Source organism: Eschrichtius robustus, chromosome 4, assembly GCF_028021215.1.
Source record: "Eschrichtius robustus isolate mEscRob2 chromosome 4, mEscRob2.pri, whole genome shotgun sequence".
NCBI lineage: Eukaryota > Metazoa > Chordata > Mammalia > Artiodactyla > Eschrichtiidae > Eschrichtius > Eschrichtius robustus.
The window spans coordinates 42771681-43060038 of record NC_090827.1 but is presented as its reverse complement, the minus strand read 5'-3'; the positions used below and the strand labels follow the sequence as shown (position 1 = coordinate 43060038).

The 288358-nt window shown below is 36.6% G+C and overlaps 1 protein-coding gene, 1 long non-coding RNA gene and 1 pseudogene across 6 annotated transcripts; 1 reads left to right on the top strand and 2 right to left on the bottom strand.

The window, feature by feature from the left end:
• Nucleotides 1-61983: 61983 nt before the first annotated feature.
• LOC137763633 (uncharacterized) lies at nucleotides 61984-66250 on the bottom strand. Its single transcript, XR_011073827.1, has 3 exons — nucleotides 66171-66250; nucleotides 62546-62721; nucleotides 61984-62298 (listed from the first exon to the last, which is right to left on the bottom strand). It is a non-coding gene; the product is annotated as an uncharacterized lncRNA (long non-coding RNA).
• Nucleotides 66251-66616: 366 nt separating this feature from the next.
• FBXW7 (F-box and WD repeat domain containing 7) lies at nucleotides 66617-271391 on the top strand. Of its 5 annotated transcripts, XM_068542630.1 has the most exons (15): nucleotides 66617-67721; nucleotides 126424-126463; nucleotides 164851-165016; nucleotides 180233-180282; nucleotides 180931-181503; nucleotides 242252-242334; nucleotides 245323-245464; nucleotides 254278-254412; nucleotides 259593-259716; nucleotides 261480-261616; nucleotides 262568-262681; nucleotides 263933-264114; nucleotides 266135-266360; nucleotides 268539-268749; nucleotides 269518-271389. In XM_068542630.1, the coding sequence occupies exons 5-15, from the start codon at nucleotides 181000-181002 to the stop codon at nucleotides 269784-269786; spliced, it is 2127 nt and encodes a 708-aa protein (XP_068398731.1). In that variant the 5' UTR covers nucleotides 66617-67721; nucleotides 126424-126463; nucleotides 164851-165016; nucleotides 180233-180282; nucleotides 180931-180999; the 3' UTR covers nucleotides 269787-271389. The 5 variants fall into 5 exon arrangements, with proteins under 5 accessions (XP_068398731.1, XP_068398730.1, XP_068398732.1 ...); XM_068542629.1 differs by lacking the exon at nucleotides 164851-165016; XM_068542631.1 differs by lacking the exons at nucleotides 164851-165016; nucleotides 180233-180282.
• Nucleotides 175101-176557, bottom strand: LOC137763632 (oxysterol-binding protein-related protein 9 pseudogene; annotated as a pseudogene).
• Nucleotides 271392-288358: the final 16967 nt, after the last annotated feature.

Here is a 288358-nt window from a genome sequence, read left to right as displayed (position 1 = left end):
ATCTGAGCAGTTTCTTAAAAATTCGTAGTCCTGGGTCATCACCCCTGAGGAGGGTTGGCCTGGGAATCAGCAGCTTTAATGAGCACACCAGATCATTTTCCAGCAGGGAATCTGAGGACCACACTGTGAAATCCACTGTAAGATCATATTGGATACCACCTCAATATGCTGGGTCTTCCTCGGAAACATATTTCAAATAAATTCTCGAAGAATAAGGAGGAGGAGGAGGAGGAAGAAAAAGAAAAGGGAAGAGAAGAACCTGTTAGCACTGAGAAGAGACGTCTGTAGGGCAGGTGTTACGGTTCCAGGGCTGAGCTGTTTGCTCTGATCTTTTTCTGCCCAGAGCGCCCGAGTGCTGCCATCCCCACCACGCAATGGGGAGGCCTGATCAGAGGCTGCCTTTTACATTATCCAACTGTTCCCACACTGCTTCAAAGTGTGAGTGCTCCGGTTGCAGGTCTGCTTTGACAGCCCCCCACAGTGTCAAGTGAGCCCCCCGACTTGATGAGATACCAACACAAGTGAGGCATGACCAACTGTGAGTCCTGGGAGAGGAGGTCTTTTCAGTTTTCCACCCGGAGGAAAACGCAAGCACGACTCCATCAGCACACAGGAGCAATCACCTTCAGAGACCAGCTCCCTTCACTAAGGATCTGAGAGGCGGGGGGAGAGGCTTAATTTCCCCTGACGAGGTCTTCTTATTGCTGATCTAGGGTGATGGGCACCACTGGGCACTTTGGGGCATTTAAAGCGGGAACTGCTTAGTACAATAGTTGAAATAACAACCGTGGCTAGAACTCACTTTGTGCCAGGCGACAGTCTAAGTAATCTACCCGCACTAACTCATTTAAGCCTCTCAGCAGCCCCCTGCAAGAGGAGCTATGATTGTGTTCACCTTCTAGAGACTGAGGGTCACACAGCTACTAAGCAGAAGGCCCAGGATTCCAGGCAGGGCAGTCCGACTCTGCAGCCAAATTTCTACACTTGGCTCTACCACTTCTTGTATGTTTTGAGGAGTCTCAACTCTCCCTTGGCTGTAGCTCATGACCCCAAAGAGCTGCTTAGCCATCCCTTTCTCAATTTGCCCATCTGCATCTTTGTTCTGCAGGAGGGCTGTGCAGAGGGGGGGGACCAGTTAAAGAGGAATCCGTGCTCTGGAGAATAACAGAGGGTAGCCTCATGCCCTCCTTGGCGGTAAACATTCAGAAATCTGGGGAAAGCCTGGTGGGCAGAAAAAATACAGGACAGCTCAACAGCGATGATCAGACCCTTGGGGGCTCTGATATAAACACACAGGCAATTGCAAGAAAAGCTGGAGCCACTGCAAACCCCTCTACACCCGGCCCCAATCACCTCCAAGGCAAAGGTCTAATGCATTTTCCTTTGAGGGTTGTACTTTATTTTTTCTGACCAAGTAAGTATGCTCCTCTTAGTCTTCGGGTGATTAGAAGAAAAAGATAAAACGCCTTGTGCATAGAAAGTTTCCTCTGCAGGAGGTGAGCAGCTGGGAGAGACGCGCTGTAATGATGAGTCACCAACTGGATTTGAAACAAACACCTACAAAGATGCATAGGGTGTAGACTCAGGAAATAACCAGCTGACTGGCGCTTCTGAGACCAATTTCAGATTCGTTTTCCTGATGTTTTTTCTCATCGTCTTTCACTGCGGTGGAGCTGCAGTCAGCAGCAGCCTGCTCACTGTCTCCATTAAAATGCAGATAGATCTATGTCTCCTCTTCTACCTTTGAGTCCTGGGAGCTGGGCTTGGTACAGAGGGAAGAAATGAGGGCAGGGCTAAAGAGGAACATGTAAAAAATAAATGAGCCATTCATAAAAATGAAGATTATTACCAAAAGGAGCCGTCTGCCAACATCTCCGTGTGTATATTAACTCCGGATGCTGGGCTCTGTAACAACACGGAATGAAGCCAATGCATCGTCTTTTTAGCAGTTGCTCACTTGATCTATTATTGACTTTAAACAACCGATTGTGAAATGAACGCTTGGCTCTGCCGTAACGATGATGGGGCTTCGCCCAGGACTATGTTTTATAATGTAAGCTTGAAAATTGTTAAAGTGAATTTAGCTGTGCTTAGTACACACTCACAGCTCTCCAAAGAAACCAGATATTCGGGGTGGGGGCGGGGGGCGGGGAGGCGGGACCTGCTTCACTCAAACAGCTTCGTGAAGTCATTTGCACACATTCTAAAAACTGATTTTCTTTCTCTTTGACTCAGCATATCTTCCCCTGAAAAACTGATATGCCAGGATGCTGGGCTTTTTGCTGCCCCCGTGAGCAACTGCAGTGGGCCTTTTTTTCTTCACACCGAAAGACGTACATATTGGACGCCTGTGTTTTCCTCGAAGGTCTACAAGTCTATTGAGGTGACAGTAGGAAAGAATCCCACAAACAGCCTTCCTGTCACCAGCACGGTCCCCGAGACAGTCTGAGCACCTGTTTCTTACTTCTTACTTGGCATTTTGCTGGGTCGCACGAGTCTTTTTGTTCTCTGATTCTCACAGTTGGTGCTGTGTTCAGGCCCCTCTGGTGAGCTGTGACTCTGAAAAAACCCAAAAAACTACTGATTTCCACCTGTGGCTAGTGCAATCGGTGTTGTGACTTTGCAGCCACACCTTGTAAATCTCTGCAGGCTACAAGCTTGCATCTGTCTCCCGTGGTTCCGAGAATAATGTACCGCAGACACCGACAGGTAGGACCGTTATCGTCGCTGATGTTCTCACCATCTGGAATGGTTACAGTTGTCAGGATCTGAGCTGACTCATGGCACTGAGGAATCATTTCACTAATGGCAGCTCTAATCAGGAGGGAAGAAGCCGTTGCTAAGTGCTGCTGCATGAAGAAAATACCCTGCCAGATGAAAAGGAAAGGCTGTTGATTTGCTCTTGCCCATTTGAAAATAAAGTGGCTTGGAATGTCCTTCTCGGTTGCATCTAATAACGGGCCATCCTTCATGCCAGGATCCAGGCCAGACTTCAGGAGCTTGGGCTGGGGCTATGGGCAGAGGACATGTCCTTCTTCTCTGTGGCCACCTGTGCCCTGAGGAGACGGAGCAATCCCCTGATGGGGGCTTAGCATTTTGGTGTGGAGAGAGCTGCACAAACAGACGTGGATAAGGTTTTTCACCCAACACCCTCCCTCCAGCATTTGCCGTCGTGCTGTTCTGTGCAAACCCTGACCTCACCAGAGGCACCCTATTACTGTCACAGTCGGGCCCTGTGGAAAGTTCCATCGGCAGCTGGAGGCTCGGAGTGGGGGGTCACTGAGCTCATCCTGAACCTTAACTGTTGACTCCAGAAGGAATCAGCTCTGGCAACCCCTTGATCTGGGACTTCCAACCTCCGGAACTGTGAGAGAACACCCTCTGTTGTTCTATGCCACACTCAGTTTGTGATCGTTTGTTATGGCAGCCCTGGGAAACTCATCCAGCAGGGGATCAGCAGACCTTACGTGTCACGAGAAGCAGCCAGCAGACCAGAGCAAAAGAGACTCCCCTTGTGACTGAGGGTTTCCGTCAGCTCCTCTGTGAGCGGCCACACCAAATATGCTTGGAGTCTGGGCTTAAGACTGTGTCATAAAACATAGAGTTTTCATCTCATGGCAGGGACTGGCCGGGGGTTGATTTCCTTGGATCAACTCCTTTTGTTACCATCAAGGACCCTAAGTCTAGGCTGAAAGCTCACCCCTGTCCTTCTCCCCCCCACCCCCTGCACTGGGCGGAAACAGGGGTGCCATGACTACTTCTCCTGGAGGTGACAGTGCAGGGTGTCCTTTTAAACCATTTCCTGTTCATTGCCATGTGGCGGCCACATCGTCCTCCTCTTCGATCGTCTTCCCATACTCCTTTTCCCCCTGGCCTTGCCTTCTGTAGCTGCTCACGCATTTCACCAGTGATCCTGAGAAACCTTGTTATAAGGAAATCCATCAGCATCCTTAATCTTACAAGAAAAGCTAACACCTAAGTAGTATTTACATGTTACTCAATAAACTCATTTAATCCTTACAACCAACCTGTTGCATCCCCCTTTCACAGACAATGAAATTGAGGCCAAGAGAGGCTAACTTGCCCAAGGTCAACAAGCAGTAAGCGACAGACGGAGACATAAACCCACAAAGTCTTGCTCAAGAGTCCGATGGGTAACTACCATGTAAACTGCTTCCAAGGTGGCAGCAGAGGAAAAAGTGCCACCGGGGCTGGTGGCCAGATGCCATCTTCCGCTTCCCATGCTCACCATCCTTTTGGGACTGTCCCACTTGAGACTGGAGTACCCCCTTGTAACACAAGCTCCCCCTTGACCCAGGAGAAGGTGAACGACCCTACCTTTAACTCCTCACAGCCACAGCCGCGACTGAGCTAAAATCATTAAAGCAAAGCCTAAACGCGAGCCGCAGAGGGTAACAGTGTGCTCCAACATCCACGGGGCCCTGGACGAGCCTCGCCACCCTGCTCCCAGGAGGTCTCCACAGTGGAGGCCACCTCACTCTCTCCCCCAGAGGGACAGGCTGCAGAATTACGTCTAAATCCTGGCCCTAGGCCAGGGGGAGGCCATGAGAAGAAGGGGCTGCCCTTCCTGCCCACTTGCCCTGCCCTCCCACTTCTAGCTCCTTCCTGAGGACCAGCCTCCTTCCCTGGGAATGACCAATCCCCTCCCCCTCCCCACTCCATGCCAGGAAAATTCCTCTCTTCACCCACGGGGATCCGGTCTTACCCTGTGCTCTCAACAAGACCCCTGTCCTGACACAACACAGCAAACCTGGCATCACATCCTGAGACCTGCAGGTCCAGGGCCAAAAGGTGGGAGTGTCCCTTACATCCCCTGTTCAACGCAGGGGGCAGGTTCTGGCCATCGGAACTGTCACTTCCTCCCGCATAACCTGTCAATACAGACTCACTCTTACCTCTACTAGCCATTTATTTACTCCTTGCTATAATCGAAATGACATTCCTTTAAAGAATCTACTGAGGAGTATAAGGAACATTTGTTTCTTGTTTCAGGTATTCATGGCAACGTGAAGGTGTTGTGGCCGCAGTGGACTCACCGTGCTGTCCAATCAGCCCCAAACCCTTAGGAAATGAAACTGACAATGACACTGCACTGAAACAACACCTGGCTTCCAGCAAGCTGTCCTACGTGCTTCATTCCACCCATTCCTTACTGCCAAAAACTGGTGTCTGATTTCTGCCTGTGCCAATGACTCCAACTGTTAACTCGATGCCAGGGTGTGGCGTGTTTGAAAATTATTGCAAATTTAGTGACATCTCAGTGCTGGTCAAAGGCTGTGCTCACTGCAGAAGTGAAAGTATGGTTTTTGCTTTGGGAAAATCTGCAGAACACTTTCTTAAACCACTGCCTGATGAGAAAGAGAGGGGTTTTTTTTTCCCCCCAGTAGAAACCTATTTCTGATTTTGAAGTAAAGAGAAGTTGTATGTTATGTACTGAAAATAAAGATATCTATCTTTAACCACTTCTGGTTCAAAAAAGCAGCTTGCTATAAGAGATTATGATAGTGCTTTAGGATTAAGTTCTTCAAAAGACAAATAGGATATTCCTGAATGTTGTCACATTGAAATACTAAACATTAAAATCTCAATTTATCAACAGTTCATAGGATATTAAGAAAGCACTGAGTCAGTTATAGGGCAGCTTCCAGCAGAATCTAGAAAGATGCTTAGAAAATGAAGATTATTGGTTTTTTGAGTTAAAGAGCAGGAAGGAAACTTAGTGATTCAACTTCTTATCTCAAAGATGAAGGGGAGAAAAAGGTGTGCAGATAAGTTTGGAAGAAGTCACCCGCCCCCAGAAAGGACCGTTTTTCAGCCCTGCAGAGCATTCACATCTGGCCACCGGTGCTGTGCACGGAACTGCAGGCTATTTTGGTGTCTAACCTGAACCGAATGCCACAGTGAACCAGACGGGGGCCTCCTCGCCGTTCTTCACGCCTCCCTTGCACTTAGCTCCTGTCCAGCTCACTTAAGGTTGGAGGTATTTCATCTTTTAAAACCTCAGGGCTGACAGGCTGCACTAACCAAATCAACCACGTTCCCACTGTCTCACCAGCCAGAGCGGAAGGTTAGTACTCACAGCATCTGTTCTTGTTTGCTTGACTTCTCTCTCTTTTTTGTTTTTGTTCTGTTTTATAGCTAATGAAATTCCTCTGCACCTCTGACTGGCTTCATTTTGGCCCATCAACTAAGCAAGAACTGGGAGGGCTTACCATCAAGTTTGTGAATATAAAAAGGCTCTTAATTTTGCCAAAAGCTACCCAGAAGACAACCTTAACCAAATCATACTTAAACATTTCCTCTGTCCCTTCTCTGGATCATGCTTTAAAAGAGACTAATATGGGCAGAAAAAAGAATTGATCTTGTATTCACTTAGGCAAAAGAAAGTGGGGCAGTTATTTGAGACCAAATTAAAAAAAAGTAGAGCAGAAATCTACTTTCATACATTAGTAAGCAATACAAAACAAACAAAAAGTGGTTATACTGTTAGGACCCAGAAGAAGGCTAAGGCAGTGATCAAAATGGGAAGGCCCTTGTGTAAAGAGATCCTTGTACATTGTTTATATCAACATAAAATTCAAACTAGCACTGTATTTCTGAAGCTATTTTTCAAAATAGGAAATTTTTAATGTAAATGTAATACCTACTTATTATTAAAAATAAAATGAAATTTGGACATCAAAAACAAAACAAAACAAAGCAAAACACCAGAAGGTCTGGATTTGAAGCTTAACTCTGCTATTATAGAGCGGTTTGAATTTAGAGCTATCATTTAAACTCCTCTGCACCGCATTTCCTCCTGTGTAATATGGAACTGCAAACTGAATAATTTTTAATTTGCTGAGATCTTAGATGCTTTTTAGTAGAGCAAAATATTTTTTCTCTCTTTTTGGTAGATGAAGAAATTGAAAATGAGGGAAGTTAAATGAATTGCCTAAAACTACCACCTCAAAGGATTGAGAATGAAAATGAGGTAATAAGCAAAGAATATATAACTTATTTAATACTCTGAATTTGTAGTTGTCTTTGGCAAAATATTGAGGTAGATAAGGCTTGTTTTCTGAGCTGCCTTTCAGCCCCGACTTCTCTCTGAGCACCATTTAACTTTGCAGCCATCGTTTGCCAGGAGGGCCGGGGGAACTGGTAACGTAGTTGTAGCTGTCTGGTGTGGCTTTTAACCTTACGCTTCAGGACAGCTGGATTTGTATACCTCGGAAAATATACCACGAGGAATATTGAGAATGAAGCAGCTTTTGGAAGTGTGAAGGTTGGATGCTGGTAGTTTGTCAATCTTAGCCTTTTATGGCTGCTACAGAATCTTGAACGTAAAAAGATTAGGGCGCAAGGAGACAGCGCCTGGAGAAAAGTGGACAAGATGTTGGCAGCTTAAAAGAAAATTTCTGGGTATGAAAACCGTTCTGTTCTTCTTTCCTAAAAGCTGACCATTTGGAAGGCAACACAATATAAAACAAAGTTAATTTAGAAAGTGCACATGAATGAAATGTGATTAATTTTCAAATATCTTCACTTCCATATACTTTGGCTATTGTGGTTCAGAAATGTGGGCCTAAGTTCCTAAAGTGGACCTAGAACTGCATTGGTTCAGGGCTACAAACCATTGGTCCCAGTTGCTGGGGGTTCATGTTGGACTTTGGACCAATAGCATTAGAATCACTGGGATACTTCTTTAAAATGAAGATTTTCCAGGTCTTAGAACTAGATTTTTTGAATTGACTGAAATGGAAAGGAGCCTGGGCATCAGTGTTATTTTAAATGTCCAGGTGCTTGTCAGTATTGAGCAGTCATATGCCCAGGAATTCTTTGAGAGGTCTTCAGTTGTTTCAGGACTAAAGTGGGGAGAGTTTGTAGCAAAAGTTTAGTGAAAGTCAGACCTGGCCGGGAATAGATGTCACACTCAAACTGGGTAACTCGAACAAAGATTAATCAAGGGAAGAATTACCAAAGCATGGCTAGTGTATAGGGAAGCCCACAAGGCATGGTGCAGAGCCCCAAGACTAGCAAGAGTAGGGAGTCCTCACCACCCTAAGCCCAAAGGGCCAAGGGAAAGGGAGTGTTATTGGAACAAACAGAGGATAGCTATATGGACAGGACCACTGGACAGGATGTATAGCCCTGAAAAAAGATGCAGACATTATACAGCCATGTTCATAGAAGCATTATTCACTACAGCCGAAAGGTGGAAACAACTAAAATGTCCACCAACAGATGAGTGGATCAACAAAATGTGGTATATCCAGACAATGGAATATTATTCAGCCTTAAAAAGGAATGAAATTCTGATACATGCTATGGCATGCACGAACCTTGAGAACAATTTGCTGTGTGAAATAAGCCAGACACAAAAGGACAAATATTGAATGATTCTCCTTATAAGAGGTTCCTAGAAGAAGAAAATTCATACACACTAGAAGTAGAATAGAGATTACCAGAAGCTGGGGTGGGGGGGCGGGGAGGGTGAAGAGCTGTCATTTAATGGGTATGGAATTACTGTTTGGGGTGATGAAAAAGTTCTTGAAATGGATAGTAGTGATGATTGCACTATGAATGTACTTAATACCACTGAATTGTGCAACTAAAAATGGTTAAAACTAAGCACTGAAATTGAAACTGTGATTAAAAATCTTCCAACAAACATAAGCCCAGGACCAGATGGCTTCACAGGCGAATTCTATCAAACATTTAGAGAAGAGCTAACACCTGTCCTTCTCAAACGCTTCCAAAATATAGCAGAGGGAGGAACACTCCCAAACTCATTCTACAAGGTCACCATCACTCTCATACCAAAGCCAGACAAAGATGTCACAAAGAAAGAAAACTACAGGCCAATATCACTGATGAAAAATCCTCAACAAAATACTAGCAAACAGAATCCAACAGCACATTAAAAGGATCATACACTATGATCAAGTGGGGTTTATCCCAGGAATGCAAGGATTCTTCAATATATGCAAATCAATCAACGTGATACACCATATTAACAAATTGAAGGAGAAAAATCATATGATCATCTCAATAGATGCAGAGAAAGCTTTTGACAAAATTCAACACCCATTTATGATAAAAACCCTCCAGAAAGTAGGCATAGAGGGAACTTTCCTCAACATAATAAAGGCCATATATGACAAACCCACAGCCAACATCGTCCTCAATGGTGAAAAACTGAAACCATTTCCACTAAGATCAGGAACAAGACAAGGTTGCCCACTCTCACCACTATTATTCAACATAGTTTTGGAAGTTTTAGCCACAGCAATCCGAGAAGAAAAAGAAATAAAAGGAATCCAAATCAGAAAGGAAGAAGTAAAGCTGTGACTGTTTGCAGATGACATGATACTATACATAGAGAATCCTAAAGATACTACCAGAAAACTACTAGAGCTAATCAATGAATTTGGTAAAGTAGCAGGATACAAAATTAATGCACAGAAATCTCTTGCATTCTTATACACTAATGATGAAAAATCTGAAAGTGAAATTAAGAAAACACTCTCATTTACCATTGCAACAAAAAGAATAAAATATCTAGGAATAAACCTACCTAAGGAGACAAAAGACCTGTATGCAGAAAATTATAAGACACTGATGAAAGAAATTAAAGATGATACAAATAGATGGAGATATATACCATGTTCTTGGATTGGAAGAATCAACATTGTGAAAATGACTCTACTACCCAAAGCAATCTACAGATTCAGTGCGATCCCTATCAAACTACCAATGGTAGTTTTCACAGAACTAGAACAGAAAATTTCACGATTTGTATGGAAACACAAAAGACCCCGAATAGCCAAAGCAATCTTGAGAAAGAAAAACGGAGCTGGAGGAATCAGGCTCCCTGACTTCAGACTATCCTACAAAGCAACAGTAATCAAGACAGTATGGTACTGGCACAAAAACAGAAATATAGATCAATGGAACAGGATAGAAAGCCCAGAGATAAACCCATGCACATATGGTCATCTTATCTTTGATAAAGGAGGCAAAAATATACAGTGGAGAAAAGACAGCCTCTTCAATAAGTGGTGCTGGGAAAACTGGACAGCTACATGTAAAAGAATGAAATTAGAACACTCCCTAACACCATACACAAAAATAAACTCAAAATGGATTAAAGACCTAAATGTAAGGCCAGACACCATCAAGCTCTTAGAGGAAAACATAGGCAGAACACTCTATGACATAAATCACAGCAAGATCCTTTTTGACCTACCTCCTAGAGAAATGGACATAAAAACAAAAATAAACAAATGGGACCTAATGAAACTTAAAAGCTTTTGCACAGCAAAGGAAACCATAAACAAGACCAAAAGACAACCCTCAGAATGGGAGAAAATATTTGCAAATGAAGCAACTGACAAAGGATTAATCTCCAAAACATACAAACAACTCATGCAACTCAATATCAAAAAAGCAAACAACCCAATCCAACAATGGGCAGAAGACCTAAATAGACATTTCTCCAAAGAAGATATACAGATTGCCAACAAACACATGAAAGAATGATCAACATTATTAATCATTAGAGAAATGCAAATCAAAACTACAATGAGATAACATCTCACACCAGTCAGAATGGCCATCATCAAAAAATCTACAAACAATAAATGCTGGAGAGGGTGTGGAGAAAAGGGAACACTCTTGCACTGTTGGTGGGAATGTAAATTGATACAGCCACTATGGACAACAGTATGGAGGTTCCTTAAAAAACTAAAAATAGAACTACCATATGACCCAGCAATCCCACTACTAGGCATATACCCTGAGAAAACCATAATTCAAAAAGAGTCATGTACCGAAATGTTCATTGCAGCTCTATTTACAATAGCTAGGACATGGAAGCAACCTAAGTGCCCATAAACAGATGAATGGATAAAGAAGATGTGGCACATATGTACAGTGGAATATTACTCAGCCATATAAAGGAACAAAACTGAGTTATTTGTAGTGAGGTGGATGGACCTAGAGACTGTCATACAGAGTGAAGTAAGTCAGAAAGAGAAAAACAAATACCGTATGCTAACACATATATATGGAATCTAAAAAGACAAAAAGAAAAAAAATTGGTCAGAAGAACCTAGGGGTAAGATGGGAATAAAGATGCAGACCTACTAGTGAATGGACTTGAGGATACGGGGAGGGGGAAGGGTAAGCTGCGACAAAGTGAGAGGGTGGCATGGACATATATACACTACCAAACATAAAATAGATAACTAGTGGGAGGCAGCTGCATAGCACAGGGAGATCAGCTCGGTGCTTTGTGACCACCTAGAGGGGTGGGATAGGGAGGGTGGGAGGGAGGGAGATGCAAGAGGGAAGAGATATGGGGACATATGTATATGTATAACTGATTCACTTTGTTATAATGCAGAAACTAACACACCATTGTAAAGCAATTATACTCCAATAAAGATGTTAAAAAAAATGGTTAAAACTGTAAATGTTATGTGTTTTTTATTATCACAATTTTTAAAAATGCAGATAAGATAAAAAAAAGAGGATGCAGCCAACCTGCAGCAATTCTTCAGGGGGCAGTCTCGGGGATAAAGATGAAAATTGTTTGTCCTTTCACCCTCCAGTTGTGGCCAGTCTCTCATCTGTTGATCCTACTGGAATGCACAGAACAAGAGATCCCGTTTATATTGTTCATGAGAAGAAGTCTGAAGGGACTTACAGAAGCTAATTAGCTGGGTCCTGCCATTCAATCAACTGTTCTCTAGAGGAAGCAGCAAACCTCCTACCCTAACCTTAACCCTAACTCAGCATCAAAAAAGGGTTGGAATGAGAAAAGCTGGTGGCAGGTGTTTCTCCTGATCCAGAAACAGCCGCACACAACAAGTAAACACAGTGATGTGTTTTCCAGTTAACCTAGAAAATCTTTGTTTAAATGCCATGATGTTCATTTCTATCATTTGATCTAGAAATCCCACTTCTAGGAATCTACCTTAAGGAAATAATCAGAAACATAGACTGAAAATTACACACAAGGAGATTCATTGAAAATTTTTTCATAAAAAATTTCACAAAAAAAGGAGCAACTAAATGTCCAGCATGCACAATATAATATTAGATGAGAAAGCAGGCTACTAACTGAATATAGACTGTAATGCCGATTGTGTAAGAGGCTGCAGAGTACACTAAAATATTAGTATGGTTATCTTGGAATGATTGAGTTAAGAATGATTTTTTTTTCGTATTTTTCAACATTTCTGTATTGAAGGCGATTTACTTGGATAAACAAGAAAAAACAACACGTGTTATTTTTTTAAACCTCATGTCTGCCTCACATGATAAATATTCCCAATATAGGGACCTACAGAATCTCCTCTGCCATTCTGTATAGAAGGCATTGATTACCTGCTGGCTGCCTATTAACTTGAAGGGAAGCAGCCAGGGGGAGGGCAACCATGTCCTCTGAAATAGACAGCGTGCGTGGCTGAGGGTGCAGCTTCCTTTGATGGAATATTGCTAAACAATGAAATTCTATCTCCTGCAAGAAATTATTTCTGCTGGCTGTGCAAACATCAGGCTGGAGCCTGCCTTTGGAGAGGCGGCTGCATTACTATGTATTTGTAAAATCAGCAGAGCCTGGGCATGAACGGTCATAGTGGTTGATTTTACAAGCTGCTCACGACAGGCATCTGCACACAGAAAACCATAACTCAGAGTAGATTTAGTCTATTGTGATTCCTCCTTATTTTAGGTTTTGCCATTTTGAAAGGGTGTCATTTTACCCAGGAGAAAATGCGCTTTGTGTAAAGTGACTTCAGAGATATGAAATTACAATATATTAACCTAAACTTGGTACATTCTGGTCTACCTTTTATACTTTGTTTAAGCATTTCTTATCCTTGCACCTCTCATACTATGGGGATGGCAGGTTTGGAAGGTCCACTGCATGGATGGTCAGTGGACCCCAAGGCTTCAGGGATCCTCTCCAGGAAAGAGGACACCTACGCAGGTCAGAGGCCCTGCTGAGTCTGCTCAGTGCTCGACCTCTATACTTAAGACTTCCTGTTAGTGACAGTGGCCGTGCCAGTATTTGGTGGTGGAGAGGCACCGATCTGCTGCTGGCTTGGCATCAAGTCCTTGCACGGGGTCAGCAGCAGATGGCAAGAATTTTTAATCCCCACAAACGGTGCTACCTTCAAACTGAAACTTGGTGAAGTCCCCAAAATTGCCATCCCATCTGCCTAGTCCCAAGTATCATTTGCTGTCAACTTTACACTTCAAATCATCTTCTGGACTTGTGGTATTTTAACCAGCAAAATTAATTTTGCCATCAGTGAAATCAATAAAACATTGCAAAAAGTTCCAAGAGGGCTTTAAATGTTTTTTCCAGTTTTATTGAGAAATAATTGACATGCATCACTGTATAAGTTTAAGGTGTACAGCATGATGGTTTGATTTACATATATTGTGAAATGATTACCACCATAGGTTTGGCTAACATCCATCTTCTCATATAGATACACTAAAAAGAAAAGACAGAAGAAGGGAAAAAAAATTTCTCCTTGTGGTGAGAACTCATAGGATTTACTTGCTTAACAGCTTTCCTATATATCACACAGCAGTGTTATAGTCATCATGTTGTACATTACACATTTTTAAATTTTTCAATACAAAAATAAACCATTTGAGAGAAGTCGCTCTTAGCCAATTAGGGTAGGTACAGCAAAAAAAAAAAATTTTTTTTTGAAACTTTTTGTTTTTTTAAAGAAGTGTAGTTGATTTACAATTTTTTTTTGTTTTTTGGGGGGGTTCTTTTGGCCACGCTGCGAGGCATGTGGGATTTTAGTTCCCCAACCAGGGATGGAACCCGCACCCCCTGCAGTGGAAGCACGGAGTCTTAACCACTGGACCGCCAGGGAAGTTCTTGTGAAGCTTTTTTGACACACTGCTTGGGTCACATCCCAAAAGATTCCAACCTAGTAAGTCTTGGGTGGAAACTGCATGTCTGTATATTGAAAATGCTCCACTTAAGAGCAATTGCATTAAAAATGACTGGAAGCAATGAGGCAATTTTAATAGCATTTATTGTTAGTAGAATATCTTCTGAAAAATATGTTTTTTTTCTTTTACACTTGGTTGTATCCGGACAAAACAATGTTTACCCACTGCTTATTCTCGACCCCAGATTACTGACTTAAGGTTTGAGTGAGGGCCAAGGAGATAGCCACCTTGACATAAAGCAGAGGGATTATCCTCCGACATTAATAATGTCTTTCATAACTGAGCAGCTTACTTTCCCCACGATTTTCCAAGTTATGGCTGAAAGCTCCCTGATCTCAAGCCAGAATGAGAGGGAATTCATATTTCTTAATGATTAATATGGCATTCTTTCTAGAGAGAAATCAAGTGTGAGCATAAGTAACTTGGCTGAGCGTACGAAAGATGAAGACAGACATATCTGAAGAGGCCTCAAGATGCAGAATGTAATACTGTGGTTGCATTTGACTAAACATAATGTATCTATATTCAGAGAGGAAAATGGAATTTTTTAAATCTGTATTGAGCAAAAACTGAATTCCTTTTTTTTTTCTTCTGTCCTACGTAAATGTATCACACTGTTGAAGTTATCGAAACAGTATCAGAGAAGGCCAGAAAGGGATGCAGGGTTGCCAAGGTTTTTTATGCATGTGATTGAGTTCTGAAAAAGTTGTTATATGACCAGGTCAGGTGGCAAACGTTCAGTGAACACAAAGGAAAGTGTTGCAATCAAAGAATCATTCCTCTGTGAACTTAAAAATACAGAGTGGTAATTGTATGTTACTATTACTTCATAGCCAATGATTCCATCTGTCTGGGTTGAGCCCTCAGGAAAGGTCTTGATAGCGCCTGCTGCGAAGGAAAGACCCAGATTCATTTTCAAGGAAAGGACACAGATTCATTTTCAAGCGGCAACGCTTTCAAAAACAATGACGCTTTGTGGGTTCTCTGCAATTACCAAGGGATCCATACAGAAGAAGTTGGGGGTTTATAGTCCCAGAAAAAGAGATGTTACCAACAGGAACGAGCCCTTCACAATGTCTCCGGTGGTTTCGGATTTCTGTCCCCTATCTTAATTAGGGATAGGTTAGGAGGATAGACTTCCAAACAATATCTGGGAAGAAACAATAGTAATAGCCGGAGAAGAAATTCCCTTGAAGATGACACTAACTGAGATGAGGTCAAAAGAAGAACCACCCTGCTGCCCCGATTTGGGGGACTGCCCTGCAAACCTGCTGCTGTTGTCTGGGAGTTTATGTTTAAATCTCTGCAGCATCTCCCCTAGATCTTTCCAGAGAAAGGATTGCTAAGCAGGAGCAGGATGATCACATCGTTCCCACTTGAACTCGATGCGATGAGCACATTTGTTTGTCCTCATTAAGTGCAGCGTGGCCAGCTCTAACGGACATGCAGAGGCAGCGTGCTGGGGCCGGGCCAGCGAGCCAGGAGCTGGGCAGGAGAGGGGGGCCCGGCCCACGGTCTGCCCGAGACAAGCTTTGCCGCCTGGGGAAGTTAGCTGCTTCCCTGAGATCTTGGGTAACTTGTCAATAAGCAGAGGCCTTTAGGTAGAGGTTTTCCAGAAGCCCCTGGGGTCCCAGGAAATGCCCAAGGCTACCTCAGGGGTCGCAGGACGGCCAGACAGGGGCATTGCCTACAGACCCTTGCCCCCATTTCAAGCAGGGCATCTCTGATTGGATCCTTTATATGTATTGAGTTCTAAGTAAGACAGATTTTAAAGGTGTGAAACCACAGGACTAGCTAAGCTTCACATTCCTTACTTACAAAAAGGCAAAGTGAGGAATCTGATCATCTTTCTTCGTGGCCAAGCATAACGGTGGTTAGAAGCAGGGACTCTGGAGCCACTTGCCTGGGTTCAAACCCTCATGCCTTCTGTCTGGAGCTAGGTGACCCTGGAAAAGTTTCTTAACTTCCCCGTGCCTCAGTTTCCTCATCGGTGACATGTGTGTAATAACAGTACTTGCCTCACAGGATTCTCGTGAGAATTAGATGAGGTAATATGTACAAAGCCCTCAAAACAGTGCCCAGCACAGAAACAAATGTTTCTTATTATCCTTGGCCCCAGTTAGCAGCGAGCTTCTGGGCCAGCATCGTTAATAAAGCCACAGAAGGAAACGAAGAGGAGCTCACTCATTCCGTGTAAAGGTGCTTGGGAGCATAATTGGATTGGCTGAAAGTGCCTTTTAAAATGATACTGTTGGTTTCTGAATCACATTTAGGAAGAAAAGCAGAACAGAAGGTGGTAAATGCCTTTATGGGAGAGCTTGGCAGAAGAGGCAGGTGCGACAGTAAAGTTAATTGGTGACTGGGAGGTGGAACCTCTGGGCAGAGGCGGGGTGACAGCATGAGCTAGCTCCTCTCCTGCTCTGCTTTATGGTGATTAATTCATTAGGGATTCTGAAAGCCCGTTCTTGGGTGGCTGCTGGTCCTGTCTTTGCCCAGACAGGGATGATGTCAGCCTACAGTTCATGGAGTTCTGCAATCCTCTGGAGGATTCCGGGAGCTTACAGAGCATCTCCAGGCTGCCAGCCAGCACTCTGAAAACTAAATCCCATTTGGATCTTGTGCATCCTGGCTTGCTTGTGTCTAGCAGATCTTTGTGGTTGTTGCTCTCTGTACAAGCACGGGGGCATGAGAAGCAACCTCCGGGGTTCCTTATGAAAGACTCACTTTTCTAGCCCCCTGGCTCACTGAGAATTCGGCTCTGTTTCTCAGCCTCTTCTCTCGTTCACAAAGGGCAAGGAATGGGCTAACACAGCAGGGATAGATCGAATTTAAGATGCAGGATTTCAGATCATAAAATGTATCGTTATTTTATGTACCACTAAGCAAGAAACAAATACCTGCTAATTAAACTCGGACACAAGCTTTAAAAAATCAGTTTGAAAATGCTCTTTCAGACATACTCAGACTTTTCAAAAAGTCACATATCACTCTTGTGCACACATAAAAAGAAAAATAGCAGGTTGGGGTGTTCCTAAAACTTTTTGCATGCAGAGTCTGTCTTCTGAATCACTTTTTAATCCTCAATCAACAATATCTGTGTTTCTTCACGTAATGTCATCCTCTGTGTGGTCGGGAGCCCTGTTTATGTAGAACAACAGTCAAATCATAGAGTAAATTTCTGAAGACATTGTAAGTGGCCTGGGGACGCAGCACAGGTGGTGACAACCAGGCACGTATCACAATCGAAATGCCCCATGAACAGCTGTGACAGGTCTGTACTTGTGCCAGCAACGACAAGTACTCCTTCACGACTGCCACCAGGCCAGCAGCAACTGCAAGGTGCATCCCAACTGAAAGAACCTTGAAATGTGAAAAAATGTGCATCTTAGGATCCATGAAATTGGCAATAAAGGTTTACTCTTATTTCTCTAAGAGGATGGGTTACATTCCCAGGAAACTTTTCATGGATTATTGAAAAACTGTTCTTCATCCTATTAGTGAGAAGGTATATAGTGAATTTTTGGCCTTTCTCAAAAACTTGACACTTTCTCCAGTCAGGGTATGCTGGAGGATCAGAAGATTCCAGAGGTGAGAGTCAGCCTTGGGAGAGGACAACTGCTCTTGTGATGTGTTTTACATTTGCTGAAAGTGTTTTCCCCTTAAGTAAGAGTCATTTATTTGTGTGATGGCATTGCTATTTGCTGTGAAAATACAAATACCCTTAGAAAGGTCACTCAGTGTTCTTCCTGCCTGATTAATGATTTCTCCCTTCTAGGGTAGATTTTGCCAGAGGTTTATTTAAACGAGCCAAACTTTTAAAAAGAAAAATCTCTGAATGTTTCAACAGCATAAAGCTTAGATCACAAAACACCACATATTGTATGATTTCATTTATATAAAATGTCCAGAATAGGAAAATCTATAGAGACAGAAAGTCAATTAGTAGTTGCCAGGGGCTGAGGGGAGGGGGGAGCAGGAGTGATAGTTAATGGGTACAGGGTTACTTTTTGGAGAGACAAAAGTGTTCTAAAATTAGATTGTGGTGATGATTGCACAACGCTGTAAATATACTAAAAGCATTGAATTGTACACTTTAAATGAGTGAATTGTATAGTGTATGAATTATATCTCAACAAAGGAATTTTTATTGAAGTATAGTTGATTCATAATGTTGTATTAGTTTCAGGTGTACAGCAAAGTGATCCAGAATTTTCCAGATTTCCAAAGAATTTTCCAGATTCTTTTCACATATAGATTATTACAAAATATTGAGTATAGTTCCCTGTGCTATACAGTAGGTCCTTCAACAAAGAAAAATTTAAAAACACTTAAGAGAATGTGCTGTGTGTATATTAACCTAAACAGAAGTTCTTTTACATTTATCCCAGTGATATTTATTTAATAAAAGCTTAGAATTATTTTGTTCAAAGCAATTTGACAGACTCAACAAAGCAAACTGTTACGGGCTGTGGGAAAGAAGAGCTGATCTCCCCTTTGAAGAACCCACAATGAAGGAGGGGCAGGAGAGAGACACATAAATAACTCCGGAGGACAGAGGAAATATTCTGAAAGACTCTGAGGATCTTTGCGGGTGAGCTCCGGATTTGACTTTGATAGGTAGGTATGGGGGGAGGGGACGGGGAACATATGTGGAGCAGAAAAATGTCTCAGATCCTTTGCAGCTGAGAGAGACTTTCTTGGAAAGAGGACCCACTGAGAGCTTCTCTGGGTTGAGTTTAGGAATCGATGAGCCAAAGAGCATGAGGGCACGTAGAGTCAATCCAGAGAAGGTTCTCGGTCTGAGGGGGAGAATGTTGTCAGCAGGAATAGATCATGAAGCGATGTGAAAGGATCAGGAGAGTTGAGCAGGGTCACTCAGCTGGTTGCTGAGACAGATCATGAACTCAAATCCAGTTTCCTAACTCTCAGCTCAGTCATCACTCCTTGGAAATGAAGGGCATAATACCTTTGGTGCCGTCCCCAGCAATGGCCACCAGTGGTCTTGGGAGACTGCAGCCTAGTGGACAAACACAGTCTTTGGAAGGATGAAAGACAAAAGTCAAGGAGATGGCAAAGTAAGAACCTGCCATTGGTCCTTTTCCTTACTTCTTCAACCTCTCCCTTTAGGATCAGAAGCACTCATGTTCCATTAACATCCACTCCTGCAAGTGTGGAGTAAAACCCACCTTGGCAGGAAAAAGTCCCCTCCCACCCCTGTTCTCTAAGGGATGCTGCTGACCTGGTCTGCCCACTCTGGAACCTTGATTGCAATTAAAATTGGCTTCATGGAAGACAGCTTTCTTTCTTTAACAAAGCCTCAGATTTTTAAAAAATTTCAGGTCTTTATAAAGACCCTCAAATAAGTAGAGATTGATTGAATCCATACTCTGACAACTAACAATATAGAGGTAACCAGTTAACCCAATGGTTGACCCAAATAGTTGACCCAATCAAAATGTGTTTGTACTAAACCTATAAAAATATTCCGAACAGTTCGAGAGTTAACTTTCAATCCCTCCTCACGGGGGATTTCACTGAGGTCACTGTGTCTGTGTTGGCCTGTCAGCATCTTCTCCTTTTCTTGCCTGGATGTTTTCATTAAGTAATCCCCTACTAGATTGCATGCTGTTCTTTAGCCATGCTTGTCGTCGTCAGAATGGTTATTTCCGTGCACGAAGGCATTTCATTAATTTTCCGTCGCCATCTGCAGTTGCCCGAAGTGCTCCTTTTAAGAACAGAGCCTTTGTCAGCCGCGTTTCTGCCTTGGGCCAGTAAGTCTACGTGGGGAGCCGAAGGCAAGCGTTTCCTCCCGGGGCTCACTTACTGCAGCGGCCCCCTGTTATCCAGGAAATTCTCCCTCCGCCCTCTCTCTCAGCTGAGTCTTTGCTCTGTGCTGAGCTGTCCCCGTAAGCCCTCAGAGAAGTGGAGAGGATGTTTACAACTTCTAGTTTTAGTGCTACCTTAAAACAAATCTCCTATCCTGCTCAGAAATCCTTGGTGTTTGCTGTTGAACCTGCTCTGTGTAGGCTCTGCTCAGCTTCTGCTCTTGGTATGCGCATCTTTGCTCCCTGGGGTGGTAGACTTACATGCACCACAGACGCAGGCACATGTGCCACTTCTGCTGTGGGGATTATTCCATTTAAAGGAAAAGCTGAGAAAGACAAATATCATATGATATCACTTATATGTGGAATCTAAAAAAAAAATGGTACAAATGAACTTATTTACAAAACAGAAATAGAGTCACAGACGTAGAAAACAAACTTATGGTTACCAGGGGGGCGGGGGTGAGGTGGGGAAGGGATGAATTAGGAGATTGGGATTGACATATACACACTACTATATATAGTAGATAACTAATAAGGACTTACTGTATAGCACAGGGAACTCCACTCAATACTCTGTAATGACCCATGGGAAAAGAAACTAAAAAAAAAGTGGATATTTGTATATGTATAACTGATTCACTTGAACCTGAAACTAATGCAACATTGTAAATCAACTATACTCCAATAAATTAAAAAATAAATAAAGGAAAAGCTGAGAGTCTCTGGGAGGGCCCTCCTGACCTCTCAGCCCACCTCTCCCCAGCCTTGATTTTGTACCTGAACTATTTCGTTCCTTCATCAGTAGATACATGCTAATATACTGCTATTACTATAGACACCTAATTCATTCAAGCAGTGAATATTCCTGTCCATTTCTCCTCTCATGGTGGACAATCAAAAATTTGCACACTTATCTTTATTAAATAAAAGAACAGTATACAGGTAACTTGCTCTCTAGTTCCATAATGTCACTCACCAAAGACTCCTTTCCTACAGAGTATTTGAATAGACTGGTTAATTCATGCTATGTGATCTTTTAAACTGCTTACCAATTTATCAAAATGGAAGGAATTCAAAACAGATGTTTTTAGAACATGCATTCTTCACAAACCAGGAAAGGATCCCTAACTCTGAGAGAATCTCAGATGTTTGAATGTTTTATCTGAACCTGTGATGATAACCATGATTATAAAACCTTCTTGTCACTCATTTTGTCAGATCAAATGACTTCTTTATTGTGACTGATAATTGAACAAGAGCAGCCTTGGCTAACCCCTTTCTTGACATTATCTCTTCCCATAAACACCAGTAGAGGAAAGTTCTGAATCCTTAAGGATGGTCATGTTCTTTGACTGACTCTTCTGTGATTATTTCCACCAGCATTCTTGATCTTCAGTTAAACATTCCCAACAAATATACAAATCAATGCCTTTCTTGCCTTGTAGGTCAATTTATGGACAGCACTGTTACTTAAAATTTTAATGGCTTATAGTATCAAATGATTATAAACCTAAAGATTCCAAACAATGGAAATTTTCAAAAATTTTTTAAAGTTTAAATAGTCCTCCCCTCCTTTTTAAAGCCAATTATCTTGTGTTCACATTTTGTAAATTTTTCATTCAACAAATATTAATATTCGATCAACTAGTGAAAAGACAAGTGGCAGAAGCAGTTGATGGTCAATAAACAGATAAAGAGAAAATGCACAATTAAATATGGTATAAATGAAAAGATGCAATGGGATACTAATGGGGTGTGTGTGTATGTGTGTGTGTGTGTGTGTGTCTATTTAGGTAGAGGGAGGCCTCTCGGAGGAGGTCATACTGAAGCTGAGGCTTGAAGAATGAACAGAAGGTAGACAAGCAGAGTAGGGGAGCAGGGTCCCAAACAGAAGGAAGAGTAAGTACAAGGCCTTGAAGCAGAAAAGGGATTGGTATATTCAGTTAGAGAAAGGACTTCAGTGAGGCTGAGAGCAAGGAAACAGGTGGGACAAGATTGGAAAAGGGGAAGAGGCCAGATCACATAGGCCATGAAAGAAGTCAAGATTTTATTGGAAACGTAATTCATTTAAGGTTGTCAAACGGTAGTGTATCATGATTCAATTTGTGTTTTTAAGAAATTACTCTGGCTATCTTTTGGCAGGAAGCAAGGGTGGGAACATGGAAGTCAGTTAGTACACTACTGCAGTGATCCAGGAAAGAGTGGAGAATGGCTTATAGGTGGAGAGAAACTGCTGAAGATGAGAAATAATCAAGGAAGGAGAAATGGCAGGATTCGTTGAAAGTGAGAGAAAGAGGGAGGGAGGGATTGAATATGACAGGGCCTTTCCGATTTAGCAACTGGATGGAGGATGGTACAACTCAATGAGATGAAGGAAAACCAGGAGAGGGAACATTCTGAGGTGGGCATTGGGTTGAGTCAAGAGTTTTATTTGGGAGACACTGAGTCGGAGGTGCCTGTGAGGAGAGTTCTGAATTCTAAAGTACGGTCATGCTATAAGATTCTTCTGTGATTGTTTCCACCAGCATCTTCAATCTTCAGTTAAACAAGGGAAACGGCAAGGAGGCAGTTTGATAAGTCAGGTGAATGTATGGGATATATGAGCTTAAAGGAGAGGCTTGGAGAAGTATTTAAATCATGGAAATAGATGACCTGCCCTAGGGAGAGGATATTGATGAAATTAGGGCTCCAGACTGAACCCTGGAAAACTCTAGCATTTAAAGAGGAGGAGAGAGAGAGACAGATTGGGAGTTTGAGATTGACATGTACACACTGCTATATTTAAAATGGATAACCAACAAGGACCTACTGTATAGCACAGGGAACTCTGCTCAGTACTCTGTAATAACCTAAATGGGAAAAGCATTTGAAAAAGAATAGATACATGTATAAGTATAACTAAATCACTTTGCTGTACACCTGAAACTAACACAACATTGTCAATCAAGTAGGCTCCAATATAAAATAAAAATTAAAAATTAAATTAAATTAAATTAAAGAGGAGAAGTCATCAAAGAAACCTGAGAAAGGGTGGCTGGAGAAGTAGGAGGGGCACCAGGAGGATGTGAAGTCAGGAGAGTATTTTGAGAAGGTGGAGTTGATCATTCATTTCAAGAGGAGAAATTTTAATGAAGTGGTAGAAGCTGAAGCCACATGGAAAGTTGGGACAACCCAAAGATCACTGGTTTTAAATGCTCTGTTTAGTCCAGCTGTGTATAAAGTTTGGGTTACAGACTAAAATTCCACGGACAGCACAAGTCCAAAAGTCAAGCAAAATGTCTAAGGTCCCGCAGGATCCTTCATTCCTGGAAGGAAAGAGGAATAGAAGAACTTAGGCAGAACTTGCGACGTAAAAGATTTGGCAACGTCTATAGTAAATTTCAGTCAACAGATCAAAGAACAGGTTTTTGTTCAAGTGGGTGGATTTATTTGCTGTTAAATATGTCTGCATAATATTTCTGTATAAATACACTATGAGTGTAACTATATTTGAACTATTCATGTGGGACTTAACATGCAAAAATGAAGTTTTGTTCGAGTTGTGATATTTACATGGTTTTTTAAAAATTATAATGTTTATATTGCTATTTTATTATCATTTTCTAAAAGAATGAAAAAAATCTATTTCATGTGACATGGAAAGAAAGGAACTCAGGTTTCTGTAGTTTCTGCTCAACAGGTATATATTTTTTGGGCAGACGAGCACTCCCCAGGCCCCCAAGCCACACAGAGAGGCAGTGTGGGAGAGTCAGTAGCAGGTATTCGTCATTAGCGTGTGCAATTCTTTTTCCACTGTTCCTTCAATATTACCAGATAACCAACCCATCACTCTAAAATCCATTTCTCATTTTATTCCCTAACTTCTTCTTAGTGACAAGATCAGAACTGGCTATCAAGGCCGTGTTATTTATCTGCCTCATTTCCCACTGTGATTTTTGAACCTAAACATGATTCCGGGGGTTTGTTTCTCCGGGTGGCTGGACCACCATGGCTTCCCTGGCAGCTGTCCAAACCCCAGCTGTACTGGCTTTGGGCAGAAATCCAGGGAAGCAGTTGCCTTAATGTTATCAGCTAATACTTTGTTACTTCATTATTGGCACCTTCCTGGCATGAGCCAGCAGAAAAATCTCAATTTAGTTCCTGAGGTCGAAGGTGGGATGGAGCAAGGGAAGAGAAGGGGCAGAAGGAACATGGATCAGTCTTCGCCAGCCTCTCAGCCCAGGGCTCGCTGAGGTCAATCTCAACATCAGCTTTTGCTTACTAAGCATTTGTTGTGATCTTTGGGTGGTCACACTGTTTGTTGCTGGCCAAATTCTTAAAGCAAGCCACTATGATTATCAATTATGAGAGACAAAACAGTATCAGGATATGTGTCTTTTTGAAATACAAATAACCTGGAGAAAAGTAATAAGAATTGCCACTGCTTTTGTAAAATTCAGAAAACTTATACCCTGCTCCTCTGAGCCCCATTTAACACCTTTTACACATCTACCCACTCAATTAGAGGAAACTGACAAGGTGAGAGGCATAGAGCTTTCAGATTAAAATTTATCTCAAGAAGTTTTTCCATGCTCCAAGGTAGACTTCTAGATAAATAAAATCTCCCCCTTTTAACTTTACAAAACTGTTTAAAGCACCTTTATCCCCACTGTAGTCAAATTATTATTTCTTATTCCTTATTTTTAAATTTGTTTTATTTTAGAACCGGCTACTTCTCCTCTCAGTTACTGTGACATCCGTTTATATTTGAAAGAATATAACCTAAGATCAGGCAGTAATGATATTATTTGAAAAGTGGGTCATTTACTTGCATTGAGAAAAGACAAATTTTTTTCAAATGGCATCTTCAGAATGTATGTAAGCATCTTTAAGAAGCCACTCCATTATGACATTACAATTCTCTTTAATAACCTGATTTTAAAGCTCATTCCTTTTCCATGACATCTTTTAATGCTCCCTTTGCACAAAATGTTCTCAAAAGGATGGAGAGAAAAAACACTTTAAAAAAAAGATAAGATGTTACATAAAAGGGTGGTATAAAAGCAAAATGGCTTAGAATCTAGAGACCTAGATTAAGCCCTTCTGAGCCTCAGTTTCCTCTTCTGTATAATGGGGATAATAACAGTACCCACCTCCTAGAGTTATCATGAGGTGTGTGATAGATGCAGCTATCATTATCAGAAAGTTGTATTTGGCATTTGATCCTGATGAGTTTACTTTGGGAGGATGATACCCCAATTGGGAGTATAAGGATAACTCGAACCTGTAGGGCCGTACGTGTATTTTTTGATTCTGTGACAAATTCACATTAGATATCCCAGTTTATAAGACATGAGAGAAATTTCAAAGCCTTTGTAGAGAAAGAAATCTTATCGAAGTCTTCTTAAAAGAAACATTCATTTATTAATTCAGCAAATACTTATTGAAACCTGCTATAAAGCAAGCATTGGGCTAGGTACTGGGGAGTGAGTTAAATAGTTTCTAATTTCATTGAACTTGGACTCATGGAGGAGACTGTGATTAATCAAATAACTACCAATAAATAACACAGTCTATAATAAAAGCTATGAAGAAAAATTCTGATTTTTTAAATCTTGGAGAATAGATGTTGAAAAAGATACTTTGGAAGTGTAATTTTGCCATTTCTCAATTTCAATCTCTTTCAAAATTGACAATTATGATGTTAGTACTTGGGCTTCCTTGTTTGTGTGCGTGTTTGTTAAGAAAAACTGTACCAATTACAGCTTGAATTTTCAAAATTGGATTAAAACATGGAATCATTAAAATGACAAATGGATGACTCTCTGAAGCTTCAATTTCATGTCATGGCCATGCACACATTTTCAAGGGGCAAGAAACTCCAGACAGGAAGCCTGGCACAGAGCTGGGGAGTGGAGGCATGAGCAAGGAAGGTCAAGGTTCCCAAAGCAGCTATTGAGCCCCCTCGATCAGGAAACCCTGAGTCAGATCGACAAAAGGAGTGGGGCAAGACCAGAAGGACTAGGTCATGGTACTCAGGAAAGCAAGCCTCCAGTGGTGCCCCTTTTTATGAGTTTTCATTTGTATTCAAAGAATTTATCCAGAAGGCCTTCCTTCTCTGAGTATTTTTCTAAGAGTAGGTCATGACCCATTCGTGGGGCACAGAATAAACTTAGTGGGTACTTACCGGCATTTTAAAAAATGAAATAGAAAAAATTAAGGTAGAAAATGTCAGTGTGCTCTCTCTGTAGTAAGGGTGAGGGGTTCTGTGTTTTGGGGTGTATGTGTATACTAAATGGGCTCTGGAGCTCAGAGCCTATTCAGTAGTGGGAGTTCTCTGAGGAACATCCTGTCCCCTACTTTTCTCAGGATATGGTCCTTGTTAAGTTCAAACCCTCTCCCAAGCAAGCTGGGCAGAGACAGGGGCCGCAGTGCAGAGCTCCTGCCCAGGCCAAGTGCAGGGATCAGTTCGAGCTAAAGATGGTGTCTGGATGTGGGGCTGGCCTGCAAAGGAACAATCCAGGAGAGACATCCCTTGAAAGTGAATGAGGTAGAGACCAGGTACAAGGCAAAGCTGTCACCTCCCCAGATGGGAAGGAAAGGCATAGGTTGGAATTGCTGATATTTGGCCATTTTGACCTGCAAATCTGGCAGTCTCATAGACAAGACTAATAGGTGGGTTGGCCAGGCCTTAGAGAGGTCTCCTGAGGACACGGCCTCTTAGGATTTCACCTTGAGTGGGAAAGGTGCTGATAGCAGAGACAATTGGGAGTAGGATTAAACTGAGGGCTTACATCCATATTTTCTTTGCTGGGTTCTTTGCCCCTGAGCAACTGCTCTGGGCACGGCACCTGTCAGCTGCCTGTAACTGAAGCCTTTGTGTTTTAAACAAAGTAGGCTTAGAGGGAGCTTCCTTCTCTCCTTAGCACCTTTATGACTAAGACTGCTTTCCAAATACTGTAAGTGTTTTCAGTTTTATTTCCCCACTTGATAAGATACTTCTTTTACCGTAGTTAAAAAAATTAAGTTAACTTATGTAAGAACTTTTCCCAGAAGGATAAAGGGGACATAGTTTCTAACTTCAGATCTTCCCACATTGTTGTGTTTTTTTTTAAATAACAGCTTTATTGAGATATAATTCACATACCATAAAATTCCCCCATTTTAAAGTGTTCAATTCAGTGATTTTTTTCCCCCTAGGACTGTAAGACATTTTTTTCCAGTTATACATATACATGTGTCTATTCTTTTTCAAATTCTTTTCCCATTTAGGTTGTTACATAATATTGAGCAGAGTTCCCTGCGCTATACAGTAGGTCCTTGGTGGTTATCCATTTTAAATACAGCAGTGTGTACATGTCAATCCCAAACTCCCTAACTATCCATCCCTCCCACCCTTCTCCCCTGGTAACCATAAGTTCATTCTCTAAGTCTGTGAGACTGTTTCTGTTTTGTAGATAAGTTCATTTTTTTTTTAGATTCTGCATAAAAGCAATATTATACGATATTTCTCTTTCTCTGTCTGACTTACTTCACTCAGTATGACAATCCCTAGGTCCATCCATGTTGCTGCAAATGGCATTATTTCATTCTTTTTATGGCTGAGTAATATTCCATTGTATATATGTACCACATCTTCTTCATCCATTCCTCTGTGGATGGACATTTAGGTTGCTTCCATATCTTGGCTATTGTAAACAGTGCTGCGATGAGCACTGGGCTGCATGTATCCTTTTGGACCATGTTTCTCTCCAGATAGAAAACAAAAAGGCAACCCACAGAATGGGAGTAAATATTTGGAAACAATGTGACCGACAAGGGATTAGTCTCCAAAATTTACAAACAGCTCATGTGGCTTAATATCATCAAAACAAACAATCCAATTAAAAAATGGGCAGAAGACCTAAATAGACATTTCTCCAAAGAAGACATACAGATGGCCAAGAGGCACATGAAAAGATGTTCAACATTGCTAATTATTAGAGAAATGCAGATCAAAACTACAATGAGGTATCACTTCACACCAGTCAGAATGGCCATCATCAAAAAGTCTACAAACAATAAATGCTGGAGAGGGTGTGGAGAAAAGGGAACCCTCCTACACTGTTGGCGGGAATGTAAATTGGTGCAGCCACTGTGGAGAACAGTATGGAGGTTCCTTAAAAAACTAAAAATAGAGTTGCCATATGATCCCACATTGTTTTGGGGTGACAGAGAGAATTCTCGAAGAAAAAGGAACGGATAATTGGTCTTCCTTAGAGTTCTTAGAGCATTCCAAAGAGGACTCCTTGAGGACAAAAGGGGAGGAAAGTCAAGGCGTGACTTTGTATGACTGTGTGGTCACTTTCTGCTGAAAGTTATCAGCTGGTGGAGAGCAGGGGAGAGAATAGGCTTGTCCCTGGGATATGGACAGATAAGCCACGGGAGAAGAAAAACTACTGTAGCCATGAAAGATGCCAACTTTCACGACAGGTGTGAGTGCTGAGGGGCAGGGCTGGTTATCTACAGAGGCTCAGAGAGGAAGGAGAGTCTCCATCCAGGGACCCAGAATGTGGCGGAAACCGTCAAGACGGAGATGGCAGATCTCAAGGATCACCATCCTTTTCTTTTCTCTTTTTAAAAAATTTTATTGGTGTATAGTTGATTTACAATGTTATGTTAGTTTCTGCTGTACTGCAAAGTGAATCATTTGTACATATACATACATCCACTCTTTTTAAGATTCTTTTCCCATATAGTTCATTACAGACTATTGAGTAGAGTTCCCTGTGCTATACAGGAGGTCCTTATTAGTTATCTGTTTTATATATAGTAGTGTGTATATGTCAATCCCGATCTCCCAATCTATCCCATCCCCTCCCCTTTCCCCTCTCGTAACCATAAGTTTGTTTTCTACATCTGAAGATCACATTTCTTTGAAATGACCTACCCGATACTTGCTACTTCAGCCTAAGTCTCTGACCTACTCTTCAAGAATGTGTGTTCTTCCACAAGCTTTCCTTGGTCAAGTCTGAAGGTCTATTTACTTCACACGTGGAGAGAGAGAGAGGGAGAGAGACGTGTCTTTAAAACGCTAACATAAGCTTTTATGTTGTAGAAAATGTGTGTGCCTGGGAATGAGACAGACCTGGGTAGCACTGTTTAAAATTCTCACCTCAGACTAGCTCTGAGCCCTTGGGTAAGATAGTTAGCAAGTTAGTCAACTCAAAGAGCTGCAGTTTCTTAACCTGAAAATAAGGGAAATAATACCTCTTTTGTAGGATTGTTGTAAGGATTACATAAGATAAAGTGTATAAAGTGCAAGGCCGTTGCTGGGCATTCAGTAAATGAAATGGGTATGTATGTTATTATCTTTCCATTCCAGGAAGCAGTTAAAGGACAACCACAACAGAATCTGTGACTCTTTTAGAGCACCAGTGTTGATCATAATATAAACATTTGGGGCACATTTACAGAATTATAATTCAAGATGGGGTCTTTTTAAAGGCTTTCATGAGAGTGTTGCATGAAGTTGTTTAGACAGTTACGTTAAAATCCCATGTCAAAATAAAAGGAAACATATCCAGTTTTAATTCTTGAATGAGTCTCAAGTCTAAGAATTATCTAAGCACTTTGCTTTTCTTCCTTTCCACTTCTGCTGTGTAACCTCCGTCTGTTTTATTTAATTTTGGCTTCTCTAGTATGGTTAATGTGAGCAAGGTTTGGAACAAGGGTTTAACAATTATAGACATTTTAGACTCAGAGCTAAAACATACCTTGGGGATTATCCAGTGTAGTATTTTCCAGATGTTACTCATTCAAAAATAACATGTCACTATTTTATGGCATATCCTCATAGCATTTACTTAATATTTTTCTTTATGTTGACTGGTTTTTAATAAAACTTAATACCTACTTTACTTCTAAGCAGTAATATTCATAAACATCACAGGTTTTATAAGCTAGTAAATACATAACTTCAAGCAATTATCCACATACCACCTAAAATCATCTCCTCTACAACCAATGCCATGGGTAGCACACTTGGGTAAAGACTGATTCCATGCGCCCCTCACTTTATAGATGAGAACACTGAGACCCAAGGCAGGGGAGTGATTTGCCCTGTGTCTCTCTGTGATGGCAACTCCAATAAGAGTCTTGGTACAATGAAGAATTTGGTAATTAAAAACCATCTAGGTATTTCATTTGGACCAACTCTCCCTTTCCATATTTCCCATCTACTCTCCAAGATCCAAGAGAATAGGCAAAATAAGGATTAACCTTGTTGACAGAGAAAACACTACTTATTGTATGTAGCCCCTTCAAAAAAAGCATGGAGATGGGTCAAACGACAGAGAATTAGATCTGTAACTTGTTTCTCTTAAAACAACTTTAAAAACCATCTGAACACAGCAAAAGCTGAAACACGTTTCCCTCTTTGCTTATACCTGTTGATGGAGTTTATTCTTACTGATCAGATTCAGGTCAGCAATACTGGCCTCCTCCTGACCCTGAATGCCTTGTTCATTGAAACCCAAGTGTTAGTTCCTGTTTGCACCATTGAACCTTGTGAGGGAAGGTATTTCTATTCTCCAGAGAGTGAACAATAAGCCACTGTATGTTTGGTCTCTACAGTTCATTTCTTCATGTTTTCATTAGTTTTATTCATAAGATTCTATTAGAGTCAATTGTTAAATTGCTGGAAATGTCCCCAACGAAGGACAAAAAGGTTCTTCTATAAAACAAGAACAGCCCATCCCCTGCCCAGACTTGAAGGACCATAAATTAGTGTAATAAATTGTAGAATATAAGCAAGTAACTTTTCCTCCTACTCTCCTAGGGGCCTGGGATTTGCGAGTCCACGTCTGAAAGTAGGTCAGTAGCATAATAAAAAAAAAATCCTACTAAATACAAGTTGAAGTTCACTGCTTTGAAAGATTGTAGTCTCATCTAGTTAAATCAGAGTCCATTATGTTCATTTTGATGGATTCAGGTTATGATACATAACTGAAGTAATTGAAATGATTGTTATAAGGGTTAATAATATCTCCTTTGAGGTATTCCTCTTTTTAAAAAGTTCTCTTTCCACTTCCGGAGGTTATGGTCCGAAGAACATTCCTCAGTTTATTCTCAGGGTTTCATTTGACATAACTCCATTGTAGAGTCACATTTCTCTAGTGTTTTGAAGATCCTAGAATCCCTTCCTTTCTATTTTGAATTGAAGGAAGCATTTGAATATAAATCTATTTTAATTTGTTATCACCAAAAGCACATTATCCAAAAAGGTGCAAAGTTTGAGAGTATGCCTGATTATGTAATTTCTAGCCAAGAACATAAAGGGAAATACACCACTTAATATTTATTAAGAATTAAGTATTCAGGGTGTTAGTCACTAACAAAGACAGAAACACATGCAATTCTATGTCGAGTGAGAAATTTGAGCATATTCATTGGAGCGAGCCTTAATCTTTTATGAATAGTACAATTTAAAATAAAGCAACATGGGGGGAAATTACAATAGAATGAAGAAAAGAGGCAATTTTCGGGAATTATAATGTATTGAAAACACATGCCAAATACTTCCCTCAATACTGATGAATGGGATCAAGCCATATTCTATCTGATCTTCACATTGTTTTTCCATCCTACATTCTAACAAAGTCTGAAAAAAGCAGTGTAAGGAGGTAGGGATGGAAATGTTGCAAAAATATTTGTTTTATAGTACAATGGATGTTTATCTTATTTTAAATTAAATCTTCCCTAACAGACAGCTTCTTAATGGCCCTCATGCACTCCCCCTCCCCCTCCTCTCTTGTAATTTTTGCCCACAGCATTCTCCTAAAACTGCTAGAGTGGCTTTTGTTGTTCTTGGAATTTTAAAAAACAAATGGCCAACCATCTCTCTAACGTGCTGGTGGAGTGTTCCCGGAACAGTTATTAGGCCCTCTATTACACATCAATGCCTAGTTCATTCCACGAACTTCAAGACAATGTCCCAGCTGCTTATTTGGTTTTAGCACTTTTCCCTGTAAACTCAGAAACCAGCTGCCATTTCCTTTATACCCTTAAAATGAGGTGGGAGTGTGTAAAATGATGAAGGGCCCCATCCCTCCCCATTGCACCCGTGGAAGAACTTCTTTAGGAACTGAGGGAACTTCCAGGGGCACTGCCCCTGCCTGGGCTGCAGCCCCAGCCAATGGCACCTGCAGAGTCCCACCTTGCTGTGGAGGAGAACACACTTGCTAGGCTATGTCAGCCCTCTTCGTCACTTGCATTTAAAAACAAGACAGAGGAGACTCCTGATTTGGAATCAAGAATCATGCTCTGACAGTGCACTTGTGAACTGTGTAATTTTAAGTAAGCAACATGGGGACATTACAATAGAGTGAAGAAGAAAGGTAGTTTGGGGCATTATAATGTGTTGAAAACATATGGCAAAAACTTCCCTCAATGCCAATGTATGGAATCAAACCTCTCTGCTTATCCTTCTGGCCCCTTGAATTGGACATGCTTTCCATCCACTCTTTGGACCCTTATCTGGACACTTGGACTCCAAGCTCTGCCTTCTTGCCCACTCAAGACCTTTAGTTTCAGTAGCTATTTGCCTGCCCAGAGGCCCCATTTTGTCCTTCCCTCTAGGTCAGTCAGAGCCCTCACTCTGCTTCCTTCTGTGTGTGGCCCCTTCACGGTCTACTAAGCCAGATCAGCCAAGACAGCATCACCCTGGGACATCCTCGATCCTGGTTCTCTGTAGTCTATGCTTCCCCACGCCTCCTGCAATCTTGCACTGACTCCACTCCAGTTCCCAAATTCATGAATTAAGGAATCCAAAAGTAGATTAAAATTCTGGCCCCAACTAAAAAAAAAATGTAATTTTGTTAAAAATGTGAAAAATGTAAAGTACTTAGGTAATCAATATTCTCAAAATTTATCATTTACTCAGAGGAATTGATAGTTTAAGCCAATAAGTATTTCTTAGTACCGTGCTCTGGAGGGAAAGCGTTCAGATCTTCAGTTTGAGGGGAAAGTAGAGAGAGGGTAGCAAAGTGAAAAATGTGAAAAGGGTTGGAAAATGGGACCAATGGGAAAGATGAAAGGATGGATTTATTTCTGAGAAGAAATTATTTTGCAACTACTTGACTCCCTTTAAGAATGTGATGTTATTACATGAGCATTGGATTGTATTGTCCTATTGTCCTCTCATTTCTTCTGTTCAATGAATTCTACTGACCCACCCCCCAGTAAAGGAATGTGAAGAGAATGTATTCATTCTAGTGCTTACTGAGGGTGGGACAGGCAGTGGCTTAAAAGCCATATCACGAAGATAAGGAAGATCATCTTGAGAGTCGCCAGACCAGTATTTCCCAGCACCCTTATTTCCTCTCCTGTCATCAGCATGGCCCAGGTCACGTTGTCTAAGGATAAGTAATGGACTGTCCCCACTCTGAGGCCCAGTAAGTCCACTTTGAAGAACATACTCCAAGGACAAAGAAAAAAGTAACTTCCACAAACTCGTTCATAGCAGCATTATTCATATCCTTCAAAGGTTGTGATATCTTTTAGGGGTGAGTCCAATCCATAATCCCTCTTCTCTAGGAACTCCTCCCATTCCCCACCCTCAGGGGCCCTGGCATCCATGTCTGTAGTGGATAATCCCACCTCCTGATCTACAATTCAACCAGGAACAGATTTAATGCAAGCTAGGATATGGAACTGGAACGCAAAACTGCAGGTCAGTCTCTGTAGTGGATGGTCAGGGTGGTAAAGTGAACCAGGCCGGAGAGATAATCAGGGTAAGAGAAGAAGAATGAAGCAGATTCACCAAGAAATATGGAGATAAATAAAGGATGGACTGACAACTTTCTGGCTTCTTCCAGATGACCAAACTGCATTTTTTCCCTTTGACTCCAAGATACACCCCTCTATCTTTGTAATAACCCTTTCAACTTAAAGTAACTTCAATCACTTTTTTGTTGCTTATAACCAGAGTCTTAACTGAGACACAACAATAAAAAAATCAAAAGCAACTCAACCCCAAATAAGAAAATTATTAAATGAATTACTATCTGTTAACATAATTGAGTATAAAGTGATGAGGTTTGAAATTGTTTACATGAGAAAAATGCAGGCCATAAAGCAAAATGAACATATTGTTTGCAACTTTTAAATTGTAGATTTAGTCAACAAGGACTGGAAGAGTATAAAAAGAAATGTAAACACCTACTAAGTGTATGGGATTTTTTGAAACACTGTTTATACAATACCTTTAAAATAAAATTTAGACCACTGACATTTTTTTAAAAATTTATTTATTTATTTATGGCTGAGTTGGGTGTTTGTTGCTGGGCACGGGCTTTCTCTAGTTGCATCGAGTGGGGGCTACTCTTCGTTGCAGTGCGCAGGCTTCTCATTGCGGTGGCTTCTCTTGTTGCGCAGCATGGGCTCTAGGCATGCGGGCTCAGTAGTTGTGGCTCGTGGGTTCTAGAGCGCAGGTTCAGTAGTTGTGGCGCACAACTTAGTTGTGGCGCATGGCTTAGTTGCTCCGTGGCACATGGGATCTTCCCGGACCAGGGCTCACACCCATGTCCCCTGCATTGGCAGGCGGATTCTTAACCATTGCTCCACCAGGGAAGCCCTAGACCACCGACATTTTGAAATAGTGATTTAATAGTATCCTCAAATCTTTCCCAGCATATTCATTATTCTAATACCGATACTTCCCATCAGTCTTCGCCTAAAATACGGAAGTTGTTCTTCAGTCTTTCTTTTCTCCAAGGAACCTTTTATTGGGAAATGGTATTTCGAAGTCACAATTCTGGGTGTGATTTTAAAATTATCCTTGCTTTTATTTATTTATTTATTTCACATCCTTGCTTTTATATAGAGGATGGAATAAAAGCAAGTTGAGTGGAATTGGAGAAACTGGTTAGGAAGTGGTGTGGTAATCTACTTGAACTACCAATAAAAGGAATCAGGGTTCCTTGGAGAATAAGCTGCTTACAAGTCTGGGGCAAGAAATGTGAAAGACTAGCCTGGAACATCTTGCTGTAAGATAACAGTGAAGCCATCTAAGACTACTGAGAACATGTCAAAAGGATTCAAGAATCAATGGGAAAAGATGCCCACTGGCCCCACGTGGGATAATCATATACTGGTAAAAATAATAATTGCAAGAGATTGAAACAGATTAAGGTAAAACTCACAATGATATATTAAAAAAAAAAAACAACCTTTGAAGGATACTAAATGATAACTTATGTAGAAAATCCCAAAAATCATTTTTAAAACTCTTGAAACTAATTCGTGATTTTAGTGAAGTTGCAGTATACAAGGTTAATATACAAAAGTCAACTGCTTTCTTATATACCAGCAATGAGTTTGAAATTAAAAACACAATGCCATGTACATTAACACCAAAAGAAATACTTAGGTATAAATTTAACAAAATATGTTCAACATCTATATATAAGGAAAACTACAAAACTCTGATGAAAGAAATGAAAGATCTAAATAAATGGAAAGATAGTTCACATTCATGGACAGGAAGACCCAATATTGTCAAGAAGACTCAAGATGTCAGTTCTTCTCAGCTTAATCTATAGATTCAACACAATCCCAGTCAAAATCTCTGCCAGTTGTTTTGTGAATATCAACAAACTGATTATAAAGTTTATGTCTTTTTGATGCTAAGGAACCCACTCATTATTTTGAAAACTGGTAAATAAAGGCAAAGAGTAAAGCAAAAATAAAAGTAAATAAGATATGTCACTTTTCAGATTAAAACCTTTCAGCTGTTTCAAATTGCACTTACTTATTTATTTTTTAGAATTTTTATTTAATTTAACTTTTTTTTTTCTTGGCCACCATGTGGCTTGCAGGATCTTAGTTCCCCACCCAGGGATTGAACACACACCCTTGCAGTGAAAGTGCGGAGTCCTAACCACTGGACCACCAGGGAAGTCCCTCAAATTGCACTTTAAATAAAAAACAACCTGTAAATGTTGTGCTTGATCTGCCATCTTCTAACCACACTCATCTTATTTTGTGCTACTTAACTTCTTGATTATGAAGTTCCAGCCATAATAACCCTCAAATAAACTCTGTTTTTTCCTATCCTAGGCTAACTCCTCATGCTTCAGATCTCAACTTACCTATTCAGAAGGACCTTCCCTGACCATTTTAGCAAGAAATCCTATTTGTTTCCCCCCTAGAACTTACCAACTTTTAATTTATTTTGTTTGTTCACTTGTTTTTGCTTGTTCCTCCCAGTAAATTGTAAGTTTCAAGAGGGGAAGAATGCCTTGTTTCTGCCCAGGACCTACAACATACAGGCATGACATAACTATTTGTGGAAAAAGTGAATGAAGTTATCCATCAAGATGAGGCTAGGTGGCTGAAAAATAGGTGAAACTCTCAATTAAATCATGGAGGGTGATTGTGAGAGCTCTGAGAGGGCAGAAGTGCCAAGGTCCACACATATGAAAGAGCCAGGAGAGGACTGGGAATATACAGAAGTGTGATTTTTCTGTGTTTAAAAACCAGGTAGGATTACCTTAGGCTTTTGTGGTGTGCTTAATTTTTAAAAATTGTAAATACTACTTTAAAAATAAAAATTGTAGAATTCCTGGGCCTTAGACTTTTATTCTCAATTAACTTTTCCCATGTTACAGATAATAAATAATGGACCCTTTTCACTATGCACTTGGGTGTGGCATTGGGACTAATAATTCTAAGAACTTTTTAGACTGTATCTGATCATTGATATGTCTTAAAGTAAGCTTACGTGTATGTACGGAAAACCCATCATGGTTATGTTTTGTGATTTGGCAGCTTTAACAATGACCCGGTGCAAGTTTATCCTTTATGATTAGGAGTACTATCATACCAAGCACTCTTTTAAATGTTTTTTCTTTCTTTTTTCAACCAAGAGATTTTCTGAGGTTAGTTGTTGGTGAAACCTGTCATTAGAATTTCTGAAAATTAAGACTAGGGTAACTGAAATTCTTCATAAAAATGCCAGGAAACTAGTGGGTTCTGAAGAGCATATGACTTTTTTCTATCTGTGCCCTAATTAATCAAACAATATAAATACATTACAGAAAGTTTGGAAAATCAAAAAAAGGTGAAGGAAATCAGACATAATCAGGTCTCATCACCCCAGTGTTATAAATGTGATATATTTTCTCATATATTTATTGTTTCCTAGTTGTAATCAGTGCACGTACAAGTTTTTATTCTAAAATTTTCCTTCATTCTAAAACAGAAGGCAAATACAATAAATAAGATAATTTAAATCGGACATTGAAAATGTGAAATAAACAAAAGAGAGTAATGTAGAGTGAGTAGTTAGGAAAAGGATCACAAAAGTGTCATTTGAGGTGGGACCTGATTGACAAGAAGGAACCAGCCTTGTGCATGTCTGGGCCAGTGCAATCCTCACACATGGGACAGCAAGGGAAAGGACCCAGGACAGGAATGGACTTTGAGGAACAGAAAGGTGGCCAGCGTGGATAGAGTAGATGAGCCAGAGGAGCATAGAGGGAGATGAGTTGAGGGATCGGTCTCAGAGCAACGTGAAGCTATTGTAAGATTTTCAACAGGGAAGTGACATGTCTGATCTAGATTTTAAAGAGTACTCTGGTCACCAAAAATACTGTACAGAAATTATTTCTGCATGAATGAGGACACAAATGTTAAGGACTGAATCCCAACTCAAATCAGCGTAACCATTGTAAACCAAGTGTCAGGAATACTCATGTCAGTGAGAAGTATAGGGGGTTTAGGTAGGGCTATATCCAGCGGTCTGGAGGATGTCCTCACATCTTTCTTTTCTCTTTAATTAATTCTATTTCTCTTGGGACTTCCCTGGTGGCACAGTGGTTAAGAATCCGCCTGCCAGTGCAGGGGACACGGTTCGAGCCCTGGTCTGGGAAGATCCCACATGCTGCGGAGCAACTAAACCCGTGCGCCACAACTACTGAGACTGCGCTCTAGAGTCCATGAGCCACAACTACTGAGCCCACGTGCCACAGCTACTGAAGCCCGTGCACCTAGCGCCCGTGCTCTGCAACAAGAGAAGCCACCACAATGAGAAGCCCGCGTGCCACAACCAAGAGTAGCCCCCGCTCGCCACAACTAGAGGAAGCCCGCAGGCAGCAATGAAGACCCAACACAGCCAAAAATAAATAAATTAAATAAATAAATTTAAAAAAAATTCTGTTTCTCTTTGTATATTGCCTCCATCCTCTCCTCTGCCCTTCTAAATCCAGTCAGTGGAGGGTAGAGGTGCCAATAACCCAAGATCATCCAAAAGGAAGAGATCCTCTGTCTACCTTCACTTTGGAAAAACCTGGGAAAGGACTCAAATTGGTCAGACAAGAAGAATGTATCCTTCCTTTGACCAATTACCATGTCCAGGGTCATGTTACATTATCACTCATCCAACCTGGGTCCTATGCTCACCAGTTGGCAGAGATGAGGTTGGTCCATCATAAGGCACATTCCCACCAGGATCACACAAGGTTGAGAAAGATTCTCCAAAGAAAAGGGGTGCTGTTAGCAGAAGGAGATTGGTAAGCAGAGGAGGGGAAAAACCCAAAACAATAGCTGCATTGCATGGTCATTCAATTTACATAATGATCTCTTTTCTTGCTGAATAATATTCTACCATATGTATATTTCAGCCATTCAAATTTTTTTCTTTGAGCTATCATTTGCCAAGTTCTATGCTTAACTGAACTAATTCCTGGTTGTTATGTAATTTGGTTGCTTCCAATCTTTTATACTCATAAACAATATTTTATGATTGTCCTGGTGCATATGGCTTTTCCATACCTTTATCTTCTTCATCTCCAGAAAAGGGACCCTGGATAAAAGGGCATGAGATCTTTTTTTCTTCTTGATACATTTTGTCAAATTTATTACTGTCTAAAAGGTTGTATCCATGTGAAATGTCACTAGAAATGCGTAAGCATATCCATTTTTCTGTCCCTTCTACAGTAATGAGTATCATCACCTTTTGATTTTGCCAGTTTAATAAGTGAAAATGACATAAATTTGTTTTATTTTTTGCTTTTTAAAATCACAAATGTCAGTGAACATTTTTTGTTTAAAAGTAGTTGTAGTAGCTCTTCTGTAAATGTTCTGCCCATGCTCTTTGCTGGATTATCTATTAGAACCTTAGTAATTTTTATATCTATTTATCTGAATTATTTAAAGTTATTAGTCTCTTCCCATAAATGATTTCTAGTTAGCTGTTTGCCTTTTTAACTTTCAAAAGTATGTTTGTTTTCATGTTGTTAGGTTTTTATTTCTTCTATTTTTTTCAGGCTTAGAAATTCATCCTTTTCCAGAGGCTTGAAAAATATTTAATTCTATTTTCTTTTAGTGTATCTAAAGCTTAATTTTTCTTTTTCATCTCTTTACATATTCTGAAATTTATTTTTAATTTATTATGTGAGGTGAAGATATGAGTTGATTTTTCTCCCAATTGCTAGCTGTTCAGACCATTACAGCTTATGGAATGAGCTTTCCTTCCCAATTGATTTGTGATACAATATTTAATATGTACTTTATACATACTAGAATCTATTTACAGGCCATTGTGTTCCAGTGAGAGATTTGTCAAATCAATCTTCATACCAGCACCACAAAGTTTTAATTCTTATTGCTTATGTTTTAGTGATGGATAAAGCTAGTTCTCTACCTCATTTTTCTTTAGAATATCCATGTTGTTTTCATTTGTTCGTTCTTCCAGATGAAGGTTAGGATAACTTCCAAGTTAAAAAAAAAAATCCTATTGAGCCGTTGATTGGAACTGCATGACCCTTAAGGGAGAAAACTGGAACAGACCCAATTACTAGAATCAGAGTTCCCTGTCATCAAGTAGACCTTGTTCTCCTCTGTCCAGTTCGCTCCCTCTTTTTGAAAATAAAATTCATTTGCACAAAGAAGAAACTTCCTATTCTTGTGGAGTTTTTATTTAAACTTTGCTATTAAAAGACTTTGCTATTAATAAAGCAATAGCTTTAATTAATAAAGCTTTATTGCTTATTATTATTATTTAATAAGAATATTGCTTATCATTGCTTATTATTATTATTATTATTATTATTTTTTAATTAAAAAAAAATTTTAGTTGGGATCTTAAGAATTGCAATTCAGGAGACACATTATTCTGGTAGTCCCAAAAGGATGTTCCAAGGAAGAGAAAGAGTCAGGGGCTTTTAAAGACAAAAAGTCATGAGATTGTTAAAAGTTGCCTGGCGAGAATCGTGATTGGCTCTGATGCGAGTCAGAAAATCATTGTCCTTTAGGAATCATGAGTTGTTTTAGGCTGAGGGCCCCATAAGTATCTTGAGTTTCTAGCAGGTGTTTTGGATGACTTCATCGGGTCAAAAGGTCAAATTCCATCCAGGCGGAGATGTGCATAAGTCATACTTCCTTAATGACCTCCCAGTTCCATTTTAGAGAGCTCTCTTAGCAATAGCAACCCCGTTTTGATTTTCCTTTCACACAGCATTATATCCATCTGCAGCTTTAATTCCCCTTTGTCATACCATAACACAGTCATAGGCTTCATGGACGAGGACATCTTTTGGGGCCATTACCTGCTTATCATAGTTTATAAGCCGACAAGGGAGAAAACAGAGAATTTAGGAAAGTGATATATACATCTCTCTTCTTTATTTTTTGCTTCGACATCTCCCCAGTATCTATGTAGACTGATCACCAGAGATATTTCCCTTGTTAACAAAGGCAGGTGGGCCTTCCATTAAGGGTATTTACGATGGCAAATGCCAAACATCTTTGTTCAAATGTTTATGTGTGTGCCAAGCATTTTAAATAGATCTTTTGCACTATTCTATTTTTCACACTGAAAGACATGATATAGTTGAGCTTTGGAGTCAGACAGACCTGAATTTAAATTCTGACTCAATTACTTACAACTCCCATGAACTCTGAGCAAGTTACCTGATCTTCCTAGCTTTAAATTAAGGATAAACTGTAAATTAAGGATTAACAATAGCTACCAGAAAAGGTTATGGAGAGGGCAGGAGAAGTTCCATCTTGGGCCTAGAAACTTATTTCAAAAAATTTATTTAGTATAATTCTGATGTGACATGGGAGACTTCATAAAGAGATGAAGACTCAAAGAAACAGACGGGTATATTTTTAGGCCAGGTTTGATGAAGCGGCGACAGGCATGGAGGGATAACATAGGTTAAAGAGTACGAGGTAATTGCAGTGACGGCAAAGTTTAGCAAGGCCTGTTTGTTAGGATTCTTCTTTGTGTCCTTTTGTCTTCAGAGATAAGGATTCTCCTTCCCTCCCAGGGCACCTCTCACATGAGGGTTTTATTACCTCTGGCGCTCGCTCTGCGGTCCTTCACTCTGCCTGTCCAGCCTCTCGCTCTTGTGTTCATTTCTCTGTGCTCACTGCTGTCCGTCCGTCACCCGAGTTGCTTCTGACCGCTCATTCTCTCATTCATTTTCCCGTCTCTGACTTTGGCTTTCCCATCCAGGCATGCTGTCTAGTTATCTCCCTGCTTTTTCTGGTCCGCTGGGTTCCTCAGCCTCCAGTTCCTCGACTTCTGTCTGTCTCCCCGCTATCAGTAAGCACATTTCTCCGCTCACTTGGGTCGGTTCACTGCTGGCACCGCTCAGTCGACCCCCCTCCCGCGGTGTGCTATTATTATTATTTAAAGCTTTATTGCTTTATTGCTTTGCCAGGCAAAGGGGAACACACAGTTTTGAGGGTACCAGCCCGCTATTCTTTTCTACTTCACCCAAAACTCTGTCTCCAAGATTTGATTCGGCACTGTTACACAGAGGCCGAGTTTTCGGCATCAATCTCAGAATTCAAGGTAGGACTTAATCAGTGGGTTTTATTAACTAAAATCTCTACACTTTTTGTTGTCTTTTTTTTAGTTTTAGTATATATATATATATATATATATATATATATATATCTTTTGGCACTTAAAAAAAAAGACTTAGAGATTCAGGATGGAAATTTTACTCATTAAATTTATTGTACTTCTCAAATTTATTTGAAAATATGAGGGTCATGTACCACTTGTTTGGATAGCTAGCTATCTGGTTTGCTTAATCATTTGTGAGTTTATTATAGAAAGTAAGATCTGAAATTTTTACCAGTCACTAATCCTTAGTTTTCTGCTGCAGATCCCAAATTATATGAATGGTGCCCCCTAGAGTTGGGGTGTATAACCCACATGGCCATGCGCTATAGCCTTGGTGATAACCATATGCTGAACTTGAAAGCAAATCTATATATTTCCAGTCTTCCAAGGTCACATCAAGTGTTGCACTATACCCTAAAATTACTTAGGTTCTTTCCTGTGTACCTCTTGGACAACCTGCATTTTTCCAGGGAGGAAAGAAATGATGGTGATGGTGTACCAATAACTTTTGTTTTCATTATCTTATCTTCATTATAACTGCCTGTTGTGAAGGACAACTGTTATTAAACTCCTATATTAGAGATGTGGAAAATGAGGTTCAGGCAGACTATGTGACCTTTCAGGCTAGGAAGTAGTAGAACTGAGCCTTCTGACTGTAAAGCTCTACCTCCACACTATTTCCTCCTTTAGAGATAGTCAAGGACTGTCCCCCACCTGTAGTAGTCCAACCCTTTAAGACACTTTCCTAATGTTTGGAATCTCGGGGGATTGTGCGTGGGTTTCTTTCAAAATCTATCTTGAGTAGGTTATAGCTCTCAAACTCTATATTCAACTTTGGGCTCTCCGTGTGTGTAGTGGGATTTAGGGAAAATCGTACTGCTTTCCTTGCATCGTATTTCTTTATCACTTGATGCATTGCAGTTGGTGGACAGATAAAACCGGCTTAAAATATACACCCAGGCCAGATTTGAAGAATAAAGGAAGTAACAAAAGGTCAGCCAGAGGAGTGCGTGTGGAAGCAGGAAGGGGTAGCACTACCTCTCTGCCTTTTTGGTGATGAGAAAGATGTCCTAATTGTATAAGCCCTTGTTTTGCTTTGTTTTGTTTTAAGCATCAAATAAGACACCTCCTTCTCCTCTCCTTCCCGTGGCTGTGTTCAACCGGCTATAACTTGGAGATCCTTAGAAAGAATACAGCCTGTGCGTGTGTGTGTGTGCGTGTGTGTGTGTGTGTGTCTGGGTGACTATAACGTGTCTCCTCCAATGACTTACAAAATCATATACACAAGCTTTCTGACTGCTTCAGGAGATCGTAATTCTTCCATCCATTTATATGCAACATGGACTGTTTCACCTTCACTTTTATTGAGGTGCTTTCCCTGACTTTATATATTTACTTAGTCTTTGAACTTTTGTTTTTGTCCCAATCCATTTAATTTAAATCCCTACTTAATTGTCACACTCCCTAAAGTTTTTCTTCTTCCTCCTTTGGCAGGTAAACATATGCTCTCCTGAAGAACCTTGTGGTCAAGAGAATAAAAACCTCTTTGTAGTTCTCAGAATAAGGAGCAGTTTCTTTTCTTTCTTTACTGTGTACTGCCTAGCGGTGCTTTAGTTGGCACTCAATAGATATTTATTTACTCAAAATAAAATATATTCTAAAGAGTATTACCTCAAATGTCACATTCATTCATTCATCTAGTTCCTGTTAGCTCCTTTTATATTATGCTGGAGTGCAAGTCAGGAGCACAATAAAGCTTCATAGACTTTTTTTTTAATTAATAGATTTCATTATTTTAGAGCAGTTTTAGATTTACAGAAAAACGAGGGGAAAGTACAAAGTGTTCCCATATGCCACCTTCCCTCTCCCTGGTTTCCCCTATTATTAATATCTTTCATTAGTTTGATATATTTGTTATAATTGATAAGCCAATAGTAATACATTTTTATTAACTAAAGTCCATAGTTTACATTAGGCTTCAATCTTTGTATTGTAGGTTCTATGGGTTTTGGCAAATACATAATGACATATATCCACTATTAGAGTATCATACAGAATAGTTTCACTGCCCTAAAAATCCTGTGTTTCGCCTATTCATCCCTCTTTCCCTCCTTCCCCCAAACCCCAGGCAAACCACTGATCTTTTACTGTCTCTGTAGTTTTCCCTTTTTCAGAACATCGTATAGATGAACTCATACAGTATGTACCCTTTTCAAACTGGCTTCTTTCACTTAGCAACATGCTTTTAAGGTTCCTCCATGTATTTTCAAGGCTATAGACTTTTAAAAATTTATCAACAATATGTATTAAACAGCAGGCAGAGTGATAGGTGCTAAGTATACTGCAGTACACAAGACAAGCAAGATTGCTGTTCTTGACCTAAACTTCAAAACTGTCAGATATTCAGCACTCAGCAACAGTAGGTTTTCCAAGACCATGAGTACTGCACCTGTTACATTAAAGGTCTCTCTTTCTTCCCTAAGGAAATCATTTGCTTACATCATCAACATAAGGAGACCAGTGGTGCCCACAAATGATTTACCGTATTCCCGACTCACCAGTTCTCTCTCCATAGTGTAAAAGGCATGTGCCTTCTGGTTCACAATGTAGATCCTGTTCTAATTCTTGTCTAGGTAACTTGATGAAGCAAGAGATATGCAACTGCCCCAGAAGGTGGTCTCCACCTGTTTCCTTAGCCTGGAATACATCTGGATCTTTCTTCCTACATATGTAAATTTATTTCTGCCTACAGTCAGTGATAAAATCTACATTTGTAGTTAAACTTTCAAAGATAATTTATGAATCACCAATAATATTGATGTAAATGAAAATATAAGGCATCTTCCAAGTCATTAGCAGCTTCCTCCCCCTGAGATAGGCAAGATGCATCTTGTATGTACTAGATTTCATTGGGTTAACAAAATAAGGAATCTAGTCCCAGGCTCAAGTCAGTTCTATTTCATATTTTAAGGTTTTTGTTTGTTTATTATTGTTCACTCTTAAAAGATGGACCTAAAGAGATGGATGGATCTCCATTATAATTCATAGTAGTTTAAGTTTCCAGTGAATGTAGGGCATAATTTACCCTAATTTAAGATATTTATCTTCTGTTAAGACCAAAAAAAATGCTAAAAGTAAGAATATATTACCAAACAAAGCAGTATTACATATACAATTATAAACAATACTACTAAGAACCTGAAAATGTACAGCAAGCAGATCAGTGAGTTATGTTAGGTGCTTTTTTTTTTTCTCTTTAAACATTGAGGTTTTCTGTACTATAAGGTATATTTACAGAGTCATGAGAACCAAACCAGTTTTAACCAGATTAGAAAATAGACTGCATATGATGATATCATGATGTCTGAAGAAATAAATTGAATAATTAAATCTCTGATTAATACACGAACACAATGGTAATACTGAGGTACCCTACTTGTCACTCAATACTTTCATGGATTTTATTTTAAAGTCTTAGGCCCACAAAAGAGGACTGTCAAAATGGTTATTCAATCACAAAGAACATGAACGCCCACAAACAGACAATTCTTTTCATCCCTACTGCAAGAAAGAAATCTTTAACTGAAATATGAGAAACCCTGGAAAGGGGCTTTAAATAATACATTAGTTTTATATCAAGAATGTGTATCTGTTTATGACCAAAAAATTCTACACCAAGATAAGAAGGGGACATGATGATTTCAATTATTCAGGATGATTATTATTAGTATAAAAAAAGAGCATTTTAAAATGAGAAATATTTAAGATAATTGCTTGTTTTTTCCCTTGTGTTCTATTGTCACATGCAGGATGCAGCTGAAGTTCTTTGTCTTGGAGACAATCTGTATTCTTTTGCTTACAGACCTGTTATATTTTTTTCCTTCATTAGTTTTCTATCCTTAGATGTCTTAATCACAGCTGCTGTTTTCTTTCCTTCCTTTAATGAGGGAAGTAATACATGGAAGGAGAGAAAACTGTGGTCAGATGAACGGGTACCTGGGATCTGCCAGGCCCTAGCAGATGTGCTGAGGGGATCAGGGTTATGAGCCTTTCATTCATGCAGAGGTGGATGAGCCAGTGCTGCCTGGTGCCATGTTGGAGCCTGAGACTCAGGAAAAATCAGTCATACTGATCCTGTCTTTATTTAAAATTCTGATATCATCAAATATCATCATCCATGTTTTGCATTAATTTTGATTTTTAAAATGTTTACATAAAGTGTTATATAATATAAATAAATATTATAAAGTGGAGCTAGTTAATATGTACTAGATATGGTACATTCTGCAAGATACATGTTTTAAAGGTGATGGGAACGTTCTAGATTAAAAAAGACAAAAGAGATAACCGAACGCAAAGAGTGAAATTTGATTGGGTACTGATTTGAAAATACTTGATTACCGAGTTTTTTGCTGTCCTCTTAAAATTTGTATTTCAAGTGAGTGCCTCCCTTGCCTCACCCTCATGCCAGCCCTAGAGTGGACAACAAGGGCAGTGTAAACCACAGGCTAAACGATCTAAAGGGGAAGAAGACACATCTTTGCTGAGTGTCATCAGCAAAGTTTTCAGAAGAAGCCTTAAAGGGTGAATAGAATTTCTGCCTGCCAGACACAGGTAAAGGGAGAGGAGGGCACACGTGAGCAGAGGCATCTCATGCAGAAAGAACAATATGGACAAGGGTACCAGCAGTGCAGGCACGAGGGCTGCAAATAGCAGGCAGGCCAATCAACCTGGGAATGGGTCATGGATAAGGCAGTAACGAGAGAAAAAACTGAAAGCAGAAATTTAGATCCTTCAGTGAACTGCCTCTATGTTTAATTCAGGAGGCAAGGGGGAACAACTGACAATATTTTTCTTTTGGTTTTGAAATTAAAATGTATCTTAAATGTTTTCTTAAATTATTTTCAAGCACTTTCATAGAAGTAGCTTAAAACTTAAAATGTATTTTTGCTAATGTTCAAGATATAGACCTCTTCTAAATCTAGTGTAAAGTGATGTGAGTGAAAATAGGATATCAGAGAGAAATTTAGAAACAAGGAGGATAAAGCCTTGGTGATTGATTATAAGCATGATTTCTATGTATGCTGAATTTAAAAATTTCCCAATTTAAAATTTTTTGTCCTATTATTTTTACTAGTATATTCTACCCCCCAACTTTTTAACAGTTTTGTTACATTGTAATTTATGTACAATAAATGGCACATATTTAAAATGTACAGTATATCAGTTCTGATATGTGCATACAATTGTGAAACCATCACCACAAACAAATAATGCACATACCATCACATCAAAAGTTTCCTCAGAATCCTTTGCAATCCATCCCTCCTTCCTTTCACCCTCTGCCCCATTCGCAGGGCACCACTGGTCTGCTTTCTGTCACCATAGATTAGTTTGAACTTTTTTTGTTTTGGTTTTTTTTGTTTGGTTTTTTAAATTTATTTTTGGCTGCATTTTGGGTCTTCGTTGCTGCGAGAAGGATCTCTCTAGTTGCGGTGAGCAGGGGCTACTCTTCGTTGCGGTGTGTGGGCTTCTCATTCCGGTGGCCTCTCGTTGCGGAGCATGGGCTCTAGGCGAGCAGGCTTCAGTAGTTGTAGCACGTGGGCTCAGTAGTTGTGGCTCTCAGGCTCTAGAGCGCAGGCTCGGCAGTTGTGGCGCATGGGCTTAGTTGCTCCGCAGCATGTGGGATCTTCCCGGACCAGGGCTCAAACCCGTGTCCCCTGCATTGGCAGGTGGATTCTTAACCACTGCGCCATATGAAATTATGCAATATGTACTGAATATGATTTATTCTACAAGATGCATTTTTAAAAGGTGGAGGAATGTTCTAGATTAAAAGAGACTGAAGAGCCATATCAACCAAATGCAATGGGTGAAACCTGACTGGATGTTGATTTGAGAACACTAGTGACAACACTAGGGAAAATCTGAATAGGACTGGCTGCTACATGACAATAGGGAATAACTATTAATTCTCTTAGGCGTGAAAAGTCATATCTTTTTGTAGGGGAATATCCTAACATTGCATTTAAGTGTAAACTGTCATGGTTTCTGCAATTTACGTTCAAATGGTTCAGAAAGATAAATAAAGCTATATGGAAACACGTTAACAACAGTTGAATCTACACTGTGGTACAGGGGTGTTTATAAAGGTTCTTTTCAACTTCTCTGTATGTTTGAACTTTTTTAATAATAAAAACTGGGAAGGAGAGAAGGACATAAAATTAAAAATTGAGATTCTCCTGGAAAATCTAAGCTATAAAAAAATCACCAAGTCTTTTTCCTACTTCTAAATCTCTCACAGAGAGATATAGATATTTCTCTCTATATTCAATCTTATCACCCTACACCTGATTTGAAATAAGCATACATCTTAACCAAGAGCAACAGTGAATCTTAACCTTCACCTCACATCATATATAAAAATTAACTTAAATTTGATCATAGACCTAAATGTAAAGGCTAAAATTATAAAATTTCTGGAAGAAAACAGAGAAGTATATCATAGTGATCTTGAGTTTGGCAAAGATTTCTTAAATACAACATAAGAAGCATAAATTATAAAAGAAAAAGTCAATAAATTGGACTTTATAAAAATTAAAATGCAAATTAAAATCACAATGAGATACTACCACACACCTGATAGAATGGATGAGATTAAAAACACTGATGATACCAAGTGTTGGGAAGGATGTGGAGCAACAGGAACTGTCCTGTACTGCTGTGAGAATGCTAGATGAGAAAACCACTTTGGAAAACAGTTGAACCACTTCTTAAAAATTTAGATATGTACAAACCAAATAACTCAGCCATTCAATTCTTAGATATTGACCCAAGAGAAATGAAAGCATTTGTCCAAGCAAAAACTTGTTCATAAATGTTCATAGTAGCTTTATTTGTAATAGCCAAAACTGAAAACAACTCAAATATCCATCAACCAGTAAATAGATAAACAAATTGTGGTATACCCACAACAATGGAACTCAGAAAAGAAAAAGAAGGAAAAAAAATCCTCAAAATAATTATGCAGCAGAAAACCTACATAACCTTGGGCATGATCAATGAAAGAAATAATTAATAAACTATACTTCATCGAAATTAAAAACTTCTGTTTTATGAAAGACAAAGTCAAGAGAATGAAAAGACAAGCCACAGACTGTAAGAAAATATTTGCAAAAGACACACTGATAAAGGACTCTTATCCAAAATATAAAAGGACTCACAAATTTCAACAATAAGAAAACAAACAACCAGGTTAAAAAATGGTCCAAAGACCTAACAGACACCTCACCAAGAGAGATATACAAATAGCAAATAAGCATATGAAAAGATGCTCCACATCATATGTCATCAGGGAACTGCAAATTGAAACAACAATGAGATACCACTACACACCTATTAGAATGCCAAAATCTGGAACACTGACAACACCATATGCTGGCGAGGCTGTGGAGCAACAGGAACTCTCATTCATTGCTGGTAGGAAAACAAAATGGTACAGCTACTGTGGAAGACAGTTTGGTGGTTTTTTTACCATAAGATCCAGCGATTGTGTTCCTTGGTATTTACCCAAAGGAGTTGAAAATTTACGTTCACACAAAAACCTGCACACAAATATTTACAGCAGCTTTATTCATAATTGCCAAAATCTGAAATCAACCAAGATGTCCTTCAGTAGGTGAATGGATAAATATACTGCAGTAATCCAAACAATGGGATATAACTCAGTGCTAAAAAGAAATGATCTATCAAGCCATGAAAACACATGGAAGAACCTTAAATGCTTATTACAAAGTAAAAGAAGCCAGTCTGAAAAGGCTACCTACTGTATGATTCCAACTATTCCAGAAAAGGCAAAACTATGGCGACAGTAAAAAGATTGGTGGTTACTAGGATTTAGCAGGGAGAGAGGGATGAATAGGTGGAGCACAGAAGACTTTTAGGGCAGTGAAATGATTCTGTATATTATAATAGGGCATACATGTCATTATACATTTGTCCAAACCTATAGAATATATGACACCAAGAGTGAACCCTAATGTAATCTATGGACCCTAGGTGACTATGATGTGTCAATGTAGATCCATCAGTTGTAAAATGTGTACTACTCTGGTGGGAGATGTTGATTCTGGGGGAGGCTGTGCATGTGTGAGGGCAGGGGGGATATGGGAAATCTCTGTATCTTCCTTTGAATTGTGCTGTGAACCTAAAACTGCTCCAAAAAATAAAGCTGAATAAAGAAAATTATGGTAAGTGAAAGAAGCCAGACAAAAAAATTCTTTGATTATCTCCTTGCGGTGGTGTTTAATTTATACCTCAATGCTTTGGAAGTTAAGTCTAAAGGCTTGATTTATTTTGGGTAAGAATATTTCATAGGTCATGCTGTGTACTTCTTATTACATAACATGAGGAGGTAAATAGATTGTTCCACTGTGTGATACTCAGTTTGATCATTTGCTTAAGGTGGTGATTGCTAGATCTCTCCTCCATGAAGGTCTATTTTTTTGTTTGCAATTAGCAAGTGATCTATGGACCATGCATTAACAACAAGTGAATATCTCATCTGCGTTCATGGATAATCCTTGCATGGACTGATTATTTTATTAGGTTTTTTAAAGCATTAATTTAAAATTTTCCATTATTCTTCCTCAGTGAATTAGCTGGCTTTCTTCTTAATCAACTGAGACTGAAAAGTTTTTGAGCAGAACAAATTTCTCATGTTTGTTTCCCTTGACAAATCATGCTCATCCTTCAATGAGCCCCTCTTCTGAAACCCTAACCTCCTCCTTCCTAACTTCCTAACCACAGAAGCTAAGTGTTTTCAAGCCATGTTGCAAATAGTACCTTTTTTTTCATTCACTCACTCATTCAGAAATACTTATTGTGTCCATGCCATGTTTTAGGCACTGTTCTAGGCATGGGACACATAGTAGTGAATAAATCAGATGAAGTTTCTGGCTTATACTCTAGTGTGCGTGTGTGTGTGTGACTATGAGTAAATAAATATAAACATAACAGAATGCCATAATAGAAATACCACTGTAAAGAAAAAGAAAGCAATGGAGGAGGGAAGGGTAATGATGGGGTGTGTGTTATTTTAGATAGGAAGTCAAGGAAGGCATAGCTGACAGCCATCAGCGCCCAGCCCACATTCCCATTCCCTAGGCACTCTGGAATGATCCAGTTCAAGCCAATCTTACTGGCAGCGCTTGTGACTCTCTGTCCGTGGCCTGAGGGCTTCTCTCTATCTGTTTGTGTGACAGGTTCATGCTTGAGGAACAGCTCTCAGCCAATGGCCAACAGGAGTGGAAGGACAAACATCCTGTTTCCCTGCCCCCTTGAGTGGGACATCTTTGATGTGTGGTCCACGTTTCCCAGAGGATCCCTGTGGGCTGAGCCCCAGCTGTCATTGGTAGTACCCTGCTCATTAAAGTGCTCTGGATTGTTTCTTTCCCTTTGCGTCTCACGTCTCCACTCCTCTACCACTGCTTCCTGGTATCACATTGTACTCTTCAAACATACCACTTGCACTCAAATCCTTAAGTTTTGGAGGAACACAGCCTAAGTCAGTAGGTCCTAGAAGTGATGCAAGGAAGGAGACCCTCAGAATAGGATTCTAGAATTGGATCACTTGCTGGTCAGATGGCAACTAAGACCCTGCTACTGTTAGGAAGTGAGGCCACGATAATGTCTGGCTACTGTAGCATCACTATCACTAAGAGTCTTACCTGTGGTGAATGGGGCTGGTGTGCAGGGGTAAGACAATGTTCTGACCTATAGGGTAGCTCATGAACAGAATGGGGGGCAGCAGCAATTATTAGAATTTTGGAATTGGTTTGTTGTTGTCAACTGCTAGAGGAGCCAAGAAAGAAGAAAATAACAGGCTCAGGTCAGGTAAACATTAATTTAGAATTTGGGTTGAAAGAAAGCCAGAAGTCTTCCATGTCATCTTTTAAAGGGAGTCTCATTTCCTGTAGACAGAGGGTAGACTGAGCTGAAAAATAAGACCTCAAATTTGATCTTAAATACAGCAGAGCTAAAAAAGGAGGTTGAGTTCACAGCCCAGAAGTGTTCTTATGCTAAAGTCAGGAAACTGAAAGGGAAGGAGAAGAGCCCATTTGGGTAGATGGGATTGAGGATTTAACTCTCTAGATTCCTCTGAATAATCTGAGCCAGAAATCTCTGGAGCCATACCTCTTGCTAGAGGAAACTAGTCTCCAACTGCCTGGAGATTGTACAAAGGTCTTACCTAGGGCAGATGCCTTGCAAGATATGCTTGTCTGTAAGATCTTTCCTTCCCTCTCTTTATTGCTCCTAGACCAATAATTAGAAGTCTTACTATGAGCCCAGCAGAGAAATACTGCTATGTGAAGAAAGAGATTATTCACTAAAAGCACTGCAGAACCTGGCAGTGTTATGTACCACCAGGAACTGGGAGAATTTGCCTGGAAATGGATATAAAAGGTGGTGGAATCATGGGGGACAGGCTATGAGGCTGGATAAAAAAAGAGAGTTTATTAATACGGGTGCATTATTCAGTGACTCAAGACTTACTGTCTTGGTAGGATGCCTAGAACTGTCCCTAGTACATTGCAGGAATAGCTCTTCGAAACATGAAAACAATGATGAGATGGAGATGCTTGAATTTCTTAGAAGAAAGCTGAGGAAGGGGTAAAAATATTCCAACAGACTAGATTTATGAATGCATTTATTACATAATACCAGATAACCTACCTGCTAACAATGTTCCCTGGGTGGGGAGGGGGGTTCAGAGGGCACTCCCTTCACTAAAATATGGAATGTGCTAGTACATTCTGAGAAGCTCAGAATTGTTTGTCCTCTACATTAAGCTTGTTGCCCCAGAATCAATGGGAATAACAGGATTCTAGGGGTCAGGCTGGCAGCACTATACCATCAGAGGCAACAGGGATGTAATTATGACCACATATATCAACCTGAATAAATCTTAGGGGCCTAACGTTGATGGGGGGAAGTGAATCCCAGAAGAACATGTGAGTTATTTAGATTTTAAAAACACACAAAATGAAAATGTAAGTGTGTGTGTGTGTGTGTGTGTGTGATGAGAGGTCAGTAAACACAAAACTAGAAGAACGGTTCTGGGAGGAAGGGGAAAGAGAGAAGGGTTGGGGAGGTTATAACAAGACTTCTAAGGTCTTGGGAATATTCATTCTGTCAAGCCAGATGCCGAGCACACAGGCGATCGCTTTACTGTCACTCTCTATACACATAAGTTATACTTTTTGAATGTATTCAATATTTTAAAAAAGATTTATTTATTTATTTATTTATTTATTTATTTATTTATTTATTTATTTATTTTTGGCTGCGTCAGGTCTTAGTTGCGGCACGTGGGATCTTTTCATTGTGGCGCGCGGGCTCTTTGTTGCAGCGCATGGGCTCTTTGGTTGTGGTGCGTGGGCTTCTCTCTAGTTGTTGCATGTGGGTTTTTCTCTTTTCTAGTTGTGGTGTGCAGGCTCCAGGGCACGTGGGCTCTGTAGTTTGCGGCACGTGGGCTCTCTAGTTGAGGTGCAGGAGCTCAGTAGTTGTGGCGCATGGGCTTAGCTGCCCCGCGGCATGTAGGATGTTAGTTCCCTGACCAGGGATCAAACCCACGTCCCCTGCTTTGGAAGGCGGATTCTTTACCACTGGACCACCAGGGAAGTCTTGAATGTATTCAATATTTAACAAAAATAATTTAAAGAAATAAAGCCTAACCACAGTTTCTGGCTGGTTGTGACACAGTAGAGAGTAGTGAAAGGAATGCAGGTATTGGGCTTTGGCATCAGATAGAGCCAAATTCAAGCCACTTACTGGCTGCACAACTTTAGAGAAGTTACTGAGTCTCTGGGCGATAGGTTTCTCATCAGCAAAATGATTTTGATAATAACTATCCAGCAGAGTAGTGGTAAGGATTAAACGAGATAATTCACATAAATCTTATAGTCAGCACCTGGCACATATCAGGTGCTTAAGACATAGCAGTTGCTATTCAAAAAGTTTGTCCATGCTTCCCATTTTTTTCCCTTTTAGGAATTTTCCATGTTCCTCACTTGAATTTGACTGCATTCACCTTAATTATTTCCTGAAAGCACAGCTTTATGTTGGGTGGGCTATGTCTTATTTAAAAATTTTTTTTTAAGTTAGTTTCAAAATACCATTATCTCATTTGACCCTCTTTTTTAATCCTCAGTGCCTAGCACAGGTTGGAACACGAAAGGAGCCCCAATAAATCTTAGCAAATGAATGAATGTAGCAGGTAGGTATAACGGGCTGAATTGTGTTCCCCCGCCCAGATTCATATATTGAAATCCCAATCTCCAGTACTTTCAGAATGTAACTGTATTTGGAGATAAGGTCTTTAAAGAGGTGATTAAGTTCAAAAGAGGCCATTAGGGTATGGCCCTAATCCAATATGACTATTGTCCTTATAAGAAGAGTAAGAGGGGACTTTCCTGGTGGCACAATGGTTAAGAATCCGCTTGCCAATGCAGGGGACACGGGTTCAATCCCTGGTCCAGGAAGATCCCACATGTCGGAGAGCAACAAAGCCTGTGCGCCACAACTACTGAGCCTGCGTTCTAGAGCCCATGAGCCACAACTACTGAGCCTGCGTGATGCAACTACTGAAGCCCGTGCACCCAGAGCCTGTGTCTGCAACAAGAGAAGCCACTGCAATGAGAAGCAGGCGCACCACAACGAAGAGTAGCCCCCACTTGCCACAACTAGAGAAAGCCCGCGCACAGCAACGAAGACCTAATGCAGCCCAATAAATAAATAAATAAATACATAAATCTTAAAAAAAGAAGGGTAAGAGACCCTACAGATGCACTCCCACAGGGGAAGGCCATGTGAGGAAACAGGGAGAAGGCCAAAGAGAGAGAGGCCCGAAGAGAAACCAACCCTGCCGACACCTTGATCTCGGACTTCCAGCCTCCAAAACTGTGAGGAATACATTTCTGTTGTTTAAGCCACTTGCTCTGTGGTATTTTGTTATGGCAGCCCTAGCAAGTCAATAGAGTGGGGCAATATTACTATCCCCAAGTTATAAATGTATAAACTGAGTTTCAGGGGTTAAGACTTGTACAGACTTATGTAAGCAGTAAAAGGGTAGAATTGCTCATTGAATTGAATCTAGGTGTCAGATTCTGACATTAAAGATGCTTCAATCTATACAAACAATTTTTAAATCAAATTCTTATTTTTATCAAAGTTAATATATGGGTTTCTGAAAATAACAAGATTTACCTGCCTTTCCCTCATCTAACGTGGCTTCCTCAGAGGCAACCCCTTTGAGCACTTTAGGTGTTTGTACGTTTGGTATACGTGTCTAAATAACATGCTGATACAAAACATGTGATGATTTTTGAAACCAAGATATCAGCTATGAGTTCTGTTATTAAAGATGAGTCTTAATTATCTCCACACACACACAGAGACACACACATAATCACTATCCTTCGCCTTTCATCTCAAAGTTTTATCACGACCTTTGATAATTTTTCTTCTTCTGTATTGTCCTAGTTTTCTCCAGGTTAATTTTCTTTTTTGCTTTCGTATTAGACTTTCCTCAAATGTCTGGTGATCCTTGGCTATCCATTCACATTTAAGAAAAAGCTTTTTTCCACTTTACCCTGCTCCCATCCTTCAAAGGTGACTAGTGACTTCCATTTTTGACATTTTCTAGGGTTTCACATCAGAGATTGGCTGGTTATTGCTGGACACTCTGCAGGAACTTAGGTTTTAACTTCATTTTCTCTAAGTTAGTTGTTTATTGTCTATCTTTCTATCTTCTAGAACTTCCTGACATCTCCTCTCTGCTGTCATTTCATCTCCTGTGCTCTTTGTACTTTTTATGCCTTTTTATTCCTTAACTGTTATTTTAGGGGTTTTTGAGAGTAGAGACAAACACAGGCTTTTAAACAGAAGCCTACATTTCTAATTTTGACTTCTCTTGGGTTTTTACTATTAGTCAATAAGTAATGGTTAGTATCAGCTCAATGCAAATGAATAAAAATATCCCTATTTTTTCAGTTGCCTTTGTCAAAGCCTCTTTTACTCTGAAAACCTTGTGTTATGAGTTATGAGTGTCACGAATAAGAAGAATAATAAGAAATTTCTTACTTAAGTATCACTTATACCTGAAGACGTCTGTGCTCAGAGCAAGGTGAGGAGGGTGTACACACAGGACAAAGGGCTGGTGTGGAGTCCCACGGAGGCTGGCCCAGTGTGTGGTGACAAAGCCCGTGCAGGGAGAGAGGTGAGGATCCGTGCAGGGGCAGAGTCAGGGTGGGGCAGGTCCCGGCCAAAGAGGTCACCCACACTGTGGGGCGGCCTGTGGTGAGGTGGTGAGAGGGTGTCCACCTGCGGGGATGTCCCAGCATGGGATCTGAGCACATGCGGGGCATCCTCACAGGGGAGGGGGCAGGGACAGTGATGGGAGTTTGGTCATATATCAAGAGATTGATCAAATAAGTAAAAATACTAATGGTAATGAGAGCCAGGATTCTCGCCCTCAGAGAATGAAGTCATAAACACGGAAAGGGAGAAAACCAGAATACACCTTCAGAATTGGAATTAGAAGTTATCAGTGTGAAATCACGGACTGCAACGTATCTGTATCTTTATGGCATCCATGTTGATATATAAATATAGATGTAAATGTCTGCGTGTGTGTGTATACATGTTCCCTAGCTCTGACCATCAAGAGAGCCTAAAAGCTGCGAACTCAAATTGCAACAAGCAGCCCTATCCAGATTGTGGATTCTAAATACCATTTGCTACGTAAGGGAACCAGGGCTCCTTGGTAGGGTGCCAGATTTAGTATATAAAAATACAGCAAATATTTAGCAAACAAGAAATTATTGCATGGGACATACCTACACTAAATATTTATTCATTATTTATCTGACTTTCAAATTTAACTGATTAACCTCTATTTTATCTGGTAACCCTATTCCTTGGAGAAATGGCCACTTGCAATACTGGGGCAGGGAAAGGACAACATGAGCCAGGACCATTTTGTTGTGTCAGAAAAAAAAGAAAATACTCACAGAAGGATGGGGCAAAATGACAAAGAAGCCAATTTGAAGGGGTTCCCAAATATGGGACAATGTGAGCATCAAAATAAATAATAATAGTAACAAATTATAACCCAATGAACAAAATAGGAAACCAGGGGCTGATACTGATGTGAATAAAAGTAAAGGCGTGATAAGGAATAGGATATTTATTTAGATCTAAAGTATCTCTTTGCAAAATTAATACTTGATAATTCCAAATGGAAAAAATAGTAACTTCATTTTGGAGTTACCTCCTTGTGGAGAAGCCTGGTAGACACCATTTTAATCAAGCGATTAAAGTGAACATCACCAGTAATAGGACAAATCAAAACTGAATGTCACCTGAACACAGCATCACTTTGGTGATATTCCTGCCAAACACAAACACACCCAAATTGAGGGATATTCCAGAAAATAACTAACTGAGTCTTCAAAAGTATCAAGGTCATGAAAGTCAAACAAAGAGTGAGGAAACATTTTTAACTAAAGGACACTAAAGAGATGTGACAATTAAATGCAATACACATTCTGAAGTGTATCCTTTTTTTGCTATAAAAGATATTACTGGGATGATTGATGAAATTTAATGAAGGTCTTAGGATTGTTTAATATAAATGATCCGTGTTTATTTTGATGGTTATATTGTGATTATGTGGGAGAATAACTGATTGCACTCCCTTAAGTATTTGGGGATGCTGGGGCATCAGGTTGGCAACTTGCTCCCAAATGGGAGTTCAAGATAAAAAAGTTCTTCCTACTGTACTTGTAAGTTTCAGATTGTTTTAAACTAAATAAAAGTAATGCTTATGTTTGGTTTTAAAAGGGAAATGAATATTTAATCATTCTTACACATGGGTCTAAAACAAGAGCTTAAAATGCCACTAATAAGCAGTGTTTTGCCATGATGATGTAAGAGATTAAAAACGAACCATATGGAAGTCAGAAATTCATTTATTAAAAATGCTCCTGAAACTATATTGCTGGAATTTTTAAACTACAAGAAGCCAAAAAGAAAATTCTACATATTACTGATGTTTGTATGCCAAGCATTGGGGAAACTGCCATTTAAAACAAAAACCATGGTAGCTGTTTCTGGGGTTTAGACCTTGGCGTTTCATCTCTGGGGTAGATGGTCTTTTTACGAAAAACATCTTTAAGGGAGCTATGGACTGAATGTTCGTATGTTGAAATCCTATTCTGCCCTGCCACCCTCCTCTCCTTCCCCCCTTGTGATGGTACCAAGAGGTGAGGCCTTTGGGAGGTGATTGGGATTAGATGAGGTCATGAAGGGGGAGCCTCATGAATGGGATCAGTGCCCTTTTAAGACTTAGGAGAGAGGTTGCTGCCCGCTGCTCTCCATCATGTGAGGATGCAAGAAGTCAGCAGTCTGCAACCTGGAAGAAGGCCCTCTCCCCACCATGCTGGCAGCCTCATCTCAGACTTAGAGCCTCCAGAACTGCGGGGAATAAATTTCTGTTACTTATAAGCCACCTAGTCTATGGTAATTTTTTATAGCAGTCAGAACAGACTAAGACAAAGTGTGTCAGACACTGCTAATTTCCTACTCCTTGTCTATTCTTCCCGCTTTCCTTAGTTATAGAAATCCAACCTCTTGTTGGGCAACAATGCCCAGCTAAAATACTACTCAGCCTTCTTTAGATCTAGGTGTGCCCCAAGGCACCACTCTATCAATTAGACCTAAACAGAAGTGTGCTGGAAATGTTGGGAGAAGAATCGGCTTTCCCTCATACGGGCACCACCTGTTCTCCTTCCTTCCAGTCTGCAATTTGGATGTAGCTCCTGAGGAACAGCAGCCTAATTGTGACTCATTAAACAACAGGCTTGATGATAAAAGTCAACATGACATGGATGGCAATGAGGACGGCAAGGAAAGAAAAACAGCCTGGGTACTTGATGGCATTACTGAGCTGCTGTGCCAATCTTGAACTCCCTACCAGTGGATTTTTTATTAAGAGAAACAGCAAACTCTCTACGTGTTTATGCCAGTTGGGTTTTCTGTTATTTGCATCTGCATAAATTATTAACGAGTTTGATGGGCTTTTTAAATCAAAGGTGGAGACCCAAGATAGTTGAATTGCTTGTAATAAAGTAAAAGGAATCTTGTATTTAAAGAGACTGTTCTGGAGAGATGTGAAGGGGATGTGGGGTTAGAGTAGCAAATCCAGGGTGACTGGAAGAGACCTAAGGAAAGACATAATCAGTGAGAAATTCCCTAAGGTTGCAACTGACCAACAGTTTTAGGAAAAGTTATATCTGACATCAATTTTGAAATTGTTTCCTGTGTTGTAAGTTCTTATACTATAATAACCATTTGTTACCCCTCAACCTAAAAGTCTGCTACATAGAACAGTCTTATGCTGATGAAATGAAATACTCGTGTCCAGTGAGGGGCAAGGCACTGAAATAATTTGAGGACACCAGCCACAGTGGAGAGAGCTGGCTCTGAACTTTTCATAACATATAAGATGGTAGGTCATAACATTTTGTTTGGTTATTGAAAGAAATGTCAATCCTGCAACGACAGGCTGGAGAACCTAAGGATATCTTCTCATCCTCGAAGTGGAAGCCTATTGGTTGACAAGGAAGCCTTCAACAAATATCTGGAGAGTGCTGATGCTATACCATGTGATTCTTTCACAGAAGAGTCAGTCCCTAGGATTGTTGTTTTCTTTTCCATAAATGTCCTTTTATAGCTTGAATTGGAACTCAGAACTCATATTTCTATAAAAATATAACAAAAGGGGGTTGCATTTTCTCATCAGGTCACAAAAGCTTACTTATATCACTTAACCTCACTAGATTAGAATACTAACATTCTTTATGTTTTAAATGCAGACTTGTTATTAAACTCAGCAACTTAACATAACTTTATATGTTTTGCTCTGTTCACTGTTTGATTTAAGTCAGATAGCACTTCTCCAAGCAGCAACTAAGGAATCTGGACTCCTTCTAGCATGTGATCCAATATCTGCACATCCTTTGCTTCTAAGCCTGTAGACAGAGGAGCTGATTATCTCACGGGAAACTTTAGGGATCAAGCCTGGGCATGACACACATTACTCTTGCCCACATTCTGTTGGACAGACTAATCACTGGGCTCTAGCCTAACTGCAAGGGAGGCAGGGAAACACAGTCCTCCTTTGTGGCCAGGGAAGAGGAAAAAGGAACGTGGGCATCTTGCACCTACTTTGCAAGGTTTTGTGAAGATTAAATGAAATAACTGCACATTCTAGGTTCTTGTCAAGTATGTCTTTTCCTTCGTTTGGAATCAGCTAAGTACATACTGTGGTGGCAGGCTGCAGTGGTGGTGGGTTCTGGTGCAAAGGACTCCTAGTGAAAGGGTTTTGGTAACGAAAATCAGATGCAGATTCTGGTCGAGTTAGTTAAGCAGAGGTTGTGGTAGCCTGAAAGACAGGTAGAGAATGAGAACATAGGAACTGTGAGGTAGATGCCCTTGAAAGGGCTCCTAGAAATTTAGGACAAATTCAAGGAGAGGAGAAAGAGGGAATAAGGGTTTTGGCTGGAAGATGAGAGCCTTCCAGGGAAGACATGGTGGGGCAAAGGCAGAAGGAAGCAGCGTGTGAGAAATGGACAGGTTGCTTTCGGAAAACAGAGGACTGCTCAGCACCTCCCCCAACCACTGAAGCTGCACGGAGTCAAAGGTGAGTGAAAAAGCCACTGAAGGAAAGGAGATCACCCTTTACTAAAAATATATAATGTTCTTAGTAGACTTAAAAATATAACATTTAAAAAAGGAAATGATATAATGTAAAGCAATTACTTCCAAACAGTATTGGAGAGCCCAGTTTTTAGTTTCCCTAAAAATATTTACATTTAAATATGATTGAAGAATGCAATGTGTGAACCTTGATTGGATCAGGTTGGGGGGCAGGACACAAGCTATCAAAAATAATGTTGGTATTTTATGCTTGAAATTTGCTAAGAGAGTAGATCTTAAATGTCCTCCACCCCCCACCCCCTAACAAACACACAAAGGTAACTATGTGAGGTAATGGATTTGTTAACTAACCTTATTGTGGTAATCCATTTCACAATATGTGGGCATATCAAATCATCACGTTGTACACCTTAAACTTATACAATGTTATTGGTCAATTATATCCCATTAAAGCTGGAAAAAAATATTGTTGGGACAATCAGGAAAATTTAAATGTGAACTAAATTTAGATATAGATTTTTGTTCATTTTCTTAGATCTGACTAAAGGTTGGGGTTAGGTATATCCTTTTCCTTAAGTGATACCTGCTGAAGCATCACCTAAGAAAAAGGATGAAGCATCATGATGCCGGCAATTTAGTTTCAAGCGTTTCAGAAAACGTACATAAAGCAAATATAGCAAAATGTTAACAATGACTAAATCTAGGTGGAAGGTGTATGAACAGAATTTATACTGTTCTTTCAATGTTTCTGTATTTTTAAAAATTGTCATAATGAAAATCTGAAAAATGACAATACGACTGAAGGTTTCTAGCCTGTGATCATTTATTTGCTTATCAAGAGAACAAAGCAGTCACCCAATTATTCATAAAATATACCATCAGATGATAATATAGCTCAAATAGTTTTAGATGGAACTGGCTGGGGTCAAGTATCAAGCCTGGGACATATTGGCACCAGACCGTGAACTCCATGAAGCCAGGACACCATTGTTTTCACCATTATACGTCCAGCACTTAGTCAAGTGCTAGGAAATAGTAGGTGATAAGTAAATTTCTGTTCATTGAATGGTGAAGTAAATGTGAAAGTTCTATGCTTAGGATAGATATTCCAACCCTTTTGTGTTTTCTACGTACCACTGCTTTTTGGAAGACAAAAATATACAAATAATATTTATGCATCTGGTACCTTTGGCAACTCCCTACCGTTAATTCAATAACTCAGTTTTGAATTTCAAGCCAAAACATTTAGAAACCTGTGCTTTTCAGAGCTAAGTTATGTGTAAGCCTACCTTAATATTTTTATGAAGTTATTTTCTTTAAGGCTGTTTTCACTCGATATTTTATTTGAAAAATAACAGCTAGATTTTACTGGATAAAAATAGTGACTATTAATGACAAAATCAAATGAAGGATTCTTCTGAAACTTTAAAGGTAAATTATCAAACATAAAATTATTTCAAAATTATTTTATTAATTTATTTTCCATTAAAACTAGTAGTCATCTATCATTCATTTTTAGAATCAATCTTTATGCAAACCTAGATGATGATAAAGGCCACACAGGGACAATCTTATCAAACAGTTGATAAGTTTTCTAGATTGATTTGTTCTTGTATTTAAAAATGTCTTTAAGTTCTGATATCTTTCAACATTTTTAACAGCATTATGATATTATTAGGGAGCTGATCACCAAATCCGAGGGCGTTTGCTGCATCATTTTGACACTACCAACCACTGCTTTCTTTCAGTTCTTTTTTCAGATGTTGAGGAAGTATGGTTAATTCTCTGGAGAGGCGATGGGGCCTAGTGACAGACTGGCTATAAGGGATGAAGGCAAGAGTGGAGAAAACTTCTTTTTAAAAAGCAGGTTTCCATGTAACCCCTTTTTAGCACTATTATTTATATTAATCTCTAAAAATTTTATTCTTTTATTTTTATTTAGACCAATCTTAATCTGATCCTAAAGCTGTTAGGCTTAAAATAAAGTAACCTTATCCAACGGTAGAATAAGAGGTTTGCCATGTGGAAGTGAAAAATACTCTATAGACCAGGAGAATTAATTTACCTTACTGCTCCAGGAGCCTGAGGGCCAGTGTGATATAACAGCGAGCATACTCTATTTTGAAGACTTGGGGCCAAGTCCAGGCTTCCTTTTTACTTGCTCTTCTGACCCTGGGTAAGTCATTTAATTTCTCTGGGTCTTCTTCCAGTCTTATAATATCACTGACTCTAAACAAAGAACTGACAGAAAAGAAAATGATAAAACAGTCAAATAGAATATTCTGGGAAAATTTGCCAGGTAGTGACATGGATGGTATGTATTTGATATTAATGAGTAAAATGAAAAAACAAACAAAGTATGTATTTTAGCAGGAACTTTAGGAGGAAAGAAAAAGCCATTGTGACTTTTATAAAATGAATGAACATTGGAAACGAAAAAAAATTTGTGCTGGTGAAATGATTTGTTACACAGTTGCCTACAAAATACAAAGCAACAAAGAACAGAGTTTAGTTACATATATTCAAGAGAATAAACATCTGGCTTTACATACTTGAGGGAAACTAAGTCACAACAAAACCGGAAACCACCATGATGGATTCCAGCAACAATTTAGTAGCTGAAAGCATGGCATTATTTTGGAATGTAAAAAATACAGCCTTATAGTCCTACTTTTAAGAAGTTTATCATCAAATTCATAAGAGATAATTAGGCAAACTATAATTATCCTTATTTTGGAAAAAACTTGTCCCAAATGTAACTCATTTGGTAGTATTACCTTACCTGAACTATATTATTCAAGAGTGGACTATAAAAGGATATTGGAAAATCGGGTATCTCAGTGATTAGGCATGAAAACGATAACACATTTCACAAAAGAAGAAATACAAATGGCTAGTTGATATATGAAAAGGTCCTCAACAGCATCAGCAATCAGGGAAATGCACGTTAAAACCACAATGATAAGTATACACCCCCACCAAGCTGGCAAAGCTGAAAAGGACTGACTATACCAAATGTGGTTGAGGGTGTGGAGCCATGAGGCTCATACACAGTGGGCGTGAGTGTAACACTTTAGAAAACAGTGCGGCATGATTCGTTCAAATTTATAATACACATAACCCCTCCCAGGTATACACCATACAGAAACTCACATAGATGTGATGGAATACATACATGAGGAATATTTACAGCAGCATTTATAAGAGTTCCAAACTGGAAACAACCTAGATATCCATCAACAATAGAATGCCTAATAAATGACGGCATATTGCTACAATAGAACTCTGTAATATGCAACAATTAAAATGAACGAGTTACAGTTATAGAACAACATATGGATTAAAAACGATGTTGAGTGAAAAGCCGTAAGCACAACAGGTTACATATTATTTTGTTCCAAGAAAGGGCAAAACCAAACAATATATTGTTTAGGGATGCATGCATGCTTGTGATAAAACAATAGAGAAAAGCAAGGAAATGGTTATCACAAAAGTTAGAATAATGGTTACCTCTAAAAGGGAGGGAAAGAGTTGTGTTCAGGAAGGTCAGCGGGGGACTTCTGGGGTGCTGGCAGTGTTCCAGTTCTTGACCTGGTTGGTTACATGGAGGTTTCTTTTGCAATTACTCACTACACTGAATAACTGATGTAAGCATTTTAATGCATATGTCACAATAAAACCGCTAAAAGTAACTGAATATTGTAGATGGAATTTCTAGAAAGAAATTTTGCTAGAAAATTTAGCTTATGAAATCTTTGACAGCAAGAGCTACCGATGTGGGATAATAAAACTGATAAAATAGTTTCTCAGACGAGCTCACTTTCAAGTGTAGCAGAAAAGAACCTTATACAAATATCCCATTGTTATATTTTAACATAGTATGCAGATCTTTATCATACAAACTGATGTACCAGGCAAAGAACGCTGTTACCTAAAACTTCGGATTTTTTTTGGAATTGCGAATGAACCAGCTGTTTTCTCCTCTGGATTAATAAGAAGTAAAAGAACTAAAGAGATGCAGACCAAGTTGGAAATGTATGAACTTCCTTCTCTGCCGTCACCACTTCCAGCTGTTTCCTCCAGTTATCATACTGGGTGAAGTGGGTGGATCTTGCCTAGTAAGCTAGTGCAGCTGTAACTTCATCAGTAGGTGGCTGAGTGCCATTCTGCCTCTCAGCACCAAAGTTCTCTGGTGGAGCCACTGACAACGAAAACAGATCAGGCTGCTGAAAAGCTCCACGTGGTTACACACTTTTCTGGAGGCGTCCTCTGCTGGGTTGCAGAGCTCTGATGTTTGCATTCTTTTTATCCAAAGCTCTCAGAACCTAAAATCTGAGGTGCTTGGCTTTACAAAATCCCCTCAATCTGTGTATTTCACTCCTGCCATTTTCATCAAAAAATTAGGAAGAGGAGCAAACTCCAAAGAGATTTACTTTGTAGCCATGTGAGGCCATCACTTTCTGGTTTGATTTCCTGTGAGTCTTATTTGGAAGGACCTGTTAAGGACTGGTCATGAGAAGAGAGTCGAATCCAGGGTAGCTGAAAAGTAGGAGAGTTAACCTGGCTCTTAGAACTTTGGATGAAGGGCAGCTGGGCAGACGCTACTTTGTGAGTCTCTTCTTGCTTTGGCAATATCCATCTCCCTCCTCCCATCACTTTTACTGCAGCATTTTAATAAAAATGAGCCCTTGGATTTTACCCAGTTACAAGTTTCCTTGGCCTATTTGCATATGGTGGTGGCAGTAGCGGCAGGAACTCTGAGCTCCCCAGATCTGCCTATAAACACTTGCTCCTCACCCCCTGAGGTGGAAAGACCTGTAACAGCCACTACTGCTGCTTCCAGACGAGGTAAGGAACGCCAGAGTCCGGAGACCCAACTGTGGAATCTGCTTCCTTTCATCACTGCTGCTTTTATCTCGTTCTCACACTATTCACCAGGACAGGTTCAAGACAGATTTCTGAGGATTCTGAAATCCTTTTATCTTAAAACTTCTTGTCCTAGAGAACTACCCTTTCAACCTCATGAGTTTTTTACTTTGATTTACTTTCCAGGATAACACCCGTAGGAAGACCTGCCTAAATGGTAATGATATTTATTTTAGAAAGGAAATAGCCTTTGAGTCAGACCTGAAACACAGGCCAAAATTTCTTGATGACGGTAATGGACACTGATTAACAACCAATACCAGCTCTCCAAAGCTCCAAACCACAAGCAAGAATGATTCCTGAAAGGGAGGCACTGCTAAATTCTCCTCCTGAAAGAGTCAAAAATCCTTCCACAGTCTCCGGGAGGATGGCTCCCTTCCCTCGTCCCAGCAATTCGCCTCTTTTTTCACTAAATACTCAGGTTGTGACTCCTCACTCAAGCCGCACCCCTATTTCCTTGCGGGGAGGGGGACAGGGGGGAGAGGGATGTGTTACAACTCTCATCTTTACAATGCTACGCAGCTTACAAAGCGCTTGCACTTCCGTAAAACTCCTCTGAGCTCCGCGAGGGAGGGAGGCATTCATTCATTCATTCATCAAACATTCGCTCGGCCCGACCACGCGTTACCGGGCGCTGGGTCTCGCCCCACACGGCGGCAAGGGTGGGGCGCTCGCTCCCTCGAGCAGGTGCAGCGGATCAAGCTGTAAGATAACTTCTCGCTCAGCCGGGCTTTTCGAAGGCCCGTTGGGGCCAAATGCCTCACCTTCGGGTGATGCGCGCCCGACCATGGCCGCGCGGCCTGGGCCTCCTCCTTGCTCCCCAAGGAGCAGTCACCACCTGCTCTGAGGGAAACCGCTACGGAGCAGACTCTCTCCACTGCCCTCGGGTCAGGGGTAAGCTTAGGCGGCAGCTTAGGCTCCACGCGGCTCCTCCCCTTCCTCTCCTCAGTTCTGACGCGGCCGTAGAGGCGGCGGCAGCGGCGGCGAGTCCCGCGGCCCGAGGCGCACCCACCCGCTCGCCGAGCCCGACTTCCTCTTCCCTTGGAGCGTCATCGCGCGCGCCAGAGGAGCCCAGGGCGGGGTGGTTGGAAAGGGGAAAAAAGGCCTGCGGAGGAAGCCTCCGAGCGGAGAGAAAAGGGAGGGGGGAAGAGAGCGGTTGCTAGGTGACTTGCGTCATCGGTCCGCGCCGTTTTCCTCCCGCCCCTCTCTCTGGAGTGAGGCGAGAGCCCCGCACTGAGCGAGGGAGACAGCGAGCTGAGCTCGGGGCGCTACCGCCGCCGCCGCGGAGAGCGTGAGAGCGAGGGAGCATCCGAGAGACCCAGCGCCCGTGCACTGGCCGCCGCCGAGACCTCCGCCCTAACCTGGGCCAGCGGGAGCCGCGGCCACCCCTCTTCTCCCCCCCTCGCCTTCCCGGCCGGCAGCGGCGGCTGCACACGCCGGAGCCCGAGCCCGAGCCGGAGCCGGCGGCTGGGGGGCAGGGAGGCGGCTACCTCGGGTCGGGACCAGTCGGCTGCTCCGCGGTGAGAGGACGCTGAGGAGGGACCGGAGCTTCTGTCCGTTCCGGGGCGCGGGGCGAGGGACCCCCAAGGTGGAGGGAGGGGGTCCCAGCCGCAGCGACACATGCTGGAGCCGGGAGCGGGGGCGGCGCCGAGCGGAGCCGGCCGGGTCCCCCACCTCGCCGCCGCCTCGACCACCCGCCCGGGGCCGTAGCATCTTGCCCCGGAGTGTATGAGCCGGGACCCCAAGCCCGGCAACCACCCCCCGACCGGGGGGGCGGGGACCCCGATGTGAAGCGGAGGCCGGGGCGGCGGGGACAGCAGGACCGGCGCCGCCGTCCTTTCCTTCCCTGCCCCCTCCCCTCCGCCCCCTCGGGGGTCTTCTTTCTCGGCCAGTCGCCGGCCCCCCGGCTCCTCGGCAGGACTCCGGGAGGAGTTCTTAGAGCCCCCTCCCCCGCCCCAGCCCCGAGGGCGGCGGGGCCGGGGGGGACCCGGGGGGCCGGCCGCAGCCTCCGCCCAGAAGAAACTTTTCAAAAACAAAATCCGGAGCCTCCCAAACGTGACTGTCTGGGGAGAAGTGGCCCGGGACGGGCAGAAGACCCAGCCTGAAGAGACCCAGGAAGAGGAAAAGAGGAGGTAAGCGGGGCCGCCGCCTCGTCTGCTCCGGCGGCGCGGAAGAGACCCGGGTGGCCGCCGGCTTAGCGATCCCAGCCCCGCTTCTTCCTCAGTAACGCGCCGGAGCCTGCCGCAGCTGCCGCCTGAGTCCCGAGGAGGAAGGGAAGCACCCCACTTTCTCAGCGCCCGGCTCTTCTCTAAAGTGTGAGTGGCCCCGGGAAAGGGAATGGAGGGATAGAAAGGGGGAGGATGCTGGGGCGTCCTCCGGAGTTTTGCCGGTGTTTTCCAGGAGTGTTGGGACTGTATAGACGAGAGGGGTACCTTAGTCCTCACTGCGGGGAGAGGCATCCGGGCTGGTCCTGTGTTTTGTACCCTTTTAGCGCTCTGTACGTGTGATACGCAAGCCCACAGGTTTCTCTTCGAGGAGTTCTGTCTTTCTCCAGGGTGGATACTTGGTATCTTTCTGGCCAGTAATTGGCAAAAGGAAATTGAGGAAGCCAGAGCCTATGTGCGCACCAAGGGACATCTCTGTAATACACCTTTTCCTGGTACACCCGGTGGGAAACAGCGCAGTAGTTTTTGTCTCTGGGCAACTCTTATTTGGTTCCCAAGTGGGGACCCCTGACTCTTTGAACCACTGAAAGTAAAATTGCTTTCTTTTTTGCCAGTCTTCCTTGAGAGATTTCATTTCAGTACCTAGTGGTACAGGAATTTTTTTTACCTTCTCATTTCCTGGGTGCAGTTCCTGCGTATCAGGAAGACACTGCAACAGATTTCAGTTACTCAGGAAATTCTGAGTTCTTACGATCACAACTGATTTGGGGGAGAGCATTTAGTACTTTAACCAGTTTATAAAAGGTATTAAATTTTTTCCTTACCCAAATGCTTTTTTTTTTTTTGAGTAGCGAATGTCCTAATTGCTAGCAGTTTTTTATTTGTTGGAATGACTTGAAGCTTTGCTTATTTGAGTTATCTCATGCTTCTCTATCAAATGAGGAGAAACTTCTGATGTTTAATTCTTTGAAGAATGATGTTTTTCCTCTTCCTTTATTTTAAAGGTGAAGTCTATAAAATCTTTGATTTGTAATTTAGGTATCCCCTCAGAGTGCCAAATTAAGATGCAGGAAAGTAATTGACATTTCATATGTTTATACAGACCTTAGGGTTAAGCATAGGGTGGAATTTTATATAACAGAACATAGGCAGTACTAAGAATTATGGCCCCTCCAGACAACTGTGTGAGCTCACACTCTCTGAAGCCACTGCTGAGAGGAACTTTGTGGGAATGAATGTAAGCCTGGGATTATCCATGCTAACTTTTCCATTCAGGATCTTGATTAAACTTCTTTAAAACTTTCTCAAACTTTTCATCCTGTACTTTTTCTCTTTTGAAGAGATGAATTCTACAGGTTTATTAGCCCCTGAATTATGTAACAGTTCATTTATTTATCCCAAACCTGTCTCTTTATAAAGTTTCAAGACACATCCCAAGTTCGTGTTTTGAGAATTGCTAGAACAAGTTGGAGTTCATCTTTTCCTGGTTTGTAGATTTTGATTGCCCCTCTTTACTATCATCTTTCCTGACTTTTTGTCTGTCTTAGAATAATTTCTTCCATCCTTTTGATCACTTTGCCCTCCTCTGGAACTTCACCAGCTGTTTTGTTTTTCTTTATATGCCTTTTCCTTGTTATGCTTTTGTTAGGAACCTTAAATTCTACTTTAAGTAAGTACTGGCATCAAAATATTGAGTAGTGGATGTAATGTTAGACATGGAATCAAAAACAAATGTCTCTAAATCTGTTATTTTGTGACCTTGAGGAAGTCATGTATCCCATACTTCACAAAGATAGGAAGAAAAATCTAGTCTTGCATAGGCTGTTTTTTGGGGGAGCAGAGGACAGACCAACAAACTAGTTTGAGCGTAGATTATACTCCATCAAAGTTGCTTACAACTTTGACTTGTATTGTTTTGACTATAGATTGGTTAAAAATCATGGTAATGTTTTATCGTATATTTGGGTAGCAAAGAAACAACAGAGCGTTTGTGGGTCCCTGCCTTTGAGATGCTTTTGCTTATGGGTGGCAGAGGCAGTGAAACACAGATTGCACAAAATTATAGAAAAGGGGGAATGGACCAGTTTTTATCTGCGACCACTGTACGTCAGCTACTGTTTGGTACCTTATAGATGTAAATGTATTCGTACATTTTTCACTAGGGAAATGTTGATGTTGGACTATACAGAACTTATTGGAGTGTCTGAGCCAGGAGAAAGTTTTTTAGGAAGAAAAGAACAGGTGGAGATAAAGTGTTTAAGACTTTTGGAATTGGAGGGTGTGAGGGACAAATGTAATTAGGAAGTTAGCTTATGGGAATACAGAGGGAGATTGTTGAGTAGGCTTAGGGCCAATTTGTGTTTGTGTGGATACATGTTTGCAGCCCAAAGAATGAATTGAGAACAGTGTTTCTGAGAGGGTAGTTTTAGACCATTGAGAAGAAATCGTATTTTAAGCCAAGAAGCATTATACTTGGATTAGGATTTTGTTTTTCTAGAGAACTAACATTTTTACACCACAGTCATTGAAGAGCTGTACAGATGGAGGGGTGAAAAAGAAGGTGCTTCCAGTATGTTAGTATGGTGCTAGTGGTTTCTTATAAAAAGTAATTCGGAAATGAGGCAGTGGACTTTGGACATTAAATTTTAGGGTTAAAGTTGGATACCAATGCAATCTTAAGACAGTAAAATAATGAGTGATATGCTGAAAATGTAGAATTGGGAGTCATTATCAAAGTACTAAGGTTTCTCTATAGCGCTGATGGAGAGTAGAGAGCTAAAAAATGGGTATTTGGGGGGAGGGGAATGTATTAAAGTTAGCAAAGATACAGGAAGAGGAGAATGGATGAGACTCTCCTGTTTTAAAAGTGAATAAGGGTTGAAATTGAAAAAGGAGGAACAACCTTTAAACATGGCCACCAGTTCAGTCTTAGGGCAGATGATTATTTTTGAAACACTAACAAGCTTTTTGTAAGGTATATAGGTCCCTTGAGATTAAGTTCAGAAGAATATATAAGATTTCAGTGTTAAGGAACTTATACATAAAAGGACAGATCTATTTCATCAAATTCATGTTTTTAAAGTTTGCCTTTCATTATTATCCTAAGTTTGGTCTCTAACATGACGAAGTGGGGCTAAAAATAGCTGGCAAAGAACGCTGCTTCCCCTGCTCGCAGTTGGTGTGTGTCTTTGTGTCCCATACAATGGAGGGGATATCCCTGTGTTGGCACTGCAGTGCTGAAAATGCCTTAAAAAAAATCTTTTTATTAAAAAACAAACAAACAAAAACCAACTTGGCACTTAAAAAAATTCAGACATCTTCGAAGCATTTATGGACACTGGAAGACTGATTTTTTTAAAAATTAAAATTTAAAATTTTTGTGGTGAAACTTGCATTTAGTGTTGACACTAACAAGGATTAAGGATTGTGAGGTAGGGAATATGTATATCCACACTTTTTTGTGTTCCTTAGTTCGAATTCACCTTCTTAGTAGCCTCTTTGGCCTCTTCTTAAGAGTGATAATTCAAATGGCAGGACCTTCCGGGCCACAGCTATTTAGACAGGGAGCTAGATCTATGGTGGTTCTAGGATCTGGAATATATGCCATATGAGTGCCTTCTCTCCTCACCCTCTATTTTCCACAACAGTTTTTATGCAGGTGAAATCATGTTTTGATGAACTTTAAAGGGCAGCCTTTTTGGGTTAACTTGATTTACTAGTAAAGACAGTGGGGAAGGTGGGACCCTGGTGGTAGGGACTGATCACCTCGTGTGCTCTGCCTTGGCAACTTTGGGACTGATATGGGATGATTAAAGAGCCTTGAGGGTGTGTGTTTGTGTTTGTGTGTTTTATCACCGGATGATCCGAAAGCCCACACCTAGGCTAGCAGCAGCCCAATTCGTGTACTTGGAGATGGTTTTTGGAGAAGTCTTGTGTTGCCTCCGGCATCTCATTGTGTAGAGGAGGGGTTGGCAAACTTTTTTCTGGTGAAGGGCCAGTTATTGAATAGTAAATAGTTTAGATTTTGTGGACCATATGGTCTCTGTTGCAACAATGCAGTTCTGCTCCTGAAATGCTCTTGAATGCAGCCACAGACAATATGTAAGTGAATGAATGCGAATGTGTTCTAATAAAACCTTATACATAAAAAGAGGAGGTAGGTTGGGTTTGGCTCGTTGTTTATGGACCCCTGGTATAGAACACTGACTGCCAAGTCCACCAACATGCAGTAGGAGCTTCATTCCACTACAAAGCTGGGACTGGCTCTTTTAGCTGGTCTCTGTTTTCTAAATGAGATGTGTTCCTTGGAGGCAGTCTTAAAATAATTCTGCATAAAGCACAGAGTCTACTATTCAAGGTACTTTTGCCTCCACAGTGATGAAAACTATGGACTGAGGAGCAAGGGCAATGCCATCTATAAAGTGATGAAGCTAAAAAGTAGGACTACTTGTAGTTCTTATTCAAAGATACCATACCATATAAGATACCACATAGTGATACACTGGCTGTGTATCATGGCCAGTATCTTTGAAGAAACTTGTGAGTATAATTTTGAAAGGTTCTGAAAATAAGTTGTAAAGCATTTACTTCAGATGTAAAATTAGAAGTGTTGATGGTTTGTTTGAATCAGCTGAAAATATTAGTCAAACTATAAGAACATTAAGGTTTGATACTTCTGTTTCTTAAAGCTTTGATCTTTTGCAATGACCAATTCATTGTGTAGAATTATTGGCTCCACAATTTTTGTTTTGTTAATTTCAAGTATTATATCTTACCAGATCACTTAAATCATTTAACTGTGTACTTTAAAAAGTTTTGCTGTGTTCTTAAGGGTAAATGTAGCATGGATTAATAGATTCACCCAAAAAATAAATCTCAAATGTGTTGTTTAGAAAGGATAATTCACTTTGTGCAATTTTACGTCATAGCTAATATCAAAACATCTGTTTCATATGTCAACATTGGATGGTGGTATATTTTTACCCTGGTTTCATAAATCTTATTTATCTCAGGATTCCCCTGTTTATGGCAGGGGGAGGGGTTACTGTTGCAATAGTGACCACTTTTTAGTTTCAAACCTGCTTTTACTTTACATAATGTTGCTACATATATAATTGATACTTCAATTCCTCTTCCTTTAAAAAAGGGGTCTGACAATTTTACATAACCTGACAATTTTAGTATACCTTTTAGGAAGAAGGTCACTGTAAAGTTGCTTTTTTATTCATTAGGAGAGGATTCTTTCCTTGCTTTTTAAAAAAATCTTGCTTTTATTTCAAGCTTAAGGTTGAGTGGCAATTTAAAAGATACGAGGTGTCCATCTCCTATCTGCAAATATTCCGAATAGAAATATTCTATATTGGTAACACTTTCAGTGGACCAGGGAAAAGAGTGGTGTATTAGGTTTTATTTATTTATTTTTTTTAGTGTAGCTGAATTGTCATTACAGATGAGTAAAGTTGTTTTCAAGTAATGAACTCTTGCTGTTAAACATTTCTACTTTGAGACTTTTCCCCACTGAGTGTCAAACCAGTCTGTCTTATGCCTTAGTGTAGTTTAGATTTTTGCTACTTTTTAATGATACCTCATTGATAACTGTGTCATGATCCCTTTCACAATGTGTTTAGAGTGTGTTTCCTAAATCTACATGACATTTCCTGAACACTATGGGATATATATTTCCTAATAATTATACTTTTACACACATGTATATTTAAAATTTCCTCCTGTTCTACCTTCAGAATTGTGAAATATTTGAGGGAACATCTGTACTTGATCTGGATATTGAGTGACAAACCAATGTATAACAGTTTTTCTAAAATGTTCCCTTAAAAAGTTTTGAGTAACAATTGATTTCTCTAAAACTAAGAAAATATTATGTTTGTGTTGTATTATCCTGCAATACAGGTAGTTGAAAAATAATAAAAAATGGGCAAGAGACGTTATTGTTTGGTATCTTATTTTTTGCTCTTTCCCCTCGTCTAAGGGGTAGCTAGTAGATCAGTCAGGTATTGTGCAGTTTCTGTTGCTCTGCTGTTTCACCTCTGCCCTTTTTTTCCAGCTGAAGGTTAGCTACTGGAAATCTGGGTGGCTTTAGGCAGGAGGTAGCATGTGCTGTTTGTGTGTCTGTGTGTACATGTATCATGCTAGATGCTCCTTCATGACTGCTGTGGAATTTAGGAAATATTAAAAGACAGTGGTACAAAATATTTTTAATATCACTTAGCCTTTCCTCTGAGAGGATCACCATAGGAGAAGATACTGAACCCATCAATATATGTTAGGCCAAATGTGAAGTGTCAAGACAGATTGCTGGTTTGTTTTTGGAAGAATGTTTATATCTTAATGAGACTTTTAGGATGGCATGCTTTTCAGGGTAGTGTAAGGGGTAGTAATAGACCTTTGCATGACATCCTCTAGGTCTGAGAAGGACTTGTCCCACTAATAATGGTGGGTAATTTATAACTATCTAATGGTTGAAAATACGCATACATGGAGCCAGCAACAGTTGCTAATTAATTTCTCATTTCCCTCATAAAATACATTGATACTCTGGAGGCAGAAGACTCATTAGTTAGGCGGTACCTTTCTTGGCTTTGTGGCATGGGACAAGCTACTTATCCTTTTACTGTCGACTTCATCACCTGTTGATGGGGACATGTCTTACACAGGGTTGTTGTTAGGATTAAATGAGATAATGTAAAACATATGCAAAGCTCTTCCAGTGCCTGGCATATAGTAAGGTGACCCATCACTGTTAACTTATTAAGTTAAAGATCTTTTAAAGTGTGACATAGACAGAAGGCTAAAGTCAGGCTTTATATTGCCGAACACTTAAATTCAGCCATTGAGTTTGACAAATAATACTGAAGTAATTCTGCCATGTTTTCAAAAGCCTCTGAAACAGTGTATCATTCATTAACGTTTTTATTTTTAAAAAAATCTTAAAAAGTAAAGAAATGGCAGAACTGCTGTGCTTATTATTTATAGAAAAGAGACTGATTTGAACATAACTGGAATTTGGATTCATCCCTAAAGACTTCAATAGTGCTTAGATCAGAAAGGACTCTTTTTTGAATAATTTATTGATTATCTCTGAAAATGACTGTGGTTTAAATTGTCCATTTAGAAATATCAGGATGTAATTGGATTATCCAGTCTTTTAACTATCCATCTCTTTAACACTGGGAATAAGAAACTTAAAAAAAAAGTCATGAAGTTTAATAAGTTTTATTTGTATCATTACATCTCAAATTAAGATTGAAGGAATTTTATTTGAAGGATTTTATTGAAGGATTTTGTTTTAACTAAATTTTTAGTTTTCTCCTTTTCTTAAAATGATGAGAGTGAGGGAGGGAGGGTTGGATATTCCCTTTTCATGCTTAATATTTGTTAAATACAGGATCAGTTTTCAGAAATAACTTATCCTTCAAACTTGGCATAATCAATGTTCTATTGGCCAATTCAAGAAATAAATACTTCTTGATAGTTTTTTGTATTTGGAAAGTATTTCTACTTTGAGAACAATTTGTCTATGCCTTCATAGTTTGTTTATTTAATAGAACTGTATATTTAAGATAAGTGTATGAAAAAAATCCAAAGGCAGAAAGAAAAGATTGAGATATGTTCCTTAGCACTGTTTGTCTTGCCAACTCTTGTTCTCATTCTTTAACTTTTCTTTTAAGGCAGATTTGCTTTAGATTTTGGTGTAAATGCAGAAATCAGATTGACATATATTAGTGGATCTCTCGTTAAGTAGTTAATTTAATGGATATTCTAGTTTTTAAACAAAGTCAGTATTTTAAATATTTCTGTTGGTAGTGATTGGAGTTATAATTCTGGAGTTATGCTTCTTTCCATTTTAGAGATCTTCAGAAAGAATTATAATTATGAATAGGTTACTGGATAGATGGAAGAAGAGCATAATCTCTCTAGTGAGTTTAATTTCTTCCTGTTTATTTATTATGTCTGTAATACCAGGTTATATAAATAAATATGCTTTCTTTTACATGATTGGTGGTCTCTTCATTGACTAACATAACTTTTGGAATGCTGCTCTAACGAGTGGGGAACCTTTTTTCTGCCTGAGTATTACACTGGTAGACTTTTTTTCCTTAGAGAAATATAAACGGTTTAACTTACTAGATTAGAAATTGAGAGTAGGAAACACAAAATTTCTGAGTTTTTGTAAAGGCCTTTTAGTAGGAGAGGAGAGATGGGATGTACAGAGGAGGGGAGAGACGGAGAGAGAAGGAGGGAGGGAAGTGGCAGATTCGGGGAGAATGGGTCAGGAAGTTTTGAGGTCAGCCTTAGTCAGAGGTCACACCCTGTTATTTCTTTGGGTTGTGGACATGGGGTGTTACCACTCGTTATCTACCACCCTTTGAAATGTTGATTAGATGATTGACTCTAGTTCCTAGTTTTTCAACATCTGGATTCTTTAAACCATTGAAGTTTTAATCTGTATGGGATAATCAGTGTATTCTAGGGTGGGAAAATATCCACAGTACCTGCTAGGAGAGGGGGTGGACATATGGTTTTTGACGACATTGGAGTTTCTTTTTGGTTTTGGTTTGTTGTCTTTCCTCATTGGCCACATTTCCCTAGCTTTGCCTTAGAAGGATACTTGTAATTCTATATATGTGACATAGTAGTTGAGAGGCAAGCCTTGGAGTTGATAGACCCAGGTTCCAGCTCTGCTGCTTTGTGACCTTGGTCAAGTTGTTTATTCTGTGTGTGAACCTGTAAAACTGGGATGATAATAATAGTACCTACCTCTCTGAAAAGGTAGTTAAGGGGATTGAGATAATGGATCACAGTGTCTGGCTCAGAGTTAGTGCTCAATAAATGTTAGTTGTTGCAATAATAATAAATATTACGATATTATTGTTATTTTTTTGTGGTTGCTGAAGGCCTTTGTGACCTTTGTTTCTGAATATGTCACTATTTTGAATACTGCCTTTATTCAGCAGCAGATATTTACTGAACACTTACTGTGCCAGGCATTGATCTAAGTGAACATTATAATCCCTGCCCTCTTGAAACTTACATTTTGGCTGAAGGAGACAAAATACATAGAGCAAAGTAGATGACCCATCACTCTTCTTATGAAATTTGGTGTTTGACTCATATGTCTAAGCCTCCATTAACCAACCCTACCAGTATTCACCTTTAGGTCTTTTGCATTCGTTCCTGTTGCTGTGCTTGAGAGTGTTTGTGGCAGGAACACCCTAAAAGCACACAACTAGTGTCATTGTCTCCAGCTATTGGGCGATCTTAATTTTAAGGCAGACTTATTACTCCATCATTTCCTTGGCTTACTGTTTAAGTTGGCCATCACAAATCTTTCCTTTCAGTCCTCATACTTCTGTTTCACATTGTTTACAGAAGTGTTGCTCCTCCCCAGCTTATCATGGTTTACTCATCCATTTCATTTCCAAAAGGGGATAATAGAAACCTCTTTTGAGAAGTATTCCCTGACTAATCTAACTATATACTTTCCTTCTGCTCTTTTTTAATTTCTCACCTTCTATGTGTTGTTAATGGAGATATTTAACTTGCCTATTCTCTGTCTTTTTAAAAAAATACTTTTCTTTTATCTTCAATTAAATTGTAAGCCTTTTTAGGTCAGGGACCACTTTTCTATTCTGAACCTTAGCTTCCTCACGTGAAAAAAAGATAATACCTACCTCACAGGGATGTTGTGAGATTTCAGAGAGATAATGTATAGAAAAGATAATACCAAATCCTTAATAAATGTAGTTTTCTTTTCTTTGAACCACTCTAGTTCCCAAAGTTGGTACAGGGCATACATACAGTCAGTGCTTAAAAAAATACTTGTTAATTTATCCTGAATTGAGGTTGGGAGTCTTTTAATTTAACTTCCACTTGTGTGGATAATTTTAGTTTATACTTCCAGATAAGATTCAAAATATTAACTTTCCAAGTATCTGATGAAAAAAGCTGAGGCATGAATAAGAGACAACAGAACGGTGCTTAGAGTAGGGATTGAATCCCCGTTGTGTGGGTTCAGTTCGGGCTGGTTGTGTGACTTTTGGCAGGTTGTTTAACTCTTGGCCTCAGTTTCTTTATTTGTAAGATGGGGAAAATAATAACTACCTCATGGATACTATGTTGTTAGATTAAGTGAGAATAAATGAGAAGCACAGAACATTGCCTGGCATATAGCAGTAGCCTCTGGGAACATTTGGCAATATCCAGAGATGTTTTTGATGGTCACAGCTGGGGGAGAGGTATGTGTGAGGGTGCTACTAGTAGTTTGTGGGTAGAGGCCAGGTATAATCATTGTACACAGGACAGCACCCCGTGACGAGGGATTATCTGGTTCAAAAGGTCAGTGGTGCCAAGATTAGGAAACCTTGCTTTATCATTAAGCTGTTTCTCATTTGGTTATCTTTGTAGTATAAGGTACTTTGCCAGTCAGATTCTGTATAAATACTGACTTCCTTCACTTGTATCTAAAAACTGACTGTATATCCATTTGTATGCAGCATATCTATTTAATGCATATTTGTGTGTGTGTGTATGTATATGCTTTTATGTATGTCTCTGTACCTTGCTATTTTCTCTGCCTGGAGTATTATTTCCCTTTCATCTGTGAAACATTTATTTCTTAAAGACTGTACTTAAATATCATCTCCTCTAGGAAGCCTGTCCTGGTTAATGTGAGTAGAGTTAGTTGTTCTTTCTTCTGGTTACCCACAGTATCTATGTGACTTTTATAGCACTTAACATAGTTATTTGTATTTTTCTCTTTTACTGGTCTGTCAGTTTTTTGAGAACAAGAGTTCTATCTTATTCATCTTTTCAGTAAATATCTCCTTTTGCCAAATACCTAACATTTGCTGCCACATAGTAGGTATATATTAAGTTAACAAATGAATGGAAGAGAGAAAAACAAACTGGAAATATTTTTTAATAGGCTCTACAAGAAAAGGATATTATCTTGTCACCTTTGTTTCCAAGTGAGTGCTTAGTGTAGTACCATGTCCATAGGTGTTCAGTGAATATTTATTGAATGAATTAGAGGCCAGTTGCAAAAGTTGATAGATATTTCATGTGACCTTTTTTCTTCATTTCTAGAAAGTGTATCCTAGAAGTAAAACAGCCTAGATACTTGGTGCATGTGATGCATTAAGTCGACCTTTCTTTCCTTGACTCACTGAATGAGACTTGATCCAACAGGTGCTTCCTGAAAGATGTTTTTGGTTGATTTCTTTTTCACCTGTGTGTCCATTCTAGTGTTGAGCTTGTTGGAAAGATGAACGTGTGGTATCAGTCTTACATTATGGATGAGCTGTCATTAAGTACAAGTGTTAAATAAGGCTTTTGATCTCCTTTACATTTGGGCCCAAACTGAGTGAGTATGTATTTACTCTCAAGTATGGATAATGACTGAGGCTAGTGAAGCATGGGAGAAAAGGAGGGTGAGGAAGTTGCCTACTAGGTCTCTTTTTCTTGATGATGACTGCTTTTTACCTCAGAGCTGCCCCCAGCTATTTATAAAGAATTAGCTAGGAGAGGGTTGTGAATCTAGAGGATAAGAATATAGGTTTGATAATTTGATAAAATCAATTAATAATTTGACAGGTCATGGTTTTTTAAATTTATTTTGTTGAAGTATAGGCGTTTTACAATGTGTGTTAATTTCTACTGTATAGCAGAGTGATTCAGTTATACATATATACACATTCTTTTTCATATTCTTTTCCATTATGGTTTATCATAGGATATTGAATATAGTTCCCTGTGCTGTACAGTAGGGCCTTGTTGCTTATCCATTCTATATACAATAACTTACATCTGCTAATCCCAAACTCCCAATCTATCCCTCCTCCACCCCCTCCCACCCTGCCCCTTGGCAACCACAAGTCTGTTCTCTATGTCTGTGAGTCTGTTTCTCTTTTGTAGATAAGTTCATTTGTGTCCTGTTTTAGATTCCACATATAAGTGATATCATGTGGTATTTGTCTTTCTCTTTCTGTTGACAGTCACTGTTTTGATTATCATTGTTATCACTTATTGAATGTTTGATATATGTCAGGCACTGTGCTAAGGAATTTTACATGCTTTTTAAATTTATTCTTCACAGCAGTGCCTATGAAATACGTACTAATAAGCCTGTTTTATGGCAGAAGAAACAGATTCACAGAATTTTCTAAGAACATATAGCTAGGAATTTGAACTCGCAGACCTGAGATTCAAATCCAGATCCATTGACTCTGTGGTCTATGTTTTAATTACTGTGCTGCTGCCTCCTAAGTTTCAGTGGAGGAGTTTTGTATTGAAAGTGGTAGTACTGAGGTAGGAGGGGAAAATAATAGGATTTCATCCTGTACAGATGTTAGAAGGAAGAAGATGAACAGACTCATGGAGAAGCAATTCCCAAGTTTATGTCCTTATACAAAATAATTATGAAATTTAAACCTGTGATTTAACTAACTTACACTAACCTGCATTTTTTATTAAATTTAGTCTTGCTCTTGGTATCAACATCAGGACAGGTGTCCCAGATACATCTTTAGCAGTAGAAGAAATCTTTCTAGGTAAAATCTAAAAGATCATGAAGCAAAGTGATTTTTATAAATAACTTTTTTCTATATGTAAAATGTGTTTTGTAGTTAGAGTTAAATCTTTTGAAAGAGATTCTCGTTTAAGGGATGAGCCTCAGAATTATATTATTTAGGACTTAAAAACCTATGATTTGTTATGCTTGGAAGGTATAGCAGAAAATTTGATAATTGACACTTGTTAGTCTCTAAGATATAAATTATTTAAGTCAGTGGATATCTGTGGACTATGTTTGCTCAGACGGTGTTTGTCATTAAAAAAAATTACTTTTTCCTTCCTTCCCATACTTTGTACTGGACTATTTCTTACACAGCTAGTTTACTTATGGGTGCTGTACATTTAATAGATAAAATGAGAACGTAGTTTTGACATCTGTGCACTATTATTTTTATTCATTAGGAGATTTAAATAGTTTTAAATTTTATTTTGTTACCTTAAAAAGAGCTAAACCTGGATATTGGTCTTAAAAAAGTTTCCTGAAAGATTTTCTCTTCCCTCTTGGTTCTGTTTTAATATTGTATTTGTAGCCATAGTTATATGCATTTGAACTTTGCTCCTTTCAGAATTATAATTCAGTGCTTTTGTAAGATTTTATCAAAAGTTACATGCAAACACTAAGAGCAGTGTGCTGAATGATGTTCTGTTAAAGACTAAAGATGCCTGAATGAAATTGAGTTCTGGTAAATAAGAATTTAGGGTTGGGGTACAGGGAATCAGATAATCATGTCAAGATTTTCGGATTCTAAGTCTTAGGCTCGTTAGTGCTTTCACATTATCTACCACAGGTTGCCTTTCTTTTTTTTTTTTTTTTAATTAATTAATTAATTTATTTATTTTTGGCTGTGTTGGGTCTTCGTTTCTGTGCGAGGGCTTTCTCTAGTTGCGGCAAGCGGGGGCCACTGTTCATCACGGTGCGCGGGTCTTTCACTGTCGCGGCCTCTCTTGTTGCGGGGCACGGGCTCCAGACGCGCAGGCTCAGTAGTTGTGGCTCATGGGCTTAGTTGCTCCGCGGCATGTGGGATCTTCCCAGACCAGGGCTCGAACCCGTGTCCCCTGCATTAGCAGGCGGATTCTCAACCACTGCGCCACCAGGGAAGCCCTGCCTTTCTTTTTTTCTTCCAGGCAAACAAGTTTTATTTTCACCTTGCAAGCTTGCATACTTATAAAAAAATGTAGTTTTGTAAAAAGTTTAAGGTTATACAAAGTTGATAAATAATCCTGCAACCATACATAGTAGACAATCAAGTAAATGTGCAATAACTTTGAACTACATCAGCCGTAAATCACATAATTTCTTTGTAATTCACGGGCTTGGTCATAGGTGCACTTGTCTCCAGGCGTAAAGGTTGGGTTTCAGTATTTCAGTGTCCTGTTTCCAGCATTCATACATTTTCAAACTTGATCAGGTGGAATTGCATTCAATCTAGTGATGGAAAACTTAGTATAAACTTACTATATCAGAACCACTGTTCCAGTAGTTCCTGAACTTTAGCATGCATCAGGATCATCTGGAAACCTTGTTAAACCATAAATTGCTGGTCCACAAACCTAGTATTTGATTCAGTAGGTGTGGGGTGAGACCCAAAAATGTAATAATTCTTACAATTTCACAAGTGATACTGTTGATCGAGGGACCAAACTTTGAGAACCACTGTATTATGCTAATGAGGTGATATCAAATCACTTATTTCAAAAGTTCAAGTACTTGCATATAAAGATTAAGACCTTGAATTTGTAACCTTAATTAGCAGTACCCCGTTGTAGTCATCAGTTTTTCATGTTGCAGTTGTGACCTAATCCCACTTCTTGGTGGCTTGTGCCATTTTTGGTTATAAAGCAACAACATTAGCTGTAAACCAATATTTATTTGAATTTGAATATTGCATTTTAGTATTTGATTTGCATAAAATAATATTTTCGAAAGGCTTCTATGGCCTAAATAATGTTATTTTCTCCTTAAAATATCCTGAAAAATAGTGTTTCACCTGCTGTGAAAAGACTGAATAGCATCCAAGAGCCTTAAAGGCACAGAAAAGGAAGTAATGAGTATTAAGAGAAGAAGAAAAAAGCCTGAAATATTATCCCTCCATGGAAAAGAAACATAAACTATATTGGCCAAATGCACTGTGTCTTTCGGGATTGTGCATTTCTAACAGGCATCTAGGTGATGCTGATTTGGTGGCCCTCAAAACTATATTTTGCATAGCAAAGCCCTAGAATGTCAGTTTTTAATGTTTCCATATAAGTTTCAATTAGTATTTAACATAGGAACAGACATAATACTCAAACCCGTAAACATATCATTAAGGTTAAAAAGTACAGTAATAATTTTTAACTGTGCCCTGGCAGATTCATACAATTAAATAAAACTAAAAGCCACCCAGGGGGACAGTCCAGCAGGATCCTCAGCAAATACACAGTTTGCCTTTGTTAGAGGTAACTGTTAATATGGTATTATTATAAAAATAATACTGATGTCATCATGTGATTTAATATGTGCCAGGCACTCTTCTATGTCCTTTGTATATATTAACTCATTCAATCCTCACTGTAACCCTGTGAGGTAAGTATTGTTAATGTCCCTATTTTATAGTTGAATATTTGGCCCAGAGAAGTTAAACATGCTCAAGATCTCACCTTTAGTTAGTAGTGGACCTGGGATTGTATCCAGGCAGTCTGGTTCTACAGCCTGGGATCCTAATCACTATTCTGTACTATATTTATCATCTATACATTTATTTCTTATATATTATTTATAGGACAGTGCCTGGCACACAATAAGATCTATAGAAGTGCAGGCTGTTTTCAGTGGCATTTAACTGTATACTACATAAGGTTGGCAGAGCAAGTGTTATTATCCATTTATGTATGTATATTTTTCTTCTAGTAATTAGACTCCAGACTTTATTCAGTTTTCTATTAGTCTTTTTTTTTTTTTTTTAATAGCTGAGTTCCTTGAGGTCTTAGAAACTAGATGGTTGTCCCAAATTATATGGCCTTGCTAGATCTAAAAATTAGCTTTTTTTATCACACATTCACCTTTACTTTCATTCCTTTAGAAATGGATAAGGACTGAGATATTTACTTATTTATTTAGTTTTGGTATGTCACTGGTTTAGAAAGACAGAAGCAAATATACTAAATTTGTGTGCCCAGTTGATGGAGGAAATAAATTCTTAGATGTTATAAAGTGTTTTTGTTTGCCTATAAAGTTTTGAGGGTGGTATCACCTCATCCTACTGATTTGTGAAATTGAATAATAACACTCATAATAATGTGAAGTATAAGAAATTGTTCTGATGATAGAGCAGATTAGCAGCGTTTAAGAGAAATAATATAAACCATATTTCCTCAAATCTAAGAAGGCATCTGTGTTAGTTTTCCATTGCTGCATTGCAGATTACCACAACTTTAGCAGTTTATCTCGCACTTTCTGTTGGTCAGGAGTTGGGCCATGGTTTAGCTGGATCCTGTCCTCAGGGTCTTACCAGAGTGAAATCAAGGTGTCAGCCAGAGCTGTGATTTTATCTGAGGCTCATGGTTCTCTTCTAGGCTCACTGGTGGTTCGCAGAATTCAGTTCTTTGCGTTTGTAGGAATGGCATCCCTGTTTTCTTGCTGGCTCTCTGTCATGGACCACTCAGTCCCCTAGAGGCTTCTAGAGGCTACCTTTGGGTTCTTGCCATGTGGTCTTCCCTATGGGCAGTTCACAACATGGTGGTTTGCTACTTTAAGGACAATAGGAGACACTCTGCATTCTTTTAAGAACTGGTCTCTTTAGGTCAGGCCTACTACAATAATCTCAGTAATTTAAAGTCAACTGATTAGAGATTTTAATTACATCTGTAAAATCCCTTCACAACAGCATTTAGATTAATATTTGGTTGAATAACTTTGAGAAGATGTGTACACCAAGGTGTTAGAATCTTGGAGGCCATCTTAGAATGCTGTCTACCACATCATCAATTTTAAGACAAATTGTTATTTTATTTATCACTAAGGAAGAAAATGCTGGCTTAAAGTATGATACAATACATTATTAGTACTTGGATGTTGCCTTGTTTAAAAAAAAAAAAGCGGAATTGTGGTCATTCTTCTAAGCACAAATACTTGCTTCACGAATATCAAACTTATTCCCCATTGCTGCTTTTCTGTGCTTTTTTGCAAGCATAATTTTTTGTTTCAATGCTGAATCATAGTGTAGTCTTTTAGGGGACATTTAAAATTGGGAAGTAAACTCGACATGTGTGTACCAAAAGTACATGGAATTCAGTAAAAATTATGGTGATATAAACTGCCATGACCAAATTCCCACATGCACAGGGAATGGCAGCTACATTGTGACTGCCACAGGGCAAATGGTGATTGCTTTTTTTGTTTGTTTGTTTCCTATTTATTTTCATTCAGCTTTATTGAGGTATAATATGTACAGTAAACTGCATCCATTTAAAGAGTTTCATTTGATGAGTTTTGACAAGTGTATACATGAAACCATTACCACAATCAAGACGTTTCCATCAGTCTGAGAAGAGTCAGCCCCAGGCAGTCACTGATCTGTTTTTTTGTCAGTGTAGATTAGTTAGCATTTTCTGGTATTTTAAGCGGTGAGAAAAAAATTAAGACAGTGTTCTTAATTTTTGTGTTTTCTTCAGACGCCCCTCATTCTTAAAGAAATAGTTTCTTTATTAGGTCCTAGGTTTATTCCTTCATTGTGGGGGTAAAATGATTCTCTTCGAACCTTTCTGAACTCAATTCTGGGATGTTCTTGACTTCTTCTTTGCCTAGGTATTTTTTTCCAGCATAATCAGGGTTGGCTCTGCTAAACCATACTTGTGCTTGCATGGCTTCCTGGTCCACTTTTCTACTTACTTGTCTTTGTAAGGGCCATAAACAGAAGCAGTTTTCAGCTAGAAGGTCTAAGCTCCTAAAATATTTCACTTTGTTATTGTCTGAAGCTTTTCACTTGTTACTTAAGATAGTCCTAACCCTCAAGAGAATCTCAAAATGTACTCATCTCAGTTTTTCTTGTTAAGATTCGTAGTACAATTTGAATTTTAGGAAACGTAAGAGATTTCCCTCCTAGTCACTTCTTAGGATTATTGCTTGTTTCATGTTGCTTGGTGTGTGCAGTGTTTTCCAGTATAAGAAACACTCTGGGAAAAGTCTTACTTCCTGAGCATAAGACAAAGGGAATTGAAGGAGGACTCATGAAGCTCTGAAAAGCTCATTTAGCTGCCATTTAACACAACATTGTCCAATAGAAATATAATGTCAGTCAACCTCATTTGAATCAGCCTCTGATACATGAACTCAAAATCATTCATTTTCTAGTTAACACTATTAGCAGTTTGTTTTTTCTGGGGCCTCTTTTTTTTTTTTTTTTTTTTACTTATCTAGATAGAATCAGTCTTTTTCTGCTTTTGACATGTCTGAAATAGTAAAAATAAAATATTTTTACATCTATTTAAAAATTATAGAATGTATTTATGTGCATGTGTGCATACATACACACGCAGAGATACAAACACAGATGTATAGTGGTATTCTCTCCTAATTTACAGAAAAAAGAGCATAGTATACAGACTTTAAAAAAAATTTCACAGTGTATCCTATAAATCTTTTCATAATAGTACATTGAGAGCTTTCTCATTTTTTTTCCTGTAGAATAATTTCTTCAAATTACTGGCTTAAAAAGTGTATCCACTTGAATTTTGATTACCTATACTTAGAAAAAGAGATAAGGGAATATAAATGGGAAAAAGGACACTATGAATGGACTTTTGGGCTTTGTTTACAAATGAAAAAATGGAGGATCAGAAATTTTAAGTAATTGCCCATGGTCATGCAACCAGTGCAGGGTCAGGATGCTAATCTAGGTGTGCCTGATTTTAACTAAGCTCCTGGCCTTTCTGTTATATCCATATTGCATTTGATGAACAAAAGGGGAGATAAGTCATGCCAACTTCTTTTTGGAGAAAAATAATAGAATTCCAGACTTTATTTTTGGGATCAGTCCTTTAAGAAGCATTGTATTCTGAAGCCTATAGGTGTGCTTTTCAGTTTTCAGAAGAACTATTTCTGATATTAAGAAGTATCCTGAAATGATAGCAAATGAAACGCTCTAGGATGAATTTGAGGAAAGTACTTAAAAAAGAGATCCCAATATACATAGGTATTTATCACAGGCAGCGTTTCAAATTGATGAGGGAAAAGTTGGCTGATTTGGTAATTTAAGTTGCAACAACTTTCTAATCATTTGGCAACAACAACAAAAATCAACTGTTCATTGCTTTACTTTTTACATAAAAATAATTAAAAATTAAAACAAAAGATAATATAAAAAGACTTAGTGAGGTTAACCTTTTGACTAAAGGGACTGAACTCAGTCAGTGAGTATAGTCATGAAAGTTTCATTTTTTTTTTTTCCAGTCACTATCTTTTGAATTTTCTTCAATTGCCCCTTAACATCATCTTGGTTCAAGCTCATAGCTTTCCCAGTATTTTTTTTCAGTTACAAAAAGTCTAATTCTGCTCTTGTCCCTTATTAGGCTTGACCTGTGGCTGGAGGGATCTATAGTACTCTTTCAGGCTCCTTCCCCCGTTATTGGGAGTGTAAATTTATGCAGCCTTTTTGGAGAGCAGTTTGACAATATCTGTGGAAATAAAGTGCATATGCCCTTTGACTCAGGAGTTATACTTCCAGGAATTTAGTACTACAGATATACTCACACAACTTTATTTGAAAGGTGAGTCCATTAGAGATGAAAATTCTTTGTTAGTTCTGATAGAAATTCAGAAAAGCTATACTCTGTAACTTAATGTTTATTAACAAGAGAGCTGTTAAACTTATTCTAACTCTTCCAGCAAAATGGTGAGATATGTTATAATTTAACTACTGGACATTTAAGTTGTTCCCAGTTTTTTTAACAAGTATAAAAAAATGCTGCAGTGAACATCTTTGTGTATATGCTGCTCATTCACGAGTGTTGAGAATGTTTCTTAATGGCCGTATTTAGAAAAGTCTTCTGCTTTATATTTTGTCCCCCCTCTCATACTTCAAGGAGCACAGGAGACCTCAGTTTAAATCACAGCTAATTGTCTAAATGGGTGTGTGACTTTATGGCAGCACTTTAACCTTCCTGAGCAGGAGGTTCTGCAAATCTGGGCGTCTCAGGCTGACATTTAACAGCTGTAACAAATGCACTCTTCATTGTTGCCCACTATCACATTCTTCACCATCCTGTAGGGGGTATGTGTCAATAGGGGTGCTGTTAGTATTTTGGATAAGACAATCCATTGGTGAGATAGTCCCATGCTTTTCTGGTCTCCTCCTCCATTGTGATGTCATTGTGCTCCAATTGTGTATAATTACTGATTCAAAAAGCAACTTCAACAATTATTAAGGGGATAGTACTGCTCCCAGTTGAAAACTGCTATTGTAAAAACTTTTGGCAGGAATTTATATAAGATTATATCTGATTTTTATTGGCTTTTCTTTATCGCATTCTTTTAGCAAGAAGCAGTGGTAGTTTAAGTTATTTAATCTCAGTATCTACCCTAGAACATGTCATTTTGTTTATTATCCCCATGAAAGACTGGGTCAACAGTAATAGTTTCTTCACAGATACATTAATAATTTGGTATAATATAAAAACAAGACTGTATTCTGATTTATTAGCTTTGTTTTATAGGTGGTTTTACTTTTTTTTTTTTTTTCAAACTGAGGAAAAAAGTGGCAAAAATATTGCCACAAATTTTCATACAGCCTTCATCCAGGTTCCCCAAGTGTTAACATCTTACACAGTGACAGTGCAGTTATGAAAATCAGGGAACTAACGTTGATATAATACTGTTATCTAATCTCCAAGCTTTATTCAGATTTCACCAGTTGTCTCACTAATGTCCTTTCTCTGTCCAGGATCTAATGCAGTTGCATTTTAGTTATCATGTCTCCGCTTAGTTTTCTTTAATCTGAAACAATTCCAAAATCTTTGTCTTTCATAACTATTACACTGTGAAGAGTACTAGCCAGTAATTTTGTAGCGTGTCACACAATTTGGATTTATGTGGTTCCCTCCATGATTCAGTTAATGTTGAACATTTTGGTTGAGAATACTATAGAAGTGACATTATTAAGCTTAGTAGGAGGAACTTGATACTGATTTATACAATTACCAGTGATGTTAATTTTTTTTATTGGTTAAGGTGATACAGTTGTCCCCCATAGTTGTGTTTTTCCTTTGTAATTAATAAGTATTCTGTAAGAAGATACTCTGTGACCAGATAATTATCTTATTTTTCATCATACCTCTCTACTTTTTACTTTCATTGATGATTCATACCTGAAATTATTATTACTAAGGCGTTTGCCAAATGGTGATTTTCTATTTCCATCATTCCTTTTACATTTTGCACTAATTAGAACTGGAGGATTTCTTCATAAGTTACATTGTGCCAAATATGTTATTTCATGGAAATGTGGTTGAAAATTTTATTTGGTTTTATTGGGTATTTGATACTAACAGTTTTAAAAACTTATCCAACAGCTTCCTTCTAATGCTTATGGTATAGAAATGTTTCTATCCTTCACGTATTTATTTAGTATAGTGGTCTCAATTTTTTTTCCGAAGAAAAATCTTGACTTTGACTTAAGTACTGTCTTGGTTCGTTTAACAAAAGGTGGGTTGGCCATCTATCCAGAGTACATTTTTAATTAGGTTTTACAATATCTACAAAAGATTTCAGGCTTTTCTGCTCATTTAACTTCTAAAACACGTGTTTGCTCTTAATATACAATATACATTAGATCTCTGTCCCAGACTATAACTTTAAATTTGCAGTCTCTAGAAGGTCGGAAAAGAAAAATTGTAAAGCATTGTTTACAAGCCATCAGCTCCTAGATATCTGAGCTTTTAACTAAGGGAGGGATTAGAACCTCATGTTCTTAGACTGTGTTGTTTTGGCACCACAGAATTCATTCATACTGTCCATTAATTTATCTTGATTTTATCTTGAATTTATCTGTAAATTGTCCTTACCAGTGCTTCTCAAAGATGGTCCCCTACCATTAGTAGTGTCAACCTCATGTCAGAACTGGTTAGAAATGTAAACTTCTTAGGATCCACCCAGAGGAAGCAGTCTGTGTTAACAAGCCCTCCAGGTGATCCTGATGCGGGAGAAACATTGCAGTATACATTTCCTATAAATTGTTGTGGATTGTTGGTGGAGGTAGAGAATAGATTGCCAGTTTATCCATCTGCTGTGTTATATTATCTGTTTTACCTAGCTTGTAGTGGTAGTGAGATATTTTGAAGATTAACTCTCTATGCTCTACCCACCCCCGGCCCCCGAACCTGGTAACCTCAAATTTACTTCCTGTCTCTATGAATTTGTCCATTCTAGATATTTCGCATAAGTGAAGATTCATACAATATTTGTCCTTTGTGTCTGACTTATTTCACATAACATAATGTTTTCAGGGTCCATCCATGTTGTAGCATATATGTCATAACTTCATTTCTTTTTATAGTTGAATAGTAATCTATTGTATGTATATATCATATTTTGATTATCCATTTATTTGTTCATGTATACTTGGGTTATTTTCACCTTTTGGCTATTGTGAATAAGGCTGCAAAGAACCTTGGTGTTAGAGCCCCTTTTTTCAACTCTTGAGTATATACCTAGAAATGGAATTTTAGGTCATAACGGTAATTTTGTGTTTGTCTTTTTGAGAAACTGCCAAACTATTTCCCACAGTGGCTGCACTGTTATACATTCCCACCAACAATGTACAGTTTCTCCACATCCTTGCCAGTACTTATTATTTTTTTCTTTAAAAAATTTATTAAAAATTAAAAATAATTATAGCTATCCTAGTAGGTGTGAAGTGGTGTCTCATTGTGATTTTGATTTGCATTTCCTTAATGACTAATGATGGTAAACATTTTTTCATATGCTTATTTGCCATTTATATTTCTCCTTTGAAGAAATGTCTGTTCAAGTCTTTTGCCCATTTAAAAATTTTTTTTTTTGCCTTTCTGTTGTGTTATAGGAGTTCTTTATATATTCTGGGCATTAAACTCTTATCAGATATATGGCTTACAAATATTTTCACCCATTTGGTAGGTTATCTTTTAATTTTCTTGATATCTTGATGTATGAAAGTTTTAAATTTGATGAAGTCCAATATATCTATTTTTTTCTTTTGTTGCATATACTGGTGTCATATCTAAGAATGCATTGCCATGATCGCGGCAATCCAAGATCATGTAGGTTTACCCTGTGTTTTTGTGTGACAATTTTTTGGTTTTAGCTTTTACATTTAGATTTTTGATCCATTTGAGTTAATTTTTGCGTATAATGTGAGGCAGGGATCAACTTCATTCTTTTACATGTGGAAGAATTCGTTGAAGAGACCATTCTTTCTCCGTTGAATGGACTTGGCACCCTTATTGAAAATCACTTGGCCATAGATACATGGTTTAATGTCTGGATTCTCAATTCTGTTCCATTTGTGTATAGTGTCTGTCCTTATGTATTATGGTATTTTGAATATAAATTTCTCATGCTGTTTTATTTACTTAAAAAAACTCTTTTGGCACTTTGCTGTTTTAACTTTTTGTTCTCAATAAAACTAAAATTATGAGTAACTTTAAACATTAAAAATACTACACTTAGTAAATTCTAAAGAAATAAATTTAGTATTATGTGATAGATACTCTCCTGAGCTTCTGTGGGAAGCATGAGAATGGACAAGACTTGTTTCTGTTCTCTAACAATTTGCAATTCAGTTCACTAACTTAAAAAGTACTATGCTTTTTGCTTTGTCATTCTGTTTTTTGTGTGAGTCCAACCTCGTGATGTCTTTAGGATATGAGATGCTTATTCCTGTTGCAGCAAAATTGGAATGTTTAGCTGTTATAGTATTACTTTTTTTTTTTTCTTTTTTGCTGTTGTATAGTTTGTGTCTTTACCTTAATAAGCACCTAATTTTATTACTCTCCTTATCTTTTTGTAATTTGCTTCCGTTATATTCTGCAACTAGTTTCATAGAGAATGGTTCTCCCCTGTTTTAGTTTTATAAAAGACTGAGCTGTTATAACACTGAGGTTTGCCTCTTTCTGTATTTTTTTACCTATCCATTTGCAAACAACTGAATCTTTCTTAGGCAAATTTATAGTCTGATACTGAGACTTGTTCACTGTGTGTTGTGCACATAGTGGGATGGGCTATTGTAATGTGAACTTCCAGGGTGAATTTATTTATTTATTTATTTATTGATTGATTGATTGATTGATTGATTGATTGATTGGTGTGTTGGGTCTTCGTTTCTGTGCGAGGGCTTTCTCTAGTTGCGGCAAGCGGGGGCCACTCTTCATCGCGGTGCGCGGGCCTCTCACTATCGCGGCCTCTCTTGTTGCTGAGCACAGGCTCCAGACATGCAGGAGCTCACGGGCCCAGTTGCTCCGCGGCATGTGGGATCTTCCCAGACCAGGACTCGAACCTGTGTCCCCTGCATTGGCAGGCGGATTCTCAACCACTGCACCACCACGGAAGCCCCAGGGTGAATTTTTAGTAGTTGATAGTGAGTGATGTTCTAAAGAATGTGCTCTTCTTGCAAGAACATAATTATGTTCATTTTTAGTTAATCTTGCCTAGAATAGCACTGTGTGATAGAAATATAATTTGAGCCACATAAGTGATTTAAAATTTTCTAGTAGCCTCATTTTAAAAAGTTAAAAAAAGATTAGATGTATTTTAATATATTTTAGTTAATCTGACATATCCAAAATATTATCATTCTAACATATAAACAATATAAAAATATTGAGATATTTTACATTTCTTTTTTGGACCAATTCTTTGAAACTTGGTAGATATTTTATATCTCAATTTGATCACCAAATTTTCATCAGAAATACTTCATCTTTCTGACTTCATAAAAATTTATGGTTGGAAAAGTAGATTCACATACCTAAGTTGTTCCAAATAAACTTATGCTTTTCAATATCTGAATTAAGTGCCAAAAAATAAATTTCTCTTAGTATTTGCATCCAAATTGATAAAACTGTTTCATATTTTTTTAATAGACTTCAGTAGACTTTGAAGCAAAAGCTTAACAGTTTCAAAACTGTGCTACTCAAATTAAGCAAATTCACTGACTCGTGTCAACTCAGTATTATTAACCTCACATTCCTTAAGGATATTGCATACGTTGAAAAGCAACACGAAATTCAATCAGTATCATAGTGTTCAACTACTTCTTGTCATTTTCTCAGCCAGTTTTCATAAAACTGTCCATTGTAATTAAAATACTGTGTATATGGATTCATGTTAGGGAAAAGTGTATTAATCAATCTTTATTATTGATTTGTATTGTGAAAACTTTCAATTTCAACACAAAAATTTCCATACCTTATAGCTAGGTCATAAATAAACTTTTTCTTTCTTTGATACTTCAGATTAAGCTTGTTTACATTTAGTGAGATACCGTGAAAAAACAAATACTGCCATTTTTGTTTTTGATTATTGAATATTGAAAAGCAATCCTTACTTGAATCAGAGTCAATACAGTAATACAGTAAATCTTTGTGAAGTTCTTCCACTACTCATCCATTGAGCAAAGAATACAAGATTATTAAATTATTAAATTATTAAATCTTCTGTTCTTTCAACAGCTTTGTAAACTGGCTAGGATTCGTATTATTTGCATGTACATACTTATCAATTTTAACAAGTTAATCCATTACACTTTTCATAGTTAGCTATAGAAAGCTGAGCACAAATATTTTCAATGTATATCATGCAGTGGAACAAAACAATAAGATAGACATCAGTTTCTTCTTTTAAAATTCCAATAAGTGTGGATGTTTGAGCTAACATGACTGGAACTGTCTGTTGAGATAGAAACTAATTTTTTAATGTATAGCTGAAATTCTTTGACAGATGTAAAAGATGAGAAAAGGTCTATGCCACAATTTGGATTTTTTAAAGCTACATATCAACATTTCTTCTTAAATTTCAAAGTCCTTTCAAACAAAATGTGTCTAAAGTTTTAATTTGACAGTGTCTCTCTTATCACATGGCTATCTAAAGCTAAAAGAAAAGTAATTTCTCAAATCTATTGATTTTTGATATTGTTAGAAAGGTCTTCCATATGATGGACAATTGTTTTGTGGCTTAAATGAAGACCTTCCACTTTTTGTAAAATATCCTTTTTAGTATTCCTCATAATTTTCTAACAAAATGTCTATAATTGAAATAATATCTTTACTATCTTTCCATTTAAATATGGTTTCCTTCCTCCCTCCTTTCCTCCCCCCCTTCCCTCCCTCCCTCTCTCTCTCTTCCTCCCTCCCTTCGTTCCTTTGCCATTTTATAGCTGGCCAGAGTCATAAGCCCAGATCCCTTAAAAATCTTTTAAAAATGTTTGTGGGACATTGAATTCTTGTATCAGGTGACTAACTTTGTTGCTTCTCTTTTTTTTAATATAAATTTATTTATTTATTTTTGGCTGCATTGGGTCTTTGTTGCTGAGTGTGGGCTTTCTCTAGTTGCAGTGAGCAGGGGCTACTCTTCGTTGCGGTGCGTGGGCTTCTCATTGTGGTGGCTTCTCTTGTTGCAGAGCATGGGTTCTAGGCACCCGGGCTTCGGTAGTTGTGGCACGTGGGCTCGTTAGTTGTGGCTCGCGGGCTCTAGAGTGCAGGCTCAGTAGTCGTGGCGCACGGGCTTAGTTGCTTCGTGGCATGTGGGATCTTCCCGGACCAGGGCTTGAACCTATGTCCCCAGCACTGGCAGGTGGATTCTTAACCACTGCACCACCAGGAAAGCCCCTGTTGCTTCTCTTTTGACTTAGGAAACTTCTTACAAAAATTTTTTGCATACTTGCTGAAAATGTCTCTTAATATTGTCAACTTTTTTATTTGAAAATTTTTCTACATAAGAGACAACTTTTTAATTTTGCTCTACCACAGCTAATTGTGATTATTATTCCTATTAGAATTTGTGGATTATCTTCTTCCAGTCTCACTTCACTGTTCTAGTGATAGTACTAACTTCTGTGTCTCTCCTTGATTGTGCACGGGTAGAATGCCTTTGTTTTAATTTAAAATTTTTGTTTACCCCCACCACCCTTTTGTCCATTTGTTTTTTTAAAGTTAAAGAAAACAACTTAATTATATGCAAAATATATTAAAATTAAAAAAATTCAAGTAAAAATTAAAATGAAAAAGTATCTCCATTTGGTTATCAATTATGATTTACATAGGCATCACTGCAACTTGTGTTCTTTGCAAAAAAAATTTAAGTAAATGCTTTACACTATCATTACATTGGTATGTAGAAAAAAAGTCATTTCAGTTGAATAGTTAATTGATGCCGCCTAGATCACAACAATACATTTTTCTTTAATAGAAAGACATTTTACATGGCTTCAGCTTTTAAATTTAGATAAAATTAATTATAATTAAATAAAAATTCAATTCCTCGGTGATGGTAGTCACATTTCAAGTGTTCACTAGTCACATGCAGCCAATGGCTATTGTATTGGAAATTAAACTTTGATAGTTGGTTATATACTGTATACTTCCAGGTCTGGAAATGAAAATCTTGAGAGTTGGTTATATACTTGCTTAAAATATTTTGGTGGCTTGAGACCAAGAATTATAGTCTTTTTTTGATAATGCTAATGTCACAGGAGCAGTACCAAGAGGACTTATGAATCAAGAACCCTGGAAAGAGTTGCTTAGAACTACAGGAATACCTTGTTTTTGTTTTGCACTTTGCTTTATTGAGCTTCGCATATATTGTGTTTTTTTTTAAACAAATTGAAGGTTTGTGGCAACCCTGTGTCAATCAAGTCTGTTGGTGCCATTTTTCCAACAGCGTTTGCTCACTTCACGTCTATGTGTCACATTTTGGCAATTCTTGCAATATTTCAAACTTTTTCATTATTATTATATTTGTAATGGTTATCTGTGATCAGTGATCTTTGATGTTACTATTGTCATTGTTTTGGGGCACACCCATGTAAGATGGCAAACTTAATTGATAAACGCAGTGTGTTCTGACTGTTCCACCAACTGGTCATTCCCCCATCTCTCTCCCTCTTCTCAGGCCTCCCTATTCCCTGGGACACAACAATATTGAAATCAGGCCAATTAATAACCCTACAATGGCCCCAGTGTGCAAGTGAAAGGAAAAGTTGCATGTCTCTCACTTTAAATTGAAAACTAGAAACAATTAAGCATAGTAAGGAAGACATGCTGAAGCCGAGATAGGCTGAAAACTAGGCCTCTTGTGCCAGTGAGCCAAGTTGTGAGCAAAGGAAAAGTGCTTGAAATTAAAAGTGCTACTCCAGTGAATACACGAATGATAAGAAAGCAAAACAACCTTATTGCTGATATGGAGAAAATTTTAGTGGTCTGGATAGAACAGCAAACCAGCCACAATATTCTTTTAAGCCAAAGCCTAATTCAGGGCAAGAACCTAACCCTTCAATTCCCTGAAGGCTGAGAGAGGTGAGGAAGCTGCAGAAGAAAAGTCTGAAGCTAGCAGAGGTTGGTTCATGAGGTTTAAGGAAGGAAGGCGCCTCCATAAAAGTGTAAGGTGAAGCAGCAAGTGCTGATGTAGAAGTTTCAGCAAGTTATCCAGAAGATCTAACTAAGATAATTAATGATGGTGACTACACTAAACAACAGATGTTCAGTGTCTATGAAACAGACATATTGGAAGATGCCATCTAGGACTTTCATAGCTAGAGAGGAGAAGTCAATGTCTGGCTTCAGAAAGCTTCAAGAGAGTCAGGCTGACTCTCTTATTAGGGTCTAATGTAGCTGGTGACTTTAAGTTGAAACCAATACTTATTTACTATTCTGAAAATCATCAGGCCCTTAAGAATTATGTTCAGTCTACTCTACTGTGCTCTGTAGATGGAACAACAAAGCCTAGATGACAGCACATCTGTTTACAACATGGTTTACTGAATATTTTAAATCCATTGTTGAGACCTACTGCTCAGAAAAATAGATTCCTTTCAAAATATTATTGCTCATTGACAATGCACCTGGTCACCCAAGAGCTCTGATAGAAATGTACAACAAGATTAATGTTTCTGTGCCTGCTAACAACATCCATTCCTCAGCCCATGGATCAAGGAGTAATTACAACTTTCAAGTCTTATTATTTAAGAAATGCATTTTATAAGGCTAAAGCTGTCATAGATAGTGATTCCTCAGGTGAATCTGGGCAAAGTAAAGTGAAAACCTTCTGGAAATGATTCACAATTCTAAATGCCATTGAGAACATTTGTGATTCATGGGAAGAGGTCAAAATATCAGCATTAACAGGAGTTTGAAAGAAGTTGATTCTAACCTTCATGGATGACTTTTTTAAGGGGGTTCAAGCCTTCAGTGGAGGAAGGAACTACAGATTTCTCTCGCTACAGAAAAAGCGAGAGAACTAGAATTTGAAGTGGAGCCTGAAGATGTGACTGAATTGCTGCCATCTCATGATAAAACTTGAACGAAGAGTTTGCTCCTTATGGATAAGCAAAGAAAGTGATTTATTGAGATGGAATCTACTTCTGCTGTGAAGATTGTTGAAATGACAACAAAGGATTTAGAATATTACATAAACTTAGTTGATAAAGCAGCGGTAGAATTTGAGAGGACTGACTCCAATTTTGAAAGAAGTTCTATGTGGGTAAAGTGCTATCAAACAGCACCACATGCTACAGAGAAATCATTTGTAAAAGGAAGAGTCAGTCGATGTGGCAAACTTCACTGCTTTAAGAAATGGCCACAGCTGCTCCAGCCTTCAGCAGCCACCATCCTGATTCAGTCAGCAGCGACCAACATGGAGGCAAGCGCTTCCACCAGCAACAAGATTACAACTCACTGTAGGCTCAGATGATGGTTAACATTTTTTAGCAATAAAGTATTTTAAAAAAAATTTATTTATGCATTTATTTATTTTTGGCTGCATTGGGTCTTCGTTGCTGCGCACAGGCTTTCTCTAGTTGCGGCGAGCGGGGGCTACTCTTTGTTGTGGTGCACGGGCTTCTCATTGCGGTGGCTTCTCTTGTTGCAGAGCACAGGCTACAGGTGGGCGGGCTTCAGCGGTTGTGGCACGTGGGCTCAGTAGTTGTGGCTCGCGGGCTCTAGAGCACAGGCTCAGTAGTTGTGGCTTGCAGACTCTAGAGCACAGGCTCAGTAGTTGTGGCGCACGGGCTTAGTTGCTCCACGGCATGTGGGATCTTCCTGGACCAGGGCTCAAACCCGTGTCCCCTGCACTGGCAGGCGGATTCTTTTTTTTTTTTTTTTTTTTTATAAATTTATTTATTTATTTACTTTTGGCTGTGTTGGGTCTTCGTTTCTGTGTGAGGGCTTTCTCTAGTTGCGGCAAGTGGGGGCCACTCTTCACAGCGGTGCGCGGGCCTCTCACTATCGCGGCCTCTCTTGTTGAGGAGCACAGGCTCCAGACGCGCAGGCTCAGTAGTTGTGGCTCGTGGGCCTAGTTGCTCCACGGCATGTGGGATCGTCCCAGACCAGGGCTCGAACCCGTATCCCCTGCATTGGCAGGCTGACTCTCAACCACTGCACCACCAGGGAAGCCCCGGCAGGCGGATTCTTAACCACTGCGCCACCACGGAAGTCCAGCAATAAAGTATTTTTTGATTGCGGTATGTACATTGTTGTTTTAGACATAATGCTATCGCACTCTTAATAGACTATAGTATAGTATAAACATGACTTTGTACTGGGAAACCCATAGATTCGTGAGACTCACTTTATCGTGATATTCGCTTTACTGTGGTGGTCTGGAACCAAGCCTGCAATATCTCCGAGGCATGCCTGTATTTGCGTTTTTCTTTGTGGCATGCCTCATAGTCATGAAAAATTAAAAACATTTCAAACATTGTTTATGAGTTAAAGGATATTTAGTAATAAAACACTTGGACACACGTATTATATATGAAATCATGGCCCGCCTGCCTTTTATCCTTCAAGTATTCTGCAGGAGTACTTGGAGAATGGGAACATGTCTATATTCTAAAAACTATTTCATCACTTCGGTGAAAGACCAAGCAACAACAGAATAAGGGGAATTATTTTTTTTAAGTGCTCTCTCACAAAAAATTAAGAACATTTCACCTATAGAGATCTACAGGGGTCTCATCAGGTTCACAACAGATCTTTAAATTATGAAATTTAATTTCAGTTGACATGGATTGTGGAAAGATTGTTAATGGAGCTTAAGTATTTAATATTCTGAGTTTGGGTAAATATGAAAATGTTTTATTAAGTAACCCTCAACTCCTTTTGTGGTTCTTAAATTAGGAGGGGCCATATCTCAACTAGTTATAGCACCAACCTTTTTCCTTTTCCTTCTTTCTTTCTTTCCTTCCTTTCTTCCTTCCTTCCTTCCTTCCTTCCTTTCTTTCTTTCTTTTTCTCTTTTGTTCTTTTTTCTTTTTCTTTTCTTTTTTTTTGCTGTTGTCTTCTGAACAAGCAGTAAGTTCTCCAAGGTTTCTGATTTTCCCAAAATAAAGGAATGGCAATGTTTATTCCATTCTCAGTCATGATCTGTGAATACAGGGGAATGTCTAAAGACCTGTTTTAAAAATCAGAGGAGCAAGTCTGTGAATAAAAAGGGAAGTGAAACTTGTCTTAATAGAATTTGTCCCACTAGATTGTTTCCAAAATTTGTTCTGTAGAAGTAGTCACTAGCGATGGTCCTTGAAGAATGGTTTCTGTGATTAAGTTTGAAGAAATACTATATACCATAATAATGGCCTATTGAAGATTCACAATGCACAGTGATATATTAAAGACTCTGGGACATCTTACAAGAGAGAAACTTGCTAAAGCTTGTTTATCCTGTGTTTCTTAAACTTCTTGGACAATGGAACTCCTTTTTTTTTGGTCAAACCTGTCTATCCTATGAGAAATGCTGCCCTCTAGAGGCATAAATTCAATTGCTCTTGAATTTGAGTACCATAATGCTGCCTCATCTTAGTATGTACAAGTTGTAACAATAAATAGTAAATACATAACAAAATAAAATAGAAAAATCTTATTTTGTCGAATTTTAAGAAAATTTGGGGAGATGGAACAGCAATGTAAAATATATGTTTCTCTTTTTATTGGACATATGCCATATTTATGGCTGCTAATCTTTTGAGTACCTTTTCTTTATTTAGGGAATTATGGACACAAGTCAAGTCAAGTCTCCAAACACCATAAAGTTTCTCTTTCTGGCAGAAGTCATCTTTCCCTGTCTTTTTTGAAGACTGGTAACAATCTTGCTTATGAAAGTTACCATTCAAGGGGAAGCCAGTTTCCTCATACCCCTTCCCATAATTCTCATTGTTTCCAGATCTGTAACTGGAGTCAGATTGTAGCATGCTGTACTTTTGGATAGTCAAAATGAGAAGAAGGGATTATATATCAACTTAAAAAAATTTTTTGCTAACATATCAGAAAAAATTTCAGGAGTATGTGTAGATGTGGGTTCTGATGATGAGAGGGAAACATGCTTTTACATTTGGCTCAGAGTATTGGCATGGTGCAATTACCAGAGATTCTCAATTCATTATTCCAGCTCAAGCAGCTAAGAGAGCTAATTGTTTCTTTGATTGATCTCAACATTGGCCTATACTAATGAACTTGAATGCCTATGAACTCATGGTATAATGTAGAGGAAGAAGTCAAAAGATTAAGGGTCAGAGGACTGATGGAGTGGATTTTTCATTTTGCCCATTCACTCACCTCTTTTATTCTGTCTCCACTATTATCCACTAAGAGGTCCAGAAGACACTTTACTCACCAAGGTAATGTGGAATACTTTGAGGACAGTGCCAGCATCTGTGGAAAAGCAGTATAATTGCTATTGTCTGTAGGTAGGAGGCCTACCTGCATTTAATTTAATTTAACTCCATTGAAATTGTCTTTCTGATTTCAGATGGTGGGAGTCTATGGTGCCTCTAAATTTCAGAGGCAAGGTGGGCATCATTTCCATAAGGTAGCATGACCCGCATGATGATGAGAGATGCAGTGACCTGAATGCTTCTTTTTGGCTGTGGCTAAATGATCATGGGATCTCTAGATCTAAAGTAGATGGGCGGACCATTAAGGTCCTACTAGATCTGTATAACCCAAAATTCTAGGTTTCACAAGGGAAGGTCTGAGAGTGAGTTGTAGTTCTTCACACGGTTCCTAGACCCAGGTCAGGTCTCTAGAACCTATTAAGTTTTCCTTCTTTGTGTGTTTATGCATTTAAAAAATATTTTCATTTGTTTTTCCATCCCCACCTTCTTTGCAGTTTTGTCCATAGGTTATAGAAGAAACCAGAAGGGAGGGGGACACGACACAGAGATTCTGATATTGGAGCTGTGCGCAATAACTGATGAGACTGGTTCTCATCGCCCTTTGAGGAACAGAGAGTTTTGTTTGTACAAGGCTTGGTTATAATCTGTCAGGCTTGAGAACCTTGTTTGGTGCTTGAAGTCTGGAATAAATGTGCATGTTGTTCAATAACCAAGACTTGGTCCGTATTTGGTCTTATTTCAAATAACCTCCCACTGTTGGAGAAATTGGTATGTTAGGAGTCCTACAGAAGGCAGAACTCAGTTTCCTAACATCCCTTGCAGCTAGGACCTGGGCACATGACCTAGATTCTGTTGATCAGATGCATCTGTGGAATACATGAATTCAGAAGAGAGAATTGCAGGGTAGCAGCTCGTGCTTGGATTGTTTCTTAACGTGGATGTTGGGTGCTGAGACATTGAGCTTTTAGTGTGGCAGATGTTCTGGTGAGCCTTACAGTCTGAGGCTCTATTTTCATGGCACCAGGGGCTCAAAGAGTGGGAATAATTGGTGAGGATACTTAGGTATTTTTCTGGCTGTTATACCCCCAAGCTGATTCTTTGCCTTTTTGCAGGGAATTCTGTGCATCATCTAATGTGTTTTAATGAATTCCTTTTCTGATGAAACTACGGAAAATAGGTTCTGTTGTTTGTAGGTAGAAACCCTGATTGATCTACTAATTGTAAAGACTTTGTTTATTGTCAAAGTATTTTATTTTTCTAACTAAGATCCAAAAATTACCAAGTACTTGCACTCTATTTTTCCTCCCTGGAGGTCTACCATTTTTTTTCTACCTAGAATGCCAATTTTTGTACCTTTTGAATTGCTTCCTGTCCTTCACTACTCAGCATGAGTTCCAGTGCTGTGGTGAAACCTTTCTTTTACATCGCAGCAGCCTGATGGGTTCTTTTCTTCCTCTGAATTCCAGTAGCGCTTGTTTAGGCGTTAAGTGCTAGTTTTTTTCTTTCTGTATGCATCTTAGTTCTCACACTAAGGGATAAGCTTTCTGAGAACTGGTAGTATACCTCTTTCTGTCCCTTGCATTATCTAGCAGAATGCCTAGCACCTGTTGGATTCAAGGTCCAGCACGGTCACTTTTATAACATGTGGTGATTAGAGTTGCTTGAGAATCACAATGATGCCAGGCCAAGTGAGCTGAGATAATAAACTGATTAGACTCTGTCTTGGTCCTAGTGAGACAAAATTGTCTGGCCACGAGGCCCAATTTCTGTCTTCCTCAGGAGGTCTGAGACTTGCCTCTCATCCCTGTTTTCATCACTAGGTGGCCATATCTTTTAAACTACCATCTTCAAAATGTTTTATAAGTTTTTGCCTTGACAAAAGCTTTCTATGTATTTCTCTCTTATTTTCTAGTTACTTGCATTGTACCCTCTGGAATTGCTGTTCATAATCAATGAGCTTACTGTTTTCAATCTCTTAAAATGAAATAATTCAAACATAAAAAAACATACAGGAAGTAATATAACAAACACTTTTGTGCCTCACCTCAAGATAAAGCACATGTTAACTTTTTTTCTCATTTGCTTTTTCTCTTCTTTTAAAATTCTCCCCTCCTCATCCTTTCTTCCCTCCTTCAGAGGTACCCATTATCCTAAAGTCCTGGTGCACCATTCCCCTGTTCTTTCACATGTAGGTTTAGTTCATTCTTTTTAACTGCTGTTTGGTATTCCATGTTGAGTTAAACTCAGTTTTATACTGAGAGATAACTAGGTTCTACCTTTTGGCAAATAGTATTGTAATGAATAGGCTTGTACATAGATACCTAGTCACTGTGTAAATTTATCTAGGCTAGACACCCAGCAGTAGAATTGCTGGATCACAGGGTATAGGTGCCACTTTATCTTAACAGGTAAAGCCAAGTCCAGTCCAAAGTGGAGGTACTACTTTGTAGCCACCAGCATGTTTTCCCACATCTTAACGACATTTTATTTTATCTAGCTCCTAATTTTTGCCTCTCTGAAAGATAAGAAATGGAATTTCATAGTTTTCATTTTCATTACTTTGATTTTTAGTAGAGTAGAACATCTTTGCATTTTGGTCTCCTAGTCTGTGAATCTTTTCTCAGTGTCCTTTGCAGTTTTTTTTTTTTTTTTCTTTCCTCTTAGGCATTGGCTTTTATTGATTTGTGGCAATTCTTTTTATAATCTGGATATTAATGTTTTTGGTAATATGAATTGCAAATATCTTTCTAGTCTGTGGGTTGTTTTTAACTTTGTTTAAAAGTATTTGATTTGTCTACTTTCATGTCATTTGATTTGTCTACTTTCATGTCACTATCATACTGTGTTAATTACAGCCGTTTTGATGTCTTGATGTCTGATAAGGTATCTTCTCTCTCTTAATGAATTTTAGGTCAGTTTGTCAAATTTCACCCCACCTCAAAGAAAATCCAAAAAAAAACAAACCCGAAACCCTGTTTGGGATTGTGATTGGAATTTCATTGAATTTACGGGTTTACAGTGGGGATAATTGTCATCTTATTGGATGACTGTGGTATACATCTCTATTTAGGTATTCTCTAATATTTTTCAATACAGTTGTATTGTTTTCATGAAAGTCTTCTATTAGACTTATTCTTAGGTTTTTTTATGATTTTTGTTATTGTGAATGATACATTTTTATAAAAATACGTTTTGTAAATGGTGGTTACATACTAGTAACCACCAGTAACCAATTAATATGGGAAACAAATTGCTATTTGTATATTGGTTTTGTATTCAGCAACCTTGCTGAACTCTAATTCTAATGATAGATTCTCTTGGGTGCCCTACGTAGTTAACCATATAATCAGGGAATAATGATGTTTTTGTTGCTCTCTAGGCTTAAGCCTCTTTGTTTTACTTGTCTTATTGAGCTGTTCAGGACCCCTTACTAAAATTGCAGCCTTCCTGGGTCTTGGCTCTATATGAGTGTTAATGTACGGAAGAGGAAGGGGGATCTGAGTTCTAAAGTCTCTCACCAAAGGCCAAAATTCTCATCTACAATCCCTGCATATGAATTAAAGGCCAAATATATAGGTTAAGACTAGTAACCCATCCTAGGACAGAAGCACTGTCAACTTGTAATCTTGTTAGTTTTTCCTGTATTACTGGCACTTAAAGATTTTTCTTTCATGGTAGCTAAAAGATTTATTTAAATGAATGATTTTGATTTATCCTTTCTGGATGAAATTTTTGTGGGAAGGCTTTTCATGTGATCTAATCTGATATATTGTTGGGACTAAAGGATAGCCTATGCTTTATAAATTTCTGTAATTGAAATTTCACTCTGGGGATTCTTTGTGTTCTGTACTGCTCTCACCTTGGTTTTTGATGTATTGCAGTATTGTATTGCATAGTGGTTTAAGAGAACAACCTTTGTTAAATCTCTTAAAACTTCTCTGAGTTTGTTTCTTCATCTGTTGTTGTTGTAGTAGTAGTAGTATCATTTTTTTCCTTATAGGTTATTGAAGGAATTAAGTAAATTAATACATATAAAGCTTTAAAACAGTGTCAGTTATTGTTCTTAGCCTCCTTTTAGCTGCCACCTTCTGCCTTCTTGGTAGATTCTGCTTATTTCTCTAAGACAATGGCTCATTGCTCCTTATCTCCTTGTACATTCCAGGTCCTACAGTGATTCTGGATGATTTCAGCATCTGTATGGATGGTGCCTCAACATCCTGAGTCTCATTTCCCTGACCTCACCAAATCCAGTGACTTTCTCCTTCAGTCTACCCTATTCCTCACTCTCATGGGAATTATTATATTAATAATTGTTACATCTAGTAAATCACTAATAAGCACTTTGTATCCCTTAGGGTTGCTGGATTAGCTATATAACTGTTGATTAGCCATTATAACTATTCTACCAGTTCATTTATACTTCCAGTCTTTTGGCGTCTCATTTTTCCAATCATCATACTTTTCCATTTTTTCATATCCTTGTTAACCAAGAGTCTGTTGTCTACTTCTTGTCCATATCCTAAATTTCTTTTACTTGCATGTATTTGTCCCAACTCTCTGACAAAATCCCAATTCAGAATTATCTGCTTCCTCCCTTTGTAAACCACATGAATGCTACAGTCAGAATCATCTGAAAGGACATAGTTCTTTCATTATAAATTCATGATAATTAAAACCACAATGAGATATCATCTCACACCTGTCAGAATGACTGTCATCAAAAAGAACACAAATAACAAATGTTGGCGAGGATGTGGAGAAAAGGGAACCCTCATACACTGTGAGAATGTAAATTGGTGCAGCTACTGTGGAAAACAGTATGGAGGTATCTCAAAAAACTAGACATAGAACTACCATATGACCCAGCAATTTCGCTCCTGGGTATATATCTGAAAAAAAATGAAAACATTAATTCAAAAAGATACATGCACCCCAGTGTTCATCGCAGCATTATTTACGGTTGCCAAGATATGGAAGCAACCTAAGTGTCCATCAACAGATGAGTGGATAAAGGAGATGTGGTGTATGTGTGTGTACACACACACACACACACACACGCATGCACAATGGAATATTACTCAGCCATAGAAAAGAATGAAAATTTTGCCATTTGCAACATCATGGATGGACTTGGGGAGGGTATTATGCTAGGTCAGACAGAGAAAGACAAATACTGTATGATATCACTTATATGTGGAATCTAAAAAATAAACTAGTGAGTATAACAAAAAAACGCATTCACAGATATGAAGAACAAACTAGTGGTTCCCAGTGGTGAGAGAAAAGCAGGGAGGGGCAAGATGGGGTAGAGGATTAGGAGGTACAAGCTATTATGTATAAAATAAGCTACAAGAATGTGTTTTATTATGTGTAAAATAAGCTACACAGGGAATATATTCAATATTTTATAATAACTATAAATGGAGTATAACCTTAAAAAATTGTGAATCACTGTTTTATACCTGTTATATAATATTCTGCTTTCAACTATGCTTCAATAAAAATTAGTAAAAGAAATCTGTGATCTTCAACCATAAGTAGGCCGTACTACTGCTTGGAAATCTGTTGCATTACTCTTGTCAGCTGGTCTCGTCGTCACTGTAACTGTTTCAGTCTTCCACTCTCCTCACACTTCCTCCACCATGGCCCTTCTCGTTCTCCAGAATGCTTTTCCTATTACTTTACAGTGAAATAGGAGTACCCGTAGTTGCCCACTATCTTTTCTATTTTTTCTTCTTTTATGTTAAAATACAGGCAATACTGCTTTTTGTCTAAGGCTCTCTCCGTTTCCTTCCCTCCCTCTGAGGTACCTTACACTGTTAATTATCTCCTCCTTCTTTTGTATATTCAGTTTCTTTCTTTACACTGGATTCTTCTCATCAGTGTTTAAGCATACCCAGTTCTCACTATTTAAATAACCAAAACTATGTCTTCATAGGTACTACATTACTGATCTTTTTGTTCTCTTTCCTAGCCAGATGCTTGAAATCATTACTTAAGTTTGTTTCCATTTCTCACCTTTGAATCACCTCTTCAATTTATTCACTCCACCAAATAGTATTTGCTAATGATACCAATGATCTCTGTGTTCATAAATTAAGTGGATATTTTTAGACTGGCTCTTACTTGACCTTTGTGTTAGTTTGCTAGGGTTGCCATAACGAAATACCACAGACTGGGTGGTTTAAGAAACAAAAATTTATTTTCTCCCAATTCTGGAGGCTAGAAGTCCAAAGTCAAGGTGTCTACAAGTTTGGCTTCCTCTAAGACATCTCTCCTTGGCTTGCAAATGGCCACCTTCTTGCTGTGTCTTTCTCACATGGTTTTTCCTCTGTGGATGCACATCCTTGGTGTCTCTGCATTTCCTCTTATAAGGACACAAGTCAGATTGGATTAAGACCTAGGTGATGACAGAATCACCTCTTTAAAGGCCTATTCCCAAATGCAGTTATGTTCTGAGGTACTGGAAGTTAGAGCTTCAATATATGGATTTTAAGGAACACAATTGAGCTTAGAACAACCTCCTGCCAGCTTTTGGCATTGTTGACAACTCCTTCAAACCTTTTGGGTCTATTACTCTTCCGCCTTTTTTTTATAATCTTCTCTTCTGCTTGGTTATTAAAAATTGTAATTTCATGAGTGTTGGTCCTGGCTGGTTTCTCTTGCTTTTTTGTTCTTTCTCCCCAGGCAGTCTCACCATTTCGATTTTCACTAATGAAAAGATTTACGTGTCTGTTGCTCTAGCCCTTCCTTATCTAAGTTCCAGACCTATTTTATAACCTACTTAGCTATCCCAGAGGCACCTCAAACAAAAAGTCTGAATCTGAACTCATGATAATTTCCATGTGATTTAACTAGTCTGCTCCTTGCTATAGCCATCGTTGGCTTCTTTATCCAAATGTGATATATCTTTTACTCCAGAGCATTTGCTCTTGTTATTTTCTATGTCAGTACAGTCCTCACCTTCATTTTAAAAATTCCCAATTTTTAAAATATATCAAAGTTATAAACATTAGCCATTAAGGAAATGCAAGTTGAAACCATGAGGTGGCCACTTAAAACCAACTAGAAGGGCTAAATTAAAAAAGACTGTAACAACAAATTTTCCAGTAAGATACCCAGAACTCTCATAAGTTGCTGGCATGAGTATAAGATGGAAGAGCCACTTCAGAAAACCATTTGCCATTTATCAGTTTAAGCATACATCTACCTTTGAATCCAGCAATTCTGCTTCTGGGTGTTTTCCCAAGCGAAATGAAAACATATGTCCACAAAAAGCCTTTTTCAAGAATTTTTGTAGTAGATTTATTCATTATAGCTAATAACTGGAAAAACCCAAATATCAGTCAATAGGATAATGGGTTAAAAGGTTTTGGTATATTCATACCTTGGAATGCTAGTCAGTAATAGAAAGGAACATGCATGCAAATAAGGTGGATGAATCTCACAAACACAGTGGAAGATGCTGGGCACAATATGGTATGATTCTGTTTATATTAGCATCTAGAACAGGCAAAGCTAATCTGTGGTTAAAAAAAAAATATATTGAACAATGGTTCAATTCTTTTGGTTGTGGGGAGTGCTGGCGCTCCATTGGGAAGAGGCAGACGGGAGGTTCCTGAAGGGAGGAACACGTTCAGTATCTAATAGAGATGTGGGTTACCCGAGTTTATCTGCTTGTCAAGAGTTGTATAGTTAAGAAGTGTATATTTCAATGTATGTAAATTTTACCTAAAAATATAAAAACAGCAGTCAAGTTGGTGGCAGGATTTGGAGGGTATAGATGAAACAAGAATGGCAGGATGTTGATGGTTGCTGAAGTTGGGTAATGAGTACATAGGCATTTATTATGCTATTCTGTTTATTTTGTGTATGTTTGAAATTTTCCACATAAAAAGTTTTTTTTTAATCTGAAAGTTACAAAGACACAAACAGCACCCATGTTCTCACCACCAGCTTAATAAATAAAACCTTACCAGTATAATTCTGTTACCTGTGAACCACACCCTGATTCCATGTCCCATCTCCCACCAACCACTGTCCTGAATCCCTCTTCTCTCTTAAACATTTCCAAATCTCAGTCTAAATGTCGCTTCCTTGGGGGAAGGTCTTTCCTGATTCAAAACACTCACTAGGTTAAGTGTCCCTGTTACGTGCTTTCATGGCTTTTATCACAGTTGTGATTTATTTGAGTACTCCATATTAATCTCTCCAGTAGACTGAGTTTTCAGAGGGCAGGGTATATTTATTTTTGCTGTCTTAGTGCGTAGCATAATAAATTTATTAAATGACTGTGTTGGTGTAGTTTTTTTCTTTATTTTAATGAAGATATCTTAAAAATTGGAGAGCTGTTCTATTATTGCATACTTAGGTTGATGGGTCAGTATGTTATAAAAAGTTATGAATGTGAGAGAATGATTGATAGGTAGTAATTCTTTCTGATTTTATTGGCATCAGATAAAAAAGGAGCAAGAATACTGTGTCTTTAGATCGAAACCATGTCCAAAAGGCCTGCCACTTGGTTCCCAAATGCTCCTGAGCTTTATTATGTTGTCTTTTTTCTTACTTGGAAGCCATGTGAGTGAAAGACCCCTTTCCTATTTACAAAGATTATTTCTAAATACCTTTTCTTTTTCTCTTCTCTAATGTGCTTCCTCCTTTGCTTATTAGTCTTGGTGTTTATCAGGGATAATGATCTTTAAGGGCTTGTTGTTTTCTTATTTTTTATACTGATACTATATAATTTAAACTTTGATATGTCTTACTGCCAAATGACAGTATGAACTAATAAATAATAGAGATTAATAAAAATGCTTTGCTTATAATTGTACCATTAAATATTATCATTAATGCAAATAGACATTAAAAGTATTGAAGGGGAAGGATTGCATTTTGAGTTTTGCCATTTTATATTTACATGGAATACTTAGGCAGTTTAACACAGTAGTTAAATTTCTGCTATGATTGTTTTTTGTTTTTTAAACTTTTGCTCTCTCTGGAAGACTCAGACCGCCAGGGTTTGAGTCCCGGTTCCATTATTTCCTAACTGTGTGACATTGACTAAATGACTTAACTGCTTTGTGTTTCAGTTTCCTTATCATTAAAACAGATATTAAAACAGATATTAATAGTACCTGGCAGCGTTGTTGTGGGGATCATATGAGGTGGTATGTATAGTGACTGATACTTAGTAAATGTTAGATACTTACTACTTTTTGGGTTCTAGGGAACCTAATAAAACCTTTTCTTTTTTTTTTTTTTTTTTTTACTGTGGTAAAATATACATAAAATAGAAACCATGTTCACCGTCTTTAAGTATACAATTCAGTGGCATTAAGTAAATTCACAGTGTTGTGCAGCTGTCACCACTATCCATTTCTAGAACTTTTTCATTGTCCCAAACAGAAACTCACTAAAAAAGCTCTCTACCCATTAAATAAAGTTCTCCATCTTCCCCTCCCCATAGTCCCTGATACCCTCTATTCTACTCTCTGTCTCTATGAATTTGACTATTCAAGGTACCACATATAAGTGGAACCATATATTTGTCCTTTTGTGACTGACTTATTTCATTTGGTATAATGGTTTCAAGGTTCATCCATATTGTAACATGTTACTGTAGCCATTGATTTTTCTTTTCATTCTCTTGTGATTGGAGAAGACACTTTATATGAGTTCATTCTCTTTGAAATTTTTGAGACCTGTTTTTTGGTCTAACATACGTAGAATTCTTGGAAGAATGTATATTCTGCTGCTTTTGGGTGACATGTTCTGTAGATATCTGTTCTATCACTTCAGGTTGACATGAAAAGACACAACTTTCATTCACATGAAGAAATGAAGAGAACCAGTAATTTTCATGTCAACCTGAATGATTTCTTTTAGTACTTCTTGTACGGCAGGTCTGCTAGTGACGAATTCACTGTTTTTGTTTATCTAGGAATTTCTTAATCTCTCTTTCATTTTTGAAAGATAATTTTGCTGGATATTCTTGGTTGACAATCTTTCTTTTGGCATTCTGACCTCCTTGGTTTCTGATGATAAATTTGTTGTTGATCTTATTCAGGATCTCTTATACATTTAGATTAGCTTTTTAAATCAAATTTTGGAAGTTTTTGGCTACTATTTCTTGTAATATTCTTTTTGCCTCCTTTTCTCCTTTCCTTCTGGAATTTCCATTTTGTATATGTTGGTAAGCTTGATAGTGTCCCAGAGGTTCTCTGAGAATCAATTCATGTTTCTTCATTCTTTTTTCTTTCTGATCCTCAGACAGGTTAATTTCAATTGACTTGTCTTCAGATTTGCTGATTATTTCTCCTACCTGCTGAATTCTGCTGTTGAACCCCTCCAGTGAGTTTTTCATTTTAGCTGTTGTACTTTTTAATTCCAGAATTCTTATTTGGTTCTTTTAAAAATGTCTTTCTCCTTATCGATATTCTTTATTTGTTGAGATACTGTTATCCTACCTTTAGTTCTTCTGGCATGCTTTCCTTTAGTTCTTTGAACATGTTGAAAATAGCTGATTGAAAGTCTTTGTCTAGTAAGTCCAGTGTCAGGGCTTCCACAGGGATAGTTTCTTTTGACTGCTTTTTTTTCCTCTGTGCATGAGCCATACTTTGAAGTTTCTTTGCATGTCTTGTAATTTTTTGTTGGAAACTGGACTTTTTAAATTATATAGTGTGGCAACTCTGGAAATCAGTTTCTTCTCCCTCTCAAGACTTGCTTTTGTTGTTACTTTTTTTTTTTTTTTAAAGTGATCTTTCTCAACTAGTTTTGTAAAGTCTGAGTTCTTTGTCGTGAAGCCACTGAAGTCTTTGCTCAGTTAGCTTAGTAGTCAGCTAAGAATTGGACAGACATTTCCTTGAATCCATGGAAGCAGTAAGTCTACTGGAGAGATTGTTATGAAGTACTGAAACAAATTAATCACAACTGTGATAAAAGCCATGAAAGCACATAACGGGGACACTTAACCTAGTGAGTGTTTTGAGTCAGGAAAGACCTTTCCCTAAGGAAGTGACATTTAGACTGATATTTGGAGAATGTTTAGAAGTGAAGAGGGATTCAGGATAGTGGTTGGTGGGGGATAGGACATGGAATCAGGGTGTGGTTCACAGGGAAGAGAATTATACTGGTAAGGTTTTATTTATTAAGCTAGTGGTGAGAACATAGGTACTGTTTATGTGTCTTCAGAACTTTCAGGTAAAAAAAACTTTATGTGGAGAATTTCAAGCATACACAATATAAACAGAATCGTATATTAAATAAACTTTTTTCTTTCATGTTTTTCAGTGTAGACTGGCTTTTCCACATTGTGGGAAACCTGTAGAAAGAGTCAGTCTGAATTTTTTATCTTAGCACATCACCCTCTAGAGAGATTCTGATTAATTTTTGAGCCCCAAGTTAAAGCATTAATAGACTCACTGGTATGGCTTGGTCAAGTTGGACTAATTCACTGTAGTCCAGGGTCATGTAAGAACACTGAGTTCCCAAGGTAGCTGTTGGGATGTGTGTGAAAGGTGGGGAGTTAGGGAAAAGAGATGGTGCTTGGAAGAAGGCAAGGGTGCTAGGCAGACAGTACCTTGGAGGTTTGCACTAAGGATTACAGTGAGCTGAATTTTATGGCTTAATTTATAGATTCTAAATGCAATCTGTTGACTTTAACTGAAACTCATAAAATTGACCAATAATATGACTTTACAGTACATGAAAACTGATGTTTTTCTAATACTTTGAAGGGGTTTAAAATGCCTAATTATTATTAGAACCAATATTTTATTTATTCATTGATAGTTCTCTTTGATTAGCAATTAGTTTAGAAAATGCTAACGTTAAATTAGCAGTACATAATAGATATATAATTATACTGAGCACGAATCATATTTGAAAATCTAGTATTCATGTATTCCTGGGGTACCCTGCATGCCCCAAAGCATTATGTATTTTGAAGTTACTGAAAATAGAAGCTTTTGGGCGTTCACATATCTCAGGAGTAAACTTTCTAAACAAACAAACCTGAACACCATATATCTTACAATCTTCTATATCTTATAATCTTTTAATGACTACCCATTGCATAGAATAAAGTCCAAATTCTAGAGCAATAAAAACATGGCCTTTCAAGGACTGACAGACATTTCCTACTAACTCCCTACACATATGATACATTCTAGCTTTGCTAAATTAATTAAAAATGTCTGAATTTATTGTGGTGTTTCATGTATCTGTTTTTGTATATGTTATTCACTAAGCCTAAGGTATACTTTCCTTTATTTAGCCTCAAGAATCTCCTCATTAAAGACTTACCTTGTTTAAGCTCAATTAATTATATACTTCATGCTAATATATTTAGTAGTTAATACTATTATAAGCTACCTTATAGTAATTTTTTTAGATGCCTGTCTTACCCCTTAAAGTGAATTGCTCGAGGGCAAGGATTGTGTTTTAATCTTTGCAGTATCTTCCATGCCTTGCTTACTGTAGTTGATTGATTAATGCTGATTGGGTAAATGAACATTTTTGTTCTTCATTTTGAGACTATTATAGGTGTTGTTCCTTTAGTTGTTAATGAGAAGATGGCACAGATTTCTACACAACTTGGCTCCATGGGAAAACAGAAGAGAGTAATTAAATAAAATATAAGTAGTTTCATCTAGGAACAGCTTTCTGAAGTTGGAACTAATATGTTATTAAATTACCTGGAGTGGAAGGTCAGATTTCTAGAATGATCATGTTTTAGTTGTTAAAGCAAATGGCATGTAAGAGAACTTTCAAGTTCGTATGGCAAAAACAGGGAAAAATTGCAAAGTTAGAGTCTCTGAGGTTTCTGATGTTTCATAGACTAACAAAAGGTTGCTTTATTAGCAGCATTAATGAAGGAATCGCTTTATTGGCTTAGGCATACTGGTAGCTTTGTCGGTCCAAAGAGCTAAGAGTTCTTATTTCAATTCATGATTATGTTGGAGTAGTGAAGTGAAAGCCGTTGACCTTCTCTTAAGCAGAAAATAGAAAGTTTTTACAAATAGATTAAAGCATTATAAGGAATGTGATGAAGAACTAACTTATTATCAAATCACTTAAAATTTGAGTTTTCAAAATCTTTTTGTGCACCATTTTTACAACAGTAGTAGATTTTTTTATAGACTTATTAATTGGTATTTAAAGTTATAACTTCAATAGGATGGTTGTGTAAAATTAGGTCAAAATGATTGAAAAGAAACTGAATTATTAGAATGGATAAACTTTCAGTTCTCCAAATGGTGATACATATTAAGAGCAATATGAGATACAGGAAGTATTAAACTTTAGAGATGGTGCAATGCCACTCAGATGGCGTACCTTCCAAGTTGTTTTTTATTTAGGTAAATGAAATGCATTTTGCTTTTTAGAATCATTTTGAAAGGGCTGATTTGCTTCTGTTAATTTACATCAGAGATTAAAGCAGAAGGAGACACTGGGGGCCTGCTTCTAACTTCAAATTAGTAGTTTTAAATACCAGGAATTACAGAACTAAGTATTATGTAGGTGTATAACAGAATTAAGGTTTTTGTATAGCAGCAATGCATTTAAAATTTTAAATTTCTAAATGATGGAATATTTAAAAGTATAAAAATTACAGGTATGACTATAAAATGCTCATGTATCCATACTGACCAAATTAACAGATATTAATATTTTGCTATAATTGTTTCAGAACTTTTAAAATAAATTAAAAATATGGCTGAAGATTTCCAATCTCATTCTTTTGCTTCCAAGAGGTAATTACTAATCTCAAGGTATCTTTTAAGTTTTTTATACTTTTATGCACACATTTATATAAAAAGATAAGTAGTATTGATTTGGTTTTAAAATGTAAATTAAGTAGTATCATATCGTTTACATACATTTGTAACATGCTTTTTTTCACTCAGTGTTCAAGATTTATCCATGTTGATATATGTATGTACTTAAAGTTTGCTTATTTTACCCTTTGTATTATTAGTTTGTTCCATTATTTGTGATGTTAAGCTAGATTATTTGGTTTAGCTGGTGCTGCCAAATGTCTCTGTTGTAAAGGTATTACAAAGGTATTTTTCCCTTTGGTAATTAATCCATGCCTTCAGGCTGAATTAATATTGTTTCTCAATAAACTTTGACCTAATGATTTTAGTATCCTTTGTTGATTTTTGCCTGAACCGTTGATTATATTGATGCTTGAAAAATGATGATTTTCTAGTTTATTATTCTTCCCACATTTATTAGCTGGCAGAGTTTCTGCCCTCCTTTTTTCACTATCACTTGTGGGCTCATGGATTCTTTTTTTATTCAGTGGGCTAAGATCCATTATTGTTACATTTCTTTTGAAGGTTCAGTCTGGTTTTTAATGTCTCTTTGATATGTACCATCATTTTAGATCACTTATTTACTTTTTGGCATAACAAAATGTTCCATTCTTATTACCTTATGCTTTCACTGCCCCTAGACCTGGAAACAGCTATTTCTCCAGGAATCCCCATTCCTCTTGTTGGGTACTTACAAGCTACCTCATGAGCTCTGAATGTGTTCTGTATTACTGGTGGTCATTGCTTCTAGGGGTTCTTTTCATTGGACAGGGAGCAAGGAGTTATACTTAAAAAAACTACTATATTTGTGATTCCAGTCCAGTTCCCCAGGGTCCTTCTCTTCTCCTGTTTCATATTTGGATCTCTCCTCTCCCACAGTGAGGATCTTGGTTAACAGTAGCATCAATATACATATATTAATTTTCTCTGACCTATTATATACATGATATAATATTGGAATTGCCACACCAATACTACTGCCAACAATAAACCCAGTAAGTAAAGAAAGTTTAAGATTTCTGTGCATTTTGTTCATGTAATATATCCCAATGAAGGTATGCATCAGAGTACTATGCTCATAGATTATTTTAATTAATGATATATTTTTATGCCACCAGTTTGATAAACACTAGGTTCATTTGTTTTTGCTTGTATTGAGTTTTAGTGCCCCCTTTATTGATTTAATTAAAAAAAAATTTGAGACTAGTAAAACAGTAAAATGGCTAAAAGTCAAAACTATGTAAAAAGGCATTCTCAAAAGTCTTGCTCCCTTCTCCTTCCCTGTTTTCTATTTTCACTCTCTGTAGGTTACCAATTTCATTAGTTTCTTGTTTATCCTTATGTGTCCTTTTATAAAAATAAGCATATTATGTGTTCATGCATTTCTGTTTGTATCTTTATTCATATTCTTATTTTATACAAACAAGAATATACTATATGTACATATTTTCTATGAGTGAAGTTGAACATCAGCTTATTGAGCTCTAGGAAAACAGTTGTTGGTATTTTTATTTGAATAATGTTGTTATTCATTAACTTGGGGAAATCAGTATCTTTATGAGGCTAAGTCATCCCTTCCAAAAGAATAGGGGATGTTTTTTCATTTGTTTACTTTGGTCTGTATCTTTCAGAAGTGTTTTAAAGTTTTCCTTATAGAGATTTTACACATTTACGTTTAATCCTAAGTATTTTTTATCTTTTTTGTTGTTTTTGTAAATACAGTTTTCTCTTCAAATAAGCAGTTTGAAACTTCTTTCCTTTTAATAGAGTTAAGCCTGTATATATCTTGATATATAATTGATACATTGCATTTCTAATTGATATATTGCATTTACTGCTGTTATACATATATATATATATACACATTGTTTTATATATATATATATATATATATATATATATATATACACACACACACATTGATACATTGCATTTACTGCTGTTTTATGCTGTACTTACTTTTTTTCTTCTCTCTCTGTGGGCTGTTTGTTTACTCTTTTTGAAGATTATTTTCTTATTTAGGAAGGTTGATGATTTTGTTTTAATGGCTAACTTCATAGTAATACATTTATAATATCATTGGGGTCCCTTTAGGCAAAGGCTTAGACTGCTGATAATTACTTTGTCTGCATTAAATGAATATCCTTTGACATTCACTTATTACCTATTCAACTCCAATGAGCTGATTCTTCTGTTTTTTACTTGTTTTCTTCACATTAAAAAAATTGCATGATAATTTGTCAGAGAATATAATATTTAAGTACTATTCTTCTGTCTTTGTCCATATCTTTGTTTTAGTAATATATCTAAAATTAAATATAGTCAGTGTTTATCCCACTGTTTAGTAAAGTTTTTTGCCAAAATTTTCGCTGTCTTTTTTTAATGTGATGAATCTCATTCTTTTGTAGATAGCTCAGAATGGGCTATGAATAGTATAGTCCCAGAGTTCTTGCATGTTTATTTCTGTAATAGACTTTGTAGTAATAAGGATACTTGACTGGATATAAAATCCTTAGTTTACACTTTCATTCCTTGGGTTTCTCGAAAAAGATGCTACACTGTTACCTCACTTTGACTGTTGCCCTTTGGAAATCTGATGCCAACCTTACTTTCTGTCCTGTGTAAGAGGCTTAGTGTCTTTTGTCTGGAGGACCCAAAGATTTTTTTCCTTACTTCCTTTTGAAGTTTTACTAGGCTATATTTTGGAGTTTATTATTCTGAGTTTTTCCAAGTATATAGTAGGTTGTTGCCAGAATTAATGTATCTTGTACTTCCTCCTGCCCACCACAACATACAAATGCATATTTGTTTTTGTTTTGGAAATACTCTATAAATTATAGTTTTAAATATTTGTTCCTTTATTTTGCTTTTATTCAGAGTTTTCAGTTATACATATGTTATAGCTTCTTTAAAGGTATATGTTAATAATGTTTTTCTCCAATCATTTTTTTCTTCTATAGTTTTATTCTCTTGGCTGACCTTCTCTTGTTCCTTATTTTCCTTTATATTTTTACTTGAATCCAACCTTCCTTTTTATTACTTTTTGTTTGGCCCTGCCAGTGTGTGGGATCTTAGTGCAACATGTGGGTGAGATCTTAGTTCCCCGACCAGGGATCAAACCCACGCCCCTTGCATTGAAAGCATGGAGTCTTAGCCACTGGACCACCAGGGAAGTCCCTTTATTACATATTTTAAAAGTGATTTGTCTTTTTCTCCATTTTCCCCCCCTGCCTGAGCATGCTCAGTTCTTGTTTCATATCTTGTGTTTTGACCATTTCTATTTTTGATTTTTGGTTCAAGATTTAAAAAAAATATGTAAAAGGCTGTTACAGATTCATTTTGGAATATTATTTTACAGTTTTCTGTTTGTGGATTTTTTTTCCTTTGGTGAGAATTTTCGTTAACTGGAGGGTTTGGACTTGGAATGTCTGTGTTCTTACAGTAGCTTTTAAAATTAGTGTTGTCTGCTATTTCTGTTCATTTCATGGCTCAGCATTACAAGTTGTATGTAGATGGGGTGAGGGATTTGCTTAGTTTATAAGGTTTTCAGTTCACGAGATTGCATTTTTGTTGGTATGGTGAAGTATAATTTCTTTAATCTACAAGTTTTTTGTTTTGTTTGTTTTTTGTTTTTTTGGTCTGTGAGGGGGAAGGGGTAGGTATATTGTACAGTTTTTGAAATTCTTCTTTGTTCTTGCAGAATACTTAATTTCTACCCTTTGCTTCCTTCTTTTCCCTTCACCACCAATCCTCTAAGGGATACCCAATCCAAATTATTTCACTGTCTCCCAGAACTGTTGCCTTCCTGGGACTGCCATCTTTGATCCTGCATACTTTAAGTCCTCCTTTTCTATTCTTTAGTAACCAGTGATCTGATCTACCCTTGTCTCAGACGCCTTTTCTCAATATTTTCTATTCACTGATAGCAACAATTATTTGTATTTACTGAAACAAGGGTTCAGGCTAACATTTTAACACCTGTTGTGTGTACTTATTATCTGATTTGTTCTTAAGCCGTTGTAACATGTAGGTGTTACTATGCCTGTTTTTGATGAAACTGAAGCTTAGAAAAGTTAATTAATTGTATTCAATAAACATTGAGTGCCTACTATATCTAAGGTTGTTTCCTATATGCTAAATGTGGAGTCATAAATAAAACTGATACTAATACAGAGATTTTTAAAAAGACATAATGATCTTGATAATTATAAAATGTAGAATTGCTTGGTTAAAGAAACACATTAACCAGAATTTGCAAAATAGACAAAAAAATAGAAATCACCTGCATAATCTGCTATCCTTTCCTGAAAAAATACTATAATTCATATCTACTTCCTTGATAGTTACTTGGCATCTAATATTTATTGCCACAAGTTTATTTACTATTTCAATCATATGTCTAAGTGACATATGACAATTTCTTTTTTATGTACAAAACAAAATGTAGTTGTATTGCATATTGTAAAGCAGATCTTTTTTAGATACCACATGGCTGTGTTGTAGTAAATAGATTAAATAAAAGTGAACCTTTTTGGTTGGGTCTTAATGATATTGCATGATGGAAAGTTTCTATATTGAGATTATGTTTATATCTGTATCCTTGTTTATAGAAAAAGGATCTTCATTCTAACTTTGCTCTGAAGTCATATGTGATGGGCTACTGTGGGGCTGGACAGTTTCTACCAATAATATAATATATCCTAATATATTGATAATGTAATGAGTAGGTATCATTCTACTCTTAAGGAAAAGAATAAAAGGAACAGAAAATGATAAACTTGGAGTGCACGTACAAATTTCTCTTTTGTAAAATAATTCATTTACACTTGGAAACTTGATTAAGTAATTTAGGTTGTTTGCTGTGATATTTTGCTTACTGTAATGCCTTTTTTAAAGAGGTATCCATGACCTGAATGTTAACTGAGTATTTTCCATATGGAAGTAATTGGAGATAGGACACATGGGGCTAGAGACTGAGAACTTTTTGAGTACAGAGCTGTGCAGCCAAGTTTTACTTTCTGTGGCCTATTCCCAAATATTTATGCATAGAAAGGGTTCAAGTCATCTTATTAGTTATCCCATTGGAAAGTTTGGAATCTGCTGTATATTTTCTTAAATACATAAGCTTATTATTATGCCAAGGTTATGTACATTGGTGTATATTATTTCTTTTCTTTGTGCTAGATAAAATTTGTTAAAACAGGTTTTGGTGCTTGAGAAAATGTATGTTTCCAGATTTTACTCATTTGTAAAGATTATTATTAAAGATAAAATAGAAGACAATTCAAAACTTTTGTAAAATGACCATTAAAGACAAATTAAATGATAGGTTAAAAAGATCATTGTTACAATTCTTTCAATTATGAATGAAAACTACATAATTGTTTAGTAATTATAAATGTCCACTGTGATCATATTTAAAGGAAGACCAAACACTACTTTTAGTTAGTTCCTGATTTAAAAATTATTATTTTGACAAATTTTGCTAAAAGTATTAGAAATACACACACACACACACCCCTCTATATATGCTTGTTTCTATTCAGTTATTATGAACTTATATTTTCTGTCGTTATGAACTTAACTTTAAAGGAAAAATATACCTTATGAACTAGTATCATTTGATTTTACTTCTCACCTTTACTGTTAGTTTCTTGTTTTTAAAGAAATTTGTGAGGTCTTACTTTTATACCTGATTTAAATAGGAACTTTAAATATTTGACTGTTTAACCATAAAGTATTTGTCCATCAGGGAATATATTAATGTGTATTTTGTTTATATTGTCTTGTTCTCGATTTTCTAAGGTCTGCTTTTTCTGTATAATTCCCTAGCATTTGGTGGTGTGGTCTAGTATGGTCTAGCCTGTGTGAAGGGAGAGTCATGTACCGATAGGATAAATACTATTTGTTAATGCATCAATTTTACTTGAAGAGTTGGAAAAAGGGAACATTAGGCAATTTAACTGTTAGGTAATTAGAAGGTTATTTATATAATAGAATGAATTCACAAATAATACAAAGTTGAATACAAAATGTGTGTTAATTTTTAATGTGAGTCAAGTATTCCAAACAATTTGGCTTTCATGTAGGCTGTTTCAGACTGTACTTTTCATTGTCACAGGTTAGATGGAGCTGAAGAGTAGGGGGGATAAGATCGTTATATGTTCTTTACTTTTACCTTTGGTGGTTTTTTGCTAAACTGAAATGTGAGAAGTATTGTCCTAAGGTATTTACCCCTAACTCTTCAGCTGCCTCTGGATACGTTCTTGGTGCCTAGGATACCTTCCTAGGAAATCAGTTTGCCGGCATCTGCTTATCAGGACGAGGCCTGTTTCTGGGTTGGTAGTATAATACCTAAAGGCTTTCTTGTCTTGAGGTACATCATCCGCAGAAGTCTGTCTTCCTTTCTGTAGATCTTTAGAATTTTAATCTTAGCCCTTAGATAGTGGTTTCAGTCTTTTTTGGTATTTTTATTTTCATTACTATGTTTAATTTTGTTAACTAGAATCTACATTTTCTTCTTTTCTGTCCATTTAGTTGGGCTTTACACTTTTCTTTGCAAAAATCTTGTGTCCTGAGGTAAATTTGCATCTGAGCATTTAATAATTAAACAAATTACCATTGTGAGTGGATTTATTTTATATGAATAGTGTGCCACAACTAAATTGTACTACAGTTGATTTTTCCTTTTTGTGGAGCTTTTACAGTGTTGATAGTATTTTTGTTTGCCTGCTCCCCCATATGTATAGCTAAGTAATTACCAAAAAAGGTGTTTTTTGCCATATTTATTCTATAATTGCTACTGTGCAATTGAACTGCAAAAGGAGGACGTTCTCACAGTGGTTATATGTCACTGCAATAAAGTGATCAATTGAGACTTGTATTGATTTAAGGAGTATGAAGGTGGTAGTGAAAGATATAAGACCCAGGCTTAATGAGAAGTATGTTGTAAAAATTGGCAATTGACAAGAACTATGAGGAATTTAGAAGTACTTTTAAGGTTTGTGGAAATGTTGAAGAAAAGTGATGAGAGCATAACTTTATAAAGGCGTAATTGTGTAGTGAAAAGGATTATAAAAATGCAGGTAAGTTGTACTGAAACTTATGTTTTGTAATGTTTTAATAACTGGGGCAAATAAGATATTTTAAAAGTATCATGAGTTTCCTTTTAAATTTGTTGGTAGTTTCTATGAGACTGTCATCAGAACATTGAGGGATTCCTTTCAAACTGTTTGAGGCATTGTGGAAGCATTCCTTTGCAGTTTTGTAGCAATCAGGCAAGAAGCTTGAGAGGATAAGTGCTGAGTGCTGTGTCTTCTTTGTTCAAGAAATAGAAATGCAGCATGAGATTTTTAAAGTAAAATTTTACATCTTTTACAAAAAATTAAGATAGTGTGAAGTTTTTTGAAGATATGTGAAGGATAAAATAGGATTTAGTTCTCTATAAGGTAGGGATAAACTGTCGATTTGGATTGTGTTGATTTGTGAAATATTGTAATTAGGGTAAATTGGGTGGGTGATGGGCAGTTTGAGAAGTGATTGCTAATGCTTTGTTGTTTTTTTTTTTCCCGGTGAAGATACTTTATTTTTCATAAAAATATAATTGTACAATGCTCTTCAGAGAAAGAAAAATTCCTTCAATGCCCCCAAATACCATGTGATTTAGTAGTAATTTTCCTCTCCTTTAAAACTAAAAATGTAATTGATGATATGCAACTGATTTCTTGTGAAACATCGCATTTACGTTTTTAAATTTTATTTGCCTTTATTTTAACGAAAGGTAAGTCTGGTTTTAACCTATAGTTTTTGGAATGAGCCAAATCAGGCCTATCAATTCAAAGATGATAAAATAAAATGCTAAATGGTGATGCTGATAAATACTGTCAGTTAGCTGGTAAACAGTGATATGAATTTGCTGCAGCAAGATTCTGATTCAGATATATTAGAAAGATTTTAGATAAAATAGAAAAAAAATTTAAGAACTTCAAGTATATCCTAAAATTTGATCTAGTCAAACTTATTCCATATTATACTCAGTTGCTCTAGAATACAACAGATCTATGCTAAATTAATGACAGAAAATTGATGACTGGTCTAAATTTTCCCCCTTACCTTTCCTTCTTTGGGAAAAGGAAAAAGGAAACATCACTCTGTCTACTCAGAGAGCAAGGAGAACAGCAGAACAGATGAAAGGGGACTGAGCTCACTGACTCTTACACCTGCTTCCGTTCTCTCTCAGCCTGTATGTTGTCCTTATAGGTGAGTGAGAGATGCTAGGATTTCAGCATGCTGCTCCTTAACTGGAATGGGGCAATTATTTAATTTATAATTCAAGATCTGATATCTATGTAACAACTTAAAACTCTTGACTAGCTGAGACCTTGCTTTTTAGATATTTTTCACCAGTCTGGCTCTAACTTTTCCACCTCTAAAATTAAAATAGAAAACAGCAACAAAGAATAACAGAATCCTAAGAAAATGTATCATTAGCATTATTCAAATATGCTAGTTTTTCCTATACCAGTTTTTACATAGTTATCATTCATGAACGATCTATTAGATTTATTGCTGACTGAACAGTGTGTAGTCACTGAATTCACTGTGCACCTTTGTTTTAGGGGAAGACTGCTCTGCTTACATCCTTATCATCCTCTCTGGGGTTTTTAGTATATTACTAGAAATCATGAAGTTAGATAATTTTCCTAACAAACCTTTGTCTAGTCCTGTAGGTTCTTTAGATTTGGGATGGATCTGTTGGCTCTCTGCTTCAAAATAGGTCCTAAATGATGATCCTGGTCCTTCTCATAGTGTTTGTCTGTCTTATTTTGGTGAGATGTGTGACCTCTGGGGAGGTCTCCTTACATTTAGTAAGTTGATCTTTCTCTTTTAGGTAGATAAGCCAAACTTCTCTTGAGGGAGAGTTTTTTCACCTGTATGTTCTAAAGTGCCTCTCAAATGAACACTGTTGTTCATTTCAAAAGTTGCCCAAAGTGGGAACTGTAAGTCTTAAGTTGTTCTTAGTGAAAATATACAATTTAGAAAGATAAGTACCTGAATTAGAAGAAGCAGGTGTCTGGCTTGGGAGTGGGTTGACTGATGAAAAAAGTCTGTTTTGTGCAAGTGTTGCTTTTGCACCTTATGTCGTAGAACCACAACTGAATGGTTGGCTACTTTCAAGTAGAAACCTGATAAATCCTGGCTGCTTGGAGGTTTGGCGAGATCTCTACCAGGCCAGACTCGTAGGTAAGGCAACCCAAGACTGAGGAAAGTTATTGTAAGGTTTTGATGAGTCGTCTAAAGTTTGTCCAAAGGATACTCAGCCTCTGAGAATTGTTCAGGGAACTAACCTGTTGGGGCCCTATGCCATTCTGTTCCTCTGAACATTGTCTTAAGAGACTTATATGACAGACCCCCCCCACCCCCAGCTAAAGACAAATCTGTCTTAGTTTTCAAATCTGATCAAATAATGGTATCATTTAATTTAGAGAGAAGTTAGGTTAAAAAAATAGTTATTGGGTAAATATAATGGAAAAATAAAAGGATATACAGAAGAAACTGTTTATATTTTTAATAAAGAAGGTATACCATTGTAAGTATCAACGTAAAAATCTTTAGATATGTAAGAATATTTGTTTGGAAGACTTTTCTTCAAACGGTTATTGGTTTTTAACAGTCTTAAATTTTTTCTGAGAAACAGGGCCAAGTACTGTGCCTTAAGGTTTTTATGAATGCCTGTCTTGGCCATACAATTGCTTTTGAAATCAACTTCTGAGTTAGCTCTTAATACTTTTAATATGTGTGAAGTTATACATTTGTGAACCTAACTTGAGCCTATGTAGAGCAGGCATTGGCAAGACTTCATGCAAAACTTTCTCTGCTATTAATAGAAAATCATAAGGAATCCCTTCCTGGTAAAATTTATGTTTACATTGAAACTATTCTTAAAACTTATTAATACAAAATAACCAGACATATTTACTTTACCTTTATGCAGTCTATAGAAATAAATTGAAATACATTGTTAGGAGATCCAGATTTTCAAATGAGTGAGTTACAGATCATTAGTACAATGACCTGGAGTTGTTTAACTGAGAAGTGATTTTTCATCTATATATATATATATATATTTTAACTAAACTTTTAGGGACGTCCCTGGCGGTCCAGTGGTTAAGACTCTGTGCTTCCAGTGCAGGGGGTGTGGGTTCAGTCCCTGGTCGGGGAACTAAGATCCCACATGCTGCAAGGCGTGGCCAAAAAGTAAAAAAAAAAAAAAAAACTTTTAAAATAATTGAAGTACAGTTTATATACAGAAAAGTATAGGTGAACTTTTCTATACTGATGAACTTTTACAAGGTGAACACACCTTTGTAACCATACCTAGATCAAGGTATCCACTCCTCTGAAGCCTCCCTCTGTCCTGTCCCAGTCAAATAACCCATTCACCCAAAGTTAACTACTGTTCTAACTTTGTGATCAGAGATTAGTTTGGTTTGGTTTTGAATTCAGTAGAATAATATATAGGCTTCTTCTCCCCTTCCCGCCACCTGCTTCATACAGCATTGTGTTTGTGAGATGTATCTTAATTTTGTGTATGGCATTAATTTTCTCATTTTCACTGAGGTGTAGGATACCATTGTATGAATATACTACAGTTTATTTCTCCCTCCTACTGCTGACAGACATTTGGGTTGTGAGTTTTGGGCTCATTAAATAATGTTACTATGATAAATCTTGTACATATCTTTCTGTGCACAAACATATACATTTCTGTTGGTTGTATACACAGGAGTTGTATTACTTAGTCATTGGGTATGTGTATTTTCACCTTTAGTAGATATTTCCAAATAGTTTTCCATACTGGTTATACCAATTTCCCTTTCTACCTTCAGTGCATGAGAATGCCATTTGCTGCACATGCTCACTTACATTTGGTATTCTCTGATTTTTCGATTAAAAACTAGTCATTTTGGTGTGTAGTAGATCTTATTGTGTTGTTTGTCTGTGTTTTCCTGAGAATTAGTGATGTTGAGTACCTTTCCATATGTTTATTGGTTTTTGAAATTATTTTTTATGAAGTTTTTTTTTGGTCTTTAGCTTATCTTAAAAATTGGGTTGTCTTTTTCTTGGTGATTTAAAGTTTTGTTTTTGTTTTTTAATATTTCATACATGAGTCCTTTGGACATGTGCATTGAGAAGATCTTCTCCTACCCTGTAGCTTTTTCATTTTAAGAACACAACTTTTTAATGAAGTCCAATTTGCTGTGTTTATCTTTGTGTCTTGTTTAAGAAATCTTTGCCCACCTCAAAGTCATGACAGTATTCTCCTGTCATCTCACAGCTTTATTGTTTTAAACTTTATTGTTTAGGTCATACTTTCTTCTTCCCTCCTGTTTCATGGCCTGTGGATGGATGTGATTCATTTGACTGATTTTGATTTTAATGGTAGTAGTGATAGAAAATATACTGGTATGGCTTACTCATAAGAAAATGTTTTTATTTTATTTTTATATATGGCATTATAATTTCTGTATGATAACTTTTATTGCTAGTTAAAATAGATGATTTTTATTTTGTTGATTCTTTAAAAGGAATTTAAAAACTTTTTTTTTTGTCTGACTCTAAAAGAGGCAATCAGTTTTGCTATATACTATGTCATGTTCTGTCTTATTTGTTTTGTTTTTGAGGAGTCATAGTGTGATGCCTTAAAGACATTGGGTTGTGCAGTCAATGGCAGCTAATATATTTAAGCAGATGAATGACTCTCTATAAGGTTTGGTTTTGTAATCTATAAAATGGAGAGTAAATAAGGTGATTAAAAAAAGTGTATGTAAGTTTTTTCAAATCTTTGGCAATGTGCCTGACAAACAATAAGAGCACTATAATATTTAGTGCTTTTTTCTTGAATTTTTGAACTTCGTTTTGAAGATTATTTTGACCTGAGACTTGACTGAAAGGGCATATACTATGTTTATTATAAAATTATTCACAGCTAACTTTTGTAAGTAGTAAAATTAATTTGTAAGTTTATGCATTTCTTTTTATTATGGGTAAAATCTTAATTTTTTTTTAGTATCAACATAAGGTGGATTTTAAAATACTTATGTTAATTTTTTAATAAAATAGAATAAATATATATATTAATAAATATTATAAAATGTCTTTTTATTTCATTGGCTCTACTTTAACTCTGTAGATGCTACAGTTACATTGTCTAGCTGCTACTTAAAAGGTGGTAACTAGATACTAGAATGTAGAGCATGGCATTGTATGTTGATGGTTAGGAATAATTTAACATATGGATGCTTTTCTAAGACATTGTTAGCATGCTGTTATCTGATTTGTTATAGAGCTCACTCTTTTTGTAGTCTAGTAACTGCCAATATCTGATAATTCATTAACTTTTCCATATATTACATTTAAACTTTCAGTTGTTTATAAGATTAGGAAAAATTTTGTTAATCATTTGCCAAAGTTCAGCACGTGCTTTGGGTTTTAAAGTAGTATGAAAAAACAAATTGCTGTCATGAAAATGGGATTCCTGCATAGACTTTACAGATTAGAGAGAACTCCGAAGTTGAAAAATTATTCCTGATATATTTATTTTTTTATTATTTAGGGAGTCTCAACGAGATTTTTAAAAGGCTATCAAATATTTGGTAAGTACATATTCTCCATGTTAAATACTTTGCATGTTACTTAAGTTTACATGTATATTACATTAATGGCATTTTTAATAATAGCCTGTGTAAATTATAATTTATATTTCTTTTAATTTTCACCCAGTATTGGAATTTCTTCTCTTTATATTCTGATCCTCTTCTGATTCTTTCTACACATTGCATCAAGAAAATTCTTCTAGCATGCAGGCTAAGTATTAAAAGAGTTCAAAGAAAGTAGTAGCCTTCATGGGCAGAAACGCTAATACTTTGTGAATGAAACAGGATTTTCCTCACTTGAGATTTTTCTAACGTTTTTTGATTAGCTGTTGATACTAGTACAGATAGCAAGATTCTTCAGCCATCCCTTACTTTACTCCTTACATTAGGTCCAGTTCATCACCATAAGCCAGGGTGAAGACTACGATCAGACCTTATGCTGTTTCCTATCTGGGCCACTCCGGTTTCTTTGTAATAACATTATAATATGAAAATTTGATAAGTGCCTGTAATTAAGAATTTCATAAACTTTTGATTTCACTAGATAGTGCTTTTACTTTTTTAAATTTTTGAGTGAAAGTGGGAGAATTAATCTCAGAATGTGTTTTACTTCACTATATAGGATTTTAGAGTTTTGTGCTGTGGTGATTATATAGATGTAACAATGCTTTGGTTGGTTAGTCATGATAGATTTAAAAATTATTGGATATACTTCAATGAGGGGAAAGTATCAAGTGGCATATGTAGATTTTGATTATTTTAATATAGTCAATAAAATTTTTTTAAGGATGAATACATTTACTTGATTAGCTAAAGGAAATTTCCTAGATACATGAAGAAATATTTAATAATAAGCATTAATTTCTTTTATTATACTTTTTATGTGTTTGAAACAATAAATATTCAACTGAATGATATTTCTAAAATTCTGTAATAATCAGTTGATGTAAGTATTCAACAAATTATACCACTCTATTTACTGTATATTTATAATAAATGTAACATTTTTAGGAGCAAATGATGTTATAAAAATCTCTTAAACAAAATTTTACTACTTTAAAATGTGGTAACTGATTTCTGGAGATGTATTAAGTGGAAAAAGCAATTTACTGCCCTTTTTTTCCCCCATTGATGCAAATATTTTAGTTAGTTTGAGTGAACCATATTCAGAGTTGTGTAATCATTACTGCTATCTAGTTTTAGACATCGACCCCCACCCCCCCCACCCGCCCCAGCACCCTAGGCAACCAGTAATATACTTTTTCTGTGAATTGCCTATTCTGGACATTTCTTATAAATGGAATCATACAATATTTGTCATTTTGTGTCTGGCTTCTTTCACTTAGCATAATATTTTCAAGGTTCACCGATGTGGTAGCGTGTATCATTTATTTTTATGGCTAAAAAATATTCCATTGTATACCACATTTTGTTTATCCATTCATCAGTTGGTGGGTTGTATCTACGTTTAGGCTATTAGGAATGCTTCTGCAGTGATCATTCTTGAGTAAGTTTTTGTGTGCACTTATGTTTTCATTTCCTTTGGGTGTATACTTATAAGGGGCAGAATTGCAGGTTAGTATAGTAACTGTGTATAACTCTGAGGAGCTGTCAAAATGGATGCACTGTGTTACAGGCTCACCACAGTGTATGAGGGTTCCAATTTCTCCACACTCTTTCAGACATTGATTGTTACACTGTCAATCTTTTTTGTATTTTAGCCATACAGATAGATGTGAAATGGTATTTCATTGTGGTTTTGATTTTCATTTCCGTATTGACTAATGATGAGCATTATTTCATGTGCTTATTGACCATTTACATATGTTCTTTGGAGAAATGTCTGTTCACATCCTTTGCCCATTTTTTAATTAGATTGTCTTTTTATTGTTAAACTATACATGTTCTTTATATATTCTGGAAACTAGCCCCTTATGAGATAATATGATTTGCAAATACTTTCTCCCATTCTGTGGATTGTCTTTTCACTTTCTTCCTGGTGTCCTTTGAAGCACAAAAGTTTTTAATTTTGATGAAGTCTAATTTATCTCTTTTTTTCTTTTGTTGCTTATGCTTTTGGTGTCATATTGCAAAATTATCTTTAAATAAATATTCATTGATAGTCTAGGTCTGTGACAAGGTTTTAATTATCACAGGACTGTAAAGCATTGACATTTCCTGTGTTTGACAGCCAAAGCCCAAAGGAAGCAATTATCCTTGTATTTGTGCTTCAATTCCTCAGCTAATTGTTTTAAGCAAAACATTATGTTTTGATCCCATGTGTTGCCATGAAAACGTTAGCTGTGTGTGATATGTTTATTGATATTGGTCTCATGAATTCATAGTTAGTTTTTTAGATTGGAGAAGAACTAAGTATTTAGTTTATCGTGGTGTTTATTGCATATTTGATTTCATACCTTAATAAACCATCGCTTTTTAGGCTAAGAGTATTATCAGGGTTCTTTTTAGCTTTCCTGTGAGGAAAAAATAGATTTTGAGAATCTTATTGATTTTAATCTTGTGCAGGTTATTTGTAGCAGTGATATTTTGATGTTTTTGTAAACCTACATATGGAATACATATATTTTTCTTCTGCTTTATGAAGTATGTGCCTTTTAATTTTTATGGGACCATTTTAGTTTCTTATTTTTTACATTGTGTGGTTTTTTAAATCAACTGGAGGCATATTTCAGGATGTATTGGCCTGTAATGTTGTCTAATTTAGTTTTTTAGAAAAATGGTGTGTAACAGTGGAGTGTCACTACTGTTAGTAGATTGGCTTTCTGTGTAAGGGCAAGAGGTTGTAATACAGTATAACAAATATATTTTTATTTGGGGAATTTACTTTTGTATCTTTCATATTATCTAAATAGTATTCTGTGTTAACTTCAGGTTAACCAAAGTCTATTTTAATGAAATTTTATAGAGCTAAGATCACTGATATTCTTCTTGTTAGTTGATTTTAAATCATAGTGTCCGTTGGTGAACAGTCCTTAAGTGCCCATTGGATGAGTGATATTGTTCTTTACATTGATGTGTTTATAGTTTGTGTTATACTATCTGTGGACATATTGCAATGGAAAAGGAAATAAAAACTGACATCTCATTCATGGTGGTGTTACTTGTGATAAAAATAAGGAAAAGATTTAGCTGAGAGAGTTACCTCCTCCTATGGTTATATGTCAAATATGGTGATTAAGAGGATTTTGATGATCTATTTATGGCTGAATTAAGGTGAAATGGCTTTTGTGCACTATTCTTTCCCCCTTCCCTTCTCTTGTTCTAAATGCTTACTAACATAATCACTGAATATATATTAATTCTCTTTGAGTATTTATATTTGAAATGAGGTTTTAATATTAGTAGAGACCTCTTTTTCTTACAAGGGTAGGAAGGATTACCCTTTAGTTAAACCACTAATTTGTCACTAAAGTCAGTAAGGCCTGCCTTATTCTACAGGGGGCAGCTTCTCAGCACATGTACTAGAGTTTGCCATTCCGCTGATCCATAATACCTTGGAGATATTGGTCAGGGTTGTATGGATAGAACAATTAAACTATTCTTCATCAGAGGGGTCTTTCACTACTTTCTTTTTTTTTTTTTTTAATTAATTTATTTATTTTTGGCTGCGTTGGGTCTTCATTGCTGCGCGTGGGCTTTCTCTAGTTGCGGCGAGCGGGGGCTACTCTTCATTGCAGCAGGTGGGCTTTTCATTATGGTGGCTTCTCTTGTTGCGGAGCCCTGGCTTTAGGCACGCGGGCTTCAGTAGTTGTGGCACGTGGGCTCAGTAGTTGTGGCTCGCAGGCTCTAGAGTGTAGGCTCAGTAGTTGTGGCGCACGGGATTAGTTGCTCCATGGCATGTGGGATCTTCCTGGACCAGGGCTTGAACCTGTGTCCCCTGCATTGGCAGGCGGATTCTTAGCCACTGCGCCACCAGGGAAGTCCCTCTTTCACTACTTTCTAATCTTACTCAGGAAAGCTCAGCTAGACTTAAATTATTCTAAATGTCACACTGTTTTTTGCATAAATGTCTGAAAGCTATAGCACAAGTAGTATGACTTTTTGTTTCTCCCAATACATTTACTGTAGTAACCACATCATGCAGAGTTTTCCTAAAAGCTATTTCCTTCAGAACTTACTTTTTTTTTTGAATTTTTGAATTTTATTTTATTTACTTTTTTATACAGTAGGTTCTTATTAGTCATCAATTTTATACACATCAGTGTATACATGTCAATCGCAATCGCCCAATTCATCACACCACCATCCCCACCCCCCCGCGGCTTCCCCCCCTTGGTGTCCGTACATTTGCAGAACTTACTTTTTAAATGAAAAACTTAATCCAGATTAACTCATATTCAGTCTAGTAGCCATCTTAATTTTATTCTTATTAATATCTAAGATTTCCATTCTCCTGATCTTTCTTCAGAAATTTCGCAGTCTGTTAATTCAGGGGTCCCCAATTCCAGGGCCAGTTAGGAACCGGACCGCACAGCAGGAGGTGAGCGGTGGGCAGGTGAGCGGTGGGCAAGTGGGCAAGCTTCATCTGCGGCTTCATCTGCGGCTCCCCATCGCTCGCGTTACCACCTGAATCACCCTCCCCACCCCCATGGAAAAATTGTTTTCCACAAAACCAGTCTCTGGTGCCAAAAAGGTTGGGGACTGCTGTATTAATCTAAAGAGTTACAGCTGTTCATTTCTTGTGTTTTATCCCCTGTTCGTGGACTGCTTTATTTTGCTAGAGTGATATCAGTTTACTGTCTGGAGAGGTTCCTAGTATAAATTCACATTCCGCCCCCCCCACCCCCCACCACGCCTCCAGTATAGCCTCAGTGCTTCTTGGTCATCTTTATCTCTTTCTGATCTTCTATTTCATTCCACATTATTAGTTATTTGGAACCTTTCCACTCTCCTCAAATGACCAGTCCTGTCCCTATTTTGCTTATTCTTTCTTCATTTCATATTTTATACTCTTTCTTTCCCCAGTCTAAGTTTACTCAAAGAATAAAATGTTTTCATTTCTTTCGAAAGCTAACATCTATATTCTCAGTCTTATTCCTCCTTTCCTTCACTGGAACCTTGTTATTCTCCCTTTTATGCTCCATGCCGGGTTCTCTGCCTTATCACACTTAATCTTGAAAAATATCTTACTTCTACTCTTTTCCTATCCTTCCTGTTATCACTGAGCTTGTTTGATTTATAGTTGTTGACTCTAGGTGTCCAATTTCTCAACTTTTATTCAACTACTTCTGCAGTTTGAGTATTGTTTCTACTAGTGTTCTGCTTCCTCGAAAGTAAACCACTTTTCTTACCTACCCAGATAGACATTGATTAGGTTGATGACAGAATGTTCTGTATCATCCCCAAAATAAGACTGAGTTCCAATTGCTAATCTGTGTCTTTTCTTTTCTCATCCTGTCCTACCTTTTTCAGCATTTGGTATTTTGATTCTCCTTAACATTCACTTCTCCCTTGTGTTCTGTAATACTTTAATGGTTTTTCTACTACCTCTCCAACTAAATGCTTGCTTTCTTTGTTATTGCTTTTTTCCTTTACATACCCCTTACGTATAAACTGGGTTGAAGCTTTGCTCCTCCTCATTATATATCATTTTTAGGAGGTGGTCTCTGCTTTTATTATGTAAATTATCACAAATTTGTGATGACTCACAGATGCCACATTTTCCTTCATTACCTGTTTTACTTGAGTCATTAGGTCTTAAGCACCCCAAAATTAATATTTCTCAAGCTGAAAACATTGCCTCGATATATGCATGGAACTCAGTAAATACTTGTTGAATCAGTGAATAACTCATCTTAGTCTCCCAATCTGTTTAGTCTGTTCTTTTTTTTTTTTTAGATAACAATTTTAACCATTCACTTGTTCTCATATTGCAAGCCTTATAACATCTTTGACCAACTCTTGTCTGTGCTGGTTAATATTAGTTATCATATTTTGGTCCTAAGCTTAACTAATGAGGCAGATGATATTCCCATTTGCAGATGGTAAAAATAAGGATCACAGATGTGTGATTTGCATATAATTTAACAGGTAGTGGTGGAGTTGAAAATTAACATCTGATTTCTTATCACATGTTTTCTGGTTTTCACAGAAAACATTCTAATGATAAAAGCAGTGTGATGGACAAGAAATTATTGTCAGTGTACTATGTGAGTTAAGGTAGAGAAAACAGGAAGGTGAGAATACTTTAAATTGTTATGTGATGAGATGAAGTCCTAATTTGGTGGGAGGAAAGAAAATCAAGGATGTGAGAAGTTTGTCCCTCAAGATTAATAGAATTTTGACATCTGGTAATGATGCAGTGATGCCGGTAAAGTATTGAACGATCCCTCAGATAACAATGATAAAATCTGGATAAAATATTGAAAGAAAAACTCTAACTACTTAAAAGCAGCAGAAAATGACCAAAAGGAGACAGAAGTCAGCTGAGAAGTTATCCTTTAAAGCCTGAAACTACAATGTGTAAGAATTGTACATTTGTGGTTTTCTTGCTTTTGGGTGCGTCCCAGCCAGCCTCCTGTATTTCCAGTAGTACAGGACAGAAGTTAAATCTAGCCAAGTAGCTGGAAATTTATTGAGGAAAATCATAGAAGCAAGTGAACCACTGAAAAGTAAACAAAAACTGATGGAATTTTTTGCCAGCCCACCACCATTACAAGCAATTCTAAAGGAAGTTCATCAGTCTGAAGGGAAATGGCACCAGATTTCAAGTGTTTATAACAGGAAGAAACCAACATCAAAAATAGTGAGTAATTGGGTAATTATAAAAAACTATATACAGTTGACCCTTGAACATTATGGCATTAGGAGCACCAACCCTCCACACTGTTGATAATCTGAATATAACTTTACAGTTGACTCTCTGTATCTGGGTTCCGCCTCTGAGGATTCAACCAACCATGGATTGTGTAGTACATATTTAGTGAAAAAAATCGATGTATAAGGGGACCTGAACAGTTCAAATCTGTGTTGTTTAAGGGTTCGCTGTATACTTTTATTATTAAAAAAAAATTACTGATTAAAGCAAAACTTAAAATACTGTATTTTTGGGTTTGTAATGTATATATGAGAACAACAGCACAAAGTTGGGGGTGTTGTGTTTTTGTATTTCTCTGATGTTAATGTTGAGCATCTTTTCATGTGTTATTGACTGTTTGAATATCTTTGGTGAAGTATCTGATCAAGATTTTAAGAATTGACGTATTACACAGTATTTAATATAACATGTCATAATAAGACCTATTATGACAAATTGACATACTAAGCAGTATTTAATCTTTTTTTTTTTGGCTGCATCGTGCCACTTGTGGGATCTTAGTTCTCTGACCAGGGATTGAACCTGAGCCCTTGGCAGTGAAAGCACTCAGCCCTAACCACTGAGCTGCCGGGGAATTCCCAACAATGTTTAGTCTTCTAACTTATGAACATGGTATATCTTTCATTTATTTAGGTTGTTTTTTCATTTCTCTCAGTAATGTGTGGTAGTTTTTTTTTTTTTTTCTTAAGGTGATAAAAAAACTGAACTCTGTACCCATTAAGCAATAATTTCTCATTTCCCCCTCTCCCAGGCCCTAGTAGTATCTAATTTACTTTCTGTGTGTATGAATTTGCCTATTTTAGATATTTCATACAAGTGGACTCTCATCCAGTATTTGTTCTTTTGTGTCTGGCTTATTTCACTTGGCATAATGTTTTCAAAGTACATCTGTGTTGGAGCATGCATCAGAATTTCCTTCCTTTTTATGGCTGAATAATGTTCCATTGCAGTATTCCACATTTTGTTTATCTGTTCATCTATTGACGGACACTTGGGTTGTTTTCACTTTTTGGCTGTTGTGAATAATGCTGCAATGAAATTTGGTGTACAAGTACCTGAGTCCTCTTTTCAGTTCTCTTGGGTGTATATCTAGGAGTGGAATTGCTGGGTCATATGGTTGTTCTATGTTCAGCTTTTTGAGAAGCTGCTAAACTGATTTCCATCGTGGCTTCACCATTTTACATTACCATCAGCGATTTACAAGGGTTATAGTTTCTCCACATCCTCATCAGTGCTTGTTATTTCCTGTCTGTAGTACCTTTGTGGGGCAGATTCCTTAGGATTTTCTGCATAAACAATCATGTGAACAGAGACAGTTTTACTTCCTTTTTGATCTTTTTGCTTTTCTTTTTCTTACCTTTTTATTTGGAATTTCTACAGTATAATATTGAATATAAGTAATGAGAACAGACATTCTTGCCATGCTCCCAAACTTAGGGAGAATATATTCGATATTTCATTATTAAGTATGTTGTTAACCATAGGACTTTCATAGATACTCCATCTGGTTGAAAAAGTTCTTTGCTGAATGGTTTTGTTTGCTTGTCTGTTTTTAATCATTAATGGTATTTGATTTTATCACTGACTTCTGCATCTATTGCCACAATCATATAGATTTTCTCTTAAACTATTAATGTGGTTGAATTACATTAATTATTTTTCATGTTAACTCAACCCTGCATTCCTAGATAAACTTTACTTTGTCAGACTGTATTACTGTTTTTATGTATCACTGGATTTGATTTGCTGAAAATTTTGTCAAAACTGGAAAGTGTCCTCTTTTCCTCTATTTTGTATACTACTGGCATATGTTTATATGCCAAATATATAGTTTGTGTAAATCTGGCATGTGTTTTCCTTAACTGTTTGGTAGAATTCACCAGTGAAATCATCTTGGTCAAGAGTATTTTTTGAAGGAAGGTTTTGGATTTATGGATTTTTTATTCTTCCTGGTTTTATTTTTTTATGGGTAAGTCAGCTGTTTTAGTAATTGGTGCTTACCTGGTTAATCCATTTTTCTGTTATGTAATCTGGTTACTGGATTGGATTTTTTTCTCTCTTTTCAAATAGTAGTTTTATTCCTCATTTAGTTTCCTTGGGTTAGTTACACTAATGAAGAGAGCTACATCTTAAGTATTTAGTGATTTAAAAATATGTAAATGGACTTATATATACTACCAAATGTAAAATAGATAGCTAGTGGGACGCAGCCACATAGCACAGGGAGATTAGCTCGGTGCTTTTTGACCACTTAGAGGGGTGGGGTAGGGAGGGTGGAAGGGAAGAGGGAGGAGATATGGGGATATATGTATATGTATAGCTGATTCACTTTGTTATAAAGCAGAAACTAACACACCATTGTAAAGCAGTTATACTCCAATAAAGATGTTTAAAAAAAAATGTAGATGTATAAATTGTCTTCGGTTCACCGATGTGTCACCTAGGTTTTGAACTTCTTTTTCCTCCCTGTTTTAATGCTTTTGCTTGGATGCTAAAGAGGACTTTAGTTCATTGTAGTTTTGTACTGTAGGATTCTTATAATAGCTTTTTGTGTGTATGTGTGTGTGGTCCTATGTTGTAGTATAGTCTTGCCAGGGAAAACTTGATTTTGTTTGATTTAAGCTCTGGTGGATGCCGTTTTTCCCCCTGTACATTTACTGCTACCCCAGCACAACCTTATATATAATAAAAACAAATTTCTTTCCTAAACTGGAATGTGAACTTTTGATCTATAATAGTTTTAACCTAACTCACAGTATACATGGTAGGCAAATTTGAAAAATACCCAGATGGTCATTTAGCATATAGCAGTTTAATAAGTTAAAAAAATTCCTGTTATTGCCTGTTTTGAAATTGCATAGTGTTTTGAGCTAACTAGTGTGATTTGAGCCTAAATTTTAATGTGAGGCACATTCTAATCCTGCTTCTCTCACTTACCTTTCTCACTGTGAATTTAGTAATACTTTGATTATATTCTTTGTACTTTCTTAGAGATCCATTTTTTATTTTCTGTTGCACTTCCTGAAATTTGTTAGTCATTTTTTTTTTCTTCTCCTAATGTTACATAAGATTTGAATTCCTGGGACAAAACTCTGGTAACAGTGGGTAATTCTTTTAATATTAGCACTTCTTTCTCTCATTCAGTTATGTAGTTATTGCCTGGCAAATGTCTGAAAAGATCTTTTAACACAGATTTAAAGATTTTTGTAGGTATAAGTAGCAGGCAGTTTGTTTGGTTTTGGCTAAAGTAATCTGAGCTGGGGATATATTTCATTTAATTTGGGTGTAGTGGTATATACTTATATGGAGATCAGTCATGACCATGTATAATTAAATTATTGCTAGCTGTCCTATTGTAGGGATGTGTTCTTAATGTCCAGTGTCTCTAGACATTGTGACAGGAATGTATAAGGCTAGAGCGCATATACATCATGAAAGTGTCCTCCGATGGTCATTACTAGAAGTATGAGTACACTACTTGTATGTACTATTGTATTACTAGAAGTATGAGTACTATGAGTAGCAGCAAAGGAGAAACTAGGTTTGAAATGTACAAAGTCAGAATCAAGTCTATGGAAACGTTTACAGATACGTATCTAAAACTGTAAGATTAAGTTTTCATCCTACTCATTCAAAATGTCTGTACTCTTGTATAGAAAATAATCCACAATGTAATGTGTATAATTGTATATTCACCAAATGTTTTTCCTATTTTAGTTGAGATAGCATATTTAATAAAATTAAAATACGTGATTTCATCTGCTTATTGGAACACTTTAGTAAAGCAAGTATGAAATAATAGACTTCTGATTTGGAAGTATGTTAAAGGTGTATTCTTTTGTCATATTTACATTTATTTAAGAATTAAGATAAAATTTAGATTAAATTAATGGAATATGAAACAAAAATGGTTAAAGATGTGCCACAAGTAATTAGAAGTTATTCTGACATTGCAAAGTGAATTGTGACATAAAAATGTTTCGATCATGCAAAAGCAGTAATTCATTTAAGAGGAAAAAATAAATTATAAACAGAAGTAATAGGCTCTTGGTTTTTTGATAATCCAATTAATGAAAAAGAATGAATCATATGAAAATATTGGAAAAATATTTAAATAACTTACTTGTTTGAAACCAGAATCTCTGATCAGTGAACATAGCATAAAACTCATAACCCACCAAGAATGACATTGATGATTGTCTTATCATCAATGAATGTCTTAAATTTAGGGTATGTAAGATTAGTTACTGCACAAGAAAACTTGAATTGAAATCTCAAGCTTATATATGAAAGAAGCTTGATAGGAGTTCCTCATATTTGTCAACTCTCTCAAAAATTTACACGACATTCGCAATAACAGGTTGTGAAATTCGAAGTTTGTAAACTTTGAAGAATAAAAAATAAATTATGATCAACTATGCTAGAGGAAAGACTAAATTATCCTCCTAATCTCTGTATAGGAAACATTATAAAATTTTGTCACATGAAAAGCCAAGCAAAGAGTACTCAACCAAAAAATAAAGGAATTATGGCGTAACAGAATTGTGTCAGACATTTAATTAACGTGTTATTTTTCTGGATTTATTTATGGTATTTGTCAGTCTTTTAAAAATTAGTATTTTGTTATTTTTTCACGTTTCAAATATGTATTCACTTTCATTTCTAATTTTGTATTCTTTCTTTTAAATCCTCCAGTTTCTAGAAGCTTCAGGCCCCTTAAAACTTAGATGTGCCCCTATTAAAGGGATAGAGCACAGATGCAAGTGCAGTCTGATGGGCTTGGTGGGGGATGGTTTAGAGAGACTGTGTCTTTCTGAAGAGGTGGCACTTGAACAAAGATCTGATTAAAGGCATGGAGAGAACCTTATGAGGGTTTGGCGGAAAGAGCAATTCAAGTAGGGGCACTGTTGTGGGAATGTCTGGTATGCTTATTAAGAGGAGGCAATGAGGTTGGAGCCCAGTGGTTGGAGATGAGATTGAAAAGGAAAGCAAATTATATACTTAAAGCAATTATATATGGCCTGGATAAAAATTTAAGGAATTTAGATTTTGATTCTAGTTATAATGAGGTTACCATTGGAGAATTTTTCACATTTTCAAACTGGCAATGAAACTTTTTCAAGTGCTCATTTGGGGACCCAGTTTGCTTTCATCTTTTAGGTCCTTCATCCTTGTGCTTTATTTTCATGTTCCAACTGTATTAGGAAGGAGAAATAATCTGCATACCCACTCTCTTAAAATGCCCAGTGCAGAAGGGCACACATTGTTTCTAAAATTCATTTTCCTTTGATGAGAATTTAGGTGTAATTGTAAGGCAGAGTGCCCTGCTACATTGCCGTTACTATGGAAAGCGAGAATGAATTTTGGTTAGAAAATTTGTTGTCACAACCACATTAATACTTAGGTATTAGGACCTAATATCTGACTTATTCTGACTTCTTCTTAGGATTCCATATGAAGGTTGTACTATAGTTTAATGTTTAGCCATTCTCTTATTGCTAGATTAACGTAATTTTGAAGTTCTTGGTATCATAAGCAAGGCTGCAACAAGCAACCTTGTTATGTTTACTTGAATATTAGGGTAGCTAACAAAAACTATAACTGCTGTATAATAAACATTAAAAAAAATGTAATAGATACTGTGAAATTGGCCTTCACGTGTTACTGTCATCAGTGGATGGGTATATCCATTTCACTACCTCCCCATTAATACTTGATGTTGTTTTTGATAATCTTTTAACTGAAAAATATATTCTCATTGTTTTGGTTTGCATTTTCTTAATTATTGGTGAGGCTAAACACCTTTTTGTAAGTTTTTGGTAATTCTTTCTACTGTGAGTTGTCTACTTATATATTCCCATTTTTTCTATTAAAATTGTCTTTAAAAAATATAATCTGGTTATCATTTTAATCCTTTGGATTTTACATCTCTTTCAAAAACATTGTCCCAGTTTGTTGCCAGTTAAAAAAAAATTTTTTAAATGGTGTTTTATATCGTACGTGGTATTTCTATATTGTTTCAATATAGAAATGGAAAATATTGATAAATTATATTACTGGTTTCCAGACTACTCTGTGGAAGCAAATATTTTACAGATTCTATAGACTAAAGTTTTTTAGATAAAAAACGTTTGACGTTTATTTTCTCCTTTTTGTTTAAAAAATTTCAAACCTACAGTTGAGAAAATAGTACAGTGAACACCTGTATACTCTTCACTTAGACTCAACCAGTTGTTAACATTTTGTTAATATTTTGCCACATTTTTTCCAGTCTGTATGTCTATTTCTATTCATATCCATATCTACATTTACATATACACATATAATCTTCTTTTGATTACACATTTAGAAAGTAAGTTTTGAGCAAGCAGGTGGTTGCCAGAAGGGAGGAGGGGGTTGGAGGAAAGAACTAGGTGAGGGCAATTAAGAAGTACAAACTTCCATTTGCAAAATAAATGAGTCATGGGTACGAAATGAACATTGTGGGGAATATAGTCTTTAACTATGTAATATCTTTGTACGGTGACATATTGTAACTACACTTAACATGGTGATCATCCTGAAATGTATAGAAAAACTGATTCACTATGTTAACAGGAACGAACATAGTGCTTGAGGTCAGTTATACTTCAAAAACGAACTAACAAACATACATACATAGAAAAGGAGAACAGATGTGTAGTTACCAGAGGTGGGTTATGTGGGGAGGGTAATTGGATGAAGGCAGTCAAAAGGTATAAGCTTCCAGTTATAAGACAAGTACTAGGGGTATAATGTACAACATGATAAATATAATTAACACCACTGTGTGTTATATATGAAAATTGTTAAGAGAGTAAATCCTAAGAGTTCTCATCACAAAGAAAATTTTTTTTCCTGTTTCTTTAATTCTGCATCTGTAGGAGATGATGGATGCTCACTAAACTTACTGTGGTAATCATTTCATGATGTATGTAAGTCAAATCACTTTGCTGTATACCTTAAACTTATACAGTGCTATATGTCAATTATATCTCAAAGCTGGAAAAAAAAAGTTTTATACATTCTAACACTTAACTGCTAAATACTAAGCATGTATGATATAAAAATAAGATTTTTGAAAATGTATAACAACAGTATCATTATTGTACCCATGAAAATTAGCCTTGATTTGATAAAATCTAATAATACTGTCCATTTTCAAATTTTCCTAATTGCTTTCTAAAGATTTTTATAATCCCCATCCCCACCTGCTGCCTGCCCAATCTAGGATCTAATCCAGGATCACTTGTGTTTGGTTATAATGGTTTTTTTTAGTCTCTCTTAATCTGAAACACTCTCTTGCCTTTATTTTGTATTTTATGACACTGACATTTTAAAGAGTCCCAGCTAGTTGCCTTGTAGGCAATTTTACATTTTCAAATTTTTCTGAGTATTTCCTTATGATTGGATTCAGGTTAAAACATTTTGGCAAAACTACAACATAGGTGATAGTGTATGCTTTTCAGTGTATCACACATACCAGTTTGGTTCATTATTGTTCATGATAAGTTTGATTATTTTCTCAAGGTGGTGATGGCCAGATTTCTTTATTATAAAGCTACTTCTCCCTTATTGCTTATAAGTAACCTGAGGGTGATACTTTGAGGCCATGTGAATATGTTTCCTCCCAAGTTTTCATCCAACAGTTTTATCATCTGTTGATGATTCTTGCTTGAATCAGTTATTACACTTAGTTTTAGTGTTTACGGTATTTAAAAACACAATTTTAAATTAACCACAAATTTAAAACAGTTGTGGTATATCAAATTTTAAAGTGTTAGACACCACTAGTATATTAACTTGTGCTGTCAGAGCAGCTTTTTAAAAGCATTTCCTGCTTTCTTCTAAATGTATTGTCAATGCCCTCCAGCAAAGAGCACCAGAAGCACAGCTGCAGTTGGACAAGTTGGGTGTATTACTCATTGCAGCAAGGGAGAACACACACTATGGGTGACCATGGGGTCCCAGTAAGAGGGTGTCAGGACTTAAAGGATTTGGGCTTTGGTTGAGTGATTTTGGGAATGGTCCAAGGTAGCAGAAGTCCACTCTGGATTGGGTACTGTCGAAAAGCAGGAACAGCTTTATGATTTCGTACCCCAACAAGTCTTATCTATAGGGATGGCAGAATAAAGTGAGACTAGAGCTGTAATTGTTAAAGAGGCAGCATTCACTCATACTTTTTGCAAGAGGGGGATGTTTGGTATTTTGTGGCTTGGTGAGTGTTCATATTTTGCCTGTGTTCAGATCTGATTACTGAGTGGTCTTGTTGTAGTCTTGGTCCATCCTGATCAGAGTGACCATGTCTAATGCGAAGGTTCTTTGAAATTGTTTTATGTTCAGCAGAAGAATATCAAGGCTGGCAGATGGTACTAGGCAAGTTCCTGGATATTAGGAGTTCTTTTCCATCTCTCAGTGTCATTTAAAAGAAAGTTTTAAACTCACCAGTGTTTTTTAAGGAAGTTTTCCAACTGGATATATTCTGTATGTAAAGTTTAAGAATGATGACTCTACTGCATAGGTGAGGGGACTGGAGGGTGTGGGCTCAGCTAAACGTGGCTGAGACTCAGATGCGTATACAGCTCCTGTGTTCTTTTTGTGCTTTGTCAATAATGTATATAGTCGTTGTGTAGTTAATGAATCTGTAAGTATTTCAAGCATATTGTATTACAGATAATATTAGTACTCATTTTAAATTTGGAGTGTTTAGTTTTATACATTTATAATAAGTTAACAGTTGTTGGAAACTGTTAGTGATTTAGCTTTGGATTGAAATGTTCCAGTGTATCTTTTAGAAATTTCTTATTCAGGTACTTATCTTTATGTATCAGGATTTTCTTAATATAGTCTAACCCAAACAATACGGAAATAAATTGCTGAAACTGATAAAAACTCATGACTACATATTTTTACATTTATTAGACAGCCACATTGTTTTATTAATTCTCTTTATGTAAGTAAATATAGCTCAACATAACTTTACACTAATAACATTGTTCATATCTTTCAAATATTATAGTTCCATTTAAGATTTTGTTTGCAGAAGGTTCTTTTGGGAGGAAATGGTTGAATATCACTATCTTATGAATAGCATAAAGTAAACATTTTCAATTTGTTTAGTATTGTTACTTCTTTAACTCAGAATAGGTATAGTACATATTTATTTATATAGTAATGTATATTTATGTGTATTACATCCCCAGATCTTGCTTTTGAGGATTTCTGACTTTTCCGAATCTATTTGCTATGGAAATTAGCAATTTTAGCTCCAATATAATTAGAAACTTTATGGTAAAATATAAATTCCACAGAATTTGTTCTGGATAGTAAAAAAAAAATTTTAATGTTTTTGATATGACTATTTTAATAATATGTCATACACTTTGCTTTTTTAAAAAGTAGCATATCATGACCATAGTTTATTTTTGGATAACTTAGGGTTTCCCATTTGAATCACCGTTATTATACAGGGATGCCATTGGAGAGAGTTTACAGTTTAACTCATCCCTGACTTTTCGAAATAGGCAAGTCAGTGCCCTAGGCCATTTTTCTTTCCTGCATTCCCTCCTTTCCCCCTCCCTTAATACCTATTAAAACCATTGTTACACTCCATTTTATAGTTATGGCAGAAGGTTCTGCCCTCCCCCATCCTTACCTATTATTATCCACAGTTGGAAGGTGTTAGTATTAGGGATTTATAAAGTATTACTTTCTGTACTTTGTAGTACAAAGAATATTGGTGTTTTTATTGTAGTATTGACTGTGCTTTTTCAAACCACACTTCCCCCATGGTTTGGAATCACCGCTGTATGAATGTAAGGTCAGTCTGCCTATGATATGACTCCCCATTTATCACCAGGGTTAACTGAATTAACTGCTGTCTATAAAAAGAATCTTAGGAATGACTGTTGGGTTTGCTCTTTGCATGTTTTGGCTACTCTTGTAGTTAACTTGGCTATGGTATTGTAGCAACTTATTTGCCTCAAAGAGATTTGCCCCAAAGCTTGTTTGAAAAAAGTGGATCTGCTGATAGTTTTGAAAATATGATGATCCTGAAGTCATCTTTCTGGTTTGACTATTTTTCTTATGGCATTAATGATAGATGGGATGCTATTTTAGGTAGTAAAGTTATGTTGTAGTCTGAACTTGCTGTACTATTTTGGCTAGTAACTTAGCGGAGAATACCACTTTTTTAGTGGTGTGCAGGCTTCTCTCTAGTTGTGGCATGCACGTTCTTTTTTCTTTTCTAGTTGTGGCGCGTGGGCTCTGTAGTTGTGGCGCGCGGGTTCCAGAAAGCGTGGGCTCTCTAGTTGAGGCGTGCGAGCTCAGTAGTTGTGGCACGCAGGTTTAGTTGCCCCACGGCATGTGGGATCTTAGTGCCCGACCAGGGATTGAACCCGTGTCCCCTGCATTGGAAGGTGGATTCTTTACCACTGGACCACCACTTCTCACCTGTCATTTGGGGCTGTTTCACTGCACCTTGCAGTGAATATGCAGAGGAGTAACTAGATCCTAATTTCCATAAGTTGATCATACCAGTTGGGGAACATTTTAATTGTGGTTGTCTAGCTATGTTAGGGCTGTATTGGTTTTGCTTTCAGCTGTGCTACAAAGTGGAAAAGATTGAATTGCTTATCAGTCTCTCATCACACGCTAAGACTTTCCAGTGACCCATAGAAGTGACATAGCAAACCAAACATAACTGGGGTGGTTTTCCAATCACAAGCTCCCACCTTCCCACCTTCCTCTCTCTGTCTCTCTCTGTCTGTCTCTCTCTCCCTCTTTCTCTGTTTGATTTTTGGACTTGTTTCTTGTCATATCCACCCTGTAAGCAGTTCTTTCCAGTTAGAAGTCAGTTGACTCTTAATAGAGCTGGTTTATACAGAGATGGGACTAGGGTAGCAATCCAACATGAGATTATTATGCTGTCATTTTAAAATGAGCAAATGGCTGTTTATGAGATGGTGGTTTGCCTAAGATAATATTGCCTACTGAGGTTTGTCTGACCTAGAGCCCAGATGTGTTGATTTCCTAATAATGTCTCAGTGTTATGATGGATCATACACATCTGGATCATTCTTTTTAGTTGACTAAGTTGATACATATCTTTTATCTCTGAGAGTTAAAAATATTAAAGTCAGAAATTTATTAGGCACTCTCTCTGAAGGTGAAAATAAATGTGCCTCATAAACTAGTAAAGTTTATTTTTGACCACTGTGTCAATCTGCTTAGAAAGTTTATTTTAAACGTCAACTTACAAAAGTCTCCTGAACTTTCTCCTTTTTATGGTGTTGGGGAGGATAAGAGTGGTGGAGAAGTCCAGTGGAAACTGAGTACCACTACCCTTTTCCTTTACCTTCTAACCAGAAATCTTTCCTGAATTCCACAGTTAATATCTATATTCCTACCCTTTTCCTTTACCTTCTAACCAGAAATCTTTCCTAAATTCCACAGTTAATATCTATATTCCAGCTCCAATTCTCAGGTGTCCTACAATTCAATTTAACTCAGTTTGGAAACTAACTATCGTAAATGATAAATCCCACAAGTTAAAGGGCAAGGTTTCCAACAAAACTGCCTTTACTTGAGATGCCAGCCACAAGTGTGTTCCCCAAGCTACCTGCTCTTGTCTGACCTGTTTACAAATTCAGAGGTTTCTACAACTAGAAAGATTGGATGGTTCCCTAGAATGATTCACAGAACTCGCTGAAAACTCTGTACTTATGATTATACTTTTATTTTAAAGGATACAGCTCAGAAACAGCCAAATGGAAGAGAGGAATAGGCAAGGTCTAGGGTGAGGGTAGGGGCCATACAGAGCTTCCATGTCCTCTCCTCATGCTCTCTGTGAATGCCACCTCCTACCATATCAATGCATCCACCAACAAGGGAGCTCCCTTGAGCCACAATGTTTAGTGTTTTTATCAAGGTCTTATTATGTAGGGGTAATTGATTAAACCATTGGTTTTGTGTGATCGAATTTAATCTCCAGCCCCTCTCCCGTCCCTGGAGATTGAGAGGTGGGGCTGAAAGTTTTTCTAGTGACCAACCCCCATCCTGAAGCTCTGTAATACCACTTTGAGTCACCTCATGAGCATAAACTCAGGATTGGATGAAAGGGGCTTTGACAGAGGTAGTGTCAGAATGGAAGGATTGTACCTTTAATTTGTGCATTCTGACACTAACTCTGGTTAGTATCAGAATTGAATTGAATTGTAGGACACCTAGTTGGTATCGGAGAATGAATAACAAAAGACACTTTTATCACTCAGGGAAGTCACAGCCTTTTGCCAGAAACTGGGGCCAAAGACCAAATACATATATTGAATGCATTTTAAATTGTATTACAGTGTCAGTGTAACATCTTTAATCTTTCGTGTTGTCTTTGGGATTCTTTACTTTGTCTCCAGACTGTTTATTAAGATTCTACCAAAAAAATAGGTTTCACATTTTAATTTCTCTGCTTCATTTCCATGTTCTAATTTTTAAATTTAAAAAGTTTAGTTTTATTTAGATGTAATTAATGCATAATTTGATGAGTTTTGACACATGTATGTACTCATGAAGGCATCACCACATTCAAGATGAATATATACGTCACCCCCAAAAGCCTCCTTATAACTCTGTAATTCCTCCCTCCCCTCCCCCACTTTCCAGGCAAACACTGATTTTCCTTTCTGTCATTACAGGTTAGTTTGTATTTTCTTGAATGTTATATAAGTAGAATCATATAATATGTCTCCTCTTTTCTCTGGCTTCTTTCCCCCAGCTTAATAAATTGGAGATTTATCCATATTGTTGGATAGACTATCAATACTTTGTCCCTTTTTATTATGGAATACTAAAATTTTGATTTGGTTTTATACATCACAATTTATTTTCCATTTACCTGTTGCTGCGTTGGGTTGTTAACAGTTTTTGGCTATTGCAAATCGGCTACAAACATTTGCATGGATTTTTTCATGTGGACGTGTGCTTTCCTTTTTCCTCTGAGTGCAATAGTGGAATCACATAGTAGGTATATGTTTACCTTTATAAGAAACTAGTCCTTTGTGTAACTGTTTGAGGTTTTTCCCTATTTGTGGCTTGCCTTTCATTTTTTTTAACCAATGTCTTTTGAAGTTTAGAAGTTTTTCATTTTGACGAAGCTGAGTTTATATCTTTTTCTTTTATGTTTCATGCTTTTTTGATATATTGTAGGAGGTTGACTAGTATCCCCAGCCCCAAAAATGTCCATGTCCTAATTTCCAAAATCTGTGACTATACTATCTTATGTGGCTTAAGGAACTTTTCATATGTGATTAAGTTAAGGATCTTGAGATGGGGAGTTTATCCTGAATTACCCTGGTGGGCCCAGTGTAATCACAGACTCCTTATAAGAGGGAGGTAAGAAGGTCAGGGCAGAAGAAAGAGATGGGAGACTGAAGGTAAGAGGTTAGAGTGGTACACTCTGAAGATTGAGGAAAGGGCCAGGAGCTAAGGAATGAGGCAGCTTTCTAAAAGTTAGAAAAGGCAAGGAAACAGATTCTCTTTTGGAGCCTTTAGAAAGAACACTGGCCTGCCAACACCTTGATTTTTAGCCCACTGAAACTGATTTTGGGCTTCTGACCTCAAGAACTGTAAGAGAATAAATTCATGTTGTGATATGCCAGCAGCCTTGTGGTAATGTGTTATAGCAGCCCTAGGAAGCTAGTACAGAAGTGGGCGGTGCTGCTGTAACCAATACCTGCACATATAGAAGCGGCTTTGAGATTGGGTAATGAATAGAATTTTGAGGAACATGATAGGAAAAGCGTAGATTGCCTTGAATGTACTGTTGGTAGAAACATGGACGGTAAAGATCCTGAAGATGAGGACTCAGAAGAAAGTAAGGAGCATGGTAAAGAAAGCCTATAGCTTCTTAAAGAAATGCCAAAATGTCATAAACAGAATTTGGTGGAAACATGAACATTAATGGTGCTGCTGGTAGGGACTCCGAAGGAAATGCACGTGTTATTGGAAACTGGAGTAAAGGGGATCCTTGTTAGATAGTAACAGAAAGCTTGCCTGACTTTTGTCCTATAGTTACCTAGCTAACTCTCTTCTGTCTTGCCTTGGTAGAGTAGCAGTCATGTGTGTATAAATTTTGCTCTTCTTTTATGTACTTGCATAAAGTACTTCAGTTTTAATTAAAGTGACAGATTTATATTTTTATATAAATTAAATTTACATTTTAATAAAATGTCAGGATTTTTCAGAGCAAACATCTTAGTAGACTATGCTTATTCTTGAGATGTCATTATTACTGAAGTCTTTTTGCAGTTTCCCTTTGAATAAATGGATATGCAAAAACAACTTGCTGTAAAACCCTTAATTTCTGGATTTTCCTGATGACTTCAAGAAAACTATTTTTCAAACCATAATTTTAACTTATCATTTTGAACTAAAATGGCTATTATAAAACACATACCTTGGTTTTAATGTATATATGCTCATTGAAGATAAATACTTAGAAAGTAGAAGTGAATTGTTTGGTAAAATAATTTTAAATGATAGCTTTGGTTAATGGTTATTATTTATTAGTGTGATACAACTTATAAATGTCTGTGCATTCAGTCTTTACCCTGTTCTTGCAAATCTTTTTCTTCTGTATTCTAGGGTTTTTGTTTGTTTTGTTTTTGGAAGGAGGATATATAAAGCAGTAATCATTACTATATTTTCAACCATTGCCACGTTGAAACTCAGTGTTTAAATTTGAAACAAAAGTTAGTGCTATTTAAATGTGGAATTCCTAAATATTATAGTTCCCTCTTCTGTCTTTTCAGAGCTATTGCACCATGTTAAATGTTTCAAATTAATTTCAGCAAGTGTTTGAAAATTACCAATAGACTTAAATTGCTGTTCAATTCTCTGGAGTTAGAAGGACTCCTGTGTCTGCCACCTCAAACGTCTAGTATTTCTGTTAAGTTTGGAATATGGAATAGTCATTATCAAAAATTATTTGCGGGAAATAGGAAAGATTGGGGTACAGGGTAAATGACATAGTGAAGAAGCATATAGACAGTTTCAGGATATAAGAAAACTAAAGTGGTTTCTTCAAGTCAGTGGCATGAAAAAGAGGGGCAGGGGAGTTGCTCTCAAGTGAAAGAGATGTGAGAAACAAGAATCACATACCAAGAGTAGTTCTTTTTGGATTCTGTTTAGTAGATCACATTATCTAAAAATAGACATTCTTGAGGCAGTCTTAGAAATTTGAGTATTGACTGGTATTAGTTAATACCTTGGAAGCTTAATTTGATAAGTGTGATATAGTGATTTCATGATTATATAAGGCAATGGCAAAATTAAAGATATGTGATGTGTGTGGGTGGGGGAACGGAGTGACATGATATCTGGGATTTACTTTAAAAATACCTCAAAAACAAAAAGAATAAAAGGCAAATATAGAAATATCGATAATATCTTAGAATCATATTGCTAAATCTTTAAAAGTATTATTTATGTTTCTAATAAGAAAAATGAGGCTTTTCCCGGCCATTTCGTTCTTCTTTTTTTTTTTTTTTCTCCTTATGATTTATCACCATCTCCTATAGTAAATATCTGTTTTGTTGTTGTGTGTCTTCTCCTGGAATATAAGTTTAATGAAGGCAGGAGGGATTTTTATCTGTTTTGTGCATTGCAACTTCTTCATTACCTATCCCTGCCTAGCACATGGTTGGTGCTTAGTAAATAGTTGAATGAATGAACGAATGGGAACTAAAGCTCTTGAATACTGAGGACATGGGGTTTGGCGAAAGACAGAACTAAGGAGAACCCCTTTGAAAATTAACCATGTGGAACTTACAGGGGAAAACGTGGCCTAGTACATTAAAATATAAGGTGATAAGAAGCCGTCTCTCCTGTGTTAGACTATAAAGTCATAATATATCAAATATTCAACATATTCTCAGTAATAGGAGTTGCTATAAAGTAATTGTTATCTTACTGTAATTTCTCTAGTTGTCTTTCATATAGTCTTTAAAGTTTCTCCTCCCCCCAGTCATCTATTTATCACATCTTGAGATGTACAGCCATCCCTTGGTGTCTGCGGGAGGTTGTTTCCAGGACCCCCCACAGACACCAAAGTTCGCAGATGCTCTAGTCTCTCATGTAAATGGTGTAGTGCAGTTGGCTCTCCGTATCCGTAGGTTCCACATCTGCCTATATGGAGGGCTGACTCTTTTATTTAAAGGCTATGTATTTCTTCTCAGGGGAAACAAAAAATGATTTAAAACTAGTAATTTTGGGGCTTCCCTGGTGGCGCAGTGGTTGAGAATCTGCCTGCCAATGCAAGGGACACGGGTTCGAGCCCTGGTCTGGGAAGATCCCACATGCCACGGAGCAACTAGGCCCGTGAGCCACAATTACTGAGCCTGCGCATCTGGAGCCTGTGCTCCGCAACAAGAGAGTCCGCGATAGTGAGAGGCCCGCGCACCGCGATGAAGAGTGGCCCCCGCTTGCCGCAACTAGAGAGAGCCTTCGCACAGAAACGAAGACCCAACACAGCCAAAAATAAATAAATTAATTAATTAATTTAAAAAAAATCTATTAAAAAAAAAAACTAGTAATTTTGTACAGGCAAGATGAATTTGAGAAACTGTTCTTATGGTTTATTTTAATGTTAGAATATATGTAATCTCACATTTCTCCTTTTTCTAACAACTGCTTTTCTCTCTTTTTCAATGTATATGTGTTTACAAGCTAGATTTTAATATCTCGCTTATGAACATAATTATCAGTTATCTACTACTTTTAAAAAATAGATTTTAGTTTTTAGCGTTACTGTGAGACACAGCTGATAATAATTGTACTCAATAATTAAGGTGACCAAGTTGAGTATTAAAATGACATCAGTGAAAATTCAGAAACATTTTATATTTGATATTCTAAAATGAATGTTTTTAGAATCACTGCTTTTAAAATTGCTTAAGTCATTTTTATAACCCCAAACTGTAAGCCTTGACTGAAGGAAAAATGTGAGCAAAAATTTCTAGTGAGTCTCAACTTTTTTGTGTTTCAGGACCCTATTATACTCTTAGAAATTATTTAGGACCCCAAAGACCTTTGATTTATTTGAGTTATATTTCTCAATATGTAACCTATTAGAAAGTAAAACTGAGAAGTTTAAAAAGTACTGTATTCATTCTTTTAAATTCACTTAAAAATAACTGGTAATTACATGTTCACACAATTAATATATTTTGGGGGAATTAGCCTTATTTTCCCCAAACAAAAAAGGTCAATAAGAAAGATGACATTGTCTTACGTTTCTACAAATGTATTTAAAGTCTGGCTTAATGAAAGATAGTTGGATTCTCTTATCTGCTTCTACATTCAGTCTGTTAAGATATAACAAATCATGTAGTCTGAGGAAAACTTCATTGTATACTCATGAGAGATTGAGAGTGAAAAACACAAATAACATCTTAGTATTATGAAAATAATTTTGATCTCATAGACTTTATGTCAAGGTCTCAGAGACCACCCCCAAGTCCATATTTTGAGAACTGCTGGAATAATTTCTCACTGGGAAACTATATGTGGCAATATCTTAAAGTCTTTTAAATGAAAGACAAGTTTTAAATATATAATAGTGTCAATTGAGTGTTTCTGTTCCATATGCTCTACTTTAGGGGAACTATTGAAGTTAGCTTGTGCTTACTTATGTATATATCAGTACATTTGGGCATTGAGGAAGGATGCCCTGACCTGCAGGGTTGTGTTTGTAGATTTCACATGTTTTAGACTACCATGTAATAGAACGGTCACCTTATTTCTTAGAGAAGCAGAAATTTATTCAGTAGTAATAGATTGTTAAGGTTTTTAAAACAAGTTTTTGGTATTCAGAGTCACTTGCAATTAAGGGGGAAAGCACAACTTTAAAATGCAGTTAATTTATTAAAAAATAATCATGATGCCTAATGTCATTAGTGAGCAAATATTACTGTTGTTTCCACCTCTTGGTAAATATAACTCTAGCCATACAAAGATAACTGTTAACTGTTTTTTTTCCCCTAAATATGTTGTGTTTCTTTTTCTGGTAGTTTTTAAAGCTCTTTCTTTGTTGGCTTGCCTTCTGCCTCCATCTGTATGCAACCTAAAAATCAATAGTACATTAAATTAGCTGACACGGAAGGAAAAATAATAAGTAATGAAAATAGCACTTATTGCTTACATTCGATTTTAGTTAGAACTAGTGTAAGATCCAGAGGGTATTGATGGGAATGAGGGAAATGAAGCACTACACATCAAGTTATTTCACAAGTAGTAATCTATACTTTTGCATCTTTTATTTCATGGTTTTGTTTAGAAACAACATTGATGCTGAGTAGCTAGTAAAATAACTTACTTTCACTAACAGCATTTGGTGAGGATTGTTATTGATGCTTGTCTGTAATATTAGACACAATGATTTATTTAAAGGCTGTGTTAATTATAAAGCTAATAAAAACCTCATATTATTATGGGCATGCTATATATTTGTTGACAATATAAATTGCATGAGGTTTTAATGCTCAGTACATTGTCCTTACGTTCGGATGATGTACTAATTTTTTCATTACCTCTCTAAGCTTCCCAATCTCGCACATTTGCTAGGAGGAGTGCATTAGCAAGCAAAAAGATCTTTTTCTCCAACGTGTCTGACAAGCCTCTGAAAATGTGATGGAGCAAGCTATAGCTAGATTTTAGAAGTTCTTTTGTTAAATCATGTAAGAAACTTAAACTTACAGTACTTCACATTTTCCACGTAATTTGCTCTTTCGATGAATAGCTGGGTAGCAGCAGCACAGGAAAAGCAGAGTTCTTGGCAATACCAGCTCACTTGCATCTGCAGATGAGGATTTAAAATTCTGTGCAGCAGACAGTACCTCCAGCAGGCGAGTAAAAGGTTACTGCATTATTTTGCTTGTTTGTTTCCGTAGCCTTTATCTACAAGCGTTTTTTTAAAAATGCAATGTGAAGTGCATGCCTGTTTTTAGATATTCTGGAAATTGATTTAAGTTTAACATGAACATCAAAAGGGCAGCGCAAGGTGAAGGAAGAGGCAATACTGGCTCTTTTTAGATTTCAACCAAAGAAGAAATTGAACATGAGACATACACAAATAAAGAACCTTTCAATGCCACAGAAAACAGGAAGTCTTTAAAATATCCATTTTAATACAAGGTATTTCTTTTTAGTTTTTAGACTATCTTCCTCAAAAACGGTGCTGTTAACAGACTGATAATCGTGGGTCTATGAATGTTCATTAAGTTACAGTTGTTTGAAGTCTGATTATTTGGGAAGACTATAAAGTATTTGTATTAATGTGACCCTCTCTTGTCCTGGAAATTATAATGTGGATTATAATTACGTGGTATACATACATATATATATATCTTTATACATTATTGGCAAAAGATACTAGAGTATGGCTAACATAATTAATACTATTGTTTATGTTTTCAGGGTGGTTTGTAGTTTTTGAATCTTTTTAATGAGATGCAGGTAACCAGGTAGAAGATTCAGTATCAAAACAACCAGGTTTTTGTTGGCTTTTCACTTATTGTCAATACCTATCTATGTAGTCACATGCCCTTTCCTTCTCATTTTAAACTCTTCTCACATTTATGATAACAGGGGTCTCCTTGGATTCTCTTTCATAGTTATTCTGTCATTATCAACACCACTGTTTTTGCTATAGAATTTTATTGCTCCATATTTCTCAAGTTTAAGTACAATATTCAGAAGGAATTTTTTACTTTGCCTGTCAACCACCGTCCTGCCCTCTTCCAGCAAAGAGGAAGATTTTTACTAGCTACTGTCTAAATTTTGTTTAAAAGAATAGTTATGCCTATGTTTTTGTATTTTAGATTGAATAACAAGATTGAAAACAATCCTATAAATTAATCTGTAATAAAGAAGTAAAATCAGTTGATTATTCTTACTGTGAGAGTTTGGCTGGCTTCTTGAATCGTAGAGTCATAAAGGGTCAGCAGTTCTGATTGGTAAGTTAAAGAATCTCTCCAGTAATTTGCTCCCTGTTGTTTCTCAAAGCAATGCAGCAGCAGTTCTTTTCCAGATATTGAGCGGTTCTTGAACAGAGTGTATGGGGACAGGGAGGGGTGGGGCTCATTCCTGTTGGTTGTTGAGACAGTGTGCATTTACAGAGGGAACAGGTTGGATAGGCTGAGCCGGAGGAGTAGGCAAGCAGATCTAAACTGATGGAGGACAGAAAGAGTGGTTAGTATAATTTGGGGGTATATTATCTTGAGTTTGCTCCTTTATTCAGTACTTGGGCTTTAATATAAAACAGTTTAAAATATTAAAGCACCCTACCTTCTTTCTAAAGAGTAGCCGGGAGACTTCTGCTTTTAATATCGAGTTTTTCTTGGCAATGAGTTTGTGGCTGGTATCTTCTGTAGGGAAGCTGTTGTTTTATTCTTTTTTAACAGTGTTTCTTTCAGCCAGAGAGCTGCAGAATGAGGCAGTTAGCCAGTTTTGAGTATACATGGGACATTACCAGTTTTGATTTTTTAAGGTAAATTCTCTGATTTTTTAAGTTAAATGAGCAAGTCAATGTGTGGCTGTGGCTGCAGCGTTATTTCTTCTTTAATGAAGAGGTTGAGCCGTTCGACCTGCTGCTCCGACCTGTTCCCTGGTAGCCATACATCAGACCAGTTGCAGAGATTATCCATCGAGTGTCCCAGGCAACCAAAGGTAACTACATAGATTTATTTCAAATAAAAATATACAATTAAAATGGATGCATTATAACTAAGACCAAATGATTAAAAATAAAAGATCAATTAAAGATGTTCTGAGCAGTTTTCTTGACCTTGCAGTAGCTATCCAGTATCATTTTGTCATCATCAGATTGTGTAGCAATGGAAATGCACTGCAGTAATTGATTTTGTAATAGGATCAGGTGATTTACTAGCTGCACTGACAACCACTTGCTTGCCTGCTCTGAGCTGTGGAGGACTCTAATGGATGTTGTGATTGCAGCCCCGAGTTGCCGTGAGGCTGCTGGCCACTTAAAGCAGCAGCATGTATTTTTAAAATTAGAATAGTAAGTTTCTCTTTTTTGTTTTCTTTGCTGTAAGTTTTGGGTAACCTCAGTAATTTTACAGGTAATTGAATGCCCCCATGAAATTTTAGAGATTATGTGTTATTTCATCCATCAATTCATAAAAAGTTCATTGGTACTAGTAGTCTTGAATATAATGAAATATAATCTCTGCTCCCTGCTCCTAGTTTAGCATCAACATATGTATCAACATACTTTGGTGTTGATCATGAGGGCACATCTCTAAATTATAACAATTTATGTTAACTATCCTATGTCATCTAAATGAAACAGAATATTCCTAACATTTGTAAATTTCATCAATTTCATCTAGCTATAATTATGATAATGTGATTATGGTAAATTCTTGTACTAGTGAGGAGTTGTATTAAGAGTTGTTTTGTATCCTTTCTTGGTCTTTTGCTTTCTTAGTGGTCTCATAGATATAACAACATTTAGGAACTCTGAGTTGAACCAATTCTAAGGAATGTTGATGAAAACATAGTAGCTATTTTAAAGTAGTGTTTAAGGGTATAGCAATTTAAAAATTTAATATCCAAGATTATGAATTTTCAGTGATTATATTTTAATAATCTTTGTTTTCATCTTTCCTTTATGCATTTTAAACAAATAATTGATTATAAATATAGAAGTAGAAGACCAAAGCTTAAAACAGACTAGAACTACTGTTATATAAAGGACCATCAGACTCAGGTGCCCAAGATTTTGCCCACTTTGAAGTTCTGCTTAGGGCTTTGCATTAGGAAAGAAAATTATCTCCCCTCTCTACATTCCTCACCAACTCCTTTACCTCTCTAACTATCTAACACGTGAAGTGTTTTGTACACAGCCTGATGCATAAAAATACTGAATTCTCTGTCCTTCCCTAATTTATGTTCTTAAATCATAGTTCTTGCCACGATAGAGGTGATATTTCTTTCAACCATATCTAAAACATTTACATTAATTAATGTTAATAATTTGCTATAGAAGCAATTGGGCATAAAATTGCCATTGTATATGATAGTCAAACCTCTAAGTGAAGACAGCTTCTCTTTGTGATGTACTTAAATACTTGCCCATAGTATTTCAGGCCTTTGTGTTTCTTGAAAGATGCAAACATTTCCAATATCATTCTACACTTTATCCTAAATTCAGATACTTAAAACTTTAATTATGGAAGACTAATATAATTTAAATGCTAGTGTTTGTAATCTTTTATTATTCACTTGGTAACAAGTTTATTAACCCCCCGCCCACCCCCCCACCCCCCAAAAAAACCCTCTATGAACACTGATAACATGAACATAAGGATGTTAATACCATAAGAGATTTGGTCAAGGATGTGTTGAAATTTCATATATATTGAAATGTTAAGTGGTGGATTACCAATAAATTACTAGTAAGTTTCACTGGATTGGTGTACCTTAAAGCTTTTTTGCAGTGGGGCGGGCAAATAGGAGGAAAGGAAGTGAATATCAGAAGTGTTGACTACTTTTTAAAAAGATTGGTTATAAAAGATAGGAGATACTGTGACCTGTAATTCAACACTCCGTGAAGTTCTAGCCCTAGTGGAACTGCTTTTTCTTAAGAGCGCTAGATCAAACATTAAAAGACCTGGATTTAATCACACTCTGCCACTAATCTGTTGTACTTGATGACCTTGATCAATTTATATATGAACATTTTCAAGGTTCCTTAAGCATGCTTCTGAAATGTCCATTAAAAAGAAATGAGTTGACTCTTACCACTGTGAGGTATGGTAATACTTGACCTGGAAGCAAGTTAAAGTTAGGAGGAAGGATGAAATTTCTTAAAGAATCAGGTTCTAGGTGATATTGAAATGTCTCCTTTCATTTTTCATGTTTTGGGGCGGGAGGGCGGAGAGGCACATGTTTTTGCTTAAGAACACTTATCTTTTTGATATCCAGTATTCTCTAAATAGGATAATTATTCTAGATAATAAATAAAGGAACAAATTTGGGATTAAATTCTGGAGCTGCCGTTTTTTTCCTATGCTCTCTAACAAAGGTAATGTTGTTAAAGAGTTTGTTTCCACACCTGGCATATTTTTTAGTCAGCATTTTTTTTGAAAGGCAGCCTTTATGTTGCTGCTGCTTTTCCCATATAGGGCCTGTCAGATAAGCTGAACACAGTCCTCGTTTTTGCCTGGGCGAAGTCGTTTGTGGGTTGATTGAATTAGGTACATTCACCATGATGATCATGTCATAATAATTATAACAAAGATTTATTGAACCCTTAACTTGGACCAGATGCTATCCTAAGCACTTCTATGTTAATTATGTCATTTATGAGATAGGTGCTCTTACTGTCATTTTTAAATATGAGGAAACTGAGGCTCTGAGAGGTTATATAACTTACCTTAAATCACACAGCTAGGAAATAGCAGAGCCAATATTAAAACTTATACTTAAAAAATATATATATATATACACACACACACACACACATATGTGTGTGTATATGTATATATATTTTTTAATTGTGGTAAAATACTGTACTTTAATATACTTTTAAAGTATTTGCAGTTTCAATTAAGCAGTGACTGCAGAGATGAAGCCAAGTTTTTGTCTGAAGACATTATATGATTACTTAATTTTTGTGTCTTGAATGAGAAGAAAGTGATATATTCCCCTCTTACTCAGCTTTTTGGAATATACTTTTCATTGTTGCAATAATTATTCGTTTAAAGCATTTGTACTATGTTTGCAGTGATGTTTCTAAGAGTGCGGTTCAGAGATCACTTATATCTGTATCATTCAGGATGGTAGTTGAATGCACAAATACACATCAGAACCCACTGACAGAATCACTAGAATTGGGTCCAGGGATTTTCATTTTTAAACAGTCCACTCAGGTGATTCGTATGCATACCAAATTTTATACGTCCATACACATGTAGTGCATATGGTATTAGGTTGAACCGTATGAAATTGCCATTTTTGTAAGTCTGGTGGTTTAATATCGGCATTTTCATGGAGTTTAACCTACCATGACATCAATTTTGAAAATATGTATTAGTTACACATTGTAGTAAGGGAGACTGGAAGCAAATACAACAAATTTATAAAATGATTATCTCTGGATGATGAGATTATAGATAATTTAAAATATTTCTTCTTTACATGCCTAGGTTTTTCATGCCTTCTTTACGTACTAGGTCTTAGATTGGACCTTTATAGTAAGGCAAAACAAGTTGCCTTACTGATAACAGTTCTAATAAAAATATTAATATAGCTAAACATTTGCACCCAACATCAGTTAGTCTTCTCCTTTGAAATGTAGGTCCATGAGGGCATTCAATTCTGTTTAAGATAAATTGTCCAAATTTAAAAATTCTGATCCAGGATGTAGCCTCCTTTAGTAGTCCTCCCTACCCCCAACCCCCCTTTTCTTAAGAAAAAGGAAACGTGGGAAAGGTATTTTCATGGCTTATTTATCTGTACTCACAGCTTGGCCAGATAGTTTAACATTGTGGAAATCCTAGCAGTTCTTGACCATTAACCAGCCTCTGCTTGGCCTCTTCTACAAAATTTTTAGTTTTTTTTTTCCTTAAGATCATCATATATTGCTAAGGCTCTCTCTGTGAGGAAGCTTGTCCCTGATGGCTTTAAAACATTACTATGCTGGAGAATATTTTTTCTGGGCCAATGTGACTTTCACATTATTCTGACCTCATCCCTTAATGATGAATGAATGAACTAATTCTCACTACAGAAACGTGTTTTGTAGAAAAATAGTAGTCTCTAGTTGTCCCATTGCTTTGTCATCGATCATGTATTGAACTATATTTGTGTACATTCATGTTTATATTTATATATTACCATGTAGTAAAGGAAAGGGGCTTTGGAGTTAGGCTGATTTGTCGGAATGAATCAAATTTAGGTGACTGAGTTTTGGTTGTGTGAGGATAATACTAATTATCTGGTAGGATTCTTTTGAAGATTAAGAGAGAATGTACATAAAACATCTAGCACAGTGATTGGCATATAGCAGATAACAAATGGTACTTCCTTTTCTAATGATGAAGTTTGAGACTGCAAAGATTAAGTGACTTGCCCAAGGTTACCCCTCGGCAAGCAAAGGGGCATGTAGCAAAAGTCAGATTCACTGACTACTGTAATTCCTATCTTAATTCCTATCCTATTGTAATTCCTGTATGTACACATATACATACTTGTGGGTGCATACATACATGGAGATTCTCCTACTGATTTAAGGTTTATTCTTCCCTTAGTTGATTAATGTCTCACTAATTCGTATTCTTTTCTATTCAGATATTGATGCTGATAATGGTAAAAGATTGGTAGGGAAACTCTTTACTTTATGGAAGTTCCTATTCTAATTAGACTAGTGCTGCTTTCAAGTGAAGGATGCTGTACTTAAGGTTGTGTCAGCAGTTTTATTCATGCCTGTTTGCACTTTTCCAATAGACTGTAAACTCTTTCCCTAGTTACACAATAATAGACAGGCATTGGCAAATTCATTGTTTACTTTTTTAAAAAACATGGCATCTTCCCCCAGTCAAAATAAACTATACCAGTTTACTTGTTTTATACTAATGCATTATGTTGATCATACAAGTTTTCCTTTGGAGTAATTTATAAATGAATATGAAATTAATTCGGTTAATATGAAATTAACCCCTTTCTATTTGTTTTTCAGTAAAATTTCTATTCTTTAATATGGTCATTATTTTATTCTTCTATTTATAGATAAAAATACAGCAACAAAGAAGATTATTTTCTTTTCCCAAGCTTGCTACCTTTTAGTATAAAAAAGAAGGAATATTTTCCTAGATTTCTGTAACTGAGATTTGTTTACATTACCTGCAGTTATTTACCTCACAATACCATTTGCAGTAATGTTAGAGAATATGCATGCTGTAGATTTTATGGAGGATGTGTTATATGAGTTTGTAGTGGTTGTTATTATGTTCTTTTATGTTTTGAAATTCTAAGAATCAGAACTCATAGGATTTGACATTGCACTGTGTCTGGCTTTCATTAAATTTTTGAACTGTTACTCATAATAAAAATTATAATTACATATCCAAATTTGCATGTAGTAAGTGATTAATTTTGAAATCATGTTACATACAATGTTAGAATCAAATGATATATTTGATCAAATCTATGAAGCTTGAGGTACGCAATTATTTTAACTGTTAGAAAAGGAAAAATGCTGCTTATTTACACTATGGCATGCCATCAATTTCAGAGAAGCCGAGATATGAAAAAAAAGCGCCTTTTAGAATCTATGAAATATTGCAGGTGTGTATTCAGATTTTAGGGCTCTTTTTCGGCGAGGAGCAAATTTTGTGTTGCTAGTTGTTGAGGACCCTACTTAATTCTCTGTATATGTACAACACCAATTCTTTTTGTTCATTTGTTCTTCCTTTAGTATTTATCGAGTGTCTTTCATGTGCAGAAGTGTGTCATGTTTCTGGCCACATAAGATTTCTTCCTCCTTGGAACTTCTATTACATATCCAGAGCATAACAGAAAACCAAGTTATTGATAATACAAAGTAGTACTTACTTGTATCTCCAGCTAGGTTTCAGGCTATCTTAGGGCAAGATTGTTGGTTTTTACGTGTCATGTATCTGCTTCATTTCCTATCATGTACTTGGTAATTCATTGTAATTTCTTGATTAAACTTTGTTTAAAATGGTAGGAAAGAGAAGTAGCACATACACCTCAAAAGAGTGTCTATATGATTATGTTTTAATAGTAGATTGTATCTCTTAATCTCCTATCCCTACTACTATGTATAAAATAAATAAGCAACAATGATACATTGTATAGCATAGGGAAATGTAACCATTATTTTATAACAACTTTAAATGGAGTATAATGTATAAAAAAATATTGAATCACTATGTGATTCAATTATTATAACTATGTTAGTTATAATACTAACATTTTGCAGCCTCCAATAAATTAATGCATGGAGACACCGAATATCAACAGCTGCTAACATCATGAAAGGAAGGACACCAGACGCTAGGTGACTCCTAATGAAATAACTCACCACGCTGTGACAGAGGGACCAAACCAAGCCTAATAAAGCCTCTGGATCCAGCTGCCAGTTTGAGTGAGGAAATACAAAGGACAGATAAATGTGTTGAGCTGTATCACGTGTATGCAATTAGTCAAATCCAGACTATGAAAAACAGATCAAACAGATAAATTTTAAGAAAGGTATAAAAAATAAATCTGTAGATTGAAATAGACTTAAAAGAAACATCAACTGTTTTTTTAAATGGTCAAGATTGAAAAACAGTATCTAGGGAGACATACTTGAGTGAGAGAATCATAAACAAAGGGAAGTGATTTCTGCAAGAGTAACTTAGAGGAAAGGAGTTACTTAAAGGAAGGGAAGGGGCTATGATCGAGTCAGGGCACATGGAGGCACTTCTGGGATAGTTGGCAAACTTCTAAATATTGAGCTGTGTGGTAGTTATAAGAATGTATATCCATCAATATAAAAAAAAATCTGATTAGAAAATGGGCAGAAGATCTGAATAGACATTTTTCCAAAGAAGACATACAGATGGCTAACAGACACACAAAAAATGCTCAACATCGTTAATCATCAGAAATGCAAATCAAAACCACAATGAAATATCAGCTCACATATGTCAGAATGGCAATCATCAAAAGTCTATGAATAATGAAACATTGGCAAGGACATACAGAAAAGGGAACCCTAGTACACTGTTGGTGGGAATGTAAACTGGTGCAGCCACTATGGAAATAGTATGGAGGTTCCTCAAAAAACTAAAAGTTGAACTACCATATGACCCAGCAGTTCCACTCCTGGGTATATATCCGAAAAAAACAAAAACACTAATTCGAACAGATACATGCACCCCAATGTTCATAGCAGCATTTACAACTGCCAAGATATGGAAGCAACCTAAGTGTCTATAAACAGATGAATGGATAAAGAAGATGTATATACATATACATATATGCAATGGAATATTACTCAGCCATAAAGAGGAATGAAATTCTGCCATTTGCAACATCACAGATGGGCCTAGAGGGTATTATGCTTAGTGAAATAAAACAGAGAAAGACAAATACTGTATGTTATCAATTATATGTGGAATCTAAAAAATAAAACAAAAGAATGAATATAACAAAACAGAAACAGACTCACAGATGCAGAGAACAAACTAGTGGTTACCAGGGGAAAAGAAAAGGGGAAAGATAGGTTGATTCCATATCTTAGCTACAGTGAATAATGCTGCAGTGATCGTGGGAGTGCAGATATCTCTTCAATATCCTGTTTCCATTTCCTTTGGATATATACCCAGAAGTGGGGTTGCTGGATCATATGGTACTTCTATTTCTAACTTTTTGAGGAACATCTATACTGTTTTCCATAGTGGCTATACAAGTTTGCATTCCCACCAGTAGAGTACAATAGTTCTCTTTTCTCCACACACTCCCCATGAATATTTGGTATATTTTGGTTTGGAAGGTAGTTACTCTGACCTTGTAAGTAGTACCCAAATTGAGTTAAGGTTTGAATTAGATGTCTTTCATGACTGCTAATCTCCTTTCTTCTGTGTCATATTTAATTCATGATGAGATAACCTCTTTTAAATATATTTTTAAAAATATTTATTTATTTATTTGGTTGTGCTGGGTCTTAGTTGCGGCACGTGGGCTCCTTAGTTGTGGCATGTGAACTCTTAGTTGTAGCATGCATGTGGGATATAGTTCCCTGACCAGGGATTGAAACTGGGCCCCCAGCATTGGGAGCACGGAGTCTTAACCACTGCGCCCACCAGGAAAGTCCCTGAGGTAACCTATTTTAAAGTGTTTTTAAAATTGGTAATGGAAGGTTGTTTAATAGCTAATAACATATTAAGTACTCAGTATGTGTCAGACACATCTTTAAACATTTTACATGTATTATCTCTCTAATCCTCACAATAATCCTGTGATATAGAGGTACCATTTTAAATCTTTTGCAGATGAGGTAACTGAGATTTAAAGGTGTTGAGTGATATATCCAAGTTTACATAGCTAGGTAGTGGTAGAACTAGAACCTGTATTGTCATCTACTACTGAACATGGGCTCTTAACCACTGGGATTTATAACCTCAATTTTATGCAGCTGTTTCCCTATCAATTTGGCTTTGACCAAATGGATCCCCAGCCCACTGTCCCTGACCCTGATTGGAAGAAAGGTGATGTTTAGGGGTCTGAGAAAGGAGAGTGGGCCCTATCTTAAGGGGCTTTTAGATGAAAGAGATAGTTGTAGTGGTGTCATGTTACTGTCACTTGTGCCCATTGTTTTTCTTGGTGCTTCGAGATTTTTATTATGCCATGTTGGAAGACAGGTTGGTCTAATGGAATGAACATAAACCATGGCTCAGACATATCTGAGTTTCAAACATGTTACTAAATCTTACTAACTGTAAATCTTTGGGTAAGTGACCTTAATCCGAGGCTGTTTCCTGTTTTGTAAAATGGAAGTAATGATCTCAGGGTTGTAGATTAAATGAATGTGCTCTACCTAGCATCGTGTTGGTCCCTAGTGGACACTCTGTAAATGTTTGTTGATTACATGAATGCATTGGAAGTATCTGTACTAATTTGAATATAAAAACAGACTTCTTAACCTATAAGATTCCCTACTAATATTTTGGTTTCTATATCCAGAGGAATCGAATTGCTGCAGTAGAAAAACAAAGGCCTATTTTATGGCTTTCAATTAATTATTATTATTATTCTTTTGACTTAACCTTCTACTTTTGTCTAGGGGAGAGGCATAACATCAGAATGAAGGAATCCTATCCAGAAACTTGGAAGTTCTAAGAAATATTCCTTCAAACAAATCTGAAATCAGTAGTTTTGGAGAGCAGCGACCACCGTTATTGTCTTCCCAGTTATTTGAATGGCTGAGTTTAGTGGTAAAATCCTTAGGCCGTCCTCATTGTGATAAGGAATTCAAGTTGTGACCAACCCACAATGCTTCCTCTTAGTTTTAGATTGAGTGTACAACACAGCATTGTTTGTACTGAAATTGAGGGTGTTTGGAAGTTTGAGAGTGTTGTACAACTACTGCCTTGTTAGGTTTGTCCAGAAATACTGTTCTATAACCTGAAAAATTTTAAAAATTTCTTGTCTGAGAAATGACAGATCATTACATAAGGGATCTAGTTTACTGATTTAATCATTATGACAGTGTTGCTTTATTTCTACATAAATAGAAAAGGTCTTTGTAAGAAGATCATATTTCTTACTATTTAAAAAATAATAGCTCGTAGTCTTTACTAAAAAGAAAGAATAGTTTTGAGTGGATTATAATTGTTTCTTGGTACTGGAATTAGTATTTTACATGTTTTGTTATTTTCTTAGTGGTGGTGATGGTTTTTACCTTTTTTTTTTCTTTTTTCTTTTTCAGTCACTGTAGACATTGGTGGGCACTGATGAAACTGGGCTAGAATGAAGTTTATTTTACCTTGTTTCTACTATAATTATATAACTTTTAGAAGTTTTTTTGTCCGTATATCTTACAAAGGTCTAACTAGGGTAGATGTTTGTCTCATAATGTTTAAAAAATAGTACCTTTATAGCGGTTGCACTCTATTTTTTGGATGCAGGGTTTATGTCTTTGGTCAGCATTGTATCCCCAGTGCCTGGCGCATGTTAGAGTTTAAATCTTTTCTCTTTTTCAGTTCAAATACACATTTTCTGAAGGCACATTGTGTGCAGTGCAGTCATGCACTGTCTTCCCCCAATATGTCCACTCAACCTTCCTGCCAAGAATTTGAAGAGGAAGATGGAGTGATTGTTTCTGAGAGTCTACATGTGAATAGTGATTTTCTGGCATATTCATCTAAATGAGGTCATTGTTTTGCCTCAGAGAGCAAGAAAAAAAATCTAGGCAGGAGTTACCTGAGTTCTAATTGCAAACATACTGACTGACACTTCCTAGGGATCCAGGCATGGCGGGGATCAAGCAATAGCAAATGAGAATAGGATTCCTAAATTTAAAAAGCAAATAATAAGATGACATTTTTTTCCACTTGTGGTTTACTGTAGTTGCCAAGCTAAAATTATGCTCACCAAGATAGGAACCCTTTTTAAAAAACAGACTCACTGGTTTTCTATAGACAATACATTTTCTGTATTACAGTGGTGTGCTTTTTCTGAAGTGCAAAACCTTGTAAAATCATAGTGAGGCAGAGTAGAGGCCAGAGTTCCAGGATTTGTTCAAGTCAGTAGTTGCTCATTGTGATGGTATTGAGGCTTTCCTTAAAGATGCTGAGTTTTTTCTGAAATTTAGCAGATTCTGGCTTTCTTTGGTCCTGTGATCACTGGCTCTTTAGGTAGTGGCTTCAGATGTTGTTTCTTCTAGTACGGTTGCTTATGTGTACCTATTGTATTCTTCATTCCAAATTCTGTCTGCTTGCTACAGAATGTTTCACAGTGAACCATGTGTTGCTGACTCTTCATCTATGGGCCCAGACCAAAGAAGACCTAAGCCTTCTTCAGCATGTAACAGTCTTCAGCATGATGGGAGAGTCAAGGAAGGCAGAGAAGTTTTTGCATTGTCTTCAGTTAATTACGCATTTTTAATTGAGGTACTTTTATGTACAGTGAAAGGTACAGATGAGTTTTGACAAATGTATGCACTTATGTAACCATAACCAACACCTCAATCAATATACAGAATATTTCTGTCACCACCCCCCCCAAATTTCCCTCATGCTCCATTCCATTCAGTCCACACTTAGGCAACTACTGTTCTGATTACTCTCACTGTAGATTAGTTCTGTGTATTTGTAAACATCATATAAATAGGATCACAGTGTTGCTTTTTTGTGTCTGACTTCTTTCATTCAATGTACTGTTTTTGCCATCCATGTTGTTGCATGTATCAGAAGTGCATTCTTTTTTATTTCTGGGTACTATTCCATCACATGAATACAATTCAATTTATCCATTCTTCTGTTGATGAATATTTGAGTTGTTTCCAGTTTTAGCTATTCTGAATAAAGCTGCTATAAACATTCTTGTACCAGCCTTTTTTATGGACATTTCTCTTAGGTAGGTACCTAGGAGTGTATATGCTAGCTCACAGCGTAAGTGTGTGTTTTTATAAGAAACTGCCAAATGGTTTTCTACAGTGGTGGTACCATTTTACAATCCAGTAGCCAAATATGAGAGTTTCAGTTGTTTCCGATTTTCAGCAACATATGGTGGTGTTTGGTCTCTTTTAATTTTAGTAATTCTTGTGGATGAGAAGTTCTTTTTGCATTGTGGTTTTAATTTGCATTTCCTTGATGGCTGATGTTATTGAGCACCTTTTCATGTGTTTATCAACCCTTTTATATCTTCTTTAGTCAACTGTTTGTCTTTCACCCATTTTTTTTGACCCATTTAATGTTTAAATGGTGAACGACTGAATTACTACGTGACTGAATTCTGTGATTATTTACCTTACTTACCCAGATTTCAGCTTTCATATCCAAACCTGACACCCCTCTTGCTCCAAGCCATGATGACAGCACCACTCCACCTAAAAGACTTCTAGGAAGGATCTGTTTGCTCAGTCATAAGGTTTTTTTCAGTAGACTTCAGTTCAGTAGACTTCTTGAACTACCACAAAGGAATAGAGATATCTGGTAACAACTTAAGATGGACACTTACATTTTTGTTTTAAAAATCTATAATCACTAAGCTTTTTAGTTTACAGTCTATGAGAAAAGTTATTGAATATAAAGACAAAGCAGTGTGTATTGAAGATGGATAGAGGTGAGACCAGATTGGGTATGTCTTAAGTACTGTGCTTAGGATTTTAGATTTATCCTACAGAATGGTAGTTTTCAGAAGTTTTGCAGAGTCACTCAAGGGTTGCTAATTCTCTCTTCTCCCCTGCTCTCACAAGCTCTCGCTTCACCTTTTTAATATTTTGCTCTCACTTGAGCAAAGGGTTCAGCATGTAAAAAGTTTAAAAGCTGCCACTGAGTTGTTGACATTTCCTGTTCTGGCAGCAGTATAGAGGGTAGATGGGAGGGGCGGGAGACAAAAGATAGGGAGATTACTGGGGATGTTATTCAAGTAGTTTGGGCAAGAGGCAGATGGCATGCGCTTATTAAACAGTACTAGAAAAGTGGGATTGGTTGTAGTGGACTTAGGAGGACTTAGTGATGATGTGAGTGGGTGACAGAAGTGTGGGGACAGGCAAGGGTAGTTTGTAACAAATGATAGGAACCAGAATGACATCCAGATTTCTCCTTTTCCCCCCTTACTTCAGAAAAGTTCCAAGTACAGTGCTAAGAACTTATTTTGCCATTTGATAAGTTGCCAAAATGATGCACCATCACTCCCAAACACCTGAGTATGCATTTCTTATAAACAAGGACATTCTTCTGCCTAATCAGAATATAACCATTAAAATCAGGACATTGGCACTGGTATATTAGATTGTCTATTCCTCAGACCCCATTTGAATTTCACCAGTTGTTCAAATAATATCTCGTGTAAGGACAAGATTCCATTCAAAATCATGGGTTGCATTTATTATCATGTATCCAGAACGGTCCCTTGATCTTTTATTTTCATTCCTTTGAATGAAAGGCCAGTCATTTTGAACCGGGACCCTTAATTTGGGTTTGTCTTGTGTTTCCTCATGCTTCCTCGTTAGGTTAGGCATCGTTGACAGGAGTATCACAGAAGGGATGCTGTGTTACTCCCACTGCTTCCTATTAAGTAAACATAATTTCAGTTTGTCCCATTACTGATGTTCACTTTCAGCCTTTCTCACTCTTCTTACAGTGGGGAAACACTTAAAATAATTTTCTGATCTTGAGAACCCTACATGAAAATTATTATATCTACAGCTCATGGTACATTCGCTTGATCAGAAGTTGTAGATATAATGATTCATTGATAATTGTCAGTGCTCTTTTGAGTACAGAATGCTTTTTTTTTTTCCTGTGGACATGTTTACACTGGCAAATTTATTAGCCTCTTCTTTTTGTGTGGTTCCCCCTTCCCACAAAGGATGTCAGCTCCAATACAAGTTAATGGAGCAGATAGAGGAAACTCCAGTTTTTTCTTTTTTTAACTTTACTACTTTACCTTCTTAACCTTGTCCACATAGGCCTTACCACAAATTCTTACTATTTGAGATCCAAATGAGATATGGTACATGCAAGAGCAGTCCCCCTTCCCACGCCAATATTTAAGACTAAACATTTTAGCCAGCTTTTCTTGGGGGAAAATACAACCCCCTGGTGATTAAGCTTAACTTACTTTCCTTGAAATTAATCTCTTTTAGGGAATTCCCTGGTGGTCCAATGGTTAGGACTGCGTGCTTTCACTGCCGAGAGCCCAGGTTCAATCCCTGGTCGGGGAACTAAGATCCCACAAGCCATGTGGCTCGGCCAGAAAAAAAGAACAAAGAAATTAATCTCTTTTATCATTTCATAAATTTTGCAAACTCATAAGAAACGTAATAAATTTCATGTAACTAACTTAAACCAAAACGGGACTCAATTTTTCTTAATGTAGGCTTGGCAGATTTAATTTAAATAAAGGTTATAAATTAATTTTAATTAATGTTATTTACAACATGAAAATTTATTGACAGTGTTGAATAGTAGAGCAACTAAAATCATAAGCCAAAGCAATATGAATAAAAATATTGCCTAGACACAATTTTATACAAGACTTTGAAAAAACATTTCCTTATTCAGTGACATGATCAGGCTCAAATGTAGACCAAGCAGTTAGAAAATTACTTCTTTTATAGGCTCGTATACGCATAAAAGTGTTGTTTTTGAATCTTAAAAATTATATTTACCTCTTTACAGTGAATTTACCTTTTTAATGTAAAAATTGTATTTATCTCGTGTGCTTTTAATGTAAAAATTGTATTTATCTCGTGTTTTTTGCTTTAAAATACCATTCAGGGTCAAACATGGGATGAGCAAGCACATACAAATTTTTCTTTCAGCTGAAATGAGACCATTTTTTAGCTTACTCTTGATGTTCATTGAATAAGTAAAAGATTGTTCAAATGTGTGAGAAGTTGGAAACTGTAGCATAATGTTCATTGTTTCCTATGATAGCAGGATATTCTTTTCTTCTCAGAAATCCAGAACTTATCTGGGCAGATCAGTAAAACTCATCTTGAATGTATTAGACTGCAGCTTCTTCCTTTTTTCTCAAGTCAAATTCTCACAATCAGAAGATTCAGAAAAAGAGTACTTACTCATTGATACACTTGTTTTTGAAAGGGAAGGAAAATCAGTTCAGTTTGTTCTGCAGCTTCACTAGGTGGTTTCCAGTGAGACTTGAGACTTGCTGATACCTTCTTCACTTGGGCCCGAGCAGCAGTGGAAACATTTCAGGATTTCTTCTTTATAACACGATGTTTTCCAAAAGCGCATTTTCCTTTTAAATCCAAGAATTTTGTCCCTTGAAGTCAAAAACATTAGAGACTGAAGAGCAAGTGTGAGATGTGCAGCCGTTCTTCATCTTCAAAGTATTCAACAAAATCTCTTCCTCTGTTGTCTTAAAAGGACCCCTTTCAGCTCAAATACCCTGTTGAGAATTTTTCCTCTGCTAAGCCACTGGATTTCTTTATGTAGTAGGAGATGTTCTTTAAATACTCTGGAGTGAAATGACCTTTGTTTAATGAAGTTAACCATTTTGTAGTGTCTTCCAGAACAGTTTTATTTCATCCCGAGTGTTTTTGACACCAGTACAAGAATACCTTCTGTGTCAGTTCAGGTCCCCAGAGAAACAGATGTCAAGACAAGATTTGATGTGCAGGGAGCCCCATCCAGAGTTGGCTATTGGAGCATTCCCACCATGCTCAGTCTTTTGCTGGGAGAAGTCTAGAGGAAGCATGGCCAGGTGTGAATGTTACCGTGGATTCCAAGGTGAGGTAGCTGGGGGCTGTCAAGCAGCTCTGCTCCTCATAGCAGGTTCTGTTGAAGGGATATCTGAGCAGGGCACCGCTGTGGCCACCACACCCGCGATATCCCATCTGGGCTCTGACGCCATCCTGTCACGTGGATGCGTTTCTTACCCTGCTGACGTTCGACACCCCCACCCAAGTAGAACTTCTCATTCTGCTCTGCCTTTGCCCTGCTGGGCCTCTCCGCTGTGTGGATCACTCCTCACCTTGCTCATAGTCAGGCTGTTTCCTTCCACCATCCCCCACATACTGGGAAGCCCTCCTCCCTCTGCTTGGACTGACCCCTCCGCTGGACTGCCACCACCTCCCACACGCACACCTAACTTACCTGGCTCCACTTAATGGCTTTAGGACTGAATTGTTGAGGGGAGAGGATAGTCGAAGGAAGTAGAAGAGGAAGAACCATCTGGGTTTCTTAAATCTGCAGTTGACTAGAATATGCTTCCATTCACCGAGGTAAATAAAATAGGAGGAGGACCTAAGAAGAAACTTAGGCAGGTGTGTGTGTGTACAGGAATTTGCGTTTTAAAATAATGAATTTGGGGCAACTGTGGGATATCTTGATAAAACTAATAGGCTCAGTGGAGGAGTTTGGCTAGAGAGAATAGAATTGGTTGTCATTAGCTTCTATGTGTTAGTTAAAACCCAAGATTGCAGAGAAGGAAGGAGCTGTCAGTGGAGAACAGTAGTGCTGCCTGGGGGACAATACTAAGAAAAGGATTATATCAAGGGAAACTAAGGGATGTGAGAATTGTAAAGAGGGGAGTGCTTGTTTAGTAATGTCAAAAGCTACAAAAATGGTAAAAGATCCAGTGGGATTTAGCAACCAGTTTAAAATTTAGTTACAATGGAGTAAACCCAGATTGCAGAGGGAGTGGAGGTGAATGGGAGTGAGGAATTAAATTTGGCCAGAAATATGTATGTTGTTTAACTTACATATACAAATGTATATGTAAGTTAAATAACATAAAAAGTACGTATTGACATATGGACTGAAAAATAGTGTTTTTCATCCTTTCTAGTAAAGATATACATGATTGATGAGGCATGTGGATTTAAAATATTCAGTTCAGAACCATAAAACTTCAGATGAATACTTGCTGCTTGTATGAATACTTGTATGATGTGCCCCGTATTGTTCATTTTGTGTTGATTTCATTAATCTACAGTACTAAGGATCTGTTCAGCTAATTTTGCAGCCTCTGGAAGATTTTCACCTTAAGCTACATATATGATTTCCCAGTTAGCTGCAGTATGGGAGATGTGAAACAAGAATTACTCCACAAATTGTGTGCTTTTGAAGTATTCATCTTTTTAGTCACACATTTTTTATAGCATGTGCTGAAAATAACAAGAAATTTGATAAAGGGAAGAATATCTTTATGACTTAGAGGAAGATAATTTATAAATAAATGTTAACATATTAGATTTATACCCTCTGAGTTTCAAGAGCACTACAAGTGACTTGTTCAGTACAGACTACAACTTAAAAAAAATGTGTTTAAAATATCTGGTACTTTTTTGTGACCTGGCTTGTAGCTCTTCTTTGATGAGGAAAGAATTCTCAGCACACGACTGGCTTTAAAAAGATGTAATAATTATTTACTCACTAAAAGTTTTGAGGACCTACTGAGCCAAGCATTTTTGTAGGTGCTGAAGATAGTGGTGAAAAAGGAAAGTCTCTTTCCTTATGGAGCTTAAATTCTAGTGGGAAGAGGCAGATAATACATGAAGAAATGAATGAATGGATGGATGGATGGATAGATAGATAGGTAGGCACTCTATATAACAGACACTATTCCAGTGCTTTTATACAGTGCTTGGAGCAGAATAAAGCAGGGCAAAGGGGAATAATGTGATGCAAAGGAGTGATTATTTTAAATAAGATTATTAGGGAAAGTGCATTTCTTAGAGGATGTTTGAAAAGAGTCCTGAAGGAAATAATGGGAAGAACCATGCAGATATATGAGGGAGAACATTCAGGCAGAAGGTATATCCAGTGCAAAGGCTCTGAGGTAGCAACGTATTTTCCTCTTCCAGAAAGAACAAGGACAGAAAGAGTGGAGCAACGTGAAAAAGAGAGAAGAGTGGAATATGAGCTCAGAGTGGTGGGATGTGTGTCGATTATACAGGGCCTAAAAGACAGCCATTTAAAAGAAAATGACTTTTATTGTGAGTGAGATGAGAAGCTCTTGGTGGATTTTGAGTAGCAGAGTGATACTAAGTAAGTGATACTTACTATGTGTTCCGGATACTTACTTTTAATCAGTTTGAACATAGTGATTAATAATAAATTATTAATTTGTCATATAGAGAGTTCATAATATGCAGCTGGAGTATTATTAAGTGGTACATCCAGAAGAGGAATCCTGGTGATTAGTGAGGTTCTTTTAGGATTCATTGAAAATCCTAACGGGCTTTTAGAAGGTGATTCCAAGCTTTGAGTTATCCTTCTCGATGATCAGTACAATTTGGTTGATTTTCCTACCATCTGTATCTTAAAGCTTCTTAACTGACTTTGTAGATCAAGCCTAGTGGCTTCTGAAAATGTTAGTATTGCACAGTCTTTGGAGGCTTTGACAATTTGCTTGTCACCCCGTGTACATTAGTGTAACCAATATTCCTCAGTGTCTACTATGATTTCAAGGTTAATCTTTGCCTGGGAATCTTCTCTGGAGGCTCACAATTCTGGTTCACTCTGAGATAGGCTTTCAGAGCTCACTTTAACATGTATACTATGCCCTCTTTAACTCCTTTAGGCAACCTAAAATAAGCTGTTCAAATGGTTTTGGATAATCAAAGGTCTTTTGAGAAGCGACGTTCATAAGAAACTATTTAAAAAGTTTGTGAGAAACTTAAAAAAAAAAAGGCACTGAAATTAGGTCTGAAGTGCTGCTAAATTAACCAGGTATGATGACTAAAAGTTACCCTGTGTTTTCTAGGACTTGGGGAAAGTCACAGAGTAGTTCTCTTTTATCTCAATAACCTTATTATTGAATTTTTTGAAGAGCAATTATTATAATACTTATAATACTTCTCCTTCATCCTGGAATGGAGATGCCTGTAGGTGTCTCTTCCTTTAGGTACCCTTAGGTTTGGGCCTCTCTGGACTTTCACACTGCCAGGAGAAGCCTATTCTCCCCACTTACCTAAGGAGAAGTGGTGCCCCTTCTCCCTTTTCTTTCTCCAGCCGTTACTTTATACAAAGTCCAACTTTATTTAATATGGGATTTGCCTACTCACTAAAATTTATTTGTAACACCAAAAATCAGTACTGTGGTACTTTCACAGTCATTTGTGGATGTTCGCATGCACAGGGTGGTAAAAAATTTGAGTCACCTGACATGGACTTTCCCGTCTGAACCACGTGACACTCTGCTTTCTTGTTTCAGCTCTCATATTCTACACAAGTGTCCTTTTCATCGTCTGTTTACTGAAACATTTTTCACTAAAAGCTTTTTGTGCTTATTGTTTGTGGTTTTGCTGTTCAAAATGATTCCCAAGCAGTTCTGAGGTACTGCCTAGTGTTGTGATGTGCCTTATGGAAAACATACATGTTAGATAAGCTTCTTTCAGGCATGAATTTATAGTGCTGTTGACCATGAGTTCAATGTTAATGAGTCAACTACATATTAAATAACATGTCTTTAAATAGAAATACACATATAAAAAGATTATGTATTGATCAGTTGGCAAAAATGTGACTAGAGGCTTGCAGGAACTTAACCGTGTATTTCCCTTAGGAACACTCGTTTGGTATTTGTGGCAACTTTATAGAACACAATTACTGTGAATAATGAGAATGGACTGGGACTTCCCTGGTGGCACAGTGGTTAAGAATCCGCTTGCCAATGCGGGGGACACGGGTTCGAGCCCTGGTCAGGGAAGATCCCACATGCCGCGGAGCAACTAAGCCTGTGCACCACAACTACTGAGCCTGCACTCTAGAGCCCGCGAGCCACAACTACTGCGCCTGCATGCCACAACTATTGAAGCCCGTGCGCCTAGAGCCCGTGCTCTGCAACAAGAGAAGCCACCACAGTGAGAAGCCTGTGCACCGCAAGGAAGAGTAACCCCTGCTCGCTGCAACTAGAGGAAGCCCGCACACAGCAACGAAGACCCAATGCAGCCAAAAATAAATACGTAAATTAAAAAAAAAAAAAAAAGAAAACGGACTATGTTTAATTAAGGGTAGTGATTTATAGAGACTTTAGGTATAAACATTTCATCATTCCCTGTCTCTGAAACCATTGTTTTAGATTTGTTTAAATACATGCATAAAGAGTTGTAATGTAAAATGTAATTTTGCTATGGGTTCAGGTTAAAAGTCATTGATTAACTTGTAAAGAAACATTTCTAAACATTATCTTCTACAAAATTAATATGTGCCTGAGGCATATTGAGTGCTCAGTGAGTATTTATTTTAGAGTAATAATTTTTGAGCATTGTAGGATTCTGGTTTTGGAGAAGAAGGCAATATCAGTGTTAGAGAATAATATTCTTTTAAGACTTTATCATACGTAGTTATGTAGACTGAGGCACATGAAAGAAAACTCAGTTGAATGTCAATTTCTGGTCCCTGCTTTGCTCTAAGCTAGCTAATCTTGAGAAATACTTAATCTCTTTGAGCCCGATTGCTTTGTCTGTGAAGTGAGGAACATTTTCAATTTGTTCAGTTTCATTTTCTTTTATCAGTATTATTCCTGACCTTAAATCATTTCCATTCTCATCAAGGAAATCATACAATTTAATGTCAAAATATATTAGCTGTCAGATTTTGTTTTACTGACTTCAACTTCAGTCTCACTGATTATTGATAAAAATGTAAGTTATGTATATGATATATCTTGACATTATATACTGGTAAGAAGAAATAAAAGAACATCCTTAAATTTTACATAATTTTTTTTTTTAGGATATAGGATTCTGTTTGTTGATGTTTGTGTTTCATATGATAGTGTCCTAAATCATACAAAAAGTTTTCTCTAAAAAAAGTTTAAAATTAGAATTATAAAAAGCAAAAATGTGCTTTTATTAATACCTCATTTATTAATATTTCCTGTATGGCAGTTTCAGGTTTTAGATTATGGGTGCTTAGTTTTTTTTGTGGGACTTTATAAACTAATTTTTTTTTTTTGGAAAAATTGCTTTATGAAGCCTTAAGAAGCACTGAGTATAATTAAACTGTAGTCCAGAGTTAGATACAATTTAATAATAGTTCAATTCCAAAATAAAAGTTATTGTAGTTGAGACCATGAAATTTCCTAACACATGATTTTAATACTTTGCCCTAAATGTTCTAAAACAACTCAGAGGAACCAATATTTACAGTAGATGGCGTATTTATGAAAAATCTGGCATCACCTATTTTTATATATATATATATGACCCAAGATTATATGAACTAGGAAAAAGATGTTGTATATCTCAACAGCAATACTAGAATGCAGAGTTTGAGACTGGGATTTATAACGTGGGATTTGGAAAAGGAGCAGACATCTTGTTTTCAAAACCTGAAGTTTTTCTCAAGACCGAAGTCAACATTGTAACTGCCACAGAACAGGAAAAAGGGAAGCTTTTCTCGCTTTACTTGTTCATCTGCATCAGAAAGTCCAGTATCCCTGAGATAGGAACCACTGCAATAAGAAGGGAGTGAATAGGTTCTCCCAAAGGAAGATTGTTACTTCATTATGCCTCTGCCCTGGTCACCAGGAGCGAACTTTGCATTTCCCAACCTAATGCTGGGCAGCACCGAGACGTTTCAGTAATGGTTCATCATAAACACTGCATTCTCCATCTTCATGAAATAACCTGTCTCCCATTGAATTTCCTTTGTTTCCTTTCTCGGGCTTCTGCTCTTTGTCTTTCTTCAAGTCTGTGCTTGGCTTCAGTTGCTGCATCGATGTCTCTGATTTTTAAGTTGAAAGTGACAGCCTTCCAAAGGCAGCGGGATTCATACTCATTCTGATCTTCCAACTTCCTCACTTTCTTCTTGATTATAGGCAACTTCTTGGTATCTATAAAAACTACATTTTCCCCTGTTGAGTATTTTGCATACATTACACAATTCCATTCCCCTTCAATTGAGCAGAAAGATTTCTTGTCATTTGGAGAAAGAATCTCAGCAGTAATTCTGTGCTTCTTGCCCCCATAGAAAGGTTTAGTGTGGAAGACGATATTGGTACTATAGCCAGTTTTGGAACAATTAATATTGCATTCTCCACCTAGTTCCACGCAGGGCACTGTGAGGATAGACCTTCCATAACCATTGCGGAATGTGAGAATGTAATGTTCATCATGAGGTACCATTTTAAAGCCTGAACCGTTTGGTCTCTGGCATCCTCCTGGTCACTAATACTCACAAACAGGTCCAGATGTGCAAAAAAGTCTGCATACATTTCTAAAAGAGATCTTCTTTCAAGAGTAAATGTTGAAAGAACTACCTTAGTAAGGTCCATTCCAAGCCTAACCTGTGACAACAGATGCATGATAACACTCTGTGCTCTTCCACCGACCCTGCCTCCCCTTCATCATCTCTCTCATCATGTGAATCGAAAAGTTCAGCGTCACTTGTTCCATTGGACATGGAAGAATTAAGTGATTCCGTGGTATCTGGGCACTTTAGACTATTCCCTAAGCTGCTGTGTGTCAAGACTGAGGCAGATCCAGAGGAATCTATTAAGGGCTGTGGGGATGAGCCACTCTGATGGAATTCATCCGCATCATAGAATTCATCTTCACTGCTAGAATAAGAGAACTCTGGGACTGTGTTTGGAGACAAGTTGACATGGCTTGGAGAAGTTAGACTGCTTCTAGGTGGTGAGTGCCCACTGCCTGTACTATTTGGTGTTGGAGTCTGATGATGTCCCAAGTTAGCTAATACAGGTCCAACTGGTAGAGGAGATGGATGCTGCTCTGACTTACACAACTGAGCAGGTTCTGGAGGTCAGACAGTCTGGGAAGGCATTGTGTTGATCACACGTTCCAAGGGACTAGGTTGATATATTGCTTCTACAGGATTAATAGTACTTTTAGCGATCTGCAGCAACACAATGCAGTGTTTAATTGATTCTACCATGCTGTTGTCTTTTTGAGAGTTGCAGTTTTCTTTCTCTGTTCATCATCTTTGCAGTTTTGAAGTTTGTCATCAAAAAGCTTTAACTGTTCTATCAAGACTTGTAGGCAAGCATCAGCCTCTGTAAGTTTCTTATCAGAGCTTTGGACACTGGGAACAAATCCTGAATCAAACCCCCAGGGGGCGGCAGGAAGAAGGCAGGGAGAGAACGACATTCGTGCCCACGGCCCCGGCAAGCAGCAGGGTCCCTGGGGACTCAGGGGTGGGAGCCGGCCCCTCTCCCAGGCCCTCCGGGTCTAACTACTCCGCAAGTAGCCATCAAGAAAGCCATTCGCCAAGGCCCCTGCCCTCTGTGCCTCCAGGGGAGGGAGCCGAGGGCCGCTTCCGAGCACCCCCTCTTCTCCACCGTCTGCCGGATCACCGGGCTGCTGCGCAGTCGGTCTGGTCCGGTTCAGCCGGCCCCCGGGACAGCCCCTCGCCCCCTGTGTAAACTAATTTTTGAATGTTTTTTTCCCCCTTAAAAGTGTTTAGTAGTTGATTCTGATTTCCTATTAATTATTGGATAAATATTTATTATTTTAATTAAGTCATTAGCTTATTTAATAGATTATTAGAAAGAACAAATTTTCTAAAAATACTGTTTTTTAAATTAATACCAACAGAAAATGAAATTTTCCTCTTAGTTTCTACATATTTATTACTATTTTCCACTCCCCAAATGAGTCAGAAAAATCCAATTTTTGTGTAAGTCTATCAGTTAGATATTTTCAGCCTCTTCAAATATTCTGGAATTCCTGTAATTTGACTTTCAGTTGTGTCATTGAATATTTTTTATTTTTTATTGGCTGTGCTTTAAATCTGATTCTTCTACTTGGATTTTCCATTACTGACCAGGTCTATCTTTAAGAATCTGTATTACTTTGAAAGCTATTTACATGCCACAATGTAAATATAAGAGTCAGTTATCTTTATTGGCTTAAGACATTTCTTCTCTGTTCCCCTCAGTATTACACTAAAGTTATACAATGACAGTGATTTGTATTTTTATTATTCATAATTGGTAACAGAAGTGTTCTTCAGTGACCAGTACTGGTACTGTTTTTGAAATGCCAGAGTTATAAACTTTCTATTTGTTGATAGGCTGGCTGCTTACCAACAGTCTCCTCCCTTTACACACATTCTTTATGCTTTGTTTTATGATCTTTGTTCTCTCATTTTTTTACTTGGTAAGTTGCTCTTAATATGTCATTTAACCTGTTTCAGTCTTGTAAAAATATGCCTGTTAGGTTGGGTACACAAAGGGCAATTTTCTTGGGGCCTGCATGATCCCAGGCAGTGTCCCTGATTTCATGCCATTCTGTGAATAAACATCCCAGTGAAAAAACGTTCTTGTTAGTGTTACAAGAGCTAGACTTTAGATACAGTTACTAAAGCAAGATTTTGATTCTAGCCTTGAAGAAATCCTGTGTATAGCAGATTTACTTTTATATATACAGGGGTACTGTGTGTGTGTGTGTGTGTGTGTGTGTGTGTGTGTGTGTATTTTTTCATTTGCGTAGGTCACTGTTTTTCAGCATGTTATTTTTAACCTGATTTCCTGTGATATTTTCATAGTTTGTCTTTGACATATACTAGCCAGCAAGATTCTGATGACCTTTATTTTCTGTAGTTTATCTTCTGAAAATAATGGATATATATATTCCTTTTTCTAAGGAACCCTACCTGCTACCTCAAAGATAAAGTTTGTCTAGTGCTTGCCTGAGTTGTAAATAAGAACCACTTGACTTTTATTTTTTTCTTCAAAAGCATAATAACATTTTATTTTTAATTTTTATTTTACACTGGAGTATAGTTGATTAACGATGTTGTTTTAGTTTCAGGTGTACAGCAAAGTGATTCAGTTATACATGTATCTATTCTTTTTCAAATTCTTTTCCCATTTAGGTTTTTACAGAATATTTGGCAGAGTTCTCTGTGCTATACAGTAGGTTCTTGTTGGTTATCTGTTAGAACCACGTGACTTTTAAAAGCCACATTTAATATATATTACATCATAGTTTATTGATTACATTTGATCATCAAAATCTCTTGCGTGAAAGAAGGTTCCCTTCCTCTTTCCCTAGAGGGCTATTTCATATCTTTCTCTTCAAATTTGTAACATCACTCTCAGCTGATAACCTTGCTTCTTCCTATTTTACAAAGAAAAGGAAAAAATAATTGAAGGAATGAGCAGGGAACTTCCAAAGACTCTGACCACTATAAAACTCTACCTACTTCCAACCGTTCCCACATTGAGAAATATGCTAAAAAGAAGTAAAGTATTTATATAATACTATTCTGCTTTTCCATCTATTACCAAAAATGTAGTATCCCCTTTTCTAACTATCCCCTTTTCTAACGTTTGAACGCTTTCTCATCATCCCCTTCTTAATTACTTAAGGATATCACTTCACTATTTCTTCTCTCTCTTGATTACATTATCAACTTTTTTGTTTTGTGCTGGATCATTCTTGTCAGGGTACAGATATGCTGCTAGTTCTCTAGTCTTAAAGAATAAAAAATCTTCTCTTGACCCCGTTTTCCCTACCAATTACTACTCCCTTTCTTTTGTTCCCTTTTGCATCAAACTCCAAACTCTTTCATACCCACCATCTCTATTCTCTTTTCCCAGTCTCTTAAATCTACTTTTATCAGACTTCAAGTAACGAAAACTGCTCCTATTACTAGTGACTTCCATGTTCCTGAATCCAGTGGTCGGTCAGTTCTTTGTCTCCATCCTACTTGATCTCTTGGCGGTAGTTGTCATCATTTACTTTCTCCTGCTGGATATGCTTTCTTAACTTGGCTTTACGGGTACCTCTCGTTCTTGGTTTTCCCACTTAGTCACCTTTGCTGGCTACTTCTTTTCTTTTAGAATGTTGGAGGGTCTCAGGCGTCCATCTTTAGAACTCATCTCTTTCTACGTTTATACTTCTAGTGTAATTAGAATTTAAGAAATTTTCCCCCCACACTGTAGCTTATTTCTTAGAAATTGTTGATTATAGAAGAGAAAGTAAAATACTGCTATTTAAAAACTATCTTTTGGACTTTCTTGACCCCATCTTAAAGTTTGCCGTGAGAACTGTGGACCTTTGGGGGAGTGACCATCTAGTGGCAAGGGTTGGAGAGGTGGATAAGGCTGTTTTATTTAAAGATCATTGTGATATAATGTAGTTACTCTTAGGGCATGATAGAAGATGGATATTGTATTTCCTTATCTCATAAACCTTAAAAGTATTTTTAAAAGGAATTTTATATAAACTTGTGTAATGTGTTGGCATTATTTTCCGTAACCTCAAACATGTCCATATAGATATCTGCAAAAGATGAAATTAAAGAAGGAACGTTATGAAAAGATTCTATATCAGATCAAATTTTAGAGTCACTGTTAAAAACATAAAAGTAAACATGCTTGATGCATAAAATTTGAGAAATACGGTAAAAAAATGAATTAAAACACCTATCATACCACTGCCTAAATGCAGTTTGTATTTTGAAATATTGTCTTCAGTCTAGTGCAGTTTAAAAATCATTCTATGATCATATAATGTCCCTCATTTTGTGAAAACGTCCATGTTTTCACAAATTTTTTTTATGAACATTATGTTTAAATATATCCCATCTCATGGGTTCCTTTGTCTTGAACATTTGGGTTTTGATTATTTTAATTTACATTTACATTATTTTTATTTTTTGTTTTTGTGGATAAAGCTGCAGTGAGCATCCTCTGCATCATTTTTTTTTCTGTTTTAGGATTACTTCCTTAGGATAGATTGCCAGAAGTGGAGTGACTGGGTCAGAGGGTATGAACTTACGAACGTTTTTTCTTTTCTTTTTTTGAAATAAAATTTTTTATTTATTTGATGTCTAGTTGATTTATATTCATTATGAAAAATGAAAATCATAGTGATTATATTTGGTAACTGTCAGAAAACTGTGTCTAAAGGCAAGGTTCTGTGATCAGAAAAGTTTGGGAAATTCCTAAAGTTCAAAAAAAAGCCTTTTAATCTTGGTTTATCTCAGCATTTCCTGAACTTAACTGAGCATTGAATAGGTTTTTTTGTGATACACTTCTTAACATTTTGTGGAAGTTTGACAAAGGGTATAGTTTATGAGCTGCTGATCTAAAATTTAAAAATGTTTTATTGGTTAGATTATGTTTTATTGGTCAAAGCAATAAACTATAAACCTTTGTTCTAAAATTATTTTTAAAAGGAGATTAAAATAAAGCTGTAGTAAACATAGGATTTTTGTGTATGTCTTTATAAAGTTTCATACTTTTATAATTTAAACTTTCTATACTGACTCCAAAAGAACATCTTAATGTCTCCATGGCATCAAATACTTTTTACAGTCTTTAATGAAATTTGGAATATAGACATATAACATAAAAGTAGAAGAAAATGTAGATTGTACAAACCTTTTTTCCGTCCCCCCATTTTTCTCTACAGAATGTGAAAACCTTTGCATCTTCTGATAGTCTAGCCAAGGTCCAAGAAGTAGCAAGCTGGCTTTTGGAAATGAATCAGGAACTGCTCTCTGTGGGCAGCAAAAGACGACGAACTGGAGGCTCTCTGAGAGGTAACCCTTCCTCAAGCCAGGCAGATGAGGAGCAGATGAATCGCGTGGTGGAGGAGGAACAGCAGCAGCAGCAGCTAAGACAACAAGAGGAGGAGCACACTGCAAGGAATGGGGAAGTCGTTGGAGCAGAACCTAGACCTGGAGGCCAAAGTGATTCCCAGCAAGGACAATTGGAAGAAAACAATAACCGGTTTATTTCAGTAGATGAGGACTCCTCGGGAAACCAGGAGGAACAAGAGGAAGACGAAGAACATGCTGGTGAACAAGACGAGGAGGATGAAGAGGAAGAGGAAATGGACCAGGAGAGTGATGATTTTGATCAGTCTGATGACAGCAGCAGGGAAGATGAACATACACACAGTAACAGTGTCACAAACTCTAGTAGTATCGTGGACCTGCCTATTCACCAACTCTCCTCCCCGTTCTATACAAAGACAACAAAAGTGAGTACATTTAGTCTGCTCTTCACCTGAGAAATTTTACATATCCGTATTAATTGTAATGAAACTTTCCTCACAGCCTTTGTAGTATTGCAAAATTAATCTTCAGATGTGTAGTAATAAAATGAACTAATTTTTGTTTTACAGAAGGTATTAGAAAGTATTAGAAATAGAAATACTGATAATGGGACAATGTTATTACACATGGAGAGAGGGTATTTGATCCTATTACTATGAAAAATCATTAATATCAAATTTCATTATCAATTTTGTCCCTGGGACAGGGGTTAGTAGGTTGCGTGTAGTGGAGAGGGTTGGAGTGAAACATGGTTTGTGTAGATCAAGTAGTGAAGGCTCTTTTCTTATTTACCAAGTGCAGCTGGTCTGGTGGGCTGTGTATTCACAGGTGTTACTCCAAGGCACTAGTTACTGGAAGTTACCTCATAATTAGTTTTCTTATTATGATGAATAAGATATATCCTTTGTAAATAGTTTTCTCTTTGTTATGTAAACAAGGTAAAATTACAGTTTGAATATTAGTATTTGGTTGTTGGGGAAATCTGAGTAGGTATTTTTAAAAGTTAAAATACTAGACACTGACATATTTAAGATTATGAAACATTTTTCCTACATTATAAAACAACAAGAATGTATGGTGCTGTCTTCACTGCTTGTTTTCTTCTAGTTATTTTATTAAAATTAAAACATTTAGGAACCCCAGAGGAATTGGGTTTTTTTTCCTGATTCCATTTTAGTGGAACACTCCATTTGCTTCTCCAGGCAATTTGAATATTAAGTATAGGATAACCACACCATTTTGGTTGGTATTTGACTGGTGAGAAGTAGGAGGTGATATGAAGATACACTTAGATTCCCAACTTTCACTCAAGTTACTGCCACTACTTCCCTTGCTTGCAGTTTTCCTTTCCCTTTGCTCCTGGGAGACGGCTCTGTTGGATCTGCCTCCTTATCTCATTTAGCTGGTGGTAGCCCATGGAACTAGCCATAGCCATGTTTTAAAAGGTGGACAGTTAGACTCTTGTCTAAACTAGAGGGATCCTATCAATTCAGGGACTTGGGGACTAATCTAGTGCTGAGAGACAATTCCATTTTATACAGTCCTTGGAGGCTGTGCCAGAGTTAAGGACTGGATACACTGTCACTATCACACACTGTCATTGCTTCCCAGAATTGTCCTTGCTGGATAGGCAGGGAGCTGCTGTCTGAGGTGGAAGCGGGAAGTGTTTGAGTAAATATGGAATTTCCAGTCCTAATTCTGTGGGGTGGCATGTGGGCTTCTTTCCTCAAAACATTCCTGGAAATATCACTTAAAATTGCGGTCATAACAAGGGGCAGGGATTGTGGAGAGAAAGAGGAAGCATTTCTCACTACCTAGTCTTTCTATTGTATTCCCTTTCTCCCATCAAATTACAGTCAAAATGAAATGATATAGTGTCTGGGCTTTGCTTCAGAATAATACCGAAGGGGAGAATAGGAAGGAGGGTACAGATTGGCCATGAGTTGCTAATTGTTGAAGCCGGGTTATAGGGACACGGGGGTTCGTGGGTATTCTGTGTAGTTTTCCAAGTATGTTTAAAGTTTTCCATAATAAAAAAAAAAATTAAGATGTAAAGAAAATGAACATACACACACACACACACACCCCACCCAAAGTTGGAAATGAGAGTTTTCTTTACATACCTTGGTCTTGTTCACTAGCTCCTCAGTCATCTAAGTGCTGACTTCTCTTCTGCATTGAATTTTATTTTCTCTGTATTTTGGTGCTATTGAAAAGGAAATTCAATAAGGACATCATGTGCATTTCGCTGGAGTTAGAATTTATCTTAATCAATATTTCAGGCAGTGTTGCTAAGTAATGGTTTATATAAAGAGGAGAGAAAGTAAAAAGAATTATACTCAGAATGAATGAGGTATGTAGCATAACTTCTATCCTTTTTTTTCCCTTCAGGCTTCTTCGCTCATAGATCTTTATCTTTGCATGCTTTCTGGTTCTTTATCATTTAAAAATTAGATAAAAATCATGAATATCCATGTAGAGTAGACTGTGAGTTAAACAATTCTTTGGAAAGGAGCATTTTAACTCAAATAATATCTTACTTATTTTACAGACGTTAAAATAAATAATGGCTGAGGTAGTTTATCATCTTATTTGCTTACTTTTAAATTTTACAGTGAATCATTTATTTAGCCCATAAACAACACACAAACAGATTTAACATCATCCTCTTAGCTTGACCTGCAATAAAATAGCTTAGACACTCGGTTTAATAGTTGCATTGCTGTATCAGTTTTGCTTCGGCTTGTGAACCTTAAACTCTTTCTAAAACATGTTTATCCCTAATTTCCCTAGCCTGTCTGCAACTTTAGATTTTATTTAATTGGTTTGATCTAAGAAGGAAGTGGCTTCAAGTGGTGGTTTTCATCCCTTTTACCATCCCTGTCTCAAGGTGTTCAAGTGGTGCTTTGGATCTCAGCCAGATGGCTCTAACACAACCAATGGCAAAGCTCAAACCTTTTTTAGTGCAATTCGCCCAGCTCATATACCTGATCTCTTGATTTCTCTCCCTCAAGGTTCCTATCTCAAAAGAGGAAAATTATATCTCTCCTGTTTTTTCCTGAGGATTCAGTTGTAGGAATAGGGATTTAGTATTTAATTGCATTATCTTATTTAAGAAAGAAGTTTAATCAAAACTAAGCCTTTCAGAACAATGCAAAGCTATCAATGAATTCTGCTGCATTTTAAATTAAAAACTAGAAAGCCAGCTAGACGAAATATATCATTTCCCTAAAGGAGAAATCATCATAGTGTTCAGTAGGAAAATTTCCAGTATACAGATTTGACGGGTGCTTTATATTTCCCTTCCCTTCAAGATGAAACCATAAACAGAACTTTTAGATATGTCTTATACAGATTAGCTACCTCCTTAAAAACAAACATACTGAATTTAAGTCTGTTTCCCCTAGTGACTCTTGAGTTGTGAATACAATTATTGTGTTATACATACAAGGCCACAGGAGTGGACTGAGTACTAACAGCAGCAGAGCTAGATGTGTTCATGTGTTTATGTGAGTGTGTGTGTAAAACGCACTTTTGATATGCTATTTATCTTGAGGTCATTTGCCTTAATAAACACGGCAAGAAGAATATAAAACTATTTGATTGCCAAGGCAGAGATGCCCTTCTAAAAAGTAGTATGTCAATCTGAGATTGGCTCGTTTTCCTTTTTGTTCATTCTTGAAACGCTTCTTCAGGATCATTCCCAACAACATTTTATTTTTTCAACAACATTTTAAAAAATCACCTAGTACTGTGTTACTTCAAAAGAAAATGTCAGTCACCCATGTGTATAAATCTTTTAACTACAGTAAACAGGGGGAAAGCTCTCACTGTTTCAAAATTACTTTATTTTGGAGCAGCTCTAAATTATTGATTATTATAAACATACGACACTTTAAACTCTTGATCGTTATAAACATAAGACACTTCTACAGGTATTACCCTAAGCCACAATTTCTTTTAAATCCTCTTAAACTATAACTTTTGAGAAGAGTAGAGGTATAATAATTATTTTTAAAATCCCATTTTTTAATGTTAATATGGGATTAGCCTTCTACAGTCTTACCCAGCATACCTTTCAAATGTTTTTTGTTTGTTTGTTTGTTTTTGGGCAGTTTCTTAAACATACCCTTTGGACCGCTAGACTTATTTGGCATTCCTGAACATGCTATATATGCAAATATGATATTAATGAGAAAAACCATTTTTGGTCCTTCATTGTATTGGTCCTTTCTTTGAAAGCATATTGGAAACTATCAAAACTCATAGGACAATCTTTTTTCCCCCTAGTCACCAAAGATTTATTCTAATGGGCGCCTATGGCAATAATATAAATCAGAAATTGCAGACTTTCTTAATGTTAAGAGTTAAGGACAGTGGCAGTCAAGAATTGGTGCTTATTAAGTCCACACTGTTTGCAAGTTCCTATGAACTTGCAAACAAACTTAAGTAAGCAGAGCTTGCAGAGAGGCCAACACCCCAAAATTTCACTGTAAGTGGCAAGAGATTTTAAGACAGATCTGTCTAATTTCAGAAAAACCCTTTCTTTCCATGCGCTATGCTGCCCCCTATGGTAGAGTTTGGCAAACATTACTAAACAAGATTTTCAGCAGAATTATAAGTCTCTAGGTTCTAGGCTCTGGAGTATGGTGGTTTTCTAATACCATATCACATTTGAAATCAACAGAGCTATCCTTTAGAAAGTACAGATTGCTTAGTTAAATGCTTTTCTTTGTGATATTTAACAAGTACTGAAGTTATGAGGGCTCAAGGCTAAAGTTATAACAGGAAGAAGTGACAATGAAATTTGAGACTGGATAACAGATATCAGTTCTCTCTGGATTCCATCAGATGTGTTTCTTAATTAGTGGTTGTGTGCCAGCTGTTTCTGTAAGTTTGGTTAGTCTGCCTGCAGATTCGAAATTCAACTTGCTTCCCCGGATAGAAATGCCCATCTCTTCAGTTTTAACTCCCTGTGTCAACAGTCTTGTATATATATATATATATATATATATATATATATGTGTGTGTGTGTGTGTGTATATATATATATATATATATATATATATATTTTTTTTTTTTTTTAAATCTTGTTCCCTGAAGAGATGCCCAGCCCATACTAAAGACTTCTTTTCCATGTTTAATGTAGAGTATCAACTCATTTTCTACTAAAATGAAAAACAAATGATTACCATCAGGCCAGATCTTGTATCCTCCTGATCTTTTCATGAAGAGAACCATGTTTGAGCACCGATTTCTGCTTCTTCCATGTCTATCATAGTGCCTTTTATTTGTTCTCACATAACTTCATTCCTTACCTCAAATTAATATATCTTTTTTGCCATCCTGATTGTTAGATTTCTCCTAGTAACTAAGCTTTTTTTTTTTTAAGCTGGGCCTCACGGCACGTGGGATCTTAGTTCCCCAACCAGGGATCAAACCCGCACCCCCTGCCGTGGAAGCACAGAGTCTTAACCACTGGACTGCCAGGGAAGTCCCTAAGCAGTTTTTTTTTAAATCCCTTTTTCCCTCGAATAAGAAATAAGTGTTTAGTAAAAATATGTATATATTCAAAGAAGCAGTATGTTAGTGTATAAGAGGCCTGAGACTTTCTTGTCTCTAGATTCTAAACAATAGAGGAACTAGGGACAAGGATCACTAACCAGTCAGGGGATCAAAATTACAGTTTTGTTTCTAGTCCAGCATCTTTCAGCTACTCCCTTGAGCCAGACCTACTGGCAAACTTTGTAGGACAATGTGGGTAACAACTGAAATCAAATAGGGTTCTAAATTCTACTTTATTTAGGTAGAGTTCTAGAGAACGATGGCCATGTCACAAAGTCCCTGGCCTTGTCTTGTTCTTGTAAGACAAAGAACCAAAGTTTAAATTCTGTTAGGTGGAGAGAGGTCCAGAGAGCAGTCATCTTGAATAACATCCACTAGGAAACATAGCCCAACAAATAGCCACGCCTCCTGCATTTGTGAAGGAGGACAGACTGGAAACATTCACTCAGCCCAGTTTAACCCAATTTTAAACATGTGGAGAGGGTGGAAGCAGAGGGAAGGGGACAGACTGGAGGAGATGGGTTTCCCCTAACTTAGTAGAGTGAAAAGAGCTTTTCAGACTTGAACTTGAATTCTGATTTTGCCACTCATTATATGGCCATAAATATGTAATCTCATTGAACTGTTTCCTTATCTGTAAAATAAGACTATAATACCTACTTCACAGGGTTTTTGTAAGGATTGAGTAAAATAATTTATGTCAAGCAAGTAGTGTAGTACCTGGGACACGCAAGTAGTTTGCAGATGTAAGCCTGCGACCTCATTTTGTCTGTCTCTTATCCTTCATCCCTAATCTCACAGAACACACTTCATTCCCCACAGAAGATATCAGTCTATATACTTTTTATGACCTTTAGTGTTCAGTCATCATATCACCCTCTAGTGGAAAAAGCTATTAATAGAGAAATAGATAAATACTTTTAAAAGGATGCTCAGGAGGAGTGGGAGCGTGCTATAATAAGCTGGGCTGATCGCTAATAAAAATAAGAATAGAACAGATTTCCAAGGGGATGCTTTTCACAGATCTTCCTAGTTGATAGGTAGGCATCATTTCCTTCTATTAGAATTTGTCAGTTTCTCTAAATTTTCTTCTTCTAAAACATCTGTATACTTTAAATGCTTTGTGAATTTTACAACTGGATGCCAAAATGAACTTTAGTTTATGGTCAATTTCTAATTAATGCCTGTTAGTGCAGTTTTAAAAATACTTATTAACGTTATTTTAAACCATAACAGCTCTCAGTGTTGGTCATGTTTAAATCTATTATCCTGTTCACTGAAAATAATTAATTAATTATGGATTTTAATTATAGACCAAAACAAATTTTCCCACAGAATGGAGAATTCAAAAAATTTTTTAATAGTGTTCCATTGATTTGTACTTTATGCAGATGATAACCTTCTCTGAAGTGTCCACAAATACCACAAATAGTTATACTCAAAATGTTCCTGAGGCAGATTGTTTCATATGTATATAATTAAAATGAACTGATGTTTATTAATGTTGTTTTTGTTGGTGATAAGGAGGAGGGTATGAAAAGGATAAAGGGGTTCTGTTTTTACTTTGGTAGGTAACTCCAAAATTAAGTCTCAAGGGCCCATCATTCACCCAGCTCTCAGTCCTGCATTTCTACCTGTCTCTTGGGCATTGTCACCTGAGTGGTCCACTGAAAGCTAAAACTACTACTGTATGTATTTCTTCCTACCAGTTTTTAATTTTCCTCTTTAGATTTTCTAGTCTCTTAATACCCTAGTCTTCTGTTCATTTGGTGAAAAAATGGTTTGACTTTTTCTTATCGTCTAGGTCTGTGGGTTTGCTGAAGAGTTTAACACATATGAACACTTGATCTTCCTTTTTCTTACCCCCAGGCACTTGTAAGATAAAAATTGAAGAGTCATGTTTAAAAATCTTAAGAGCATCTTTGCTTAATGTTTCTATTTGCACCAGGCTATAATGCCATGTCCTTGACAATGTGTTGCCAGTATGAATTATTGGATGAAATTTTAAAAATGAATTTTTGTTCTGTATGGATCAGACCTCAATTTTAAGTATCTGGTGCTCCATTTCCCACTGATGAAGCCAAATCCATAGGTGGACACTTGAAGTTTTTCACAGTCTTACCGAATTTTTTCTACCTGATTACATCTCCATTTCTCCCCTTGCTTTTAATAAACTCTAGCCAGATTCTTCAAATTCCAGGCCAAATTCCGTCTCTATCTTTACACCTTCCTAGAATTAGAAAATTCAATTCCTTGAACCCGTTGTTGGTTCTCTATGTTACAGTTCATTTGGTGTTACTTTGTGACTCTTGCGTTAAGTTTTGTCTTGAGTTGACATTTAATTCTTTTATTTTTTGAACAGTAGAAATTTGATGTATTTGTCTCTAGTGCTGATTCAGGTTGAGAATTGAAGTTTCACAGATTGCAATGTGAGCAATTCTCATTTCACCTCTTAAGATGTACCCAGGCTAGACTATAAATTATAAATAAGCATGCCATTTAGGTTTAGTTTAAAACTCAGATATTCATTATAAAGATAGTTACATTGAGGAACATTATAATAACAATTAGCCGTTGACTCCCCTGAGGAGAAGTTAAAACCCTAGTTTAAGAACTATGTTGCTAAGATGCAGAAATCAATTGCAGGTAACTCATACAGTCATTAAAAGTCATATTTTTAAAGGAAATTTAATAACAGGAAAACCTTAAAAATATAACATTTACTAAAAATATAGAACTCAAAACTATGTATATAATATGATCCTAAATATGAAATAAACATACAATAATCTATATATATGCATGGGAAAAGATCAGAAAGAATTAAACCAAATGTTAGAAATTATCTCTGAATGTGGTTATTTCTGTTTTTCCTTATATACTTTTCAAAATTTCCCAAGCTTGTTATAACAGTCATATATTACTATTATTTATTAGGGGAAAAAACTGTATCTACTAGAAACCAGTTCTTATTCTACTTACTTAGTCTTTTTAGATAACTTCCATAATGTATAATGCTCCAGTGGAAGACTGGATAAAAAGACATCTTTCACAAGGAAGGGCATTATATAATGATCTCTTCATGAAAATGCAGCTGAATATAGTGGGAAAAAAGCAATGAAATCTTTAAGAGTTCTTTGAATAACCAATTCTTCACCTCTCTAGGACTCAGGTGCCATGCTGGCAATTCTCTAAGGTCACCTTACCACATTATTAGAGGAGTAGTAGTTAGCATGGTGGTATCTTTCTTTGTTTTTAAGACATTTATTTAATACATGGTTTCTTCAGAGTTACTTAGAGTAGCCTTGGCAGCACTTTTGGCTGTCCCTGAAACATGAATATCTTTCATTTAAACATCCTGTGAGCAATTTCAGAATCCATCTTTTAAAATATAATTCTGCAGTGCTTTACCAGGAAGTCACCAGTGCTTTTCCTCCCCTCCCCTGTTCCCAACGCTTCATTTCTTCAAACTGATTAATATATTTAAACTGCTTAGGTTTTCCATCCTAGTTTTATGTCTCCTGAGATAGAATCCGAAGGGGACCTTTGAGATCACCAAGTCCAAACCTGTGCCCAGTAGCTTTATCAAGAGACTTGGGCTTGAAAATGAAGTCATCACTAGGGAATGCTACAGTGTGGAGTAGCATTGTATTTTTAGACAGTTCTTTATGTGGACATCTATTACCTTTCTTTGGTCCTTCCTCTTCCATGTAGAGCAGTAACAGCCTTTCTTATAGGAGAAGACTGCTGTCATATTCATCTATAATCTTCTCTCCAGACTTAATGCCTTCAACATGTTTTCTAGGATCACCATCCTGGTTGCCCATCTCTAGACAAATTGATCTTGAAGTGTTGTATGCTATAGTCAGTGGAGGTGCTGCTCAGGTGTAGCAGAGCCAGACTATTCCCTGTTCTTACTCTGAACCTCATCAGTGCAATGGCAAGCTGCACTGATAACAATGCTGCTACTACTACTAATAAACCACTTATTGAACACTGTTTACTGTGTGCTAGGACACTGCTAAATGCTCTCCATATATAACCTCATTTAATCTCAACAGTCCTGTTATGTTGGTTCTGAGTTTTATCTCCATATTAGAGGTGAGAAACAAGTGAAGAGAAGTTAAGTAATTCGTCATTGGTCAGTCATGTGGTAAGTAGTGGAGCTAGGAATTTGAACCTAGATCTCATTCTGGGTCCAAGTTGCACTTTGTTAAAATTTGAAAATTCAATGAAACAGTAATTTTGGGAGGAGGGGGACAGTAAAATAACCCATAAAACCAGCTTGAATCTGTTTTTATCCCCCCCCCAAGAGTTTCCCTATCTTAATCTCTACTCCCATGCTATATTTATTATGACTCATTTCATATTATATTAAATTTGTTTTCCTATCTCCCTCCTATTCAAGCCCTTTGATTTCTTATCTTGCCTAAGAGTATTTATCATGTGTAAGGCACCCATATACCTAATAATTTGTCACTAAATAATTAGTGAATAAATTTTTACGTATTACTTGCCAGTCCTTAACCACACGGATACATATTTTGCATAGCTAGGGTCAGTGTATATACTGTTTCGCATTTCTGCTGCTTCTAACATCCATGTGCAGGTTTTTGTGTAGGCAGAAGTTTTCATCTCCTTTGGGTAAATACCAATGAGCATGATTGCTGGATAGTATGGTAAGAGTATGTTTAATTTTGTAAGAAATTGCCAGACTCTTCCAGAGTGGCTGTACCATTCAGCATTCCCACCAGCAATGAATGAGAGTTCCTGTTGCCAGCATTTGATGTTGTCAGTGTTTTGGATTTTGGCCACTCTAATAAGCATGTAGTAGTACTTCATTGTTGTTTTAATTTGAAATTCCCTAATGACATAGGATATTCAACACCTTTTCATATGTTTACTTGCCATTTGTATATCTTCTTTAGTGAGGTGTCTGTACAGATCTTTTGCCTGTTTTTTAATCAGGTTGTTTGTTTTCTTATTGTTTAGTTTTGAGAGTTCTTTATATATTTTGGATAACAGGCCTCTATCATATTGTTTCTTACAAGTATTTTCTCCTAATCAGTGGCTTGTCTTCTCATTCTCTTGACATCGTTTTTCACAGAGCAGTTTTTAATGAAGTCCAGTTATCAATTATTTCTTTCATAGATTGTACCTTTAGTGTTGTATTTAGAAAGTCTTCAGCATATCTGATGTCATCTAGGTTTTCTTCTATGTTATTTTCTAGGAGTTTTATGGTTTTGTGTTTTACATTTAGGTCTATGATCTATTTTGAGTTAGTTTTTGCATGTGCATGTCCAGTTGTTCCAGTACCATTTGTTGAATAGACTATCTTTGTCCCATTGTATTGCCTTTGCTCCTTTGTCAAAGATCAGTCAGTTGATTATATTTATAATGTAATGTAGGTCTGTTTCTGGGCTCTTTATTTTGTTACTTTTTTTTTTGTATCCACAACGTCTTTCCCCAGCATGACCCGTGGAAGTCATTGTTGGATAGCTTTCCTCTGTTGAATCACAACCCTGGTGTATAGGTTAGGCAGGTAATATTAGGCAGACTTGTGTGCTGAAAAGAATAGGAGGTAAGAAGGCTTATCTGCTCTCTCTCATCCATTAACCTCCTTGAGCCTCAGTTTCTTCATCATTAAACAGGAATAAGATACCTGACCTTATTGCAAAGGGTTGTGTGGAGTTGAAATGACATGATGAATGTGAAATGCTTTGCAAGTGTTAAAAAGCTGTGCAAACATATGTGTCATTTTTATCGTCCTTATTATCTCCATTGGTGACATGATCATAAGCAAGGCAGGGATTATCCAGTGTTGCCCTTGCATATTTTTTCTTATTCATTTGTTTACTGGGTTTCTTCTTCCCCAGTTGAAACATGCATCTTTGCTCTTGTGATCAGTGAAGGATTCCTTCCAACATGATAAGAGGTGAATCTAAATGATGATAAGCTCGTTATTACAAGTTTTAAGACCTACTTACTGTGGAGAAATGCTTGTGCATTATCAAGAAAACAAGTTTGGAAAGGAAAATGAGGACATTTTGTCCCTTTGATTGATGTGTCTATTCTTCTACCAGTACCGCACTGTCTTGATTAGTCAGTCCTCTGCCTCTGACTTTGTTGTTTTCTTTCAATATTGAATTGGCTATTCTGGGTCTTTTGCCTCTCTATATAAACTTTAGAATCAGCTTATCAATATCCACAAAATAACTTGCTGGGATTTTGATTGGGATTGCATTGAATCTATACATCAGGTTGTGAAAAACTGGCATCTTGATAATGAGTCTTCCTATCTAAGATCATGGACTATCTCTCCATTTAGTTAGTTCTTTGGTATCTTTCATCAGAGTTATAGTTTTCCTCATAGAGACCTTGGACATGTTTTGTTAGATTTATGACTAAGTATTTCATTTTGGGGGGTGCTAGTGTAAAGGGTAATGCATTTTTAATTTCAAATTTATTTGTTTATTGCTGGTATATAGGAAAGTGATTCCTTGCTATGATCACTTATTAGTTCCAGTAGTTTTTTTCTTGTTGTTGATCCTTTCTGATTTTCTTCATAGACGATCATGTCATATGTGAATAAAGACAGTTTTATGTCTTCCTTCCTAATCTGCATGTTCCTTGTTTCCTTTTCTTGTCTTACTGCATTTGCTCGGACTCCCAGTATGATGTCGAAAAGCAGTAGTGAGAGAAGACACCCTTGCCTTGCTGCTGATCTTATTTCCTTCAGCTTGTTTCTGCCCTACCCTCTACCTCAGCAGCAGCAGTTTATTTGACATTTCTGAGAAGAGAGGAATTCAGACTACTTTGATACCTTTGCTTAAGCTTTTTCCTTCTCTTTTAAATGTCTTCTTCCCTCTGTAGCCTCTTTCAAATTTCTGTCCTTCTTTTTAAGATCCATTTCAAATCTTACCTCCTTTACGAATATTTTGCAGAACTCCGAGCAAAATTCTGTATCCCCATTAGGTCTTTGTTTTTAACTTATATTGTGATAGTTGTAGTCAGCTTTTTTTTTTTAATTTATATATATTTAGATTGTTGATTCTCTAGATGATTGATTCATCAGATTGTAGATTCTCTAAGATTCTGCTGTGTCTTACAGGACTTTGTACTTTGCATGTAGAAAATGCTTAAAAATTGAATTCAGTTTTCAGAAAACAAAATCTTATGTACTTTTATAAACACAGTCTAGTTTAATCCTGTTCCACTTAATGCGAATGTTTATAGGTTTTTGAACCTAAGTACAAGACTTTAAATTTGTCCCTATTAGATTTTCTATTGTTATTTGCCATCGTGCCTCCATCCTCACTGAGTTCACGTTTTGGCTCCTTTACCAAGTTCTTGTTTGTTTTGTTTTTTTAAAAAATAAATTTATTTATTTATTTATTTTTGGCCGTGTTGGGTCTTCGTTGCTACGCTTGGGCTTTCTTTAGTTGTGGCGAGCGGGGGCTGCTCTTCGTTGCAGTGCGTGGGCTTCTCATGGCGGTGTCTTTTGTTGTGGAGCATGGGCTTCAGGTGCGTGGGCTTCAGTAGTTGTGGCTTGCGGGCTCTAGAGTGCAGGCTCAGTAGTTGTGGCTCGTGGGCTTAGTTGCTCCGCGGCATGTGGCATCTTCCCCGACCAGGGCTCGAACCCGTGTCCCCTGCATTAGCAGGCAGATTCCTAACCACTGTGCCACCAGGGAAGTCCCCAAGTTCTTGTTTACTAAGATTATTTTGTATTAAAATTCTGTCTTCCAGCTTTTTCATTGTCCCTCTCACTTTTGTAGTTCTCAACACATATGTATCCACATTCAAATAATTAAATCAGTGATATCTTCAGTGAGGAAATGAAAGCTAGGCTGAGACCTATAGGATAGGAATTAGTGTTGGGAGGCTGTAAAGAAATGAAAATGAGGAGTTGTAACATTTTTGAACAGTGGCAGAATTTTTAGAAGTAATTATAGAACCTTTCTAGGTGACTATTTGAATATATTCCACATATCTATATGGGTTAATATTGGGCAAATTTGTTTAAATTTTCTTTGTTTATATCCTGTCTGTTTCTAGTGATTTACTGATGGCTAAGTGGTACTTTGAGGGGTCATTTGTAGAGTTTCCAGGCTGTAGTCAACTTACTACCTTGACATTTGGAGGATTGATCTTGATACCAAGTACAAGAACTTCAGATCTTTCTGTGGTTTCTGAAGTTTTAACTCGGAAATATTATTTGCTTAAAGTTATGGGAAGTGAATGACAGAGCTAGGAGTATAATTTAGATCTTCCTCATATACCATTCCCCACCTTCCCCCTACAAAACTCCAATATATAAACAATAAATACATATTTTTAAAACCTGTAATAAACTTAGGTCCATTTTGAAATTAGTGTTTCACCAACTTTATTTAGACAGTAATAATCAATTTTATGTAATAAAAAATAATAATCAAATCTCCTCTGAGTCTACTTTTTTACACTGACTCTTGTCCTAAAATCTCAATCCCATCTTTGACCTCTCTTCTGGGGCATACAGTTTTCATGTATTTCATTGCTTTGGTTGCTGTAATGAATGTCTGTCATCTATAAATTATGATAAAGAGAAAAACCAAGTTGGATGAATTATAGAAGTAGAATACAAAGAAAGGAAAATACGATTAGAGAATATGGATTAGTTGTGTTCTAAATACCTACCTAATTTGTAGTCATGACACTATTATTTTTGTTTCTTCTTTGAAAATTTCCTTAAATTTAATACTGTTTAGTTTTAATTGAGAAATGTTGTTTCTTCTCTGTTGAGAGTTGGGGTTTTTTTTTATGGAAAATCTTTAAAAACATTTAAGAATTCTTTCAGAATCTTTTGGATACTCTAAACATGGATGGTAGTTCAAAAGAAAGCACGTAGAAGTAAAGCCACAGAAGATACAACCTATTTGGGTTTTTATAGAAGTCATACATGAACATGTTTAACATACTTAGTAAATCAGAGAAAGTATTATTTTTTACTATGAAATGTCATATATAAGAATTAAGAATTCATCTGTTTCTTCATTGAACACTAGAGGGCCATATGGTAACTTGTTGTTGCTTTTAACATGTTTAAATATAGTTAGTAAGTGCTTTTTTCTCTTATACTTTGTGTTCTACTACACTATTCCTTGCTCAGAATTAGAAATTAATATTTAGAGTAGTTATGTGCCCTGTCATATAATATGTGAGATACCTAGTGTTGTCTTTTTTTTTTAACCAGCAACTAACATATATTCATTTTGCTATTTTAAAACAACAATGCCAACAAAAAGTGAACAAAAAGTGAGCCTTGGGATGACAGTACATATGTGCCCAAACTTACTGTGCTTTGGGAATATGTGTATGCTTTTTGAAAATTTCTCAAGTATATGCACGTAAGTGCATTAAAAACAAAAGTCTTGTCATTGTTAGTTGCTCTGGGCATCCTCATCATGGGTGTGAGAAAAGAATGATCCGTCCAAGACGCTGTCTTTCTTGTTTAGATTTCCTCTTTTGTTAACATAGAAGGTAATATTGCAGCATAGAGCCAGATCATCCTGAACTAAAGAATATTTGAGCAGATGATTCTTCTTCCTCAATTTCTTTTAGTTGCTTGGGGTGAAGAAATGAGAAATATAATCTACAGTTCCCAAACAGGCGGTATGAATGAGTGAAGAAAGAGTCATGACTGAGCCAGTAAGATTGCTCAGGCTCTTACGAACCGCAGGGCACATTTGTGCAGGATCCAAAAACACTGACTTTGAGCCACGTTTGACCTCTGGATTACTATTTATCTTTGATAGCTTCTGAAAAGGAAATTCAACATCTTAAGTATAGCCTTGGTTAAATTTTTATTTCTCCCTCAGACATACTTTAGAGAGCACTGCTCGTTATTAATTTCTATATTATGTTTTGGAGGGAAAATAAGGGCATTTTCTCTTCAGCTACTATTTATACTTCCCTCTTTGTGAAGGAAGATTAGAATGAACTCAGCGGAAACACATTGTTTATACCTAGAGGAGGGCCTGCTCATGTGACAGCGAGAAAGCGCAATAATACAGTTAAAGATTTCAAAGAACCTTATCTTTTGAGTTTCTCTTCCTTGTATTTGTTAATTTTAATGTCTTAAATTATTTCCTCAGATTAGTTACTATCAATATAATGAAGTGACAAAACTTCGATCTTTAATTCTAAATTACACTGAGGAGTTAGTCCTTTTGAATATTTATGAACTTCTTTTCACCTTAGTCACTGCTATGATAAACAGTATTCTCTAACTGATAAAGTTATATTTTGTGTATGTTTGCTTTTTTTTTGAATCATTACCATTTTCTGAAAACCGCATTTATAGCTGTATTTTTACAGCTAACATTAGCCTAAGTGATTAAACACTGAGCTAGAATTCTGATCTTTTTGCTCAGATAATGAAATTAGCTACTAATAGAATAATTTATTTGGTGAATGTTAAATGGTCAATAGTGTAAAACACAGAAAAAAACCAGATCAGTATCTGGATATGGTGAGAAACACCTGAACTTCTCCTTCCTAGAGAAGGAGAGGTATTAGATGCTCTTGATGGATTGAAGACATTAAAATCCTGCCTCTGTAACATGTTTCTGGAGGAAACATTAGCTTACTAGTTAAAATTTTGTTCAGTTTAGCAACATTACTGAGCACCAGAAGAATTGCCATTTTCCTTCTAAGATGTGCCACAATTTGATCCTAGCTTTTATGGGAGTGGGGAGAGGAAGGCGTGGGGCACGGTACTACTGTAAATGCATACAACCACCGTAAGGGTGTTGTGTTTCCAAAGGTTAATGGGGGAGGGGCAAGTGCAGGCTTGAGGGTATGGTGTATTTCACAAAGGTTTGGGAAAATCTGGTTAGTATGATGAGTACTAGAAATGTTTCTAGAATACCATTCACCTGTCTTGTAACTAGTTTCCAGCAGTGATTCCTGGACTACGCTGAAATGATTTTCTTCCAGAAAATCTTCTTAATCTCATTTCCCCCATCACAATTTATAGGAGACACAAACTCAAGGTATAGGGGCCAGAAAGGTAATTTAAACGAATGAAATAGACTAAGTATAAGACCTGGGGAGCCAAAGCGTCTCTAGATAAAGGGGATGACTGAAAATTGGGATACTGATATTGCCATATTTTCCAATTTTTCAAAAGTCACTGGAATTCCAGATTTTTCCATGATAATTTCTCAATTTTTTGTATGTTGGCATCCATATTTTTCAAATACATTTCTGTGGGCTGGTTTGACCTATAGACCACCCGTTTCTACTAGATGTTATATGTGGAAGAAGAGTGTGCTGTTCATCACTCATTGCAGAATTAAAATAGTTTGCATCTAGTGCAGATCCATTAAGGGCATTGAGTTGGTTGGAGTGGGAGAGCACCGTATGCAGAGCCCATTAAGTGTTTTAGCAGGGACCTACGGACTTTTTGCTTTATGAATTTAATATACTGGTTTTAGGTATTGAACTGCCAAATGAATTAGCCTCGTTTGAAAGAAATATGTATCCTAACTTTCACAAGGAATTTGAGGTGGCCTATATATAGGAGAAACACATAAAATAAAATAATCAAGTGTACATGAAAATCAGAGTCAGGGAAAATAGTGGAGTAGACTATGAAGACAAGGCCATGAGAAGAGGTAAGGAATGAATTTTGATGAGTTGGAGTAAGCTGTTCATAGGTTACAGGTTGGCCACTCATAAGGACCAGTATTCTTTAAAGTGTGACCCATCAGAAATATCTGAAATGCTTACTAAAAGTGCAAGTTGCTGGCTTACACTCCAGAACTACTTAACCAAATCTCTAAGGGTGGGATATGTATTTTTAACAGGCTCCCACGTGATTCTAATGTAGACTAAAGTTTGCACAACATTGGACTGTTAGTCTCTCTGCTTCCTTGTGATAAAATTAAGAGGAGAAAGTGCTGAGTCCTCTCATGAGAAAACATGTCAGTCACACACACACACACACACACACACACACACACACACACACACACACACATGCACCCCTTTTCCTAACATTATATAAAAGGAATTTCTCACATGGGACTTCATGAGTGATTCAGTAAACAGTGCCCTCAATAAGCATAACATCTATAACAAATGCATCAATGCTTATAAATACTGGTAAGTAGAGATCGTGATCTCTGAAGTCAGACTGTGTTTTCAGTCTGTCACTTCATGGCACTTTGACCTTGGGCAAACTGTTAACTGCTGTTATATAGTTATTTTAAGGATGATAGTAGTATCATAATAATACAGTATTATTGAGAGGATTCGATGAGATAATGTTTGTAAAGTACTTAGAAAGTAACTGGCAGATAGTTAAGTCCTTAATAAGTGTTAAGTATTATATTTTGTAAGATTTATTGTAGTGTTAAAAAACTATGCTAAAGCTAGCTTAACAAACTAGTCCAGGCTAGATAATGCAATGCAAAATATTTTTAGTTTCAAAGATACCAACTCTCTTAGGTGGGTTGAAACTATTCCACTAATATTTGCCTGAATTATTTTGACTTTTAGAGTAGTGTTCAGCTGTTTGATACTGTAAATTTTGTTAGTACTAACTATGAAGCACTTTTGCTCTCTGATGGGTGTTTGTTTTCCTAATTGATTGTTAATGTTGAACCTAGAAGGAATTTGAAAGAACACCTAAAATACATTTGGTAGTCCTGGGGCTTTGAGTCCTCACATGAGGACTAGTTCTATTCTATAATGTTAGTTCTTGAACTGAATAGCTGGGGAACTGGAATATATGCAAGGGAAAATTCTCTTTGGTACTTCTGTAGAAATTCTAGAATTACTGCTTGATACTATAGGAAATACCTACATTTTCATAATTAAGAGAGTATTGTAAACAAATGAAAGCAGTCTTTACAAATGGAAGAATAGTTTCAGTCAAGTTAAAATGATCTCTACTTAGGATATATTTTAGCAAACACATTTTGTAAAATGTTGGTATAAGCTACTAGATGTATGTGATGTTCAATATTAACTCGATTGCTCCTAATAATAAGAATTATTGTCAGAGTAGCACCTTGCATGTAAACCTTAACCTCTAATTATATGAAATGTAAATAAAAGGATGATGATTATTTTCATAGATCACCAGGGCTAAAAATAATGTATAAGATTGGGGGAGGGTCTAGAAAAGGATTTATTTTGTTGAAATGTACCATGTTCTTCTGTTCAGTGGTCTTTGCTGATGGTACTATTAAAGGTAGCTTCTGTGCTTTAGAGTAACAATTGCTTTTAGAAGATACTTTACTTTCAAAGTGAAAAATGCTTTTTTTCTGTGTTTCTGGTTGGTCTTAAATGGCAATTTCTAGTTATTGAAATCAGATACAAATGAGAAATGGAAGTATGAAGAAAATACTGGTGAATTTGGGAGCTAAGTGCCAAGAGTCATTCATTTGCTTAGCTATAGGTGTTGGTTTTATATGTCAACATTATAAATTTAATTGTTAAGAATGAATTGTTTGTACTTTGCCAATATACTGCCATCTGTCTTACGGTCTAATGAGTGAAAACATTAAATATGCTGAGGTGCATCTGTAATGTTTATCACTTAAATTTTCAGTTTTCTGATTTATTTCTTATTTCACTCTGTTAACAGGTATAGAAAAGAAGATTAAAACGTTTAGAATCATTATTCTATATCATTTAGATATCAGTAATCTTATATTTAATCTTTATTATATTTTTATGCTTCTTTACTCCAGAGAAGAACAGAGCAGAGATTGCAAACTAGTGTCTTATATAGTGTTTTGTTTTTTTTTTTAACAAATTTAAATATGTTGCCAACACTTAAAAATCTAGAGAGTTCACATAAAAATATTGATTCTTCACCTTCTTTTGCAAATGTGGACTCTCTGTCCTTACTGGGTTCCTGTGCTTACATGACAACAATCAACGGCACCTTTTAAATGGCCTTTCCAGGCCTTAAACCTGACCTGTTTTTCTCCTTTATTTTACCTGAGTGCTCCTCTAGTCATTTGAGTTTGCTTAGAATGGTGACAAAAGCATGACTGTAGGAAATGCAAAAGTAAGTTGATTTTTTCTTTATTTGTCACATGTCAAACTAGTTTGGATGTAGATCCAGGTCAAAGTGATATGTAACGGTTTGTCAAGTTTATTATTAAGATAGACAGAGATTTGCTAAACACCACATTTCTAATGGGTATTATCAAGGTGGGAATTTGTCACCAAAGCTTTTACCAACCTCCAAATACCTACTCATTTAAATTTTCATTCTAGCTCACCTGTTATCTTTCCCATTCTTGTTAAATTTTGAAGTTAAAACTCTACTAGGATGACTATCATATTACAACAGTAAACCAGTGTTCTTGGAGCTTCTTGTTTTGTAAGATGCTTCAGTTATCTATTGCCACCTAACTGTCACCCCAAAGATTTATGATTATAACAAGAAACAATTATTTTATTATTTCTCATTATCCGTGTAGGTTATAAATTTAGGAAGGGCTCAGTTGGGCATTGTTGATTCGGGGTTACAGTCAGATGGTGGCTGGAGGTGGAACACCAGGGGGCTAGAACAGCTAGCTGGGGTCTAGCCAAAAATCTCCTCTTCATGTAGTCTCAGGACTTGCCCAGATATGGTCTTTTTACCCGGGTTAGTTTGGGCTTCTTCATGGCATGGTGACCTCAGGGCAATCAGACTACTTACAACAGAGCTACCACGTGAGTATTCCAACAAGCAAGATGGAAATAGAATCTCCTTTGTATGACTTAGTCTAGGAAATCGCATTCTGTCTTGGATGAAACAGACTCACTTCTCAATGGAAGGAGTGTCGCAGTACATTGTAAGAAGAGCATGCAAAGATGTGGGATATTGCTGTGACCATCTTTGAGAAACACAGTGTACAGTAGAAGGTCATAATATCTTTGCTCTTATAACTTTCTGTTTTTGTTTTTCATTTGTACTTCATAAAAATCAGGCTCATTAAAACAGATTTCATATATAATATATGTATCTTATGTAATTCCTTAAAATGTAGACTAATGATACCTCACAGTCTTGTCATGATATTTAAGTGAAAGAAAGCATGATCTACTAGGAACTCTGTCAGTCTTTTATCCTTCCCTCATATCATTGTACCAATCTGAAATAATATATATTTTTTCTAAGCCCTGTAGCTGCAAACTTCCTTTATATCTCCTATTGATCTCTGATAGTCTCCTACTATCCATAGACTTCCTCCTTCCATCCCAAGATCTTTCTGTTTCAGGCATAATCAAGAATTATAGGGATTGAGTTTTGTTTTTTCTTTGTTTTTAATGTTTCTTGGTAAACAGTGTTTTATTTATTGGAAAGAATGAAAACTTGGACTGTCAGTTTAATTTAAACTTCAGTCGATGTTTGTCAGGTGATGTATTTTGTTGAATATTTAATTTTTTATATTTATTTGTCTGCATCGGGTCTTAGTTGCAGCACGCGGGATCTTTGTTGCAGCATGCGGGATCTTTTGTTGTGGCATGCAGCCTCTCTAGTTGTGGTGCATGGTCTCTTTAGTTGAAGTGCATGGGCTCTCTAGTTGTGGTGCATGGGCTCTCCACTCATGGTGCGCAGGCTCAGTAGTTGCGGCACACGGGCTCACTAGTTGTGGCACATGGGCTCTAGAGTGCACAGGCTTAGTTGCCCTGCAACATGTGGGATCTTAGTTCCCCAACCAGGGATCAAACCCATGTCCCCTGCATTGGAAGGTGGATTCTTAACCACTGGAGCACCAGGGAAGTCCCTGAATATGTAATTTTGACAACGTAAAAAGGCCAGTGGTGTCAACTGTCAGCCCATCCAAGAATGAGACCCTAAATATGTATTTTCTATAGCTTAATTCTATATTAAAGTATTTTCTATGCTTAAAGTAATTCTATACTTAAATTTGATGCCGAAGTGAATATTGACAAATGAATATTTATAATGAATAAATTATTCAGTGAATATTGTTAAGGCTCATATGCTTTAATAGCATGTTATTGAAAATTATACAGTTGAAGTTGTGGAACTATGTTCACCTCACTCAAAATAATTGATTTTTACTTATAATTGCATAAAAAACTCAACAGCGTAGGGAATATAATTATCTCCCCCTCTCCTTACTGTTTTACTTTCTTAAATTGTTAACACTGTTAAATATCTTACATTTCCATTTATTTTTCATAGGATACATTCCTACAGTTTGTTAAGCCATCAATTTGGTGAACTTTCTGCGTTATAGCTTAGTTTAATTTTAAGTGCAGAAAAAAACCACCTACATCACTTACTGTGCTTTAAAGGAATTAATAGTATTATGTCCTTATTTATTACTCCCTGGCCTATAACACTTTTCAGAATTTTTACAAGAGAGATGAATGATTGATAAATTGTATTTAGTTTAACTGAAAGGTTAATGAAACTTTTTATGCTTAAACTTGTTCATAAAAGTAACAAAACATAAACCTTAAAAAACTGATATTAAAGAAGTTTTTGTCCTCTTTCTTACACTTAAATTTTATTTTGAGAATTGTGGAAAATTAAGTAGCTTTTAAATCACTCTGTCATCACATGAGGCTTTTGCATGATTGAAATACCTGTAATTACTATGTCATTTTTGTCATTGTTGACTTAAAGGTGTAACTATAATAATCATCTGCTAAATTCTTGGAGAGCAGCTGTATAAGACCGATTTAACAGCTGGGGTAACCCAGCACAGACTGTAAGAGTTAAACTTAATCTTGAGGCAAGTTATGTTATGGTCGTTGAGGACTTCATACTGGGCATTTCTGAAATACTTAAAAAATTCAATCCAATAGTTAGATTTTTGTTTTATCACAAATATTTCTTTAAATGTTTAATGAAAGAGTGAGGAAAAGTATCATTTTGATATTAACAGCTAAAGTTCTAAGACAAAATATGGGAATAAAATCCAAAGTTTACTCATTAAAAAAAATCAAATATACTCAGAATGTCACTGTTCATGCCACTATGGTAAATAGGAAGGGAAAAATACGTTAAAAATATTATGGAATAATATGGAATCAGAAAAATTCTAAGATCCTTTTCTTGAATTTCATCTTTTAAAATCATGTTTTAAAAAATCATTTATGCCTGTAACTTTTTTCCATTGAAAATATTTTCTTATTGTTATGCAACATTAACATATATTCACAACACAAGGATAGATGCCTGTTTTTAGAAGCTATACACACAAATGAATTGAAGCAGTGAATTTTATTTGGATATATTTTGTAAAACTGTAACTACTTACTAAACTATAATAAAGGAAGGCTCACCAAACTGACAGTCCAACACATTACAAAAAAGTGCTTTACTTGGTGCTATTAGAACTGTAATATATATATTCTTAAAGCTGTAAGGGACTTCATTCTTAATCATTTTGTCCAGCCTCCTCATTCCTCATTCTAGAAATCTGAAATCTGAGACAGCTTAAGAGACTTACCTAAGGTCACTGGTTAGTGGTAGAGCTGAAAGTAGAACTTAAAGTTCACCCTATATTTTTTGTATAATGGTAAGTTTACCTGGAGTATTAATTTCAGGTAATTTGGCTGAAAGTTGATTGAGGCAGTTATTAAGAGTAACTTAATTGTAAATGAATTTAGTTGTAAATAAGTCAGTAAATAGTTGGTGTTTTTTAAGTCGTGGAATTTCTAGTGCACTATGCGATGGTGTCATTATATTTAATTTTTAAGGACTTTTTTGGTTTTTTTTTATAGTTTTTACCTTGTAACTTTATTTTCAGCCAATTTAAAAAAATTAACTGGAATTTTCCAGCAAAATTTGGAAATAACCTAAATGTCCAGCAATCAGACCTTGATTGTACAAATCAAAGCAGTTCCAATACTTTATATAACCTGATATTGTAACATTCTTATTTTGAAAATGCTACACATACATGTATATATGTAATGCTTTTATTTTGCAAATGTCTAATTACCAGGTCACATTTTTATAACACTTATGTAAACTGTATGTGCTCTTTTAGAACCCAAGCTAATTTCTCTTAAGTACTTAGGGGCTACACTAAGTCCCTGGATAAAGAAAATTAGCAAGGAAGTACAGTAATAAGTTATGACTCATTAAGTATTTACATGAATATAATATCTTAAATGCATTATAATTAGAAGTTGTAATCTTAGTGAACACTTTGAGCATTTAAATGTCTTTCAGAATTTTTTTAAGGAAATGTTTTGAATGTGATTTTAATTTTTATAAAACATTTCTGTTCATTTGACTTATGCCTTTTATGAATAATAAAACTTTAAGAGGAATGCCATATATTCAAATTTTTCCTTCATAGTAAATTTAATTGTGTTTTTAGTTTCTACAATTAAAGTAACGGTATGTTATTTGGATTTTTTTTTTTTTTTGCAATTGTTTTTTGTTTTTTTGCAGTTGTTTCTAATACAAGCTTGACTGTTCATCATTAAGCAAAGAACTTAATTTCTTGATTCATCATCATTTTTCTCTGTTTTTAAATTGCTCTATCTTTGTACATGAATTGCTTAGACTAGGGAGATAACTTTTAACACTCTGGTATCTAAGGTGTTAGGAAAGACTAAAAACAATGACTTAGATACAGAGAATAATCTGTCTCACTCTATATCCCAGAATAAATGAGTATGCTCTTTATAATACCATATTTTCATCTCAAAAGGATATTGATTCTGATTTATTTCACTTTAGTAGTGGTGTTAATTTTTAGAATCTGGAATTCTTTTGTTTCTACAAAAGAGTAAGTCACTTGTTGCTTAAATTCACAGAAGTAATAAATAATACTGAATTTAAATGGTGTATGCTGATAGTCTCCCTGTCAAAAGTTTTTGATGTGAGACTTTGAAAACTTTTGGTTAAAATCATAAATACTTGTAGGTAAACTTGTATCTTCCAAGCGATTTGTTTTAGCTGACTCAAAAATAGTTTATGAAAAACAGAAAATCTTTATGCTGCTCATATGCTGTGGCCTTTGATCTGGAGCAGTTAAATCCTAGCCTTCTGTATAATAATGAATGAAAGAAATGGTAGAAATCCAGAATAAACTACTATAAATCTTTTTGTCGTTGTTGTAAGAGAATTGGAGTGTATGGAACTGTAATACATTTTAGAAATACTTTATTGGTGATATTTTGTTACATGCAACATTTATATATAATCATCTTTGACTAATACAAACTTTTAGAAGAAAGAAAAATCAGAGAGTGATAAACAGGCAAAATATCTTGTATAAAGATCTTCTCTTTATCACAAGTTCCCCAATGTTGAGTTCTTCTTGGATGGATAGTGATACCTGAAGTCTTAAAATGCCAAGACACAACTACTAAGATGCTACAGCTTAACTTTTAGATAAAAATCTTGACAGAATTTAGGAAGTCTTTCTAAAACTTGTAGATGATTGTGTTTTAAAATATTATACTCCGAAGTTATTATAGGTGGATTTTGCATCTTTGCTTGCTTTCTTAGTGATTTTTAAGATTGAAATGTAATCTGCAAAGCTCTACGTGATTTTTTTTTATCCTAGTAGTAGTAGTAATGGCAGCTAACAGTATTGAGCACTTACTAAATGTGAAGCATTGTTCTTTGTGTTTCACTTACATTAACTGTTGTAATCCTCATAACTGTCCTATGAGGTAGGTTCTATATAGATGAAATTGAGGCACAGAGGCATTGATTTAAGGGCATACCACTAATAAGTGGTAGAACCAGGCTTTGAACTATGGCAATTTGACTCCAGCATATATATTCCTACCTACTGTATTATACTCCCTTAATATTTATTGATATCATCTTAAAAAGAGCTTGTCTGTTTTGAAAAGGCTCAGTTTGGGTGGGGGGGTTAATAATTAAGGCTATCTTAAGTGCTTTTAAAATGATAATTGAGACTAAGACTTTATTTTTTCTTGAACACATGGAACTAGCTGCATTTTAAAATATTAGCAATTGAGGTTCTCCTATGCATTGTCTGCAACTTCCCTCACTGACTAGGGTTTTCTTCTGTATTTGAAGATTTTGTAGTTTGAATGTTTCCATGCTGATTTAGAGCGTTGCTTTAGAAGTACTATTAACTTGAATCCTCAGAAAAAAGGTGAAACTTGGTAGTTTGGAAATTAGTACTCACTTTGCTCAATCACTAATAATGTCTCTTTCACAAAAGTGTATTGTTAAAGACACATAATTTGATTTAGCGTTTGCTTGAGTTGCAATGCGCTGTACTATCCAGTTGAGGGCAGCTACTTACCAATTTAAAAAATGAGTTGAATTAGAATGCCACCACTTTGTATTTACCAAAACTTGGTATCTAGTGTAAAACACAACATTTAATATACAAGACTGCTTTAATTTTCACTCCGATTTTTACCACAAATAATTTCTTAAAAATGAAAAACTAGTTTTACTTCATAGTAATTTCTGCCCTTTCATAAGTAGTTTATGTTTATTTTAGTTTTAATTTTCCTAATCCAAATTCTTTTCAATTCCAATCTCCTCCCCCTCCCTTGCTTTAGGATCAGACTCCAAGAAGATTAGAGAGGTTCATATCATCCTTATCTTCAAACTGCCTACATGTAAATACATGTGATTATAAATTTCAATATAAAAGTGAAAACTAATTTTCAGTATGGTGATCTTTATTAAGTGAAAGTCAAAATTGGAGTTGATCTGTTTGATTCATTTTTCTCTGCAGAATATGTTAAATTTGTGGAATGAAGTACACTCTTCTAATTTTTCTGGATTGAAATAACACATAGTTTAAATTACATCTTCTATGTGGTATCAAGAAATGAATTTTGAGGGGTTAATTAATTGATTCAAAGATATCACTGAGACAGAATTTTTTTGAGAATAAAGAATGTCTACCTAAAACTGTATGTAATACTAACAAAGTAGACCCTGATAGTAACCTGGAGAGGGGGCATTCCACGGGAGCTGCCTCAACAAAGGGATTTTTCTAACAAGGAGAAACAGACACAATAAGACTGAAGGTTATGTTATACAAAAAAAAAACAAAAAAACTTAGACTTGTGTTAAGGAATAAAATGAGCACCAGAGGAGATGCTGAGATTAGAATGAGGCTAGAGACATCATTCTGCAAGGTAGTAAGTAGTCTAGTGGGGCCGTAGACATCCTTATCTTAGGTATCAGTCTCACCTTGTTGTACCGTATCAACTTAACAGGTTTCCAGTACCCTCTCTCCTATCCCTAGATCTCTGTTGGGTTTTTTCAGTGGTTATGGTTGTATTCTTAGTCATTTACTTTTTTTTACTAAAACAATTTTTGTATTGTGATTAAATACCCATAACATAAAATTTACGATTTTAACCATGTTTAAGTGTACAATTCAGTAGCATTAAGTACATTCACAGTGCTGTGCAACTGTTACCACTATCCATCTCCAGAAGTTTTTATCTTTTCCAGCAAAAATTCTGTACCCATTAAACACTAACACATCGTTCCTTTCTCCCCTGAGCCCCTGGCAACCACCATTCTACTTTCTATCTATAAATTTAACTACTCTAGGGACCTCAGATAAGTGGAATCATACAATATGTATCCTTTTTTGACTGACTTATTTAACTTAGCATTGTATCTTCAAGGTTCATCCATGTTGTGTCAGAATCTTCTTTCTTTTTAGGCTGAATAATATTCCGTTGTATGTGTATGTACCACATTTTTTTACCCATTCATCCATTATTGGTTACTTAGGTTGTCTCCACCTCTAGGCTGTTGTGAATAATGCTGCTATGAACATGGTTGTACAAATATCTGTGTGAGCCCTGCTTTCAATTCTTTGGGGGTGTATATCCAAAAGTGGAATTGCTGGATCACATAGTAATATTTTGAGGACTCTCCATATTTTCCACAGTAGCTCTGTCCATTTTACGTTCTTACCAACAATACACAAGGGTTCCAGTGTCTCCACATCGTTGCCAACACTTATTTGTGTGTGTCTGTGTTTAAATAATAGCCGTAATAATGGGTGTGCAGTGTGGTTCTGGTTTTGATTTGCATTTGCCTAATTATTAGTGAAATTGAGCATCTTTACATGTACTTATTGGTCATTTACATACCTTCTTTGGAGGAATTCAGTTGTTTACTTTTGTGTAACTAAAAATGTCATCTCTGCTTAATGATTTTGCATTTTCAACTACATTTTAAATTGTGATATCAGAGAAAGGTGTACTTTAAGAAAGTAGCATCGTGGTAGGACTAGGGGTGTTTCTTGTGTGTGGATTGACTTCCCAGCAACCCGCTTCGTGTATTTAGTAAGACAGATCTCACCCAGGTCAAAGAAGAGACCACCCATTTCTGACATTCTCCTTTCTAACTCTCTCCATATCACATTCTAAATTCCCACTTATAAAAATCCATAAAAGCAGGTGGAAGGAGAGATGGGTGAGTTGACTGGCTGTTGGAAGAAAAAAATAGAATGGAAGGAGAGAACAAACATTAGCTGAGCATTGTGAATGGATAGTTCACATCTATTATCTATCTATTAAAACTACTATCAATTCTCACACTAGGCTTTTTTAAAATCATCATAATGTTCTAGTTCATGGGCTTGGAAATGAAATGTAGCATAAAGATTAATTAGCATGGCATAAGTAGTTAATTTAGGGAAATATTTGAGATAATGCCGAAAAAGTGAGTTTGGGGCCACTTTGAGGAGAGTCTTCATCTCCAAACTTTATCTTAGGCTTTGGGGAACCATTGAAAGTTCTTGAATTGTATTGTACAATTATGTATTGTACACCACATTCCGTCTCCATGTTTTAGGAAGATGTATCTGACTATGGTATGTTAGAGAAATTAAGCCCTAAGGAGATGAACTGGTTAGTTATTATTCATTTTACTATAATTACTTCCCAACACAGGTTACATTTATAAATACTTGGGTTTTTAAATATATTTAATCAGTCACATTACTGTTATACTTCCAAGTGGAATCACTAAGTGTTTCAGAATTACAGAGATTGAACTGAAATTTGCAAACATCTAAAATGTCTCCTGGTAAAATTAACCTGCAGTGCATATTAATAGCTATTGAGAGCTAGAGTTGATTTAATGTCTTAGTTTGAGATAAAGACTGTGGTACATATGGAAGAGGAAAGGAGAGCATGCTTAAGACAAACGCTTGAAGATATAGTGCTCATTCTGAATATATCTAAGATAGAACAAATATATGTTTGTATTTTTTGAGCATGCATAAATGCTGTCCTTAAATTTGAAGCACAATTCGAAACACTCCCAAAATATTAATGCTGATATTTGGGTAAGGAAGACTTAATAAATATTTAAGAGAAAATACAATGTTTATCTTTTGGATTTTTGTAAAGAAAAGTTTACTTTCACTTTCTAGGGAATACCTAGGTTAGTCACTGGAGAAGTTTTCGAAGGGACCCTGTAGCACAGCCCTGCTTTGGTTGTCTTCGCATTACTGACTTTGTACGGGAGGTTCACCAGCTGTTTGACTGGCAGGAGCAGGAGCTTTCACTTCAGTAGTTTATAACTCCTGGCTATTCTAGGACAGTTTGCACTTCACCAAGCCTCAGACAGGTCAGGACATTTGGTAGGAGAAGGTTGAAAGACAAAAGCAGCAGGCCTTGGGTTCTCAGCCTTTTTTATAAATTAGAAAGTTATATTTTAGTTCGGTGGTTAGAGTTTTTAGTAATGTGCCTGTATTACATGTAGAGAGTATTCATCAGCCAAGAGGAGTTTTAAAATGTCAAAACCGGGAAAAGCTACTCTAAACCATGGCTTGGTTCCTGTTGATCTTAAAAGTGCAAAAGAGCCTCTACCACATCAAACCATGATGAAGATATTTAGCATTAGCATCATTGCCCAAGGCCTCCCCTTTTGTCGAAGACGGGTAAGTCTCACACATTTGAAAAATAGGAATATTTATTTAAATGAACTACTTCTGCCTCTTTTGGTGAAGAAATGGTTCAAATTTCAATTGGTATTTATAACTAAAACTATCAGTGCATTATGTAGCCAGTGAAAACTTCTGTAAGTGATAGTTGTAATAGTATGATAGAGAGCCTTGAGGGCAAGGTTACCTAATTCACCGTTTTGTGTCTCTCATTTATTTTTATGGTATTAGAATTCTTTAAACTTACTTAAAATTGGTAAATTTAAAAAGTATGTTTTGAAATATGTCGGCAAATACTAACACCCCAAATTTGTTGTTTTTATTTTGTGGGAAAAGTAAAAAGCTGGTGGTATGGTCCTTATACATGATAATTAAAGCATTTAGCTCTCTTAAAGAGTTTATCTGCCAATTTAAGCTAGATTGTTTTTAAATCACTATTTCTTAAATTCAGACCTAACATAATAGAGACGTTACTTTTTGCTGTTATATGAAATAAAAATAGCATGCTATTGTGTGGCAGTTACAATACAGTTTATATATAGACAATTCTGAACTAACATTTTGTAGAACTTGTGCTAATCTATAATCAGGTTATGATCTATTGAATGTTTTTTGGGATGACATTCTCCTCCTCGCCAAATTTTGACCCTGTTAATATTAACAGTTTTATTGTATTTTCTGTGTTACTTGGTATTGCCATTTTGAATTATTAACTAGAGTGATATATTTTTAGATCTAAAATATGTTTAGGATCCTGAATGCATTAAACCAAAAAATACCTGTTGGAGATTCATTGAGTGTTTTTATAATATATCAGTGCTATTAGTGTTTTAGTTCCTTTTACCAACTCCCCCCCACTGCTTTTTTTTTTTTTTTTTTTTTTTTTTTTTACTAAAAGGGAAACATTCTATTAAACAAGTAGGTTAACTTACAACACCTGAAAAATATTTTTCCTCTTTAGTGAACAGAATCTTCTATTTGCTTGGACTTAAATAGCCTTTGTAAAAATATGTTTTCTAATTACCTTAGTTCTTTTTGAATTGTTTCTACTTCTACTCCAATAAATGGTAGCCATGTTGAAAAACATTTTGAGTAAGTTTTAAATGTAATACAGTTTAAACGTTGAAAATAGAATATAAATATCTCTGTCACCCTCTTATTTTCTTCTTAACTATATTTTCAGAAAGTGTGTCTTTTATTTTGTCTTCTGTCACTTTGTCACTTTTATAACTTCTGAATGAGGTCACTGCTCTGATTTAAACATTTACACAGAGGCCTCTAGTAGCTTTAAGGTCATTAATAAACTAATTTATTATTTTAATACTTATGTAAAAAAATACCAATACAAGTAAACTTTCAAATTAAGGAAAAGAAGTGTGAGTTTTTAAAATTAAGGGGTTAAGATCTTAACAAGATAATTTTGTTCTTGTTGAATATTTCTAATAAACTTTAAGTACAGTATATAGCAGATTATTCATTATGTCACACTGTATGTTTTCTATCTGTATCTTCTTTACAAGTGCATGAAACTTAAAAGGCTCAGGAGCAGATTCTATAAGAAAAATTAATAGAGAACTTCAGGGCTTTCCTTGAGGGTTTCCTAGGGTCACTATTCAGTTTGACTTTTCTAGGTTACTGTTATGTTAAATTATAGCCTGGCATTTGTAATTATAGAAGAGGACTAACTTCAAAAACTAAAATTCAAACTAGAACATAGTTCTAGTTTGGGGGAAGATAGATAACAAAATTAACACATTCAGTTTTAGACTGCCTGCCAATAATTTACTATTGTATAACTCATTGACTCTGACTACTAGAAATATTAGAGGGATCGAGTAATTATATCCTCTCCCCTCCTTTTTGCAACTGGTTAATTTAGGTAGCTTTAAATTGATTCACATGTTCTTTGTTGTTTTAACTTACTAACTTTCCCTTGGTAGTGTTAATGATAGATACTTTTTAATATATTTTTATCAAAGATTTTAAAAAGACTTTTGGTGTGATATGTAATTAATCATATTTTGTATCTAACATCCAGTATATCTTTTCTATTAGGTACGTTTAGCCTCTTTCAATCAGATTGTTATACACTGACAACAAGTGTACAGACTTCTCTATTTTGTAGGCCATTTTTATCCTTCCAAGCAGTGAGCTAATGTATAGTGAACTCTTACAAGACTGTATGTAGTCTTGGCCTATTAAAAGTTGAAAAACATGTTATTGCGCCTCCATCCATCATAGGTGTTGATCCATTTAATGTTTGCACAATAAAATAATTTTGAAAATTGTGAAAAATTCTTTAAAATAGTTGTCATAGCTACAGCTTCAATTTATAGCTCTCGAAGTGTTTTCAGGAAATTTATTTACCTCATTGTTAAGTACTATTAGTAATGATAGTCTAATTTATTATTATGTAAATTATTCTAGCTCCTCATCAGAGATACTTTGGACTTAATACTAACGACAGTAAAGAAATAGCAATCTAGCTATTAACCAGTTACCATCAATCAAAATGTTTTTAGTATTTAGGTCCTCATAGTTCATATAAGTCCTATAGGTAATTCTTAGCATCAGGAATATTTGAGAATATTAGTTGAGTATATAACTTTTTATTCGAAAAGAACTGATCGTCCTTTAAAGGAAGAGAATATTTACAGGAAAAACTTACTTAAGTCTATAAAATCACTGGAAAATTGTTTTATTTTTCTTTGAAATTGGAATACCTAGTTATGGTAATACTGTATTTCCTAAATCCTAAGATACATTATTTTTCTACGTTTTAAACATATGTAAAATTAGTGTACGTCTGGATGGAATTTCATAGCTTAGCTGGCAGCATTTTTTTCTTTCTAGTGATAAGAGAAATAATATCTTACAATTAATAATAGTATGTTGAAAGAAAAGTCATTAAAATGTTTAAATTTCATTTATTAACTCGTTTCTGTTTGGAGACTTTCAAGCATTGACAATATTCTCTTAAAGTTATTCTTCAATGTTACTATTTTGGTAGAAATTTCCAAAAGGCATGCAATTGGTTATGTATATAGGGCTTTTAAAGATATCTGGTTGACTGTGTTGGTTTATAGAAGGAAAATGTTTTTAGAGTGACTTTATATTCTTGGGTTTGAACCACCGACCGATTGTGTAGCATAAGCATCAGCAACAGCAACAGAGCTAAGAGAATGGGGTAGAGCTGCTGGTAGGAGCAGCAGGGAGGCGAGGCGGGAGCAATGTGGTACAAGGACTTGTTCACCTGAAACCCAAGAGCTCAGGCAACAATGAAATGTATGACTAGATTTCTGATAGTTGAAAACAATTTTGTACTGGTTATTCCATATCCAGTTCTGTTTAAAGTACCATATTTAAAATAATCTTTCTTTAAAGTGAAAATAGAAATAAAATTGAAATAGAATATTTGAGTCATTTGAGAAAATATTTGAGTTAATATCACTCCTGTGTATTGTTATCTTTGAGGGTTAGCTTAAGTCAGGGGTCCACAGACTTTTTCTGCAAAGGGCCAGCAGCTATTTTACGCTTTGTGGACCAGATAGTCACTGTTAGAACTATTCAGCTCTGCCATTGTAGCATGAAAGCAGCTGTAGGCAATACTTAAAGGAGTAGTTGAATGAGCATGATTGTGTTTTAATAAAACTGTATTTACGAAACAGTGAAATACAGATTTTTATGATTACAGTAATACTATAGTGAATCTTCTTGTGCATATATCTTTTTGCTTGAATATGTTTCAGCTGACAGTAGATTTTTAGAAAGAGATTGTTAGAGCCATAACCTTTCATTTTCTTTAAAAACCCTCATTCTCTCTTCTAATTCTTTTGTAGCTATATAGAGAAAAATTTTTATGTATATAATCACTAGAATTTTAACATACTGCTTTTTAATTTTCCTTCTCTATGTACAGTAGTAGCATAATAATGCTATTAATAATTGCTCTTATTTTAAAAGGACCTACTATATATTCTAGGCATTGTCCAGCTATTTTGTTTATTTTAAATAATTCTTATATGACTTAAACGTTTGTTAAGTACTGTAAGTTAGGTATTATCTCCACTCAGTAGACTAGGAAGCTGAGGCTCAAACAAGTTACCTCTCCCCAGTTTTCTTGGTAAATAGTAAAGCTGGTATTTAACCTCAGAACTCTCTAATGCTGCAGGTAGTAGCCATTCTCTTTCTACTATGTTTTGTGACCTTTTTCTTATGAACTCAACTTTTTTCAACTACTATTATATTCATATTTTGGTGGGTAAACCTGGGAGCCTATCATTGTTGAAATAGTTTCTTTGAGAAAATTCATTCAAAGATTCAAATAATTGAACTACAAATAACTTTTGGTAGCATGCTACATTTATAAATTTAGGATTTTTTGTGTAATCTCTTTCAAGATGTTTCATTTGTAAAGTTATCCCACAGATGATGCAATGATTATAGTGATAAAAAACTAGAAATATTCAAACAGTATGCATGTTTGTAGTCTTTCTGTAAGCTGAGGGATGGTACCTGTTAAAGAAAAAATTGTTCATGAACCTTATTAAAATCGTAAGACAGATTTTATTCAGGGGGACTGTCATGATATGTATAGGGACTACTACAAGGGGAGTTTGCAGTAGGGGAGATAGATTGGGCTCAACTCTTAATAGAACAAAGAAAAGTGAGAATTTATAGCCAAGGAGCAGCATGGGGTTCAGTGGGTAGATAATTTCTAAGAGGAAGCATCAGGGGTAAAGGGGGGGGGGTGCTCTGGTTAAATGAACTTAACCAAGGTGGTCAGAAATCCCCTGGGGGATGGTGGAGGATGGCGAACCCAACAGATATGGAGAGGGTGACCAGGTACCACAGGTGATCGACATCAAGGGCGGGGAATTCTGGTTAGACTGATGTAGCAGGATTCTTGCTAAAATTTGGTTCCTGAGAACATGCCGAAGGACAGGTCCTAGTTGAAAAAGAGCTCAGGAGCCTGACTAGAGTTTGGTTAAGGAGAGAATGTTTGTCATACCTCAGGGTCTATGTTTGGCAGGAAGCAACTCAGAACAGAGTGTCTGACAGATTAACCATCCTCAAACTGCAGTGCAGTACCATTCTCATCAGTTTGTTCATTTAGTACTTTTGACTATGATGACAAAAATTAAAAACAGCATTATACCTCTCTTAGCTTCAATACTGTCTTGGATTCAAGTTTTTTCTTTATTGTTGAACTATTGATGATACTAATTTAAAAAAAACCTATATTCAAAATTTTAATCTCATTCAGGCATAATCTATTCTGTTGTTTTTGTGTGTATAATCTTCAGTTAGTTCAAGCTATATATAATTATAATCTACTAAGCTCCTTTAATAGACTTTTCAGCAAAGGTCTGCCAGTTTTATCAAACAGTTGTATTGCCTTTGTTTCAAATAACTGCCTCTCTAATTATTTACAATAAAATTTTCACTTGTAGGAAGATTTTATAATCCATCATAAATTCTGTTGGTAAAGCAAATTTGTGAGTTATTACCTTCCTGAATTTAATAATTTGATAATCCCCTAAATTCCCTGAGTTGAATTATGATATAGAGAATTTTTATTTTCTTCCAGTAGTTAATATCTTTTACTTCTGTTTATAAAAATTAGACATGCTCAGTATGTAAAATGCAGAAGAAATGTTTCTTTACATTTTCCTAAATTATCAGTAATTCCACTGCTCAGAAATAACCACAGTAAAAAATTTAAATAACTCTTTAAACAAAATCGATACTTTAATCCATTTTTCATATATTGCTAGTAGTTCCCCATGGCTGTAGTTATTCAAAAGTGTATAATCTGCCAAATGAATGTGTCTTCATTTTCTGGCTGCTGTTGATTTGGTCAGTGACCTGCTTTGAACTTTTTTATACATAAATCTTTAACATCTGTATACACATTTTTCCAGACGTAGAATTACTGGGTCAAGGAGTGTGAATTTTTTTAGATTCTTAATAAATACTGCTAAATTCTTTTCCAGAAAGATTGTACCAAATAAAAACCAGCACTAGGGACTTCTAATGTTGTTTAACAAGAGAAAGAAATCATATTTTAAGCAAATTTATTCCTACCATGGCAAAGTTTTATGGATTTTACTTAGTTGATACTATATCATTATATTTCTATGTTTATTGTTCTAGGTTTTCTATTGAAGGAATTTTTTTTTCATTTTGAGAAAATAATGATATGTGTTTATACTTACAACTTCATTAGGAAAATATATAAGTAGATCAAGAAATTATTTGTTGTTCATGGTGATTTTTTAAAATAAAACTTTCTGGAAAATAATGTTTGCCATAAACCTGTCACCAATATTATTTTCAACTATAATTTTCTTCTACTCTTCCCATAGTTTTAAAACTATTATCTCTGTTTTTGTCTAAACAGATGATCCATGTGTATAGTTTTATAATTTATCATTGATTTAACACATTTTTACTGTGTCTTATGGTTATCTCAGTTTTTGTCATCTTAGTTTATACTTTTACATTTCTGAGTTTTAGTGTGTTGTTTGTACAGTTTAAATGACAGCCTCTCCCAAAGTATATTGCTATTCATAATCTTTACTACAGGAGTACTTTTCATGCTAGCAAAAGCAGCTGCCAGAAATACTTGCCTATTTCTTAAAGCACTACAACTTAGTCTTACATTTCTGACATAGCTTTGCCTTTTGCCCCAATCCAGGTTTACCTTTTATTTTTATTTTTTAATTCTAGTCTAGCTATGATTAATTCTCATTTAAAATAGTTGTAGCAAGTCTCCTTTTCTAAAATACCTTGATGCCTGAAAGGCATTTCATGAAACTCAACATTTGTTTCATGGAACTCTTAGCCAAGAGGAAATAGATGGATATTTCCTTAACATATAGAAATATGAAACCTTTAAAAAGCCAGTATCGTGTTCCCCTCCCCCATACTAATCTATTCAGTATCTGCCAGTTACATTTGTGCCTCTTTCTCCAAATCCTTTCCATGACCTCACAATCTAGCTTGTCTCTCTGGTTGGAACCTTCCTCCTGGCACTGGTTGCATCTACCGTTGTCCTCATCCATTAGTGGAACGTATTGTAGTTGTTGCAATTAGCTTTGGCCCTTAGACATATATGTACTGCTCAGTGGTGTTATTTGACAGCTTCATTTAGTTATCTTGTTTCCTCAGTTGAGGCTATGAACTCTTAGACTTCAGAAATTATCTCTAATATCTTTTCATGCTCCCAGTGATGTGCAAGAGAAAGTTAGTGTAAATATTTGTATGACCAATTTGTTGAAGCTTTTGTTAAGTTTGGAAAATTCTTTAAGGAGTTTTTGTACTGTTAGAATATGGCATGTTTTTGTTTACTAAATGTTTTTAAATGACTGTGCAGCTGTGATTTTGAATATTTCATTTTCTAAATATAACTAAACTCAGATACAGTTTGACACTTAATTTTAAAAGTAATTACTACTTAGCAGTGCCGAAAACGAAGGAGAAACAAACATAGGGTGTACTCATTTAGATGGCACTTTTGAGAGTCTACAGTAGCCAGACAAGTCAGAAAATGCTAAAATAAAAATTATTACAATACTTTGGAGAGAAGGAAGAACAGGGTGGTGCTATGAGCAAATTTGGAGAGAGATTTTAATAGTTTTATCTGACTTTTTTTTTGAGTAAACTAAAATGTGGCTTCCTAAAGTTTTTTTCCACAGATATATTCCATTGGAACTTGGGAAAAAATTGGCATTTTCAGATCATCTGATATCTTTTATTGTCACTACTTATTTTATCAATAAAGGAATTAACTGGTTACCACATATCAGGTCATTCTATTTTTGATCCTGTCAGTTTCTTCTTAAGAATGTTTCATACATCATGCATAAACATGAGTAAACAGAATATAAATTGTAAATTTTCTTCTGGTCTTATTTTCTATACTGTGCAAGGCGGTGACTGTAAATAAAAAGGTGATGATTCTTCCTCTCTGCCTGTGGACATACAAAAATGAAAATTACAATCCATTAAGCATTTAATAGGTAGTGGTAAAACCACAAACAAACCCTTAGACCAAAGGATAATTGCTTTAAATGGACCCATAGACAAAGTACTGTGGGAGCATGAGAGGGCCACCCAAGTCTCAATTCAGATGGCTCAGGAAAGGCTTCACAGTAACTTTAAATGAAAACGTGAAGGAAGTTTGCTAAGCAGATAATCAGAGAAGTTATGGACAGAAGAAACTTGTATTATTGCTTGGTCTCACATCTTGTTTTTTCACATTAATTATACTGCTGCAAAATTATTCACTTATATCTGGATATGAAGTTTATTAGTAGTATTAACAGACCCAAAATATGTATTAAGGACTTAGAACAGAGTTGGGAACTTTTCTAGAACCTGTAGGTATAACAGTAAAGTAGATGGACAAAGGCCATGCTCTCATGGAGCTTAGATTCTAATTTAGGGAAACAGAAAAGTAACTGTTAATGCTAATGTTTTGATGATGATAAAACAGGGTAGCAGTATATAATAGAGTCTAACTTGGGATGCAGGGGAAACACTATTCTAAGTATTTTCCACATATGAACTCATTTAATCCTTAAAATAACCTCATGAAGTCGATTGCATTATATTATCCATATTTTATAGATGTAGAATCAGAGGTGTAGGAAGTTTAACTAACTTGCCCTAGAGCTAGTAAATGATGGAGCTAAGATTCTAACCCAGGTGTCTGGCTCCAGCATCATAAACAGTGTGGTATACTGACCTGGGTAAGGGTTTGTTGAGTGAATGGATCCTTAGTTTCCAAATATTTCAAGGTTAACTTTTGCCATGTAATCCTGGAGTTTTAAATACGTAATTCATACTTTGTTTTCACAATTTATGAAGACCTCAATATCTAATTACTGATAACATTGCTTTCTAGATGTTTTTGTCATCAGGTGATGTCATAGTATTAGGTTGTGCCTCAGTTGTCAGATATTAATGCAAAGCAAATTATAACATGATTTGTAAATCTACAACTGCAGCATAGAAATAACTGCCCTGAAGTGTTATCCCTTTTGTTGATAGTTAATCTGTACAAATAGTATAGTAATTTTAACATCACAGGGCAAGGTTAAATTTGTAGGTTATGTTTTACAGAAACTAAGTATCAATTAAGACTTGGAGTATGGGAGACAGATGAAAAATATGCTAAAAATAAACTTGTTACAAAGCTTCTGGCTGGGTAAACAAGTATGAAATAAATCCACGGTTCCTTGTCTGCAAATCAGGAGTCCAGTAAGCCCTGAAAACTAAAAAGTGTTTTAACAAGTTGGCCAAACCTAACCCTAATTAACTTAAGACAGTCACTTTTATTGTTTATCTGAATATTTGTATATTTTGCTGCAGAAATGTTCGTACGTGATGTACTGGAAGTGTTCTGCCATACGCTGTATATGTACCATATTACCCTTCTAAACTCCAAAAGTTTTGAAGGCAGGAACACAGCTTTCTCCAAAATTGTGGAGCTAACTGCAGACCTTTGAGTTTTACAGGTATCATCCACATTCAGAAATGGAATACACTTTGAAATGTAGAAGTAACCTAAGCCTTATCTTAAGTCTCTTAAGTACATTCATATTTAACGGCTTTAAAACATACATTACATAAATGAATTCCTAAATTTTATTAACCTAGTTATAGGCAGCTCAATATAGTATGATAATAGTTCAGAGCTTCTATATTATTTTTCTTCAGTGATTAAAGGCAACTCATGCTATCAGATAGATACTTTAAATGAGGAATGAGAACCGCAACAACTTTTTAAATTTTTCTCAGTATTTCCGTGGAATATTAACACTGCTAAATTAATTTTAATTCTGCTAATGTGTATTAGGCGTATACATACTCCCTGCTTGTGATGCTAATGTAACAAAGATGAATAAGGCAGAGACCTTCCCTTAAGGAGGCCACTGATGCTTTTCTGTCTCTGAGAGACTTATTGTCACCGTTCCATGATATCCTCATGATATCAGTCAGAGGAACATGGATTAATTAATCCATTCAACAAATAAGCATCTACTAATTGCCAGGCACAGTTCTAGATACATTATTAAACAAAATAGAAAACAAAAATCCTACCTTTTGAATAATTTAACATTTTGGTGACCCTGAGAATTCTACCTAGGCGTGGAGAGCATGTTTGATCTGCTCCAGTATACAGTGTTTCATCAGACTCCTTTATTCAGTTGTACACTTTTCATTTCCAAGTCAACTGGTGATCATTTGTAGTTTATAGTTTCTCCATATGTATATAAGGATACCTCCGTACACATGCCTGCATATGCAGACACTCTACCTGACTTGATAGGATTACTTTGGTAACTTAAGTGAAATGTGTTGATAGTAAAATCTACAAGTTTTCAAATACTGTTAGGTAGTATCCAGTATATTATATTATTTTGAGGCTCTGAAAGATTAAATATGATTCCATATTATTTCATTTTTCATGTTCTTGCCAGAAAACTTTAGTCTTTAATATCCTATCAGGTCCACCATAGTGATTTCTTTCTGGATCGTACCTGGGTCAGAATTAGAGTTCTTGGCCCTATCCCTGACTTGTTGTGGAAAGTTGCATAAATTAATGTGTCTCACATATAAATCAGTTAAATAATGGTAGATTAATTACGGTAGATGCAAATAATGATAGATATAATGTAGGATTTTTAAAATGTGATGTAAGTTTTACTATAGAAATAATACCAGAAAGGACTACCATTTGTGATAAAAGCAATGACATTCTTATTTCCTTTTACAAGGACCTATTGATGCAGCACATCTCTTTATTTGCATATATAGTGCTTTATTCCTACAATGTGTAAAAGGTAAAATAATTACAGTAGATTTTTAAAAAGTAAATCTGGTATTAGATTAATAAAAGTTTCTGTTGTGGTTTTGGTAGTACCTATGTATATATGTGTTTATGTATACATTTATGAGCTTTATAGAAATTTTTTTAGGTCTGGGGGAAACAATTCAACGGTTAGTATTTCTCAAACATTAATATATAAACATTGATCCCAGAAGCACATAGGTGATTAGCTATTTGTTTACGGTTATTTTATGATATCTTCATGTAAGGTTGGGGAAATCTGTTTTGAGAGAAAAAAATATGATGTTGGATGAAATTCTCTTATCTTAAATTTCTTCTCCTTGTTAGTATTGAAAGTGAAAATTGAAACTTTGGGTTATTCCTGTTTTTAACTACCTTTTTATGTGTGGGTGATTTCATATCATTCACTTGGGAACAATTTAAGCTTAAAGAGATTTTCAATAATCCACAGAAATCTCTACATTATCACTTTAGATTTTGAAATGTCATTGTTACTACTAGTTTGAACATGTAGGGGCAGTATAGTACTGTTTTTGTAAATCTCATCTGAATTTGTGGGTTTTTTAAATCTGTAAGTGTTCTTTGAGGAAATACAACTTATATCTTACTTTTTAAGGGATGATTGGTGCTGTTTTATTAAGTTAGAACTATTCTTTCAATTCAGGTTCTTTCATATATATATATATATATATATATTATACAAAAGCTTTTATATTATAGAAACTCATGGCCCTGATTTATATTTGAAGTCAAGGAATACGTTAAGCTAGTTAACAGGGAAAATGCATTTTTATAGTTAGACAATAAAAACTAGGACAAGTGGATTCATGGAAATGCTAAAATCAGTGCAATTTTTCTCTTATTCATTCTGTACCAACCTTTCAAAATGAATGTTTAATCATGAGAATTTTAAAAATTTAGTCTTAATTTTTCAACCTGACAAGTAAAGAGATTCCTAAACAGTCTTATTTTAAGATTCTTTAATTGGTAAATAATTTTTTTTAGTATCAAAATGATTAAGGGTTTTTACAAAATTTATGGTAGCTTTTTTTTTTCACTTAAAGTGATGTACACTTAATAAAAAAACAACTGAGCAGTTATCTCTTCTATCCATTCCATCTATTCATTCAATCTATTCAACAACTTCTGTGAACCAAGGACTACTTTAGGCATTTGGAGTACAGTAGTGAATGAAACAGACCCAAATCTTTGCCCTTGTGGAGTTTATGTCAGTATGGCAGACTGCTTAAGAACATAGAGTCAGTTAGACCTGGGGTTAAGTTTTTAGCTCCATCACTTACTAAGCCACCTCTGTAGGATGGCAATAATAATAGTACCTACTTCACAGGATAGTTTTATGGGTAAAATGAAATAACATAGAGAAAGTATGGTTATATAATAAGAACTTAGTAACTGTTATGAAGTCCACATAAGACTTATTTAGATGTGTTGGTAAAAATATAATTAATTCTCCTCATATAATAGTACTTATTTCTTTCACTTACGGTTAGTATTTTGAATATTTTTTCATTTTTAGTTTCTTCAGATTGTGAGAGAAAATGTATAACACCAATTTTGATAGTCATTTGTCTTAAAGTTTCCTGAATGACTGTTAATCTCTAAATGGAAAGATACTGCACATAAAAAATTAATGTGATTTGGATCTTCTTACATTATATAGGGTCATTCAGTGTGACTCTCATGTATATAAAAATTAACCCCAATATGTCTTCCTGAATTAAGAAAGTTAACATGTGCCACTTAGTATTTTGTTTGGAGTTTCTCTGTTCAGAATAAATGTGTTGGCTTCAAATACCATTAAATTTTTAGAAATTAAATTGCTATATAAGAATTAAAAACATAGTTTGTTGATTCACATATTATGTTAGTAGCTAAAATGTCTAGGAAATAGTTTCCATTATGATTCTTAAGTTTTGATGCCATTTCTTTCCCTAAAGGCCCCAAAATGAGTTAATTAAGAAATGGAACATAACCTGTTAACATCTTTGAAAACTAGCTTGTCCAAATGACACCTGGTATATTATTACTGTATAGGAGTTGAGACTTAAAACATTTAAAGAATTGATTCACAAGTCTTAACAAAAGTACTTAGAAATTTAGATCCTTCTTGGGTACCCTGTACTGCTCTTGGTTCTTTTTATTTTTTAATTATGTGGAAGACCCATGTTTAACACACACGTGCGTGCACAGGCACAAGCACACATCCCCCACATACAAACAAATAAAATTCTCATCACCACCCCCAACCCCCGTTTAACAGCTTATCTGCTATGTTCTTGCGACAACCGCTTCATTGAGGGGAAGTTGTTGTTCTGCCGTTTTCATATTAGCTTTGTTATCATGCAGGATTTTCAGCTGCTCATACTCATTACCATACAGCTGGTATGTAGAGAAGGAAGCAAGCAGAAGTTGTACTGTCTACAAGAATAAGAAGCTCTCTTGCAGATGGGGTGCTGGCAGATGGGGCATGTGTTTGAACAGGTTTTACTAATAACAGAGTGCACTAAAAATCATTCTGAGAAAGTCTAACTAAGGTCAGTGCCATGAATTCAGAGCTTGAGAGGTTGTTCAGCTTTTTGTAGACCTTTTTAGAATATTAATTAACTGCAAATAAGTAATAAATGGCCCAACCACAATCTCTTCCAAAATTTTTTTATCAGTTTTCCTTTTTTATTTTAGTATATTTTGTTTCTCTTTAATATAATTTAAAAAGCACTGATACTGTTAGCTAGTGTTTCTCATCATCTTGCACTATATTTTGTAGTCTTCAAATATATTTACTTAACATTCCAGAGTATGTTTATATACAAAAGTGTTTTGTATACATGCTTTGAAATGTATACATGTATACATTCTTTGAGCGATGTAATAACATTCCTCAGTTTTGATATATGAGAATATTTATCAGAAGATGAAAACCAAAGAGGATTTGGAAATCCATATGTGTAGTGTTGACTACATTGAAGATTAAGAGGAGGTATGTTTGTTCTATCTGCATTCAAAATTAGAAGTGAATGGTATGCCCCCAAGTGTATCTATTGTTAAAATTATTACTTGCATATGTTTCATATTCACAAAACCAAAATGAATAAAGTAGTAATTGAAATATCTATCAATATTTTTTTTAAAGATATTTCAGTGGGATCTTAGTTCTTTTGACCCTTTTCATTAAATGTAATGTTTCTTGATACATCCTGTCTCAATGGGAGATGGTGATAAAAAGCAGGTAAAGCAAAATAAAGCTAGGCAATTATATGTAAAAATGCAGTTTTCAATTTAATTTTAATGGAAATGGAACTCAGCCTGTTATTCTGTTCATAGGGATTAAGATACATATTTGCCAAAGTTTTTTTTTAGTTATAATGCTTTTGGTAACTCTCAAAAACTTTCATGCTGTAGGTTTCCTGTCAGTAAAATTGAAGCTCAAAAATGCTATCTGTTAGGTTAATACCTGTGAATCAATAGAATACTTGGTAAGTGAGATCTGTAGGAAATGGTGTACATTAAGTGTGGTTAAAACTGTATACTGCCTTTATCAGTAAAAGTTTATATTCTGTTGGGCATTTTTAAAGGTACAGGAAGTCCCAAACCAGGGTGGCTTTTAACAACAAAGATAATTGCATTTTCATTGCATATCAAACTGTATATTTTCTTCCAATTTAATTTATACTTGAATTGTGTAACTGATAAATATGTAGAAAATTTTATTACTTTTCCCTGAGGGGGAAAACATATAAAATATTATAAGTAATAATATGTATAGTGCAATACTAAATAAATAATAAATACATGAAATGTATTGTTTACCTATTAATATTTTTCAGTTATTATTTCTGTACTTCTGTCATTGTAGATTAGAGTGTATCTCACATTCTTAATTATTTCATATAAATATTATTTATTGATACCCTGATATGTGCAAGAACTGTGTGAGGAGCTGAGATACAATAGGAATCAAAATAGACATGGTCACTGCTTTTATGGAACTTACAGTCTAATGGGGAAGAGAGACAAATAATTAATGTGCACACATTGTGACAGGGTGTTGGGTTCAAGCACTGTGATTCACAGCTTTAAAATGGGGAGGAGGTGCCTCTGCGAAGGAAATTGGAGATGGCCTATACACAGTTAATTCCCATGTTTTTATCTTCAATCTAGACCTCTTTTTGAGCTCCAGAGCCAGTTGGAGCATGATAGGAGTTGAGACCTGGATGTCTCTAAGACACCTCAAACCAAATAAGACTAAAAATGGAACTTGTGATTCTCCCTGCTCTAGAAAACAAAGACAAACACTGACCTTGTTCAGTGTCCTCTGTCATCTTCCATCCAGTTGCATAAGTAAGAAACTTTGGTGTCATTGTTAATAACTAACTCCCTCTCCTTTATTTCCCATGACCAATCTGTCACCAAATCCTTTGAGTTTTATGTCCTAAATATCTCCTAACTCTTCACTTCTGTCCATCTGTTATGCACCTAGCTAGTCCAGGCCAACATTATCTCTTTCACGGTCTAACGGAATAGCTTCCGCCACAGTCTCTCCACATCAACTCTCACTTACTTCCCCATTCTTTTTTCTTTTTTCTTTTCTTCTTTTTAATTTTTATTGGAGTATAATTGCTTTACAATGCTGTGTTAGTTTCTACTGTATGCAAAGTGAATCAGCTATACGTATACATATATCCCCTGTTTTTTGGATTTCCTTCCCATTTAGGTCACCACAGAGCATTGAGTAGAGTTCCCTGAGCTATACTGCAGGTTCTCATTAGTTAACTATTTTATACATAGTATCAATATATATATATGTCAATCCAATTTCCCAATTCATCCCACCCCCCTTCCCCCTTGGTATCCATATGTCTGTTCTCCGCATCTGTCTCTATTTCTACTCCCCATTCTGTTCTTAACATTACATTCAGAATGATATTGCAAGAGGTATATCTGGGTCATGCCCTTCCCTTGACTGACTTTACTTTTCATTACTCTTATGGTAAAGACCAAAATCCTTTATGAGGTCTTGCATAAGCTGGCCCTTCTCTACTTCTCTAGCCTCATCTTGCACCTGCCATAATACCTTTATTCTGTGCACTGCAGCCCTACGGGTGCCCCTCCCCCGCCACAGCACAGCTTAGTCATTCCTTTAGAGAAGAGAAGCATTCTCTGAACCCCCAAACTAGGTCAAAACCTTAGCATTATGCATTTTTCTAACACTGTGTAGCATTTACTAGTTTCAGCTTTGCTCTGTTTTAATTGTTTATGCTTTCTCCCCTACTACACTGTGAACTCCAGTCATGAAGCTGAGACCATAGTTAATTTAGCTTGTGTATAATAGGCAACCAAGTAAATGCTGAGTGAATGAGTGTCTGTGGGAGATTAAAATAACCATATAAATCTAAATTTGTTGTAATTGTGTATCCTACTTAGAATAAAGGTAATTAGAGATAGTTGAAACCATAAAGTGTAGGGTAGACTCATAGAGATATGCATGTATCGACAATGGTGTTTACTGCTAGAAAGTGATAACCACACATGGATCAAACTGACATTTCTTAAAGATGGATTGGCTCTTAGAAAAAGGTCATATGTGATGAAATTAAGAAACACGGCCAAAGTGATAATCCCATATTGAAGAGTATGTTCTGTATGTACTCAGATGGAAAAGTGCTGTGTGTGTGTGTGTGTGTGTGTGTATGTATATGCACACACACGTACACAGTACTTGGTTAATAAGTATTTTTAGGCTGTCTACTAAACTAAACTAAATTAAAAATCAAATAGAAGTCATAATTCCCGGTTAAGTGTATTTGGGTTAGAGTAACCAATAAAGATCACTTGAAGCAGTTCCTTCAATAAGTGTTATAATGTATACAATAACTTTTGCCTATCTATTATAGCGTTCAGATCATTTTGGTAATGGTGAGAGACCCAGTAGCCTCTTTGAAAGGACCTTCCAGTGAAGGCACTTTCGTGTATTCTGTTCTGAGCTCTTTTTCATTATTTCACGTTTTGGAGAAATAAAGCATGGAACATGAAGAAATAAGGGTAGGAGATAGAAGTTCTTAGGGTATTTGGGAAAAGGAGGCAAAACCCATGTGTTGTTGTGAGCACCTTCCATCAGACTTTCTTCCACTCTGCCTACTGATGGCCGCCTAGCCTCAGTACATGTCCAAGATGCCATCATCTTGGAGCAGTTCTTCACCAAGGAAGCATTGGCAGTAGTGTGTTAACTCTTTGTCAAGTTGCTCTTAGTAAATTCCCACAAATAAAGTGTATCAGAGTACATAATTAGCTGCCTAGTTTGTCTTTTCTTTCTCTGTGTCTACTGTGAGTCTAACATAAATTTCATCCATACATCACACATTTGCACACTGAAATAGCCCAGGAAGCATCCCAAAGATTTCTTAACTACCAATACTTCTTGCTATATATGTAGAAAACCCTATTTCATTTTCTATAAACTGGAGACCAAGATCTCCCTGTGGTTAAATTGCTGTTACCAACTCAATAGTTGTGTGACCTTGGGAAAGTTACTTAAACTCACCGTGCCTGTTCCTTATTTGTAAAATGGGTTAATAGTAGTACCTACTTCACAGGATTGTTAACACAGTTTCAGTGAGTTAATAGAAGTAAAGCACCTAGAAGAGTGCCTGGCGTATAGTAAGTTCTCTTCCCTGTATATTTCATTTTCTTAAGAGATCATTTTTTTTTTTAAGAGTTGCTTATTCAAAGTTGAATAGTTTATAGTATCTTTGATAGTGAGCACTGAAGGAGCACTCAAGTCAGAATAAAATCTAGTGTTTATTTTTCCTTTATTCTTTTGGTTTAATATATTGCCATGTGTGACATTTATTTCTAAACAATTAACATTTATTTCTTCCTCTTTCTAGGTCTGTGTATTGTCGTATAAATTGAGCAATTTTATTTATCAGTTATATTGCTTTGTCATTTTTTTATTGATTTGTCTGTCCTTCCCTCTGAATTGGGGAGTTCTTCCAGGATAGAGACTACATCTTGCTCAATTTTGCATCCTTTTTTGCTTGGAGTCGTCTGGCTTTCAGTAACCTTGGCTAAATATTTCTAGAATGTGGTAGGTCTAGATCTATAAAAATAAAATGTTTGAGTCACTGTTTAGTTTTTCTCCACCTCTTGTTTCATTGTTCAGAAAATAGCGAACCATTATACGACTCAGGATTCATTTGGATGAGACTGATAATATTGAAATGAAATGTGGGGTTAGAAGCTCACCATAAATTTTTCTCACAGTAATTTCCTTTTCCTTTGCTACCGATATATAAACACACAGAGTGAACTTCACAAAGTTAAGGTCTTTGAAATAAATGAATTGGTGGGGAGTAAATTACACCTTGGCCTAACAAAATCTGTTTATTATAATTGTTCAATAAAAGCTAGTTGAGTAAAAATATCTTAGAAAATACCATCTAATTTTAGTCTTTGCTTTTTTACATTGTGATCATGATGATTAATATCACCTCATTCAACATCTCTGGAAAAAATTCTAAGTTCTTAATTTGTTGTTTTTGTCTCCTGACAGAATAACTTTAAAGGAAAGGCTTAAAATGAAGAGGGGTGTGTGTGTGTGTGTGTGTTTGTGTGTGTGTGTGTGTGTGTGTCCGTCTGTCTTTATCCTAAGAGCTAACAAAATATTACAATTTTAAGAATATTCTAAAGTTCAACATCTTTTTGCTAGCTTTAACTTTATATTCTTTGGTAGATTTAAGCTGTTCCTCATAGAATTTTTTTTTCATGTTGTAGAAGTTTGAACATGCATTGACTCAATAAAAATAAAATTTAGATTTAGTTTTTTGAAGTGCTCTCATACCACCATGTAACAGTTTCCAACAGACCAGCTGTGTGCATAGAGCAGTTCTTAATTAAGTTGTATGCAAATTTGTTTAATAGTCAGCGTGCCGTCACTACATACCATGCTTTCATGCAACTGGTGGGGAAACCCTGATATCCATCCTACACAAAGAACTGTTTAGAGTCATGTTTCAAGTGTGACAAATTTTCAAAGTTAATTTGTAAACATTTGGAGGCCTCAAGTATTTATAGGTAAATATTTTTTAAGTTATGTGCTAAATATTAAAGAACTTTTAATAAAGAAAATGAACTTATAAATAAAATATTTCTATTACAATAGTCTTGCCAAGATATCAAAGTACTCCTAATCATCAATCTTACAGTTCATTGCAAATAAAAGACTACTGTAGATCAGATACTTTTTCAAATTAATAGTTATTTTGAAAATCTTTCCATGACAGACAAAATTATGTCAAACCCTACTCATGACTATTTCCAGCAATATTTCTTTGTACTCAGATTTTATTTACTGAATCTTCAGTCCTTTGGAATCTCCTGAAAAGGTAAGAGATCATGTAAGTGTTATGCTAGTCATATAATTCTCGATAGTTTCAAAGTAAAGAATGCAGTTTGTTAAATTATAGGTACAGTAATTGCTTTAAAATGTAAATTGATGTTTCTCAAATGAATATTTAGAATCCTCCTTTTTATATGTAGTGGGGGCATGATTACTAGGTTCTTCCCTACTCACTTGACAGCTACATCAAACACTTGAATACTTAAAGAGCAGGCAAGCTACTCTAAAATAAGTAAAGAATTGATTAAAGATCACTATGATGTACACTTTCTAGAGGAAGAACCTGGTGTGATTTATGTTTCTTACTGGCCTAGCACCAATATGGAATAGGTACTTAATAAATGTTTTTAAGTAAGGGAAATAAGTTCAGGTTCACAGACCTTGATTCATGACTGGAGTTTGAAGAGATTGGTTTAAGCTATCCCTTCTCATTTTGAATTCTTCTGGAAATTTTTTAAGATATTTGGGAAGAGATGTTATGTTTTAAAAAGTGCAATAAGTTTGAATCTGGACTTTATGTGTCTGCTAGTCAAATATTTATAATTGAACATAATTATCAAAATCAGTAAGCCAACTAATAGAAGACCACAGAGTTGAGAATAATTTACGTATTTTAGGTTAACCAGGTCCTGGATGACAACATGCTAGTGAAAGTATACCTAAGAGTGTAACGGAGGCTGTGCTAAACTTTCGTTGAAGGCTTTTTCCAACCTTAAGATTCAGTGATTATGTTCTGAATTCCTTTATGATCACAGAGAAGCAGTTTTAAAATGTGTACCATGGGTAAAATCATTTCACCTCCAATAACTAAGGGTGACCATGTCTTTCACCATTGCAGACATTTGCTAAAGTAAGGCTGGCAGATGCATTAACAATCTACAGAGATCTGAGCCCAGTATCTCTCTCTTTCTCTAAAAGAGTAAATTATCAAATGGAAAGATAAAATCAGAGCATAGAAAGTGGAAGAGCAAGGAAATAGAGATGATATGGTAGTTACCCCATCATTCTTATAGAATGGAGTTACTAGATATAAAGGCTTTAGAATGGTGCTTGGTGCATGGTACAGAATAATTAAGTATTACCTACTATTCCAATTCTCTTCCTTTTCCAAGTTTAAGAATCTTGGAATGGGTGCTAAGTTTGAGAATTAGTATGTGGTGGCAAGTGATAAGGGAAATGGAAGAGTAATTGGACATGAAAGAGTTGAGAAGATTTTTATGCATTTTCTCTTTATGTCTAGTTTCAGCAAGTGAGAATTACTTTGTGAGTGGTCTTCAATTTTATATACATTTTTGAAAATATAAAAAATAATATTAAAACATATACACAGAAATTGTGTATTCTAGAAATCCTCGGAATCCTCTAATGGCTTCGCATTGCACTAGAATTCCTTAAATCCTAACTCTTGACCGTGGCCAAGATCCTACATGATCTGGCCCTTGGTTACCTCTCCGTCTTCATGTTGTACCAGTCACTTTACCTAGCCAGACTGGCCTTATTCTTGCTGAGTCTAGGCTCTACTCCATTTTGACTTAAAAGTTGTTTCCTGGGTAATACCTTTCAAAATTAGCTACAGTTCTCTACTACCCTCTGTTAACTACTTACTTCTTTCATAGTACCCTGTTTTATTTCTCTCTTAGAGCTTAGCATTATATGAAATTATCTTTTTCATTTATTAGTTTATTTATTGTGTGTTTTCCCCCACTCCAGTATACAAACTGTATGAGACTAGGGAGCTCATCTGCATTGTTTGCTACCTTATACCCAGTGCTTAGAACAGTTGTTAGCACATAATAAGGAATACTTGTTTATTGACAAGTTAAAAGAAAAAGAAGGAAAATCTCTTATTAAGCCATTTAGATGACCACTGTGCACATGTTTATATATTTATGTAGGTTTTCCCCATCCATACACATGTGTGCGTGCACACACACACACATACTTAAATATATGTGTATATATTTTCAAAAGGACCATACTTTTTATCATGTGTTTGAATCTCACAACTCCTACTTTGCAGTAACCTTTCTCCTAGTTTTGTATATGGTGAACAGTTTCTGTGCCTTCAGAATGCTCTATACTGAAATCTATTCCTTAGCAGGAGGCTTTGAGTCTGGAGGCTGGAGGGGCAAGGCATGGGAAGAAAGGGCTGGGAGTGGAACAAGACAAAGTATTTCATTTTCCAAGCAAGCTGTGTTTTTGAATAGTAGAGGTCCTTTTGGCCACATGTTGGTGAGAATGAGTCAGGTATCCACCTTGGCCCTGAGTTACATTTTTTATTGTCTTTTCATAAAGTTTTTTGGTGAATATGCATTTGAATGTTTATTTAAGAACTTTCTTATATCTGCACCATTCCCCCCTATATTCAAGAGTACAACCTGCTTTTATATATGATTTCTGTATGAGTACCTTTGGAAACAGAAGGACCCCTTCATAGTCATTGTTTGTAACTAAAATAAAAGGTCTACAGTCTTCACACCCACACAGTAAAGTTCTCCTTGTACTGAAAGACACATATTAGCCCTAAAATGGAAGAATGAGTCATGGCAGGAAGTACTTTTGAAGAAACCATTACTAGTAAGTTAAAGACTATTTTAACTGTAGTATTAAGTGTTTGAATTAGGAGATAATAGTATTAAAAAGGTTATTCCCTAATGAGCCTTATAAAGACTAGTGACTGCTAGAAGTCTTATAGATGTTGTCAATCCGTCAAGTTAATGATTGTGGCATTTCCACATATATCTTAGGTCCACAGATGATAATTTCCTTCTATCTCCTCAACATCTACCAAACTTCTGTCTTTTAAATTTAGAAGCAAGATCGTATGTTTTATGAAATCTCAGACTAGTTAAATGATTTCTCCATTTTCTGACTTCTTACACTACCCAATTTGGCAACTGATATCCAGTCAAATATTGTTCTCTATTAGTCTCTTGTCTTGCTAGTTGGATTTTAAGTATCTTAGGGGTGGAGGGTTATTGCAATGTTTTTATTTGACTCCAGTAGCATTTTGCAGATAGTGGGTGATTTTTTCTTAATTGATTGATTTCATTTAAGCTAACTCTTTCTGTCAGTTTCTGTTATCTTTTCCCCAATTACCATGTCTTTGCCTCAGATTCCCAAGTGTAGCAGAAGCATAGTTACATAGACCTAGATATTCATTCCATGAACTGAATAAATCAAGATTTAGTTGTGGTTTGCATATTTAATTGCTATTTGCAAAATATAACACTTTTTTCCTTCTTTAGTAATGTCTGATTTTTTTAGCTGAACTTGAGCCATCACATAGCTAATGGAAATCAGTTAAAAGTAGTGAACTTGGGACTGGAGCCTACGCCTCTAAAATAGCTGTATGACCCTGAGCAAGACAATTCTCTACCTCACCTTTCTCACCTGTAAATAATAGTTATTATTTTATAGGGGCACCTCTGTGTTTTCACAATGACTGTGTGGCCTAGGTTGGTAAGGTAAATGGTATTACCACCACATTTAAGAGAAAACTGGAACTCATCATGGTCAAATAACCCCTACCGAGGTTACACTCTAGTAATGGCGTAAACTCAGATTTCTCCGATTCCAAAACTTAGATCCATTCCACAAACGAAGGAGAATTAGATTAGATGATTTCCAAGATCCCTTCTAGTTCTACACTCAATGGCTTCCTGCTATTAGTGGTTTTTTTGTTGATTCAGTGGATATAACTTTTTTACTTCTTAGCCTTTATCTCTTTTCTCAAAGCTTTTTAGTCATGACTAGTAGCTAATATAAGAAATTAATTTCAGAATTTTAAGCAGTGCTTAAAATGAAAGATTATTTTAATATTAAAATACAAGGTTGATATACCACATCTATAGGAAATTCTTCTCAAGCCAGGTAAATATATTTGAACATTACAGACAGCAGCCATAAATATCCAGCTGGATAAAGAAAGAAGAGCAAATGTGGTTCTAAGCAGTACATGGAAGGAAAATTGATTTCATTCTTTCTCCATGTTAATTAAATTCATTCCTGGGTCATATTTGCTGTTTTATTTTTCTTGAACTTAACCTTTTAAAAAATAGTTTCCCATGATATTTTTCTTACTTTACTGAAGGGATTACTACAAAAAATTTATAATAAAAATTTGAGAGGAAACTCCTAGGTATGAATTCAAGATGCTTACTGGTAGTTTATTTTGGATTCTAAGCATGAAATTTAAAGATTAATTGCTTTCTAGATAATTCAGGATAAACTCCAGAGTGACTTACCAACTTTGTCAAATTATTGCAGATGTTGCTTGTCTACAAAGAAGTATTGTAAGTAATGTTTTGGTATGTGTAGTAAGTCTCTGACAGCTCTATAACAATATAAATTTTAGAAGAGCAAACAAGCAGAGCTCCCATCTTCATTATTTTCTTCTGTGCCTGTGATAAATAGAACTCTTAACTTGCATTATTGTGTGAAATTCTGTATGTGTCTATATTTATATATTGGTAGATACATATATTTGTGCATGTTTATCAGATCAGTAATTTGGCCCAAACTAAGGGATGAAAAGAACTTTTATCTTGAATCAATATTGTAATTTGTGTCAAATCCTCAGGGGCTGCATTTTTATAAAGAAAGTTATAAATATTTTAAACATCAGGAATAAGAAAAAAATGTTTAAGTACCACTCCTACAATCATAGTTATCTTAAAAAAATTTTAAACCAGTCTAAGCTGTGATACTTTGATTTGCATTTTGATTTACTGAGGTTAGGATTTTGTATATTATTATAAGCATCCCCCTCACTTCCCAACAAGTGTATTTTAAACAAAGTTGTTATATATTACAATATTTAGTGTTTGGGATATTTTTTAATGCAGTAGTATTTTAATATTTGTTTCCTTGGATGGTAATTTCAAACTAAATGTGGCTTACTTTGTTTCGTTTTACATATTCTCAAAAATTTTTTTGAACTAATTTCAGTGTGAGTTCTAAGAATCAGATGTGTATATGTATCACCCTATTCTCTGTCTTAAATTGAGCATAAATTCAATGGAGGGGAAAAAAAAGTTTTTTTAATTATGTACTATCCTGTGCCTGACACATAGTTGGTGTAAATAAATGCGTAACGAATGAATAAATGTGAAAATAGCTCATTGATCAATACTGCCACCTACTTGTATTAGGGAAAATGTAGGTGCTGGGCATACATCCTATTTTAGTAGATAATACCTGTGATAGAACAGGTTTATTAACTTGCCAATTTCAGTTGTGAACCTTTTAATAAGAACTTGCACCCCAGAAACCTGATGACTGTGGGTTAGTGAGATTTCAAGTTTGTTTCAACCTCAGCATGCTTGCCATTCCTTTCTTTGATGTTGAAATCCCAAACTGTCTCTAATCTAAATTCTGTGCTCAGGGCAAGACAGCTAACTGTGCTAGGTGGTTTTATTAGTGTAACATCAGAGTAAAGAATGTTGTCATAATAGTAATGAAGAAAATCACTGACGTACAAATATAAACACATTATCCTACTGTTATAAAATGGAAATAAGGGGCTTACCTGGCGGCGCAGTGGTTGGGAGTCTGCCTGCCAATGCAGGGGACACGGGTTCGAGCCCTGGTCTGGGAGGATCCCACGTGCCGCGGAGCAACTGGGCCCGTGAGCCACAATTACTGAGCCTGCGCGTCTGGAGCCTGTGCTCCGCAACAAGAGAGGCCGCGATAGTGAGAGGCCCGCGCACCGCGATGAAGAGTGGCCCCCACTTGCCGCAACTAGAGAAAGCCCTCGCACAGCAACGAAGACCCAACACAGCCAAAAATAAATAAATAAATAAATAAATAAATAAAAATTAAAAAAAAAATGGAAATAAAATTTTAAATGTTGGCAAAGTAATGCAAAGAACCAATAGTATTTATAGTATCAACTAATTATAATACAATAGTTGGACTTTTAGCACTAAGTATAAGTATAATTTAGTACTAGTTATATATTTATGCTTTAGAAAAATGATGCCATGGTTGCTACTACTTGCTTGTATGGCCAGTGATTCAAAACTATTAATTATTTGTTATATATCATTTTTCTGCTTTGCCTTAGAAAGCTGTGAACCTTCGAGTGGTAGGGGAGAGAGATGTATAAAAATTACAATGGGGTATGATAAGTGCAATGGAAGAATATATTTAAAATGGAAATAATGAACTCTGAGAGTCAAGGTGAGGAAAAGTACTCTATTAACGACTCCTTCCTCTGTCGGCACCATGTATAAAGATACATACTTCTCTGAAGATACGTGATACATGAAGGCTGTTTTACTGTTTGTATTTTTCTCACTATCTACATGTAGATTGTTTTTTGTTTCTGCCCATAACCACAGCTTGCTCTTCTGAAAACTTAGTCATCCCCACCAATTGCTTAGAAAGAGCCGTTTCTCTTATACTAGCTCACAAGTTAATCATTCTACTGCTACTATTTCCCAGAGGCTTACACTCTGGGGCAGTACATCTTCATATCTTTGTGCTGTTTTTCAGTTTTCAAGCTCCTGCTCTCATGCATTCCTCCTACACCTAGCTCAATGGAGTTGTGATGAAATGAGCACTGAGTCTGAATTAGCAGATAGGCTATAGTCTAAGGACTTCATTGTTAGTCTCTCCCTTACTAATAGATTTTCAGCAAGGTTTATAGCACGTCCATCAGCACAAGAAATAATTCTTTATAGAATGGGAAATTCATTGCTTAGCTGATATTACATGAAGATTTAGTTTATTGTAGTGAAAATGATATTGAATACACTGAGATATTAATTCTAAAAATGTGGATGACAAACACAAGTATTTTCTTAGCTATAATGATTAACTAGCTAGCTTTTTCAGTGAACTTAGTAGCTAACATTCTAGCATAAAGCATAAAATACTTTTTTTGGTAAACTTATTTAACATAGATTATGGACTGATCTCAGTTTTACAATGTTTCTGTCTACCACAGGGATAAGATAGATAAAGATTCACACACAAAGCCTTTTTCAGTCATATTACTAAAAACCTTAAATCTCTGAATAAAGTTTTAAATGTTTGTATTTTAGCCAAGACTCCCAGAAACAGAAATTTGAGAATGATTTCATTTGCTTTGCTCATATATAGATTATGATGAAAATAATATAATAGATAACAATTTTCATTCCTAGTACTTTAGAGAATATTGAAAATCATTCATTTTATTCTGTTAATTTGAAATCTAGAGACTTGGTCGACTAGCTTTGCTTGAAAATTCTTTCTTCGCAGTTCAAATTAACATTATAAACAGGATATTAGGGAGAATTGTTTAAATATTTGGAAAAATTAAGTCTTTGTGGGTATTTATAAGCATACACATTCTCACTTAAAGGATAAACAAACTAATGAAAATCATTTTCAAGTGGGAACCATGGTAGATGGGTGGGTGGGGGTGTCGGAGAGTCTTCTCAGTGTTTACCTTTTGCATATCATTTTGATTTTTGAGCCAGATAAATATTTTACCTATTTAAAAATAAAATATGAATATACACACCTACATATAAACATACGTTTGTGGGAATCAGGTTTTCCTGTAACTTCATAGCCATACATAGGAGCCATGTAACCAGAAGAGCATTCCGTTGAATGTACAAAGTTAAGATATTTTCTCCTTTAAACACCCTAGATTTTGAGACAGCATTCCTGGTTTATTAAAGTTGGTCTGTGTCCTCAACTGAGTAGACTTAATTTGAAAAGGTTAGTTCAACTAGAGGTAGGACATGATTTCAATTGAAGTCAAGGTATATACCAGTATGTGACTGGTAGGTAGTCTCTTTGTCCTCCGACAAGCTTTAGAGGAAATTTCAGGTGTTCATTTTACAATTAGTTTCTTCAGACAGCCCAGAATGGGGGGAGGGGGTATCCTTTTTTTTTTTTTTTTTTTTTTTTTTAATCCTGCGTGCTCTGAAGCTCTAATAAAAGGGTTTATGGGTCTGTTCCTAACATTTGGGATTTTTTTTTCCTAAGAGTAAGAGATTTCTTTTTAAAAGGAATTTTCCTTTGAAGTAAGCTAATTGTTTATTTAGAAAACTAACTTTTGCTGGGTACATGTACATATTGTTTCTGAGGGTAAGGATTAGTTTAAGAGCCAGGAAGGGGATTTTTTTTTTTTAAAGATAATATGTAGACTATAACTTCCAGGAGAAGACCCAAGATGTATATTTTCATAAAATTTTAGATTATCTTATTTATGTTTTAAAGTAAAAGACGGGAGGGAGACGCAAGAGGGAGGAGATATGGGGATACATGTATATGTATAGCTGATTCACTTTGTTATAAAGCAGAAACTAACACACCATTGTAAAGCAATTATACTCCAATAAAGATGTTTAAAAAAAATAAAGTAAAAGACGTTATACTGACTAAATGTCTTAATTAAAAAGGTAAACATTTATTTTTAAAATTATGATACTACTTTATGCAGTATTTAGAATCATTTTTCTAACAAAAGTCATTTATTACCATAGCAGAGAGTATTAAAATGTAGTAAGTCAAAATAGTATTTCTTTTTTCCTGAAGAAACTTTTTAAGTACTTAAGTAACTATAGGCACACAGTTTACTTGTAATAAAGAAAGTTAATGGGGAGGGTAGGAGTTAATTAACTAGGCGCTTAATAATGGGCCTTTCTAGTCCAAGGAATCTTATAATTGCCTCCGAAGCTGGTTTTGTAGCAAGTTGAGCGATGAAATATCTAGATTTGCCTAGTAGTCATTCTAAGAAAAAGGTTGCCTTCAGGCAAACTTTAGTACCTTTGTTATTCTATAAAATACCTTTTTAATGATAAGCAGTACACATTGTGAAAGTAAGTTTAGAGGTAGAAGTCCAGTGCCTCCTGTTTACTCAACAGTAAATGAAGAAATAATTATAAGACTCTCCAATGAGCACAGTTTTTGCTCTCTTGGGAGAAACAGAACCTTTCAGCCAGACTTTATATACTTAGTTTGTTAATCATAAAAAGATATTCTCATGATTAGTAAGGATTGGCAGTGTGTGGTAATTTTCTTGAAGACTATGTTTTAAATGAATGGAATGGGAAAGCAAAGGGAATATTTACATTAAATCTTAATATAAGAAATATACAGGTTGAAGTATAACTTATTACATAATTTCTGCAAACGCCGTATGCTCCAAACTGGTTTACCTTTTTGTAAATCACCCCAAAGAATATCTAATTCCTCCCTTTGGAATTGCCCATTTTGGACCGTCCAAGCTACTTGAAAAACCTGATCAGTCTCTGCCAGGACTGACTGCAATAGGGTAGCAGTTAGTGAAAATAGACTGCTTTGCTTCCGTTGGGAGGACCATATGAAAATATATTCCATTTTCAAAATGTTTCTGAAAGGACTTATTTGCGGAAACGATGCTTGCCATTTAAAACTCTTCAAAAATGCAGGTTTTACAAAATACAAAAATAACCTCCTGAAAGTTTGAAAGGGGAGAGAGGGGGCTGTGGTATGGGGGCGGTCTCCTTCGTTGCCCACCTCCTCCCTCTGTTCAGCGCGCTGTGTGCTTACGGGTTCCCTGGAGCGGATCACCATGTAATTGATGTGCAGTCTGCATTGCTGAATCCTGGACTGCACCATTCTGTGTTCAAGGGAAGATGTAATCTGATCCCTCTGCTGCTGAGGGAGGAATCTGTTCAGGCCAGGCTTTGACAGGGCAGAGTCTCCTCCAATAATCTGCTCGGTTCTCTCTCATTATTCCCTTGAGTTCTCCTCAGTCAAGCTGCATGTATGTATGTGCGTCCCAAGAAGCGGTTTGATACTGAGCTGCATTTGCCTCTACTGTGGAGTTTTGTTGCCGGTTCTGCTCCCTAATCTTCCTTTTCTGACGTGCCTGAGCATGTCCACATTAGAATCTGTGACATACCTACCTGAAAAAGGTTTATATTGTCAGAGACTGCCAAGCAGCCGGACACACGGGGGCACAGAATCACTGAAGGGGAAAAATCCAGAAAATATGGGTTTCTACGGCACACTAAAAATGATTTTTTACAAAGTAAGTAAGCTGTTTTCTTCCTGTGTTGTATGATTGTGTGTGTGTGCCTGCCTGAGAAGGAAAATCTGTATCATCAGAGATGGCTGCAGTATCCTCTAATTTTGGTGGGTGGCTGGATGTCTGGTATTCTGTTTTATATCATGAATGTAAGCAAATAATGGAAAGACAACGTGAACTGGAAAAAGCTTTACATTTAAAATAAAATGTACATTTTAATATGAGAATTTTCCTCTAAAAATATATTCAGACTTTAGAAATGTGGCTCTGTTAAATGCTGACCTGGAAATACTCTATCCTTAGTTAGCTTTTAGTGAACCTTTTGCCTTTAATTTTTCTATACCTTATATATAGGTTTTTCTTTTTTCTTTAGTTGCCTCTCAAAGTGTAGAATCACTAGAATATTGGGGATTTATATTTAAAGAGGTTATATTTACTTTCTGTACCCCTTCAAAATTGCAGAATTGATTTTTGGTTCTAAAGTCAGTATTTTCAGTAAACAATATAATATTTAAAAGATATATAGTCATACAGAAAGTGCTTTTTTTATAAAATATTCTAAATTTAAAAATCCTTTCACAGCAGTTCCCTTGATATGAATTTCAGGCATTTTTATTCATTGAAGGATTTCTAAGATGGAAATAAAGTTTGCTTTAGTGGCAAATGGCATTTGCACCAATGTATTTACAAGATATCCAGGGAAGTTCCGAAAGCCAGTATTACAAACTTAATTACAGTGAATATCAAAGTTTATCATAACAACTTTGAAAATGAGGGTTTGTGGAAGTTATAAGGAATAGAATTTTAAGGTAATCTGTACTGACTGACCTTCCTGATGGATACATTTGTGTGTATGTGTACATGTGTGTCTATAATTTATATATATGCAAGCATGTGGCTACCAATGTATTAAAGTATTTATTTTTGCTTTTTATTAAAATTATTTGGAGAAAGAAAATAATGGGTTTTGAGAGGAATCACTTTAAAACAATGTTATGAGCACAGAAACTTCTGAAGGGTTGAAATAAGACCAATTCCATTTCTGTCGGTATTTCATGAACTAAGGTATAAATTGTGGATGAGCTTGTCGTACGCTCACCTCTTGCCTCTAACGTTGTAAGATTACCCCTGTGTTTTAGAATACTTCCTTCATGATGATAAAAACACAGTCTTTATTACCCAGAGTGTGGTTCAAAAAGCTTTTAGAGTCTTGTTGCTTCTCTCTGGTATTTACAGTGTGGCATGCTGTGTTATGACGTTCCCATGTGAGGAATAGGTAAGAAAATAAGGCTGCTGCAAAGCAAGGGTTTTCACCTTATTACAAAAATGAGGGTAACTTTCTATCACTCTGGGATTCCCCCGCTCCCATCGTTTTCAATGATACAGTAATTAATTAGCAGATACAAATCTTAGAGGGGTTGCTGAAATAGAGGAAGTTGAATCTTCTCAGATCTTATTTTAGTTTTATAACATATCTATAGTAAGATGACCTCAGTTAACCAATAGTAAAATATAAAAAAATATACATTTCAATATTGATGATAAAATATAATTCTGAATATATTTACAATATTACATACCTATATAGCATAATGAAATACTTTAAAACTACAGATGTCGGGTATACCTTACAGAGATGCATAACTCATTCTTTTTAAATCTTTCTGTTTTTCTTGTTGGTTTTCAAGTTAGAATATTTTGTCCTGAGTGAGTATCTGTCAGTAGAGCTATGTATTCTGTGTAAAATATCAATTGATGGCTTTTTTTCTACCGTTATTATACCATCTCCAGATTTCCCTCTTATTATGGATTTACTTTTTGTACTGTCTTCATTGCCCATATTCATTGCTTTATGCCTTATCATAATTACTTTTCAAGAGCATTTTATTTACATTATTCTCCTTACCCTTTTATAATAATGTGTTTTAAATTCAGTGACTATTACTTCCATTCTGATTTTGAAATTTTGAATTTGTTGTTTATCTTTCTTAAAATATGTTTTTAAAGGAAAATGTAAATCATTAAGAACAGTATATTAAATATGGTTCTTTTCTATGTGGGTTAACATGACATGTTCCTCTGTGTTGGTTCTTAAACTAGAAAATGCGAAAGGTATAGTACTCTCAAGGAATATATACGATGGATATCAATTTTTAAATCGCCATACACTGTTCTTCTGGACAAATATTAGGGGGGAAAATTCACCTTTCCAGTCTTGTAAAGAGTAAAACAAAGTAGAACTAATAGAAGAAAGTATGAAACATTTATTTTCTATATGAATTAACTATGCCTAATTAACATTGCGGGCATATGAAAATTTAAGAATTTGTTCAGTATTACTGATGCTAACATTAAGATTTGATAGTTGGACAGGTGATTTTTTTTTTAAACCTATCTCATTTGTTTTACCTTATAGATGAAAAGAAAGTTGGACCATGGTTCTGAGGTCCGCTCTTTTTCTTTGGGAAAGAAACCATGCAAAGTCTCAGAATATACAAGGTAATATTAAGTATAATAATTCATTCTCTCACGATTCTCATGTTTCTTTAAAGAGTTGATGATTCTGTCACTAATACTGTTGACTGTTTAACACATTTTGAGATCACTGAAAGTTGAGAAACATACATTTTAAATAAGGAGAAGAATGACTACCACTGTGGCTTTATATTACTAATACATTGAAGTAAGACACAAGCAGAAGTTCTCTTATCAACAAAATTTTTAAATCGTAATTTTTAAGGAATTCTAAAAAGTAAATCCTAAAATATGGATATGAGCAAATGTATCTTGTTACTATAGCAACAGCTGTTCTAGGCTGGATAGTTATATATGCATAACTGAAGATACATTTGTTAGCAGTGAAATAGACCGCACAATTACTAACTAAATCTTATTTCATGAGATTACTATGTTAGAAACCCCCTTTATTTGCTTCGTAAGTCTTATGTTTTTAACACATACATTTCTACACCAGTAGAATAGTTTCCATAACAACTAAATACAACTGTACTCTTGTTTCCTGCACCATTCCATCATTTTTGGATTTTGCATCAGTATAAAACTTTTCCCACTCTCACGCTAATTAGGCTAACTTAAGCACAATATCTATTACCCAGCTAATTAAAAATGGCTTTGGATGTCATTTGGAATGTGGTATTTTAAAATTTAAATGACAAAAGCATCTTAAGCGTTTTCTTTGGGGTCTTTTTTGCATAATTGTCACTTCTTCGAATAACTGATTGAAAGTTATAGAAACCATAAGAACTTCATGATGGTGACATTTCTTTTTTTTCCCCTCAATATTTTGATTTAGATTTATTTTTACTCTTTAAGATACAATAAAATTAACATTGCTCAGACATAAGTTTATGTGATTGAACGTTGTTACAGATTGCATCTCGTTTTTCCAGGGAGCCAGTTTATACTTTTACTTCATTCAGTTGTGGAAAATATTTCTTTCAGGTGCTCTTTGGTGAAACTTAGAAATCATAATAATTAGAGTAGTTTTATATACAAAAATGATACAAAAGAGAAAAATAAAGCTATTTCTTGGTTACTCAGGAAATGCTTTTTTGTGTGATTTTCCCATGTTAACTGTTCCCTTCCTCCCTCTTACGTAGGCTTTGCCTTTTGACAGTTTCACTGTGTTTTGGCACTTCCGCCAGAGGGTGTGGAGTGATAGACAAGTGAAACTATTCACTTCATTTTTGTTTTTTTTCTTCTAATCTTGATAAACTGTTTCTTGGATGAGACAGTTGAGTTTAATGTTTAAAATGTGCTGGTTTTTTTAATGTATAGATTTCAGTCAACCATATAATTTTGGTCTTCAATTAATATGGCTAATGCCAGGGCAGAAGTATTAAATGGTTCAGTTGTTTTTAAGGCAGTTTATAAATGACTGCTGAATTTTTACCACAGAACACATTTTAGTAAAATTTTTCTTTAGTTGCCGACTTTTTTATTGAGAAAGTACCTGCAAAGGTGAAAGTTTTATTTTTAGCCTTTTAACACACAGTCTTACTAAAGCAAACCAGACAGCATATTGATTGCCGTGTCTTTTTGGAGACTTGATCAGTGTATTTTTGATGTTCTTTAATTTTGTTGAAAGATTTTCTAATAATAAGATGAAACTATGATTTTTCATCATTTTTGTTAGAAAATTTAAGTTATAATCACACCGTATTTCATTTCAGAGAAGAAAATAGAGCTTACCTCTGAAATTTGATAAAAGAAAAATAGATTTAGTTGTTGAATGTTAGAGACCATCTTAGATGTATAATGCTAAAAGATTTAAAGGTGGTAGATATGAAGATTTTTCTGTATAATCTGGTGACTGAGATGCATTTTTAAGCAAAATAGTGAGATATGCTGGATAGAAAAGAATTGGAGTTGTTTCATTAGTAATTTTTCAGAGCTTGATAGTTAACTGTTAGGATATAATTTATATGTTCTTTGGATTTAAAACGCTTTACTGTCATAGCTCAATAAAATGAAGATTATTTTACAAACGCAGTTTTGTTAACTGAATCTTTCTGCTCCTTTTTTTCCATGTGTCTCTAAGATAGAGATGTTCAGTACTTACCTCGAGTTTAACTAATTTAATTAGGCATTGAAATTAGAAAGTAAAGTTTAATATACTAATAACATAGTTCTAACTACTTTTTCTGCTATTAGGCATTTTTAGGAGAGTTGAACAATTTTAGAGATAGATCATCTCTTATTTTACTAGTGGCAGAATTAATTGAATTTCAGGTTTGTGGTGTTTCTTTTTTTTTAACTGTCTCAAAATTTAAATTATTGACTAAAAGTATTTAGCCAAAATGATCTCATTTTACAGTATTTAATTTTGCATATAATAAAATAAGTTCTTACTACCTACCTGTTTGAGTAAACACATTTCTAGTCAAGGCTTATTCCTGTCAAATATTATTTAGACTAAGCTTAATCATAGCAATAGAAATTAGAGAGGAATAGACAAATATTATAAATAATTTAGAAGGCATCTGGAGCAAACTTAAGGAATAATATGACTAGTGAAATGTCTAAAACATTTAACAGACTACTTCTATATATGAATTTTTTAAAGCATTAATAATCTCACACCCCTTTTTATGAAAGAAATTTAAACTTTTGTTTAATTATGATGCTGAATACCAGTCATAGGCAAGTGGAACCTGAATCTTCTCAGGAAATATTTTAACATTATTTGTATGTTATCAACAACTTACAGTTTTGCCATAGAGATTCTGTCATTTGGTTGCAATTAGCTGTGCCGGGATAAAAACAGGTGGTTATGTAGGAGGGAGGAAACTTACTCTACAATAGCAGAATAGGTTTTGTGCATCCTTGCTCTCTGGGAACAAGCAAATAAAAATAATAGTTTGATTGATGTTTGAAATATGCCGTGTCGTCCCATTCTTATTAAACTAGAGCCCATTATTCTTAATAAATATCTGTCTTTGCCTCCACTCTTGTATTTTCTTGTAGTACCGCTGGCCTCGTACCATGTTCAGCAACACCGACGACTTTTGGAGACCTGAGAGCAGCCAATGGCCAAGGGCAACAACGACGCCGAATTACATCTGTCCAACCACCTACAGGCCTCCAGGAGTGGCTGAAAATGTTTCAGGTGACATGTCTAAACACAGTACTTGAAATGCTTCACTTATTTGCTGCAAAAAATAAGGGATTATTCAGCCCTGAAAAGGAACATGCTACACCATGGATGAACCTTGAAAACCTTATGCTAAGTAAAAGAAGCCAGACACAAAAGGCCACATAACGTATGATTATATGAAATATCCAGAACAGGAAAATCCACAGAGACAGAAAGGAGATTAGTGATTGCTAGGTGATGTTGGGAGGGCAGGTTAGGACTAACTGCCGATAGGTATGGGGCTTCTTTTGAGGGTGATGGAAGTTTTCTGGAATTGGATAGTGGTGATGGTTGCACAGCAAGATGGGTGTGCTGGGAACTATTGAAGTGTACACTTAAATGGTGAATTTTATGTTTGTGAAGTATATCTCAATTAAAAAATGCTATTAAAAATAAGGGAACTCACTTTAATTTTTAGGTATATTAATCAAGAGGGTCCAGTGCTTATTTTGTGTAAGTGTGCATTTGCATTGTTTATTGCTTTTTAGATAATAAGACCTTTCTTTTTCTCCTTTATGTTTGGGCTTCTGGTATTACTGAATGTACTTGTTTTCTAAATTGCACTGTTTGGAAGTTAAGCATTGTAAGAACTCTGCTAATTAGTCACTAGTGGTAACTTATCCATCACTGTTACCCTCGTAGCCTCCAAGAGTTGATGCAGCTTCTTTCCATCAGTGCCATGCTTGTGTGTGGCTTATTGTGCTCAAAATTCTGATTACTATATTTTACTAGCATTTAAAGTTTTGGGAATTTTACCGGGAAGTACAACTACAACCAAACCTTGAATCTTATGAATTTTATAACTCATGATAGTGATAATAAATTGATTTATCTCTTTTTCTAGTGAGATAATACATAGAAGTCAAGTATTTAGCAAAGTAGTTGGCATCGATTAAACACTTGGTTAATTATTCCTTGTAAATAGTAAATAATATAAAGTATGTAAAGTGAAGGTATCTCTGATACTAGCCACTGTACTAATGTAAAATGAATATATTTCCTTACCTCTGGCTACTTGATTGATGGTATTTTATGAATGCATAGGGGAATAATGGTTGAAAAATAAGATACTTTATAGATTTTATTTGATATTTCAGATTTTTATGGTGTCCATTTATATAAATCCCAATATTTAAAATACCTGGGCAATAACTAAGTAAATGTCCCAGATTTTTTCTTCTGGAGCTGGAAAACTCACTTGAAGCAATGTTTATTTAAAATGGATTTTTAAAATTGTTTTCTACCCTTCAGGTGATTTCAGAGAAACTAGGATAACTTCTTTTTTCGGTTGATAACTGAAAGGTTAGAGCAGCACTTCTCGACAGGGGGCAAATTTTCCCTTGGTTGAAACATTTTTAGTTCTTACAACTGCCTGGATCGGGGGTAGGACACTGCTGGCATCTGATGGATGGAGCCAATGTAAGGGACAGCCTCCCCCAACACAAAGTTATCCAGCCCAAAATATCAATTGCTGAGGTTGAGAATCTATGGCTTAGAGGCATAAAAGTTATACTTCACTGTTACAATAATGTTATGAACCACTACAATTACAAAGATTTTGTGTTTTGTTTTCACAGTCATTTGTTAATTAAACTTACCTTTCCTTAAGGATCATTCCCTCCCCTCATCTGAGTTCTTTTATCTTAGGTTCATGATTTTTTAATTTTATTTTAATTTTTTCCTACACATGCCCTCAGAATTCTAAATTATTTGTCACATCCTTTTAAAAAAAGATGTATCCCGCCAATTAGAGGTGAAAACAGAACTCGGACACTTACAAAGCCTAAAAAAAATGCTTTAAAGACTTGTATCATCTCTGATTAAGCCAAGGAGACAGGAGTATGGGTGTGGATTGTCATGCTTACACGCACATGTAGTGTGAGCAGCACAGCACTTGGGAGTATGCAGAGACTGATTTCATACCGTTTTTATAGGAAAGTACCAACATGATGGAAAATTACACTGTTAGCAATAGTTTTATCATCATTGTAGACAGCCTCCAAAATGTTTATTTTATATACAAAGCTTTATTTCTTATCAGAAGGTAGTCTAGACTGAGATTTATTTTTCTATGTGGTACGGACCTATTTTTTTTCAATGTTTCAAAGTCCCAGAATATTCTTTGCTAGCCATTTAGGTTTTTTACCAGTTTTAAGAGAACTATCTCAAATACTGATATATAGTAGGGGGCATTTGTGCTCTATTTTGCAGTGAGGATGTTTTAGGGAGTCCTTTGTACAATGTTGGCTTGTTTAGCTCACTCATGCTTTTCTTAATGAAACGTCCTCGTGTTCCCACGTACTGTATGTTGTCAAATCTGAGATACCATAGATTATGAGATGCATCCCAAATTCAGAAATGTTAATTGTAATTTTAAAAACTTGTATTTTTAGAATTAATGATATTCAATAAACTGTATTAGGCTAGCTTTTGTCCTATAAAAAGGCCCATTTGATCACTTTTCATAGGAGAAGTAGAAAACTTGTTCTCAGTTAATAGGAATAACATATAGAATTATCCCTGCAGGTATAGTACTATATTTTTTTTTTCACATAAATATTCTGTAGCAAAGAAGTTTACCAGCAACAGAAGGTCAGCTAGACGTGTAGATCAAGACCTTAATCCTTTGAGTACCATTTCTGCCTTGACACACCCAAGGCCTCATTGTGGTACACTGCCCTTAGTTTTCAGGGCTGGTGCCAAACTAACTAGAAATGAATCACTTGCCTAAAGGCTTACAGTGCTTTAAAGCTTAACTTGTAGAGAGAGATAATTTCATAGTAAAGTGGGGGAGTCATGAGTTGACCTATGTGGTATACTTGAGGGACAATTAAACTGGCATGATTTCTACAGATGTGCTATGGGGGCATTTAATGATGACTTTTCTGTGGCATAACAAGCAAAATGGGAGAGCTCGTCCCCTTACTGTTCTGCTATTGCTCCTAAGATGGTGATACAGCATTGTTTTGTTCCAGCTCCATCTATTCTGACAAAGTACTCTGTACTCAATTTATAAATTGAATGAGAACAAATGATACACCATTTTAGGAAAAGGGTAATTGAAACAGAATGCCACTCTAAAATAGAAGTGCCAATTAAAAACAAAACTAAAAAAAACCCACAAATTTTGTACTGTTTGAATTTTCAGTTGCCCTTGATTCTGCTTTTTTTGGCAACCCCAGGTTGATGCTTTCAGATTGTTAATTTGGGGGAAGAGGATTGGTCACTTTTTTATTTTGTTTATGTCATTTGAGTGTTAATATATAGTTTTTCACTTGCAAATAGTAGACTAGGTAAAGACACCAATACCATTAACATTCTCTGATGTTGAAATTGATATTTGGAGGTATCCTGATGTAATGAGAAGCACTTTGACTTAGAAGAAAAAGCTCTTAGTACAAATTCTGGCTTTCCCTCTTAATAACTGGGTAATTTCATTGATATTATGTAACTACTTTTGCCTGTGTTCTCATCCTCTGTAAAATAGATATAACACTAAAAAGTTGTCGAAAGGGAGAAAACATGTAAATGTGCTTAAAGCTGTTCTTGGAAATACAGTGGAAACTCAATAAATGTTAGTTTTCTCTCTTGGTCAAGAAATAGCCGTTGTGAACCTCAGTTTTCTCAGGTGTTAAAAGAAGCTATTAACGCTAGCTTCATGCAAATGTCATCAGATTAACATTATTAGCATTATTTTAATCAAAACATATTTGTATTGTATTAAAACTATGAATGTACTTTGAAAATGCCTGTTACACTCCATAATATTTTTTTGAATGATAAAGTAGAAAATACTTCTGTGTTTTGAAATTAAAAGTGGAGTAAAAACTATTCCTTTGAAGGACTTAATCAAGTTTTATGGTAACACTTAGAAATTGTACATGTTTTCTAACGTATTTGGATCTCTTTTATTTGCTAGCCAATGACATATTAAAACAGCAAAGTGCCAAAAGAAAATGAATTCAGTATTACTTTGCCATTGTATTTGAAACAGTATGATCAAGAAGCCCTGTTGGGTGAGGAAGAGTTAAAGAAAGTCATGTATTTAGCCAGAGAAGACTAAGGGAAAAATGTTGTTTCTGTCTAACATTTTAAAGACTTTTGTATAAAAGTAGAATCAGACTGATTCTTGGTTTCTTCAGCAAACAAAACCTGGATCATATTCTTTGAGTCAGATTTTGGTGTAAGTTGAACTTAACAATTAGAACTGACCCAGAGTAGAATGGGAGCTAGTAAGTCTCCACTCCTGGAACTGTTCAAACAGACTAAGTAACCATCTTCTGGAGGTACTAGAGAAGTGAGTTCTTTACCACATGAAATTCAAGTGCTAGGCTGCCTAAAGTCATAAAATATATATATCTGAATGAGATACCACCAAGGATCATGCAGACTAATAACCACTGCTGGTTTGTGAATCACCCACATCAGTACGGGATGAGTTGGTTATTTAAAGCATAAACTGCCCTCAGCCCCACCATGACCGCTGAATCAGACTCTTTGATGGTGGGCTGGAGGACTCCATGATTCTTACACCACTCAAACAGCACTTGGGAACCCCTGGTCTGGCCAAGCCCCTCATTATACAGGTGGGGTCTCTGAGATGCAGACTAATTAAGGGGCTTCCCTGCAGTTCCACAGTGAGTTTACTGGTGAAACCTAGGCCCCTGATTACAGTTCAGTGCTCCTTCTACTCTTCTCTACCACCTTCAGGTATTCTCTGATTACCTGAAATCAAATACCACTTTCATGGGGAATTTTCAAGTTTGCATTTGCAATTTTGTCCACAAATTAAATTTTGTTTATCTTGATTCTTTCTGATTTTGGAATGTTTTTCCTATCCCTTTCAATGTGTTCCCAGTAACTTTACCATGAAAGGCCAAAGGAAAGTGCTTTTTTCTTTTCCAGAAGAACTACTTTTCAGAGCAGAAATAAAATAATTATTATCAGAATTTCCAATACTTTTTCAGATAAAGAAACTAAAGCCTGCAGAGGTAAATTGTAACCTAATTAGTGGCAATTATCTTCTCCAAAAGTTGGGTTTCCTGATCCCCAATTCGGTATTCTTTCCTCTAGTCCTCATTAAAGATTGGTGTGGGTTCAACAACAATAGTCAACAATAGTTCAACAATAGTTCAACAATAGTCATTAACTGCAAGGTTTTCAAGTTAATACATCCTTCCCTTGCTGTTAAACCATGTATGTATCAAAATTGGGAACCAGTCTTGGAACCAGACTAAGCAAGCAAGTCCCAGTGATACCATCAGGTACATAGAATAGAAACTTTGTCAAGAAAGAGTTTTAAGATAGCATTGGTGCAGTATTTCCTGACTCTTTGGGGATTCATTCATTTATTCAACAAATATTTACTGAGTATCTGTCAGGTGCTAGGGCCTAATTTGGATCTGGGATACAGTAATTAACAAAACAGACAAAACCCCTTTTTTGGAGAACTTAACTCTAGTCAGGAAAGGGAGGGGGTTAGGGGATTTCAAACTGGTTTGCAGTTTAGAAAATTGCACAGAGAAGGTCTCAGAGAAGGAGGTAGGGAAGTAAAGCATGTGGGTGTCTAGGGAAAGAATAGTCCAGGGATCAGCAAGTGAAAAGGCTCTGAAGCAGAGCATGCTGGGTGTGTTTGAGGCACAGAAAGAGTATCTATGGCTAAAGTAGAGTAAACGAGGGAAAGGAATAGGAAATTAGAACCTTGTAGGCCAACCTGAAGACTTTGGTTTTTACTTGGAGTGAAGTGGGAAGCCCCTGGAGGGCTTCAAGCAGAAGAGTGAGTGAGTGACTTTTAGCACGGTCACTCTGACTGCTTTGTGGAGAACAGAACGAGGAGGGCAAAGGTGGGAAGCTGGGAGACTGGGTAAGAGGTTATAGGAATAACCCAGGTGAGAGACAATAGTAGCTTAGACCAACGTAGTAATAGTCAGATTCTGGGTATATTTTGAATTTTAAGGCCTTAGAATTCACTGATGGATCAGAACTATCTGATGGTGAAAGTAAGAGAGTTGGGGATGACTCCAGAGCTTTGGGCCTGAACAGACTAATATAATAAGAGTTACATCTTACTGGAATAGGAAAGATTGTGGACATGCATATTTGAAGAGAAAGGTCATGGATATAGTTTCTATTACATACCCAAGAATACATGTTGAATAAGCAATTTTATAAACAGGTCTGGAGTTCAGGAAAGAAATCCAGGCTGGAGAGAGGAAAGCTAGGGACCATGTGGTCCAGACCTTTGCTGGAACCATCTAAGAGATGTGACTTAAAGTAATTGGACTGTCGAATATGTATGGTCAGTGAAAACAGTCTCATTTACTTTGTAGATTACAGCTTGTTACTAATCTTTGTCAGTTGTATACTTTTCACTAAAATGTCACAAAGTAACATCTGCTGAATATATGTATAATTCAAATTGAAATATAATTTAAATTCTATTTAACTTGTTAAATATTATCTTAAAACAAAATAAAAATATTGTTTAAAGTCTTAGAAGCATTTTGCTATATGGGCATAATTTTCATCATGGACTTTGCCTTAAATATATAGAAGTTTCTGACACAATTTCTATCATTTACCTAAGATCTGAATTATTTATCTTCTGTTCTGGCTTTTTTCATTCTATACTCCAGCCCCTAAAATCCTTGAAAGGATATTTTTTCATCTGTTAGCAGTTATATACCATGTATTGATAGTGTTTTTCTATTCCTTCCTTTTTTAAACACAGTAATAATATGTTAACTGAAAAAAAAAAACATGAAACTTGTATAGTATATTAACCTTTAATTAGAAATATTCATAATAGTTGTAATTTATATAGAATAGTAATATATTAAATTATATAGAATATAAATTATAATTAGTAATATAAATAGTAATATGTTAAAAGATGTTTCACTATCTTTTTACCATAGAAGATCACGTATCTTTATTTAACCATAAATATTTCCAAATATTTCCAAAAATATCTTTAAAGCTGGCATTCATATATGCAAAGGAGATTAAAAAGTTTACATTAAAATTATTCTATCAAGTGTCTTAATTAAAGCTGCATTTTAATCAAGTCAGCATAGTTATCCATCACCCAAAATGGGCATGTTTTTATACTAGTGTCCATGAATTCTTATAATGTAGATGGAGAGGAACAGCATATTATAAAAACCCACCTCAAATCCTGTGAGGAATATAAATCAGTAACTCAGAGTTTATAGTATTGGTACTGTCAGGGATGAGTGGCGATTGATCAGCATGAGTTTTGTCAAAGAGGTAGTAAGTTTTGAACCAGGATTTGAAGCTATGTGAGGGAAATGGAGTGAAATAAACTCCAAATTAACTGCTTTTAATTGGTCATGTGTGTGCATATACATGTATATGAGTATTTTTAATTTCTATGTATAAATCCTCACCCTAACCAAAAAGGATACACAGTGAGTACTCAAGGAGAATGTTCTGGGTATATGTACGTGTCAAAGTAAAAGGAAAGGACACAGCTTATTAGAGCCTCTGTTTCCTCATATTTGGTGGTAAAATGGAGATATTCTCCAGGGTTTTTATGATGATTAAGTGAGATAATGTTTGTGACATTATTATATAGTAGTACTGTGGAAGTACTACTGAAATGTTTGCTAGTATTAGTGTAGTCTACACTTTATGATAGGAAAGAAGAGATGAGATTTCATTGTAGATTCTGATAAATATTTTAAGAAATACTTCAAAAAGTGTTGATATTCTGAATAAGGCTTCCAGTATCCTCAGTGTATCTCAGTTTTCAACTATTATCTATTTCACATGTTACAAAATCCAGGTTCCTAGTTTGAGCAAGAAATGGAATGTCAAAATCCAGATCTTTCTAGCTCCAAACCTCACCTATTGTTCTCTCTTCTCCCACTTCCAAAGTGGACATAATAATTCACAAAGGTACTATATCAGCTTGCTCAAGGATGTTTTTTCACCTAAGTGTTTCAAGGTTATTTAAATGTTTTACTTGATTTTTGTGAGGGGAGGTCCTAACAATTTAAATGATTCATGTGGCTTTTTGGTTTCTCCTTTTAAGAATTACGGCATTTCTGTGCAGGTGTTCCACAGTGGGGGAAAAAAATTAAAACAACCCTCTTAATATGGTTTAAAGGAGCTCATATTTTTGAGGTATAATTGTTTTTGTTTTTCCATAGCATATACTTTATTTCTTACCCTCTTTTAGCCTTTGTTCATATTCTAATTTTACTATTAAGTCAGCTACCATTTTCTGTTGTTTGCTGTTTTTTATTTGAAATTATTTTCATATAGCAAATCAAAGCCCTTTTAATTTGTAGAAGACACTTGTCAGATGTGCAGTCTATCCATTTGTTAATTTTTCTCTAGTTGATGCTGCCAGTCTCAGATGAGTGCCTTACTAAAACCATCAAGTTTTATGGTGCCCACTAGAAAGAAAGGGAAGAAAGGAAAATCATCTGTCAAAATTCATTTACTTAGTGACCCAAATCAATGTTTCTGAATAAAATTTTGGTTTCTCAACCAGTATCTTGGTGGTAGATGGACGAACATATAACAATTATAATAATACAATGCAAAAATATTTTTCTGTCTATCAAAACCAAAAAAAGCTTTTACAAAATAAAGATAGCTAATAAACTTGATGAGACTAAATGATTGTCACTTCAGTGCCTTCTACTGTAAGCAGCCACTTTTTATGTTGTGTGTAGATGTGGATTTTCCTTTATAAGTTTATAATTTGAGACATTTATTAAAATAATAGATAAAAATTTCTAATTCCTCTTTGATAGAGCTGGAGTGGACCAGAGAAATTGCTTGCTTTAGATGAACTTATTGATAGTTGTGAACCAACACAAGTAAAACATATGATGCAAGTGATAGAACCCCAGTTTCAGCGAGACTTCATTTCCTTGCTCCCTAAAGAGGTAAGGATTATCAATTATATTCTTCATTAGTGCTATTTGAAAATATAAATCAACAGCTACCATCTTTAGACATTGTCATGCTAATTATGGTATTCAGTATTGTCAGTTTAACACTCTTAATTAGTATTAAAGGGGGCTGTAAATGATAAGGTGCTGTGACTTAATATAATTTTCAGATTAAATTATACTTACAGACTAAGTGTCTTCTTTCCATCACTGGAATAAGTCATATATGAGACTAAGCTATTGAGTTTCGTTAATTTGACTGTTTCTTTACCAAGATTTTTTCCTAGGTTATTTGAAGTCCAACCTTTAGTTGTCTTGGTATGTTCATTTATAGTAGTAGATTTTTTTTAATTCTGATTTTATTAAAACAGCAATATTTTTTTCCTTATTTTGTTTTTTGTTTATCCTAAGTCCCTTCAAGATTAATAGTTTCATGATTCTATTGGATAGTAGTTCTCAGTGACTTACATTATGTAATTATTTTGAAGTATATGGAATTTCACATGTACGTCGTCTTCTATTAATCATTCCCCTTCCTGCCGCATCACACACACACACATAATCACAGATTTCCCATACCAGTTACATTCTTATAGTATTTCTTTTAGAATTATTTATGCCCATTTGTTTTAATATCTTTATATAAAATAAAACATCTTTGATTTTTTATCATAGATTGATTATGATCACATGTGCATTCTTGACTATGTAAATGAGGCATAGTTTAGATGCAGTTCTTTTGTTGATGTTGTAGCCTTCATAGTTTCATTTTTGTCAGCAAACAGAAATAAGATAACATTAAATAATCAATGTTACCATGACTTATATTTTCACAAAATTTTTGTATATGCCACTGATCGTAGATCAGCTAAGAAGACAATATAAAATACCATTTATGTTAATATAAATATAAATGCAAATGGTCCTGAAACTTCAAATTTGAAGAGAAAGGAAGTTGATTTTTTTTTTTTCAGATACCCATGCTAAATATCCTAAGGGCATTAAAGATAGTCCCAATACTAATTTCACAATGGATATTAATAAAATGGTTTCATCATAGTTAATGGATGAAATTAAGCATAACTACAGGAAAAAGCAAAGTGGAAAAAAATACCTTTTTCCTGAGATGTTGCTTCTTTGGAGTGATTTTTAAAATGACATTGTCCCAGAAAAAAAAATCTTTATTCTTGCTGGCTTATTCTAAAACTGAACCCTTTGGATAGATTTCGCTTATGAAAGTGGCATAAGCTCTCTCTCTTTGCTTCCAGAAGGGTGGTAATAATAGGAAGCACTTTTATAAGTATTTGACTGAAACTGAATTTATTCACCTTTGATATATTTTTCATAGTTTTCCTTGATATCCTTCATATTTTAGAAGGTAGTATTTTTGTTAAAATGTAGACTTTTTCTCAGTCTAGTTTGTCCTCTTATGGCTAAAGATTGTGAGGTTTTTGTTTTGTTTCGTTTTTTCTTTATTTGGATTTCCATAGTAGCTTCGTAACACAAAAAAACGTGATTTGAAATCAGAAGAATATAAAAGTATTCTTAAGAATCTAAAAATTAAGCACAAATTATCCATAACCAGGGCAGTAAAGATTTTCTTGAATTAAGTGTTCCTTTGAAGATTGCCTGAGGGGAAAGAAGCTTTGCTAGATAGAATGAGTGATCCTGACTTACCATGGCACCTGTCCCCCCCCACTTTTTTAATTTGTTTTTTATTGAAGTATAGTTGAATTACAGTGTTGTGTTAATTACTACTGTACAGCAAAGTGACTCAGTTATACATACATATACATTCTTTTTTATATGCTTTTCCATTATGGTTTATCAAAGGGTATTGAATATAGTTTTAACTGCTAGAAAAAACATTTTCTTTTTTGAAAAATGCTTTATTTTATATGTAGAGAAATAATGGTATAGATCTAAGTCCTTAAGGAAACTAACATCTTATTAGAGACTAAGTACTATCATTATTTAAAACAGTATTACCTTCGTGTCAGGAAATGGACTTATAGTAATTTTCTCATAATTCCTTTCAACAGATCTCAAAGCTCTTTACCAACATTTACTTATTAATCTCAAAAACCTTGACAGAAATCTCACTAGTCTCACATGGGAGACTTGTGATAAAGAGCACTATCCTTATTTTGTAAGTAAATGCCAAGAAAAGCATAGTGGTATAGTAGATGATCTAGAACAAAACCTAAATTCTTAACATAGGATTGGCCAACATTTTCTTTATTCTTTTCTTTTTCTTTCACTATTTCAATCCACTGAAATATAGCAATTCTGGGAAAGTATTAGCTACTTTTTAAATATAATATGGTGGTCTTTTATATTGGGTTGGCCAAAAAGTTTGTTTTGTTTTAAGTAAAAATAGAAAACATGTTTTTTCATTTTCACCAAGAATTTTACTGTATTCACTAACCGAATGAACTTTTTGGCCAACCCAATATAAGTTATAGTGAAAAACAAAAAACAGCAACTCTCATTGAAATGACAAGTTTGGGCAAAGAAAAGATAATTATCTGAAATAAATTTTCGATTTAAGAGCTTTTCTTGTGTGGAAGTAGTCCTTAGGAAGAATTACTAATCTAGAGTTTACCTTTAATACAAATTAATAGAAAACTGCATTAGCTAGACCATTTGATTTGGCTCCAAGAAACCTGTATCCCCCTCTGTGGTATTGTAGAGATGTAGTTTTGGACAATGCCCACTCTCTGTCCTCTATAAGGAACCCTACATGACAAAACCTTGTTTCCTTTGAGGAACTGGTATAACTAATTGCTGTTTTCTTTTTGCTTGGCAGCCTAATTAAAAAACCATGTAAAATACTGTTGCCAGTACATTTGTGTTCTACTTTTCCTCTACTTTAAACCTTTTCTATTTATATTTTTCCTGGTTCTGATTTTCTTATTCATATTTTTCTATTTTGCTATGTATATTTTCTCTTTTTTAAAAAATTTTATTATTTGGCTGCATCAGGTCTTAGTTGCGGCATGCGGGATCTTCATTGCAGCATGCGGGCTTCTCTAGTTGTGGCACGTGGGCTTCTCTCTAGTTGTGATGTGCGGGCTCCAGAGTGCACGGGCTCAGTAGTTGGCGACGTGCGGGCTCTCTAGTGGCGTGCAGGCTCTAGAGTGCACGGGCTCAGTAGTTGCCGAGCATGGGCTTAGTTGCCCCGCGGCATGTGGGATTTTAGTTCCTCCACCAGGGATTGAACCCTTGTCCCCTGCATTGGAAGGCAGATTCTCAACCACTGGACCACGAGGGAAGTCCCATGCTATGTGTATTTTCTATAATACCGGGATGTTTTGATGGCATGGACAAACATTTAATAAGCTGAAGTTTATGGTTGAGTTAGGGACTTGCTGTTTTAAAGGAATGGGTGCCAATTACCTATGGAGTTAGCATTTCAAATTTCTTTAGCACCTGAGTGTTTCTTTACATTTCTTTTTAATGCATGCAGACACTGGACTAGGTGATCTCTTAATCAACAGTAATGAAGGAAATTTTACCTGTTGATTTGGGGATAAATCTAACCTGCTCTGGATTTCTTTCTTAGCATTTAGGATCCATTGAATGTTTCTATAAATTACCTGATTTATACTTCAGCTGGATAACTAAAATAAGAGTAGGCTTTTTCATATGACCATTCTCAATATCTTGGGCATTAACTAGTATCTCTTTTCCACAAATATAACTTTGTGCCTGATAATTTCTATGTTAAATATCAATTTCACATAGAAGATTAATAGTATGGTGTTAGACTGACACTAAGCAAACTTGCCTAGGCTTTGATTGATTGATAATTTCAAAATTAATTGGTTTATGGGGTATCCATTTAAAAAATATATTGTTGAGTTATGTATGTATGTGTATATTTGTATATGTGTATGTATGTATGAACACACACGCATATATAGATTGTTTAATATAGTTATGCCTTTTCATTTTAAATGACTCGGTTTCTGTATATAATACTGAATGGTCTTCTCTGATAGACCAAAAATAATTATTCCACAAAAAGCTTTTCACTGTCATTTGTCAATAGTAGTATTAAGTTGAATACTGACTGGTTGAAATACTTTCTATATAGAATATACTCAATAAATATGTGATTAATGATGAACTCTGTATATATATTGATACAAAGTCATTGGGAAAGCATAATTTATGTCATGTAATTCCTGTTTAGCATCAAAAAATAATTCAGATTGTGCTTTTACTCCCTATATGACCCTAGGTCCTTTAAATGATAGTTTGTTTTAATCTTTGTAACTTAGTTTATGTGAAAAGTAAACTTTATTGCTCTGTTTAGATCATTCTGTCCTAACATCATAATTTAAATTTTTATGTGATTTGTGAGGCTAGTTGAATGAGCATAGTTGGAAGCTGTCGTTCTCCTTTTTCTTCTATTTCCTTTTCTTTTATTTATTTGAATTGACTTTGCACGCTGGAAAAAAAATTGATGGTTTGCAACTGTTGGAAACAAAATTTTTAAATCAGTGATATATCAAAGACTTAGCTCAAATATACAACTCTATCTGGCCCATCCAGAAAATCTCCATAAGCAATATAAAGGAATTAGAATCCAATTACTTTTATAGGTCTAGGGAGTAGTTTAATAATTGTTCCCTTTTGTCATTTACAGTAAAGGGTTAAATGTTTGAAAAGTTCATCACTGTGATATAAACAGTTTGATACGCTAAAGAACTATTAATTAAATCTAACTATCTGAAAGATTCTGAAATTATGCCACACAGAGTATACAGGAATCTCATTTCTTAAGTGAAAGTATATTGTAGTGAGGACAGAAAAAGACAAAATTTAAACACCTAATAAAGTAAAAGATATATAAATAAATAGTAGAATTCTTGAGATGAGGTTCACAGAGCAAAGACAAGAGAAGAGGCAGAGAGGTTTAATAAGTGTTCCTTGAAGAGGTGAGGAGTTAGTGGGTGAAGTTCATAAAAACCAACAGGGTGTTTTTAAATCTGGGATGTATTTGTTAAAATTGAATATTAGAAGGTACTGCCTTTCATAATTTTAGAAATTAGAATGTAAAATTATATTACATTTCTCTACAAGTACTTTATACTATAGGGAATAAATAACTTATTTTTTATAGTTAAAAAGAGACACATGGTATACTATGCTTTTTCTTTTCATAGCTGGCACTTTATGTGCTTTCATTCCTGGAACCCAAAGACCTGCTACAAGCGGCTCAGACGTGTCGCTACTGGAGAATTTTGGCTGAAGACAACCTTCTCTGGAGAGAGAAATGTAAAGAAGAGGGTAAGGTTCAAAATCACAGAGAGAAAATATTTGTAGTTCGAAAAAGCAAAGTGATTCTGAAAAATAATAATAAGTTTTATGTGCACATAGAATAAAGTGGTGGATAAATAAAGAGAACTTTGGCAGCCTATCAAAGAATCAAGACTGCGTCTTCATTTACATTCACCTACTTATATAAAATCCACAGGTTATTCCACATGTTCAAATGTGCCAAATCTTGCCACTAGCCCCTTTAGTGAGCACTGTAACTAATAGTGAATATATCTCATTTGCTTCCCAGTCTCCAGTAGAATTAATAAACAATGAGAAAGTCAAGATGAGGACAATTTAAAGAGAACCCCCAAATTAAATAAGCAATTAAATACTCAAATATTTGTACTCTGTTCATTTCTTCCACAAATATTTCTTGAGCACCTCTTATGTGCTAGATATTCTTAAATCCTGGGGATGTAATAGTAAAGTCCCATTTTCTTCCCACCATGGAGCCTGTGTTCTGAGACCTGTTTAAAAAAAAAAAAAAAATCCCCTTTCCTAGTAATGGAGTAGGTATCATCCATATTAAGAAAGGACATTTTTTTCTTTCCAGCAGGCATCTAGAAAAATATTACTTTTGAAAAAAATTATGCAAAAATATTATTTGCCTTCGACAAGCAAAATTTTTAAGAAAGAATCATAGAGTGTAAGACAGATGCACTATAGGTTCTCTTTAGTAAAGCTGAGAGGTAAAGAAAGATCCAGGATACTTGGTTTCTAATCCTGCCTCTGCCCTGTCTGTGGCTTGGACTACTCAGTGAAACCTTCTCTTCTCAGATATATATAAAGTGGGATTAATTATCCCTGCCTTACCTTCTCATATAATCATTATTTTAATGACTTTTTTTTAATTGTGATAATTTATACATAAAATACAGTTTATCACTTTCACCATTTTTAAGTGTATAGTTCAGCGGCATTAAGTACGCTGACTTTGCTGTGGAACCATCACCACCATCCATCTCCAGAAGTTTATCATCTTCCCCAGCTGCAACTCCATACCCATTTAACAGTAACTCCCTATTCCTCTTCCCTGCAGCACTGGCAACCACCATTTTGTTTTCTGTCTCTATAAATTTGACGACTCTAGGGACCTCATATAAGTGGAATCATACAGTATTTGTCTTTTTGTGACTGTCTTATTTCACTTAGCATAATGTCTTCAAGGTTCATCCAAATGTATCAGAATTGCCTCCTTTTTTAAGACTAAACATTCTATTGTATGTATATACCACACTTTTTTCTCCATTTATCCATCAATGGACACTTGGGTTGCTTCCACCTCTTGGCTGTTATAAATAATGCTGCTACGAACATGGATGTACAAATACCTGTTCAAGTCCCTGCTTTCAGTTCTTTTGGGTGTATGTTCAGAAGTGGAATTGCTGGATCATATGTTAATTTTATGGTTAATTTATTTTGAGTAACCGCCATACTGTTTTCCATAGCAGCTACATTATTTTATAGTCCCACAAACATTGCACAAGGGTTCCAATTTCTCCACATCCTCACCGACATTTCATAGAATTATTCTGAGAGAAATGAAGTAGTCAATAGAAAACATGCCATACAGATTGCAAATTTACATTAGTGTCTCGTAATAACAGTGTTAGAAATTAGTGTTCTGCGTTTCAATGGTTTTCAGCATAGGAGAAAATGAGATGCATTATAAAATGTGTAATTTGTATTATTGGTGAAGGCAATTACACTCTAAATTTTCTAAACCTTAGGTATTGATGAACCATTGCACATCAAGAGAAGAAAAGTAATAAAACCAGGTTTCATACACAGTCCATGGAAAAGTGCATACATCAGGCAGCACAGAATTGATACTAACTGGAGGCGAGGAGAACTCAAGTCTCCTAAGGTAACTGAACTCTTGCATGATGTAACAGAAACCATTAATCAGTGTTAGTACGTAGTGTACTCTTCCATATCTGACAAGCAGTATAACTTGACAACCCATGTCCTATAGAAAGAAAACAATATATTTTAAAATAACTGAAAATGTAACTGACAGTATTCCTCTTTGCTAATATCTCTAGTCTGACAACTAATTGTACTTGAATAAAAGATGAATTGACTTACGTGTTGTTCTGTCTATTGCATGTAAATGAAAATTTCTGAATATCCTGTTGAATTTTATGTCATATACATACTACCTAAGAATTTGCTCCCTCTCTGACTAAACATGATTTTTTGAGGAGTGCCCATGTTTGGGGGGGTTTTTGATGGCTTTTGTGTGTTTTAATTTTATAAATTTAAGCATAATTCTGATTTTCTGCCTTATAACATTTCAATTATATAAAGAATGGCAAAAATACTTGAAATCCTTAACTATATTTTTTTCAACTGGAAAAAAAGCAATTTGGGGAGACATTTTGTATTAAAACGTATACATTATGGCAGGCTTTTTTGTTTAAGTTGAAAAAGTTGATGATTATTGTCTTTCTACTTAGTAGGCACTTTTGTTTTTGTGCGTCAAAATTGCACAACTTAAGTGCATATTCTTTTGGTTTGAGCAGATAAAATAGATGATTATAAAATATGTTTGTGTTTGAACCATATTTATGAGGTCTTGACTGAGTAAAATTTTAATAGTTGATGTCTCAAGTATAAATAATAGAATATGGAAACAATAAAATGTTTAATACTTAATTCATCTGCCAGGAAGGATGCTTCATATTTTATACAAATTTTTACTCTGGAAATAGACTATGGATTACTGTTGCTATTTATGGCCTCATTTTTCTTTTCACCAGTATTTTAAAAAACATAATGTAGTAACGTACTTCTGATCTGTACATCTATGTTATAGGTGCTGAAAGGACATGATGATCATGTGATCACATGCTTACAGTTTTGTGGTAACCGAATAGTTAGTGGTTCTGATGACAACACTTTAAAAGTTTGGTCAGCAGTCACAGGCAAAGTAAGTGTACTTCTCTCTACACTTCGTAAAGTCACCATTTGGTACATACCTTTACAAGGATCAACCAGTGAAAGGAAAACAAGGATTCATTCCTGAGTCTAGCTTATTTTGATAGCAAATATCAGAGCTTCTAATTCAGCTTTTTTCTTGGCATGAAAATGATGTTTCTCATGATAGGGATGTCATTAGTTTCTTCTTCATTTAAATAGTTTGTCTATCTTTGTGACTTAGCTATTTTAAGATTTTACAGATGTGCTTTTTTTTTTCTTTTTTTTGGCTTAATTTTTCCCACTTTTATTAACCATCAAAGTTATATCTCCTTCCTTTTTAATCTTTTTCAAAAATATGACTGAGGGATATATTTTTTCCTTGTAAACTTTGTTGATAACCTACCTATAGTTTAAAAGTTAAATAAATCATGTTAATTTTGATTTATCTCAAACCATGTAAGATAGAAGTTAAGCAGGCTAGTTATTTAAATAGGAGTTTGAAGGAAACAAAGCAGTCCAGGCAGTCAGTTTCACTTCATACAATATTATACTTTAATGGTTCTCTACTGAATACTTATTTTTATCTGTCCAATGGAAAATATTTTCTTGAATTAAGTAATTGACCACCTAAAAAAGAATAGAAGAAAGTGTGTGGGGAGGGGGAGATCTGTCTTTTAAAATGTCTTATAACATGTTGATTCTTGGGCAAGAATCTTCTAAATATTCCAAGTCAGATGTAAAAGTTTTTTTAAAACTGCTTCGTATTTCCGTAGTGTAATATTAGTTTTGGATTTATTTCAGGGTTTTAGTGTCTGTCTTTACTTGTCTAGAAGTACCTTGCCTAGAAGTACCCTAACTACTGCCTTGGGGCAGATTCAGATGAAATGTGGAATGTAGCCACACCCAACTCTGTTGGCATTCTTTCATTGAATCCATTCCCATGGAAGAAACCAAGTTGCAATTTTAGTATTATTTTATCAAAGAGTCCAGGCCGGAGTTGTCATACTTTAGTGAGAAAGGCTTACTGTCTACATACTTGTTCCTCGACTGTGTGTGTGTGTATAATATGCAGTGCTGCTGAATAAACAAAGAAATACACAGTGATGGGATCATGTTATATTGATGTGAAAAATTATTTTCTAATATGCCAAACATTCCAACTGAGTAAATAACTTTACTTCAGATTTTAATGAACTACTGAAATGTTATTTACATTGTTTTTCTTTCTACCCAAAAGTAATCATCTTAAGTGTTTTTGCAGTGTCTGAGGACATTAGTGGGACACACAGGTGGAGTATGGTCATCACAGATGAGAGACAATATCATTATTAGTGGATCTACAGATCGGACTCTCAAAGTGTGGAATGCGGAGACGGGAGAATGTATACACACCTTATATGGGCATACTTCCACTGTACGTTGTATGCATCTCCATGAAAAAAGGTAGGGGAAACCCTGTAGGGGTTGGGAATTCTTCCTCTGTTACTTGTGAACTTGGGGCCTTTTGTATAGAGTTCAGTTGTACAGTACTTACTATGTCTAACAGAGAAATATTGATAATATGCTCCTAAATTAGACTTTCATCATTCACCTTCAGATACTTCTCTGCTAGGAAAGCAGTAGTGTATTGCCTTAAAATTGGGCAGTAGGGTATTGCCTTTAAATTTCCATCCTCATTTAATGTGTTGTTGGCTTCCACCTTGAAACTCTGTTCTCTGATCTTGACTAACACCTTACTTTATTGTTCTAAATCTTTGATGACTCATCATCTTCAAAAAAAATTTGGGAGGGGGCATATATTTCCAGTAGTGGGACAAATTCAGTAATTCAGGCTTCAAGTCTCTGAGTCTTTTTAATTACCCACCACCCTTCCCCCACTCCATCATATCCCCTGTGTCTGGGCAAAAGCTGAGGCCTGTGGGTTTTAACTTACTCTCTCATTACCTATCACCTGAACTACTGACAGAGCTTTCAAACTTGGTCACCTTTTACACAGCTGGCAGAGAACCTCCTCTAATTACGGTAGTACCACTGCCCTTTGGGAGCCTACTGTTGGCTACCGAATTAAGGAAGAAACCCTCAATCCAGTTTTCAAAATAGTTTAAGCCAAACCAGACTGCTTGCCTTTTTCTTCTCAGCATCTTTGCTGTTGCTTTTATCTCCTCCTACAGAGCCCTCCTATTAAAGTCCTTTCTATCTGCCATCGGCGTGTCTTCACAGTACCCCTGTTAAACAGGTGTGATTTCTACCTCCTTTGTCAGAAAAGGTCTCTCTGAAGGGTCCTTACAGTGAATCCACTCCAGTTTTTACCGTTAATTCATTCTGTTCATGGCATCTTCTTTATCAAGAACCATTACATTTAGCAGATTTCGCTTTAGATTTGTAATATGTGCAGAAAAGTACCTTCTGACTTGTAATTTGGATCTACTTTGAACAGTGTGCTCTACTATTAAAATTGGGGGGGATTGGTATCAAGAGACCTTGCATTTCAGTTTCCATTATGTTCTGACTTAAATCTCTCAATGCTTCCATTTTCTACTGTTCCAAAGGTGGAAACTCTGGCCTGTCTTAATCTCTTAGGAATGACATTAAAGACATCTGAGTTTTCAACTCTCCTTTGTAATCCAAAGGTGACTGCCGTATTTGTATCACTCAGGTCTTCAGAAGAGAATAATGTTGGGTCAGATTTTTAAGGGATTTCTGTTGCCCCTACATGTGTATCTTCTAAAAATCTGTATGTCTTAATGCCCCGGTAGCCTACGGAGTATTTTTAAATGTAAGCATAAGCAACCTTTGTTTGAGGACATGTTTAAAACTGGTTAATTTAACCAGAGTATATGGTGTAAAGCACATATGTTTAGCTGTTTAAATTCCAGATTTTGATTTGTTTTGTTGAAAAACCTTTATTGAATTTTTTCCCTAGTCACAAAGGGACTTTGTGCTCATAATTAAAATTGGGGGAAATGACAGAAAGAATAAAGAAGAAAATTTAAGTTTTTCAAAATACTACCACACATTAGCATTTTACACATATTGCCCACACTAACATTTTATTTCTAAAATCAAGATCTTATTGTATGTGTTTAGAGCTGGCTGCTTCCGCTGCTGCTTCTTTATCTTCTTTGACTTTGTCTTCCTCTTCTTCCTCTTTGTCATTTCTAATTACAGTACAGTAGTCTTCAAACTGTTCCACAGGACCCCAAGGTGCTCCTGGGTCCCTCATAGGTGGAGGAATCAAACAGGCAGAATTCTAGGCTTCCCAACTTCCCATCCCAATCAGAGTAACTCAACTTTTGCATGTTTATATATCAAGGTTTTACATAGTATGTATTTATTTTGAAAACAGGTATTCCTGCTTAAGAAAAGGAAAAAAAGTTTTAATAACCACAGACTTTTTGTGTATCATGTTTTCTCACAATATCAAAATTCTAATACATTCTTTTTTCTGTTTTCCCCCCTACAGAGTTGTTAGTGGTTCTCGAGATGCCACCCTTAGGGTTTGGGATATTGAGACAGGCCAGTGTTTACATGTTTTGATGGGTCATGTAGCAGCGGTCCGCTGTGTTCAATATGATGGCAGAAGGGTTGTGAGTGGAGCGTATGACTTTATGGTGAAGGTGTGGGACCCAGAGACGGAGACCTGTCTGCACACATTGCAGGGGCACACCAACAGGGTCTACTCGTTACAGGTAAGAGACCTATCTGTCCTGCTCTTGAGATGCTCTATTGATGAGTCATAAGGTTGTCTTACTCATAATCACTGTCAGATTGCTGATCGAAGACAGTCCAAAAAAAGATGAATCAAATTATTCTGCTGTTTACATATACTTTATTTATTTATTGGCTGCATTGGGTCTTCGTTGCTGTGCGCATGTTTTCTCTAGTTGCAGCGAGCAGGGGCTACTCTTCGTTGCGGTGCGCGGGCTTCTCTTGTTGCGGAGCATGGGCTCTAGGCACAGGCTTCAGTAGTTGTGGCTCGCGGGCTCTAGAGTGCAGGCTCAGTAGTTGTGGCTCGTGGGCTCTAGAATGCAGGCTCGGTAGTTGTGGCACATGGGCTTAGTTGCTCTGTGGCATGTGGGATCTTCCCAGACCCGGGCGCGAACCCATGTCCCCTGCACTGGCAGGTGGATTCATAACCACTGTGCCACCAGGGAAGTCCCTACATATACTTTAAAATTGGCATGAAGAAAGCATAAATTTTGAAATTATTTAAATGATTTGTTTCAATTTTTCTGTGATTCATTTCCCTCTAAAATACAAATATTTCTCTTGGAACCTGAGACTTCGGGGCCCTAAATTTTGCTGTGTTAATTAATGGGTAGATAGTCTTATAGGAGAATAACCTGGATTTTAATAAATTCCTTAGAGGATTAATTTGGCCAAAGGCTGCCCCTTTGCCTTGATAGCTGGAAGTTGATGGACCATGTAATTGTGATTCCGTCCCCAAAGTGGAAGTGGAACTTTCTGCACAAAGCTGCTCTGCCGTCACAGGGCTGCTGGTTTGTAGTCATGAAGAAGTAAATTTGACTTAAACTGATTTTTGGTTTGTTTTGATTTGAACCTGATATCCTAGAATAGATTGCCATATTTTGACATAAATAACTAGATTAATAGCAAGTTTAGAAAATAGATCTTGTTTCGTTTCGTGAAAGACAACATTTTCAATTCAAAAATACAGTTGACCCTTGAACAACTTAGGAGTCAGGGGCACCAACCACCACTCCCAACCCCCAACTCCCGTCAAAAATCCTTGAATAACTTTACAGTTGGCCCTCAGTATCTGCAGTTCCACATCCAAGAATTAAACCAACCTGGGATTGTGTAGTAGGTATTTAGCAAAAGAAATTCGAGTATAGGTGTGGACCCTCCCAGTTCAAACCCATGTTGTTCAAGGGTCAGCTGTATTTCCTATTACTTACATAGCTTGTTTACCAGTTACTGCCCATTAGTAATCAGCAAATTAGTATGTAGTCCCAGGGCTCACAGTTCTGTCATTGGGGTATTTGTATCTTAACTGATGGAATACTGTCTATGTCATGAAACATTGACATATAATAAAGATGTCTGTTAACTTAGAAAAGGTTATGAATTTGGAGGAGAGGGAATTGGCTGCAATTGTTTGTATGTTTTGTGATATGTTCGAACCTTAATGAGTATAATAATCTTATTTAAATAAGCCATTAGATTGAGAAAAGAGGTGGTAACATTATTATAGATCTGGGAATTGGTAGATATTTGTTGACTTTGGGTATAGCTGGGAAGCTGGAGAAGAGATGCTGTATATAGTTTGCTTTTGTTCTCAAAATGCCACCACTTCTAATTCCAGATATAATTATCTGTTGGCACATTTCCTAAATAGCATTAGGTTCTTGTAAATGAAATTTTTATTTTACATACAATTTTTAACGGAACTTACTTTTAAGTATCATGAAAGCTATCTCCAGCCCTTTTCATGCTATAGGTGTTGATAAGCACACCCTTTATTCATAAACCACGTCAGTAGTTTCAGTTTCCTATTGGGAAGTAAAACTCAAATAGCAATCCATATTGAATCATTCATGATATGTAGCTAGTAAGTGTGGCCAGATGATCTGAAAATAATATTTTCATTTTAGGTGGTTTTTTGAAAATTGTTTCTGCATCTAGTTTGAAGACACTGGCCATAAAAAACTAGCATTTCTGGTAGAAGCTTCTGAGAACATGCCCTGTAGAGTTGCTTGATTGCATACACTTTGTCCTAGTACCTCATTTTGTTCCTGGCATTACCTGTGTCTCATGCTTTACTCCCGTCCCCTTTTAGGATTAAGGTCAATAAATAATATCAAGAATATGTACACTTCTAGTCTAATAAACTGTGTCTGTTGTAGTTTGATGGCATCCATGTGGTGAGTGGATCTCTTGATACATCAATCCGAGTTTGGGATGTGGAGACAGGGAATTGCATTCACACGTTAACAGGACACCAGTCGTTAACAAGCGGCATGGAACTCAAAGACAACATTCTTGTCTCTGGGAATGCAGATTCTACAGTTAAAATCTGGGATATCAAAACAGGACAGTGTTTACAAACATTGCAAGGTAAATATTGGCTACCCACCTTTAGTTGTGTTCCTTAAAAATGAGATTGTTGGTCAAAAGAGAAATATGGAGCTTTTGTGTCACAGAAAGAATTAACCTCATACAAAATGAAAACTTATTTTGGATAAGTTTATGAGCCTTTCCACTCTGACTTGAGTAGGATGGGAAGGATTCACAGTGCCCACTGAACTAGAGGAAGAAACATGTGAAAGCCACTAATACTAAATGAGGCACAGCAAGCAGTGTTAACTTCTTATATCATGATTAACTTTATTAGTCATAGCCCTTAGAAAGTGTTTTTTTCATTGAGGCCATCTGGTGGGCTATACTGCAGCTTTTTTACTCATTGATTTTGTCTCTTCTTCAGAGTTTTGGAATAGTGTCCATTCAGCCTTTGCCTTTGACTGATTAGTTCAGAGTGGTAGGGTAATAGATTGTCCATGAGCAGAATACGTGATGCTGGTCTATCTACATCACCACCGAGAGAAGTGCTCATTCGTGCAACCGGGACACAAAATGTATGCCTGGTAGCTAACCACGCTTCCTGGAACACAGAACCCTCAGAGATTAACGTTTCAGTTACAAATAGCTACCAGATTTTCTTACATCCCTGCCGATCCTAAAATACTCAGAACACAGTTTCTAAATGTGCAGCGTTTTAAATATTTCATTTATTGTGTGTTCCAATATAGATTCCACAAATTACAGTATAACTGACCCTTAGTCATGATTTCTAACCAGTAACGAAATTCCTTTGGTTTTGCCTAGGTCCCAACAAGCATCAGAGTGCTGTGACCTGTTTACAGTTCAACAAGAACTTTGTAATTACCAGCTCAGATGATGGAACTGTAAAACTATGGGACTTGAAAACGGGTGAATTTATTCGCAACCTAGTCACATTGGAGAGTGGGGGGAGCGGGGGAGTTGTGTGGCGGATCAGAGCCTCAAACACAAAGCTGGTGTGTGCAGTCGGGAGTCGCAACGGGACGGAGGAAACCAAGCTGCTGGTGCTGGACTTTGATGTGGACATGAAGTGAGGAGCAGGAAAGGTGGCATCGTCCCAACGTGTAGACGACATACTCCCTGCCCTTCCCCCTGCAAAAGAAAAAAAAAGAAAAAAAGAAAAAAGAAAAGAAAAAGAAAAAAAATCCCTTGTTCTCAGTGGTGCAGGATGTTGGCTTGGGGCAACAGAGCGAAAAGACCTACAGACTCAGAAGGAAAAGAGGAAGCGATGACAAACCGCAACTGACAAGAGAGGCGCCTGCCGGCTCGTCCCGGAAAAAGCTTCGCTTTGGACTGAGGGCAGCTTTGCAAAACGAGACTTTCGAAATCAAACCAGGTGCAATTATTTCTTTATTTTCTTCTCCAGTGGTCGCTGGGCAGCGTTACTGCAGAGACGTCGTTACAGATTCTGCTAGCCTGTTCTTTTACCACTGAGACCTAGAAAGAAGCTGCAGTAACATCCACACAGTACCGGTGGACTTTCTCACCAGAGAGCATCTGCAACAAAAAGTCATTTTTCTGGAGCGGAAAAGCTAAAAAGGAAAAAAATTACTGTGAATTGTTTTTGTACAGTTATCATGAAAAGCTTTTTTTTTTTTTTTTTTTTTTTTTTTGCCAACCATTGCCAATGTCAATCAATCACAGTATTAGCCTCTGTTAATCTATTCCTGTCGCTTCCACATACACTCTGCAATGCCTGTGTTGCTCAAAGGTGGCAAGTTGTCCTGGGTTCTGTGAGTCCCGAGATGGATTTAATTCTTGATGCTGGTGCTAGAAGTAGGTCTTCAAATATGGGATTGTGTCCCACCCCTGTACTGTACTCCCAGTGGCCAAACTTATTTATGCTGCTAAATGAAAGAAAGAAAAAAAAAAAAGCAAATTATTTTTTTTTATTTTTTTTCTGCTGTGACGTTTTAGTCCCAGACTGAATTCCAAATTTGCTCTAGTTTGGTTACGGAAAAAAAAAGACTTTTTGCCACTGAAACTTGAACCATCTGTGCCTCTAAGAGGCTGAGAATGGGAGAGTTTCAGAAAATAAAGAGTGAAGTTTGCCTGCAAGTAAAGAATTGAGAGTGTGTGCAAAGCTTATTTTCTTTTATCTGGGCAAAAATTAAAACACATTCCTTGGAACAGAGCTGTTGCCGCCTGTTCTGCGGAGAAACTTTTCTTTTTGAGGGCTGTGGTGAATGGATGAACATACATAATAAAACTGACAAAATATTTTAAAAATATATAAAACACAAAATTAAAATAAAGTTGCTGGTCAGTCTTAGTGTTTTACAGTATTTGGGAAAACAACTGTTACAGTTTTATTGCTCTGAGTAACTGACAAAGCAGAAACTATCCAGTTTTTGTAGTAAAGGCATCACATGCAAACAAGCAAAATGAATGAAAAAGTCAAATGGTTTGCCTCATTCTCCAAGAGCCACAACTCAAGCTGAACTGTGAAAGTGGTTTAACACTGTATCCTAGGTGATCTTTTTTTCCTCCTCCTGTTTATTTTTTTTGTTTGTTTTATTTATAGTCTGATTTAAAACAATCAGATTCAAGTTGGTTAATTTTAGTTATGTAACAACCTGACATGATGGAGGAAAACAACCTTTAAAGGGATTGTGTCTATGGTTTGATTCACTTAGAAATTTTATTTTCTTATAACTTAAGTGCAATAAAATGTGTTTTTTCATGTTAGTATGCCTGTTTCTTCCGCTGAGGTAATAACACTTCATTATCAATATTTAGGGTTTGTCTCTGATATTTTAATCTTCGCATCCCCTGTAGTGTGGCATAGAAATTGATGCTTCCAGGCCTATTGTCCACAGCCAGAGTAAGAACAGTGGGCCGCAAGATGCAAATTGTATCTATTTAGACAGTGCAGGAGGATGTGGCACTGTGCTCATCTCTATTACACTGGGGTATATATGTGTGAAATCTGGTCCCTCAAAGAGCCACCAGACTTTTATGGTAGTTACAACTAGAATTCATATAGGAAGTTCATTTTTAAAATGTGACCACATGTCGACTACTTACCAGGAACTTTCTATGCATTCTCTCTGAAGCTCCCACCATCCTGAGAAGTAGACACCATTCTCTCCACTTTAAAGATGAGGGCAGGACTGCGGCTCACACGGGTTAGGTGTTTGTCAGGAGTCAGGTACCTGGCCAAGCACCAGGATTCACACTCATGCCCTTTAAGGAGAAAGAAACCTAGAATTTTGACAGACTAAAGCAAGATTTGGGGCGGGGGGGATCATTTTTGTGGTAATTTCAGGCTCTTTTGTCGCTGTTTTATTGAATAAATCTAGCATTTTATAAAGTAAGGGAAAAAAATGAAGTTCAGTTACTCAAATTAGGTAGCCTCTCAAGTAGCAGGTTCCTGCCGTGTGTGTATCTCCAGGAATCTCAACTATCCAGGCCCGACCGAGGTGAACGTTGGAAAGTTAACAAATATTGATGCTACTTAGAGAATGAAAGTCACAAAGCATGTGTTCTTTACTCCTAAGGCAGCAATTCTTGGGCCTCACTCTCCCAAAACTGCTGAATGAGAACATCTGGGGATGGGACCCAAGAATCTGCATTTAAGCTAGCTCACCAGGTGAGGTATGGACACGACTTTGAGAACCACTGCCCTAGAGACCTTCCAGTACGTTTGGTTGGTTATTTGGTTTTTTAGTCCACAGCACATTACAGGCACAAGAACATCAGAAAGAAGTGACAGGTTAAGGGAAAAGACAGAAAAAACCACATGGTTAAAGACAAAAATCGTATTAGGCAATGAAGTGCAGGTGAGCGGCCCGGCCTGCTTTGGGGAGAACCGGGGCGAAGCCCGGAGCCATGACTGCTGTTCACACGGACAACTCAGGGATCAAGAAGAAGTTGTAGTCCCACTTGGTAGTCTTGAAACTGCTTGATTTTTCATAACGTAAATGTGGCTTGACTCTAATACAAGTGAAGAACAACATCGTCAATAAAAATAAATGGACAGTATAGAATAGAATGAGTTCACAGACAAATACGCTTGAATCCAAATCCCAGTTCTGTCTATTCATGGGACCTTCATCGGATTACTTGACCTCATGTTTCCTCATCTTCTAGGAGGTAGAGAATACCCACCTCCTAAGGTTATTGTAGGGATTAAACGCAATGTTATAAAGCACATAGCACACTGTTGGCACTTGTAGCTCAATTAAGTGGTAGCTGCTATTACAACTTTAAGAAAATAGACCCAGATAATTGTAACTTGCTATATTTGGGAGCAATTGAATGTATTTGTGACTCATTCAGGTATGAAATAAAAATAGTATTTCTCTATATATAGCAATTTACATTTTTTAAGTGGAGTCACATAGATTTCTCGTTTGAGTCTTAACGGAAACCTTGTAAAAGACAGATATGGAGCACCTAGGAGTGATTTTATATATGTTCATTAAATATTATTTATGAATAAATGAATAATCTTTATTACAGTGGATCTGTTCCTGAAAGGGAAAATATTACCCTCATCCTAAAGGAATTAACGTATTGTCATTGAAGTAAGAAAGGTCACAAAGGGAACCCTGCTTTGTGGCCTCCTTAATGAAGAAATTCACCACCTTATATAACTGTGAATTTTCAACTCTTTATACTGGAGTAAAGGCAGTCCCCACATTTAGATGTTACAATTTCCCAAAGATCAAACATTGCCTGAAACTAAACTGAGGACACAGAGTAACCCATAAAAGCTCAGTAAATACCTGTTGAACTGAGCAAAGAGAGTTTACTATCTCTCTCTCTTTTTTTTTAATTGGAATTGTTCATAATTTTGCCACTTGGAAACTCCCTTCCTGCTGTTTAAGAAGCATAGCTATTTCATTAATTTGCAACAGCTAGTACATGCCAAATGGTTAAGTAAATGTTTCAACCTACCTATCTGTTTAATTTCAAAAGGTAGTTGACATTTAGTTAAGTGTATTAACTGTTTTTAAGCCATTTTCTCTATGCCCTTTGGGCTAGCCTGTTATAAGGTCTCCTTTCTACTTCTCTGAACTGATTGGAGGCTACAATCAAATAACAACAAAGACCTCTGTGCCTTTCTCTTCCCTGAAGTGAAACAGGATAGAGGGCAGCTTCCCCAGACCCAGGTTGTGCCTTGTTTTCTGCACACTTTTCCCCGATGCACTCACTGCACTCTGTGAAACAAAGACACCAAGGTGGACAGAGAAACCACCTGGCAGAGCCTGCCCAGCTCTATCCTGGCTCCTATAACTCCTAACATCCCATATTAATAGAAACCAGAAACAAGCGGCTTGCTTGGCACGAGTAGATTAGATTCACATCACACTGATTCTGATTCCTTCCCTCAGGTACAACTTTATTCATTTTCCTTCTATTAGTCATCCTCACCCCCAAGAAAACGAGTCAGCGTTGTAACCTCTACTCCATCAGATTCATCGGCAACAGAGGATTCGACCTTGTCGTCCCTTGCAGCAATTCGAGGAGAAACTCCTAGTTTGTAAAGCCATTTGGAATTCTACCGATAGTCAAAGTGGTTTAGTGTTGCTGGTGAATGAATTTGAATAAATGCTTCTGACGCAGGTTGTTTTCATGTTCCCTGACTCACTGCGTTTTGGAGATAGGTTATGTGTGTGCATGTGTACACAACGTGCATATACAAGAATATATTGGAACCTGTTTATATAACATTTCCATTAAGCCTTTCCCCTCATCATCCATGAAGAAAAAAGGAATGGGCCATATGAAGGGAAGGTGTTGGTGGCCAAGAGACTTCCCAAGTCTTTTCTGTGACAGATCAATGGCCTCTGTGTGAACAGGGTGTGTTTTCACACAATGTTCTGCATTAAGCAAATGGTAATTACCATATGGTAACTTGAAAAGTGGGTGCACGGTTTTTTATTTTGGCATGGCCTGCCAAGGAGATGGATTTTAAATTGGTCCAAAGTGGCTGCACCCAGCTCCCCATTTTGGGGAGTGCCAGTCGTCGATTTGAATTGCAAACAAACATAGCGTGGCATAGTTCACTAGCCAACACGTCTCGTCCATTTGATTAATACTAGTGATGCCCAAAGGAGGGAGGTTCTTGCCAACTTCGTTCCTCTACCACCTTCTCTTTCTAGGTGGAGGAGATCAGAAATATTAAAAGGTAATTTCAAAGGTTCTTCAAAAAAAGGAAAAGCACCAAAAGCTGAAATGACTCAGAATGCACCTTTCCCCAAAGTGTAAATAAATTCTAGACCCAGTTCCTAGGAAGACTCATTGCTGAGATTAAAGCCTGGCGACTTCCCAGTTTGCAATTGGGTATAAAAATAGCAGAGTTTCTATTTCAGATGATCTGATTCTCCCCAGGATTCTTAAGGACAAGGAACCACTGAGCAGACATTTTGATGTTTTATTCTTTGCTTTGGAAAATCTATCGTGGCCAAACTTACGAAGGCTATTTATCTTTGGGTTTTGCTTTGCTTCAGCGGTCGTGCTCTGCAAAAGGAAAATTATGTTGGAATCACTCTTGCAAATCAAAGGTTCAAACATAATAGAGCACAGAAATATATTGCCAGTTTACTGCTTTTCTAGGAGATTCATAGATTATAAAAGAGACATCAAACCACTATTCCCCATAAGAGGAAGGAAGGTTACTTGCAAGACTTTTTAAACATATTTTAATGAAGCCCATTAAGACTTCACCAAACCATTATGCCTTACTAAACGCAGGCAGCAAGACGGTCTAGTCCCCTGCTACCATGAGCCTTTCAGTTTGAGGATTCTCACCATTCCTATAAAGTGACTTCATGATCTTAAATCAATCTAGCAAGGACATAATACGGTGTAGAGATTAAAAGTAAAACCGGATGCACCTCTGTTAAGAGTCAGATCTGAGTTTGGGAGACCTGAAGCTCATAAACTTAAGGACCCTCTTAAAGAAAAGAAAAAACTTACAAAATTAGATCCCAAAGTGAACATTTAGAATGATAAAGATTATGACAACTTACTGAGGCCTTGGTAATTCAGATCCCTTTCTCTGAGATCTCTTTAGGCAATTACCAGAGTTGCTTAATAGAAGTGCTTCTGACTGAAGGCTGGCTTCTGCTCCCCCCTGCACCTCTTAGCACCCCCAGCTCTCACAGGGATCTGTTAAAGGAGGGGGCCTGAAGCTCAGCTTCATCAGTTTCAGGGAAAATCCTCCTCTGTTTTCCCAACTCTAACATGTCATGGGGATTACATGAGACACTGTATGTTGAGCATTTAGCAGTGTGCCTGGTATGCAGTAGTATTCATTAAAGGGTTGTAGATATCAACAGTAATAATGGTAGCTAGCTGCTATCATACACTTATTATAACTTAGCATGGTGACAAGTACTTTAAAATCATTTATTACTCATTAATCTTCTCAACTGTCCCATGATATATTATTATTAGCCCTATTTTACAGATGAGGAAACAGGTACAGAGATGTCAAGGTACTTGCTCAAGGCCACGAAGTTAAGAAGAAAAAAAAAACAAACTTGTAGAAACTGGGATTCAAACCTGGGCTTGTGGCCCCAGAGCCCAAGCTCTTACCCACTTTATTATGCATTGATTCACAACTGCCTTGCAAATATAGGAACATGTAGTATGTTGTAGATCATACCAGAAAATGACGCAGTCTCAGTCCCAACCTGCCGACCTGGGAGCTGACAAAGCCACAGAAGCAGGCATGGGCCTGGATTTCAACTAGGGAGCCCTGAAGAACAGTGTGTAGTAGATTCCTGCTATGGTTTGGCTGTAATGAATCCTCTTTTGTTGGAAAATTGGAATCACTTTTTCCAGTTGCAGAGTCAAAAGAGAGTGAGTTGCCTAAAAAGAAAGGCATAGCAATGAAAATATAGGAATAATGGGTAAAATAGTGTATTATTAAAAGAAAGTTTGCTTCCAGATCATTTAGGGAAAAATATATGCTATTTCTACAAAAGATGGACGCTTTAGTTATACAAGAATTTTTTTTTTTTTTAATAAATCCCATTGATGCACTTGTGCCCCCAAAACAACTAGGCAAATGAGGAGCAAGCTTTTGCATTCTCAGGATTGATACATGGTGAATCCTCAATAAATGTTAGCAGCCTTTGTTGTTGTTATTATTATCAAGAAATACAGCTGTAGTCAAATTCCATCTCAGCCACTTGTGTGACTCTGGAAGACTTTTTTTTTAATCTTTCTGAACCTCTGTCATCATCTGTAGAGGAGAAAGTTGTGAATGTTACATAAGAGAACTCATAAAGCACCTGGTACAGTCTTGGCTAATTATATACTCAATGAATGGTAGTCATCTTTAGTATCATCACCACCACTAACAACAGAGATAGTGGTGACTGCGTTTCAGGGCATCATTTCAAGCTAAATCTGGAACAGCAGACCTGTAAGACTTCTGGAACACAGTGCCCCAACTACCTTCCAAACTATGCCAGGAATAGATATGCCAGAGAGCAGTCTCCCCTGTTAGAAAGTAATCCAGTTTAAAATGACAATTCTCTTTCTTTCCAAAGACTTAATTAAATAATAGGAGAGAAATTAAACAGGCATAATCCCAAAAGGGGAGCAGGAGAGGAGAGCCAAGTAGAGCAAAGATGTCACCAGCTTTGGATGAAGGAAAACAGATGGAGGGGTGGCCTTTAGATGAGTAGGTTAGAGAAACTACAACCTAAAGTGCCCACAAAGAGGGGGGCACTAATGGGAAGCGAGCTGACCCCTCTATGTGGACGGCGAGGCCAGACACAGGGCTCAGAGCTGGGGACTGATTGAAAGTAAGAGCAGGGGTGAGTGGGACCTACCTCTCTTTCTCATCTTCTTGCAGCCAGGGGACCATCTGTGTTGAACCCACCCCTCTCTGGGCCCAACACACTCGCCATTTACAAGAACTATGAAGGGATGTGACCCAAACTGCATACCCAGGCTTAGGCAGAGGCAGCAGGGGTTGAGGCTCAGAAATGAAAATGGAGATTAAGTTACAGTCTGCAGTTCTCCCCAACTCTGTCGCAGAAGGCCAACAGTCTGGCATATACCAGAGGATTCTTTCCCAGAGAAGCGAACAACAGGGAAAAAAGTTTCCATGTACTGGTGTTGGTGGGAGAGGCGAGAGTTCCTCCAATGAAAGTTGACTTCCCTCCCAATCAAAGGAGAAACTCCTCTTCCAGTGAACCCCAACCAATACAGAGAGCCTTCTCTCTGATTTTTAGTGTCTGTCTCTTAAATATGAACAGATAGTCAAGAATCACCAAACATCTGAGAAAGACCTCCAATTTGAAAGACTAAGCCAAAAACATATGAAATAAACTTGGAAAAAGAACAGTAGAAAGATAAAATACTATCTTACAATACAGGACCAGGATGCACTATTTTAAAGGCCTTGTGGAAACTAAAATGTGGTAGAAATTCAAAAAGAAAAAGAAAAACCTTCAATAGAAAATAAAAATTGAACAAATCAAACAGAAATTTTAAAAAAGAGATGGAAATTAGCAGAGAAAACATAAAAGACTTAGAAGATCAGTCTGAGACATCTTATACCTAATAACAGTGTCAAAAAAGAAAATAGCACAGAATAAATTATTCAAAAATTAATATAAGAAAACTTAGCAGAATTGAAGGACAGAAAACCTCTAGATTGAAAGGGCCACTCAGTGTCCTTTGAATAAATGGATGAAAAAAAATCCATACCATGATTTATTATTATGAAAGTTTGGAACACCTGGGCTAAAAAGAAGTCCCTAAAAATTTGTGGAGGGAAAAATCAGGATTAAAAAAATGAGAAATGGAATTCTGGACTTCTCAATAGCAACATCAGATGCTAGAAGCTGAAGGTCTCTGAAATTCTACAGGCAAATTATTTTTAATTTATAATTGTACACCCAGCCAAATTATTGACCAAGTGAGAGGGAGAATTAAAAACATTCCCAGACAAAGGACTCCAAACACTACCTCTCACAAACTGTTTCTTAAGAGGCTGTGGACAATATGGTCCAACAGAACAATGAAATAAACCACGGAAGAGGAAAACATGGTATACAGAAAATTGAGATTTCAATACAGGAGAGGGAGTTTCTAGGATGATGGATGGGCATTTGGACTCAAGAACTACCAGTCGAGGTGTGAGCAGGGAGGGCCTTAGGAGAAAGGCCCTAAGAATACAAAGGAAATGATAATTCATCTCACAGTCATGGTACAACATTTAGAGAAAAACACTTCTCAGAATTCAGGACATCAGATGATAAATTCAGAAAATTTTTAAAAGCTTCAATATATTAAAAGCTATGCAACACATCAAAATGAGGCAATTATTAATTCAAAATAGTATGTGAAAAAACTTAAGCATAGTTAGTACACTGTGTAGCCCCAGAGTAAACCATATTCATGCAGCTATAAAAATGTAAATACTGATTAAAGACTGTGCTAAAACGTATGTGAGGGAGGGGAGGGATGTGGGATGGTGGGAGAGTTAAATCCTCCTCTACCATAATTAGAAGTTATTAATGTTTAAAATGAAAAAAAAAAAGCTAAAAATAAGAGGATAAGCACATTATGAAAAGATGGGAGATAGCCATCATAGAATTAGCTAAAAGAGTTAGAAATGTTTGCCTTTGTGCTTGAGGAGACAGGAGACGGGTGCAGCATTTTGATATGCTTTACTTTTTTTGCATTAATTTGCTAAAAATATATATTTTAAAGGAAGGCCAAATAAAAATTAGTAGGGCAGGACTTCCCTGGTGGCACAGTGCTTAAGAATCCGCCTGCCAATGCAGGTGACATGGGTTCGATCCCTGGTCCGGGAAGAGCCCACATGCTGTGGAGCAACTAAGCCCGTGCACCACAACTACTGAGCGTGCATGCCTAGAGCCCATGTTCCACAACAAGAGAAACCACCGCAAGGAGAAGCCCACGTACCACAATGAAGAGTAGCCCCTGCTCGCCGCAACTGGAGAGAAAATCCCATGTGCAGCAACGAAGACCCAAAGGAGCCAAAAAAAAAAAAAAAAAAAATTAGTAGGGCGAATTTCAGAACTAATGGCACTTCTTTACCCATGCCAGCCAGCATCCATTAACAAGGCACTGATCAAGCTAGTCACCATGAGTTACTAGTCTAATAGCAAAAAAGAGGGGCATGGGTGTGCTCCTCTGGAGGAGCTCCACAGGGTGAGAGCCGTGTGGGCACAAATGACCTAGGTTCTCTTTGTCCCCATTTTTCATCTGTAAAATGGGCCCAATGATAAGCCCCCTCCTTAATACATGATGCATGTGATGTGCTCAGCATAGTCTCTGGCTCACGAGTTTTTAATAAAGGGAGCTTTATTTTTACCACCACCCCTCAGTCTCAGGGTGAAAGCTAACTTACATTAAGATCTGGAACTAGTAGGATCCAGTACTTTTGACTTCAGGTTCTGATTTGAGCATGGATAGATGGGTAAACTGAGTTGTAACCTCATGTATCTTATATCAGGAGGATTAGCCACTTGTGGAGCCCCAAGGATATAGGCCTCGGGATGATGAGGCCCTCCCCAACCTGTTTTGCCACCATCTCTTTTTTTTTAACTTAATTTTTATTTTGTATTGGAGTGTAGTTGATTTACAATGTTGTGTTAGTTTCAGATGTACAGCAAAGTGATTCAGTTATACATATACATATATCTATTCTTTTTCAGATTCTTTTCCCATATAGGTTATTACAGAGTAGAGTTCCCTGTGCTATACAGTAGGTCCTTGTTGGTTATCTATTTTGTATATAGTAGTATGTCTATGTCAATCCCAAACTCCTAATTTATCCCTCCCCCACAACTTTACCCTTTGGTGACCGTTAAGTTTGTTTTTAAAGTCTGTGAGTCTGTTTCTGTTTTGTAAATAAGTTCATTTGTATCATTTTTTTATATTCCATATATAAAGGATATCATATGATATTTGTCTTTCTCTGTCTGACTTCACGTAGTATGATAATCTCTAGGTCCCTCCATGTTGCTGCAAATGGCATTATTTCATTCTTTTTTATGGTTGAATAATATTCCATTGTATATATGTACCACATATTCTTTATCCATTCATCTGTCAATGGACATTTGGGTTGTTTCTACGTCTTGGCTATTGTAAATAGTGCTGCAATGAACATTGGGGTGCATGTATCTTTTTTGAATTATGGTTTACTCTGGATATATGTCCAGGAGTTGGGTTGCTGGATCATACGGTAGCTCTATTTTTAGTATTTTAAGGAACCTCCATACTGTTCTCCACAGTGGTTGCACCAATTTACATTCCCACCAACAGTATAGGAGGGTTTCCTTTTCCCCAGGCCCTCTCCAGCATTTATTAATTGTAGACTTTTTGATGATGGCCATTCAATCATCTCTTTTTAACTAGCTTTGGGTTTTACTTCCAAATTCTCCCACAAGCTATCTTAAGCTTTTTCTCTACTTGGAAATACTTCTCAAATGAAAATGACTAAACTTTTTGTAATGTGAAGTCCAGAGTATCTCTTTTGGACACTCTGTCTTTCCCTTAAAATTCTAGATCAAAATTTCAAAAAGGCCAGAGAGGGGTGAGTAGAAGAGCAGAAGCGATGAATTGCAAGGACTTCCTTTGTGTCTGCATTAGGTCCTGCTAAATGGAGCACTGAGGGTGAGTGCACAATTCCTCCCAAGCCAAAAGGCTTTTTCCTACCTGGGAAGTGTGCAGCATGAATTAGTCTGGGTGCGTATTGGTCCCCAGCACAGCACAGCTGTGACAGGTGTGCTGTCACTGTGAGTTACTCCTGACCTTCCAAGCCTGCCTAAAACAGACAGCAGCAGTGCCGTGAGTTCTTCATCTGCCCTGGCTGCTCTCTCTAAAGGCTCTAGAACCAGTGGAAGCCTCAGAGGTGCACAGGATTTGGGGACTGGGGCTGGGGGTCGGTGTGGGCTTGCTGCTGTCAGCTCAGCTCTCCAGGCTGAGTTCTAAGAACCATGTGACAGGCTGCAGCCACCTGATCCTTTTGAACACATCCCAGATGGCCAGAAAGCCCCCCAACCACAGACCTTCCTTGTGGCGCCTGGGTCCTGAGTGCCAGGCTAGTCATTCGTGTACGTTTCACTGTGGCTTTCTGGTTGGCGATCTAGACTCTCACCCAACAAGATTCCTGTAGGTTTCAAGGCAACTAGAGGGACCGAAAGCAAGCTTGTCTTTTTTGAGGACTATATAACCATCACTTGACAACTGAAATCAGCTGTTGGTTGAAGAGGGCGGTGTCTTCGTTTTCTGAAGTCATCAGTGACTTCATAAGATGTATCCTCGAATGTTAAGGATGTGTGAACAGATCAGGCCTAGTATCATTACCCTCAGTGAAGGTTTTGTGTTGTGGTTTTGTTTTGTTTTGTTTTTAATTTAAAGCAGCCATCAGAGGCCCAGGGTCTAATTTAATTAAGCAACTCGGCTTCATGACCAGGGCTCCAATGAAAGACTCTCTTCAGTATTGATTTGCTGCTTCTGGAAGTTGGCCCAAGTTCCCACACAGGTGTTGGGAACACCTAGTTCTAGTTGGAAAAGAAACACCAAGGAGAGAAATGCTGTGACATTTCCTCTTCTCTCAGAACCCAAGTCCTTTGCTTTGGTGAGTACAATTCTTTAAAACTCCTAGGAGAGGGATTCTGGTACTTTGCTTGCAAAAGCCTCCCCACCCTGATCACACACACACCCTCCATCCGCAGGGCCTGAGCCTACACACACCCTAGTGTTTCTGTTTATTTCCACTGAGCTAAGGAGTCATTGCAATGGGGAAAATAAATTAGAACTAAATTAGATGGACATTCAGAGTCCTGGAAGCATGACTGCCGATGAGCATTACTGGTTGTTTTACTGATTTCTCCACTGCCTGGGGTCGGGGGGTGGCTTCCCACATCAGTAACGGGCAATCTGGCTAATCAGTGCACAGAACAGAAATCTGGAGAGAGGTCCAAATCTGCTAAGATGGAGAGTGGCATACAGCAATTCAAGTTGTATCCATCTCTAAGAAAAAAAAAAATCACTTACCTACAGAATATACTCAAATTGTTGAAAAGCTCTTACTTCACTCTTTTCCCTTGCTTACCCTAAGTTGGAGAAATCCAAATTAGAAAACTTCCTATTTAAGATAATCAACAGAGGAGAACAACAGAGCAACTTGGCCTAATATCAGTAGCAGTGAAGACCAATTAACAAATTCATGAATTGTGTTGTTTACACTTCTAGTCCTAAAGTTAATTATGCGATCAAGTAATAGCTTTTGCCTTGATTACAGGGCCCTTAGGAAATAAAAGTGTGTTTCCACTTTACAAGAATGTTTGCATTTCAGTCCTGCATTGAAAGCACAGGAACTGAGCTTAGTAAGTATCACCTGTACACACCACTGTAGTCAAAGGAGAGGGCTGTTAAAAAAAGAGACAACAGGCCCTAAATGGAGTCACTTGTGCTAAGCCCACGTCACCAAACTGAGACTTAATAGCTAACCTAATCGCAGTTTCAGCCTCTCCCAGCAAAGTAATCTTAACCAGTCGGTCTGGAATTTCCTGGTCAGCCCTAGAGAGGTAATTCACCTGATAGACCCTGGCTGTCCCCCAGAGGAAGGAGACCCTACCTGGAACAATCCACTCTTTGCTAGAATAACTTCCTTGCCCACCTCCTTCTGCCTATAAAAGTCTCATTTTTGCAGCTCTTCAGAGCTCCTTTCTATTTGCTAGATGGGGTACTGCCCAATTCATGAATTGTTGAGTAAATCCAAAAGCCAACAAGATCTTTAAAATTTACGCAGTTGAATTTTGTTTTTTAACAGGGTCTTAGCCTCAAGACTTGATGTGTAAACAGAAACATAATTCGTAGAAGTACTAACATCCACCTATACATTTTTCCCCTCTCTCTGCTTTAGACTATTTGTATTGTCAATTCTTTCCAGATGTTGTAGATTGGAGAGTGCAGGTCTTTTCTCATTATTCCCTATTGGGAAGAATCAGTAAAATTAGCTACTTGGCCTTAAATATATGTACAGAAAAAAGAAACGTCACCTACATTTTCAGGGGACAATCTTAGCAAGCCTGTTCCAGGTCACTGTGAATAATGACAGCTTACATTTTTTGAGAGATGATTGGCCCATGACAGGCACCTCACATGAATTAATTTGTGTAGTTTTTACAATAAGCCTATGAGGTAGTGTAGGGGAGCCAAAGTTGCCACCCCAAAATGTCTCTTTGGACCTTGATTATTTCAAGTTAAAAACAATCAACGTCCGAGAGAGGAAGAAACTCTGACCTTTCCCCTAACTGCCTAAAAGAATTTACACAGAGGGCCGGTTCCCGGAAGAGAGCTATCTCCAGAGAGATCTGCTAGGAATATGGGCGAGGTGTGGTGGGAAAACTTGGGCATGGCCTAGAAATCACAGTCCGCTTTGTGTCCCAGTCTCTGCAGGGCCCAGCAAACATTTATTTACCAAATATTTGCTTTTCTATCTCCATGTGAATTGCCTTCCCCCCCTTTGAGGTCTCAAACCTGTAACCCCAACATTCTCTTTTGTCTTTAGCTGAAGATGGTATTTGAGGCAAGGGCTTCGGTCATTTTGGCGAGTGACTCCGTTTTCCCTGGGTCTCTCCCATGTACACATGTTATTAAACTTTGGTGTGATTTTCTCCTGTTCATCTGTCTCATGTCAATTTAATTCTTAGACCAGCCAGAAGATGCTAGAAGGGTAGAGGAATACGTCTTTCTCCCAGACAGTAGATACTATCATTCCCATCATCTCTCCTCTGCAGGTGAGAAAACGGAGGCATTGAGAGATTATGCAAACTGGCCAAGCCCCTAGCAGCTAGTTAAGTCGGGATTTGAACCCAGGCAATCTGGCCCCAGAGCCTCCACACTTAACTACCATGTGCTATTGTTTCTCCCTTTGGGCCCTGACTCTGGTTTGCAGTATTAGAGGATAGTGGGTTATTTCAACAAAATGGAGAGGCAACACCTAGAAGGTATATTGTGTCGTTTGTAAACTTTAAACTGAGGTGCAAAAGTTAACCTCTTCTGCATGCCATCACTTCTGAGTAATCTGACCCAAAGTAATCAAAAAGATCATTGGTTTCTTTGGGGGCTGCCAAAAGTATTACCAAGATATGACCAGAGCTATCTGATGTCCGGCTGACTCTTCCTGCCTTTCCTGGAGCCCTGGGCTGGCCTATGTCCTCAGGGCAGCAGAGCCAGGGCTGCATGGATGCAGGCCCTGATCAACAGCGTGGATGATGAAGAAAGGACTTATTGGGCTCACCACAGAATTCTCTGGATGAAGATAAAGGTACCAAATTCACTTTCTGTTTTTCTTTTCACTAAAGAAGAGAGGAGGTGTGTATAGCAGCTGTGAGTTCGGGCTGCAGGGTCAGACTGAACTAAATCAAACCCAGTCTCTGCCGTTTACAGCCAGGTGACTTGGGGTGTGTTCCTTAATCTGGCACCTCAGTGGCCTCATCTGTAAAAGAGTATCTACCTCATAGGTTATCGTGAAGACGAACTCTGATAATCATGGTAAAGAGACTCAAAGTGGGGTCCTCAGACCAGCTGCGGCAGCATGACCGGTGAGCTTCTCAGAGATGCAGGCTCTCAGGCCCCATCCCAGACCATTCACCTGAATGGTGGGCCCTTCATCGCAAATGCTAAAGACTGATAAGTCAGCGAAGTGAAACACATGATCGCTATTAGTTGTAATTATATAAAGTCAGATCATCTGCCATCCAAGTGGCTTCAGCGTCACCCTTCCAGGAAGAAAGTGTTAGACAGGCGGGACCTCGGGAATGAGCCACAAGGCCCAGGTTGGAAACCCCCTCCCCTGCCTCTACTGTTCCTCATTTTCTAAATTCTCAGCGATGAAAAGAAAACCTCTGAAGAAAGTAATGGAGACTTTCTGGGGAAACCAAAGTCGGGGAAACAGCCATAAAACGTGCAGCTTTTGCACCGGCGCTGATGGCAGCTGGCAACTCTTGCCAGCACCTAAACTAAGAAAGCCATTTGTAACGATGATTTTTTTTTTTTTTTTTTTCAGCAAAGCCCGTTTCCTGCCCGATCATGGCTTTTAATTTAAGTGTACAGTTGCTGCTCAAAAGTGAGTTGCCAGCCTTTGAAGAGCCACTCTCCTTTAGAAGTCTGTTGAGAATGCAGAGGATTTGAAGATTAGTGTTGGCAGTGAGAGCGTTTGACTCCCAAGTAGTCAATCTCCCAGGGACTTAGATATTTCCCTGCGGGTAACTGATGTTCATTAAACTGTAAGCAAATTAGAGTTCAAGCCAAAGGTATAAAGGAAGACATAATTAGTGTACCGGAGCCATCCACCATCGTTTGACTTCTCTTAGGTGAGAATCTTATACTTTGGAATTAGTTCCTTGCACAAAAGAAAATCATACAGCTGCTTTTATGCAGGCTGCTGATGCTGTGTTTTATCGCACTCAATTTACAATGAAATGAAGCAGAAGCCGGCAAGACGGCATTAAAGCTTTAATTTTCCTTTTGGGTTTTACCTCCATTTTATCTTTAGAGGAACCAGGAATGGGTTGATAAATAGAGTATTTTGCCAGTCAATAAATAAAAAAGCTATTTTTACCAAGTGGACGCTGAATTGCTGCAGCACACGACAGAAGCTTCCTGGGAGTCAGAGGATGGGAAGGCATGCCATCCTTCAGCAAAATCGATTTGGGGAAAAAAGCATTGCTCCCTGTCCCCCGAATCTGGGCACCCTGAAGTAATGTGGTTCTCAAGGACTCCTGACACACCCTGGGGGCTACCCTACCAGGCCTAGGTCCCAGGCACAACTTGAGGGAAACAGACAAAGGAACTGAACTCCCAGAGGAAAATAAATCTCATCAGACATAGTGTAGCACCAACTCTGCAGCTCCAAGAGGAGTTTTGTAAGGAATGAAATACCCAGTTCTCCCTCGCCCCATCCTGAAACACTTTATTGTCAGGCAGCTGAACTAGAAATTCTGAGGGAGTCACATTTGAGTCTGTAGAGCATGCCCCACTCCACACCCCCTCCCACCATCCCTCCCCAGGTACTGGGAGTTGAAAGAGCTCGGGAAAGGCCCTCCCTTGGATCTGGAAGGTAATCATAGATCAGCAAGGCCAGGTGGGCAGGCCATGGACTGGGACCCCAATTCCCTGGGTCTGCAGGGCGGGAAAGGGCACCCCTGGGTCTGGATTGAAAGGGAAAGCCGTGGATGCAACGGCAGCCAAATGCATCCTTGAAAGAGGAGCAGCAACATGGCGGCTCCCTGCAGGGGCTGAGAGAGGAGCCTGAGCGGGCTGGGGAGTTGGGGCTCACTCAGCAGGTGTGCTGCATCCAGACCATCCCTGACCAGCAGCCTCCAGGTCTGACTTGGTAGGAAAGATGCTGCTGTGACTGAATGGGCTGGGAACGGGAACACCGCTTTGGAAACTAAAATAATGTCAGTCATCATAGCCGCCTCTCCCAGAGCCCCTTTTTACAGTGAGTCTGAGAAGTGGATTGGTTTTACCTCTGTTTCACCAATAAGGGAACAGAAGCGAAGTGCACGCCTGCCATTTGCCTAAAGTCACCCAAACAGAGGATGGGAGAGATTGAAGAGTAGCCTCCACCTAGGAAACTAAAGCTGGCCCCCGCCCCCCCACCGCCCAGTTCCAGAAAGTTCTGAAATCTGGGAAATGTGTAAGACAAAAGAAGAAACTTGGAACATGATTTCTATTTTTCCTTGTTTAGAGACTCAATGTCTTTTTTTTTTTTTTTAATTGATTTATTTATTTTTGGCTGCGTTGGGTCTTCGTTTCTGTGCACGGGCTTTTCTCTCTAGTTGCGGCGAGCAGGGGCTACTCTTCATTTTGGTGCGCAGGCTTCTCATTGCAGTGGCTTCTTTTGTTGCAGAGCATGGGCTCTAGGCGCGTGGGCTTCAGTAGTTGCAGGACGTGGGTTCAGTAGTTGTGGCTCGCGGGCTCTAGAGCGCAGGCTCGGTAGTTGTGGTGCACAGGCTTAGCTGCTCCGCGGCATGTGGGATCTTCCCGGACCAGGGCTCGAACCTCTGTCCCCTGCCTTGGCAGGCGGATTCTTAACCACTGCGCCACCAGGGAAGTCCTGGGGACATGATTTCTGAGGGAGGGAGTAGAATGTCCAGAAAAATGGAGGAAGTGGAGATTCAGGAAAGCAGGGAAGGAATAAAAAGAAAGAGGGATTCCAAGAAGGAGAGAGCAGGGTGTTAGGAATGGAAGGAAATTCATGGTCCCAAGTTCTGGGCAGTGAAGAGTGAGGCTTTCCACTTCTGCTCCTCATCTTGCTTGAGTCAAGAACCTCAGAAACTTCCTGGAGCCTTGAGTGTGGGGACAGTGGCCAGGATGGAATCTGGAGGGACATGGCACCCACACCAGAAACTCCTCCATCATGGAATATGGGGCAGTAGGGTGGCCAATGGCCTGGCAACAACCTCAGCTGGAGCCCAAGACCCCTCCCCAGAATTTCTCTTGCCCAGAGGACAGGAGGGCACTCCCTGGCGACACTCTCCCACAGCAGCAGGAAGTGGTCCTGATACCAGTCCCTGCTGACTCCCTGCTCTAAAGGAGGCCCTGGAGTGGGGCCGCACTGGCCTTTGGAACAGAGGGGAGA

Coding starts and splice junctions, on each gene's coding strand:
- FBXW7 (XM_068542632.1), top strand. CDS start 181,000: ATGAATCAGGAACTGCTCTCTGTGGGCAGCAAAAGACGACGAACTGGA. Junction 254,413..259,592: donor TTTCCTTGCTCCCTAAAGAG/GTAAGGATTATC, acceptor TTCTTTTCATAG/CTGGCACTTTATGTGCTTTC. Junction 262,682..263,932: donor GGTCAGCAGTCACAGGCAAA/GTAAGTGTACTT, acceptor GTGTTTTTGCAG/TGTCTGAGGACATTAGTGGG.